This window comes from Nilaparvata lugens, chromosome 3, assembly GCF_014356525.2.
Source record: "Nilaparvata lugens isolate BPH chromosome 3, ASM1435652v1, whole genome shotgun sequence".
NCBI classification, from domain to species: domain Eukaryota; kingdom Metazoa; phylum Arthropoda; class Insecta; order Hemiptera; family Delphacidae; genus Nilaparvata; species Nilaparvata lugens.
Window position 1 is genome coordinate 68,014,962 of NC_052506.1, and position 253,683 is coordinate 68,268,644.

Below are 253,683 nucleotides of genomic sequence, written 5' to 3' on the forward strand. Positions count from 1 at the left end.
AGTTGCAATCAGCAAGTTACATTGGTTGTTTCCTAGTTTTATACAATAATAGAGAGAAAAAAATAATCAACGCTTTAAAATATGCTTTAAAAAATTAGATTATGCCTTAAATTGAAAAGAAATAGTTTTCTTTTAGCCAATTTTTTAGTATTTTGTAATTAATTTTTGCTTCCAGATCAAAAGGCAATTCATTTATGAATCTTGTACTTATATAAATGAGCTGTCTTCTAACTACTGTTAGTTTTGTTTTATAAATTTTATATTTATAGGTTGTATTTGGTCTTAAATCATACTGAACTATATCATTTAATAAAAATTTGTTTTTATACTTTTTTATAATTATATTTTGCTAAATTTTTCAAGTACAATTGCCTTACAGTCATCACATTAAATTCTTCAAATAGCAGATTCGTTGGATGCAATCGAGGTTTATTCAATATTGTTTTAATAATACACTTTTGAGTGATAAATAAGTTATTTAAATGACTATCGAAAGCCCCACCCCAGATTGTTATCCCATATTCTAATATGGATTACACCAAAGCAAAATATACTGTTTTTATATCCTGAAGTTTGAGTATTTTGTTAATTTTATAGAATTTGAAAGAAATTGGTTGGTTTGGCTGCTGGTTGTACGGCTGCTTCTCCGGTTTGGCCAACAGCATCAGCTGCCTTCCTCCTAGTCGGTGATTGGACCACCTCCGCGAAAGATTTTTTTGCGTTTTGACCGTTGGTCATCCCCACCGCAAGCTTCGCAACACTTTGTTCAATTTTCTCAATTCTCTCGTAAATTTTTGCGTCGGACTCCGCAACATTGTACCTGGTTTCCGCTCTTTCTGTGATAATACAAAGTCTATTGCACAGTTCAACAAAATTATCATAATCCTCTCTTGATAATTTCCTTTTCACGTTGTAAACTCCCGTTCCCCATTTCAAGAATTCTTTTTGCACATTTTTAAAGTTTTTTATTTCACATTTGAAACTTTTTTCGCTCGCAATGTTCACAATGTCATTTTCCTCATTTTCATTTTCTACTTTCGATGGCGAATGAAACAGATCATTGTCCTCGTATTGTGGCTGTAGATTTCCCGGTAATGCAACTGGGTCTCACCCATTTCGTTGTTTGTTGTTTACAAAATAAGAAAGAGGAAACGTAGCATTGTTCACTAACAAAATCGTTGATTTGGCGAATTTCACTTTAAAAACTATCAAAAATTGAAACACTGGCTATTGCAAGCTCGGCGTATTTTTGTTCCACTTTTTCACTATTACACTACTGACTACTGTATAAGCCTACTACGACTGCTAACTAAAAAACGATGTTGACTCTACGACGTCTGAACTAGAACTGACTGAACTGAACTGAACTGGAACTGAATTAAATACTTGTGATCAAGTGTACCTCCGTGCACTAGGAGCGCGGCGCGGCGCACAGCTCGGAAAGTTTCTGGACTTTTTGGGGTCGGAACGGCGTCGCGCCGCGCTCCGTGCACTAGGAGCGCGGCGCGACGCCGTTCCGACCCCAAAATGTCCAGAAACTTTTCGAGCTGCGCGCCGCGCCGCGCCGCGCTCCTAGTGCACGGAGGTCAGGTCGGAAAAATTCCGCGCTCGGGTAACTTCGTGAGGGCTCGGCTGTTTCCGAGCTCTGCTTCTTTCGAACATGGCCAGACTATATAACCATAGTTTTTGTAATTGTTTTGTTGTACATTGTTTTTTCTCATTGTATTTTTGTGTGTTGTGAATAAATTGAATGAATAAATAAATAAAAAAGTTACTGGTTATTGAACGAGCGTTATGGAGTTCTCACTTTTGACATACTGAAGGCGAAAGTCGTCCATCTGTTTGTATACTCTATAATAAATCCTTCAGAAAGGATTCATCAATCAGCTTCAAAGTTTGAACACGTATTATTCGAACAGGACAAGTTTGTTGGACAACAAAATTGACACACTCCTTCGTCCTTTTTCAGGAAAAATAACATTGAAAGTGCATAAGAAAGAATTGTTATGATCTATCATTTAGTCATCTGAAGAATTTATTGCATGCAATAAATTATACTTCAGTTTTTCCAGTCATTCATTCATAACATCAGCTGAGGCAATTTGAGAGCTATCACACGCTCTGACACATGATTTCATGTATCATGAATTTGGATTCATATGAGCATATTTAAGATGTTAAAGCGATAGAGTAAGTTAATATTTGAAGAGTAATTTTTCATTTCAAATAGGATTCCCAATAACACCTACTGATAAATTATTCTTGTAAGAGAAGTATTCAGCTGTTTTCAAAATTTTCATCAACTCTGTATTATTGAAAGTGGCGGGTTTCAAAGATTACAATACAACAGTTCTTGAGCGAGTTATAATCCATTATAGTGCATAATTCACAACTTTTATATCTACAAAATGATATGGCATTATATATCAATGTGCGGTTTCTACCATTTTCTTTTGAAACTCTATATCGAAATAATGTATCATGAATTTGGATTCATATAAGCATATTTAAGATGTTGAAACGACAGAGTAAGTTAATATTTGAAGAGTAATTTTTATTTTCAAATTAGAGCTCTAACTTCAACAACTATGTCTTAATTCAAATCGCAATTATGTCGCGATATTGTCTTTATTCAAATAGTCTACGTCACGACTAACTAGTCCAAAACGACCGTGTCGCGCCGCCCCACTGACCTAGTGCACGCGCAGCTTAAACACCCGTTGTAATCAGAGAGTATAGAATGTACATTCTATATAAAATGTGTATGTTATCTAAATTTGGGAGAAAAATGGTACAAGGAGTATCTTTAGTTTTTCTCTCCCAATCATTGCTACTTTGTAAAAATAAAAAATAAATAAATGTATAGAATTACATTCTATAGTTACTGGTTGTGATAGAAGAGGTGCAACAATGTTGTGTAAACAAACTGACAACAATCCGTAAATAGCTAACAAGCGGGCACCACCTGCACATTGTTGTCAATTTACTGTAGGTAACAAAATAAGCAGACTAAAACCACTCAGTCCCTCATTAAATGCTGTCAACACAATGCATGAAATTTTTCCGTCACGGTCTACCAGAAACCTAACCTCCTACTAGGTTAAATTGTCCTAAAAATTAGGACACTAATTTTTAAATAGTTGGATTATTTTTCAGAGGAATTTTTCAACGAAGCAATGTATTTTTCAAAACGATTCAAGAAATACCTGCTGGAAGCCGTAAAATAGAGTAGGCTTACATTTCACTGCTTTTCCATGGAATGCATTCTCCTACCATTGAGGGTGAAAGTTCAGCCCAGTTAAATAAACAATTTGTGAACAAAGTGTTCCCGGCCGCAAATGACTGAAAGGTGAAATGTTTTGTTCGAAAAGTTTTGATTGTTTGGAAAATGTAGGGAAGTTTCCAGGAAAATGGAGAACAAATTGTTGTTGCTGAGAAAACAAAAGCTTTTACAAGTCTATTGATGTTGGTAGTTTAGGAACACTTGATCCATCCGTAACTATATGATCAATATAAACCGTATTCATCTCAAATTAAACTTTTCATTTACTCAGCGTCAATGAACATTTGATACAATTACTGTATCAAATGGTGTATCGTCAAAAATATAATCTTTAGATATTATCTACAGAAGTTGAATAAGAAGGCTGAGTGAATTATTTTGTCTTTTATGATTGTGAAATCAGAATATGTTCAATGAATTAATGAATGAGTGGTGGAAGTAGGCTACTTCATCAGTCAAGACAAAGTTCGAGAATCAAATATCATACGCCATCGAACTAAAGTCACTCGAAAATTGTACATCATGCTGTTGCCAGGAAACAGATGAAAAATCCAAGGAACATGATCCGAAACAAATCGTTAGCATAGAGTAAAAACTGAAATGTTCGTGGCAACTTAGTAGAAGCCGGCTGTTCGAAACTTTGATGCGCAAACAAATAAGGTCTCTTCATTCATTCGACAGCGCTTTGAAGTAGCGAACGTCACATCTCTACAAACACAAACTATTGATGCCTTTGAAAGATGAAATCGGAACCAATCTGAGTTTGAGGCCAATGTTTGATCACATAAATAACTTTGTGATTCCTCAAAGTTATCTGAAAGCCTCCTGATATCGGAATGCTTGTTTCAAGAAAGAAAACTTAACTTATTCTGTAATCCCAATGTCGCAGTCACGGCACGGGACTGGCACTGGTGGAGAATTCTGAATAATCTCAAGGTCTATAAATAGACCTTGATTAATCTACATCGATAAGTATATTGTTGGAAACTAGGACTGATGGAGGAAATCATTGAAGAAATATCGAACTACTTGTTTCTACAAATTTATATTTCCCAACTGAAATAATTGTGGTACGAGATTCATTATTTCACGAAATCCGTATATCACGGTCCATTATTTGTCAAAAGTAAGCTGTTGTTTTATAAGTAAGTTTGAGACTCTTTTCAAGTTTCAAAATTTTCAATTATTAATATAGTATTTTCCAGTTATCAGGGGTGATTTAGTGAAGTATTCTTATTCAATTTGGTTTTCAACTTTTCTAAATTCCTAGTTTATAAATATTTCGAACTTGAAATTGGACAAAAATCATGATGTGTAAACATAACCTATTTTTGGACAATTTCTATCTAAATTTGGGAAAGGAACAGTTTTGGGCTTTAAGCCTATTGTTCCTTTCCCAATCATTCATAGTTGAGAATTATATTGTATGTATCAATGTATAGATAAATAAGAATAATATACATTCATGAATCATCTCATGATAATATTTCTAATGAATCTATCCTACATGATCTATAAATAATGTCGTGTAGGCTATTCCGCTCTCAAGTCCATCTCTTTGCAAGGTGTACCTACCTAGGAATAGCTAGGGAAAAAAATTAGCAGATAGACCAATCAATTACTTTTGACAAATAATGGACCGTGTTATATCTCGTACCACAATTAATTCAGTTAGGAAATAGAAATTTGTAGGAACAAGTAGTTCGATATTTCTTCAATAATTTCATTAATATTAGTCCTAGCTTCCAGCTGCCGATACTGAAATACAAACGGACTATATAATCTATATAAGCAGGAGTCGAGAATTCTGGATAAAATTAATACAAGCTTTATAATATTTATTATTCTCATTGAACTATACCTTGAAGTTTTCATCACATCTCCATTTAGGAGAAAACTACGACGATATAAGGACAGACAACCTCTAACAAAGTAAACTATAGTTTTTGTTCCACAACAATGTTTCCGTTACACTAAAGTTATAGTTTGTACAATATGAGAGGAACTTAGATTGGCAGCAGCTTCTTGGTTAGTTGGATAAGCTGACTGGGCAAACTTTGATCGTTATACGTAATGAACGAGATTTATATGATGATGCCTCCTGAGGTCCTGAGTGCAGATAGTTTCTACTTTAATTCAAGGACGCATTGAGAAAAAGCTTCTACCAACTGTGGATATTATGATATCAGACGCAAAATATTTGGGATTTATAGCTAGTTTCAAAGGAGGTTACCCTTTCAGTCACAAAAATTCCCTTACGCAAACGTATTGTGTTGTTTAAGCCTCACGTATGGAAATATTCAGCATCACAGAGAGGAAATATCAGAATATAAAGTGAGAAAGCCTTTGAATGTTTCGAATATAATGTACTGATACTGATATCCCGCCTTTACGGTATCATGGCTTTTTCCTGTGCTCTTTCACTATGTACTCCTAACCTTATTATCCTGGAGGAGGTAGTCAAAGAGGTATAAATATTAGATTCACTCTCGTTCCCCCTCACTCTCAAAAACACACACACACACACACACACACACACACACAATTTCTTCTTCATTCTCTCTCTCGCATTCACTCTCTCATTCCCTCCTTTTCTCTAGGGTGTTGGTGCAAGTCAGAGAGTTTCTTCTATCACAACAGTGCGATTGTCATTCCAGAGCTCTTTGAAGAAACAGAACTTAAATCAGTTCTTAGTAATTTTCGTTCAGTAGGTCTGTAGCGCGATAAGCATAGTAGGACTTTCCTTTCATTAGTCTGTAATCGTACACTCTTTCCGATCCATCTGAATAGTTGGGGTTCATCTAATTACCTTGGAATTGCTGATAATTTATTTACAATAAAGTGAAATTTGCTCTGTTGAGTAAATCCAGTCAAAAACGTGTATTTACAAAAAAAAATACAGATGAAAATTGAAATTCTCGTTGGCAAGGCTTATTAGATCTATATTACTTGGGTGATGGATGTGATTTCATTGAAAAGTATAATAGAAAAATTAGGGAACAAAAGTCACAAATCCATAAAGCCACATTCTTCAAACCTTATACCTAAGGCAGTGAGCAACGAGAATTCTCATTATTTCCCCACAATAACTCAAATAGTACATTTTCTGTATTATTCTGGAAAAGAATTTAAAGGAGAAGCATTCTGTACAAGTTAAACGGTTCATCATCCACAAATAACTTGAAATATTATGCTCTTATTTATTGACCATTATCAATATCATGTATTTCAGCACTTCTGTTCGTTATCGCATGATAATTTGAGCTTCTATTCCATCAATCTATATATTATATATACGAGTAGAAGCGAAATGGCACGCACTCACTGACTCAGTCACTCGCAGAACTAAAAATCTACCGGACCAAAAAAGTTCAAATTTGGTAGGTATGTTCAGTTGGCCCTTTAGAGGCGCACTAAGAACGGTTTGGAAAGTTTTCTAAAGATACGCCCAAAATCTGCGTTTTTCCAGCGTTTTTTTTCTGCTTTTTTCAGATTTATCGAGAACAAATGAACAGAAATTGTTCAAATTTAGTACAGAAGCTCAGCTAGGGTGTAATAAAGTTGTGTTAGAAGGAATTTGCAATAACGTCAAAGATACGCCCAAAATTAGTGTTTTCCAGCGTTTTTTTCTTTTTCTCAGATTTATCGAGAACAAATGAACAGAAATTGTTCAAATTTAGTACAGAAGCTAAGCTAGGGTTTAATAATGTTGTGTTAGAAGGAATTTGAAATAACGCCAAAGATACGCCCAAAATTAGCGTTTTTTGAGTTTTCTCAGTTCTTTCATCAAGTAATAGACAGAAAATGTTCAAATTTGGTACAGAGGTTCAGCTAGGGTCTAAAAATTTTGTGATGAGGTGAATTTAATATTTCATCAAAGATACGCCCAAAATCAGCGTTTTTCTCAGCTTTTCTGCGTTTTCTCAGTAATTTGACTTTCTGATGGAATGAAGCATGCTCAAATGAAAAATGCAGGCGAGCGGAGCGAGCCCGCTGATATCATTTTTGGACGATCCAGTCGGGGTCCAGGGGACAGAGCCCCCTGGCTAGACGGATATGGCTAGCGAAGCGAGCCTGACGGCTAGTATTAACATATTCTGATGATTCAATTTCAATCCAGGCTAGCTCTCTAATTTGGTTAATTAGCTTGGTACTCTAATACATTCAACAACTTGATAGAAATAGACTCAGAGGTAATTCAAAATTAGTTAATTGAAGTAGAGAGGAGTATAAAGAAGCGAGATTGCTACATTTAGTTCAGTAGAAATAGCACTCAATAACTGATATTTTTATGCCCATGAGCCATGATACTCAGGAGATAGTCATCACTACAAACGAGCGAGACAGCAGAGCATGGAAACTGAGCATTTATACAAACTCGGCAAAGAGACTGAAAGAGACCATTGAATGGCTTTTCCACCCAGATTTTGTGAGCTTTAAAAAGCTCAGAGCCGGCCGAGAACGTACTGTGCCACTGTAATGGACTTTTGAGGATTAAATAGAAGCTGTTTGGCTTAACTAGGTTTAATTACTTGTAGGTATTAGTAATTTTATAATGCGAGATGCAAGCCTAATTTTCTCAGGCTAAACAACACATCGTTCTACTCTTGTGGAGTCTCTATTTGAATTAAGTTTGGTTGTGCAATTAGAGGCCGAGATCATGCACACTTGTAGGAAAACGCACCGACGAGACGTTTTCCTGCCTATCGTATTGTAGGAAAATGGAATAAAAGGAAACAGAAAGATACCCGGAAAAGGTCACACATATTCTTTAGAGGTGGATGATTCAGGGAAATAGAAATCCAAGCAAATCTAAAACCTTCCACAGTACCCAGGAATTGCCCCAAAAGAAATTCAATAAAGTTTCTTTGTCATTCTTCTTCTTCAAGTATGAACTTATACCTCTTTGATCGAAGCAAAGATGAATGATCTATATCTCACTTTCAGATTGGTTGAGAGCTGCAGTTCCCATGGTGTTGCTCATTTGTTTTCGATAGGCGACCACACTTTTGCTGAGAATTCATAAATAAATTTATTTTTTTGCGGGTAGGTTTTCTGCGAGATAACCGTTATATACGCTACACTATATTTACCGATATCAAATATTGATGATTTTCTTGATTCTCAGTCAATACTGGTCTTATCATCAATTAAATCATGCAGAAACACTCATATATAAAATCTTATGATAATTTTCTAACTGGATTCGAAATCAAACCGACTCTTCCATTTATATAGAAACTCATGGAAAGCTTCCAAACTTATATGAAGAGCTGAACACAGTAAGTGAGAGCACCCAAGTTCGAGAAGCTAAATCCACTATGGATGTCAACAGCCACGAAACACTCTGCGTGACATCTAATAGCAGAGCAACTACGCAGTAATTTCAGTTTATGTGATGTGCGTAAGCTAATTATTACCGAGAAACGGCGAAATTAACGTCAGCGAAAGGGGGTTGGAGGATTGGAGTCGGCGAATTTCAGTGTAGATAAATTATACGACAAGTTGAAAGTTGATTAGACGAAAGAAGTAGTCGTCACAATGTCTTCTGAGAGTATTGCCTTCGCCTCGGCCTTTACTTTGAGATGGGTTGCCTTGCTGAGCGACACTGCGATTAATTTATAGCGCGTGGGAAGAAGGGTGCGACTGCGACGCTTTGCAAGACAGGCAGCAAGATCTTAAAGCTGTATTCACTTGGTACTGTCAGCATCGCATATGAATAACACTAATGCCCCCCATTCAACCAATGCTGACAACTGTAAGAGGTCTGGGCTTCACTCCTCCGCTTTGCGAGACAGGCACCATTCCCTATGAATAACATCAACGCTTCCCATTCCTCCAATGCTGACAGTTCAAACTGAGTCTCATAGACAGCTGAACACCTCCACCCTGCCAACAAACGCTTCTCGGCACTTCGGAGGCGAAGAGTGCTTTTTATTGTTGCACATCCGACCTACTCGCTTCCACATGACGCATTTTAATACTGTACTTGGAACGAGAGATCATGTATTTCGAAGGCTATAAGATAAACTATATATTTTTTTCAAATTAATTGATTTATTAGAGATAAATTCATCTATTTGTTTATTAGTCATAAATATCACGAAATTGCAAACAACAATGGAAAACGATAGTAAATTATATAATTGATGAACATAATTATCAATTGGGCTATTATTAATAAACAATTAAGGCTCATAATTGAAAAGACTTGAAACGTTGTCAAAAGTCCACTTTAATTAAATAAAAATTAATATTTTACAGGAGCATGCTTTCGTGTGTGCTCACACTACAAACTTAATTAAGGCTCATTTTCCCAAGAATTATCAATGTCATCCAATAATCCAAAATACTTTTCGAATTCCTAGTTAGAGCACTTCTCTGCTGAATAAACAATTAGAAAGCCTTTTTGTCCAACAAGACGTATGGAGAGATAGAGGCAGATGGCGTGTTGAGTGCGGAAAAAGGCCGGGAAGGCTGTAAAAACCAGCGTATGATGTATAAGGTAAGGTAAGGAAGCCTTTTGTCACAATATTCTGGTCCAAAACTAGGTTCACAATACACTGTTATGTTGATCCTCGAAACTAAGATCACAACCGAGCTACTCCGACAACAATTTCCTCTTGCTACTCACATACAAATTCACTTGTACTGATTTATCAGAATTTACCGAATGCGTCCTCGAATCTTGGTATTTCGGAGGTTGGAGAAGAATGTGAGACAATTCTGCTTGGTCTAATAATCTGGAACCGAGAACGATATAAAAGCAGTCTGAAATTTACTGTAATTGATTAATGGTTTCTGATGGAAGCTTGCTTCCAGAAAGCTAAATCTATTTGAGTCTCTATCATAATCTATGAGTATAAACTTCAAAGTCTGTCAACTGCATACACGGTAATGCATGGTAATTCATGAAGAATAAAATTGTGGTCAGAATATGTAGCTCACAAGTCAGTCTGGACACATTGGATCGAGATTTATTCCAGGCTGGCTGATAAAATTGAATCTGGTTATCATATTACAACTATCATGAGGAATGCTAGCCGTAATGAATATAACGAGTATGACATATGATGACGTAAATAAATGACCCTTCCGAAAATATTCGCTGTGACATCTCAGGCTTGACTAGTCGATAATGTAATCAGAAAGAGGTGATAGTGTGATAGAGAGGGAACGAATGATGAACGAGGGAATACATGATTCAAAATATGAGAGGAATATTTTCTGTGTCCATTGATTGGGAAACCACATGCAGCTAGCCACACGCTTGCCCAGGAATCTAATCTTCGCACACTGGTGAAAAGCAAATTAGTCTCTCTTCTCTTCTGTTCTATTTAAACCTTCCCTGTTATGTCCTTTCCTATTTCTGCTAACCCCCCCCCTTCACAACCGCGTTAGGGCTCGAATTCATACCACTCCGAATTCTGGTTTGCATCGATTGTATTTCAGCTGCAAATCCATCCAATGCTGCAGTCTGCAGCTTAGGTGTTATCAATCAGGGCGACTGTTGTGGCATTTTGACAAACAACAATCATCTTGCTAAATGTAACCGCTACAGTTGTACCTATTTAGCACGGTATTGGAATGAATGGTGCTTGGAACAATCGTGGTTGTTACAAAGAATGGTTTGATTTTATTGGTGCTTCACTGGAATACTACTCTTTTTGTTTCAATCATCATATTGTTTTCTATAAATGGGACAAAAATGTGATTCAATATGGCTCTCTGCTATGAAATGAATTGTTGAACATTGAAATCGCTTCAAAATCCTCTATCTATCGTTCATGGAAGCTCTATTATCAAGAAGATAAATTATTAAAATAAATAATTTTCAAAAAAAAAACTGTTCTATAAAACAAAATGGCTTCCGGAGCATACCGTATTGTATCTCACATCAGGTAAACTCAAATGTTATACAAGTGCTCATAAAAAGTTCAAAGTTCTCTATTCCCCTAATTTTGTTTATAAGTTTTGTAAAGACTTCACAATTATACAAAGATTAATATTCATAAAAGATTGATAACCAAATGTTTTCAAATATAATATTATCCGCGATTTCTACTTGCATAATTAAGGGTTCATCATGAACAAATTGAGTTGAAAAATTTATTTTTTCAATCACTAAAAATTGTTCAAAAAATTCACTAAGAACTATATTGCGAGGACCTGCATAAAAGCATTCAATAGAGATTTGTTTGTAATATGAAATTTCCAAATTCACTATATCTTATTGTATTTTGTTAATCGCAGTAATAACCCTTTAATACTGACTCTATTGTATAGAACCATAGAGTAAAGATACTGTTTAAGTTTATTTGTCTCTGATAGAACCCACTGTTGCTAGGAGAACTGCTGTACAATTAGCTCGAGTTCAATATGTTTCCATTGCGGTATTTGTATCATATATTTGCTCTAGGATGAGTGATGAGTGTCAGGTAGTTTCTGAAGAGTTCCACGTAGTAACTGGAAATCCTATATCCATTTGAAACAGAATTTTATTAATTTTTTGAAGCATTGGTTTTCCGAGCATCCAATACTGTGAGTGCATAATTTAATATCGACATCCATTGAACTTCAAACGCTCAATCATTACAATACTTTTTTGTATTGTGGATAAAGAGGAAAGTGTCGAATTATAAATTTATGCACTCAACAGTTTAATTAGGATTGTAATGAAATTAATTAAGTACCTACTCATAATTCGAATGAAAATGCCAATAGAATTGAGTTTTATTCCCTTCAAAATAGTTGATTGATGAGTAAAGTACCCAGTCAATAGGAGAAATTGGAGAAAAATGAGAATGAAATATGTAATTATGATCAATTTTTGCTTTTAGAAAAAACGACTAGCAGTCAGATATTTTACAATAAATGAATTAATCACTCACTGTGACAACGAGATCTTTCGGCAGTCTTCTCTGTCTTTCTTGTCCTCAACCAAGAAGATGGCGGAACTGCCGAAAGATCTCGTTGTCACAGTGAGTGATTAATTCATTTATTGTAAAATATCTGACTGCTAGTCGTTTTTTCTAAAAGCAAAAAGTGATTTAATAATAAGCAGTTCGATGGAAAACAACATCGAAGTAATTATGATCTTATGACCCCATCCATGGAAGACCACAATGAAAAAGGCATACTGAGTCTTCAAAATTCTTGGGTTGGAGGGTTCAAAATCAAATCTTGGGGGTCTCAAAAAATAGAAAGCTCAGCTAATTTTTTCCTAATTTCAGGAGAAGCGTAGATAGGTTTGGGGAGGGGGCGTTTACCCCTGACTATTAAAAAAAATATTTTGTGGTTATACCGAGTGTTTCAAAAATAATGACCCAATTTTAAACAGTTATGTTCATTTTAAAAAATTGTGTACACAAACCAATTTTACATAAAATTACTCACAGAAGTATCAAGTTTATGATGCTCATCTACATCTACAGCTACATCTCTAGGTGTCCTCCTTTTGAGGCTCGGACGACATCTAGACGGTAGCCAAATTATCCCAGACTGTTCGCAAGATGTCTGTCTTCTTGGACTGTAGCTACATCCAAGCATCAGTTATCCTGGTTTTTAGCTCCTCAATATCAATTGCTACGGGAGGAACAACGTTAAAGATCGTGTTTATGTTCCTCTCTTAGCACTTGATGAGGAGCTAAAAACCAGGATAACTGATGCAGTAGCTACAGTCCGAGAAGACATCTTGCGAACAGTCTGGGATTAATTTGGTTACCGTCTAGATGTTTTCCGAGCCTCAAAAGGAGGGCACATAGAACACTTATAATTCATCATAAACTTCTACTTCTGTGAGTAATTTGATGTAAAATTTGTTTGTGTACACCATTTTCTAAATTAATATAACTGTTTAAAATTGGGTCATTCTTTTAGAAACACCCGGTATTATATTGTAATAGATTATTGGATGAGAAAAACTGATGAACAACGAGATTTCATTGGAGTGGAAGTGATTGGAAATGTCAAATTACAGTATATTTAACTTTTCTGTTAGTTTCACAGACTACAGTGAAATTCCATTTGACAATTAATCAGCAACTCACTCGTGATCACACGGAATGAGAAATCAAGACTGGAAAGCCTACGTTTGTTTACAAAGTGAAGTCGCAGATTTCCTACTCGCGTCCAAGTTCTAGTTAATAAGAAACTTTGCTTCTAAGGAACCATTCGGTTGGTTAATAACTTTGATGGAAAGATCCATGCAGATGCCATTTAAATTCTTGATTCAGCACCGGCTGAGCAAAGTTTGATAGAAATGAAGCGGGATGATGCCTGAAATCCATTTATAGAGAGTTTTACTGGGCTTTAATTCCAGATAGAAACTCTGCCGCCTCATAAAAACTAAAGACAAAGTTTTTACTGTCGCTTCTTTGGAGTATACGAAAGGACAGGAATGGAATAGCTCAACTTTGTTACCCAAGAGCCACTCTCAATAGTAAAAAAGCTTTCTTGGAATTTGAAATGCCAATAATACAATCGATTTATGACGACAACCTATGAGAGTGAAAACAGCAAATATTATCGTGAATATCAGTCTGGAACAATGTATTGGAGCGCGTTCTCTCCAGGGACTTGGTGGGGTAGAGTAGAACCTGGTGGAGTGCTTTCCGAATGTTATTCCATGACACATCTCTCACAATGCCAACATCAACAGCTGTAATCCCTTTTCACTTTTATGATAGTGAGTATTGGCATCATTATCACTGTATTGCACTCCCATCCAGCCTTCCCACCTGATGAGGTCAATCAATAAATACAACGACTTGATGAAACTGAAACGTTATTGAACATTTCCACCGGTGTTAATTCCATTAACCTCTCGAAAAAAGCGCTGCTGTCAAAACTACTCTGTTAGTTTTCTGTTTTCCTGTGTTATTATACCCACTAATCCACTCGTACAATAAGTGGCAAAATGGTTTTTATTGGAAATTCAATGAGTGTCAGAAAGGTTCATAATTATTATCTATTGGTAATTTGACACCACACTTCCAATAATAACGAGGGAACTTAATTATATGACTGCTACATATGACTGCATGGAACCAACTACACATCATTTGATCCACCATCACAGATTCTAAGTGCTATAATACAGTCTTCACTATTTTATGAATTTTTCAATATAATCATATTAGTGAATAGTAATAACATTTTATATCAATAACCGTTATGTATTATCAACTTGTATTATGATTTTTTTTTAAATTCTCCTATCGAAAGTTTGACAAAACATGACGTAGATGATTGTAAAACGATATTTTGAAAAGAAAATTGTATTGTGATATCAATGTTCTATTACCAATGTTCTGCTACAAGAGTAATTCAGGCGAACTACAAATTCGCGAAATTCGTAGCTTCAGAGTTTTTCTCTCTAAAATTAATCGGTTTTTTGAAGATTTATAAGCTGAAAAAGACAATCTATTTTTCGTTTCTCTTGCATTATATTACAGCTTCCATCTCATTTGATATAAGTCTTTTGAAGGTAGAAATTGATCAAGTAGGACAGTTCAAATAAAAGTGGAGCTAGACGTCTATATTCATATAAATTATATTTTAAGCCTTCCAGGTTTACTTTTAGAAAACAAATCTTTATTGACACACAATTTATAGGCTTAACTTTAAATAATTCGGTGTAGGCGTACATGTGAATTGACGAGTTAAAGAGAATCTCGGAATACCTTTCGCTACGATGGTCTGAAGAAATTGCATCTCCACTCGGGGGAACTGAGAGCTGAGACGTCTACTTGGGGTTCCCGGGATACTGCCTATACGTTGATGACTATTGCAGGTTCTCAGGATGTAGCTTATATTGATATCCATATTCATCGGAAAGTTAGTCAAATCTCAGTCACTGCATTTATAAAATCATAGTCTGAGTTCAAGTACGGCAAAGTGCTTGGATAGCACAAAAATAATTGAGTGTAGTTAGTAATAGATACACATTTCAAAAACCAGTACTCTTGATGAACAATTATAAGTTTGAACAACCCGATAACAGCAATTGTTAGCTAACAGGGAAGAGAGAATAATGGTCTAAAAGTCATCCATTGTACGATGATGTGCCCGTACATTTATTCCCGGCATTGATAGCGTTTCATTTCGGAGAGCGATATTTCAAGTGGTGGCACCGAAACCTTTCGTTATTTGAACGCTAAAGTTAACGCTAGAACAAAGATATGCGATAAGGATCCGACTACAGGCAGCCAGCACCAGCTATAGTGGAGCAGAGAAGAAAGGAAGATCATTTTGTATCCTAAAGGCTTCCATTATCCCATTCAAGCCGAGTAGTACGCATTCAACTAATGAAATTGCGTTCATCCATTGCTGAGTTTACGATCCATCTCTTAGACCCCACTACTCCTCCTACTGCTCCTCCTCCTCTCACAGGATCCATCCATCAGAGGTGAATCCATAGATACCACCAGTGGATCCATCCATGTAGCTGCATCATCCCTCCTCCTCCCTCACCCCACCCCACTCCTGGTTTGTGATGACGGTGGTTCAGAGTAGTATTTCATGCGATCATTCCAACATCCATCATGACAAGCAAACAATGTAACAAATGGTGGTAGCATTGAATCATGTTGATTATCTAGCACACTTCAATTAAAAACGGTGAATCTCGAGTCGAATACAAATAGGATTGTCTGCCTCAATGAAGCTCTTCAGCTAGAGATGTAGTTGATGAAACTGCAGTTATAATATTTGATCCCATCCATAAGAAATAAATCCCAACCAACGATGCTAGGGAACTAAGAAAATAATAATGCTATTTTGAAGACATTTCTGAGAAATATAAGCTAATAGACCTTCGACTATTCACATCTAAATTTGCTATTGAGAATCAATCCTTGACAGTCGACCCTGCAGTAGAGAATAACAATCGAAGGAAAATCATTGTACCAACAAAAACAGACTTTTGTCTTAATAGCCCACATTGGTAAAGTTTGTAAATGTCTGAATTTCTGTCGTGAGTTAAATCCCAGGTGAAATGGGAATAACATTTTGACCTCATCAAACCGCAGCCCTGATCACATGACAGCTTTCCAGCTCGTTTTCAGCTGCCCAGCTTTTGTCTTAATAGCCCACATTAGTAGACTAAAGTTTGTAAATGTCTGAATTTTTGTCGTGAGTTAAATCCCAGGTGAAATGGGAATAACATTTTGACCTCATCAAACCGCAGCCCTGATCTCATGACAGCTTTCCAGCTCGTTTTCAGCTGCCCAGCTCTAACCTATTACTTCACTATGACTTGTAGCGTACAGTGTCGTGTTTTATATTGAGAAGTATCTTGTATTCATGAATAGTGAAAGCATTAGTTTCATTGAAATTTTTGTGAATTGGAGGATGAGATTCCCACCAAATAAATATCGAAAAGTAAGTGAGTATCCGATTGTAATACGCTTCAATATTGTGTCTTTCAATTTATCACATACAAACTTATCAGAGAATAATTGGTTTGTGAAGGGCAAAAATGATCATAACCCTATGTGGAAATTGATTAACGCACCCAATTATCTGGAAATAACTCCCGAGGATTGTAATGGAGGACAGTTCAATTATTTTTAGACCAGCCTCACTTGGTTAGTTAACAGTGAATCATAAAAATTGATTCAGGCGCAGTTCATTATTATTATTACTGGTAGTTGGTTTCGATTGTTATTGCCACTCCAGATTTCAAGCAGTCTTATAAAATTTAAGTGTATCCATTTTCTCTGCCTATTCTATTAGAGAAAAATTCTATTTTCTATCGATTTAGGAATTTTTTATTAATTTTCAGTGAAACAAAAATATTTTATTCCATTTTTGTCAAAAAAATAAAGGTTGATTGGGAATGAAATACTCTGAATCGAAAAAGAAAAATCTTCTGAACTTTCATGGAAAAACTTCTAGAGTCATCAGGAACAAGTTCTTGACACGACTACCAACAGTGTACAGTCGTTATCTTCTTGGGAAGACTCAACTCTTCATAGTGAAGAACACTGACATTTTTCTCATTCTGCACTCTAAAGCTCTAGAGCCCTAGTGGAATACTCTCTATCCTCTGTCCTTTTCGAGAGAGCTAGAGATATTTGCTTATTTTCAGCTGGCTCTCTTTATGAAGCTGCATGAACTCATATGGCAGAGCGTACAATATTGACACTTATCCTTGCAATGCCTTTTTACTCTTTATAATTTTCAAAAATTATTTGAATGACATCATCACTTCTTTTCTCCGGGACTCATCTGCCAAGAGATAGAGTGTATGCAAGTCATAACTGGAGTGATCTAATTTGCCTCAGTAGAAATATGCTCCTTTGCAAAACATATTAAGGGAGCAAATGCTAGTTCTAACACAGTCTGCGGTTTTCAATCTACTCCAAGAGAAGTCAAAAACGCCAAGCCCAACTTGATGTATTTTATTGATAAAAAATAGAAGATCATACTCGCAGTAAAAAATACATCCAAATGCAAACTCATATAAATAAAAAAATTATCAACATCATAAGATTCCGAATTTACTTCGGTTAAATTTTCATATAACTAAGTATATTTTCATATAATTAAGTACCTATATTATCATATTACTAACGTTATAATATAACTATTATAATATAGTGTTAATTCATGAAAATTATAGAAACGGATTAATAATTATTTCTTATGCACAAAAAATTCCCATAATTTTCACCCAACCTGGTGAGAATCAAATAATGTCTCTAGGAAGTATTCATACCTACTGTAAATGACAACACCACTTGACAAAAAAAAAACAATAAATGTAGTGGGCGTTTGCTATACTATTATTGATAAAGTTCTTGAGAAACACTTCAATTTCTATTCATTTCCTCCACTCATAACATAAATTGTATCTCCACTCTACTCTCCTTGCATTCTCTATCACTATATCCCAAGATCCAAGTTGATTAAGTACAATTCAGTACTGTAGGTTCTTTTCAGACTAATAGCATTAGTCAAATATATTTATTTCACCAATATACGAGTTTGTTTATTCTATGAATTGCCGTACAGTACCAATATAATTTCCCATAATATACACAGTATGTTATAAGCCACTAGAAATATCCCATAGAAACGTTCCTGACGCATAAAATAAATCCGAGTGGAGCAACCTGCTTGTGTGAGAGCAGAGAGTATAGCATGTAATTTACATTCTATCCTCACTGTGTGAGAGTGGAGTAGAAACAAAGATGTTGATAAAATCTCGTTCGATAACATTTTTATTTTGGAGGAAGAGTGCAAATTATAACTTGAATTCTTTATTTGTTTGAGATCTCAAACTCAAGGTTCAAGGAAAATATTATTTTTATCAACTTTCATTACCTTCCAAAATCCAAAATCATTATCTAATTATTAAAACAATCGTTTATTGTTCACATCTGTTGATAGAAAGGTCGTACGTGAGCGTAGGTGGAGATGTATTACATCATGTAGTTAAATGGAGTGAGCTGATACTTGGTAATGCAAAAGAACTTGGAGAAGTGGGAACAAGTGCACTTGAAATAGTACTCGAGCTGCAATGAGAGCTGGGTGATTATTTCCATTCCATTATGCTCGGCACAATCAGCCTCTCCATTCAAAACACATGGTCGTAACGGTATAGTTGCAATGGTCTTTTTCATTTTACCTCTATTCTATTTTTGTTTGTAATGTTTGTGTTTCGCCCCAACTTTCAAAAACTTTGACTAAGTTAAATGCTGGAAATGACAAATTTTATGTAATCACAACTTTATGAAGCTTTCCTCCATATCAGTGTAATGCATTATACTGATGAATGATTTTACTGATCATTTTACTGATGTAATCTCTCTAAAAATATGCTCATCATCTTAGCTGAATACCATAGACTATTATTAGTATACTTATTGTTAATATGAATAATATATCTTGATTCATAGAAATTATCGATTCTAATGACATTTAGAAGACATTTAATAACTTTTAATGATATTTAATTGACATTGCAACTGACATTAATTGAAAAAGGTTGGAAAAAGTGGTGAGAGAGATAAACATTATCAATCAGATAGCCACCGCACTACTGAAGTTGTATTTATTGCTGGTCGGGTGACCAGCAATGAATAACATTTTGAAAGAGGAAGGTGGGACAAGCATAAGATTTTTAAGTGATTTCCGAGATTTTCTTTGGAAAAATATTAATTTTATTAATAGATATACAAGGAGATTTTTGAAAATGTATCTTTCCATGAGCAGCAGATGCTCTTTTGTATCTACTCAAAAGCAGCTTGTAGCATCCAAGGATCTCCTTGGAAATGTATCTTCCCATAAGCAACAGATGATCTTTTGAATTCCCTCGAAAGCAACGTGTTGCATCCGGAAAGAATTCTCAAAGAAAATCTGGAAAATCAGTTGGAATTCTCCTGTTTGTTCCACCTTGCTCTTTCAAAATGTTCTTGGAGAGTAGGCTACCACTTTGCCAACCTAAGGGTACGAGCAAAACGGTCAGGTCGATGTTTATCTTTTAGTGTAGGTCGTGTTCGCGATCGACCTTCATGTGACACAAACACATTGTAAAGATTGAGAATAAAGAGAACGGTCAAGTCTCGATCGAGTTTCAGCACGATGACATCCAAATGTTTTCATCATTGCCAGCTGATTAAATCTGGAAAATCAGTTAAAAATCTTCTGTTCGTCCCAACTTGCTCTATCAAAATTTTCTTCTTGGTGGGTAGGCTACCGCTTTGCCAACCTAAGGGTACGAACAGAACAATCAGATTTTCCAGATGATAGTGGCATCCATCGAAACCGAAAGCCAAGCTGTGACCCACTCGTTCTGTTCGCACCTTTACATCGTCTTCACAAGCTGACCTTTCGTGCATAAACTGTCTACAGATCCGCATCCGTGGATGGGGATTGCGATTCTGTTTGGAACTGATTTCCAGAGGCGGCAGGGCAGCCAATCTGAGAGTCAAGCCACACGAGTGGTCTTTTCAGTCGGTGCGACAGACAGGAAGCTTTATTTTTGTCTGATTGGGTTGGCGTATCGAATGAGCTTCCCGTCAGCCAATCGGAGAGCTTTCTGTCTTTTTGCCGACTGGAAAGACGACGTGTGGATGGCCCTGACGGTCTCTTCACTTTATAGATGACTTTTCTATCGACACGGATGGGAATAGACAGATTACCCAACAGCTTGATGAACGCACAAATGATGGGGATTAGAAAGCGTGAAAGCCCAAGGAAGAGGTGGTTAAGGGATGTGGAGGAGGACTCGCGCATCATGGGAGTGCGGTCGTGGAGGAGAAAGGCAGAAGACAGAGAAACATGGAGGCAAATTGTGAGGGAGGCCAAGGTCCACACACCGGACTGTAGAGCCAGCGAAAGTAAAGTTTCTATCTATACTGAACTGTTTATAGTTATTGTTTATGTGATCAGGTTTGAAAAAATGGAATTGAATTTGGCCCAGTCGGTCTCTTCACTCCCGTGGCTGTTGTTGGATCTGCTATCGGGAGCTGCCCCTGGCGATGGGGTACGCCCGCCACCGTAGGGTGGAGGGTACTGGGGAAATAAAATACCCAGAGTTGACAAAAACCAATAAATCGGTCAACGGTCTCAAAGGCGGATGAGGAGAGATCCCAACGGCGGAGAGGGCGGAAGAGCCACAGGGCACTCACTTGCCCTAGGGTGGAGAAATCGACTCTAAAGGCGGAAGAACCCATCAAAGGGTCAACGGCATATGGATGCAGAAGGCAAGGTGAAACCACTGCATTAAAGACCATTATTGGTATTCTTTGTACAATCAGTACAGCAATCATGGATGGGTTTAAAACGAAATATTCCGGGGGTAAAAGCTCCCCAATCGGATCTCCGGGGGGAGCAGTGGCGAACCAGAACATGAAAGCAAGACTGAAGAGTGTGAAGATCGGAACGTGGAATGCAAGAAGCCTCTTTGCATCGGGAAAGTTGGACAATGTGATGAAGGAAATGTCAAGACTCAGCATAAACATTCTGGGAATAAGCGATGTCAGATGGCCAGGCAGTGGTAAGTGTAGAACGAATAATGGAGTTTTCTATTACTCAGGAATAGATGACCCAAATCATCGGTATGGAGTGGGAGTAATTATAGATAAGGCTACCAATGCATCGGTTCAGAGTTTTACACCATATTCAGAAAGAGTCATGATGTTACAAATAAAAACATGCACAGGACACCTGAACATCATACAAATATATGCACCAACTGCAGACTCGGAGGAAGTAGAAGTCAAGGAGTTCTATGCGGAACTGGAAACAATAATTGCAAGCACTAAGAAAAGTGATGTAACTATAGTAATGGGAGATTTTAATGCTAAAGTAGGCAAAGATAAGGTAGAAGCACAAACAGGGGGTTTTGGACTGGGTGAGAGAAATGAGAGAGGTGAACGCCTAATACAATTTTGTCAGGAGAAGGATCTAATGGTAGCAAACACCTACTTCAAGCTTCCATATCGTAGATTGTACACCTGGAAATCTCCTGCTGATAATCCAGAAAATATCATCAGAAATCAAATTGACTATATCCTCATCAATAATAGATATAGGAATGCAGTCACATCTACAAAAACCTATCCTGGGGCTGATATCAATTCAGATCACAACCCTGTAGTAGCTAAGTTGCATATTAAAATGAAAAAGATTACAAAACGACCAAGAAATTACATAGACGCAAGACTTCTCAAAAACCCAAAAATCTGTGACATTGTGAAGTATGAGGTGAACAAAGCCATGAGAGAGTTTAATGTATCACAGGTAGACAATGTAGAAGGAAAGTGGGATGAGGTACAAGTGACCTTAAGAGAAATAGCGACGAGTCACCTGGTAGATAAGGAACCCCAAAGGAAGAAGAAAGCATGGATGACATCTGAAATTCTGGATCTTATGGAAGAAAGAAGGAAGAGCAAGGGAAAGGAGAAAGAATATAGAGAACTACAGAAGAGAATTCAAAAGAGGATAAGAGAGGCTAAGGAAGAGTATCTGACATTGCAATGTGAAGAAATAGAAGTATTGGAAAAGAATTTTGACAGCTTCCATGTGCATAAGAAGGTTAAAGAAATGGCTGGATGTCGTAAAAGCAGAGCGAGTACAAATATAATAAAGAATAAGGACGGGAGTATTATAACTGATGTGAAGGAAAAACTAATGAGATGGAAAGCATATCTCTCAGAGCTTTTCCAAGACGAAAGACCAGTAAGACCAGTTGTAAAGAGAGGGGAAGTACATTTGAAGATATTGAGATCTGAAGTGGAATATGCTCTAAAAGTGATGAAAGCAGGTAGAGTTGCAGGTCCAGATCAGATCCCCATAGAGATCATCAAGCTCTTTGATGAAGATGTAATTGATATTCTTGTGAACCTCTTTAATTATATTTATGAGAAGGGAGAAATCCCCACACAATGGTTGATCTCCACTTTTGTACTCATTCCTAAGAAACCTAACCCAAGGGAGTGCTCTGATTATAGATCTATTGCGCTTATGAGCCATACCCTAAAGTTGTTTCTAAAAATTATACACAAAAGGATATATAGAAAGGGATAGCAAGGATATATAGGGAAGGGATAAGCAATACCCAATTTGGGTTTCGAGAAGGGCTCGGAACAAGAGAGGCTCTCTTTGGGGTGAATGTGCTTTTCCAGAGATGCCTAGACATGAATCAAGACGTTTATGCCTGTTTTATAGATTTTGAAAAGGCATTTGACAAGGTAAGGCATGGAGTGATGTACAGGTTGCTTGACAACAAGGGAATTGATGCAGGCGATATAAGAATAATCAGCAATCTTTATTGGGGTCAGAAGGCGGCTGCAAGAATAGAGAATCAATTGACCGAGGAAATCGAGATCCGCCGAGGGGTAAGACAGGGCTGTATTTTGTCTCCACTCCTTTTTAATGTCTACAGCGAAGCTATCTTCAATGAAGTCTTGGAGGAGGAGTTGGCGGGCATAATTATAAATGGAGAAGCCATAAATAATATAAGGTATGCTGATGACACTGTCTTGTTGACAAGCAATATGGAGGATATGCAAAGATTGATCCAAAAATTGCATGACAGATGTGGTGAATTTGGTTTGAAATTGAATCTGAAGAAAACCAAATTAATGGTGGTCAGGAAAGCCTTGAATAGACAAATTCAGACAAACCTAATGGTGGACGGTACAGTCATAGAGAGGGTCCATAAGTATAGATATCTGGGGACGTGGGTAGAGGAAAGTGGGGATTCGACGGGAGAGATAAGAAAAAGGATTGAGATGGCCAGATCGACATTTGTAAAAATGGAAAAACTGTTCACGAGCCGGGACATAAATATAGAATTGAAAATGAGGATGTTACGCTGTTACGTGTTTTCCACTCTCTTGTATGGGATGGAATCATGGACCCTCAAAAAGAGCCATATGGATAAGCTGGAAGCCTTTGAGATGTGGTGCTACCGCAGGATGTGGCGGATTCCATGGACGGATAGAGTCACGAACATGGAAGTCCTAGGGAGAATGAAGAAACAATGTGAAATTGTTTACACCATAAAAAAGAGAAAACTCCTGTATCTTGGACATCTTATGAGAAGCCACAAATATATAACTCTCCAGAATATAGTCCAAGGAAAAATCAGTGGAAAAAGGAGTGTTGGAAGGCGACGTGTTTCCTGGCTTAAAAATTTGAGGGATTGGTTTGACTGCAGCAGCAAAGACTTGTTCCGAGCGGCAGTGAATAAGATCCGGATTGCTGTGCTGATAGCGAACCTCCGATAGGAGACGCACTAGAAGAAGAAGAGGTCTCTTCACTATATAGACACGACTTTTCTATTTCGTTTAGCTCGTATAGCTCGTTTTTGTGGATTGGAATGAACAAAAATTAGAATTGAATTAATTTGGTTACTCACTGGTACACACTCCCTCGGCGTTATCGGACTGCAGGTCGGTGACGACACACTCGAGGCCAGCGGCGCATGCGCCGTAGAAGCCGTACGGTCCGCCGCACGGCTCGCCTTCGGTGCGTGCACATACGCGACAACAGCCGCACGAGTCCCAGACGGTGCCGGCACCCGGGGGACACTCCGAGTCTCGCACCTCCTCGCACTCCGACGGCGAGCATACGCACGAGAAGCAGAACGAGCCCGGGAATAGGACCAGCAGCAGCAGCAGAGGCCAACGGAGGCAACTAGTTGCGGTCGTCACGGCACACATCGTACCTGCACTACGGTCACCACCTTCTATAACTATGCTCACTGTATTTAGGCCTCACCACTCGATAAAACCCCACACAGGTCCACGTTTATTTGATTCATATTTGGTAGTTTAACACACTATCACAATTCAGAACAGTTGATCAATCCTAATGATACAATTCTGAATCTTGATTCAAAATTCTGATCAGTTAGTCAATTGACATGAGTCCAGATTTCAATTTGCTATATTAGAATGTCTTTCTGCCCTTCAATATAGAAAATTAGAATGTGAATCAGTTTTTCACATCTGAAACGATGTTATTTTGTACCGTCGTTATTAATAGAGTATGGCACTATTGAAGTTTTGTTTTTTGATTGAAGCGATTATTTGGCTTATTTTCAAAATTTCTCCTACGTTAACTTAATGCTGTGTAGGATCCACAAATGTATTGATTTGTCAGAATTGCGTGATATAATATTCTCCACTGAATCTTAAATCTTACCCTTTCATGGAAATCATGAAGGGATTTCCTTCGACATGCACGGAAAAGTTCACTTAAATAAAATTATTTTAATGAAAAAGTTTCAAATCTCTATTTGAATGTTTACTCAGCCTGTAGTACAATTAATTTATATTAGAAACTTCTGCAAGTGAAATAAGAAGATGACAGGGCGAGGGATACGGCAGAAGCAGAAGAGACTCACCGACGACAGACAGTACCTACCAAACAGGGGATTAGTCCACTAATTGACCGGCTAAGGTTAATTGTTCGTCAACAGTGTTATTGCACTGCAATTAGCAACTGGAGAGTGCACATCCACTTTTCTACTCAAATAGTATGCTTACTTTTCAATTAATACGCTTTTCGTAGGTTCACATGCTTCACTAGTGGCCCGCAACTGAGTGACAGAGAAACAGAAAACAACTTTTTTCATCTAAAGTTGTGACTCACGCACGCGAAGCACTCGACCTTGCCTCGAACTGTCTCACTGCGAAATTAGCGCGAAAAAAACGGCTGAGTCATCGTTTTCGGTAACTGGTTGGCGCGTCGCTTTTTGCAACGACAGTTGATGCAAATGAACGAACGAACGTTTGTGCTCGCAATAAAGCTAATTTGATTAATGAATTTTGTCGACGATGAACTTCCGTTTTAGAGCGTGTTTCTCAGCTCCTTTATTTGAGAGCGCCACCTGTGAACAGATCAGAGATGAATGAATGATTTATCAATCAATTTTGATAGAATTGTGTCAACTTCATCGAGTTAAAGTGAGTAAATTCATAGGCATATTGTTGGATCAGTATACTAATTGTAGATCATACTTGAGGGGATAGTGAAGATTATACAATTGTAACATAACATCGTAGAGTATTCTTATCCCAGGGTTGGTTCACGAGATGTTGGTTACATCTTGTATCAATGGTGAATCAATCATTCTAGAAGGGTTCCAGGTTCTAGGTGATTCAAAGATCAGAGAGAAGGTATAGGATAATAAACAGACATTCCTCAAAACATCATAATATATCATCAAACATCATAAAGGGAATCCGGAATCGGTGACATGATTGATATCTGTGACCCAAGCTTCGGATCATAGCATGTGATGCCTCTGTCTTCACTGAAATCACGAAGACAATATTATTATATAATTTCATTGTCAGGTCTCAGGTGGAAGAGTGGTAGCACATAATGTGTGCCATCTGACATCCTTCGGTGCTTTGTAATCATCTACTGGTTGATATCCTGAAGCCTGGGGGATAACTTAAAAGATCTTCAAACAACTACATATCTCTTTTTTAATATCCCGCATGTTGCTGTATATCATGATATTCACATTACTCCTCATCCTCAACTAAGGAATGAAAACAAGAAAGTGCTGGCGAAATAATATACTATCGGAAAACATTCTGGGTGGCGAGAAATTGAATTACTTTTCCATTATTTTTTGCCACTAACACCTTGCCGACTGTATCTGAAAGAAGATAGACTGCTACAAGCAAAAGAAGTTATTTTTCTAATATCACGTTGCATTTTTTATGGGAGCTATCTCGGGTATTTCTCTTCTTCAAGTTTTTTTTATGAATAAGATCAACAAAGAAACTCATCAGAAAGTAAGCAGTAGCGGAATCTCGGCTGAGTCCTTTCTCTTCAATTTTTCAAAGTACATCTCTCTCAAAATGTAACAGAGTTGTTGCCATCATTATCCAGCAGCAACTAGAGTGGCAATAACAAAGATTCCTTCATTATTCAACTAAAAACTGGAAACAAAGGTTGCAGCTTTCGTTTTTCAGGAATATTGTGTTGATGCGGATCCATTTCTTACAGACTAGTCCAGTTAACCTACAAGGCTACATAATATCAGGAATGATTTATAATAACATTTATTAGTAATTCATCATCTGACGTGAAAAACTACCAAGTTGTAATCAAAGATATGTAAATTGATCATGCTGATGATGGGACTTGAATTCAAGTTGAATTCGATTAAATTTAAGATAAAATTTTCCTTGACATGATGAAAATCTGACAGTAGGCTTACTTCAATTTTACGAATTATTAAATATTTAAGTATCCATTTCATCTGTGAGGAAATATTTCTTCCAAAAAGAGGTGACAGCTGAACCTCTGACAAACAAAAAATCATCTAAGGACCACTCTTGGAAAAGCAAGATAGCTACTCTAACTCTAAAAAAGTCAAAACCATTATGAAAAGAATGTTAAGTATTTCTCTATAATTGATAAAGCATCAATTTCCAACTAGTAGAGTTCTTAATCTGCGGATAAAGTTAACTATATATGAATTGTTTTTCCTCCCTAAGTTAGGTTTAAGTTTGTCTGACACGTCAAATGTGGAAGAATACTATTGGTTCATAGGCTGTCAACACTCTTAAAAGAATCAAAAGTATTATTCCGCGGACGTCTGATCATACAAATTAAACCCTATTTTTAGTTTGGCACGAAAAAGTTGATTCTAAAAAGTGACAGTTACACCTAATTTGTTATTTATTCATTCATTGTACAAAACACTATAATCATAATATGATTATGACATTGGAGAAAAACTAGGCTGAGACTGTAATATTTCTCTCCAAGAATTTTGAAAGAATGTCACTTGATATTCGGTCCAGGAATAATGATTTGAAAATTTTGAATTTTGAAGGTTGGCTTAATACTTTAAATGAACCATTACCATTGATTGAAAATTTTACGTAAATTTTACAAAATTTAGAGACAGAAAAAACAACTCACTATTCAGCACAGCTGACGATTTATACATTTTTATACATCTCAAAAGAATAAGAATGGTTTTTACTTTCCTTGCCCTATTACCATAGGTAAGGAAAGTATTGCTTTCCGAAAAAAGTTAAGGTACCCCAATTTCTAAATTTCTATACGTTTCAAGGTCCCCTGAGTCCAAAAACACTGTGTTTGGGTATTGGTCTGTATGTGTGTGTGTGTGTATGAGTGTATGTGCGTCTGTGAACACGATATCTCATCTCTCAATTAACGGAATGACTTGAAATTTGCAACTTAAGGTCCTTACAATATAAGGATCCGACACGAACAATTTCGATCTAAAGCAATTCAAGATGTCGGATAAAATGGCGAAAATGTTGTCAAAAACAGGGTTTTTCGCGATTTTATCGAAAATGGCTCCAACGATTTTCTTCTGGGAATGATCGACGAATAATAATTATCAATTCCCGACTCGAGGCAAGCTATTACAAAGCGAGACTGGACTGAAAAAGACAGCCTACCGGCTAGTGAGCGCGACGCACTCAAGTGAAAGAAATACGAACTGAACGAGGAGCGCGCGTCCAATTCAAAAACGAAAAATGAAAACTAGAGCTGGCTCCAACATCCCCCCCCGCTGAAAAGCTATTTTCAGACAAGGCTAGAGAACAAAGAAACGAAAAAACAATGAATAAACGACGAAAGAAATAAAAATAAAACAAAACGAGAATAAAACAAAAAATGCAAAAGGAAAATTATTGAGTAGGCAACGGATACAACTTTGTAGCCGGCCTTTTGAAGCGACCATTGGCGCACCGCACCATAGCCACTCGAACGACACCGTCAGCACCGGAAATACTTCCTCAATCACCCCCAGAGGCCATTTCAACGGTGCGACATTTGGTTGATCCACTAGGACGATTGTACCAACCGTGAGAGGGGTGGAATCCTTACACCATTTCACACGGGTTTGTAATTCATGTAAGTATTCTTTGCGCCAACGACTCCAGAAAGACTGAACCATTTGATTGACTAATTCAAACCGATCCAATCGATTCATTGGACGATCTTCCACATTTAACATAGGAAGGTACTTAAGAGGTGTCAAAGTGAGAAAATGAGCCGGTGTGAGGGCGAGGGGTTCACTCGGATCCGCGCTCATTTGACATAACGGGCGTGAGTTAAGTACAGCCTCAATTTGAACTAAGACAGTGTTCAATTCTTCGTAAGTCAACAACTGGTTACCAATAACTCGAAACAGGTGTGACTTTACTGATTTTATATTCGCCTCCCAAAGACCGCCGAAGTGAGGTGAACCTGGCGGGATGAAATTCCACTCAATGCTATGATCAGCAAGTTCATTCTGGAGCAGGTTTTGATATTCCTTGGAGTTCAGCATCCGTGACAATTTTATTAGCTCATCATAGGCGCCGACGAAGTTGGTACCATTATCGGAATACATGACCTTACAAGGACCTCGTCGAGCAAGGAAACGGCGAAAAGCTGATAAGAACATTTGGGTCGATAAGTCCGAAACTAATTCAATGTGAACGGCTTTAGTTGCCATACAGACAAAAAGACAAATGTACGATTTAAATATGAAAGGATTCCGACGCCTGGCCATGGTGATTCGAATGGGTCCACCATAATCAACTCCACATTGGACGAATGGTTTAGACGACAGAGTTCTACAGGCTGGCAGATTGCCCATTTTCGGCGGTGTAAGAGTGGGACGATAGTGAAAACACTTGTTACATTTTCGTACATGACTCCTTATAAGGACACGGGCTGATAAAATCCAATATTTTTGTCTCAAAATAGACGCCAATAAATGAGGTCCAGCGTGACAGTGCTTTTCATGAAAATAATCAATCAAAAGCGTGACCAATGGATCATTTTTCGGTAATATAATCGGATGACAGCTGTCATAATTCAACTCAGAATTTTGTAAACGTCCACCCACACGAATAATATCATGATCAAGAAAGGGTGACAGTTGTTGAAGATGAGAAGTACATTCTTTCCCAGCTTTCAATTCCAGTAATTCTTTCGAAAAATGAATTTTTTGTACGACTTTACACAAATGTTTTTCCGCCAAATCGAAATCTAATTCATGAGGTTTAGGCAATAGACGAAGTACTTTCAATATTAACACCATGATACGCAATAGACGTTGGTAGTTGGAACAACGAGCAATTAAAAGATGAATCGAATTAATAGATGAATTTTCCGACTGTACTACAGTGACAATTGAGTGAACCTTGACCTCAGGTAGACACTCTATAGGTTCCAGATCGACCTTGACGGGCCAATCACTCTCTTCTAACATTAGCCAAGAGGGGCCAGACCACCACAAATCATGATTAATTATTTCAGAAGGGGATAAACCTCTCGAAATGGGATCAGCTGGGTTTGAATTTCCTGCCACGTGTAACCAGTCGTTGATAGGACAGTCTTGAATTTTCGTAACTCGATTAGCGACGAAAGATTGCCATCTAGATGGACAGCCCCTGATCCAATGTAAGACAACAGTAGAATCCGATAATGCAACAACGCGAGTCACGTGACAACGAAGGCTCAAAACAGAGACAACAACCTGTATTAATTCAGCGAGCAAGAGCGCCGCGCATAATTCAAGCCTAGGTATGGATAAAGTCTTAGATGGCGCGACTTTTGATTTAGCGCACAACAATGTGATAGTTGCAGGTTGCATATCCATTTGAGATTTTATGTAGATCACACCACCATAACCTAAAGTCGATGCATCACAGAAACCAATGACAGTAATTTTCGAATCATTCATCACTCCTAAATGACGTGGTATGAAGAGATTGGACAATAAAGGGAACTCCTTCTGACATGTCTCCCATTGAAGCGCAATAGAGGGAGGTACTGAATCGTCCCAATCAAGACCAGCATTCCATAATTGTTTAATTAAACATTTAAGAAACAAAGTTAGGGGTGACAAGAGTCCCAAAGGATCGAAAATGCGTGCTACTACCGATAAAATGTGACGTTTGGTAGGAACAGACTGATTAGGATTCACTGAAAAACAAAACGAATCACTACCAGGTTGCCATTTCAAACCTAGGACAGCCAACAAATTTCCCATCTCGAAATCTTTAGACAAGGCCGATTTTTCATCTTCCGAGAAATCATTCATCAATTCAGGTGAATTGGAACTCCATTTAGTAAGTTCGAATCCGCCTCTCTCGAACAATTCTTTAGCCTGACTACAAAGACGATTTGCTTCACCTAAAGAAGACACACTTGTCACCAAATCATCCATAAACATGTCACTCGGAATACGAGCTTTAGCATCAGGGAAATTTTCACCTTCTTCTTGAACAAGTTGATGGACAGTTCTGAGAGCTAGAAACGGTGACTCACTCAGACCAAATACGACAGTTTTTAATTCAAAAATTTGTATGGGATCATTGGACGAAAATCTCCATAACAAACGCTGAAATTTGCGACACGATTCATCGACAAGAATCTGTCTATACATCTGCTTTATATCAGCAGTTACAGCGATAGAAAATAACCGAAAATTGACTAACAGAACGAAAATATCCGTTTGCAACTTGGGGCCGATATGAAGTATATCATTCAATGATACTCCAGTAGTAGTTTTCGCGCCTGCGTCAAAGACAATACGCAAAGGCGTTGATTGACTCTGAGTTTTGATTACAGCATGATGAGGTATAAAATAACCACTTTTATCACTCTGATTTTTTATCAATTCCATGTGTCCTTGTTTGAGATAATCCAAGAGGACATCGTGATACACTAAACGCATGTTTGGATCACGTGCCAGTCGTTTCTCCAAACTGATGAGTCGACGTTCTGACATAGCATAAGAATCACCAAGACAATCAGGGGATTTTGAAAACGATAATGAGACAACGAATCTACCCGAATTTTCACGACGAACGGACGATGCAAAATCCTTCTCGCATTCCAACTCATCAGCAGTGAGTTGTTTTCCTACATCTGGAACGCTTTCCACTTCCCAAAATTTTCGAACTAACTTATCCAACGGTGATGTTAGACAAGTCATCAAACACGTTGAATTTTCTGAAGATTGAGTTAAAATAGGGGCTCTACCCATCAAAATATAACCGAAAACACTTTCCAAGGCCATCAAATAATTCGAATCAATTTCCACACGACCATTTCGGAAAATATGGGGCACTAATTCAGCTCCTATAATAGCGTCAATTTCGCTGGGAATGTGATAACTTTCATCAGCAAGTCGAAGACCAAACAAATTTGATAATTTAGAATTATCAATTTTACTAGTGGGAAGCTGTTCCATGATTTTTTCGACAACTAATGGTTCAATGGAAAATTTAACACTAGAATCGAGTCGAGATTGAAGCGTGACAAAAGTACGACCAAAAACTGATTGCGAATTTCCGCCAAAACCATTCACAATTAATTGGAAAGGAGAAATCGATAGTTGCAATTTACGACAAAGTTTACGAGTAATGAAATGACTTTGACTAGCTGAATCAACTAAAACTCTTATTTTGTGCAATCTACCTCTCTTATCAGGTACCTCGACTTGAGCAGTTGATAGTAGAACACTATACGGTGCCGACTTCGAATCGATAGAACAACAGGTAATAGTATTATTTTCTACCTTTTTCGCATCCGAATTTGATGACGAATTTGAAGCATTTCCGAAATGTAAAAGCGAATTATGCTTCTGACTACATTCCTCGCAGTTGGAAGAAGTACAATCTTTACTACGATGGGCTGGCGAGAAACATTTCAAACAGCAACCCTTCTCCTTAACAAAACGAAAACGGTCCCAAGGTGATAACTGACGAAAAAGACGACAATTGATCAATTTATGATTTGTCATCGAACATTTCAGACATTCTGATATTTTTACCGGTGATTTGGTCACTTGCGAATTCGATTGAACAACCAACACTTTGGATTTTGGTATTGGTTTCACTACTGGCTTGCATTGTTTAGACGATTCGTCATGCGGTAACGATTTAATCTGCCTTTCGATGAATGAAACAAAATCAGTATATGTGGGGTCATCCTTAATATGAACTGAAGCTTCAAATGCCTTTCGAGAAACAGGATCTAAAATTTTCAACGCTTGGAACAGAAATATTGCATCAGATACATCTTCACCTCGTAGGCGTTTTAAAGCAGTAATTGAACCACAGAACTGATCGACTATAGAAACTAAACCTGCACGAGACTCAGATTTTAGACAATTGAATTCGAAAATTTGTTTCAAGTACACATTTGAGAGTGAGCGGGGGTCATTGAACCGCTTAATTAATGCATCCCAAATAATTTCATAATTATTAGCAATAGGTGGTAGATGACGTGAAATATTAGCCGCTTCTCCAGATAGTTTGGACACCAGATATTGGACCTTTTGTTGATTTGGAATCGATTTGTTGTCATGAATCATGCATTTAAACATTTCGTAGAATACCGCCCATTTTGATTGATCTCCGTCGAACACAGGAATTTCAATTTTACGAATTATTAAATATTTAAGTATCCATTTCATCTGTGAGGAAATATTTCTTCCAAAAAGAGGTGACAGCTGAACCTCTGACAAACAAAAATCATCTAAGGACCACTCTTGGAAAAGCAAGATAGCTACTCTAACTCTAAAAAAGTCAAAACCATTATGAAAAGAATGTTAAGTATTTCTCTATAATTGATAAAGCATCAATTTCCAACTAGTAGAGTTCTTAATCTGCGGATAAAGTTAACTATATATGAATTGTTTTCCTCCCTAAGTTAGGTTTAAGTTTGTCTGACACGTCAAATGTGGAAGAATACTATTGGTTCATAGGCTGTCAACACTCTTAAAAGAATCAAAAGTATTATTCCGCGGACGTCTGATCATACAAATTAAACCCTATTTTTAGTTTGGCACGAAAAAGTTGATTCTAAAAAGTGACAGTTACACCTAATTTGTTATTTATTCATTCATTGTACAAAACACTATAATCATAATATGATTATGACATTGGAGAAAAACTAGGCTGAGACTGTAATATTTCTCTCCAAGAATTTTGAAAGAATGTCACTTGATATTCGGTCCAGGAATAATGATTTGAAAATTTTGAATTTTGAAGGTTGGCTTAATACTTTAAATGAACCATTACCATTGATTGAAAATTTTACGTAAATTTTACAAAATTTAGAGACAGAAAAAACAACTCACTATTCAGCACAGCTGACGATTTATACATTTTTATACATCTCAAAAGAATAAGAATGGTTTTTACTTTCCTTGCCCTATTACCATAGGTAAGGAAAGTATTGCTTTCCGAAAAAAGTTAAGGTACCCCAATTTCTAAATTTCTATACGTTTCAAGGTCCCCTGAGTCCAAAAACACTGTGTTTGGGTATTGGTCTGTATGTGTGTGTGTGTGTATGAGTGTATGTGCGTCTGTGAACACGATATCTCATCTCTCAATTAACGGAATGACTTGAAATTTGCAACTTAAGGTCCTTACAATATAAGGATCCGACACGAACAATTTCGATCTAAAGCAATTCAAGATGTCGGATAAAATGGCGAAAATGTTGTCAAAAACAGGGTTTTTCGCGATTTTATCGAAAATGGCTCCAACGATTTTGATCAAATTGATACCTGAAATAGTCATTGATAAGCTCTAGCAACTGCCACAAGTCCCATATCTGTGAAAATTCCAGGAGCTCCGCCCCATCTATGCAAAGTTTGATTTAAGATTCCCAATTATCAGGCTTCAGATACAATTTCAACAAAAAATCAAACAAAAGTGGGAAAAGATTAAGCATTAGAATCTCTACAATTAATGTTCAGTAACATTTTCACCTAAAATTTAAAATAAGCTCGAAATTCAAGAAAATGTTATTATTTCAATTGGAAACTTTGCAACTGTTGATTCTATTGAATCATTCACTATGATGAGATAGCAGACTTCGTGTGCCTCCAGCGTTATTGTCCTGTCACCAGCTGGCTTGAATCTTTGAATAGTAGACTCTTGAGATGCGCGTGAACACTATAGTGAGGTCCACGTTATAATGACAGTATTTGATCGACTTTGGTTTTGCTATCCTTGTCTATCATTCGACAAAGCCGGTGGTACTACCCTTTTCTAGGTCCAAAACGACGCCAATTACGTTTCTGACAGTGTTGAAATATAATTAATTAACGCAGAGAATCGGTATCGCTATTCTTCTATCTTTATATACTGCCATTATAACGTGGACCTCACTATAGCGTCAGGTGATAAATTTTTATAACTCCAAGGAAAGTTATGTGAGAAGAGCTAGATTTTTAGGTACAGCCTTCTGCTAATATACTTCACTGAAGAAAACTAAAGTTTGAATTCTTCAGAATGACCAATCAATATTCCAGTATATTAATAAAAGAGAATGAATCACAGGTAGTTCACATTTATCTCTTGTATTGAGCAATTAAAATAGTGCAGTGTGCTAAGTGGAATTGACAAGTTCAACAATATAGAGTTCAGAACACGAATTTATAAATGAAATAGATATCCCAACATTATGAATGAGATTTCATGTTGAACGCAAATCTATCATAATTTAGCCTACCTCTTGATACAATAATTATCAGTTTTAAAACTGAACTAATAGTTTAGTAATAATTATGAGACCAGACTTTCATAAGTCATATATACATGATAAATAATACAGTATAATAATTATATGTGACACTGGGAATGTGCGTATTCAGTAGTAAGTAGTTGTGAAAACCTAACATTTAGAACATCGACCTTTCGAACAAATTTCAAACGACTCAGCACGAGCGACCGTTTTGCGGGGCCGTGTATTTATTTTAGAATTTCCTCTGTCAAAACGGGAAAACTTGCTTTTACTCGCTAAAGAAACGAAAAACGCCAAGCGCTGTTGAACTTCACATTATATTATTAGTTTTAAAAGTTTCGTCATTCAACTTGAATAAAATAAGGCAACACAAATGTTGTGCGCCTCTGAACTTTCCTACATGGGAAGTTTGCTGCTGCTGCTGCTGCTGTTCCTACTACATGCTTCAGCTGCCTTGTTTTCCACAGGTAGATGTCGTTCTAGATTTTCTTAAAGTGTCACAGCTAGCTAAATGAGAGAGCGATCATGAAGAGAGGCGCACGAGCCCAAAAACAGTTTGACTAACAAAAGTTATGATAAGTTGGATAGCGTTTTCCTGTCAAGCTTCCTAATATCATAATATTCATATAATCCTATTGATTAATATTGTTCAATTAAATTTATGAAAATGTAAAAATATTAAATAAAGCAGGTGATATGCAGAATATTTTAAAATAATGAAATGAGAAATATAATACTAATAACTCAGTGCCTGTGCAGAAAAATATGTGTAAGGGATTGCTTCTAGATAAAGGGTCTTGAATGTTTCCAAATACATACAGTACTGATTGAGATATGATGTTGAGTAATTCAAGCTTCATGGAAAGAGGTCTTAGATTATAGTCAAGGCTAGAATAGGATCAAGTCCAGAATTTAGATACTATATACCGTAAATCATAAATAGTATAGGTCACTTTTCTATATTCTATCAAAAGCTGCTCTGTTCGGAGATTCCTTGTAAATATCGACAAAAATAGTTAACATAATTATATTGCAGTAAAGAAGCTGTGATTTATTATTTGCTAGATCTAACACTCGAGATAAATTCAATCTATAAAGTTATTACAGTACTTTGTGAAGTAACAATATGACTCATGTAATAATATTGCAGTACGGTACCGTATATATGGTTGTAATCCTGTATAATAATGTAATAACATGCTGTATGATTTATTATGAACTAAAAGCTTGAAAAGTATGTGAAGCTAAATTGATATTTCTATCAAGAAATGAGTTTGAGTAGAACTCAAGAAACTATATTATTTGATATAATTTCTGGGAAAAAATTGAATAATACAAGGGAGCTAAAACCATTCAAGGAGAATTTACAAATATAGTAGGCTTGAATTTATATTTTTTTTATTAACAATTAATCCGAAAACGACAATGAGATAGTTTCAGTAGGGTACCAGAAATAATTGAATTTATTTAACGAGCGTCAGCGAAGTTCCCACTTCCTGACTTGGAGCCCAAAGTCGTTTTCTGTCTGTTTGTATGTTCGAGATAACTCTAGAGAAAATTGATTACAAATTGCGGATCTCAGAGATCAATACAACAGTACCTATACAGAAAGAGATGCTATATCCATATGTGCCTACTCTGTGGAGGAATATAATGGTATATTTCGCACCTAGGGCCGAAAATGAGACTTTTCCGGCTCGAAATCGGCTTTCAAGTCCGAGGCCGTAGGCCGAGGACTAGAAAAGATTGAGAGCCGGAAAAACATTTTTGCCCATGGTGAGAACGTTATTTTTCGCCACACAGAAAAATAGACAATATAAATATGAGAATAATCGTTTATTAGGCACTTCCGAAAGCAAAACAGGAAGGTCATAACTCTAGCAAATCTGAGGTAATCTGAATATCAGGAAATTGACAAGTATTTTTATTTTTTATTCTGATTTGTCCTAATAACCTAAAAGATTATGTTTAATTATGTAAGAGGTTGAGTTTATACTTTTTATTCTTCCAAATGACAATAAGATGAAATTATTATAGGCTAAATGTTTTGATTCTTGAATAATAAACAGAAATAATGAAAAGTTTTTTGATCAGCTGTTTTAGCACACTTGAAATTTGGCCAATCTGAATGTCAACGTCAACAATGCTTGTTGTCGTAGACTTCAGAAGTTTAGGTTAGAAGTTCTATCCTACTCTGTGGGTATCGAATTTGAATCTTATTTGTATTTCATTGATCCAAATAAAATGATAGTATCTTATTGCAAAATACTTTATTCAATTCTAGAAGCATAAACTGATTCCGTTTCATAAACTATTTTGTAAACACGTTCACATCAAATCAGAATCAGCTGACTTCAAGGCTATTTTACAGCCCTAGGGCCGTAAAAATTTTACCGGCCTGGTCAGGAAACGATCACTTTCGGCCTCCATATATGTTCTTCACATAGAACTTCTAACCTAAACTTCCGAAGTTGACAACAAGCATTGTTGACGTTGACATTCAGATTGGCCAAATTGCAAGTGTGCTAAAACAGCTGATCAAAAAACTTTTCATTATTCGTGTTTATTATTCAATAATAATTAAAACGTTCATAATAATATCATCTTATTGTCATTTAAAAGAATAAAAAAGTATAAAGTCAACCTCTTACATAATTGAGCATAATATTTTAGGTTATTTAGACAAATCAGAATAAAAAATAAAAATACTTGGACAATTTCCTGATATTCAGATTACCTCAGATTTGCTAGAGCTATGACCTTCCACTTTTGCTTTTGGAAGTGCTTAATAAACAATTAACAATTATTATTTAAATATATATATATTGTTTATTTTTCTGTGTGGCGAAAAATAGCGTTCGCACCATGGGCAAAAATGTTTTTCCGGCTCTCAATCTTTTCTAGTCCTCGGCCTACGGCCTCGGACTTGAAAACCGATTTCGAGCCGGAAAAGTCTCATTTTCGGCCCTAGGTGCGAAATATACTATAAAAATTCTAACTTCGCTTGGAAATTCGAACGTCTGCTAGATGGAAATGCGAGTTAGTTTCAAATTACACAAATATGTATTAAACTCTGAAATCATTGGATCAACTTGTCAATACTTATTCATGGTAGACAAAAATTAGATATTTCCTATGTGCTGTAAATTGTAATAGATTTGTGATATCCGTTTTCGCGTTTCAACAAAGACGGAACGGAAAATGAAGATGACGATAGAAAGATTTGAATGACAATTCATGACAATAATAAATAGGTTTTTAACGTGGGCTTTATACTGAATAGCTCAGTGAATGGAATGTAAATTAAACCGGTAGTTTGTAAACTGTTGCTTTGAATACTATTTGCAGTGACCTTCTTCTAATGAGCTCCTGAAACGTATTATACCGCAAGTGAAGCAATTACTGTTCCAAAGAAAATGGGACTTATGACTTGGCAGATTATTGCTTGAATGATTTGTCCTTTGAAATCATTCAAATCGATTAGGCTTTGAAGATGTATTATGATTTTTGTCTGTGAAACTGACTGGGTTTCCCACCTATGAATCTTCTCTGCTCCTACTGAGTTATCAGTTGAATATGGCTCGACAGTGATAAGAGTAGGAGTGAACAACAATCATGATGTTCAGATGCTCTTGAAACACGAATTAGGACATGAATAGCTACGACGAAAAAGGAAATAGCAATTTGTACTTACAAGTAGGAGAGAATTGGAAATCCACATGTTCATCCAAAATATGTGTCCACTGATTGTTAAACTCTATCTTATCACTGTTTGAAGAAACCAGTTCACAATTCTGAGTGTCTCAGGATTGATTCCTAATCCAGTGATGATTTTTTTCAACTAGTCCACTCCAAAGTCTACCACTCAGGTATCTGAAAATGTCCGGTTCGTTTGGGTTTAAAATCTTCAAATAAAATGTAACCAACAAATTTTTTAGTGAACTTCCCATCATTCATAAAACCTTATTTTTCTTCTTCTTGCTTTCAAGGATTATACAAATTTGCCTATTTCGACTTACAATTTTTGTAATTATTGGGATCATTGAAATGATTATTTGTATTGTTAGGATAATTTGTATAATTATTATTATTTGATTAATGTTTACTGTTTGATTAATGAGATTCACAAATCCTTATACCCCTTTTACAGGTGGTCAGTGGATGAAATAATGATAATAGTTCATTAGCGAGTTCTTCAACCCAGGGGTTCTCTAGTATTATTTCAAATACAATACCTAATATACCTAAGTGCTATAGGTTGTGATTGAATATACTTTACAAGATATCCCATGACCCGTAATTACTTCAAAAGTTTAGTTTTTACCTATAACACTTGAAATTCATCCTTCACCCTAAGGATGAAAAACTGTAGCTTAGTTTATCAATGTACAGGAATACTGTATGAATTTATTCTTGACAAGCAGGTGTTACCCATGCTCTGCAAGGTTCTGTTGAAAGCACAAATAGATTGAATTTAGTTTTATATACTTCCATGCTGAAAGTATTTTCATTATAATTAAAATTATAATTGATTTATAAAAATGAAAATAAACCATCCTCGGTAGATTGAGAATCTCTACGCAAAATTTCAGGTTAATTATTTCAGACGTGATGATGCGTTGATCCGTGTTTCGTATCCCGTACATGTATAAGCCAATTCCTTCCTTTAAATACAGTACAGTACGGATTAGGGCCTACTGGAAACTACTTTCAAATCAAATAAAAAATTGAAAAAGTCTAAGACCTATAAGGACGAAATTAGTGAAACTTATAACTGGGTTATTTTAAAGGAGGATTATCCAAATGATTCACGGTAGTCAAATTGATAAACATTCTAACAAAAAAATGTATAATACGTGAATCATAAATAATTATATTCCTACGGTATTATATCGCCTCAAAATTTCTATAGATCATTCTTACCAGCAAGTCAGCGAAAATGGTTTTTGCAGGTTTTATAGGTTATTGATATCAAAGAGTTATTCAAGATTCTAATTGATTACAATTTACTTAGGAATAGAAATCAGAAGAGAAACTTACAAGCTACAACTAACAATAAAGGTCAACTTCTCTCAAAACTATCAATAATAGTGAAAACTTTGCGAGTTTCATTTTTAGACCGTCTACTGTTAGACCTAATCTTTTAAGACCGTCTAACAATACTAACAATATCATTAATCCAACATGAGCATTCTTTAATATAAGCATGAATAACTAGTAGTTCTGTGAACAGTAGACCTCGCGCTCAGTAAGTTACATTGACCTGTTGTTATGTTTTCTCAAAAATTAATAAATAATTTATCAATTTAAAATGTGTTAGAAAAAATCCTAAATAAACATAGAGCTTTCTGTCCTATCGTACCGTGACGTGTCGTCGTGAGTGTGAGCGCTGTTATCAGGTCTGGCTGCAACTATCTACAACGTTGATGGAAAGATACATTTTCAAGATGTTCTATGTTTTTGAACGGGTAGTATTATAGTCCACTAAACAGCTGATTATTTATGATGAATAATTCTATAGACTGATTTTTACTCTAATATTGGCGTATGAAGGAGGCTCCTTTTTCCTTTTATATTATCCTTGAAATGCAAAATTTCAAAAAACCTTGTATATAAGTCGACGCGCAATTTAAAAAGGAAGATACCTGTCAAATTTCATGGAAATCTAATACCGCGTTTCGCCGTAAATGCGCAACTTATAAACATTAAGAGAAATGCCAAACCGTCGACTTGAATTTTAGACCTCACTTCGCTCGGTCAAAAATAGTCTGAAATGGATGTTCTAAACACAGTTCAATAGTTTTCTTTGACTAACTATATAATAATAAATATTTATTATACTATTTTCGATTTAAACCCTAACATCTAATAGAAAAATTAGAGAATTGAAATAATTTTAAAACAGCCCAAATAGACTATTAAAAAATATTACAAGATTAAAATCTTAAAATTTAGTAGATGGGTGAGTATTTAGTGTTAAAAAAGAGTTATTAAACTCATGATTCTATTATTCATGTTCTGATTCCTCAATGTTATTGAGGAATAATGTACATAAGACAATGCTGATTCACAGAAAAGATTCTCATGAGCACAGTTTAGTTAATAACACGGACACATCAGAGCTGCCTGATCAAAAAGTATCTAATAGTACAATTTGAGGTTATGAAGTCGACTCATGAGAAAAATCAACCCTCCATTCTAGTGTCTTTCATTGTAAGTATACTTTTATATATTTTTCCACAATACCGGCATCATATTGTTTTACAACCTCAAGTAGGAAAACCACAAAGGAAAATAATAATTATTGAAGATGGAGATTGCGAATGGATCATGATAATAATTGACGTCAACCCCTACACGCAACAAATTTGGAAATAGAAAAGTGATAAGGTTTCGAACAGTAGTAGAACCATTATTGGAAAACGGTCTTATAATATTAATTACGAGTGGAAAACGTACTTACATCAACGGCTAAAAGCCGGAAAATACACAGTTATTTATTTGAATGATGGGGCGTGCTGAACGCAACCCACAAATTTGACGAGCTTGTTAGGACAGGTCGAGAATCACACCACGAATTCGGGAAACCTCGAAGCGACTTTGAACACGCTACCACGAACGCGGCAACTAACGGACTGGCAAACCGTTCGTAATCGCTCGGCTGCAGGGTGCTTGGATCAGACCGCAGCGCAGCCGGTGGATTTTCCCTCAACTAACATACCCACCCTAGCAGATACGAAACGAATGTTGGGGTAGCCAGTTTCATTGGTGAGTTACAACAATAATTGTTTCTTCTTAACCTCATCAAAAGCGGTTTGTTAAATAATAATTTGTTATATTGACATTATATTTATTCAAATTAATAATCAACATTATTATATATTATTAAATACAGGATCAACAATAGAAATTTTAATATTTTCCACACTAGTTCCAGACACCATCCTTCTCGGAAAGTTTATCAATACGGTAATCGAACATTGTACCAATTTTTCGCATTTAATTGGCTACTCAGCGTCATTTGTTCAGAGCCAGTTCAAAGGAAATGGATTAAATCATTGTTAAATGTACATTGTAAAAATAATAACAAATACTTGTCAGGGAATGAATTTCACGATCCCTGTAAGCTGAAGATTGGAAAAATTTCAATTTTTTTAAATAAAATTCCACTTATGACACACGATTTTGAACCGCCTTGACGAGCTGAGAAGAATAATGAGCTGTGGTACTAGAACATCCAATCATTGTGTCAAAAGTTATGAGTGTTTGAAATTTTTATCCTTGCTGTGTCTTTATAATCGCCTCCCTACTAGGAAATCGTGAAATTAAGAGCATCTAACGGGTGATTCTGATAGAACATAACTGTTGTTTAAATAATATGATGCAAAATATTGATTTGATCGGTTAGGTGAAGGCCTCTAAAGTTATTACAAAGGAACATTTTCTATTTTCGCTAGTAATCCCCATCCCCCCTTCCCACCGAAGGGAATACTGAATTTCAAAATTTTCGAGGAATCTTAATCAGAATTAATAAATTGTACTTTCACATGATATGTAAACCATTATCCTATAATACTCCAAGTTATATAGAGTGGCAGTACTGTGTTTCCAGAATTAAAAAAAATACTCCATTTTTGAAAATCTGTAGCTCCAAAACCACGAATCGTAGAATCAAACACGACCACTCAATTTATTGAAAAATTCTATTGCCTAATTTTGTAGGGAATGCTTTTTTCGAAAAAATCCGAGGTTTTCGATATAAAATGAAAAAATCCCCAAAATTTGGGTTTATCGGGAGATTTTAGGGGTGAAGCCGTCCTCTGGCGTGTCAGCGAATTCCAGATTCAGAATACATATAGAACCGACGAGAGAAATTCTTTCGGGGCTATTTCCTGAAAAATTCAATTTGACTGGACTATTCTTGAAGTTATTTTATCTGAGCGATGAACTGATCATTTTCATTATTCTATTTCTCCAATTTAATTTTATTCTAAGGCGCGAAGCCCACTGGAGAAACGCTTAATTAGAAAACAACTAGGGTTGCCACCTTTGGTAATCACAGGCCTAAAAATATAGTACATTAGGTTTAAATAGAGTATATGTCATTTTTACCTTTATGTTCAAAAAGGCAGCATAGTTCTTCGTGGCATTATTATATACTCACAAGAATACACAATTGTACTCATTTTAGAGACTCTTTAATAACAGTAAAATCGCAAGAAGAGTGAGAAAATAAAAAGCATCATTCAATTGGCTGTAACTTTTCAACGGTATTGAAAGCAGAAGTATAATTCATGGGAGTGAAAAGAGGAGAAAATTCATCACAAACTCGACTACTTTTCGGATTTTTTATCTGAAGTGTTCCACAAGATACGCAACGTTGCACATGCGGAACTGTGAAAATGGGGGAAATATCACAAATTTCTCGCACATTCAAAGTTGTGTATCTTGCGGAACACTTCAGATAAAAAATCCAAAAAGTAGTCCTGCGCGACCAGTCAATTCATTGGAAATTTTATTATCTTTGATATTATATAGAGAATGCTTTTTTTCGATAAATTCAAGGTTCTCGAGATTAAATGGTAAACTTAAAAAAAGTCAAAAATGTTGGGGGTGAAGTCGCCATCTGGCGTGTCAGCAAATTTCAGATTAGAATTTAGCGCCCCAAAATACTGATTGAACCATCGAAAAAAATTCTTTCGGCGCTGTTTCCTGAAAAACGACCATTTGACTGGACTATAAGTTGTTATCCTATTATATTAAGCGAGCAATTTCTGTTTATCTGTTTATATTTTTCTATTTTTATATCTGGCTATCTGGTTAATATGGTTATTTATGTTCAACGGATCTCGGAAACGGCTCTAACGATTTTCGCGAAATTTGGAATATAGTAGGTTTATGATATCAAAATTCGATTGCACTAGGTCTCATCTCTCAGAAAACTCCCTGAAGGACATGAAAAGGATAATTCATCCTTGGAAAAACAGATGATGATTCAGTCGTCTGTCGATAACAGAAGATGCGTGTGCCATTGTGGGAGATCAGCTGTGTAATCAATTAGCTTATCGTATCTCGCGAGAAATCTAGAAATAATTTTAATTGACTCGATCAAAATACAGTAATCTGATTTGTTGACATGAGATGGTATATATCATAATATTCAAAGTTAATTATTATTTTACAGTTCTAAGTGATTAGTGAGTGTTATTTTGTTATTCAATTTGGTATGTAAACAATCTAAATGAGAACTTTTATGTTTTCAAATATTTGGACTGAAAATTTCACTTGAATTCAAGTGTTTTAAACATAACCTACTTTTTGGAATATTAAATATTCCAACTATTAATTTTATAGTGTATAAATCAAAATTCGGGGAAGAAAAAGTTTTGAGCTGTGCCTGTTAGTCCTTCCCCAATCATTTCAAAGAATTGAGTTCTGTTTATCAATGAATAAATAACGAGCAAAGCTTGGTGCCCCGATATTTGGTATTAATAGATAGAATTTACAAAATGTACTTGTTCAGATGATATCTTCATTCTAAAAACCGAACCATTTAAAGATACATTTTGTTCGACTTGTGTTATTTAATCCTGTAATGTTAAAAAGTAAATACTACCAACAACACAACATCAGTGACAACCTGTTCCAATTTATGATTAATATCGGGGCACCGAGCTCCGCTCTGGAGTACCTACAAAAGCATATAAAAATTATTACGAAAGAAGAAATTATAATGAATATTCATAGTTCATACAGAAAGGTTCTATCTATTCACAGTGGATTGAGATTAATTCTCAGAGGAATGCAAAAATTTCTCTCACAAAAGCATGTTAAATTTTAATCCTGATTAATTCCACGTGAACCAAATCACAGAAGACCATCTCAAGAAGATAGCTTATCTGATTGGTTCTACTGGAATTAATCAGGATTAAAATTTAACCGGCTTTTGTACAACTGCCACTGAGTACCTGATTGAATTAGGTGAAAAAGTTCAACAGCTGAGTCATAATTTTGTCGCTCACTCACTTCCATCATCAACAGACGACAAATTTATCAGCTGTTTTTCCAAGAATGAATAAATTCTTTTAATGTCCTTCAGCGAGTTTCCCCAGCGAAGAGAACCAGTGCAATCGATTTTTTATATTATTAACCTACTATGTTCTGAATTTCGTGAGAATTGTTAGAGCCGTTTTCGAGATCCGGTGAAATACAAACATATAAACATTTAAACATCTAAACAGAAATTGCTCGTTTAATAGTATAGGATTTAGAATACCTAAACTTGCCGACATTATATATTGTATGAATAAAATCGTTCCAAATTTGTATGAATGTTCACCAAAATTGCTATGCAATATTCTTTTGCAATAAAAGAATATCAATTATATTATTATTCAACTTTTTATAAGTAACCTTCACATTTAAAAAGCAAAGCCTCCAATACGGTAATCGAACATTGTACCAATTTTTCGCATTTAATTGGCTACTCAGCGTCATTTGTTCAGAGCCAGTTCAAAGGAAATGGATTAAATCATTGTTAAATGTACATTGTAAAAATAATAACAAATACTTGTCAGGGAATGAATTTCACGATCCCTGTAAGCTGAAGATTGGAAAAATTTCAATTTTTTTAAATAAAATTCCACTTATGACACACGATTTTGAACCGCCTTGACGAGCTGAGAAGAATAATGAGCTGTGGTACTAGAACATCCAATCATTGTGTCAAAAGTTATGAGTGTTTGAAATTTTTATCCTTGCTGTGTCTTTATAATCGCCTCCCTACTAGGAAATCGTGAAATTAAGAGCATCTAACGGGTGATTCTGATAGAACATAACTGTTGTTTAAATAATATGATGCAAAATATTGATTTGATCGGTTAGGTGAAGGCCTCTAAAGTTATTACAAAGGAACATTTTCTATTTTCGCTAGTAATCCCCATCCCCCCTTCCCACCGAAGGGAATACTGAATTTCAAAATTTTCGAGGAATCTTAATCAGAATTAATAAATTGTACTTTCACATGATATGTAAACCATTATCCTATAATACTCCAAGTTATATAGAGTGGCAGTACTGTGTTTCCAGAATTAAAAAAAATACTCCATTTTTGAAAATCTGTAGCTCCAAAACCACGAATCGTAGAATCAAACACGACCACTCAATTTATTGAAAAATTCTATTGCCTAATTTTGTAGGGAATGCTTTTTTCGAAAAAATCCGAGGTTTTCGATATAAAATGAAAAAATCCCCAAAATTTGGGTTTATCGGGAGATTTTAGGGGTGAAGCCGTCCTCTGGCGTGTCAGCGAATTCCAGATTCAGAATACATATAGAACCGACGAGAGAAATTCTTTCGGGGCTATTTCCTGAAAAATTCAATTTGACTGGACTATTCTTGAAGTTATTTTATCTGAGCGATGAACTGATCATTTTCATTATTCTATTTCTCCAATTTAATTTTATTCTAAGGCGCGAAGCCCACTGGAGAAACGCTTAATTAGAAAACAACTAGGGTTGCCACCTTTGGTAATCACAGGCCTAAAAATATAGTACATTAGGTTTAAATAGAGTATATGTCATTTTTACCTTTATGTTCAAAAAGGCAGCATAGTTCTTCGTGGCATTATTATATACTCACAAGAATACACAATTGTACTCATTTTAGAGACTCTTTAATAACAGTAAAATCGCAAGAAGAGTGAGAAAATAAAAAGCATCATTCAATTGGCTGTAACTTTTCAACGGTATTGAAAGCAGAAGTATAATTCATGGGAGTGAAAAGAGGAGAAAATTCATCACAAACTCGACTACTTTTCGGATTTTTTATCTGAAGTGTTCCACAAGATACGCAACGTTGCACATGCGGAACTGTGAAAATGGGGGAAATATCACAAATTTCTCGCACATTCAAAGTTGTGTATCTTGCGGAACACTTCAGATAAAAAATCCAAAAAGTAGTCCTGCGCGACCAGTCAATTCATTGGAAATTTTATTATCTTTGATATTATATAGAGAATGCTTTTTTTCGATAAATTCAAGGTTCTCGAGATTAAATGGTAAACTTAAAAAAAGTCAAAAATGTTGGGGGTGAAGTCGCCATCTGGCGTGTCAGCAAATTTCAGATTAGAATTTAGCGCCCCAAAATACTGATTGAACCATCGAAAAAAATTCTTTCGGCGCTGTTTCCTGAAAAACGACCATTTGACTGGACTATAAGTTGTTATCCTATTATATTAAGCGAGCAATTTCTGTTTATCTGTTTATATTTTTCTATTTTTATATCTGGCTATCTGGTTAATATGGTTATTTATGTTCAACGGATCTCGGAAACGGCTCTAACGATTTTCGCGAAATTTGGAATATAGTAGGTTTATGATATCAAAATTCGATTGCACTAGGTCTCATCTCTCAGAAAACTCCCTGAAGGACATGAAAAGGATAATTCATCCTTGGAAAAACAGATGATGATTCAGTCGTCTGTCGATAACAGAAGATGCGTGTGCCATTGTGGGAGATCAGCTGTGTAATCAATTAGCTTATCGTATCTCGCGAGAAATCTAGAAATAATTTTAATTGACTCGATCAAAATACAGTAATCTGATTTGTTGACATGAGATGGTATATATCATAATATTCAAAGTTAATTATTATTTTACAGTTCTAAGTGATTAGTGAGTGTTATTTTGTTATTCAATTTGGTATGTAAACAATCTAAATGAGAACTTTTATGTTTTCAAATATTTGGACTGAAAATTTCACTTGAATTCAAGTGTTTTAAACATAACCTACTTTTTGGAATATTAAATATTCCAACTATTAATTTTATAGTGTATAAATCAAAATTCGGGGAAGAAAAAGTTTTGAGCTGTGCCTGTTAGTCCTTCCCCAATCATTTCAAAGAATTGAGTTCTGTTTATCAATGAATAAATAACGAGCAAAGCTTGGTGCCCCGATATTTGGTATTAATAGATAGAATTTACAAAATGTACTTGTTCAGATGATATCTTCATTCTAAAAACCGAACCATTTAAAGATACATTTTGTTCGACTTGTGTTATTTAATCCTGTAATGTTAAAAAGTAAATACTACCAACAACACAACATCAGTGACAACCTGTTCCAATTATGATTAATATCGGGGCACCGAGCTCCGCTCTGGAGTACCTACAAAAGCATATAAAAATTATTACGAAAGAAGAAATTATAATGAATATTCATAGTTCATACAGAAAGGTTCTATCTATTCACAGTGGATTGAGATTAATTCTCAGAGGAATGCAAAAATTTCTCTCACAAAAGCATGTTAAATTTTAATCCTGATTAATTCCACGTGAACCAAATCACAGAAGACCATCTCAAGAAGATAGCTTATCTGATTGGTTCTACTGGAATTAATCAGGATTAAAATTTAACCGGCTTTTGTACAACTGCCACTGAGTACCTGATTGAATTAGGTGAAAAAGTTCAACAGCTGAGTCATAATTTTGTCGCTCACTCACTTCCATCATCAACAGACGACAAATTTATCAGCTGTTTTTCCAAGAATGAATAAATTCTTTTAATGTCCTTCAGCGAGTTTCCCCAGCGAAGAGAACCAGTGCAATCGATTTTTTACATTATTAACCTACTATGTTCTGAATTTCGTGAGAATTGTTAGAGCCGTTTTCGAGATCCGGTGAAATACAAACATATAAACATTTAAACATCTAAACAGAAATTGCTCGTTTAATAGTATAGGATTTAGAATACCTAAACTTGCCGACATTATATATTGTATGAATAAAATCGTTCCAAATTTGTATGAATGTTCACCAAAATTGCTATGCAATATTCTTTTGCAATAAAAGAATATCAATTATATTATTATTCAACTTTTTATAAGTAACCTTCACATTTAAAAAGCAAAGCCTCCCTTACTTATCTTTTAATATCCTATAAAATATTTGTCATGTAGTTTTTCCTGATGTAATGTAGTACTTTTTAGTCCTCCCGAACAAGAACGGGTGCACTGCTAGTCTCAAAAATAATATCAAAAAGATACTCCATTTCTATTTTAAAAAGATAAGAGTCGATGGTATATATTTTTACAATATTATGAAAACAGAAAGAATTCCTCACAAGAACAAAGGTAAATAATGTCCTTTGGAAGATTATAATGTAGAAATAGAATTGGGGTAATTTGGGGGGGCATTACACTTGGATTGGGGGGGGGGAATTACACTTGGATTGGGCGGGGGGCATTACACTTGGATTGGGGGGGGGGGGCATGCGCCATTGCCCTTGGGGGGGCTGGGCACCCCTGACACATTATTGACATGAATATCACTGATTACTATTAGAATCCATTATAATTTTTCTATTGATAATGACTAATGATAGAATAATTCGATTTATCGAAATAAGAACATGATAGCTTGGAAAGTTATTGATTACATACTGGTAATAATTATAAATCATTAAAAAGATAAATTAATTTTATTTGTTACAAAGCACACGCTCATACAGAAGAATTGTTTAATATAGCATCATGAAAAAAACATATAATTTATTTTATTTAATCCAAAAAGTTTTAGAGTTGGTCTTCTAAATTCAAAATGTAAGTTATAAGCCTTGAAAAAAATGCATGATATTGTTACTCTTCAACAATTTAATCAACTCTAGGCTATTGCAAAATAATTTGAGGTACACAAGATAAAGAAATTTAATGCAAAAAAATTTCTCCCCTCTGGCCAAAGATATATGTCCTTCTCAAAATACAATTTTAAATTATTTATTAAAAGCATAAAGCACCCATTATTTATATGAAAAATTTTATAAGAACGACCGGTTTCAGCTTATTTTAGCCATTTTCAAGTTCAAATGAAAAATGAATAAATAAATAAAAAAGTACTGACTAATTTATGTACATATAAGACATCCATATCAAATTCCATATTAAACTCCATATTATGTTCTATTTCTTGGTTTGCATAATTTTATCAAAAATGGGATTATCTAAATCGAATTGAATGATATTTATTAGTTTATTACTAATTAATTTTGCTGTAGTGTAGATATGAAATCTTCTTTCACATTAATTAAATTTACTGCTTTTGCTTCCAACGTTTAAATTCTTCATCTTAGCATTCATATCAATATATTTATGGTTTTCTTCTATCAAGTGTTCCACAAGGCTGATTATTGAGTAGTATTTTTTTGATTTTAGAGCTCGAATGTGCTCTTAGAAATAATAAATAAAGGGTGCTTTATGTTTTTAATAACTTTTATAAGCAGCCCATGCAAATAAAGTAATTTTGAATGGATATTCAAAATACAGTACAATACATGAATATAATGGAATGCAAAATGAGTTTAATAATGAATTTTAAATTCAATAAAAAATCAATTGGTTATTCTTGAAAATATATTTCTTATTGCTTTTGGCCATCATCAATGAATAATTGTTACTGGTGAAGAGTTGCAAAGCATCTTTGCAATCAACATTCAAATTGAAATAAGTCATTAGTTCATCATTTGTTATGAGATTCAAAGATGCTTTGCTCCTCTCATCTCTCCACTTATTATTCATCACCGAAAAAACCATTTCCACAAAAATGCTGAAGTGGCAGGGATAGAGAGTAAATATGAAACCACTTTATACAAATTCTTGAACTCATCAGCATCACATGCACTGAAAAAATGTAGCCAATATTTAGTTAAAATCTGACAGTCTCCGCCACTCTACTTAACTAAATTGTTTTGATTTCCTCGTACTTTATTATATAATATATACTTTATTGAGCAAAATAAAGTATTTTTGCGTACTTTATCTTGCTTAAAAAGTATGAAGTACAAGACCTCTAAATAAAGTACAATACTTTATTATATAGTACGGGTGGCAACCCTACATACAATTTAGAGTTTCGACTCTCTACTCTCTACAGTTTCCAGAAGATCTCTACTCGATAGTAGACCACAGTTATAGCTCGGTACCATGATACCAGTCGCAAAGAGACGTGAATGTTGAATTATTGCATCAGAGTTGTTTAAGATACCGCTACTCTATAATTGCAGTAATAATAATATTATCGATCCAGCGAAGCCATTTAGCAAATCTCATTTGCATGACCCAAAATCTACCAAGTTTTGGAAACTGTTTGTGGTTGCCTACAGATATCGGAAAAAATCGTACACATAATCGTTCAGCGCTGAAAATTCTGAAAACCATTCAATTTTCATGACATAGGACAGTTTTGAATTTTTGAAAGAAGAGTAAATTTTCTAGTAGACTCCAACTATACGAGCGTCTGACACGCTGAATTTATTTCGCGCGCGACTTCAGAATGCATGGCCTCTTATGGGGAGTGTCGGTTGCGGATAGTGACTCAACTTCTTCATCAGAATAAATCTTTCTATCTTTGAAAAGCTATCACTAAGAGCAATCTTCTGGTTTGTGTGCTTGCTTGCTGATAATTCTGTATTCTATAATCCTTGGTAAATCTTCTAGTCTTTCAAATTATTCTCTACACTTGGTCCTATCGTTTTCCTCATCCCATCATTACCTTCATTCATCCCATCATTACCTTCCCTCATCCCATCATTACCTTCCCTCATTCCATACTTTCATACCTGCCTCCTATTACTTATATTCCTGATACTTTTTTTACCCGCTCACGGATTGAATGATTTCCTAGTACATGGATAACAATTGTTGGAAAATCTTTCAATCCTCCCCCTTTTTTGCACCATAGTTCTTGATTTAGTATAATCTAATTGTTATTTTTTGCATGTATTCATTTGTATATTTGAATTGTAACTTGTGTATGTAAATCGTGGAACTGAATAACGTTTCTTCAGCGTGCAAGTGCATGCTTACAAGAAACGGTTACATGATGCTTGTATCATGATAATTCGTTTCTCCAGTGTGCACCGCGCCTTAGTCTTCAGTGATCATTTAGAAGGCATGCCTACTAGGGAATATGAGTAGCTTAATACTGAGAAAATAAAACGGATTGACAATATTCCAATTAAGCAAGATGAAAAACAAGATATGGATGAAATATTGTTTGATGTTTTTTTAGTAGTAAAGAAAAACTGAAATACCTCATTCTCATTGAAGAGCTGAGACTTCGTGTTGCACGAATAAAGGCGAATTCCCAACATAATATGAGTATCAATTTACTTGTCGGGTATATTTAGAATATAGTTTCCATGAGTTCTAATGGGCCTATTTTCACTCTGCAAGGCTGAGCGGATATGAATAGCCCCATTAGATCTTATGGGAGTAATATTATTACTGTACCGAACACATTCACTGATACTGGGAATAGTGGGAATCTAGCATTATTAGGCTGCAGTTATGATAGAAGACAAGTAAACACTAGCAAATTTCACTACTTTGAGGACGCTGTCATTACAGAAAATTGAGTGGGTTACATTGCATGCGATCGAGTACATACTTGAACTAGTATCAACCCATATCTATTAGTTTTAGCACAGGGAGAATTTCAGCTTTCATAAATTGCTGATGGTTCAAATTGTCTATCACATTGGATGAGAGTGGCAAATTATAACAACCTATAGTAGTGTACGATACTCGACAATTTGCAACCATCTAGTCTGCAACCGCTACATCAAGTTTTATTAACATGAGACAATTTGAAAGGCAAGAACCTTGGCTCAAGTTACTTGTTCTCTTACAACATAATTTGAACAATATTATACGATAAATATTGATATTCAATTGGTGTCATGTTGAATAATAACTAATCAATTCATAAATAATTATAAGACTAAATTTATTATATCATGAATAATAAATACTCAATAAATAATAGTATCCTCTCATTTCGCAGAGAGGATTCAGATAGAAAGCACATTATTATTGGAAAACCCTAAAAAATGTGTTTTTACTGTATTTTCTTTGTATTATTTAGCTCTTCTGTGGAATGGAGTTTCGATAATTTTCTACACTAACGATAAGATTCGATTGAAAATCGAGTCAAATTCAACCACAGAAAAAATTTTTCAAGTCTTCAAAGTTGATGGAAATTGATATTCAATTCCAATTAAAACTGTAGATGCAAACACACATACTAATTAATACGGATACTCTAATTTCAAGGATTTAAATAACTTAAAACTATAAAAATTGTCAATAAATAAAACCAATTGAAATTTGTAATTCATTCAATGATTCATACATTACAATTACAACAGATTTCCTATGCTAGTTAAAATATAGTGGAAAAATTTCACAATAAGTTATCGTTTATTTCTAGACTTTTTTGGATTATGTTTCGAACTACTATAGTCCTTTGAAGATTGCCTGCTTTGACTCCTAGACTTATCCTTGGATATTGATTTCTTTTTGTCAGCATTCTTTTTCGATCTGTGGTGATCGGACTCTTCAGAGTCAGAATTTCTCTTTTGAACAGATTTTGCACTCCGGCTCTTCTCAGACTTTCTGCCATTTTCTTTCTCTCTTGACTTCACTTTGGACGCCGGTTTCTTCTTTTTCTTCTTCCTTTCTTGACCGCTGTCTTCGGACTCAGAAGATGCTGAAATGAACAAATAGGTTAGGGAAGGCATAATTTTTATTAACAAAAACGTTCAATTCAAAGAGATATAAAGTAAGCAAGATACACGAATAGTGACTATCAAGAAACATCCAGGATACGAAAATCCTTTTTCAATATACTAAAATTAAAAAAAAGCTAAATCACAATCATACCAAAGACCTACAAAGCACATAAATTCATTTTGAATTAGATATTTACAAACTGAATAATACCTTTCAATTTACAAATATTTATTTACAAAAAAATATTGGTAAGTTTTTGAATTTAGAAGTATTTGAGATACGAAACGAATATGATAAGATTGTAATATAAAAAAGATCCGCCATCAATATTAACTTTATGGGGATGGCTACTCTTATCTTGAAATTAAAAATGTAAGAACCCGTTTTTTGAAAACTTTTATTTACATCATGTTTCAACATATTATTAATGCCATTTTCAAGTGAGTGAATGAAGTAGATAACTTTAAATAGCGTTTCATTTAATTGCTTGAAAATTATATTAATATGTTGAAAAATGTTGTGAATAACTTTTTTCAAAAGGATACTTGGATTTTAATTTTATATATATATATATTATATATATATATATTATATATATATATATATATAAAGGATATAGCCTACCCTTATGAAAAATAATAAATAAAGATGAGAGAAACAGAAATAAGGAGGTAGATAAGATATTGAGAGACCTAGATTTGTCCAATTCATCAAGTATTAATTTGAAAAGTAATGAATAGATTGTAATTAAAAATAATTATTATGGATATATTAAATAAGATTCTATCCTTGTACAAGTATAAGCGTATCCTTGAACAAGTATGAGAGCATTATCTTACTACTTGCAAATTCTCAACTTTCTAAGTAGACGGCTAAATTTTATTGATGTATTTATCCTTAGTAACGGGTGTTGAGATAATCTTGTGTCATTACATTTTGAATATGATTCCTGGTATATGACCGCCATGGCTGGGTTGGATGTAGTCCAATCTGGACGTCCAATTTTTCATTACTTTTTCCAACAGAGGCTAAGTGTCCGTATATCTGCAATAGCACGGCGAATGTTGTCTTCCAAATGGTCAAGCGTTTGTGGCTTACTCGCATAGACCAATGACTTTACATGTCCCACAGAAAGTGCTCTAGCTGTGTTAAATCACACGATCTTGGAGGCAAATTCACAGGTCTAAACGTGAAATTAGGCGGTCACAAAATGTTTCTTGCAATAAATAGATTGTGTCACGAGCTGTGTAACATGTTGCACCGTCTTGTTGGAGCCACAGCTCCTCGACATCATGGTTGTTCAATTCAGGAATGAAAAAGTTAGTAATCTTCCATGAAGTGGGTGGACACATACATATCTAATTCCTATGCTCGATGGCGGATGGACTCATTCGGGTCTTCCTCAATGATACGCTATAAAGTATAGTAATAGCTTCTTCTGTAGGCACTGTAGGGCGCCTCTGGGAATGCGAGTTTCAGTTATTAATAAGAGTAGCCGTGGTGCGAAATCGTTCCATGGTTAATCGAATTAAATGCTCTGATGGACGATTTTGTCGACGATGAAATGGATGAAGAGCGCAATACGTATTCCGCACAGAACCATATTTTCGGAATTAAATTTTACTATTTGCAAGCATTGTTCAGGTGCGAGTTTATTCATAATGAATTGCAAAAAAATCTGAGAATAAGTCACTCAACAACTGTGTAATCGTTTTGAACAGTAAAGCCAACTTCAAGTTATACACCTCTACAAAAACACACGTTACAAGAATTATTTCTCATTTCTTGTTTATTTATGGTACTAAAAAATAACATCCTTACAAGAGGATGAGGAGTCGTCAGACGAAGAATCGTCAGATGATGATGATGACGAATCCGAAGATGTAGTCGACAAGGCTTCAATCAGCTGTGGCACTGAGCTCTGCTTTGGCTGAGCTTTCAGATGCTCTCTCAGTTCATCTCTGAAAACAATAATCAATAATAATTAATCCTCTTTATTTTATTTACTTTATTCTCTTAATTTTTTCAAATTCTATTTAGGATATTTTTACTTATGTTGTTGTAGTAATGTAGATGCATTAGAGTTGTATAGGAGGAAGGGCCGCCTGCGCCCTAGCTTCGCCCTCCACATTAAAATAAAGACACCCTATCTATCTATCAATCTATCCATTTCTATTTTCTATTTAAAATTGATTGATTCTTTTGAAATAATTAATTGATCCGAAAAAATGAGGTAAAGGAAACATACGATACGATATCCGTGATTGAGCGCCTCCTCAATATTATCGCCACTAAGGGATAATAAGGATTATGGTATAAGCTCAGCATAATTGCTTATAAATCAATTATCAGCACCATACATTTCCAATCTGACAGAAAAAAATGAAAGTTCAAGCTAATATTATCTGTCAATATTATCACCACCAAGGGATAATATTGACAAATAATATTAGCTTGAACTTTCATTTTTTTCTGTCAGATTGAAAATATATGGTGCTGATAATTGATTTATAAGCAAATATGCTGAGCTTATACCATAATGAATTTGAAGGCAGAAAAATAATATGTCGTTTGAATACCATATACATTTTTTTCATCAATTAACAATAAGTTTTTCGAAGTCAAGTGAAGTTGCTTGCTTGCAACTTGCAATCTAATTGATGCTTTCTTTAAATTGGATAATATAAAATTCATTCTATATATAATATATTCATAAATTATATAATATTCATTCTAGAAGTTTCTGGAAATTTCTAAAAACTGAAGTAGTGAATAATTCATTGTACCATTCCAAGTAGCAGCTTTAAAAAACAGCTTTTGAAAATTTAAGCATACATTTCTATAAATAGATAATAATCCGCATCAATACAAATAAACTGATAATAATTCATAACAAAGCTAACAAGAGATTCTATTTTCAAAAATGATTTAATTCAATTCAATTGATAATCACTCAAGATCAATCTAAACAATTACTCACGTTAAACTTCCAAGTCCAATGGATGTGAAGAAATTAATAGCAAATCTGGTGTTCTTAGGGTTATCATGTGGGAAGAGGCCTTCCAGAGCTGTTTGAAGAGATCTGCAAAATCACAAATAATCTAACACAATTATAGAGAAACAAACTGAGTGAATTACAGACCAGTTTTATTTTGTCATGATAAGCGTTGGTTGTAGTAATATAATCAGAGGTTCCAAGATTGTAAAATGAGATATAGGCCTACTATAATAAGATTATGATGAAATAATTTGTGAATACAAATGTTTATAATATCTGGTATATATATATATATATATATATATATATATATATATATATATATCCTTCCGTATTTGATATTAATAATATTCTACTTTCAACTTATTTTGTTAATATTGTCAATTTTATTTATATCATTATAGCCATATATATATGCATATTATTCTGAAAGAAGAATTAACTATTGATTGATTGAAGTGTGTCAGTTGAAGGACTACTGGAAAGCCTAGATTAGTGTAGAGATTGTGTGAGTAACTTCAATAGCCGATAAATTCATTTTCCAAGTTACTTTGATAACTCGCATAGATTTATTATAAAATATAATTCACTGCAAAGCTTCCAAAATACAAAATATGAACAGACCATCTACTAAGAACAAGACTATCTTGGGAAATTAACTGTTATCGAAGAATCTGGGAACCATCTTAGTAGAACCATCTACTAAGAATAAAACTATCTTGAGAAATTAACTGTTATCGAAGAATCTAATTTTATTAATGGATTGTCATACACGAATCAATCATCTTCACATTTTCCATTACAAAGGCAAACAAAATAGTTCAATATTAAATTTTCAACTTCAGAAATAGCTTTTACAACTAGATTCTTCAAATGAATGAGGCTAGCGCATTTGAAAGAAACTAATGACGTGAACGAATAAAGGTGGAATTGGAGGAAATCGTTCAAAATATACTACTTACGGATCCTTGACACGTTGGTTGAGATTAAACATGCCCATGAACTCGGACAGTTCGAGGAAGAGGATCTTGATGAAGATGCGACTGGAGCTGGTGGTGTCCTCCTCGTTCAGCCGGATGATGGAGAGCACCTCCCACGAAATGGCGTCGGTGTGCAGCAGGTGCGCAAACAACTTGGCAACGTTGCGCAGCTTGTTGGTCTCCACGCGGTGGATCGTCGTGTAACTGTCCTTGAAGATCTGCTCGAACGGCGCCACATAGATTTTGTTGATCTGGCAGAATCTCTAAAATAAAACAGTGAAACACTGGTTAGAATAGGAGGGTGAATGGCTATCAACAAAAAATCAACGTGATTTTTTAAAATTACACAAGTTTTTAGAGACGAGAACTAACATTCAAAATCAAAGGAAATAATAAACTGCAGAGACAAATATTCAAAAGAAAGAGTTATTCATTCCTTAACTCTTTCACGAACGGAGTACAGCCACAGAGGAAAGACCAATAAGTTATTTACCTTTTTTTGTAGCACAATCTTCAAAACCCGAAACTAACAAATGTGAAAAATATCGCATGTAATTGATGATTAACTTATAGAGTCCTGACCCTCTTACTGGATTGCATTAATTGCAATCAAAAGTCAAACTTTAGCGAAGTCAAATTAAAAAATATATATAAAAAAGAAAAGTGAGCTGTTTGCACAAAACTATGATTGAATTTCATGGAGAGCTTTATTGCATAAATTGAATAATTACAACAAGTAACGTTGATTGAGATAACTGAAGTAAAGAACCCAACTATCCAAGTTCAACCACCCAATTTGCAGGATCTCAGAAATTGCCATCAAGATTCCCTTTTCTTAGTTTACTTACAGTGTACCGCGCAATTTGAATTTTGTTTGTGGATATCAAAAATCCTTTGAATAAATTAAATCTATCAATAGGCCTACAATAATAGTATATCATTCAAGCATTTGATATATTTTTCCAATAATTCACAATAAGATAAATTTAGCCCTCTCTTCATTTTTTGAAGAATTGTTTTTGAAACAAAAGAATTTCAATGACGCAGTCTATGTCTTCGCCCTCCCCTGTGGCACCCATGCTTTATAGTCAGCCCGAGAAATAACCAATTAAAGTTAGGGCACTGGGATTAACCACCAATTTATTGTTAAATTGGCTTTCGAGAAACCAGCATTATGAAATGAGAAACTAGATATATCTAAGATGTCAGAATAATCTCACAAACTTGAAAAAAACTAAATCAAATCAGAATCAAAAACTGATTTACCTCAGCCAGAAGGCCAAAGAATTTCTCGTAGGTTCTTTGCTCGGCACAGCAGTCCAGAAACATGTGACACATTTCGATTTCCTGGCCTGGCTTCAGCTGCATCCTGAGCAGCTTGTGCGCGCACTCCTCAAAGTCAAGACTCGAGTGGATGGTCAGGTAAATAGTTTTGCGAAGGGCCACCAGATTCGTTTCAGTGTTGTCGATGATGGTCTGCTTGTTGGACGCTTCTCCTCCTATAAAATTATAACATCCTTTCAATCTGGAAAACTTAGAAGCAGTAAAAACCTTGATATCGTTTTTTTTTACCAGTGTTCAACGTAAATGTCTGCTGGGAAGATAATAAATGTACAAATATTTGTTTTTTTTTCAATGGTACTAAGATTTCTATTTTTGTACGAATATATATTAATGACTATTATTTGATGAAATGTCTTCATTTGCCCAAGTAGCCTAGGGCAAACATTATTTTTATCTTCGTTACTTCGTCTCAAGTAAAATTTCAAATATTTTCAAAATTGTGATATACGTTTCTTGTATGATTTCGTGTTGGGAAGTAAATAAATTAGATAAATTCAAAACTCCAGTTGAACCATTTTTTGAACTTAAAATTGTATGTAAATTAAAATCATGAACTCTACATAACCTCTGGACTGTTTATTTCAAATTAAGGTTAAAAGCAGTTTTGAGCGAATGCCTGTTGTTTGTACCTGGATTGTATCTATTGTCTATGAATAAATAAACTAAGGGCGGAATATATATATAAGCGTATGGTGTCGCAGTTGTTAAGGTAACAAAAGTCAAGAGTAAAAAAAAGAGCCTACCAATTTGGATTTGTCATAACATAAAATATTAATTAATATACATGAAACTAACAACTAACAATCAGTTTTTTCCGGATTAACATCAAATGCCGTTCAACTCCCTCAGCCAGAGCACAGCCTCCTCATCCGCCAGGTGCAATCTAGGCAACCCTACAGGAAAATGATACAATGGACATGACGAGACAATGTGGTCCATGGTTTGAGTCTCTCCACACTCGCAATCGGGTGACTCTGCAAATCCCCAAATATGCATGCTGTTATAGCATCTTCCCTGGCCAGTTCTGAACCTGTTTAGGCGAACCCACTGCTGTCGGGGCAACTCAAATCCAGGAACTCTGCTGCCTAAGGCTGAATCAATACTCCAGATAGAAAATCCACAAATTATTATTTTATTGCAGTTTTTTTCCGATGATTGTTTGAATGCCTCAAGTTTTTCTGTTACTAATGCAATGCAAACAATACATTTTTTAAATTTGAATGTTATGAATTATTTTGTTTCAAGCTTCATGAGATTTGATAAATATTTAAACAACAAACTTGTTCTACACTAAAATTATCATTCAGAATCATCAGATCTTATTGCATGTTGAATGAAATGTATAGAAATGAGTAGCAGTAGACTTTTATTCCATTAATTCAGGTCCAATTGTGCAGAGTAAAATTTCAATGAGCAAAGTGAGAGAAATACTAAATATTAGTATTAACCAATAGTTGAAACCAGATCACAGCAGGTGGTGCATTAAATCAAACTATGGTTTCAATATTACTATCAAGTGATACCATACAGAAACAATAACATAAGCTTACGCTATTGTTTCTCTATGGTGATACATATAATGATTACTAGTAGTTCTGTGAACAGTAGATCTCACGCCGTTTTCTCATCCACAAGTATCTGATGTCACCTGTTCTAGTTGATTCAGTTGAATCACAATTCACAGTTGAATCATAATTTACTCTTAAAAACTGTTATTTGTTTTCTCCAAGATCAAGAAATCACTTATGTTAATAAACTCAGTTCACGTTTGAATTTGTATCCCAAATGATAATTTATCCATTTCCGTGATAATCTTTCCATCTGATAAAAATATTTCTCAACTATTTTAAAATTATTTTTTTTCACTGAATAATATTATAATTTCTTCGACATTATGCAGTTCATTTAATCATTTTCTATTTTATTTTCAATCACCTATTGAATTTGTTTTTCAAATGTGAGAATATTGATACTGATGGGCACGCATCATAAAATATATTGAAACCCTACCTTATAGAAATAGAGACAGCCATCTGTGTAATGCATGCAATGAATAATCCATTTATCAGCTGATTGATTGTGGATATTCTATAGTCTGATTAATCCTATCTTCAAAGTAGGTGATATATATAGTGATTCAGAATATGGAGGAGTTCCTTTTCTTTCTATATTATCCTTAAAATTAAAAATTTCAAAAAAACCTTGTGTATACATCGACGCGCAGTTGAAAAAGGAATATTCCTGCCAAATCTCATCGAATTCTATCAACGCGTTTGGACGTAATCGCGTTACATACAGACAGACAAAAGAAAATCCGTGTTAAAACATAGACCTCACTACGTTCGGTCAATTATAAGAGTTTAAACCACCTGATGAACCGATTATCTGCAAACCTAAACTATTGAAAAAAGCTTATGATTAGATGTTTGAAGAAATGTGATCCTACCAGCTGGGGCATCTGAATCGTCATCGTCTTCATCATCATCATCATCAGATCCAGATTCGTCTTCGTCGCTTCCCGAGTCACTTTCGCCCAGAATTTCTCGCTGCAATGTCTTGTACTTCTCCTCATTGGTCTCGTACTCTGGGTCGTACTTGAACACATCTGCAACAACCAACAATTTTCTGAAAATCTAATAGCTAAAATGTTACAGAAATTGGCAGAAGGCTGGAGAGTTAATAAGTGTTTTAAATGGAATTCGAATGAACATTGGTTCTTATGGATTGAATATGTTTTATTGTAAAATATTGGGGTGATGCGAAATTGAGATAAAATTCATGAAAATTAAAATTAAAATTTATTATTTAATGCGAATGATGACAACATACAAGGCAGGTAGATAAAGCCTACAAAAGCTTTAAGATTGTGCCTGGGCAATGGAATGCGATCATAAAAAATTCATGCCTTCGGGCGGGATTCGAGCCCAAGACCAATTTTGAAGGAGATGAAACTATGGTACGAAATCATGTAAAATTGAAAATGATGGAACACTCAAGTTAGTTCACTTTTTACATTTTTACTGAGAATTTTGGTGAATACAACATTTTGTATCTTCAACAGTTTTCATCAAGTTGAGGAGGGAAACAATTTTGGTTTAAACCTGCTGTTCATCTCCCAATCATTTTGCTGCATTGTAAGCAATTGTATAAGCCAGTATATATTGTAATATACATAAATAAAGTACTCAATCAATCAATTATTTCTATGATTATTATTTGTACTTGCATCAATGGATAGATAAAAAATGATCATTTTTTCCAATATATCAAATGCATTTTCTTTTCCAGCCCTTTTGATACATGTTCAGTTGACACACTGCATTCATCATGATACAGTATCATCTATTTAGACTCAGATAATACTAAAAACTCTGTCAGTATTCTTTCATAGAAATTAAACGTTACTTTAGCTCTAGGTGAATAAATATAAATAAAACATAAATTTATAAGAATAGACATAACGATTACTAAAGAGTTATTTAATAAATTGATGAGACTCACTGAGAATATCTTCGCCATCAGTGGCCTCGTCCAAGGTTATCAGATGTGTGAACTGCTCCATTTCTTCAACCAGGTCAAGTTCTTCTATGACGGGTTTGTGATCTTTGAATTCATCCTTCCACACTTGGAACATTACTTCAATCATGTATTGCACCTGCAATATAAATAATGCTTCTATTTAAAAATCATAGAAAGGTTGAAAAGTACAAAAAATACATTCTATTTATTGTGTAAGAATAAAAACGAATAAGAATTCATTATCATTACTGGTTTCAAGTAGGCAGGAATGAACTTGGATCTTTACTATTCACTGAGAATAACTTAGAACACAAAAATATTCTAACACAACAGAACTTTTGCAATAACTAAGTCCAATTGTAAAAATAATTGAAGTTATTCCAAAAGTCGCGCTTTGAATAATTATATTTGTTGGAATTCGGAAAAAAGTTTTAGATTCAATATCCTTAGTTTTCTCCTAGATATTTTAATTTCTGAATTATTAGATAGATTTTCGTAACATTTTTCAGCTAAAAAGCGGAATCAACTTTCAGGAAATCATTCCTTTGTAGAACATAATAAAATACGTAATACATCAGTTTCAAATGCAAATATGTGGAAAATATGAAAAGATAAAACCGAATTCAAATCAGGAGGAGATGCTGATAATGAAAAGTCACCTTTTTGCTTAGTTTTCCTTCGTGAAGAATGTTCCTAAGCATTTCGAAAATGGAGCGCATTCCCTTGTTACTGACTTCCAACAGTTTTGAACCGCACTCTTTTAGGAAAGCAATTGCTACTTCTACGGAGTCTTCTGTTGGAGTCTCAACAAGTAAGGTTAGGATTTCTAGAGCTAAGATCTCATGAGCCTGAAAACAAAAACAAAAGTTTCAAGAACAAGTTTTTATGTAACAATTTACTCAATCGTACGATTATAACATACTGTATACAACACGACTGTTCTGATTTGAACTACATTAGCTAAAACAAGCAGTATTTCCGAATCATTATACTTGGTAATTGGAAATTTAATCAATAGTCTACGTACCTGAAATCTAATAAAACAGGACTACTTTGTAGGCTACTATGATCAACTGACTAAAGGGACACAACCAGTTAATAAAATATCGATAAATTACTTTCGGTTGTAAGACCATTATCAGTTTGGAATTTAATTTACAATAGATTGATATGAGTATACAAAAGTAGTTTCTCGTTAAATTGATAAATATAAAGTAATAACTAACCAGTTTCTTGTTAGTTATCTTGATGTAGATACAGTTGAGGAAATTTCAAGAATTTTCATTCAATGGGTTTGTCTACTACAAAATCACCTTTATTACTATGCCGATTATGCTGGCATTATTTGTAGAAAATTATCTTACAATGTTAGTATTATGTTGATTATCGATATTATTCCACACCATAGTATCAATTAGAAATTGATTTAATAAATTTCATTTGGGAAGTTCTTCTGTTTTCATAACCTCTCTGCAGTTGAACACGTTGGAAATTTATATATGATAGTTCATAATGAAAAACTTCTCATTATTTGTTGAACCAAAATATATTCGAAAATCTACTGACTAATCAATAGAAAACTCCCATTGAAATAAGAATTGAAAAAATCTTGATAAACATGGAAAAAATTAGTACTCACCACTCTCTGGTTGACAAGGTGAGCAACGAACGTAGCCGCAGATATGCAAATTGGTTTGTCATTTCGTTTGTAACCACGTCTGAATTGTATCACGCATCGTCTCAACAGCAACTCCCCAATATTTGGAAACTGAAGAAAATGAAATGTCATTAGTACTTTAACCTGATAATTATTGTGGAAATAAAAAGAGGAAATGAATAAATCAATTAGTATCAGGAAGAGAAGCAGCCAAATTTTTCATCTAACCAGATATTATTTCTGGTTAAAATTTGATATGTCATCTATGTTTACAAAATTTCGTCAAGTTATGAGTTGATCCTTGCAGTGAGAAACGTTTCTGATAGCATAATATAGTGGATGTTATAGATGTTTCAGTGACGAGTAAAATCTCGAAGGCAGTTAGCTTATAGGGACCGAGCTTTATCTCGTGACTGAACCATCTACAGGCCCTTGATCTCAGTTCGCCCGTTGGAAGGATGGTTCCTTGAAGCCAGCTCCACTAGCAAATGCTGCAATATCATTTCCTAGTGCTTCCGAAACCGATTACCGATAATGAGTCTATTACATCATCATCACAATCAGTAAAATCCAAGAACAGTATAGGCTTAAAAGGTTTTTCATGTAAAATATGATCATAGCTATCGATATAGCCATGGAACTTAAATTCGACGACTCTCCACAAAACTAATATCGCAAAAGGTTTGAGAAAATAAAATAGGAAATATACCAATATTCAAGATCATCAAAATGAATTGGGCTATCTATTTTCATAAACTTTATTGACTTGAAAGAATATTTCAGCCTAAAACAACTAATTGTTTTAAACTTTCTTTCGAGTGTATTCGGATTCAAAGTGGATGATTATTTTCTGACGATTCTTCAGCAGAATATCGGAAAAATGTTTAATAATAAAAAACACACTATTCAATACCAACAAAGTAAATAACTTAAATAATTTTGTTTCAATGAACTTTATATTATGGACTAGGTAATTCATCAACTTTGGAAATTGATTTCCACAACTGATTGTCTTTCAAGATTGAATTGAATTGAAAGTGCGTTCAGATTGGAGATGAATGATTTATTTTCAATGAACTTCACGATCTTGAAAAACCCATTCAATTTATGATCTTTAAATGAAATACGAGTGTAAAAAGATATGAGTAAGATACATGAATTAGGAAAAGCCCTACTTTATTTATTATTGAATGAGTGATGAGAGTAGGCGTACCTTTGAATTAATGACTGAGACAAGTGCAGCATAGACATTAGTGAAGGTTGGGGAAGCGGCCTGTGCCTGTATTATGGACCGACACAGCAAACCTCTGCCTCTGACAATGTTCTCACGCAGCAGTTCTCTCACAATTATGCCGATGTTTTCGGTCGTCACTTTGTTGATTTGACCGTGGATCGACTTCTTCAAAGCCTCCCACGCTATACGTTGGTAAGCAGCACTACAACAAATTAAATCAATTAAAATTGGATGAATTTATGCCAATATTTGAAATTAATCATAACTTAAAAATCAGTACGCTAAAAAACAGTAAGGTCTGTACAACTAAAATACATAAACTTGAAAGTATAGGTATTATTAGATATAGAAATATCTAGATCTAGATCCATGAGGTGTTGGAAAATACCATTAGGCTTACCTCAAATTTACATCAGTGTCCATAATTTTCAACTGGCACACTATGCCGATAACATATTATGTTCACTTTGAGCATACTTTTTACTAACCTTGCATGATTAATTAGGTAATTCATTGAGCTTTCCTGTTAAAAGCGGGGAATATTGAAAACCCTATATGTCTAAAAAAAGGAATTAAATAGGCTATTCCACAAAAATTTCAAAAAAGTATAGGCTTACTGAGTTAGGCCAAGTAGTAACACAAACGATTGAAATCTTCACTGTTTTATTTTTCTTGCTTTTTTATAAAAAAGGGAAAGTAACATTTAAGCTATGATTCCAATAAAGGTTACAATTAAAATCGTGGAATCATCATTATGAAAATCTCCTTTTACTGATCAGCCAAGAAAAATCTATTTTCATTAATGTAAAAGATTAAGTAAAATTACTTAATTAGATTAAGTAAAACCAGTTCAAGGTAAAACCCTCAGATTTTTTAAAACAGGTGAGAGGAAATCACTCACAAACCAGTAGCAATGGAAACCCGTTCTTATTCCTGACCAAAAACGAATCATTTGGATGATGAAACTGAATAGAATGTACATAATTTGAAGCAATTGTAACTTACCTTGTTTTGTCGGTGATGCTGGCTTGCATCAATCTCAGTTTGGCGGGCGGAATGTAAGCACCTCCAGTGCGTGACGTCAGGAGGTCCACTGTCTTCTTCTGTGCTGGGGTGATGACATCGGGAGCAGCGGGTGTACTTGTTTCATCTTCCTTCTCATTTTCCCCACTCTTATCAACTTTGCTCTCCTTTGTGCTGTCTTGTTTCTCTTCAGACACACCAGTACTGTAATATCTTGGACCAACGTTATTTTTCTTTGAAGACTGTTTACTATCAAACTCATCACACTTTCTAGCACTATATCGTTCACTGTCATCTGTATACATGCCTCGTCCTCTTCCGTAGGAATCCTCATCATAATTTCTTCTTTTTCTATGTCGCTCTCTATCCTCACTGTACTTTTCATTTTCTGGGTATGGCTCCTTTATATCAGACGAGTTTTCATCATAATTTCTTTTTTTCCTGTGTCGTTTTTTATCCTCGCTGTATTTTTCTCTTTCTGGGTAAGGCTCTTTAAAATCAGAATCATAACCTTTTCTAGTTTTATGCCTGTCACTATCTTTATCATACCTTTCTCTCCTCCTCCTCCTGTCATCGTCATCACCTTTCCTTCTAACATATTGTTCATCATCATCATCACCATCTTCGTACTTCGTAATTCTCTCTTCGTATTCACCTTTGGTATCTGATTCATCATGACCTCTTTTCCGATGTTTTTTCCTACTACCATCTCTATGTTTTACTCTTTCAGTCGATTCATTTTTCAAATCAGAATCATCAATCTCCTCTCTATGTCGCTCTCTATCATTGAACGATTCCTCATCTGAATCATCACCTAATCGCTTTCGAGGCATCTCATTCTCGTCAGCCGCTCTTTCCTCTCTCTTCTTTTTTCTGTGGTGTCTCTCGTGATCTGAATCATGGTGGCTGCTCTTCTTGTGATGACGATGGTGTTTTCTTTTCCTACTCTCTTCCATCACTGAAACAAAATAACAATGTGAATCAATAAAATGAAAAACCACTAATTTATTGTTGATATAATATTGATGACACATGTCTATTTTATTTTATGGGGAGAAAGAGGGGTTTTTACGAAACTATTGGAAGTATTGTTGTCCAACAATTTTCCAAGAAATAAACTATTTAACGACCCTACTTATTTGCAGTCACTCTTAGACCAGTTATCGAAGGAATTGTCAAAAACATCTGTCATCGAACTGTTAGGAAGCTTGTTGACAGGATGCATGGGGACAGTTCCGTATCTGGTGTAAGTATTACTGATATTGAAAATATTTAATTTAGCACCATACGATGATAACTGTAAACTGTATTTCGAATAATATGAAAATATTTCCATTTAAAAGCAAAAACCAGACCTCCCTAACTCACTCTTTTACATTAAATACATGGTTAAAAATAACATTATAGGTTCAAAACAGATGTGTGATTTGATATTTTGTGCCAAGAGCTCTTTAAGCCAAGATCAAAGCTCTAAACTTTTTTGAGGAGGCAAAAGAATGGGTCCAGTGCAACAGACTGTTGCTGAATGAGGAGAAAACGCAGGAGCTGGTGTGTACTCTTTGTAGAGACGGTATGAATGCTGCACCAGTTACTCTGCTGGGCTTCAGTATAGATAATCAACTTAGCTGGGAGCAGCATATATGCAGAGTATCCAAGGAAGCTATCAATAGTAGTCTATTATATTATATCTCATTAGGAAAAATGGGAAATCGGCGTGAGATTCAGCAAGTTTTGATGTTGTACAATGCAGTATTCAACAGCCAAATCCAATATGACATCTTGCTTTGGGGACACTCGGCACACATAAAGGACATCCTACTGCTGCAGAAGCAAGCTATGAGATCAATAACGTATAGTGATTTCAACGCTCACTGTAACTGTAACCCCATTTTCCGTCGTTTGGGCCTAAACCTTTAATACATTCAATACCTTCAGCTTGATCCATTACCCACAATTGTGGGATCGATGGCGTCAAAAAATCAAAACACGTACAAAACACATGGAAAAAAAACTGTAACAGTTCAGATGGCAGCGATCCAGTGCTCACGCTCTCAATAAAAATCCAAATTATCACCCATAAATTCGTTTACACTGTAATATGCCTTTGCACACTGGAGCTTCCGGACGGTTTTCCTGAAGGCGGCCTCATCCTGTTGCTTCACACTATTAGGCAGCTTGTTGTAGAATTTCAGGGCTGAAATCTTGTAACTGGCCTGTGATCGGTGGAGGCGTCTCCTGGGGATATCCAACAGCTCACTGCGCATGGTGTTGTGGCGGTGGATATCACTACGGGCAGCAAGAATATGCTGTATCTTCTTGACATACACCAAGCACAGGAGGATGTAATGGCTGAAGATAGTCAGTACACCAAGGCGAGAAAAGATGGGCTTACAGTGGGCAAGATGGTCGCTGCCTGTTATAATTCTGAAAGCTCTCTTTTGCAGCCTCAGGACATCAGCAGCCCCTGCCGAATGACCCCACAGGAGTAATCCATAAGTGATGTGGCAATGGAAGAGAGCGTGATCATTAAGAGATACCTCTCTGTCACCAGGCTCCTCATCCTGAGCAGCAGGAAGCAAATGCGGGGGAGTCGGCTGGTTACCTGCTGTAAATGACTGTTCCAGCTGAGTTTGCAATCCAAGACAAAACCCAGCAGCTTTACTGGATTCTGAAGGTCACGCAGTTCTCGTGACAAGCTGCAGATGATCCTTTGGGTCTTGTCCTCATTCAGCTGGAATCGATTAGCGAGGAACCATGAAGTGGCAGATCGAAGATGCTCTGCAGACGCCTCCAAAATCCGCTCAAGCTCAGCACCCGATGACAGAAGTGAGGCATCATCCGCAAACATCAGAGAAGAACCATTGTCGTCGAGGTCGTTCATAATGACAAGGAACAGTGTAGGCCCCAGCATCGATCCCTTAGGAACACCAAAAGCCACCGAAAGGGTCTGGGAGTTTGCACCACTGAGGGAGACAAGCTGAGTCCTTCCAGAAAGGTATGAGCTCAAGATGGAAAGGGCCAAGTCCCTTAGGAGTTTTCTAAGTAGAATGTGATGGTCCACACAGTCGAAAGCTCGGCTCAGATCACACAGAGCCAGAGACTCACCATCCTCGAAAGCAGCATCAATCCGCTCAGCCACATGGTCGACTGCACCCACTGTTGATCTCCCAACTCGGAAACCAAACTGCATGTTGGAGAACAGGCCATTCTCTTCAAAAAAAAAAAATATCCTCCAGCTGAGGCTTTATCACTGCCTCAATCACCTTGCCAAAGACAGGAGTTATGGAGATTGGCCTGAAGCTACGAAGGTTCTCACGATCACCCTTCTTGAAGACTGGGACAGTTCTTGATGTTTTAAAGAAATCAGGAAAATTTCCAGACCTCAAGCACTCATTGACAGATGCAGAGAGAGGAACTGCAATGGCATCAACAACCTCTCGAAGCATACTCACAAACATGCCAAACACATCTGGACTTTTTGAGGGTTTGAAAGAGCGTATGATCTTCCTCAAGGCAGCTGGTGTGGTGGGGCGAAAGAAGGAGAGATGCTCCTGTCCCCGCTGGATTCTTCCTTCCAACAGATCAATTGGATCAATGGCAGCGTCAGGCAGGGAATCCACTATACCCTGTACCGAACCCACAAAGAAGCCATTGAAATCATTCGGGCTTGCAAAGTCAATCTTTTTCCGTGACATGGATCTGTTTGTATTTATCACATCCCAGGCAGCTTTGCATTAGTTAGGGGCATCCTCAATCTGTCGCTCAGTTGCCAACCTCTTAGCCAGCTCGATCCTCCTCTTGTAGAATTGTTTTCTATAGCTAACAGAGCTGTCAGCATCACCATCCTCGCATCGGCTCTTGAGGGCGAGCATGAGTCCCTTAAGTCTGGCCAGATCATCAGTATACCACTCCCTGTGGCCATCCAGATGTCTGGGTCTCCTCCTTAGTGCCTGGGGGCGGTGAGGCCTAACAACTTCAGGAAAAAATAAATCGAATCTGTCACGAAAATATTGAAAAAAAACTGCAAACAACTCAGTACCACCTGAGGAGAGGAAAATATCATTCCAGGATGTACTGGACAAGACACCTCTGAAATTTTCAAGGGCCGATTAATACACAGGTCTCGTTCGAAAAATGTAATCAGCATGCCAGGTAGAAGAGGGCACGACCCGTGCCTCAGCCGCTTTTGGGAGGATGCGAGCAGTCCTCAAAGCAGTGTGGTCATCCCCATGCAACTCTATCACATATGTGCTGCAAAATTCAGACTGAAGGCTAACTGCAACGTTGTCAAGACAAGCTCTTCCTCTTGTAGGCTCAGTGCAGGTGATATACAGTCCATAACATTTTAGCAACATTGAAATCACCGGAAATCAGAATTTCAGAATCATATTTCTTGGTTAAAAGTATCAATGGTCGTTCAAAAAGTTCACAAAATTCCCACTAGGTGAGTGATACAAAGACACAATAATAACACGTAATTCAACACCGTTTATGAGCTTTATATTCTGCCATCTCTCCTATAAGTAAAAATTAATCACAGTGAGAAGACAAATTCATGCACACAATACCACAGGAAGAGCCAAAATCAACATACCTTGCTGTCAACTTACTAAATTGATATTCCCCTTTCTAAACTGCTAAACTGATATTCAACTTTCTAAATTGCCTTCCCCGGCATTGACAATGAAGCTGTTTAAAGTTTGCCTGCTTCGCTTCATTACATTCGAGGAATTAATAAATCGGTGGAAGATTGGGAGGAGCTATTATAGTCTGAATAGGTATTTAGACGACAACCTGAGTGACCTGATCTCAACACTTTTTGACACTTGGCAATCTTGTAAACCAAGTTCTTTATATTCTGTAACAAGTAGTTGAAGTATATGACTATATTCTATAGTGTTTGTGTTCACATTTGAAATTATATACTACCGATAATTTTAATATTGATAATACATACACCAGATAAGGAAATGCACCCCGATGCATTATTGTATATTATGCGGAATTCCGCTCGTATAGTATAGTGTTCCCCATAAGAGACTATGCTTTCTTTAACTTGAAAACAACGCGACCAAAATTCCGCCAACACAGTAGGGTCTATTTTCAAAGACAAAATATTTGCAGGAAACTTTAACCTAGTAATGGGTATTATTTATTTCCTGTGTTGTTGGAGATTTTATCTAGGTTGATTTAGGCCAAAATCAATACTTTCATAGCCTAATTCAAGTTGAAATTAGGCCAGCACGCTTTATTTTTTCCTTTCATATTATTCAAAAAAATTGAATCAATATCTTCAATATGTTACCTATAAAGCGTGTCATCCCTCCAGACGTAATAATATATAATTATTGTTAACAAAAAAATTGAACTTAGAAATAATAATGTCATTATTGGAAGTAGCTTTTTCAGGTTATGAATAAATAAGAATTGCACCAATCAGATTATAAAAACACATAAACTGTTATTGAATTGGGCTAAAGCACGTCAAGTGCTAACATACCTGTCATCAAATTTTTGGTTGGGATCGATTTAGTATGTTATTTTGAGCACAAAATCACAAAAATTAAACGGCGCTCACTATTGTTTTTAAAATAAACTAAGTTCAAAGTAGCAGAACTTTACATGCATTTAACCTATAAGTAGCAACCATAAGTAGCTAAGGTTAGGAAAAGCTATAGGTTAGGAAAAGCTTTATGTTAGGAAAGCTTACGTTAGGAAAAGCTTTGGATTAGGAAAACTCAGATTAGGAATATCATAATTTGATGATTTCAATAATCAAAATGTCTGCTACTCATAAGGTGCGTACAGACTTTCGCTCTGCACCGCAACCGAACGTCACTCCAGCAGAGCGATTGATGATCGACCGGCGAGCAAGAGTCGTTTGACCGGGGAACGCGAGAAGATCTAACATCTTCCGTAACGTTCATGATGGGTGCGTGGGCGGTGCGACTGTGGTTCGATGGAGGAACGGGGGCGATACGAGGGAGGAGCCTGCTCGGTGCTGGTTGGAAGCGTGAATATGTGTCCGCAGCTTTAGGTTAAATGCATGTAAAATTGTGCTACTTTGAACTTAGTTTATTTAAAAAACAATAGTGAGCGCCGTTTAATTTTTGTGATTTTGTGCTTAAAATAACAAAGCCTACTAAATCGATCCCAATAATAATAGGTATGTTGGCAATGGACGTGCACTTACACCTTGAATTGTTTCAAGTATTCACAATTCTATCACATTCATAAAGAACAAATAATAACAATTTTTTACTTAAAGCACTAAATACATGGTATCAGCCTAGTAAGTTGAACGCAACAAAACGACACATACCTTTGAAAATGAAAACCTAAGTAGCTTTATCAAGATAGAAATAATTCAAGAGCTACATCCAAATTAAAATATTAATTATTCAATAAATTAACATAAATTCATTTTAGATAATACACTGAACAGACCAGAACCAACAACAAGGAACAAGATAACCACCAAAAAACTTCCATTCTTCCATAACAAGGTAAATGGGGATCAACAATCAAAAATGCTTTGTAATGCGCATGCTCAGTCGACAATATTACAGGTTACAATAACATTCTATAAAAAAAATAGTAGGCTACTTTTTTATTATCAAGAAATGATGGAATATGAATTCAAATTATACAATAAGTATCATTATTCTAAAACAAAAACTCAACACTCTTTATCTATCATTTTTCCTTCGCAACACTCAATCAACATATCCTTTTAGGTTATATTATTATTGCTTCTTGATCGTCAGTTTCGTCAAATATAGAGTCTGTAGATAGTTAGATTATATAGACTACCTTTCAAATTCAAAACATTAACTTGGTTGAATTAAATCACTTCACAAAATATTTCTTGGCAAATTGAATTTAAATTTATTATTCATGTCAGGTTATACGAATTCACGATAGCAGTATTAAAATTTCAAATGTTAATTTATCATGAGTACTCTGTTCAGTTTATCATCTGTCTTCATTTCTAGTTTCTTCTTCTTTTTCTTCAATTCTTCTTCATCGTTCATCGTTCTTCCTTTGAATGGAAAATGTCTGCATTGTAATTTGTGAATTGAAATCTTGAATTAATTTCTTAAATACTTTTTAAAATGTTGTCTAAAGCTGCAATTGGTATTGCAGCTGGAATATGTGGAACCATCTTTCTTGGCTATTGTGTATATTTTGATCAGAAAAGAAGAGGAGACCCTAACTTCAAGAGAAAATTGAAAGAGAGTGAGTAACTTGGGACATGGTTTATTATTAAACTAGAGTTTTTTTATAAGAAATTTACTAGAAACATATACAAAAGCCATAAGCTCTAAATCATTTTCAATCAATCAAGACACCAGCATTATATATTGTAATTCAACTTTATAAATAATTTTTTCATGATTTTGAAAAAAATCCATAACCTCTTGGCCTTTGTCATCAATGAAATCTAAAACTCAAATTGGAAAACTATAATGCTATTAAAAAGTTTGTTATGTTGTTAAAAGTTTCCATTTTCATTCTCATATTGTTATACATTTTCCTAGGATTCTGTTATAGAAATGATTGTTGTTTCTCAAATATATTCCTGTCAACATTGGCAGGATGTGCACAATATTAACGTTTTACGTTCTAGTAAATGAAATAATTTTTTACTGTTTACTGCATTTGATACACAATTAAATCTTCTGAATCCCATATCACAAATTTGTTCATCAAAAATAATATCAATTCGTTACATTCTACCTTCTTCATCCGTTACCCACACTTGTAGACCTCAAACAGCTCTCGATTCCTAGAGTTGTAGTGATGCACTTCAGTCCGAGTCAACATATTTTGTTAATTCTTCTTGGCGTACATGAGGCGGAGGAAGTGGCTGACTACTTTACCTTTAATACCTTCTGCTTCATCCATTACCCATACTTGTGGAATCGATGGAGTCATATAATTTCATTTCAATACACATAATAACACAACAAATGTAAAAATGGCAGATAAAACTGACAACTTAGAAAAAAATTCAAATCGTCAATCATAAATTCATCCACATTATAATATGCCTTATCACAAAGCAGATTCCTGACGGCTCTCTTGTAGACGGTCTCACCTAACTGCTTCACACCAGGAGGCAGCTTTTTAAGAATTTTAGTGCAGAAACTATAACTTTCCTGTGAACGGTGGAGACGTCTCCTGGGAGCATCCAGCAGCTCATGGTGCCTAGGGTTGTGGTAGTGAATGTCACTACGGGAAGCCAGAGTACGCTGTATCCTCTTGACATAGACCAAGCACATGAGGATGTAATAGCTGAAGATCGTCAGCACACCAAGGCGAGCAAAGATGGGCAAGATGGTCGCTGCCTGTTATGATTCTTACAGCCCTCTTTTGCAGCCTCAGGACATCAGAAGCCCCCGCCGAATGACCCCACAGGAGCTATTCATAGGTGATGTGGTAATGGAAGAGCGCGTGATACATCATTATAAGGTATTTCTCAGTCATCAGGCCCCCTCATCTTGAGCAGTAGAAAGCAAATGCGGGAAAGTCGGCTGGTTACCTGCTGTATATCACTGTTCCAGCTGAGTTTGCTGTCCAAGACAAATCCCAGCAGCTTCACTGGATTCTGAGGGTCACGCAGTTCTTGTGACAAGCTGCAGATGATCCTTTGTGTTTTGTCCTCATTCAGCTGGAATTGAATAGCCAGAAACAATGAAGTGGCAGATCGAAGATGCTCGGAAGATGCCTCGAAAACCCGCTCAAACTCAGCACCCGATGACAGTAGAGATGCATAATCCGCAAACATCAGAGAGCCAGAACCGTGGTCGTCGAGGTCATTTATCATGACTAGGAACAGTGTTGGCCCCCACCACCGATCACGGCCTTCTTTAGTGAGGAACACCAAAAGTCGCCGGAAGTGTCCACGAATCTGCACCACTGAAGGAGACAAGCAGAATCCTTCCAGAAAAGTATGAGCCCAAGATGGAAAGGGCTGAGTTTTAGACCATAAAAGCTCACCTTTCTAAAAAGAATGCCATGGTCCACAGAGTCCAAAGGCTCGGCTCAGATTACAAAGAGCAAGAGCAAGAGACTAACCATCCTCAAAGGCAGCATCAATCCGCTCAGCTACATGGTCCACTGCACCCATGTACTGTCAGAATACCCAGCCTAACAAAAATGGGCTTGCAATAAGCAAGATGTTTGCAGTAATGGTCCTGGTAGCCCGTTTTTGCAGCTTCAATTTGTCCACAACCTTGGCTGAATGACCCCACATAGGAGGTATGACAGTCGAGAAGTAAATGATACACAATGACTAGATATGCTTCTTTTACATGTCCCCTCAGCGTGAGCAAAAGAAAACAGATTCGGGACAGTATCTGATTACTTGCTGGTTGTGGCTGGCGCTCAACTGAGCTTTGAATCCAGGATAAAAAATTCCAGTTTCACAGTTTCCTGATCATGGGCAGACTTCGCGACAAATAGCAGCCTATTTTTTTGTTTTGCTCTCATTTAGCTGAATACAATTAACCAGGAACCATGAGCTTGAAGACCGTAGATACTCGCCGACCTCTCCAGCACCCGTTTTTCTTGATGAACTCTTCAAGTTGTGGTTTTAAGACTACTTCGACCATCTTTCCTAGGATTGGTGTCATGGATAATAGTGTGAAGCTGTTTAGGCTCTAGTGATCACCCTTCTTGTACACAGGAACGGTTCTTGAGCTCTTTGTCGTTAATAAACTTTTGAGCGCAACTGGAGTCAAAGCGCTAGTCTCTACTATATTATGTTGGAGCTGTGATAAACGATACTATATTGAGGTCTATGTTATAATGGCAGTAGAGAAAGATAGGAAAACAGAGTTGCCAATTCCAATTCCCACTACAAAATGCCCTGCTACTACCGTCTTTAGAGGATAGCTGATACCCGTTTATCTGATGATGTTATGTTAAATGTTCATTCTTGTTTAGAATAATCAATCATGTTTTATTCGTCAAGAAAATATATTTTTCAGTGGTTGAATAAATATTTAACCAAAACTATGAAAAATTTTGCTAATTAATTATATTGCTGCATTGTAACGATCTGGAACGTTGCGGAGCTAGAAAAGGATAGGGCGATCTGCTTTGTTGATTGATAGTCAAGGATTGCAACACCAATGTTAATCAAATGCTGGCATTATAATCTCACTATGCCTGCGATAAAAGTAGCGATGTAAAAGGGGAAGTTAGGTTTTGCTGTTGATTTGCAATATTTATGTATAAATCAAAAACTACCTATACTATACAGTCATTTTCTTAAAATGGTGCTACATCTGATATTTTCAATATTTATCACTATCACGTACACCATTAGCCTCAAGGACTTAAATAATTATCACAAAAGAACGAATACTACTAACATTAGATTAAGTAGGTTTCATGGACAACGAGATAGGCTACGTAATATTTAAAATTAAATGAAAAATATTAATTTAAAAGAATAAAAATTATAAATTAAAAAATACCTTTACCAGAATCAAACAGACTATTGCAAGCTATAGCCTATTATAAATTAATACTAGCCTAATAATGCTAATATCGAGGTATAAATATTTTTTGAAATTACATTAAATTTTTATGGTGATTTCCACCACTCTAGTCTCATAAAAACGTGTGCTATTAAACTATTAACATCCATATTTGGATCCTTGATACTAGCTGAGAAAATAGTCTGAGCTATTATCGCTGCTTAGGCCTATTGATGGTCAGGGCCCAAGAGAAATTTACAGCGAAGATCCAACAGGTATCAGGTAGTATCGCATTTGCTACCAATCATGGCACATGCATGAGAGCTATGAACTTTCAAGTAGTTATTTACGTTTACCATTTTTGTAGGGAGAAAAGCTAAGGAAATGGCGAATTCTAGGACTGGACCACGTACAAAATTACCTGACATGAAGGATCCAGAAGCAGTTCAATGCTTTTTCTTGAAACAAGTAAGTTATACAACATAACACATTGCTATCAATTTGTATTTTTTAATTAATAGTTTTGATTGATGATATCATTCATGAATTTTGATCAGTTGTCTACAGCATTGGTTCCAATGCTTGAATGTTGTTCAGAAGAATTGATCACTCTGTACAAATTGTCAATCACTATTGGTTTCAAAATAAATATGCTTAAATATTGATCAAAAAATTTGCCAACTCTGTACAAATTCTCTTCTTGCTGACGATTACCTGAATTGTGTGTATTCAGGTGTAACTTATGTCTTGTAACTTACCTGGGAATTACCGTAATAAATAAACTCCAGACAAAATAGAAATTGAAGGAAAAATTAACTTACTGATATAACGATGGCGGCTAAGTTTGCAACTCTGACATCCATAAATCAGGGCTATCAAGCTGACCAAATTAAACAAAGTATTACGTTTATGGACACAATATTGTAGTTTGTATTTTAATACTTTCTTCTGTCGCCCGATTCGATTGTGTGTGTTCCTATTGTTCTCATATGCTGTGTTGAACAACAATGATTAAAATCTGTTAATTGAATTGATTGTTGTAGATTCAAATGGGAGAGGAATTGCTAGGCCAAGGTGACATCGACACAGCGGTGGATTACCTGTGCAATGCGGTCATCGTGTGTGGCCAGCCCAATCAGCTGTTGCAAGTGCTGCAGCAGACTCTGCCCCACCAAGCGTTCACTCTACTTGCTCAGCGACTACCATCAGCCTACCGGGTGAGAGACAACAAATTGTAAACCATGTTCCTGTGTTTGTTGAAAAATTTCCTTGATGTTTTAAATCTGAGTGATATTTGAGATAATAATTGAATAAATTACTGTGGCTGTGAAAATTGCATTTTTGATTGAAATTCAAAAGTAATATATAAATAATGAAGTTATTTATTATATCGATTATTTTAAAGTACTAAAATCTTAATATTGAAGCATCCATCAAGAGGGACTACCGGATATACAGGTGATTTGTTCTTAGAAAAAGAAGTAGATGAAAATTGATGGAAGGTAGGCCTACTTACTTCTTTATAAATATACTGTACAACTCATATTCAAGATATTTTTTTCAAATTATTTATGGATAATTTCTCTTTAATAGCTTGATCGATTTGCAAATTTCAGATACATGTCGTTATTCATTATTTGTTTTAAAAATGACAATAAGGGACATTAGTATTGTGTACAATGTGAATGAAGATCTATTTGAAATGTTTAATTACTGAAATTAAATGTTTAATTGAATAAAAAAATTACCGCAATACCTCAATTTTAAAAGAAAATCTTTAAATGGAGCTTAGTGAATTTTTCGCATCTACGTGGAGTAAGTAAACAACTAAACTGTGTTTTTGAAAACTATTACATGGAAAATATTCACTGAAACCTTGTGTTTGTCCGACCTCATTTTTTATTGATGAAGTTTCTTGTATGGTTCTCAAGATATTTTCTATTGTAGCACTTTCTAAGGGCTTCGAGAGGAATATTGTCAATACAAGATACAGTTTTACAAATTTGAAATAAACTAAGACATGATCTATAAACAATCAATATAAAATGCCTCTAATTAGCTCTTGACATTTCTTGGCATCGTCAGATTTATTATCAATGCAATCACGGTATCATCACAGAACGTGACTAATATTCTGACTATGTATTCCAGTACATAGTTGGCATTATTATTTGTGAAAATTAATTTCCCTTTACCCAACATTGATTCATATGAAAACCTGGCGAGAAATAGTTTACGTTCCTTATAAATATAACAAACCAAGCGTTTGTTACTGAGGGAGTGGATATTGTATATTGATCTATAGCACATTATTTTCACAATAATAACTATGCACCCTCTTTTATTGATACATCCCCCGTGGCATCTGGTCCCTGCTTGATTGCAATCTGAATGAATAATATTCAATTTGCCATGGCTAAATTGTACTTGAAATGTGTTTTTCAGAGGGTAGGCATGGCTGAAGCATCAGCGGCGGCTCCTCAAATGGCTGAAGAAGACGTTGAATAAGATTTTTCTATTAATTTAGTAGAATGTTTGTAGATATATCAAAGAAAATGATAGAACTCTGAGTTTGTCGTTGAGCATAGTCAAAAAGAAAAGTTCAAAATAATTACTATTGTATTAGGGCGTAAGATCGTAAACATTGTTAAATCACCAATCATAAAATTGTCTCTCATAAAATGTCCTGAAACATCAACAATTTTTATTTAAATCACATTCCGCTCTCTCAAATCAATTTTTCGTTTTTGTTTTGCGATTAACTCACATGTCTGTAATGTGAATCTCATAAATAAAAACCTCTATTGTTTTGCCTGGAAGAGTAATGTAACTCATTGAATGCTGTGAAAATGAGAATGTTAGTAGGAATTGAACTTCAGTTTGCAAATACAGCCTTATAATAAACATTAAGTGATTCGCGTTACATAGAAAATTTACACTAGAGTGTAAAGAATCTGTTCAACGTGTAATTCAGCATGGAACCAGATTAAATCGTATGGTCTTCATTTTCTATGGACTTTAATAGATTTCTCATAAGACCAAACGATTATTTTACTAAGGTTCTGGTTCAGCAAATATAAGTTTGTATGTACTGTGAGCAATATTTTGTACTTCTCATTAAAACATAGAATGTATGATTTTTCTGATCGTACTGTATTAGCTACCTTATGGTCACTGCCCAAAAATTCAATCATGATCAGTGTAATCATACTGTAATTGCTGCTTTATTAAGCATTAGGCTGATGTCTAATATTTGATTCATGGTTGTAGAATTAATTTATCCTAATTGTTGTAATATTTATCTACCGTTGCTTTTGAATCTAACTTGTATGGTTGATAGAAGTGTGATTGAATGTGAAAATATTTTCAATAAATTGAGATTTATTAGTAAACATTGATTCATTCATGCTATATCCTTGTTTTTACGCAATGTCAGTCTACAGAATAAAGGCCAAGTTTGTATTTTGATCTAGTTCTGGCTCGATGCCTTTTGATTGAATGACGCTGCACATCTAAAAGTATTCTTTTTAGAAAGAGATCCGATATAGCGATCTCACTAATCATGCTTCTCTGTCACACGATACAAAGCGAGGCTTTATTCTTTGTATTGTAGCAGTAGCTTTGATAAAGAACACTTGAGGCAAATGCCAAATTAGCTCAACAATAATTCTTTAGTGTAAAAATCGCATTTCCTAGTAGTTATAGCCAAAGCTAGTGACAACTATTTACTGAATCTATTTTGCTGCTATGCTATACCATTGTTGAAACATCGCTTCTTTACGGTATTCTATTTGCATTCTAATGATAGAATTTGCAGAACAATTATGTATTGATTTTTTTATTTGTTGAATAAGTTTTAGGATAGGAATGCAAATTTCCTGCTAGGAATGCTAGCTCGTGTGAGCACAATGAATTATTAATGTCCATTTCTACAATATTGTAGGTCAGAAAGACTCGTTACAAAGAATTTGAAAAGTTAGCAACTAATAATTAATCATTTAAAATAATTAAAAGTAATTATCTGTAAGCGATTAAACTCTGAATTGAACTGGCTAATTGTACATGACGAATTATATAGAATGTGATATTGAAAGTCACTCCTTGTAATGGCCTTAGTAATTGGCCATAGTAACAATGTAATTTCAAAATTGTTTCAAACAATATTTCATGTTGATCTGTTAATACATCCAGTTTTTTATCTATCTCTGATGGGTTGTGTGGCAGAGAGGACCTGGAGTCCCAACTCTTACCTAATAAAGGTATATAATCATTCAATCATACTAAATTCAGGTGCATTTTTTGATCAAATATTTCTCTTATAAAAAAAAACATCCACGGAACACAGTGCCCTTCAACACTATAAAAAACGCAAAACTAGGCCTACATCAAGCTGAAAATGCACAGGAAAATTTCAAAGATACACACCAAAATTGAGAATACTATGTATTTCAGTTCTTTACTACATGCATAATGCCTGATGAATGTTCTGTTTTACATAGATATCCTTTCATAAATTCAGTTTTACTGTAGTTAATATTTCATTCAATTTTGAAGCACAGCAACTTTATAAATTTCAATTTGCCAACAGCGAAACATAACATAAACATCAACTTTGCAAAATTGAAATAACAAGGAGAAATCGAACAAGTGAGACGTAGCCACGCTACTCTTAATCAACAATATTGCACTGTACACAAGTGGTGATGTGATGGAAATCGTGAACATTTTTCAATTCTTATGCAGATCTATAGTATCTTTGGCACACAATAAATGCATTAATTGACTTCAAGTGGTGAAAAACAAGATTGATGGAGAATTTCCCGTCAAACTATGATATTCTTTGCAAATAAAATAATTGTGGTCTGAAGTTTGTACACAGAAATATCAACAGCATGGTAAAAGAGCAATCTATATGCTAAACAAGAGTTATAAATCAAATATCGGTAGTACAGGGTAATTAAAAGAATGCAGTATGAGTACTAACACTGATGTCTTGGCTATTTAGAGGAAAATTCAACAACCAATAATTGGATGGTAATGTAAACAAAATATTCTACAGTGATAATATACAAATAAAATTATAATGGAAACTTTTTATTATCAGCTCTGATGAGGTACCTATTCTCGAGAAAGTGAATGATGATGATCTGCTGATGATCTAGAAAGCTGATAAATAAAAATAACTGACGATAATACAGAACAGGATCTATAAACAATGACTACACCCAATTAAGTTACATTTTGTGGATAATATGGTGACTTCAAAATATTCAACTAAATACGGTACTATGACACAATTTATATATAATGAATAACTTACAAACTATACATTGATGAGCATGATTCAACTTAATCTAATCAATAATAAATAAATATTTTACAAAACTTCTTTATAAGTTTCAGTTAAGAAAGAGACGTGTGAAGAAAATTGATTGCTACCAACAGAGGGTTTGAGAATAAATAATAATAGATTAATGAAAGTAATAATACTAAGGAACTTTGGTATGTGATGATTGAGAGCCTTCAGGTAGTTGAAGTGAGGTAAAAAACATAATACACTATCCAAAATTATATAAATATCAACAAAAAATGTGGCATTATTACAGTAGTTCTTAACATTCTTATAAGCCAGATAGAGAAGGCAAACTTAATGAAGTTGCAGATGCATAAAAAAGAACCAAAATTAAAACAAACAAGTTATAAAGCAGTAATAAACACAAAACTCGACGAATCCAGGCAGTTGAGAACATACATAGCGTCTCCAGTGTTCATGTGGGTACATAACAATCTACTGAGAAAATGAAATAAAAATTCACTGGGAAGAAGCAATTATCTTCTATTGATTGTAAATAAATGAAATTTGAAACAAATAAGTGCACATCTCAATTTGAAGATATTAGAATCGATTCCAGTAATCTACAATTCAAGGATAATTTATTATCTTTCAGCTGGCACATTAGCTGTAAACGAAAAAATGCAAAAACAATCAGTATTTCTTCAGTGCTGAGGATAACAATATAAGACTATACTTATTATTGGCTATCGTAACTATAAAGTTTTATCTTGTGCTTTGTGAATGTCTTGTGTCCTAGAAACACATAATAAACAGGAACCTCATTTGTAAAAGGATACTATCCGGTTGAAAAAAGGTTTACGCTCTTAGGACACCAAAACCTAAACTTAATTAATAACTTCTTTACTTCTTGGAATGAACTAATTTCTGAACCAATGTCAATGAAAATCAATTTATTAAAAAAATTCGATGTATTCATTCCTAAGTCTTCATAATACAAACACGATTTCAACTCGTAAATTCAAGGAGTTTGTTGGTTCCACAAATGTCACGAACAAATTTTCTCTGCACACATGCACATAATTTATATAAATCTTCAGTTACTTTTATTTTAAACATTACAAAACACACAAAAATCCTCAATTCCATATTATGTTCTTGTGCAAAGCTATTACATAAATTTATACTATTTATCAAATTGGAAATATTTAATTACAACCTTTAGTTGGACTAAGTTGCAAGAACAGACTGTAGCAGTTTTATAATATAAGTAATCACTCACTCCATAAATAATATTCATTAATGATTAATGGACATTTTTGTTCATGGAATATGTATTATGCACATACCTTGTAACAAAAAATACACTGAGCAGAATAAAAAATTTCATAATAGAAAATGAGCCGCCATCAAAGTACCAAACGAGCTGCCATAAAGTATTGAGAATCAATATCTGTACATTTTCAATTTTAGAAAACTTAGTATTTCAAAATTTGTAAATCTAAATTTCCAAACTATCGATATTATTTGCTTGGTTAGAATATTCAAAGTAATTTATCCTGATTTAAGATGTTATAATATAAAGTGAGAAACAAAAGATGATAACTGGGTTAGTAAGTTCTTTCGAAATATTATTAAGTGTCACTGGACTACCAAATACACATTTGCATGAATATTGTCATGGATGGATTGGCCAATAATTATTGTTGAAACATTAATGTGAAGAAGATTGTTAGTTTTTTATAATTATTATTCAAAGAAAATCCTAATTAAATGCCATAAATCACCCCTAAGACTTCTGCTAATGCAATTATTGACAACAGGGTTAACAGCTAGATGGAAATTCGATGAGAGCTACTATCCAAAAATTCTGGATAGCAGCGCTCATTTTATAAGAAGCCATAACGGCCAACCAGTCTACAGATGGAATTAAATTAGAAATTTAATCTTTAATTTAATTCCATCTGTTAGTTTTTATTCTACTGTAAAATTTTAACATCTCTCATTTGAAAATTATTTCAGCTAAATAGATTATCATTGATTGTGCACTGTGATAGGGGTGCTTTTGACAATAAGAGTGACCCAATCTACTTTTTTATGTGAATAAAAGAATAAGATGAAGTAATTTTTAGCTGAATTCTAGATTATAATGATGGAATTGGGATTTTGATCCTGATAGACTTTGAAGTTTTACAGGAATGAAAGAGGCTTTAGAAATTGAGCTCTCAATCATGCTGCTTCAGACTTGAAATACGCTTGAAGAATTTAATAAAATTTGAATAACTTCAAAGTTTTTCAGTGTGAGAAAATTATGAAACTTTCAGATGTGCTGTTCGGAGGTTGTCTACTTTGATAATAGATAAAAAAACTTGTGTGCTGTTTTGTTATAAAAAAGCTACATGAAATAGATACATTGTCCATGAGCAATATTATATGCTATTATTAATGAACAATATAGCAATAATATTATTGAAGGTCAGATTATTTTTAATCTTGAAAAAGATTCAACAAGAAATTAAATTATAAAGAAGCGAAATTAAATAAACTAGCACTTCCAAATAATCAAATAAAATGTTCTTCACATTTGGCACCATTTATAATGACATAGCCTAATTGTTTGATCAATGATACACAGTGAACAGCGACCATCGAAAATGTTCTAATCGGCCCTAACTAATGTAAAAATACAATATTTCATCTAAAAATCCAGAACGAACATAGCAACCTATTCGACTATTTCCTCACTCAAATAAATTTCATTATATAGATATCTAAAAAATCTGTACATAAAAATTGTATTGGTAACAATATAGCACACACATCATCCATACAATTTTAGCTGCATTGTGTTGAAGTAACATATCAATAATTTGTGATCAAAGCACCAAATATTTTATAGAATAACAGTCTCTTTTTAGCATCAACAAAATATCGAAATAATACAGAAAACATTTAGTGCACTCGTTTTCCAAGAATAAAGCACAGTAAAGTAATAATTATCGTAAATCATTGATTAATATTTGATTTTTCGTTTTCGACTGGCTAATATGCCATTATATTATCTATAATATATTCAAACTAAATTGATAACAAGTTGTCAACAGCTTACTGAAAGTCCTCCTCGTCGAACAGAACTTCATCAAGTACTGAAATAGAAATGAATTAAATTAATATTACAAATAGTATGAAAAACTCATGAAGGCTTTTCTAGTTATTTCACAAGAAATTATTCTTCGCAAGATGTAGTCTAAAACAGTAAAGGTCTCGCTATCCTGTATTACCCTACATTTGAAAAACCTTTTCCATCCTCAACCACTGATTTAGTTCTTAACTATAGCTATTGAACAAGAAAATAGTTTCGGTTGTTAAAAGATATTATCTAGTAAAATAATTGTACCAGAAGTTTCGTTATTTCAATGTATTAGTTTTTAAAAGATAATTTCAAGTTTTTTCAGTATGTATCACATACTACTCTGCATTACAACCAAAAAGTATGTTGATGATTGTATATGGTTGAATAATTTATTGAACGTTAAGACCTCTTTAGTACTTTTCATAGTTTATTTCAATTGACGATACTAGAAGTTATTTGAACAATAGAATCAAGCAGTCACTAGTTTCCACTCACTAGGTTCTAGTTTTTATTCTATCTAGTGATTAGTTCTTGCTATACAAATACTATTATACAGCTGACTCGAATCCAAGCATTTGCTTGAACTAGCAATTGCTAGCCTTTATTCGGATGTTACCTTTGATCATGGACTCTATCCTCTTGAGGTTGCGCAGGGTGGTAGAGAGCTCGCGCGAAGGACTCTTGACTTGGGGTGAGCAGGGCTCACTCGCCTCCAGCTGCTCGATCTCTGCACTCAGCTGGTGAGCCTTCGGGCTGTCCTCGTCGTACAGGTATCTGTTCCCCAACAACACTTCATTTACACACATTTTAAAATACAACCTCATACAATAAACAATACGTCGATTGAATTAAAACTAGAAAAGGAAGTCACAAGGAACTAGTCATTGGTTCCAGTGACAAGGAGCTAGTAATTGGTTCAAGTGACAAGGAACTAGTCATTGGTTCCAGCTGTAAAAATAAGATTATACAGCTGACTTGAATGTTAGCATTTGCTCGAAGATAACTTGGAACCAAGGTCTATTCATAGACCTTGCTTAGAACTAGCAATATTGCTACCGTTTATTTAATTATTGCTACCTGTTAAATTGATAAATTTGGTTAGGCTGCTTCATCAGACAAGTGAATAGACTCATTTATTGGAAATCTTAAAATGACTGTTTTACAAAATATTACAATGTAAAGTGAGCAGCAGGACTTGAAAAATAAAAATCTGAATGCCCTTTTTTAAAATTGTTAAAATTTAAACAATTTCTATTTCCTATTTCTATTCAAGAGTAGCCCTAACGAAAAACGATAATTTTTCAACTGTAAAAGAGTTGACAATAGAATATTTAATCAATTATTAGCTAAGAATTAGAAAACGAGTGTCTCTGAAAAATATCTTGCTAACATAACCAGATAAAGGCTAATAATTCAACGGATTCTTTAATATAACTTCTAGAGTAACAGTTGCGGCAGTGAATCGGGCGATTTGGTAACCCTGCAAACAGTATATTTTTCTCGTGGTAGGAGAACGTAGCTATCACCATTGTGTAGCTCCTGCCTTACCATATTGATTTACATATAAAGGTGTGTACAGATATACGCGCCTCCAACACGCTCCCCGCACTCGCACCGCAATCGCTCCGATCATGAACGTTACGCGAGATGTTACGCAAGGGTCCGATTGAGGTTCGGAATATGTTCGATCCGCTCTTTTCTTATTGTTGACTTCGCTACAACCTAACCTCACAAATGTGAAACGTTTAATCCAGCTGATCGGGTGACAAAACTAAATAAAATATTCTGACCAGGGAATTACTGAGTAGCCTAATAATACATTATGTTTATATAATAAATTTATAATGAATATTATGATTATTTCATTTATTTTAATGTTTTATTATAAAAGGTAATGTCTGTCAATGTTTCAAAAGGTGAAAAGCTTGATTGGGAGTTCAGCTTCTTTCTTTTAAATGCTAATATGCCGGTACCTATTATTATAAATGCTTTTATAACTTTATATATTATTTAATTTGATAATAATTTATTAATTTTGATAATTTCATTTGCTGACACAGAGATCGTAACTATTAACAAACATTACAAACAAACACGTTGACCACGCATGCGCAACTATTGGTTAGTTCGACTTTGGAGCTTGCCAAGCTCGACCTCTGTTACACGCTCTTTTCGCGTTCCACTCTTGCTCCCCGGTCGATCATCAATCGCTCTGCTCAAGTGACGTTCCATTGCGGAGCAGAGCGAAAGTCTGTACGCACCTTAAGGCACTAGTGAAGCCACAGTGAATACACGAAAAATCGTCACAAATAGTTTCAGTCAAAGTGTGGTGTGCAATCTCATCAAGGGACCAGTAGGCTAACTAAATCTCTTGAAGTGTGGCACCATATTATTGGAAAAAACATGTTTTGGTAATTATGATTACGAGGTAATTGAGGTTGTTGAAAGTTATTCAACATATTAGCATAGAGCAGAGTATTCACTGAATATTTTTGTCCTCAATAAAATATGGTCGTAGAATAGCCCTTGATGAAACAGTGATTTTGGCACTGTGAAGAGAATTTTTTGTATCCTCTGTGGATTTTCTGATGCTCAATACGTGAATGATGAGACTAGAGCTACAATATAACGGTGGAGCAGTGTTTCCCTGCCACGACAATTATAGACTATTTTTGCAGTGTTACATTTGCAGTAGAGAAACATTTGTTTAATTACCAATGAAGGTATCAACTTGAGAACTTAATACAGTATTGAATAACATCACAATGAACTCAACTATTCAAGATATTTATATAATGGAACTCAACTATTATATATTTGGCAATATAGATAGCCTAAATATGCATATTAACCTTAATTTCTTCAGAAGACCGCAAGATCCTATTTTCAATTTAGCTGAAAGCCCAGATAGAGCCGAGATCACCAGGTTGTCCACGCCCTGAAAATTAAAGTTCAATTAATTTCAATCTAAAATGATAATCGAAGAAAAAACGCTTTTTAATTTTTGAATGTCCTAGCATTATCAATGGAAATGTTGCAATCATATTGGATTTGTGGATCATATAGATATAAGTGCTTGTCTATACTAGTCATATACGTATTGCTAGTGTGTGTAGACTATCTATTTTAATGAATTTCACTTTTTCAAAAGTTCACTTACATTCATACATTTGGATAACTGAAAACAAATATTGATTGTTTGATTGAATATTGATTGAATTAAAGCAACTTATTTTTTATTGCGAATATGCTTAAAAATTTTTGATACCAGTTTGTGTTAAAACAGAGGAAAATATACAAGAAAGCTTAAAACGAGTTGAAGCTAAACTTTCAAAAAAGTATAACTTGATATAATTAAAAAATTATCTGGGGCTAAATCGAATGAATCATTGAATAAAGTTTTTCGATTATTTTTTACTTTCCTTACCCTATTACCATAGGTAAGGAAAGTATTGTTTTCCGAAAAAAATTAAGGTACCCCAATTTCTAAATTGCTATACGTTTCAAGGTCCCCTGAGTCCAAAAAATTGGTTTTTGGGCATTGGTCTGTATGTGTGTGTGTGTGTGTGTGTGTGTGTGTGTGTGTTGTGTGTGTGTGTGTGTGGTGTGTGTGTGTGTGTGTGTGTGTGTTATGTGCGTCTGTGTACACGATATCTCATCAACCAATTAACGGAATGATTTGAAATTTGGAACGTGAGGTCCTTACAATATAAGGATCCGACACGAACAATTTCAATCAAATGCAATTCAAGATGGCGGCTAAAATGGCGAAAATGTTGTAAAAAACAGGATTTTTTGCGATTTTCTCGAAAACGGCTCCAACGATTTTGATCAAATTTATACATGAAATAGTCATTGATGAGCTCTATCAACTGCCACGAGTCCCATATCTGTAAACATTCCAGAAGTTCCACCCCATCTATGCAAAGTTTGATTTTAGATTCCTAATTATCAGGCTTCAGATACAATATTTAAACAAAAAATTTCAAGTGGTAAAGATTCAGCATGAAAATCTCAACAATTTATGTTAAGTAACATTTTCATCTAAAATTGAAAATAAGCTCAAAATTCGAGAAAATGTGATTATTCAATTGCAAACTGTTGGCAACTGTTGATTCTATGAAATCATTCACTATGAAGAGATAGCAGACTTCGTTGTCTCCAGCGTTATTGTCCTGTCACCAGCTGGCTCAGATCTTTGAATAGTAGACTTGAGATGCGCGTGAACACAAGCGGCAGGTGATCAATTTTCATAACGGCAAGGAAAGTTGTGTGAGTGCGCCACACCAGATTTTTTAATCCAAAATGAATATATTAGAAAGCATAAGATGATAACAAACACCAAACAACAGAAACTAGGTAAAATATTAACAAAAAATAAAACAGTATAATTATCGTCTTCTTCCATGTACAGACTCACTAGCGTTTTGGATTTCGACAAAGTTTTTGACTTCAATCAAAACGAATGAGGGCCACATGCACCACCTATATATATACCGCTACACCACGTTTACGGGCCTTAAACGAACAGCTGACAATTCTCAGATTGAACCGACTACTCCTACGGGCCTACGCCTTTTCACACAATAAATTAGATTAAAATGAAAATGAAAAGAAATCAAATCTAAACTCATTAATCAAATTAAATCTAATTTATAGCACTACAATTGAGAGCAAACCTCTCATTCCTTTTGAGATTTATTGATTAAAGTAGCGTTTTGAATATCACTAAAAAGCAGTGATCAAACTACTTTCAACTCTTGATGAAGTGGATGAGTGTCTTTAGTTATGAAGTGCTAATTTCCTTTCTAAATCAGTGTTAAATTTGAATTATTGCCAATCACTCAATCCTAACTCACCGACAGCCTGTAACCATTTCCTTTCGGTAGTTTCTAGGAACCAGAAAAGTATACATCAATCGTCAAAGCTTTGTTAATATTTTTTAGATATAGTTCGGATATAAATGAAAAAAATCGAATCTGAATGGAGAAATGCTTCTTTCATTTGAAAATACATTTTTCCACTCAAAACCTAAACGATAACACAATTTACAGCAATTATTTCATTGATTTGCTGTTAATTAACCAAGAGAAATCAATAATATTGTGAATTATACAATGAAAATTTTAAAAATACATGACACAATAATATGACATATATACACGATGTACCACTAAGAGGTTTACACGTTTAATTTTATATTACGTGCCAATTCATGCACCAAACTTTTTAAAATTTCAAAAATAGGTTCTAAAAATATAAAGATTTTCTGGGAAAATTTCAGCTCCCTAACCTTCGTAGAAACAAAATGGCGGCAGTAGTTTTTCCAGAAAGCAAATTGGTAAAATTTTCAATATGCCACCATTTCATTCCTATCAAGGTTAGGCGGCTGGAATTTTCCCAGAATATTTTTAGAACCTACTTTGTAAACTGAGTAAAATTTGAGAACGTTCGGTGCATGAATGGACACGTAATATAAAATTAAACGTGTAAACCTCTTCGTGGGACACCGTGTATTATGTAGTAGTAGCCTGTTGAAATCCATCGAATGCAACTAAGAAAATTATAAATGGATAAATTATTAATCTCTGAAATTCTAATCGAATATAATAATATATACATATTACAACAAAGAGTAGTATACAATGGAAGCCAAACTTTGAGAGTGGTACTGACTCGATTCGCCAAATAACAATAATCTCAAGTTCAAAGAATTTGAAAAAGTCCAAGTGAAGAGTATTCTATTAATATTAATTCTATCTTATTGGAATCAGAAATAGTTGTAATAAAACTATTTATTCAACAAATCAACACAATGGTAACCCAGAAATAGCCGGTTCCAAAGTTTACTTACTAATTTTAATGAATAGCCCAGGTGAAGGTTATATTTTCTATTTTCATGTTAAATTTTCAAAAACTTCAAAACCTGATAGGAACGAGTCCCTGTGAAATGGATGTTAACATTGTTGAAGTGATAACGACATCAACATGCAAATAAAGAGTAATTACCTCAAGTTTAGGGCGTGTTCTAAGCGATGAATTCGATGTATTGCTGTAGAGGGAAACGCGACTTCCTCTAGGAGTTGATTCCAGAGAAGTCTGTAAAGCAGCACTCAATAGAAAACTAAAATGCACTCAGCACTCAAAAAGCAATAAGGAAAGCATGCATTAATCAATAGGAAGAAATGAGGATATAAAATACCAAATCTATCATCAAAGTGTTTGTTAACTGTATTAGCAATTTCATAATACACAAACAGAACTTTCAACATAAAATTGAAGAGTAGTTACTCAGCAATTAAAAAAATTATCTGTATTGAGAATTTAGAGAAACCTATCAATATACATTTAAAATATGAACGAATTGTGTCTAAAGAATTAATTCATTTTGTTCAAATAATTATTCTAATTAATTATCAGTAAAATATTTGTTTTTATCTATCATTACCATCAATATTATCTTCAAAAATATAAACGAGAGGAAAATTATAGCACTGTAATTTATAGTTAAATGTCTAAAGTTTCTAACATATTGATAAAAGCTATGTCATTTAATCAAGTTCATCAATCTGAAACTGAGGACTATACCTAGGAAATAATTCAATTATTTTGTCAAGTTCAGCCAAATGAACTGGAGGCTACGAGGAAGGCACTACAATTTTCCAATATGTATTACCAACACAAGACTACTACAAATTTTCATAAAATTCTATTTCTATTCTATAACGAACTACCAAATATTTTTATTACCAGGAAAGAGTATGTGAGGTTTTCAAACTGAACTACTTACTTACTCTAAATAGTATTTATTAACAGTTTAATCACTAGTTGGAGAAGAAAGAGAGGAATAGAACATACATTTTCAACATTATGTGAAAATATCCTTTCCATTTGACTTCAACCATTTTGAAGTGCACGTTATGGTTCAGATTATTTTTTCTAAAGTGATTTGAAGTAATTAATACAATTTTTTCAACAAATTAATTGAATCTTGTTCAGTCCTTTAAAAAAGGAAGAATCCTTTAATAATCAGAATGACATTAAAATTCCTTATAAGTGCTGACTTTGAACAAGCCTTGTTAAAGGCAACTGACTTTGACTTCGAAGTCTGAACCCTACTTGATGCTTATTTTATACAAGCTGTTTTAGAAATGATTAAAATATCCTACAGTGTTATGAATCTGAAATTTCAACTTGGGAGATCCAATAATTCCAAGTATTATGAAATGAAGCCCAGGATATCTAATTTAATTTCTTATATTACAAAACTACAAAGCTACGATAAAGTACTGTCTTTAAATTGAAATTTAATCAAGTTGTTAATGAGAATTAGCTAATAGGAATTGCTTTCGAAAGTTATTTCTAGAGAAAGGGGTACCACACCTAGGTTATGGGTAAAATTTGAAAAATTAGTACATTTTTGTAAAAATGTATTTACCCTGGGCGCGGACGGAGCTGGCCAATCCTCTTCTTCGACAGCTACAGGACCAACCACTTCTTCTTCCTCTTCCTCCTCCTCCTCCTCTTCTTCTTCCTCTTCTTCGTCCGATGAGGAAGGCATGGTTAACTGCCGAGTGCCGTGGAATGAGGCAGATCTAAGCACTGGGTTCACAGGACTGTGACATACAAACACCAACAACATTTCAATCTTATTTTTCTATTTAGTTTTAATAATAATTGATCGTTGAGATTTATTCTTGGAATTTGGTTCAACTCAATCCAGGATTGGATCAAGCTATGGTCGCGTTTACTATAGTGTGTTTACTACACAGTGGCTATTCTCAAGGCTAGCTAGGAAGCCCAACTAGTTCTAAGAAATAAATATTATTGCACATGTATCATTCAAAGAAGTAGAAGGTTTTGTTAAAACAGTAGTGGCTTCAAGTTTCAACTCAAATTTAGCGTGTGCGATGCGGCGCGGCGCAACGAGGCCATACACGTAAAGCTATCTTATTCTGAGCAGTAGTCTAGTGGCCTATAATGTCAGCCTATAATGTCATGTTATTCTCGAAGGAGGAGTTGCGAGATTGAGTAGGTGGCTTTTTCATAGCAGTGAATCGGAGTCCAAGCTTCGCTCATGCGAGAGCAATGGGGACTCTCGTCCCAACAATGGCGACAACAGCCGATGCTAGTTGGGTACACGCTTAGAAAGCTGGAATGATATTGTTTGAAGTTATATTTTGCCAGTTTTGGTTTAATCTGTTGTAGTTCGTTGTTTTTACAAGTATCTTTTATTGTTCATAATCCTTTTGGCAAAAATTTGATCTGGCAAGCCTATTATGAATTTTCTAAGTTATCAGACTTAGGGTCGGTTTCCATGCTAAAGTTCTAGACTTTAAACAGCTGGAGTCAGAAAATTGGCTTTCCGAAACGGAGCGTAGTCGCAGTTTTTATGATAATCTTTATTTTCTCATTTCTATAATTGGAAACGTTTTTCCTTGACGAAATGAAACATTCATAAATAGTTTAAAATAGCTGAAACTTTACACTATTTTCTCTTTATTCATTTTTCTAGTTTTTCGAAATTTGATTTAAACGTGGACTGCGACTACGCCCCGTTTCGGAAAGCCAATTTTCTGATTCCTTTACATACATAAATAAAATACAAGTAATATTAAATTACAACAAGAACAAACAAACAACTAGCAAAATTAATACAAAAAAAATGTCCGTACAAGATGCTAATTCAGAATTTGGTGTAAAGGGGTGGGATTGAAGCTCTTCCAACTATGGTTACCCATGTACTAGGAAGGCTTTCAATCCTTGAGAGGGAAAATAAAGGATTAGGAAAAAAGGTGAGGTGGGATGAAAGGATAGTTAATTTAATAAAGAAAAATAAATAAAAAGGTCCACACTAGATTGGTAAGTGAGCACACAAAAACACTAAGTTCCTCTTTTACTTTGTTTAATTTACAGGTAGAAAAAATAGTTCGTTTTAATCCAAATACTAATATCATGTTTTATTTTTTTAGTCAATTTCGCGCAGCAGATATATTCTTCAGGAATTTTATTTATCAATTTAGTGCTTAAATATATAAGTTGTCTTCTGATGGTTTCAATGTTTGTATTGTACATAAGATACTTATTTGAGGAGGGTCTCAGATTGTACAGGTTATTGATTGTGTTATTTGTGCAAGGAAAATTAGCTTTATGTTTGATTATATATTTCGCTACATTTATTACGTACAACTGCCTAACTGTTAACACATTAAACTCTTTGAAAGTCAAGTCGGTTGGGTAAAGTCTGGGTTTATTTAAAATTGTTTTGATTATTGATTTTTGAATTATGAAAAGCTCTTCTAAGTGAGAATTATAACAGCCCCCCCATACGGATATACCATACTGAATTATGGACTGGACCAGTGCAAAGTAAACCATTTTTAGATGTTTTGAGTTCAGAATTTTTTTGCTTCGTAGAATTTATAGGATAGATATCTCATTCTTCTGCAAATAAATTTTATGTGTATGTCCCACTTCAAATTTTCATCTATTTGGACACCTAGATATTTGGTACTTTTGACTCTTTTTATAGTAGGGCAGGTGCAGTTATTGTTGCAGTTTGAGTGGAGTTTCAGATTTAAATTCTCATCAGGTTTACCAGTTGTATTGAATGCGAAGGTGATGTAATTGGTTTTTTCAATGTTCAGGCTCAGGGTGTTTCTGTCCAACCAATTTTTTATGAGCAAACAGTTCTGTTCTGCAATTTCATGTACCCCAGTCCAAGATTCCCCATGGAAAATAGCTGCAGTGTCATCTGCGAATGATATAGTTGTGGCGTTTTTTAATTTCAGCTTTAATAAGTCATTGACATATAATATAAAGAGGATTGGTGATAGTACCGTTCCCTGAGGCAAACCGTAGGAGGTCATTTTGGAGACATCAGTAAGTCCGTCGATTGTTAAAGACTGGGTTCTATCTCTCAAGTAGCTCTTTATGAGTTCTAGAAATATTCCCCTAAAGCCATATCTTTCGAGTTTATTGTAAAGAAAACTATGTGGTATAGTATCAAAGGCTTTTTTAATATCCAGGAAAACTGCTATAGATTTGTAATTGGAATTCAAGTTTTGTGAAACAGTATTAGAAAATTCAATTAACGCATCTTCGGTACTTTTCGCAGTCTGGAATCCAAATTGATTCTTATCTATTATTTTATGCTTGTTCAAATACACAACTAATCTCTTCTTTATAATTTTCTCCATGATTTTTGCTAGATTACTAATAAGGCTGATTGGTCTGTAGTTACTTGGGTCCAAGGGATCTCCTTGCTTGAATAAAGGTTTTATCTTGGCGGTTTTGAAATGTTTAGGGAAGTAGCCTTGTTCAAAGCATTTGTTGAAAATCACGGAAAGCGGCTGTGAAATAGTGTGGCTTATATGTTTGAGTACTTTGTTATTGAGATTATCCAAGCCTGGGGTGCAGTTATTTTTCAGCTCTTTTATTGTCGCTTGAACTTCATTGAAGTTTGTCGGTCTCATAAAGAAGGAATTCGGTAGAGGAGTTTCAATTACATCGTTGTTGAAATTGAAATTTGGAGAGCTTGTGGGATCATTGTTTATAGTTTTAGCCTGTCTCTCCCCAACATTGGTGAAAAAGTCATTCAACCTCTTGGCATCAACTCCAATTTTACAACACTCTTTCCTCATTAATACACCTCCAAAGCTTTGAACTATTGGTGTTACATTGTTCTATTTTATCCCTATAATAGTTATCCTTCGCCTCACTTATGAGTCTATTCAATGTATTACGATAAACTCTGTATGTATTTATCGAATCAGCATCTGCAGGGCCTTTTCTTATTTTATCATGCATTTTATCCCGTATAATAATTGATCTTATTATTCCGTCCGTAATCCAAGGTTTTAAGGGACGCTTTCGGCGAGGAATATACTTCTCAGTTTTACTTGAATCCATAAAACCATTTATACGATCCACAAAATTGTCAACTAGGGTATCTATAGTATCATCATTTCCAAAAATAGTATTCCAATTTTCTTTTTCCGATTTTTCAGCAATTAGTTTGTAGTTGTATGCAATTTTAACGTTATTTGTAGGCCTGTTTCTATGTGAAGTGGTTTCAGGATTTTTCTCATTACCCAAGTGTAATAGTACAGAATAATGATCAGTTATTGTTGTTTTGAAAATATTTCCAAAAATATAGTTGAATTTGCTGTTATTTTTGAAAAATATGTGATCTATGCACGATTCAGTTGTGGTCGAGACTCTAGTACTCCCATTTATATAAGACTTATAACCTCTGCTCAGTAAAATATGCAGGTATTCCTGAACCTGTGTGCTAGTTGATTGAATATTAATATTTATATCACCAACCATGCAAACAGTTATTGAATTAGGTATATTATCGAGGAAGTTATTTAGACTGCTGATAAAATTCTCAGTGTTTTGATTTCTAGGTGATCTATAAATTCCTATAATTCTAAAAATTTTTTCATCCGACATTTTCAATTCCAAGCACAAAGAGTTGGCATCAACTATGTTACAGGCAATCTCACAGACATCAATATTATCTCTAACATAAATGCACAGACCGTCGCATTTGTTCATCTTTGAGCATTTATTTACTTCGGTGAAACCTGAGATCTTGTAAGTGAATGGCATGTTCTCGGTATGCCAAGTTTCGGTTAGAACAATTAAATGTATATCAGTTTTTAAGCTGTTTATACAACAAATGAGCTGGTTGAAATTTGCATGGAGGCTACGGATATTAGTTGAAGAAATATTTAAAAATTCAACATTTTTTCCATTTATGGAAGGAACAAAATTAATGTAGTCATCGATTTCTGGAGTGAAGTTATCAGTTTCCAGTGATGTAAGGATTTCATCGATATCAGCCATGATCAATTTTGTTAGTATTAGCTTCTCCTTTCAACAACCTTTCTCGATTCCATGACAAAAGCTCTTCTCCTGTCCTGTCCTTCACTCTATCAATTATGTCCTGAACTGCATCATTGTAGCCTGTTGTTAGATACCTGAAACTTTCTGTATGCCTGGATATTGCAACAATAGCATGCGGCACACTGTTATAAATTGTATTGTCTCTTGTGTCAATTCTCACTAATACTACATCCTTTGATGTGAGCCCCTGTGCTTCGTGAATTGTGTTAATTCTTTGAGACTTATATTTTTTCATTGAATTACTAGAATTGTTTCTCTTTTTGCGTAAATGTCAGTATCAGAGTATCTTCCTTTAGCTGATGAGTTTCGCCGTTTTTGAAAGTTGGAAGTATAGATTTTATTTGGGGTTTTTTGTGCTGATTTCGTGGTAGAATGATTGAAGGGCAAAACAGACATCTACAGGACACCGCTTAGTCATTGTTATATATTCCTCAGGCTCACAGAAATCTGAAATTCTGTTCCACTTGGTAACTACTGGAGATCTTTCTATGTAAGGTATCTGGTTGGAGTCACCTACTACTATAATTCCGTTGCTCCACTCAATTCTGCAATAAATCCGATGTATCCGCATGCATCATTAGTCCCTCATCAATGTAAACTTTTTCATATTTTTTGCCCGAATTATTAATTATGTAGGATGCTACTGTCCTATAATCTAATTTAAGCTGGATAGATAAGTTCTCTTTTGTGTAACGTCTTGAGACTGATTCTCTTATATCTTCAATGCTTGCTCTAGTTTGAGTTAATACTAGATCTTTTCCTGGCGTGTGTTCTCTTATGATATATGTAGATTTTCCACAGCCAGGTACTCCTTCTATCCAACTGACTTGTGGGAAAAGAGGCTTGTTGATGTGTATTTTATTCATTTTAGTTATTAGCTCGCCATCCAGCATAAGTTCTGTATCTTTAGTGACTAATATGTATTTTTCAGTGGTTTTGAACTTATTTTCGGCTTCTAGGAATTCAACATATTTGCCTCCTTCTTCTAGACTATACCCCATTCTGTAAAAAGTGTTTGTTTTGAATAAAAATTTCTTCATATCATTATCAAATATGTTCATATTTTTTCTCTTCACAGCATCAATTGTTTTGTTCGTTACGTCTTTGTATATACTATTGAGAACTTCTTTATATATTTTAGCATTTTCAGCATCCGCCTTTTCAAGGAGATTACGCAGGTCTATCATTGTATTAATATATCTTTCGTACTTTGACATACCCTCAAATAAACCAGCAGGATACTCAGTATCGCTGTTATTAAATTGACTGGGTATTTCCAAGTAATCAATATTTCTAATCCCTTGATTATAAAATACAAAGCGAAGGGCTTCATTTTCAAGGACAGAACTCAGCATACTTATTGACGGTATATTATCTTGAATTGAATAGTTAAAAATATCAATTTCTATTACTAAAGGGTAATTATCCAAACTCCACCTGTTAAGTAGAGCAAGCATATTATTAAATCTTAGTTGAGCTTGTTTGCTTGCTTCTACAATGAATACCGGACAGTGAGATTCTACAGAAAAGGCCTTAACATATTTTACCTCAGTGTTAGGAAGTTGTAACCATTCGTTAAAATCAATTTTGGAGCATTGTAAGAATTTTGAAAGCCCCTTAAATAACATCATGCTGTCTCCTTCTTTACATGCAAACGAGATAACTAAATCTACATATTCACCATAATTATAAACAAGATTGATTCTACTTTTTGGGGTTTTAACAGTCATGTTGAACATTTTAAATGTATCTAGTGTTTCACATATATTCTTATTGGTAATATTATTTTGTGTAACAATAGAAACTTTCTGTTTACTGAAGTGTTGCAAGGCACCGAGAAAAATCTTTTTAATACCCATAGTCGGTCTTTTCAACAACCTTCCTCAGCGCCTTTTCATACTCCGGACAGTTTTTGTCACTTACTTTGTGGTTAGCTGGATTGTTACGTTTTTTACAGTTTATACATACTGGTTGTTTATTTAGATTTGGACACGACTTGATATCATGATTGGTCTCTGCACAGTGGCTGCATGTGTTGTGTTCCTGGGAACAGAAACGTCCGATGTGGCCAAGTCCATTGCATTTGAAACACCTACTTACTGATACAAAGTCTTTTACATTGCTTGATGACCAGTCTATAAATACTCTTCTCATATTTTTTAATTTATTTCTAATATCTGCTGCGCATTCTACAACCCAGTTAACCTGCTTCCTATCTTTTGGGCATATCTTGAAAATTGGTTTAAAAGAATTTCTGAATTTCTCAAGTGAAATATAATCTTGAAAGTTCCTATTGAAAATATCGCTAACTATTTCTTCTTGACTCCACTCGGCAGGGACATTGTATATTACCAATTTAGGTTTAATTTAAGGTGGCTCACTTACCTCGAATTTAGCATCTTGTAGCGTAGAATCGCTAAAAATTTTATTTTTATCTACACTAGAGTCCATCACAAGAAGTACTCCTCCGCCATTCACATTGATTGCTTTTTTAACTTTCAAAGAGTTCTCGATAGACATAGTTTTTTTAATAACTTTTTTCAGGTTCTCGCTGGTCTGTTTTTCCGTTCCTGGATCTCCTTCGGCTTTATTAGGATAGTCTTATCCTTAGGAACCGGCCGGCTCCTCTGCTCACTGGATTTCTCCTTTGTTTCTCCTGGCTTCTTTTCTTCTTTCTTCTTGGGTAGTTGGACCATCTCGGCGTAGCTAGGCTTCTTGATTGGAGTTGAAACTATCAGACTTGATGAAAGCTTCTCAATTTGTTTTTCAATCATGTTAAGTCTTTCATCTACCTTTGTATTTTGCGCGTTTCCCTCACTGCTCACTTCGGTTTTCCCTGCGATTACTGCAAGATTCTCACAAAGCACAAGAAATTCTTTATAGTCTGCTTGACATATTTTTTTCTTATCATACAGCTTTGTGCCCCAATCTTCAAAAGATGCCTTTAGAGTGTAACATCTTAAATCTGGGTAGATGAAAAGCCCTAACAGAAATAGTAATAGGTCTAAAAATAAAGTAATTGGCTAATATCGCCAAGCAGATAATAATCAAGATAAGATAGCATCAGCTTGTTCTGGCTAAATGGTACAAGAACTTAAAAAGGATTTGAAGAAAGTTTACTACTCATAAATATATTATTTATAAAATATTTGAAGATTGAGGTTATGTAGAAGTATTCACGGGTCGGTGACCTAGAGATCGATCAAACCGAAGAACGTAGAATCTGACCAAAACCCCTTGGCAGAGCTTTATTGCATTCGGATGGTGTGCAATGTGAAAAAACACCCGTCCACGTGGCTAATTATTAGGTAGCATGGAATTAATATTAATATATAGAATATTAACTAGCATGCAAAGAGCATAAATAAAAAACCAAATAAAAATAAATTTAATGTATTCAGGAAATAAGAGTTACCAGGCGCATGAATACTAAAATAAAATTTGCATGCACCAATAGTAAAACGGCAGTTAATAGGCGGCAACTGTAGGCCGATTCAAAAATATTTATATATATTTATATAAATGTACTAGTTTCCGTGTAAAAATTTGTGTAATCTATGTTATCAATATGGCTCGAATGCAAAGAAATTATTAATCATATAATCTAAGCAATATTTTGGCATTTTTTGTAAGATCTATTTGAATTTAATGGCGGAGGATTGGGATATTTAAATTTTATGCTAATTTGAAAGTCGGAAAGAGAATCTGTAAAACTTGAGAAGGAAGAACCAGCACTCGCCAGCCAGATGCCACCATAAGAGGACCCCAAATATTTTAGAGCGAAGTACCTTATTAATAATTTTGTAAAAATTAAAGTTAAAGTAAATTATTGAATTTCTTAAAAGACTTCGTGATGCTATTGTGAAGCAGAAGTCATTTTTCATTTTTATTAAATTTATAACCCCTGGAGGAGACGATTCCGGCTACCATATTCCCGGACCACATGGAGTTGGATCGACATCGGCGGCTTACAAGAAGATTTTCGACACGTGAGTGATTTAAATTTGAATTTAGTGATGGGCGCCCTAGTGCTTCGAAATAATCTGATGATCAAAGCTAGCTCGCCGAAAGGGTTATTATAAATTAAGAAATTAATAAGAGTAATACTTGCGCAAGTAAAAATTAGTATTAAAGGTATTTAATTGAAAGAAAAATATATAGATCAATATTTTAGAAATTTCTATTTAATCAAAGAAGTACGAAATCTAGGCTATCAAACGTATGCATACAATATTTAATTTTTTGCAATACAATTTGCGATAATTTATCATAGTTCTAATTCACTAGATGAATGGCTCTACCTATTCCGTCAGGTGCCGAATCTTACACCCTGAGATAAAAATATATATTCGATACAAATAAATCTACTAAATACTAGAGATTTTAATATATAGATATATTTGGATTATTAGTGGCTAATTTATCAAGCTGATCTTAGAGCACATATTTATGATTGAATTATCCAAGTCGACAAGTATTAGCAAGTACATGTCACAGCTACATGCCAAAGAATGCATATGATTTCAAGATAAAGGCACATGGTAATGATTCGTGCCATAAATCTAGAATATAAAGTTAGCCTGTGATATTTTTGTTGATTTCAAATATTGTTCTATTTTTATATTATATTTTTTATCGCTCTATATATATTTTTTGCCTCGACTGATCTTTGCATTATTTATGTAATATATGTGTAAAATTTTCATGGTGTGCAATTTATTTTATATTCCTCATCTCTATAGTATAAGTATCATTTATATATATATATTTATTATTATTGAATTACAAGAGTTATTGGAGAAGCCCATATCTAGGCCTATCAAGATTTTTTAAGACTGAATACTATTAGAAAACCACGCCCTAATTATATTAAATCTCATGCTTTACCGACTGATGCCAAGCAGGAGGCTAATCGTTATTTAAATATTAAGAATAACGTGACAGAAAGACATGGCGCCCAACGTGGGGCTGACGATGAGAGCCAAGCCCATTGTATAATTATTTGAAATTAAGTCAATAACCATACAGAAAATTATAGATAACTTATACGAGTTGTGAGGAAAACTGGCGAAGGAAAATTTGTATTACTTTTTGGGGAAACAATAGCTTTAAATAGAGAGAAATTATATGTTTTAAAGAAAATTTTATATTATTAGTACTGTAAAAAAAAAAAAAAAAAAAAAAAAAAAAAAATTCATGTTTATAGAGAGAGCTATTATATTTTATGGGCCTAAACTGCTAGTCAGAAATCAATGAATAGTATTATTATATTTTAAGAGCTTAAGTAATAAATAGGTTACCTGGCTTGTAATGTCCATAGGCCTATCCTCATTTGTGTCCTTATTAATGCCTTGTTGGCCAAAACTTTCACTTTTTTAACAAACACTTGACACTTAATCCATTTTTAAAATATGAGTCTCTTTTCGTCCACGCAGAGTAAGGTAGCAGACACACTGCAGACGGCGATAGTAGCGGAGATCGACGCTGAGGGGGGCGCGATGGAGTCCAACGCCCAGATCTCTTCAATCACCGCCAAGAATCCTGTGAACAGTAATAAACCGTTAAATGTCTCCCAAGAAGCAATAAGAAGGGTTATAGTAGAGGGGATGATCAAGTCATTTTCTAATAGTTTAGAAAAAACAATGACCATGGTAATGAAGGACTTGAAGGCGGAAATGAAGGAAATGCGGGAATCATTGAAGGATATATCGGTAAGAACGGGTAAGGAAACTGCGGACACAATATCAGCATCTACCGCTGAAAATCAAGAACTAATTACAACCGATTTAACAGCAAAAATAGATACTGTCACTTGTGAGTTAAACGAAAGAATAGATAACCTACCAGCACAAAACACTTCGCAAATTCATGAAATAGCTCACCAAATTCTGATATAAATCAAAACATAATACAACTTAATTCATTGGAGACAGCCGTTGGAGAACAGCAATTATTTTCATCTGAATTAAATGCCGAAGTAGTAGATAATGAAACAGAAGCTTCTAGTCATTGGAAACAGGCCCAAGAGAAGTTAATACAACTTGAAAATCAAATACATCAATTTCCGCACGAGAATATAGAGCCTATTCCATAGCAACGTTTGATTCACTACACAGTTTCAATGAATTAGGCCGTTTTGACAATACAGACCGCTATCTCCAACCTAAAGAATTTATAGATCAGATAAAACTAGTTCAATCATTAACACCACCTCTTGGAATTTTTGGCGTCTTCGATTATCCAGTTTGTTAAGCGGTGAACCTCTGATATTCTTCCAGATCCATAATCACGAATTCAGGACGTTAGACGAGTTCAGTGCAGCTTCCTGGAACAATATTGGAGTAAAAATAGACAAATGGATGCACTAGCCAATATCATTGCTTGTGAGTTTAATTCTAGGACAGACGACACACCATCAATTTTGTTAATACCCTTAAACTGAAAAATGCTCAATTAGATGAGCCAATGTGTGATTCAGTTTTAGCAAATATAATCGTAAAAAAGCTACCTTTCCAAGTCAGAACAGCATTGGCTACACAGCCAATAACTAGTTGCAAACAGCTGATAGATTATTTATACAATATACAATCTATGATGGCAATATCAAATCACCGGTCAGATCAAATGTATGCACAGAATCAACCTAATTCAAAAATTAATCAGTACACCAGCCAAGCCTATGAATCAGTACCATATGATCGCTCACGATCTACCCCTCAATTTAAACGCCGCTATAATCATAATCAAAATAACAGCTGGAATAATAGAAGTTTTCAGAATCGTCAAACAAACCATTATCCACAGCAAACCTATGAAAGAAATTATTATTATGGCCATGATCGATTTAACACAAATAATGATTACACTCAGAATAATTATAATAGAAATTACAAACCGCCACCTCATCAAATAAGTACAAACTATACATTAGCACATGCAATAGGATTGAATCAACAAAAAATCCGGAACCCAGCACCCAACGACCCGCCACCAGATATACAGAAAACTACAGCTAATAAACCAGGACTATATGATACCCCCGATATAACAAGCACAAGCTCAAATGAAACAAACCAAGAAAATCAAGATATTTCAACGTCATACACCACATTCAGAAATGATTTACCGGAGACTTTGTTACAAGAAACACAAGATAACCCACCACCAGACACACAGGAGCCCATACAAGACAGCCAACCACAAAAAATCGCCGCCAAACATGCAATTAAAACCAGCCGCAAGCAACAACCAATTTTAAGTATCCTGTTTCCCGCCGAAGAGCAGCCCGCATATCCAGAGACCGCCACCATGTGTCTGCACGTCACACCCGCGCATCAAGAGTCCGCCACCGCACCCGCGCATCATTCGACCCCACCAAGGCAACCCAATGAACCCAGGATAGAGGACCAAGAGGATGACACCAGGGAGAAGAGCATGCACAGCAAGGCCCGGAGACGGAAGCGCCCGAGGACACCGGACGGCCGACATAAGGAAGAGGAGGACGGCATTCGGGAGAAGAAGATGCATCGCAAGGCCCGGAGGCGAAAGAAAAGGAGGAGCCGCGCGCGCGCATACCGGCCGCATGCACGCTTCAAGAGGCAAAGAAGAACACCGGACCGCCACCGAGGAGGACAGGAAGCCAACAACCTGCATCCGCGGCACATTCGTTTTAAGGAAGATGATCAACGATGTGACCGGAATAATAGGCCAAAGAAATGTGACAGAAACGGAGCTACTGATAGAACAAATATGGATTCGTGCATGGGCAATAACAAAATGGATTACTTGTGGGAACTAATAAAGGATAAACGGTGTTTGAGAAGAATGGAAGCAATAAAAAGTTATATTAATAAAATGGAAGTGAATAGTTATTATATGATGAGAGATTATGCTATTAAAAAGATAATAAATGTTTGTATATGGTGTTTAATATTTGTAATAATGGCTGTGATATGGATAAAAGACTGTGTTGTAGATAGGATGGAAAATATTATATTGTTATTATTAAAAGAATCCAGTATTGATGAATGGAAAGTTAATATTATAAAAATAGTTATTGTTGTGAGCCTACTAATTTATAATGAACCGAGATCAAGAATATTAAATGATAATGAAAGGAAGGATGAGTTAAGAGTACAGATTGATTGGAAAAAGAATGAAACAAGGAATTGTTTAGAAAAGTATACCAGATACAAGGGCTTTAAATTTATGAAGGATAGATTAATAATAGGACAGCCTCAACAATCAACAGCAGATAACCAACCGGCCTACAGCAACATCTATAAACAGAATGCAAGAAGATGCAAGTAAATCACAACATTTTCTACATGCTATATTGTCAAATTTGAAAAAATATGATAAGTAATCAAGGAAAACATTATTATCAAACCGATTACTAACCTTCCTTAATAAATTTAAAATTGGTATAGGACCTCGTGGCAACAATCCAATGTTTTAATTCCTTCCAGCCGTCAGAAGCCTGCAATAAGGAAAAGAACAATTTTTAAATATGTAATTAAATTATATACATCAGATAAAAAAGGACACAAGCGGGGATAATAAAATTAAAATTTGTTAATTACCTTTTTAAGAGAAAAAATTGAGCAGTTAGGTTAGTTATGAAAGTCGATAGCAAATTCTGCTGTAACATGTAACACTATGAATTGTAGAACAGCGAACAGCTGACCAAAGCCACCAAATCAAATGAATGTAATATCTGTGGAACATATGTTTATAAAAAGAAGTACTGTACCCAAAGAGTTATTTATTATTGTTATTTATTATATTTATTAATGTCGATATATTTATTTATATGTTTTTATATTTATTACTTTTAATTATGCCACGTTTGTTACCTGAAAAGATTTAAAGTGAATACCAGTTACCAAAACCAAAGAGCCATTAGCAAAAGAAAGTATTGTACCTGATGTATAGAAAATTATTTATATTAAGACCTAAGAAATACTATAAGATATAAGCCCAGAAGTTTATGAATCGAAATTATTGTCTAAAAGGAATCATTTATGAGAATTATGAAATGTGTGTAGTTAAGTTGGCAGCCCTGCAAGCGGCGAATTTAAAAATTACTATGTTTTAAGAGCTGTCAGGAGGAATGTGTTTAGAAGTTTATATTTATGATATTTTATGTGTGTTGAGGAGGAGAATTTGTTATTGTTTTAGATAAAGGTATAAAGGAGATGCAGCAAATATGACTGCGAAATGTGATAGAAGTAGGAGAGTATAATTTATAAATAAAGTATAGTGTATATCAATGTATTGAAGGGTGGGTTTTCATTAAAAACATTGTGATTCTCAAATATTTTGAATTCAAACCCAGGGGCGTGTGTAACATCTTAAATCTGGGTAGATGAAAAGCCCTAACAGAAATAGTAATAGGTCTAAAAATAAAGTAATTGGCTAATATCGCCAAGCAGATAATAATCAAGATAAGATAGCATCAGCTTGTTCTGGCTAAATGGTACAAGAACTTAAAAAGGATTTGAAGAAAGTTTACTACTCATAAATATATTATTTATAAAATATTTGAAGATTGAGGTTATGTAGAAGTATTCACGGGTCGGTGACCTAGAGATCGATCAAACCGAAGAACGTAGAATCTGACCAAAACCCCTTGGCAGAGCTTTATTGCATTCGGATGGTGTGCAATGTGAAAAAACACCCGTCCACGTGGCTAATTATTAGGTAGCATGGAATTAATATAAATATATAGAATATTAACTAGCATGCAAAGAGCATAAATAAAAAACCAAATAAAAATAATTTAATGTATTCAGGAAATAAGAGTTACCAGGCGCATGAATACTAAATAAAATTTGCATGCACCAATAGTAAAACGGCAGTTAATAGGCGGCAACTGTAGGCCGATTCAAAAATATTTATATATATTTATATAAATGTACTAGTTTTGTGTAAAAATTTGTGTAATCTATGTTATCAATATGGCTCGAATGCAAAGAAATTATTAATCATATAATCTAAGCAATATTTTGGCATTTTTGTAAGATCTATTTGAATTAATGGCGGAGGATTGGGATATTTAAATTTTATGCTAATTTGAAAGTCGGAAAGAGAATCTGTAAAACTTGAGAAGGAAGAACCAGCACTCGCCAGCCAGATGCCACCATAAGAGGACCCCAAATATTTTAGAGCGAAGTACCTTATTAATAATTTTGTAAAAATTTAAAGTTAAAGTAAATTATTGAATTTCTTAAAAGACTTCGTGATGCTATTGTGAAGCAGAAGTCATTTTTCATTTTTATTAAATTTATAACCCCTGGAGGAGACGATTCCGGCTACCATATTCCCGGACCACATGGAGTTGGATCGACATCGGCGGCTTACAAGAAGATTTTCGACACGTGAGTGATTTAAATTTGAATTTAGTGATGGGCGCCCTAGTGCTTCGAAATAATCTGATGATCAAAGCTAGCTCGCCGAAAGGGTTATTATAAATTAAGAAATTAATAAGAGTAATACTTGCGCAAGTAAAAATTAGTATTAAAGGTATTTAATTGAAAGAAAAATATATAGATCAATATTTTAGAAATTTCTATTTAATCAAAGAAGTACGAAATCTAGGCTATCAAACGTATGCATACAATATTTAATTTTTGCAATACAATTTGCGATAATTTATCATGGTTCTAATTCACTAGATGAATGGCTCTACCTATTCCGTCAGGTGCCGAATCTTACACCCTGAGATAAAAATATATATTCGATACAAATAAATCTACTAAATACTAGAGATTTTAATATATAGATATATTTGGATTATTAGTGGCTAATTTATCAAGCTGATCTTAGAGCACATATTTATGATTGAATTATCCAAGTCGACAAGTATTAGCAAGTACATGTCACAGCTACATGCCAAAGAATGCATATGATTTCAAGATAAAGGCACATGGTAATGATTCGTGCCATAAATCTAGAATATAAAGTTAGCCTGTGATATTTTTGTTGATTTCAAATATTGTTCTATTTTTATATTATATTTTTTATCGCTCTATATATATTTTTTGCCTCGACTGATCTTTGCATTATTTATGTAATATATGTGTAAAATTTTCATGGTGTGCAATTTATTTTATATTCCTCATCTCTATAGTATAAGTATCATTTATATATATATATTTATTATTATTGAATTACAAGAGTTATTGGAGAAGCCCATATCTAGGCCTATCAAGATTTTTTAAGACTGAATACTATTAGAAAACCACGCCCTAATTATATTAAATCTCATGCTTTACCGACTGATGCCAAGCAGGAGGCTAATCGTTATTTAAATATTAAGAATAACGTGACAAGAGTCCAAAGTTGGTTAACCAAATTATTATCTTTATTGGGCTCCATTGATTTTTGAGGATTATCACTTTCACATCTAGTATTTTCACTTTCCTCAAACTCCGATGCTAGAAACTGAGAAAGTTTTTCTGGCGATCCCATTTCATATCGAATTTACAGTATTTAACGTTGTACACAGTTCAATGCTCTGACCTAATTATCACTACTGACGAAATTTTTGTACACTCACACAAAAATTTGTTGACCACTAAACTACGACGAACAATTAAAACGATGTTCTCTCTACGACTTCTGAATTGCTACTGAAGGTGTTTAAAGTCTAGAACTTGGCTAAATCCCGAGCTCGAAAACGGCCCTTAATGTCTATGGCTCGTAAAATAAAGGTTTTTGACTTTTGAAAGGTAATTTTTAAATAACTGTGGGGAGGGATTTGATTTGCCAGTAGAGATGGCCCAAGTTAAGTTTTGAGGCTACGCCACCGGTGTCACAACTCGAATTGTAATTGAGGATACAGGTCTAATTCATGTGAGCTTGCACTGTGTGGTTCAATTGTGAATTTGAGTCACACTTGACACAATCTGGAAACTCTGTCGGTTGAAATCTCAACTTGTTTAACTCAAACTACAGATTGATTTATTTATTTATTTACAATATCTCTTTGGAGACAACAGGTCGAAACCCACAACTGACTCCTCAACTTAGATTCTAATAATGACAAAGTACTATAAATTATGATATATAATGGAAATTCTCATGCATAATTATATAATTAAATTATAATATAGTAATTGAACTAAAACTTACTATTAAAGAAATATGAAAAAGAAAAGCATTACTCAAAATGTCTTATTAATATACTAACGAAAAACTATCACAACTGCAACAAACCTAATACTACAAATAAATAAAACAGAAACACACACAAAATACAAAGCTGAAAAAAGATTTTAAAGCTAAAAAAACAAATGTTCATTAAGGTACTATGGAAGTGCAGGAGATGTTGATTGATGATGATGATGCTAATGATGATTATGCTCATCATAATAATATGATTAGTTCAATGAAGATGATAATTATGATGATGCAAACAAAGACCAAGTGATGATGCAAATTAAGTTTGCAAATAAATCATGCTGATGATTAATTTCCATCAATATCCCCGTTCACGAGAGAGCTACATGCTCACATTATTCAGGAGGTACTGAATACCTCGTTTAAAGCTTGACTGACCATCATGAAATATATCCATATCCTTACTATACATATTATACAATCTAGTTGTTCTATTAATTGGAGAAAAGTACCCTACCATAGTACGGCACCTATCGACAGAGAACAGACAATGTTCTCTGGATGTGTTGTTGAAGGTACATGGAACTTGATCAAGTTGGAAAGATGAATGCTATCAATCTTGATAGCAAATCTAGATTTGCTAGCAGTGCTCACCTCTTGGGCGTGGTGGCCGAGTTGGTCATGACGTTGCCGCCTCCGGGGGCGGCATAGTGCTGCTTCTTGGCCGCCGCTTCCTTCTTCTTGCCCTCGGCGGCCGCCTTCATCGGGTCGTAGCTCTTGCGCCGCTTCCAGTTCTGGAACTCCACCTCCTTCGAGGACAGCGTCGAGTTGCTGCGTCCTGCACTGCCCTTCTTCTTCACCACGCCCAACTCTTTCTTCCCGGCCGGCGACTGCCAAACACAACAAACCACCTCAATAATTAAAAAAGTCCCTCAATACGAAAAACTAGAATTACTATAAATTTATTTTTATAAATTTATTTTGTTTGTGGTGCCTGAAACAATTTTTAGTTTTTTAGTTCTCGGTACTGTAATTGATTTTATTTTATAGTAATAAGTGTTGATTTATTAACCTTGATTTGTTGCATTTTTGAATTCTGGCAATAAAGAATTGAAATGAATTCATTTATCACATTGTGTACTTGACATGAAGAAAGGCACAACAGGCTCAATACCAAAACTGCCCCATTTCTAATTTATACTACACTGTCCGAATCAAAATGTAGGTTATTTCACTTTCACTTTTCAAAAAACAATTAAGAATTTCACACTCAACACTAAAGCTGCTGTAACAATTGACGGAAAGCATAACATGGTGGAATAATACATCAAATTAAATATAATTAAATCCTCTACAACCTAACGTTCAATAATTATTTTTTCGATGCATTATTGTTGAGTAATAAGCACTGAAAGTTCAAAAAGTTGGAAGAAAAACAGTCTTTCCAAGTATTTTACACTTTTAAAAGTGAATATCTCGAGAACAGAAGGAGATATCACAAAACTCTACTGAACAAAACTAGTTGGAAATTTATCTAGCTACATTATTGTTCAGTTATTGATGTTGCTGAAAAGCATTGTTTCCAAGAAACATGCGCGTAAGCCAGAAATTAAACAAGGAAACTTTTAAGCCACCCTTGTGCCCTCAAGCACAAGGGGTAGGGATGAGAACTTTTGATATGTTTACCTTCTAACTAGTCCAAACAAAGCTGTGAAGTCAAATATTGTGTTCCAAACGTTCCCTCCAAATTTCCCTATCAATTGGTCTATTGTTGTTAAACTTTGTTAGATTTTACACTCAACACTATAGGCTAACGGCTGCAACAATCGTAGGGAGGTGCGTAAAATAATGAAATAATACATGAAATTGAAGAGAATATGATGATCTATGAGCTCGTGATTAGCACGGATTTTTTCATTCAATCGTTAAAAAGTTATGTGAGGCTAAAAAGAGGAAAAAATCTGAGCCGGAAGGGTTTTTCTTGAAAATGTGACACATTTGAGAGATCATACCAAGAAAACTAAACGATATATAGAAAAACTTTACCAATGAAACTTGTAGGCTAATTTGTAACTTCAATTTTGTATCCGACAAAAATTTCCAATATACGCATATTGTTCGAGATATGTACAAAAAACCAAAATATGGTCCTTTCAAACCACCCCCACCCCCTTAGCACAGGGGGTAGGAGTGAGAAATGTTGATATGTTTACACCCTCACTATCCTTGAAAAAGCTGCGTGGTTAAAAATTGTGTTCCAAACTTTTCCCTCTATACCTTTTTTTGAGCATTCGTTGCCTGGACTAGTATGTGAAGGAGAAGAACATTTTTGGAGTGTGAAACGAATATTTGAGAGAGGTGCTTAAAGTCTGTGAGATATTACTTTTAACATGAAGAGGAGAAACCCATTTCTCTTTCCACAGTTTGTAGCATAGACACAGACGGAAATCCTGCGCACAATTGGATGCGTCGTGTCATTTTGCTTCACGTTCTTGTGATGAAAACATCTCCGTAACATAGACAAACCAATATTCCTGTTGACCATTAAACGACTTGGAACATTGCCAGCAATAGCTGGAGGGGAGTGTTGTCTCTCACAAAGATACAAAAGACGGAGAACGCTGCTAGGTAATGGGAGTGATTTATTTTATTTATAGATTGATACATACAATATCATTCTCAATTATGAGTGATTGGAAAAGGAACAACAGGCTTAAAGCCCAAAACTGTTCCTTTCCAAAATTTAAAAAGAAATTGTCCAAAAATAGGTTATGTTTACACTTATGATTAGTGAAGGATAGAGTATCGGACCTCTCCGTCTTCGAGAAAGAGTCGTGTTGAAAGTAGTTTCTCACGGACTTTAGTAACAAGTACTAAGTTCCTTGTTTAACAACTAAATATGTAATTGCTTAGTAAGAAGTACAACTTCGTTACCCAGCAACTATAAGTTCTTTTTTCAGCAACTAAGTTCTAGAACTGAACAAATCGAACTTTTCTGAACAAGCAATTAAAATGTATTATTGACCAAGCAAAAATCTCAGATGACTGACCGGAGGCACATTGGATTTGGGCGTGCGCATGCTGAAACGGCCGCAATCGGTGCGGGAGAAGGCGGCGGTGGGGGTTGGAGCCGTGTCTTTGCCAACAACCGGCGTCTTTGCCTTGACCGGCCTTGGCGCAGCCGGCGTCGCTTTTGGCGTCGGCGTCGGTCGAACCGGCGTCACTCGCTTCTTCTCTGCCGCCGCCGACGCCACTGCCGGCTTCTTGGCCGGCTCGTCTAGGCGTCCTCTCCTCATACTGCAATAGCAAATTGAAATGCCTTCAGGGTGATGCATCCTTATTCAACGTGGATAATGAGGCGAGTGGAAAAAGATAAAGGAAAAGGAATAGAACCGAAAGAGGAATATGAAAAAAGAGCCTAGTAGAATATGAGGGAAAAGAAAAAAATGGATTGCCCATATAGCTTCATGCTGCAAAATAAAATTTGCACGGACTATAGTTTCGAGCACTCATACCTTTTTCAAGTGTCAAAATGGCACATGTCAACTGACACAAATATAACTCAACTTTGAGTTATTTTTGGTCATTTTTTGAAACAGGTTATTTTTAGATATTTTGAGGAAACTTTCCGCTTGTTCAGCGCGGTTGACGTTTTTGTTCAATCAGTTAAAATATTTGTGTTAGAATATGAAATTATAATCAATTAATGAGTTTGAAAAGTTAAATGATAAAAAATTATGAGAACATGTTTAATAATATCATCATATTAGCATTTAAAAGAAAAAAGCCGAACTCCCAACCAAGTCTTTCACCTTTTGAAACATTGACAGACATAACCTTTTGTAATAAAACATTAACACAAATACAATAAACACAATTTTATTATCTAATTATAAAAACATTAATGAACATAAAGTTTTATAAGGCTACCCAGCAATCCTGGTGAGAATATTTCATTTATTTTGACACCCGATCAACTGGGTTAAACATTTCACATTTGTGAGGTTAGTTATTGCTGTAGCGTATTGAAGTCAACAATAAGACAAGCGCGCGATCATCTTGCAAACATTATTGTGACCTCTCGCGAACCACTTCCGTAACATCTCGCGCAACGTTCATGATCGGAGCGTGTTCGTGGCGCGTATATCTGTCTTCACCTTTATAATACTAGTATGTAACCCATCCTAGTATGCTGGGGAAAATTTGGTGTTGTGAAATGCAATCTCCATATGTCCAGGAAGCATAAAAAAGTAGAATAATTTATTATCATTTTGTTCAAAATTACGTGGATAATCTTTATAAGATTTTCCAGGAAAAGAAAAGGGTTCGAGATATGTCTTAATTGACCGAGCGAAGTGAGGTCTAAGATTCAAGTCGAGGTTTTCCATTTCTCTTTGTCTTTCTATATTTATATTTATGTTTTTATGTTCCGCTTTTAGAGCGAAACGCAGCAATAGATTTTCATGAAATTTGCCCGGCATGTTCCTTTTTGAATTTCGCGTCGACGTATACATACGGTTTTTTGAAATTTTGCATTTTAAGGATAATACAAAAGGAAAAGGAGACTCCTTTGAACGCCAATATTACCGTAAAAATCAGACTTTAGAATTATTATTCAACATAAATCAGCTGTCTAGTGGACTACTAGTAGTTCTGTGAACAGTAGACCTCACACGCAGTATTCTCATCTTCAAGTACCTGATTGAAACTATATACCTTATGGAAATATAGCAATAGACTGGCTTCTCCACACATCTGTGTAATTTGTCAGCTGATTTATGATGAATAATTCTATAGTCTGATTTTTACTCTGATATTGGCGTATGAAGGAGGCTCCTTTCTCCTTTTATATTATCCTTGAAATGCAAAATTTCCAATAACCTTGTACATAGGTCGACGCACAATTTAAAAAGGAACATACCTGTCAAATTTCATGAAAATCTATTACCGCATTTCGCCGTAAATGCGCAACATATAAACATTTAAACATTAAGAGAAATGCCAAACCATCGACTTGAATCTTAGACCTCACTTCGTTCGGTCAATAATACTACCCGTTCAAAAACATCGAACATCTTGAAAATTTATCTTTCCATCAAAGTTAGTAGACAGTTGACTATAATACTACCCGTTCAAAAACATCGAACATCTTGAAAATGTAACTTTCCATCAACGTTGTAGACAGTTGCAGCCAGACCTGATAACAGCGCTCACACTCACATTCCGGGACGACACGTCACGGTACGTTTGGACAGAAAGCTCTATGTTTATTTAGGATTTTTTCTAGACATTTCAAATTGATAAATTATTTATTAATTTTTGAGAAAACATAACGACAGGTCAATGTAACTTACTAAGCGCGAGGTCTACTGTTCACAGAACTACTAGTGTCTAGAACCCGCAACCTTCGATTCAAGAACTGTGCGCTCTACAACAACTAAGCTACGGAGTCACTTGGAGAAATCCCTGTTTGGTTGGGCTTTTATAGTTACGTAAACTTTGAATCACAAATTGAATGAATTATCTGATTAGAATAAATTGATAATTAACAATAAAAATAAGCCTATGTGCATCCTCTCTAAATTCAGAATCTTCATGCAAAATTTCAAGTTAATCAGTTCAGTTGTTGAGACGTGATGATACGTCATTCGTGTATTTCGTATACCGTACATGTTTAAGGCAATTCCTTCCTTTATTGACCGAGAGAAGTGAGGTCAAAGATTAAGTCGACGATTACGCATTTCTCTTTATGTTTATACGTTTATATATTTATATTTATGTTTATATGTTTATATTTATTTTTATATGTTTATAATTCCTCATTTACGGCGAAACGTGGCTATATATTTTCATGAAATTTGGCAGGTATGTTCCTTTTTGAATTTTGCGTCGACGTATATTCAAGGTTTTTTGAAATTTTGCATTTTAAGGATAATACAAAAGGAAAAGGAGTCTCCTTCGAACGCCAATATTACCGTAAAAATCATACTGTAGAATATTATTCATCATAAATCAGCTGTCGAGTGGATTATTAATTGCATGCAATAAATATATCAGTGTAGCTTGGTAAAAATTCATCTGTCGTGTGAACTATTAAATGTATGCGGCATTGCATGCAAATTTTATGCACTATTAATTACATGCAATAGCGCATGCAATTAATAACTGAAAGTAACATAGTATTTTCTCTGTTTTCAACTCAGGCTGAACTATTGCCAGTATGTCTTATAGAGATTAGCTTTTGATGTTAGCAATTTTGATATTTTTGTTACACCAACCCAAACAGCCATTAGTTGTTTTCACACAGACATCTCGCCGACACGACACACAGACAGGATTTATTATGATGGACAGTATAAGAGGAGGTTGTGGTTTATAACTGCGCGAGGTCTACTATTCACAGAACTACTAGTTATAATATAGAAGATGTGAATACCTGAAGGCGCGATTGTATCGAGTGGTGGCGGTGGCAGGAGAGGAGCAGTGGGTGGGGGCAGAAGCAGCCCTCGCCGACCCCTCACTAGCACTGCTGTCTGACCGCCTGGCAGCCGCAGCAGGAGAGGGGGTGGTGACCTTGGCAGCCGCCAGCTGACTGTGACTGGTGTCCACATCGGACTCGCCGCCCGAGTCCAGCGACAGACTCACTCTGGCGGCCATCGCAGACACCAGTCGCTCTGTCGCCAGCAGAAACGACTCAGTTTCCAGGCTACTGTCGCTGCATTCCTCCTGCGCCGGCGGCTGCTGCTTCGTCTGCACAAATTTAAAAGTAGATCACTTTACTGGCACGTACTTATTTATCGGGTTTCAATCTAATTAAATTCTAAATTTTGGTTTGTATTTCTGTACTCGAAATTTGATTCAAAGTGAAGCAACATAACCTAAGTTAAGACATACTTCTATCAAAAATCGGAAAGGGAACCTTACTGGGTCCTTTTTTGATCATGTATTTGATTTTTGTATTATGAAATGTAGATAAATATATTTTTTATTTATTTCAATCATTCATAACAGAACTTCCAGAGAAGTACCACAGGCTTAAGCCCAAAACTACCAATTGTAATTTATACGACAATCCAAATATAGTTAGGTTATGTGTTACTTTCACATTTTTGAATTATTACACACTGCAAAACTACTATATACATTTTATACTACTTCTGGTCAGTACCCATCCAAGTTGGATATTACAATGTGCTTTCAAGTTGATGAATGGAATATAATGTTTATGTCGGGTTTCACCAAACTCAGTCAAGACATTTTTGAACATGGTAAAATATAAGGTACGCTTTACAATATTAGTCCAGTCCAAGAAATGTTATAGAGGGAAATGTTTGGAAGACAATTTTTGATCCCGCAGTTCTGTTTAGGGTAGTAAGGAGGTAAACATATCAAAAGTCCCCACCCCTACCCCCTGTGCTAAGGGGTGGTCCAAAGGTACCATTTTTTGGTTTCTCGCATATAACTCGAAAACTATGTATCTTACTTTTGATACGTTCTCCTCCTAACTAGTCTTAACAAAGCTGCAAAGTCAAAAATTGTCTTTAAAACTGTAATGATTCGATATTGTAATATATCGATAATCTAATATCGATATTGTATAGAGTCGAGAGTCGAGGCTTGTCTCATCGTCTCATCAGTTTGTCACTTGTCATGTCTGTCTATGAATTATACGTCTCAGTCATATTATATAAATCAATTTATTATTTATCCTTCTTTCATTAGTTTAATGTATCAGAAGTGAGTATACAACAAATTGGCGACGAGGATTCAAAAAATAAAATGTTTTCGAACTACAGTGATTATAAAATTATGAAAATTATCGTTTGGAGGTTAGGATTTCGTCGTTTTCAAGCAGTCGTTTCGTGAACATTTCAAGCAGCAATTTTCATGTCTAGGCTATGAACGAGTACAAATTTGTCGTGGTGTCTCCTGATGGTTTGTCCTGAAATATTTTGTCGAATTACCCAAAAATGGTTAATGAGGAATCGGAAGGTAAGGTGTCTCGAGCTTATTCAGTCTCAAATTTTTCCAAATTTGATCCAGATTCAGAACCGATTGAGAACTTTCTTGAAAGACTTGAATCCTATTACAGACTTAATCTTGTGTCCGAAGCTACCGTGAAAGTTGACCATTTAGTGCTATTACTTGGTACTGAACAGTATAATCTACTAAAAAATAAACTTGCACCAAAGAAAGTTAGTGATTGCACATTTAACGAATGTTCTGAGTGTCTTATTAGTCATTATGCTCCAAAAACCAGAGTTATTTCTGAGACTTTCAAATTTCACAGCCGTGTTCAAAAAGAAGGTGAGAGTATCACAGAATTTATTACGGAATTGGAACAATTATCTATCAAATGTGAGTTTGAAACTTATCTTGATCGTGCGTTACGAGATCAACTCGTAGTAGGACTTAATGATAAAAATATGATTAATCGTCTCCTACTAGAAGATAGCAGCCTTAAATTTGATAAAGCATGTCAAATAGTCATCGATATGGAGACCGCAAGCCAGTCTGCTTCAAGCATTTTGTCGTCAGGTCAACGTCATGTGAATGCAGTCAAGTCAAAACCGAATCGAGTCCAGTCAAATCCAGTCCAGTCAAGGTCAGAGTCAGTCCAAGGTCGTCACCAGGTCTACCCAAGTCAAGTGTCCAGTGGTAACAAAAAAAAGTGTGATTATTGCTTTGTGAAGCATAATCCAAGTGCGTGTCCTTCGCTCAAGTGGTTGTGCTATACGTGTGGATTCAAAGGTCATACATCGAAATATTGTGTCAGAAATGTCAATAATACAAATCTTATCAAATATGCATGTAATAATTTGAATTCTTCCACAGCTGAGCCATTGAATTTATCTTTGAAAATAGGTAATAAATTCATTAAATTTGAAGTAGACACAGGTTCAGTATGTACACTGATTCCTTTGCATATTTTCAAGGAAAATTAGTAGGAGTAGTGCTTAGTCATGAAATAGATGGTATTGAAAAGCCAATAGCTTTTGAATCTGCTACTTTAACTAAAGCGCAACGAAACTATAGTCAGTTACACAGAGAAGCCTTGAGTATTATATTTGGAGTTACTAAATTTCACAAATACTTAGCAGGTAATTCCTTTACTATTGTGACGGATCATGAACCGTTAGTGTCATTGTTTTCTGAAAAGAAATACCTACCGAAAATGTCTAATGCTAGATTGCTCAGATGGTCAATAATTTTGTCATCTTATCAATATAAAATACAATATAAAAAAGGGTCACACATTATGAATGCAGATTGTCTGTCTAGATTACCTGTCAGTAGCGAAGTTGACTTAGCAAATTCTAATCTTGTTCAATTGTTGGATGAGAATTATGATTGTAATTTTGTATACCTGTCGACACCTTTAGTATCGCACAAGGAAGTGGCAGAAAGTACAGCAGAGGATGTTGTACTTAGTAAGGTCGTTGAAATTGTTCAAAACGGTAATGTAAATGAATTGAAAAATGACAATGTGTTGAGTAAATATTTTAAAATAAGAAACTTATTATCAGTACAAGAAGGTTGTTTAATGTATGGTAATAGGGTAGTCATTCCAAAAGTGTTAATTGCGAAAATGTTAGATATAATACACTCTGATCATGTTGGTATCACTAGAAGTAAGCTACTTGCCAGATCATATGTGTGGTGGTTCAATATGGACAACGATATTGTTCAAAAAGTTCAAACTTGTAAAGTATGTCAACTTACTCAAAATAAAATTAAAAGTAAATTCAAGTCTTGGCCAGAATCTAGTGGTCCCTGGCAACGTGTTCATATTGATCTGCTTGACACCCATAAAGCAAAAATGTTTATAATCATTGATGATTATTCAAAATGGGTAGAATGTTTCATTGTAAATAATACTAATGTGAATACTATTATAAACAAGTTGAATGAATGCTTTTCAAGATTCTCAGTACCTTGTGTAATTGTCTCGGACAACGGTCCGCCATTTCAGTCTTTTCAATTTAAATCTTATTGTCAAAATAGAGGAATAAAATTGTTGCAAATTGCTCCATATAATCCAAGATCGAATGGATTAGCTGAAAGCGAGGTACAATCTGTGAAGAAATTGTTAGCCAAGTCAATTCTGTCAAACAATAACGTTTCACTAGAAACCAGCTTGAACCAATGTTTATTCTCTTTGAGGTCTACACCATCTAGTGTAACAGGTGTTTCACCTATGAGTGTTATGCTTAATTTCAAAGCAAAAACTCCAATCTCTGTGTCAAATCCCAATTGTAGTCAACAATATAGTTATTTGAAAGATCAAACAAAAAATTCAATTAGGAAAAAAGTATCATTTGATTTGAAAAATGAAAAAGATTTTGTTCTTGGTGAAAAAAAGCTTGTAAATTTGTCTTACAGGAAAGGTCTTGTGAAATGGTTTCCTGCAACTGTTATGAAAAAACTTGGTAATGTCATGTATATAATCAAATTGTTATCTGGTGAAAGTAAAAAAGTACATGTATCACAATTAAAAATTAGTCGTCTTGATGAAAAGGATCATGAAAGCGATGTTTTTTTGTATTGGCCTGTAGTTGATGAAGAAAAAGGCAATGATGTAAATAATGAAAATGTTGATGACAGTGTGCAACCGAGCAGGGTGAGGAAAGCTCCTGTGAGGTTCTCTCATAGCATGTATCAATAATGTAATATGTAATTGTCTCATTATAGGGGAGAATAATGTAATGATTCGATATTGTAATATATCGATAATTTAATATCGATATTGTATAGAGTCGAGAATCGAGGCTTGTCTCATCGTCTCATCAGTTTGTCACTTGTCATGTCTGTCTATGAATTATACGTCTCAGTCATATAAATCAATTTATTATTTATCCTTCAAAGTTTAATGTATCAGAAGTGAGTATACAACAAAAACATTCCCTCCAAATTCCTTTGTCAATAATTGGTCTATTGTTGCAAAAATGAAGATTTCACAATCAACGCTGAAGCTGCTGCGAAAAGTTTAGGGAAATTCGTAAAAGGGTGAAATTATACATCAAATTGAAGAGAATTCAATGCTCTATAAGTTCAGAATCAGCATGGATTTTTTCCATCGATTTTTAAAAAGTTATAAGAGCAATAATTGAAAAAAAATGGAGGCAAACGTGTTTTTTCAAAAATGTCACACCTTCAAGAGCGGATATCTCGAAAACTAAGGAAGATATAGAAAAAGTTATAAAATAAATAATGTAGGAAATTATGTAAGCTTAAATTTCGTGTGTAACAATTATGTCCGTAAGATACATAGTTTTCGAGTTATATGCGAGAAAACAAAAAATGGTACCTTTGAACCACCCCCACCCCCTTAGCACAGAGGGTAGGGGTGGGGACTTTTGATATGTTTACCTCCTTACCACCCTAAACAGAACTGCGGGGTCAAAAATTGTCTTCCAAACATTTCCCTCTATACTCTTTTTTTGAGCATTCATTGCCTGGACTAACATTCATTACACTGGAACATAGTTATGATTTTTGTGACCATAGTTTCTATTGATAATTCACAATTATTGTAAATCATACTGGGATTGACCATGTTCAAATATCTAAACGAGCTTAAGTGAATGATTGCTTAAAATTCCCAGCTAATCTATATTCGTTCAAACCGAGATGGTGCAGATATGAAGCGATATGTCTTATAAGCATAGGCCGTATATAAAGAGTGTCCCACAAAAGGTGTAACAGCCGAACACCATCAATTCAAGATGAAATTTGCAACAAAAAATGACCATTAATATATTATTATATTTAATATTATCATAGCCTATCGACCTTACTTTTCGAGATGTAAATCTAATTCTAAATAGGGTGAAATTGCCAATTAGATTCATATTACTTATTCCTTTGTTTGACGTTTTTGAACTTTTTATAAGCCGTAAAAATAGAAAAAAGTACATTCGTCGAGTTCAAAGCCAAAATTCATACAGTGTGAACACGCTTATAAAAACTTTAAAAACGTCAAAGGAACAAATTATGATTCTTATTGTTTTATTCTCTTTTCAACCACATCCTTAGAATTGGACTTTGACTGATAGTTTTTTAGTTATTGTCATTTTTTCAAAAATATCAAAAAATCTATAGATCTTGAAGAGTAAGGTTGATATGAGAATATTTTACTGGACATTTTTTGTTGCAAATTTCGTGTAGAATCAACGGTCTTCGGCTTTTACAACTTTTGTGGTATATTCTGGATAGTTGCTCTGGTCGAATTCCCGTATACAAGCAGAGCGCAGGATGATAATAACACAACTAATAGAATATATGAATGAATAAATAATCTAGTTTTCGCCACACTTGGATGTAATGAGCTGGTTTACGTGCGTCATATGGAGGCCGAAAGTGATTGTTTTCCGACCAGGCCGGTAAAACTTTACGGCCCTAGGGCTGTAAAATGACCTTGAATAACAGCTGATCGTGTTCGATCTCACAAATCATAGAGAGATAATCTCATAACGACTGTAATAATCTATATAATTATGTATCGTGAATCGCGGTATTATGTCTATAATATATTTTATAAATTACTGTTTCATAATTTAATATTTATAAATAGCCTCAACAATATAATATTGGCTGCATTGTCCATTGTCAGAAAGGTACGCATCGCTAGTATTTAAAAGTGAAGAATCGAATTTGAAATCAAAGTACAATAATTGTATCAATATTTAAAAGTAATAATAATTATTAACAATTATTGTTTCTTTTTATTATCGAATTCCACTTCTTAATGCAATACAATCAACAATAATAATAAGAAAATACAGCAGGGTCCTGAAGTTTAAGGTAAGCCTACTGGTGAAACTCATCCTTGACTAAAAATTCCTAGTAATTTTTCCGAAATTCATTATTAAAACTGTTAGATAATATTTTTCTTCAATATTAAACCATATAGAGAAAACATTAGGCCCACTCAAGATTGAATCTTCGAATGTTTTCTCTATGATTTAACTATTTTCAGAGCAATATTTTGTTGTGAAAATGCCGGCAAACCGGCTTCAAATTTGCCGCTATACACTAAATTATAGTAGTAGCCTAGATACGTTACCTGACTTAATTTAGAGTGAAAATTTTATTGTGAGACAGATAATATATTAATTCTAATAATATAAGTCATGAGCCAAAGTCTGTTGTACGCTTTTTAGGAGTGAAGTAAACTTTAAAAGTCTAGTTTACAGTACAGTATTACGTGTCTGCTAAGTCTTATGAGTCAGGCCCCTACGTTCAACAATACGCAATGGCAGAGAGCGTAAAGGCGTAATACATCAGTACTCATAATTCAGTGAATTAACATAATCAAGGTTTGAATCTCGGTCAATGACATTTTTTTTTTGTCGATGAATTTCGACTTTTATTAGCTATTTTTTATATTAGTTACCGTACTTACTTTTTTTTAATTTCAATCAATTTTTTAGATATATTTTGAGTAATTTGAGACAAAATTGTGAATCATGCAATTATATTAATTTTTTTCATCACATTATTTCAAAATAGTAATGAAAATTCTATTCATCCATTTATCCATGATAAGCGCTTTGCGCCCGGTGCAATATCTCATGGATAAATGGATGAATTTATTTTGGAAGTATTATTTTTAATACTGTATTATAAGGCCAGATTGCACAAAAGTCTGTTAAATATTTGAGATTAAATGTCATGAGAACCAATCAGAATAGACTGTAAATACAAACAATTTGAATGTACATTTGACCTCTCAGAAAAAAGTAGTAGAATCTGCTAGAGGATTCATGTTCTCAAACAATCATAACTGCACATTCAACTTCTATTTAAATAATAAAGAATAAAATAATAGAGATTTGTTGTATAAAAAGTATAATGATTGTATAATTTATTTTACGTGAAAAACAAAGAATTAACTGTCAATAATGCTTATTTTTTATAATTTAATATGTATTTATGTATCTAGTATAATTAAATAGGTATTTAAACTATCAATAAATGATCATTTCTATAACTTGATATGAATTACTTTGTAGTTTTGATACCGAACAATAGAATACAATGATACTATCATAACCTCATTAACATTGTATGATTTATAGTAGCATAACCTTAAAATTTTGCTTTCAAAATTGCCAACTTAACATTATTATTATTTTTTTTTTGGTGTGGCGAAAAATAGCGTTCGCAACACGGGCAAAAATGTTTTTCCGGCTCTCGAACGCTTCAAGTTCTCGACTTCGTCTCGAACTTGAAAACCGCGATCTCGAGCCGGAAAACGTACATTTTCGACCCTAGGTGCGAAATATACTATTTCACTTTTTAGTACCTGTCTGTTCATAGAGGCCGATCTTCTCTTGACGGTCGATTGTCGATTGTGCTCAGCGGCTGTTTTTGCGGACAAAGGGCGCGCTCGCATGTTGATTGGCGACGGAATCTTCGTTATATTACTGCTACTGTTGTTACTACCCAAGCTGGACACTGCACAACAAGAAAATTGAAAACCATACATAAGTTTTATTTTTAATTTTCCCAGTCATTCATGAACGTATTTTTAATTTTCAAAACGTCACAGCTATTCAAATACAAATTTAAAAGACTTTGTACGAAGGAAAATGAAAAGTTTTCTAAAACAACTGAAATTTAATCACTTTGAAAGGTCGAGGTAAACATTTGAGTAATAAGTCAACCCTGTCAACATCTTAGTTATCAGTCCTGTATTTATTACTCAATGTTAAAGAGCTGCGAATAGTTATTATAAACTCTGTAGATTTGAACACAGCTAAACTGATCTAAACAATTTTAGCCATATGGGAAGGAAATATTCATATACACAGTTTGATTATTCTCTAGTCAACAAAATTCCAATTATTATTAACCTGACATTGATACATTAACAAATTATTGAAAGGATGATGAAAATAATACAAACAAACATTGCTAATGCTGATGATATATAAATTGCAGAAAATTGTAGAACAGAAATGTGGAATTTCAACTCATGGTCTAGTTTGCCTGATTTTTGTGACAGTTCATGAGGATTTCCAACACAATGCAGGCTAAAGCTGGATTCACACACAACAGTGACAGAGAATATGATTCCAATATGCTTTAATGGCATTATTCCCATTGAAAACCGGCCGACCTATAGTGAGCTCCATGTTATAATGGCAGTGTACGATTGACAATACTGTTGCTGTCCTTTTCTATCATACAACAAAACAGATAGCACTATCTCTCTTTCGCTTTGCAATGTTGTCTATTTGCCAGAATATTTTATATTTACTTTTGACAGTGACTGTACAAAACTGAACAAACAATAAATTCTCAGCCGCCATTTTTATTCTTCATTCTACAAAATTCTTGAGTACACAAGTCGTATAATTGATTTAAAATGTATTTTTGAAACAATGAAATAATTTTTAAACATTACCGTATGAGAAACACAAATTAAAATACCTGAAATGACATTTTAAAAGTTGATAACTAACCATCCTAGACTTCATCCATGCTTCAGTTAGCCTACCCGTATAGGTTAGACCAGAGAAAACTCCTATAATTTGTATTCTGTGGTTAGACCTACTCGTACCGGTATAAATAATATTGAAAAGTTATTTCAGAATTAATCCATTGAAATTACTTATTTTTAAATAGGATTTCTATTTTTCTATTATTTTAAGAAGAAATTGGAATAGAATACCTACCAAATAACTCAATTTCTGTTGTTTTGAAATTCAGATCCTTGTATCACAGCTTTTTAAATTAGCCGCCATTTCAGGTTTGTATAAAAATAAAAATCTGATCTCAGTTAAAAAAGCAAATTTTTGAATCAAATAATGAAAAAATATTTTCTTGATTAATTTTATTTGACATTAAATTGATTATTTTATCAAGGAAATGATAATTATTATTAGATTAAATTTAATGGGATGAATTGAGTAACAGCTATGTACAGTCAGTGGCAAAATGGAGAGACTTGACAACGTTTTTCTCCTATCTTTCTTCACTGCCATTATAACGTGGACTTCACTATAGTATCAATAATCAATCTCATTAGCACTTGAGGCAACTGCTGACTGTCACTAATGTGTGAGAATCCAGCTTAATGTGGCAGAGTAATACTCTCCAAAATTAAAAATATTTTTAAATCGTTAACAAAACTTATTTTATTTTTATTAGACCTTATCAATAAAATTATGAATTTTATATTAAAATCTCATATATTAGATTAGATATTAAATCATGAGCAATAATGATGTGACAGTATAATAGATTCCAAGATGTTGAGATTTAAATACAATACAGATAAAAAACTCTCCAAATCAAATCAAAGCATGAAAATAAATAGAAAAATTATAATTGAAGTGAAATTTCATCAACAGAGACAAAATAGGACAAGGTTGGACTAGCAACACCTAATCATAATTCATTGAACTGTTATAATAATCTACTTGATTAAGTACCTTGCGCTATTTTGGGTGAGGGTGTTGGATCCTGCAACGTGAGACTGTTGTGCTCTACAACTTGGGTTGCCCAGTCATTCACCCACGTCGTTTTTGATTCCGTAGAATTTGTCTGCAAAATACCAATAATGTTTTTAATACAAGGGTATGTAATATGATTCAAAGCCATTAATAATTTGAATGAAGAATTAAATTTATGCAAGAACACAAAATACAGCTGGGTTGCAACTTGGAGGCGTTATAATAACCATTACCATTCTGATAGTTCTTGACTTGGTGCAAGTAAATACAAGCCTAGAAAGGTTAGTATTCAACCATTGATATAATAATAGAGTATGATTTCACAAAATCCCTCGAATATTTAAGCCGATTTCATAGCTTTGGCAATTCCATTTATAATACAAGGGTATATCGAGATGTTGTATATGATACAGCAGACCTGGCCTTGCGCACCGTACAGATACATTGAATTGTCACATGAGAACATACGCAACTGACTTACGCACTGTATATGGAACCGGCCTAAGCTAAGCTACATCAAGAAACATCTCCACACAATTGGACTCAGAAATGAAAGTCAGATGTGTAGGCTTTGTAATCAGTCTGAAGAGACTGCCAAGCTTATCATACTGGATTGCGACTAGGGGCTAGAAGGGCTCTGTTTGGATGCAAGCAACCAGGTGGTCAATGGAATGTTAGTATATGTGAAAACTCCTGGATCTTGTAAAGAACACAGGTATTGGTTTGCCCAACTTATATACTTGGCAAGTTATATACTTGATAAGCTTCGGGTTTTTTATAAAGATTACGTCTTGGAGACCCCAGGATGGAGTGTAAGACAAGTCAATATACCATATAATATGCATACGTAATATTATTCAGTATACACATATGGTTTGAGTATAACTCGCAATATGTACCTATGTAAAAAGGCTGTCCAGTTTATTTATAACATAGAAAATAGTGTGTATTCATACATACAGAATGTCAAGATTTTGAAACAAACCGAGATATTCAGATGGAAATGAACTCTTGGATACTATAGAGTGTTCCATCGACTAAAAACTTTTTTAGTTGATTCTTGAATATTTTTATACTTTCCTGATTTTTCAAGGTATTTAGTAATTTATTATAAAATACCCTACCAATATAGCTTGGTAGACGTGTGAGGTTCTTTGATCCTTTGGATCCTTGAATCCGTCCCTTCAAAAACATAACATATCATAAGCTAAATCAATCTCAATTCAAGATCATCAGAATGATAAAAATATAAGATTAGCTTATTCAAAACAGCTCATGCTGGTTGAAGCACACCAGAATTTGTTTTGCTGAGGGATGATGTCATAGCCACCTCTAATTCAAGGCCGTGGCCTACGATATTGCAACGTCGCAGCGTAGGCCTGGAATCTAATACATGATTGGTGAGAAAGATTTAAAAAAATACCAGCTGATCTTTTTCACCAATCATGTATTAGATTGTAGGCCTACACTGCGACGTTGCAATATCGTAGGCCGCGGCCTTGTATTAGAGGTGGCTATGATGATGTAAATGGGTAACGGACGACGTTGAGCCGTAAGTAGGCCTACAGTATTCGGTTGCATCTGATCCACCAGGAAATGATTTTTCAATTGACTAATTATCAGAACTGGCCTCAAACATACACCAGCTATAGAACCGACGGCACGGCGCTCATCACAATCTCTGTAATAATACGGTCTTGCCTGCATAGACAACCACTCACAATCGTGAAAACGTATTCAATGTTGATAGTTTACAGCAATGTAGACAGCGTTATACTCACTAGAAACTTCATGGGAACACTTTTCTTGACTTCGCTGATTCCAAAAGCAGCATCAATATTGAGTCGCGCTGTCGTCACCTCTTCGTTGTCTTTTTCGATCGTGTACGTTCCCGTTTCACTCGCCCCATCTTCATCCTCCTCCTCCTCCTCCTCCTCATTCTCCGTTATCCTTCTCTGCGCCAGCATTCCTCCTCCTCCTCTTTCTTCCTCTTCTTCGTCATCCTCCTCCTCCTCATCATCATCTTCATCGTCGACAGCTTTGTGACCATTTCCAATTTTATTGAATTTGGTGTCAGCCGGAATTTCCGTCATCCTTCTCTTCTCCTGAGCTAGTTTAGTCGGATTCGATACTGAAATCATAATAATATTAAAAATGATGATACGATGCCAAATATATATGGAATGATTTAACGAGAGGTTAAAATAGAAAGCAAAAAATTTGCAGAGTTGTAAGACTAAACTGAAGCTATTTAGCAATATAATTTTCTATAATTTAGAGCTACAATAATATTGATATACAGTAATACAACTCATGTAGAGAAATTGAGATAGGTACATTCAACTTCATATTTTAATAATAATATGAGTATAATGTAATGCTGTGTAATGGAATGTAATTTTTAGTAAAATAAGATTTGGTATTTTCATGATCTCCTATGCAAATGTTTATTGCTATTGGATGTTGAAGCAGTTGATGTTTATAATCTATTTCAAAAGACCCTTCAATCTCCGAAATGAAAAAAAATTATAGATCAGAATACTAACATATATATAGTGGCTTACTTACACCTTATAAGTGCTGAAAGTATTTTATTTTAAAAATATAATATATTGATAGTATACTTTTTATATTGAAAAATAATTGATTAAATAATGGTTGATTTTTGAATATAATCAATATTTAAAAATATATAAAAAGGTTGATCATTGTAGTCGTAATATTAAACTTGATAGAAAACAACATAATAGTCCAGTCAATGGTCGTTTTTCAGGAAACAGCCCCGAAAGAATTTTTCTCGGCGGTTCTATATGTATTTTGGGGCGCTGAATTCGAATCTGGAATTTGCTGATACGCCAGAGGGCGGCTTCATCCCCAAATCCCCCTAAAATTTTGGAAGTTTTTTTAATTTTTCCATTTCATCTCGAAAACTTCGAGTTTATGGAGAAAAATAATTCTCTACAAAATTAAAGATAATAAAATTTCCAATAAATTGAGTGCTCGTGCCATATGGGCAGTCATTCTACCATTTTTGGTTCCGGAGCTACAAATTTTAAAAAAGGGGTATTTTTCAAGGGGGTTTCAAAATTATGCAAACCTACCACTTCTACCCTATACAACTTGGATATTTTTCTAGTAAAGATAAAAAACCACACATTACGTGGAGGAACAATCAATTCTGAACAGGATTCCTTAGGAATTTTCGAATTTAGTAGTGCGAGGAGGGGGAATACACCCAAAAATAGAAAATCATGTCCTACAGCCAAAATACATATTTTTCATTATAATACCTTTTCAAGGCCTTCCTAAAAAAAATACATATTTCGGCTGAAATCATCTCACAAGGGTTATTTCCTATGTGAATTACCCGTTAGAAACATTTAATTCCAGTATTTCCTAGTGGGGTACATCATAAGGATACGTCAAATCAAGACCAGGTACCATTTCTTATTATTTCGGGTTACCTAGATAGACAGTTTTGAATATAGAAATTGGCCATTTTTCTGTGTATTTAAATGTGGGCTAAAATACACTGAAGGAAGAGTTTTTTATTTTTTAATCAAATTTCAGTTATGATACATGATTTTGAACCGCCTTGACGAGCTGAGAAGAATGAGCTGTAGTACGAGGAAATCTGATCATTCTGTCAAAAGTTATAAGTGTATAAAGGTTTGATCCTTGATGTATCCTTATGATGTACCCCACCAGGAAATACTGAAATTAAATGTTTCTAACGGGTAATTCTCATAGAAAATAACCCTCGTGAGATGATTTCAGTCGAAGTATGTTTTTTCTTAGGAAGGCCTTGAAAAGGTATTATAATGAAAAATTTGTATTTTGGCTGTAGGACATGATTTTCTATTTTTGGGTGTATTCCCCCTCCCACCAATACTAAATTCGAAAATTCCTTAGGAATCCTGTTCAGAATTAATTGTTCTTTCACGTGATGTGTGGTTTTTTATCTATACTAGAAAAATATCCAAGTTGTATAGGGTAGAAGTGGTAGGTTTGCATAATTTTGAAAACCCGTTAAAAAATACCCTTTTTTTTAATTCGTAGCTCCGGAACCAAAAATTGTACAATCCTGCACAACCACTCAATTTATTGTAAATTTTATTATCTTTAATTCTGTAGGAAATTGTTTTTCTCCATAAACTCGAAGTTTTCGAGATAAGATGGAAAAATTGAAAAAAGTCCGAAATTTTAGGGGTTTTTGGGGGTGAAGCCGCCCTCTGGCTTGTCAGCAAATTCCAGATTCGAATTCAGTGCCCCAAAATACATATAAGACCGTCGAGAAAAATTCTTTCGGGACTGTTTCCTGAAAAACGACCATTTGACTAGACTATAATAAATAGTATGCATATGAGATGTAGTGTGCCATTATTTAATATTTTCTTGAAATAACACACCTTTCTTATCGACATTCAAAACCTTTTTTACAAACAGTTTTTGGTTAGTAGGATCCTCTTCGGTGTCACTTGAAAAATAGCCTTCAGAGTGATTTCCTGCCCTTCGAGGAATTTTCCCGTTCAAAATAGTCTTGTTCTCTTCATTGGCAACCTGAAATTGAAATTACTTTTTAGTCAAAATTAGCAAATTTGAAAGTGAATTATTCCAAGAATGCAATAAGAGGATGAAAATTGCGATAACGAAGAACATTTCGCATAATGAGTCCTCAAAATAGATTCGAATACGATACAAATTCAAATCATTACAATTTACTTGACTGTCTGAGGCTATCCAACTATTTTGCTCATTAGAAGTTAATCCAGCATAACAGATTCATACCACCGGCTCCACACGCTACGAAAAACGAGAATTACCTTAAAGAAAATACCAAAGTGTGGAAGGAAAAATCTGTGGAAATTTTTTCATCCATACGTCCACACATCATCATTCACATCCACTGGAGATTTTCCCTGAGGCCCGGCAACTTTAGTGTTAAGTATGGAACTATCTTGATACCTTTATATTGTTGAATAAGTATTAATCATTCAAATGACTTTGATCAATGAGAATAAGCTGCGAATATATAGAGCATTCAAATTTCCAAGCCGAGTAAAACCTTTCTCGAATGTAACTTATGAGCTAGAAACTGTTCATTCAAATGATGAGTTGATTTCAAGGTAATAATATAAACACAAGACTTATTTTGAGTTGGTATTGTTCAAATTAGTGAGTCGCATACATAATATATCTGGTAGTATTATTTTGTCTAATAAAAAAGTAGTTCAATTCATACAATAATTATTATGAATGAATAAATGAACCATTAAGGACGTTTCTAATGCCAGAATAGCATTTGGTCTAGTGGTTTAGTCAGTTAAATTATGAAAAATTGGCAATACAACATAAGTTTTCTAAACCGAATTATTATTATTCATACATACATTGCAGTGAATGTAGTGAATCAGTGTGGATGCGACAGGCACACTGCCCAAAACCGCACTCCACACAAAATAATACAGAAGAAGAAAAAAAAACAACTTATACAGAAATTAAACAAACTTCAGAATTACATGCTTAATCTTAAAATAAAATACTATTATTCATATCATTATATTCGTATCGTACAATGTAAATAAGTTTAATTAAAACAAGAAATTAGAATAAAAATAAGTTCAATATAAATAAGAAGAAAGAGTTGACTAATTAAACTTAACAAAATTACAAAGAAAATAATAAAATAGAGAAAAAGTAAGGTAAAGATATATATTTAGAGATAGAAAGTAGAAGAAGAGAGGAGAGAGAGTGCTTAAAGTTAAAAAATGACAAAAACGAATATTCCAGTAGCATGATTTAATAAAGGCATTCAAAGATGGATTGAAGAGATCGATATTACGAGATACTGTGTTGAAAAGTCTAATGGATCGATTGATGGGTGAGTTATAATCTTGCAACGTTCGAGATCTTGGTATAAAAAACGAAAAATACCTCCCGCGAGAAACAGTCGGCACATAGAAGCCCAATCTTTCTAGGTGAAAAGGATGCTGTGTAAGACCATTAACTAATTTATATAAATGTAAGATGTCTTGGAGATTACGTCTGGACTTTAATTTTGGAATTTTGAACATGATTCTGAGCTGTGAAGTGGGATATGCAAAATAGGGATAGTGGCCAAACTTTTTAAAATACAGGTAGCGAAGGAATTTATTTTGAACTTTTTCAAGAGAATCAGAATATCCAACATGATAAGGATCCCAAATAATTGAGGCATACTCCAATCTACTTCTTACTTGTACATATATATGATGGTATCTAAATTACTGAAATGTTTGCAAGTTCTAATAACAAAGCCCAAAAATCGATTAGAAACATTTAAAATGTGTTCAATATGAGAGATGAAATCGTTTTGAAAATAGACTCCTAAATCCTTACACGATATTTTGATTGGAAGAGCAGAACCGTTCAGCATGTAAGAGAAATTAAAAGGAAGATTTTGTCTTGAAAATGCCATTATGTGTGATTTATTTACATTAATTTTTAAACCATTCACAGAGCTCCATGTGGCAATCTCATTAATATCCTCTTGTAATGAATCACAATCATTTACACCGGTGATAGTTTTATATTAGCGAAAATTCAGAAACATACACATTCAGAAACTGAAGCGAATGGATTTTAGTTTAGTGCATTAATATTTGGGAAACATTAATGAGCTAATGAGTCACATTTCGAGAAATTTGAGTCTACAAACCATAAATAATGTCACTGAAATGAGTAAGTAGGATTGAGCAGACTTTTAAGAGTTCAAGTTAGAAAATCATGAGTTTTTTGAAAGTCCAGTAAAATGGTCGTTTTTCAAGAAACAGCCCGAAAGAATTTTTCTCGACGGTTCTATATGTATTTTAGGGCGGTGAATTCGAATCTGAAATTTGCTGACACGCCAGAGAGCGGCTTCACCCCAAAAACCCCCAAAATGTCGGACTTTTTTTAATTTTTCCATTTTATCTCGTAAACCTTGAGTTTCTCAAGAAAAATCATTCACGACAAAATTAAAGATAATAAAATTTCCAATAAATTGAGTAGTCACGCAGGATTCTACCATTTTTTGTTCCGGAGCTACGAATTTACAAAAAAGGGATATTTTTTAAGGGGTTTTCAAAATTATGCAAACCTACCACTTCTACCCTATACAACTTGGATATTTTTCTGGTATAGATAAAAAACCACACATCACCTGAAAGAACAATTTATTATGAACAGGATTCCTTAGGATTAAGGTTTACTAGATAAAATGGAAAAATTTTAAAAAGTCTGAATTTTTTGGGGTTTTGGGGGTGAAGCCGCCCTCTGGCGTATCAGCAAATTTCAGATTCGAATTCAGTGCCCCAAAATACATATAGAACCGTCGAGAAAAATTCTTTCGGGGCTGTTTCCTGAAAAACGACCATTTGACTGGACTATATAATTTGTGACTGGAAATTAACTATATTAACTGACTGGAAATTTGTGAGTAAGACAAGAGTCTGAAATGTTATTCTGTAGGCCTAGCCTATTACAATTATATTGAAAAGCGCTTGAAGTTAAGGTTACGAAATCAATTTATTGGTCACAATCTTGCAAAAGTTAAATGTTATACAATCCAGTACCTTCGGAAAGTGTGTAAAATGCATGCATGTTCATCAAATTCTATTGAAGGGGGAATTCAATTTTTACACCAGAATATAAGATGATATTCCAGAATTTACGAGTAATAATTCAAAACTAACAATAACCTCCAAAAATATAAAAATTAGCCAGTTAAACCTGCTAAATCTTGAAACCATACTTTAATAATACTCGTACTTTGAACGGTATAGCTTGAAAGTTTGTTCTTCTTAATAATTATGTTCCATTTGAATATAGAAGAAAGCTAGTAAAGTTGATATGCCAATATAAAAAATTGTTTCATTGAAACTCAATTGCAATAAAAAATCTTTATTAATAATTTTGAATGCATAAAAGTGAGAAATATAAACCAGAATTAATCGCTCTAAGGGGTACCCTATGCGGAATTTTTTTCGCCCAACAGAATAATGTATTGTCTCTCATGGGACGTATCTATTCCACTTGTATAGTGTTCACCATTTAAGAGATAATGCATCCTGTTAACGAGCGAAAAAATACGTCGCATCTATTCCGCTTGTATAATAGGATACTGAGCAATAGAACATGTTTCAATGATATATTGATGGTTGTTTTTAGATATTCGAGAATCATATTGAAAGGAGATAATTTTTGGCTTTAAATCCTTTATTCCTTTCAAATGCATACATTAGTTCAACAAATAAGAGAAAGACAAGGTTATACATGTCAAGTGAAAGTTGAACCTAACGATATAAAAATCATTTACCGTATGCCTTTGAAAGGAATAAGATTAATGTTCAGGACTCCATATCTCAAGCAATATTATTCTTATTTGAAGCTTTTCAAATGTGATAGGTCTAAATCATTGAAGGCCTGTAAGTGGATGAAGGTTATTCATGTTCTATAAGTATACAATTCAATGGTAGTATTTATTCTTAATGCGAACATGTTTCGATATCTCATTCTATTTAAGCATGATTTTCATACGTAATTGAATTAAAGAGTTGAAAATTCACTACAAATTAATCAACAGTAAACTTTATTAACAGTTTAATTAACAGTAAAATTTCTATTAGCCTCACTGCAACAGTAACCTTCTAAGTAAGTTTCAAGACAATCAAATAATACAAAAAAGTATATGTAGACCTTTACTTTAGAAAACAATTCATATAATATATTTTTTTAATACAATAGCTGCGATACTCATTCCCAAAAATAGTGTTATAATATTTTGCAAGATGAAATAAAAAATAACTTGGAAACTTGAGTGAATATTGGACTTTTTGTGAATGATATCGGACTAAAACTGATGAAACGTTATGTAATTTGAAAGAAGATTTAATAATAATCGTGGTGGTGCATATTAGAAGGATGATTCTTTTATCAGGATGATTCCCACTAACCCTGGGTTGTGCGTGAGAAATGAGTTTGATGATGAGGAATTGATAGACCTACAGTTAAAGTTGGGTTCCGAATTATAGGTTCTTCAAATTTACTCAGTTGTTATAACTTATAAGCAAGATTCAGTCGTAAATTGATAAAAATTTGTCCCTTTAATAAAGCCAAAACTAAATTACTGGTCTGAAGACGTGGATTTTGAAACGTAAAAGTCTTAATTGGGACCAGCACTATTGAAACTATTGCCACATGCTCTATTAATAGACACGGTTGAGAGAGGGAGATAAATATTTGTCAGCAGCCCAGATCAAACTATCAACAGACCCATCACAGGTGGACAGACTACCGAACAGAAAAAACGTTGAGTGGACATTCAAACCCATGACCATGCAGATGAAAGCCAAATTTAAAAATAACGTCTCTCCTTCCTCATGAATGCGAAAGTGAAGCGTCCACTGACCTGACCTACTTAATTGGATCATCATGATCATGAGATCACAACTCAGTCACTTCTTCGTCATGTAGGCAAGTCACAACATGACATCATCATAGCTGAATACTACATTTTTTGAAGTGAGATCTCACAATTTGATTATTCCATACGATCATCCATCACTTCTTTAATTTATCGTGGTCCGTGTTGAACTTTGATAAATAATCAATTTATAATGCCTATTGCTAAGACTTGAGATTTAAACTATTTTGTTTAGTTTAGAAATTTGAATCAAAAAGAGAATAGATTTGATACTTCCATTCTTAGTATGAATACTAAGAGAGATATAAATTCTATCAATAAGAAAACCATGGATAAAATAGACTAATTTGAATAAAATACTAAGAAATACAAATAGATAAAAATAATTTGAATTTATTTCAACTCTTATAAATCATTTATACTTATTTGACCAATTTACATAAAGAGTGTCTGTATTATTTGCATACAATGCAATCGCAGAAATTGAAAAAATGATAAGAACAACCAAGAACAGTTTTTATTGAAAAAGTAAAACCTCAAAATTGTTGATTTCAAAATAATAAGGATATTTTCCAAGCATTTTATAATATTAAAGGTAGAGACAAATCCTACCACCTATTCAGAAAACTTTCCATGGTTTACTTCCAATTATCAAGAATTCACTATAGCCTACTTTAGAATTATTATTGTTCACTATAAGGTGTAAGAATCAGTAGGCTACCTTTTTATTGACAGAACCGACCTTGCTGCTTTGGATATGTTGTTCGCTCATTTTAGGTAATTAAATTACCTTAAGATGACATGAAAATTATAATCGAAAGTGACACATAATAAACTCAAAACAAAACCTTATAACCGCAGCACTTATATAGGAGTTCTTATATTCCTTATTTTTTATACTAAGGAGTATTTTTTATACTACCTTACTTCAAAATACAGTAAGCTTACCATAGTAATTTTGTCAAACATGAAAACATAAATTCCGTCAGTTAATATCATTTCTGCTAACAACCAAAATAACTAAGTAGCGATTGAATAGAATATTTTTGGCTGATTGTCGATACGCTAACCAATCAGGGCTTTCTGTCCGGAAAGAAATCGGTAAGTGTGAAAACGGCCATTCGAGTGTCAGACACACTGAATTTTTATCTCTTTACTGCTAAAGCTGGGTTTTCGTTTGTGCGTAAATGCCGTCGTCGACCACGACAGGGCAAGAATCTCATATTGGGTGGATTTCAATTTGTCTAAATAACCTGAAATATGATGTTGAATTATGTTTTAATGGGGGAGTTTGTGTTTATACTTTTTCATACTTTCAAATGACAATATGTTGATATTTATATAGAAATGTTTTGATTCTTGAATAATAAACACGAATAATGAAAAGTTATTTAATCAGCTGTTTTAGCACACTTGAAATTTGAACAATATGAATGTCAGCAATGCTTGTCGTCGTCGACTGCGGAAGTTTACGGACAAACGAAAATGCACCTTAACGGAATATGAGAAAAACATATATCTCTCTTAGGAGAGCTATTGCCTGTTATGAGAAAAACTATACGAGCGTACTATACGCGTCCCATTATAAAAGACCATGCATTCTGAAGACTATGATGCTTGTATAGTAGGAGCCTAACAGTTCGAAGTGAGCGTTATCACAGAATGACTCACCTTATTATCGTAGACTTTGGCGATTGGCAGCGATAGATTTCTGATGTGTCGCCGCGTGAACTTGTTATTCAGATGACTGGCTCCATTCTGCTTGTGGGTGTCAGCATCAAAGTGAACGGTGAAGGCGGTCGCTGGAGGCACATAGCCTTCACTACTGCCATTCGTCACTGACGAATCCATCTCAACAGGTCGTCTCCAACACTATCATTCTCCAGGACGCAGGCCCTCAACTGTCAACATATTAACATATATTCTAATAATGTATTAGCAGATGAATGTCAACTTACATAAATGTATATAATATTCATTATTATGAGAACATTGTTTTCAATTGGCAATTCTACAGCATCTTTGAATACAGTGTATAATAATTACATCTCCGAATTTTCGAATTCCACGATCACTTTCCCGGCACCAGGGAGTAGACTTCAACTCTCACAACTCGTTATTAATTCGTTTAATTAGAAACTGGATTTAAATAAAAAATTGACAAATCCTTATACTCCTTCCACAGGAGGTCACTGGATGAAATATATTAAACTAAACTAAACATAAACTTTCGCAAATATAAAATGAATAGCTTAACATTTGTTAGAATGATAGGCCAAAGTTAACAACGTTTGTTAGGGCCTACAGATTCTTTTTTTCTTGGGAAGAGAAACATAATATAATAAAAATTACTGTAATTTTGACAAGGTAGGCTAATGACGACGTTGACATAACAGGTTTGATAAACAAACACCGATTAGAATGTTGTCAAGATAGTTTCAATGCAACTCAGTGTGCTCTGCTCAGTTTAACTGAAACCGAATTTGGCGGTTCATGAAACGCGTTTCCTCGGTGCGCATCGCATTGCCTTTTAGAAGAGATTTTCTTAAAAATTCAAAATAGTTGTTAATTATAGAGAAAATTTCCAGGAATTGAACACTACCATCGAACATGATGGTAATTTGAATTTATGCCAGCCCCATATAACTGGCCGAATAACTGCTCGTCATTCATAATGATACTTGAAGTAGTGAATCGAAAGATTATTTTTCAAATCACGTACTCGGCCAAGTGTACATTACGGTTGACCAGCCATGAAACTATGTGAAGGATGTACAAACAGTACAATGAACTCTCGACTTGATCCATCTTTTGGTAGTCCTAATGGTACTAATTAAATGGTATTAACAGTAAGAGACGGCAAAGTCAATTTTTAGAAGGTGGGCTAGGCTAGTGGTGACGTTGACATAGCCATTTTTATAAACAAAATTGTCTATTATTTGTATACAGTTATCCAATTGCATTGTACACAGTTAAGAGAAGGTTATATACAGAGTGAGTCATATGTATGGGAGCCCTTCAATAAATTGGAGACTGTTGTAGATATAATACTGTAACTTTCAGGATAAGTTATTGGTCAAATACTCTACCTTTTGACGTACAACTGAATTTCAACCCCTCATAAGGGGAGACTTAGGGGTTGTAACTCAAATACTCCTGCTCAGGAATTTGGAATGCTGTGTCCCTGCGCCTTATCCCAAGGTCGATTATTTCTGTTTCTTATTTATTATTTTTAGGATGTAATTTTGTATGAACTCTCGTGTTGGGGGAGCCACAAGTTCTGCGGAGCGCATTCAGGAGAGAAACTTGAGGATCCTTTGTGGTTTTGTGACTTGTGATCCTTTGTGACTTGCTCAGCCTCCTTCAATAGACAGGGTAGACAAAGAATAGTATACAGTTGTACCATGCGATTTTTCATAGCATCCTGAGCTATGGACTGCTGCTGTGTGGTCATGCTTCTGCATGTAAAGATGTCCTCAAGTTGCAAAAGAGGGTCATCCGCATTATTACCTTTAGTGGATTTCTGAATCATTGTCGACCTCTCTTCCAATCCACAGGTGTAATGACCATCTACAGTCATTACATTTACTTGGGTGCTGTGTATGTGCGAGCAGATCTTGAAAAGTTTAAAACGAGGAGAAACTTCCATGGTCACGACACTTCTAGAAGTCGAGGTCTCATAGATGTGCCATACCGCCGTTTGTCCAAGACCTGTGATGCATTTCCTGCATTAGCCTTGCGGATCTTCAATAAGCTGCTGGGGGATTTGAAGAGGTTGAACACACCAGCATTCAACCTAAGACTCAAGTGTTGGCTTAGGAGAAATCAGTTTTATTCCATTCAGAAATATTTTCTAAACGACTTGGTAGACCTTGTCTGACGTGTACTGCCATCTCGATAGTTGCAAATAATGTGATGAATGTGAAAAGTGATACATTTTAAACTCTTGACGCAACCCATCCGGCATTGATGGTATTGGTGAAGAGGAAGGTATTTCAGGTATATAGTATAATAGCTATATACTATTCTTGAGTATAGACTCTCTCTTTATAGTTTTGACACAATTTGCAGAACATATGAGAATGAGTAAGCTTTTAATCAGGAAGAACAACCACCCATATGAGACCAGGGGAAGAATGAACTTTATCAAAGACTGGCCCGAAATCGGTCAAACTTGGCCCATCCTTCTGTCAGGTCAGGCTCTACAACAACCTATCTGGTAGCAGCTAGTAATATTTACCATCTGGGCAGTTTTGAAGGGCTTGAAGAAGCTTGTTATTAATAAATGAGCTTTTTCTAAGAAAATAAACATGAGTTTTTCAATTGGACAACAGTTTTGTTAGCCCTTATTTTTTATTCTAAATTATATTGATAAGATTTTGTTTTTGTTCAGCCATCATTTGCTTAAACTTGGTATAACTTTTATATTTAGAATATTATAATATACAATTTTTATAATTTAATTCACCAGTAGATTTATTGTGTTGTATTTATCATGTTGTATCCTGAGTCCAAAAAGTGGTTTTTGGGTATTGGGTGTGTGTGTGTGTGTGTGTGTGTGTGTGTGTGTGTGTGTGTGTGTGTGTGTATGAGCGTGTGTGTGTGTGTGTATGAGCGTGTGTGTATGAGCGTGTGTGTATGAGCGTCTGTGTACACGATATCCCATCTCCCAGTTAACGGAATGACTTGAAATTTGGAACGTAAGGTCCTTACACTATAAGGATCCGACACGAACAATTTCGATCAAATGCAATACAAGATGGCGGCTAAAATGGCAAAAATATTGTCAAAAACAAGGTTTTTCGCGATTTTCTCGAAAACGGCTCCAACGATTTTGATCAAATTCATACCTGAAATAGTCATTGATAAGCTCTATCAACTGCTACAAGTCCTATATCTGTAAAAATTTCAGGAGCTTTGCCCCATCTATGCAAAGTTTAATATTTTAGATTCTCGATTATCAACCTTCATATACAATTTAAACATAAAATTTTAAGTGGAAAAGATTGAGCATGAAAATCTCTGCAATTAATGTCCAGTAACATTACCACCTAAAATTGAAAATAAGCTTGAAATCCGAGAAAATGTGATTATTAAATTGCAAACTGTTGGCAACTGTTGGTTCTATTAAATCATTCACTACGAAGAGATAGCACCCCTCGTGTGTCTCCAGCGTTATTGAATTTTCATAACGGCAAGGAAAGTTGTGTGAGTGCGCCACACCAGAGTTTTTGTCTTTCCATCAATGTTAGTAGACAGTTGACTATAATACTACCCGTTCAAAAACATCGAACATCTTGAGAATGTATCTTTCCATCAATGTCGTAGACAGTTGCAGCCAGACCTGATAACAGCGCCCACACTCACATTCCGCGACGACACGTCACGGTACGATAGGACAGAAAGCTCTATGTTTATTTAGGATTTTTTTAGACATTTTAAATTGATATATTATTTATTAATTTTTGAGAAAACATAACAACAGCTCAATGTAACTTACTGAGCGCGAGGTCTACTGTTCACAGAACTACTAGTAATAAACAACAGAGCAGACGACGCAAACACAAACGGTGTCTATATTTGCATATTTAGCGCTTACGTGAGCTATAAAAACAAAGTAAGGCCACAAAGGCAAATCAGCTGATGAAGAATCTTCAAAATACGTGAGCATTTGCTCCAACTCCAGAGTTCAGGAGCATAAGGTAAGAGTGTAAGGTGAAGCTTATTCATATACTAGTAGTTCTGGGAACAGTAGACCTCATGCAGTATTCTCATCCACAAGTACAGTACCTGATTGAAACTACAGACCTTATGGAAATATAGCAATAGAATGGCTTCTCCACACATCTGTGTAATCACTTGTCAGCTAATTTATGATGAATAATTCTATAGTCTGATTTTTACTCTAGTATTGGCGTATGAAGGAGGCTCATTTCTCCTTTTATATTACCCTTGAAATGCAAAATTTCCAATAACCTTGTATATAGATCGACGCGCAATTTAAAAAGGAATATACCTGTCAAATTTCATGAAAATCTATTACCGCGTTTCGCCGTAAATGCGCAAAATATAAACATTTAAACATTAAGAGAAATGCCAAACCGTCGACTTGAATCTTAGACCTCACTTCGCTTGGTCAAAAAATGAGCAAATGCTTATGCTTCTACCTAATGCTCATGATCATAATATGTTTTGGTTTTATTTATATGGCCCATTATGAAAAACCTTCTGGTTTGGCAGGACCCTCAATTGTTTGTATTGTGAATAAACATTTTGATTTGATTTAAAAAAAGTATGAAATAACTAAACAATTTTTCTGTACACATCTCTTGGATAGACCTACACGTTTTTTATTAGGTGTCTCTGGAAGGTTAACACAAAATATGAATTTGAATATTAAATAACTAAACAATACCCATCAATTGGATTCACTTTTCAATAACTTATGGCAATCACTCAAAAAAAAAAAAAAAATTAAATATGCTTAGTCTATACCAACTCTCAAAACTTATTCAAATATTGACCAGAAACTCTTTCTTAGAATATTTATCAGTAATAATAATCAGTAAAAGAGTGTTATGTAAGATTAAAAAATTTTGATGTACGGTAACCTAAACAATTGAGTAAAACACTTATCATTCAATAACAACTAGGCTAACTTTCCAATTCGCATTTTGCATAAAAATTCATCAATAGAGTTTAATATTAATTGCCATGAATAAAAGATGGATTTTTTGCCAAGTTACAGATTACGGTTACTACAGTAAATTATAAAGAAATATGCAAAGTTACTTTTCAGTGGATAGCATGATTTAAGGATGATGTAAGAATCAAGCAAGTTCAAAAAACATATGTAAATTGATGTTGATTCATATCTGTCCTGATTACAGAAAATCTTCTTTATTTTGCATAGCCTAAGGGATGGCAATATTGAATTAGTGGCCAAATAAAACAAAATATAACCCTTGATTAAAGCAGAATGAACAGACTAAAATTTGTTTCTAACGATTTGTTCAAGCAATAATTATTGATAATAACTGAATAATATAGCTCCAACTTACCTAAAAAATGAGGGCCTTGAAATATTTGACAGTATCACAGTAACCTGAAAATTGAAAGAGCACTACACTTGCACCAACGGGAAAGTCGTAAAAACCACAAGTTTTGATTGTAAATAACTTCTCAAAAACAGATGAAAATTATTAAACTTAACGGATGTTCAAAATAATATGATTTGAGTAATTATAAAGTAAATATTTATGAAAAAATTAAAATTTATTCAAAAAATAGCCAGTGAATCACGACACCACACATCGCACTAACGAAACCACAAACGCTAACGAGTAACGACAGACTACAGCACAGACAGACGATAGACAGAGAACAAAGTCCAAAGTGCGAAGTGATTCTTGTTTTGACTGGTAGTAAGTTGTCAATCATTTCTAAAAATTGATTAATAGGAATTATCGACGGTGAGTTTAATTTTCCAGAGAATTTTGAAACCTTGAATAAATTTGATTTTGTACAACTTCCCTACTTTGTTTTTCATAATTAAAAATGAAAAATCAGCTGATTTTTTGAGTTGGTCACACTGATTATCAACAATGATTATGTTCATGGGAGGTTGCGGTACATGTACGATTTTGACCAAGGACACTACAATGCGTTCGGTGGGAGCTTTTGACAGTTCAGGTACCGGTCGCCATTTTGAAACAGAGTGGAGTGGTGCATGCTCACTTGCATCACGTACATGTCCACTTGCACCGCTTGAAAAGTATGTTCCACAAAACCGGTACCGGGATCAACGCTTTTTATTAGTCGAGAGTTGAAGCGTTGGTTGTCTGCTGTTTTGTTAGGTTATGTCTTCACATCTAGAATCTATAGACTAAAAAAGGATGAGGCGTACAAAGTATTTTATTTCATTAATGGAATCAATTACAGGATAGTCAAAAAGCAGAAAATTCATTCATTATTAAATTGGCTGGAAAGTTTATCATTTATTAGCTTTATCGACGATTCTACTAAACTGAGATGTGTTTATGTTACCTATTAGTCGGAATACTATATTTTGTTGATTCATTCCTAGACTAGGATCTATCCAGATAAATGTCTGGATAGTAGACATAAATCAAGAGACTTCAATTACAGTATTAACATTTTGCTAATATTCCATAAAACGTTTTATTCATTAACACTAATTGCATAGAAAAAGTAGTAAAATTTTCATTGATGACAGCACGAGCCATCATTAATTATTTTAAAAAAACTTAATAAGGAAAAACTTGATTAGCCTAGTGCTTCTATAAGAACTAATCAATACTCCAGTTTTGTTGTGATAAGATAACATATAGGTATGTTGCAACCTATATAAAAGATAATATTGGCATGAACAAGCTTGTATGATAAATTTAAAAATATATATTTTTTCAAATTATAAATTAATAATTATTATTGATTCAATAATAATAAATAGTAGCTGAAATGTTCATATTGATAACACCTTTATTATTTTGTCAACACCAATCTGTAAACAATCAATTTCAAAAGTACGCGCCAAAAACGGTGAACCAGAATTCGATTTTCGTTTGGTGGGAGCAAGTCATTGGGCCATATGAATAAAGTTGAGCATTTGCTTATACTTCTAAAATATGGAGCATTCGCTTCATTTTCTATGAATAAACGTGAGCAAAACCTTTTGCTCATGCTCATAAAAAAAATAGTTTTAGCATTTTTGAGCTTATACTCAAAACTGTATGAATAAACTAGAGCATTTGCTCAACTTTTGAAGCAAATGCTTCAAAAAAAGTGAGTCTAGTCTAGAGCAGCTTATCACATTTTGCTCATACTAAAATGGCTCAACTAATTCGCATGAGGAAGAGGAAACTATACCAGATACGATCACAACCAATAGTTGAGAACTATAAAACTCTTTCTAGATTCAATCATGATATACATCACCATTATCCCTACAAAAGAATAAATACAAAATAAAGCTACCTGATATCAAAATAGCCATCACAAAATAGGACATAGGCATTTAAGAAGATGAGAGTGTATACGATTATAACAAGGCTGGCTATTGATATTATAAGAATATGCTGGAGATTATTATAGAGATGACATTTTTTAACGCTATTATTTTAAAATTTTAAACTCAACTAACCTAAAACTCTATTCATAAATAGAAAACAGAGCAGACGACGCAAACACAAGCGGTGCCCCCTACTTGCATATTTAGCGCTTCCGTGAGCTATAAAAACAAAGTCAGGCTACAAAAGCGAATCAGCTGATGAAAAATCTTTAAAATACGTGAGCATTTGCTCCAGAGTTCAGGAGCATGAGGTAAGAGTATAAGGTAATTATTCATATAAAAATGAGCTTATTCATATAAAAATGAGCAAATGCTTTTGCTTCTACCTTTTGCTCATGAGCAAAACTTAATGCTCCATGCTCTTGCTCATGAGCGTTTGCTCTGGTTTTATTCATATGGGCCATTGATATATATAATAGTAATATTCTCTATATCAATGGAGCAAGTAGTGGTGCACCAGTCACGTGGTTTCTGGTTACTGCTCACTTCGCCGAAGCCGTACATGCACCGCCACCTCCCATGAACACAATCATAATATCTAATTCCATACATAACCTCAAACTAATTATTGAAGATGAAGATTGAAAAGCCAAACCAAAATAAAAATAGTGATTGTTCTGGTTTTGGATTCAGTTTGTTTATAGAATTTTAAACTTTATTGCACTCTTTACTCTCAATTGTTATAAAGTTAATCTGAATAGGTACCCAATTTTAATTGGCATTTGAAATATTATTGCAAAAATAGTTAATGTCGTTTATGAACTAAAGTTGAGTGTCAGTAAGATAGAAGAGGACAGTAAAAATATATCAATCTATTGAATCGTAATTCTTTTACCTAGGAAAATGTCGCTGTCAGCAGTATATCTTACAGAAGATTTAAAAATGGCTTGTCTTCAATTGGCATTATCGACAGAAAAAGAGGAAGTGATAGGTCTACTTATTGGAGAGGTACGGTATGCTTTTACGTATCCCATTTTTATCAGTTTAGTTTTATGTTATTGGACTATTCATTTTTTTGTAATCTGCCCGATTTAAAAGAGCTAATAAATAATAATCATTAGAGATATAATAATCATATTTATTCATTCCTACGTAAGTTAAGCTGACAATGTTTCTTACGTTTGAAATAGGTATGTTTACAAATTCAGTTCAAGAATAAAGTTAAGGTGCTATGAAAATACTATGTGGATACTGTTATTTCAAATGAACTATGATTTTACTATGTAAAATTAAAGTTAAGTATATAATAAAGTATAGTATGTAAGATTTACTATGTAAATACTGTTATTTAAAATTAGAAATTGCATTAACTTATTTCACATTCCAATTCAAATAATATTTTTTATATTTTTAGACCAAGAGGGTTGGAGACCAAAACGAAGCTCACATTTCAGCGCTACTTATTCCAAGACGATTGGATAAGAAGAAGGATCGCGTTGAAATATGCGATGAACAACTGGTGCTAGCTACTGAGTACGCAGCTCAACTAGCTGACAAACTCAAATGCGAAATGCGAGTACTCGGCTGGTACCACTCTCATCCTCACATCACCGTGTGGCCTTCCCATGTTGGTGAGTACAAAATATCATTAGTCATTTTTTTAAATATATGTAAGTAAAGTTTATTTCATTACATACTTCACTTACAGTTTCATGGATTAGGAGCTCTGATAAAATTATAGATTATGTTCTGAGAAAATTAATTATAATGATAAAATTGGTACTAAATTTGAATGGTCATCTGTTCATGATAATTGTTTGAAAAAATTGAAGAAGTACTTGACATCACCTGAAGTATTGTTGCCTTTTGACCCAGATAGGGATATTGTTCTAGCTTGTGATATATTATAAGCTTAAGGCAATACAGGACTACGGTGCCTTTGCTGGAGGTCTGAAAAACTACCTGTGGCCCGTTTCACAAAGGTACAAGTAGGTTACAAGTCTTGTTGCCAACCATGGTTTTGGAGAACAGCTGATTACTAGCGTTTCACAAAAGCAGAATTGTAAACTTGTAGTTACAATGAATTTCTACAAGTTTACAAGTGATTTGCTTGTTACGAACAAGTGTTTCACAAAGATTTTCATTGTAGCCAAACAATTTTGGTCGAAATTACTTGTTCGTAACTATGAAATTTCTACCGAAGTGGAAAGCTATGTAAAGGATTTACAAGTGATTATTTAAATGATTTTAAATATTTCTAATGATCAAAAATGCCCTATATTCCTCTATAATTCATTATTTTGGAAATATATGCATCAGGAAATTGAATTTAATAAATTTCCAAAATAGTTATTGATGAGTTACCTCAAAGGTTATGTGTACCATTGTATATATACACAGTATATATAGTATACATTATATATAGTACATTCACTATATATAAACAGAGTACATATACTGTGTAGGTTACAAATTCAGCAATAAATGAAGTATAATGTACAAAAAACATTATATTGCTTTCAATTATTTTAAAAGTAATTATTGAAAAGTACAAGTAACCTTTATAAAGGATGAAAAAATGAAATCATCATGAAAATAGGTTATGTTTACTATTGAAGTACTTGTAGACTTGTAAAATTGTAAACTTGTGGATCATAAATTTTTGTGAAACGTGAGTACTTGTAAACTTGTAACTACAAGTACTTGTTCGTAACCATGGTTGGTAACAATACTTGTACCTTTGTGAAATAGGCCCCTGATCGTGAGGCCTATACACAGGCAGAGATGACCACACATACATAGATACATAGATACTATACAAACGTAGACGACTACACATACCGGCATCATAGATCGTGAATCCTCATAGATTGGGAAGAAATTTGACAATTCCCATGTCAACGACCATGGAGAAGACTACAACAAGTAGCAAGTAAACAAGACCTGTGCATGAATCGGCCCTTGATCACATCAAAGATGCCAGTGCGGCTTGGAATGATGTTTTTCTTTCTTCAGGAGATACTGGATCATTTGCAGTTTTTTTGGCCATTTCAATGATAAGTTCGGTTTTTACTTTCCTGAAATTGTCAAGCCGCACCACCCCCATGTGCTGAAGAGGAGATCTAGGCATATGGATGGCTACAAGGAGTGGTTCACTGATGATCTGGCCAGACTTGAGGGGATCATGGTGACCCTCAAGAACAGATGTGAAGATGCTGATGACAGCTCTGCTAGGTATAGAAATTTCAAACATTTCTACAAGTGGAGGATTGAGCTGGCAAAGAGGTTGGCAATTGAGCGACGGATTGAGGGTGCACATAATCAATGAAAAGCTGTCTGGGATGTGATCAATACCAATAGATCCATGCCCCGGGAAAGAATTGACTTTGCAAGCCCGGATGACTTCAATGGCTTCTTTGTGAATTCAGTTCAGGATATTGTGGATGCCCTGCCTGATACTGTTATTTATCCAATTGTTATGTTGGGAGGAAGAGTCCAGTTGGGACAGGAGCATTTCTCCTTCTTTTGCACCACCACACCAGCTGCCTTGAATAAAATGATAAGCTCTCAAACCCTCTAAAAGCTCAGATGTTAACTGTCCCTGTCTTCAAGAAGGGCCATCATGAGAGTCTGTAGCTTCAGCCCAATCTCCATAACTTCTGTCTTTGGCAAGGATATTGAGGCACTGATAAAGTCTCAGCTGGATGCTTTTTTTGTGGAGAATGGTCTCTTATCCAGCATGCAGTTTTGCTTCCAAGTTGGGAGATCAATGGGTGCAGTGGACCATGTAGCTGAGTGGATTGATGCTGCCTTGAGGATGGTGAGTCTAGGAGACTCAGCCTTTTCCATTTTAGGCCCTTACCTTTCTGGAAGGACATAGCTTGTCTCCCTCGGTGGTGGTAAGCTCCCAGACTCTTCCAGTGGCTTCTGGTGTGCCTCAGGGATCGGTGGTGGGGCCTTCACTGATCCAAGTCATGATAAATGACCTATTAAATCAGCTATTAAATCCTCCTGTGTTTGGTGTATGTCAAGAGGGTACAACATACTCTGGCTGCCCGTAATGACATTCACTACAACAATACTATGCACTGTGAGCTGTTGGATATCCTCAGGAGACGCCTCCACCGATTGCAGGTCAGTTATAGGATTTCTGCCCTGAAATTCTTCAACAAGCTGCCTCCTTGTGTGAAACAGCTTGGACGAGGCCGCCTTCAAGAGAGCCGTCAGGAAGCTGCTGTGTGACGGCATATTACAGTGTGATAATTTAAATTTTTAACAGGTCACTGGATCACTGTCATCTGAATAGTCGTGTTTTGATTTACGTGTATTGAGTTTTATGACGCCATCGATCCCACAAGTGTGGGTAATGGATGAAGCAGACGGTATTAAAGGATGGCAAAGGGACGTGGCGTGGCGAAAAAGTAACCACCAGCGCCACGTCTCATCTGTGAACATTGGACCTATAACTTACATAGGAGAGATGTGGAAGAAACAAAAGCCTCACATCTGCCGTAGTTGTATTGGGTCTAAGATTCATAGCTGTACGTTATTTTGTTCTGTTCTCATTTAGTGTCAATTAGTGCATACTATTCAGCAAAGTATCATCATTGATGTTTTGCTAGCATCACTCAATATGGATTACCTTAACTGGATAAAAAACACCTTTAGGCAAACTTTAGATAACACTATTCCACTATACAGAATAGTGTTAATCGGTGTTGTCACATGTCTTTCTCATATCAAAACTAGGAATATCCAATTGCCAGTTACTCTACCAAGCTTAGTAGAGGTTTAGCTTAACAATAAATATTTTATTGAATGAAAAAGACTAAGAAATTGTGAAAAAACCACTTATTTATTGATAATTAGAAAGACCGGTTTCGGTTATTACACCATTGTCAATCTCTGATAAACTAAAACTAAATACAAGAGCAGCAGAATTTATACTAGTAGACGAGTACTGCTATTTGTCGAGGGCTTGAACACCTGCCATTGGCCTAGCTAGACAGTCTCCTCCCACTCAACGGTGTGACAAAATGGCGGCTTAAGCAACAGAATCGCCATGAGTGGGAGGAGACTGTCTAGCTAGGCCAATGGCAGGCGTTCATGCCCTCGACCAATAGCAGTACTCGCCTACTAGTATAAATTCTGCTGTTTTTGTATTTAGTTTTAGTTTATCAGAGATTGACAATGGTGTAATAACCGAAACCGGTCTTTCTAATTATCAATAAATCAGTGGTTTTTTGACAATTTCTTAGTCTTTTTCATTCAATATGAATAATTACCACAATATCAACTTCTCAACTACACAAATAGTGAAAAATAAATATTTTGTTTTTTGACAATTTCTTAGTATTTTTCATTCAATATGAATAATTACCACAATATCAACTTCTCAACTACACAAATAGTAAAAATAAATATTTTCTTGAAGAAATAAACGAAATAACGTATTATACACTTATTTCTAAAAACTACAACACAAGTATGGTACATACTTTTCAAATGCCTCCTTATTTTATATTTTTTCTCTTTATTTATTTATAAAATTAATATAATATATATTTTATTCCAGATGTTAATACGCAAGCCAATTACCAGCTCATGGACTCAGATTTTGTTGGTGTCATCTGCTCAGTTTTTTCCGAAGACAAAACCTCAAAGGTAGGAAACTGGAAGACAGAACTCACTTTTATCGCTACAAATTTTGTCATCAAAAGTTTCTTTTTCCGCAACTTGTTTTGGTTTGAGATGTACAGTGAACATTTAATCCAACTTAAAATACTGAAAGCCTACCACAATACTGTAGAAATAAAATTTGATAAACATGAGACATGTTCGTATAAACAAAATTTGATGTACATTTGATTACATAATATACACGTCTATTCTGTGTAAACATTGGACCTATAACTTACATAGGAGAGATGTGGAAGAGACAAAAGCCTCACATCTGCCGTAATTGTATTGGGCATAATAAACATTTGATATACATAAATTGAAATTGACTATCATGTTTCTAAATTTTAGACAATACTGTAGCAATAAAATTTGTTATGTTTCACTTGTTGCTGTATTTACTGTTATTGATATAGCATTCCTATTACTTGTTTCAGACCTGGGATGTGCAGTTGACTTGCTTCCAATCGCGGCTATCAGAAAGCGATGAAGGTCATCCCTACGAGCGACTCGAAATTCCTCTTTACATCAAATCCGCTGAACATTCCGAATCAAACTGTTTGGAGGTGAGCTAATAATTAACCGAAAATTAATTTATTTTTCAAATTCCGACGATAAAGCTCTCATTTTCTGTTTAAAGGACGGAAATGTCTCACTAATAGCCAATAATAGTGAAATCTCAAAAAATCGTTGATTGCAAATGTCCAGCTACTTATTTATTCATGAAATCATGAGATTATCTAGGAATATTATGAAATTGATCTAGTATTCTTAGAGTAAGCAAACTATCAGTTTACACACATCTATTAGATTCAACCGACTAGAATTATCTAATCATCTAATGGAAGAAATTCCACAAGAACCTTCAATGAACAATAGTGTAATTTTCAGTGATTTCGTTGAATAGACTTACAATCGTGCTATAATCTGTGATATATTTCAAAACTATCCATTTAAAATAATTCTATTTATTATTATCACAATTCCATCCATAAAAACCATTTCATACTACTAATTAATTTTCCAACTTCTTTTGTCGTAGACAATTTGTGGATTGCAAGAAATATTGCATATGGAGGAAATGGATTTCTATTCGGAAACTGATCATGAAAACTTGGATGTTATGACAAAAATTCACAATGAAATGGGTGAGTCTAAAATTATTCTCAGTGTGTTTTGTAAAGTAACTTACATTGTTTCAATAGAAAATAATGTGTACTGTAAACTACACGGGCCTCTGACATGACCTAATGACTTTTTTTAGGCAGCCGAGACCAACACTTAACGTATCCATCCGAAGCCCGAAAAAAATATCTTGTCCGGGCCTCTAAATTATATAAAGCCAGCATCTAATCCACTCGACTACTGCTACACCTATGCATATGATTAAATGGAAAACTTACAATTTTGTATTCTTTACAATTAATATATCCATATATATTTATATTTGAATTTACATGTTTTGTATATGTTACCTTGTCGAGCAGCCTCTTTGAGGTGCTTAAAGTGCTTATTGATTCAAGAAACGTTTTTCCTATTCTATTCCATCCTATTCATATTAATTTATTTATATTACATTAGGCGTGAATGAGGTGTTATTGTCCTAGCTTCAGTGTAGAAGTATGTCGGAATGCTATGTCGGCGTGAAAGCTATTCCTACCACACATATTAAATATACACTGAGATAACTTGCAGGAAGTTTACAATATTCAGAAATATTATTTTACTTAATATGTTTTTGTCTTGGCATTGATTTGCTGTTTAAACCACTACTTGTATACTGGATCCTGCAGCAGTAATCGTTTTACGACAACACAAATTTAGTTGGTAGAGAGTGTATTTTAAATGATAGAATATATTCTTATAGTCGTCTAGTGTATGCTTGATAACCAATAATGAAGTGATCTAATTCATTCTGTCATTGCCTCGTTGTTGCAGTATTAACGAAAACACTCCATCATATAGTGGAAACCATTTCCTTGCCGCTACTGAAAACTTTGGAAACTCAATTGGCAGTTAACAAACACAGGTATACGCTACTTGAGAAACAGAGGAAACTGCTGGATTCGACCGATGAGAAAAGTTAATTATGATTCATGATACTTATATATTATTTGATTTATAACTTTATTGCAAAAAATAATTTTAAGCCAATACCATCGAATAATTCCATACTATAATTTGTATTCTATGTAAGTTCAATAAACGCTATTTGCAAGTGTCTTCTATTTTTTCTGAATTCACAATCACTAATAGGTCTGACGGTTCTTTAGTAATACGGAATAGTTTAATGGTGGTCTGATATTATTTAAGAATTATATTCAATTAATGTTACAATAAATTTCGCCTGGCTGGCTAGGATAACTGAGACGGCTAAGGCGTTGCACCATTCAGTCTGCTAGCGCTACCTGGTCGTGCGTTCGAATCCCGCCGGTAGGCATGGACATTTGATCAACTAATCAAATCACCCACGCACTTTCCATTAGTTCACCCAGCTCTCACGCACAAGTGAAAAGCTTATAATGGGCATCATCCGCTATAAAAAAATATAACTTATTGAAAAAATTGTTGCTCAGTAATAGCTTACACAAATAGGCATGGATTAAGTTATGCTTCCACTCTCTAAAATCTTTACCCTATAGTGAGGTCCACGTTATAATGACAGTATTTGATCAACTTTGATGTTGCTATCCTTGTCTATCATTCGACAAAGCAGGTAGTACTATCCTTTTCTAGCTCCGCAACGTTGCCAAATCTGTTTTTGACAAGGCAGAAATATAATTAATTAAGACAGAGAATCGACAACGCTGTTCTCTTATCTTTATCCACTGCCATAATAACGTGGACCTCACTATAGTCAACTCACTACCTCTATGTTTACGGAGGTAAACTCTGTTAGCTTGGTACAGGTTTTGAGGATTTGTTTGTAAAGTGGCATTGTTTTATTTGATATTTTCAAATTGATAAAGTATGATACCATTGAACTATCAAGTGAATAAATTCATTTATTGGATAGAGCAAACAATACAATGCAATGTATTACACATTATTTTGTCACTTTAACATCAACATGCATTCATTAATCTGTGTAATAAACAATTTGTTTATAAACAGACTGTAGACTTTTTCAGTTTCATGAACTTATTCTTAACAGTGGTGAGGATCTTCACAGTTCGCAATAGTTCAGGGAACTCAAAAGCGCTAGTCTTAGCGGCATATTAGCTGGCATATATCTGTCATTACAGAGTGTTAGCCAACAGTGTGTCATCTGTTTACATAAAACAAGTATAGGAAATCAAATTAAAATCTATTTCCACAAACACAAAGAAACAAATTCAGAATGGTTCTGGATTGAAATCTGAGAGTGATGTCACACGGCTGGATGCGTCTGGTGTGACAAAGTCTCATCTTCAAATCTATTGTTCGAAGTTGTTCGAACTCACTGCCGGCGCACAAGTTTTCTTTGACGGTAGTGCCATTTTGTGAGTTAGAATATTTATTTTATCAATCTGTATTATTTTATGGCAAAGAAATGAATTTGAATTTACTCCAATGCTAAATCCTTCCTACTCGATCGGAGCGAGTCCAGCTTGATTCCCTTAGAATCGATCATTTTCAAGTGTGAATCCTTATTATTCGCACAAAGCTGAGTTTACATATATTGCACATTGAGTAATGTAAAAAAAATTTCCAAAGGGTACTTTTTTGATAATTGAAATTATATTTTTATTGTCAATTGAAAAACGTTTACACGTGTTAAATAAATCTTCAGTACATATTAAGCATTATAGCTGCTATTAAACTATAAATAATAGAATCAAGAAAAAGAGAACACATGAAATAAAAGGAGACCGGCATCACGCGCTTTTGGAATTCAGTCTACTTGACCCTATAATGAAATATTGTAGATATTATTGAATTATTCAATCATACGATGTCTTTGAGCATTGAAAATGATAAATAACCAATAGGCTTTTATAAATCGTTAGAAACCATCTCCAAATGGAAGAGCGGCATCGTACCGAGCATATCCAGGTTATAAATAACTAATTGTGGAGATCCGAAACTCCGAAAGTGTTGTGCTATTTTGAGAAATCTTACAGCGTTAAGATGCTCATCTATTAAGACAGTACATGGATCTTTTTGGTTATCGAGGATTTTTATAAAGTTACACCATACTGATTGTATAAGTGCTTCAATCTATAAATTTAAGATTGTTTTGGAGCGACTGGTTAGTACACAAAAATTATTATTTTTCAGCTTTGCTTGATTTTTCTGTCAATAAATTTATTCGTGTAAGTCGTTCAGCAATCAGTTATAAAATCTAGTCTCTCTGTAAGAGAGTAGTGCGTATTATAAGACCTATACCTGTTGTTGGAGAATCTTTCACATAACTACAGTGTCGTATCCTTTTTTTCTTAATAAAATATTTACTCGCGTTTTCTTATTATTTACTTGTGTACACAGTGTATTAAATATTTATTCAAATTGTAGCGATCTCATACATTTTCATATGAATATGAACTCTCAAGTCTTGTAATTTCAATTCTATTTACTTGAACAATATGCTCCAGAGAATAATTGTATTCTAGGCCTATATATGATATCTGATTATTCCGGTGAATAACGTGTAGTTAACTTAGTTGTTGATATTGATTCTCCATCCTTCCGAGCCTCCAAACTTTAAAAACTTGTGAACTCTTGAAATGTTTGTGGAAACATGAACATATAAAGTGCTACCAAAGAAACTGATAAATTGTTTTCTTATAATAAAGGTAACTGAATAAAGAATTTATTTCCTCTTGCAAAGAAATTAAATAAAGGTACTTTATTTATACTGTATGTTATTCTGGAAATGAACTGATTCCCTCTTCCAGTGTGCAAAATGAAGATAACAAAACTCACAATAAAATAAAAATCTCAAGTTAGTTACTCACCATAGATAATGATAATGTACTGCCATGTACCTTATTCAAATAATATTTATTTCTCTTACAGATATGAAACTTTCAATCTAAAAAAGAAAGATATTATTTTGTTCATCTGAATAGAATGGGTACTCAATTGAACCAATCAATTGAATACAAAACTTCAATATGTAGTGCTGCTACCCTTCAGTCGGATAGGAAGGGCTTTTTCATGACATTTGCTGAAAATGTTGCTGAAACCGCTGGAAAAGACTGGATTGAAAAGTTTGGAAAGCTTAAATTGGACGAAGAAAGGATAAAATATGTCTTCAATGATGAAAAGGTAAAGTACAGACAAACATTTATTTTCAACAGTTTATTATTTCATACTAACTATTATTGGTACCGTAATGATAATTTTGATATTTTCACTAACATTATATAGGGCAAAACGGTTTTTCTAATAAAAGGATTTTATTAATGAAGTATTTCACAACACAACTGTAAGGTTAAAGGTTTTTACATTGTCAAATATACATTAAATAAATATCAATTTTGATTGGGAATTCATAATTGAGATTTCAATATTGCTGTGAAATACAGACGATATTAATTCAATATATTATAGGCTGTCTTTCCCTCGTATTGCTTTACTATTCAGGGAACAGTTTTGAAGAAAAGCACTCTCTTTGTGCGAAAAACAAAAAACAATTGATTCAATCTCAATCATTGATTTTGTGCTCATTTGAATAAATAGATATGCCTTAAGAGAATGTTACTGAGATTTTCTTCAGGATATGGTATTTACCTACATTCGATCTATTAAGTTTTTATTTTTTAATCTGTTACTAAATTAAATTATCAATTTATCTATATCGTATATTTTGTTTGTATTTTGGATGTCAATGTAGAATAATAATTTACATTCAATCACTAATGCCCACGTTCAAATTCCGAGTCCTAGTGGGTGTTCACTTTATCTTTTGTGTGTTTTGCTATTCATGATCCATTTCGGTTTCAATTAGCCATTAGCTTGTCTATGTATTTTGTGAACAATGAATCGGGTGTCTAAATTTGGATATGAATGTTGCAGATTTATGAAGCGGTTCACAGTCGACTGCAGAATGTGCAGCCGCTGAGTCGAGGCAAAAGTGCTCAAATAGCTTTGTCACGGCGCAGTGAGGCTCACAGAGCAATCAAGCTCAAACAATGGGACAGGGCTGTCATGATTCTCTCACAAAGCATTATCAGGGCACCAGCCACAGGTAGTCATTCATATAATATACTATCTATTGTATTATATTATATGATGGCTAAAATACCAGTTTATTATTGTAATCAATGAAACTAATATTGGAAAAATTTGATATTTGATAATGAAGATGATGATGATGATGATATAATACAGTTTTATCTAATATAAACCAGATGAATTTGTGCAACCTTTATATAGGTTATATATTTCCATTCTTGGAAAATGTTAATATCATCGAATATTCTTACAACTTATATACAGAGTGTCCCACGATAGGGGTGATAACCAAAGATCATAGATTCTACAGGAAATTTGCAACAAAAAATGTCTAGTAAAATTTTCCTATGTCGACCTTAGTTTTCAAGATAGATTGATTTTTCTATATTAAAAAAAATGTCAATAATTGGAAAGCTATCAGTCTAAATCCATTTCTAAGGATATGTTTGGAAAGAGGAAGAAACTTCCAATAAGATTGATATAATTTGAAAAATGTATAAGTATATTAATAAAAAAAGTATATCAATACAATAAGTACAAAAGTACATATTAATCGAAAATCGTATTGAAAATTTCTTCCTCTTCCCAACCATATCCTTAGAATTGGATTTTGACTGAGAGTTTCCTAGTTATTGAAGTTTTTCAAAAATATCGATAAATCAATTTATCTCGAAAACTAAGGTAGATATAAGAAAATTTTACTTGTCACTTTTGTTGCAAATTTTATGTAGACTGTTTCACCTTTCTTGGGATACTGTAGAAAAAATACTGTAGAATGAAGCATTATAAAATCATAGATGTTATAAATTACGAAATAACGGTATCAATATTATGAACGGGAACCAATTTAAATAGCAACTAATCAAATAAATGTATAAATGGAATACTGATTTCAGGAACTGATAATTCGATTGACAATGGCTTGAGTCTAGCTTATGCGTTGTGGGATCGATCGGGAGTCCTTCTAGAGCAAACCAAGTTTGAGCTAGCGTTGTCCGATGTTCGGTTCGCTTTAAAGGAAAAACTTCCCGATTCTTATAGGTGAGCATGAGGGTAAGAATAGAAGAAATTCTTTAAATTTATTCTGAGATCAACGTTAGCGGAGAGAATAAAAATTAAATTGAAGAGTATTCTTTATTGGGCGGAGTTAGGATTTGAATGGTCCTTCCTTTCATTCAATTTAGGATACAAGCAACATTGGTTTGAAGGGGAGTGCATCAGTGACACGAGATTGCAAACCAACTCGTGGTGTTCCATTCAATACTTGATGCTTTGCAATAGAGTAGCTCATACGTTTCAAAGTATGTTGCCAACGCATACTGCATGCAACTGATGCCTATTTTGAACTTCACGGTACCGTAGCCATTTTTACCACTAGAAATGTAGGAGGTGTGTGCTAATGTTTGCATGTTTGTGGTACTCAAAGATCATACTTATATTAATTTGTTAACTCTTTGAGTTGACTGCAGAGTAATTATACTACTACTACATCAACCACTACTGTAGCCTACATTACTGTAGCAGCTAAAACAACATACACGGTACTTTTTAATACACATACCTGCCTTGTACTAGAATAGGCTATGTGAAAATGAGTTAACTTACATGTATTTCTCGAATGAGAATATTAATAATTTAATGCTACTTAATTTTCTATTTATTTTTCAATATTTATGTTCAGGCCGGAAGCGTACTGGCGTATGTCGAAATGCTACAACGGCATGGGAAGCCCCAAGCAGGCTATGGTTTGTCTGAATTTAGTTTCCAAGCTCACTACCAATGACACTAAATGGAAAGATCTCTTACGAAACGAAATGGATAAGGCAAAAAAGCTACAATTACAAGCTGAAGATGATGAATCAAATGTTGAAAAAACTATCACAGTTATTGGTGAGTCTCAATAGGCCTATTATTAGTATGCCTACTCCAAAGACCATTACGGTATGTATTTCAGTAAAATATAAAAGAATTAATGTCTAAATGAATTCATGAATTGATAATGAGTTAATGGAAATACAACAATTCATGCAATACATAGAGACAGTTTGTTGGTGCGGCCAAATATCAACTTAGATATAGATGGCCCTGGGAGTAAGTAAGTAGGTAAGAATTCATGTCTAGAATTTGAATAATTTTATTGTACGGAAAGAGTGTGGTACTTCTCCATAATTAAAAAAATGAGACATTGATGTTGTCAATACCACTATATAATTGTTCAAAGATAAATTGAAAGTTCAAGTCTAAATTAGAAGTATTTTAAATCAAATTATGACACTTCAAAATGGGTGAATCATTTCACTCAAACTTCATACGCAATAAATTTTGTTCAGAACTAGGACCATAAGCTCTTTCAAATTACTAAATTGTATTAGAAGACTTTGTTTCATAAATTTTCAAAGGAATAATATTTGCTTTATATGATTTATTTAGATTTGCCACCGCTATTGGATAGCGAGAATAGCAGACTTCCCTGCTTATCCAGTTTTGTTGGCCTCAACAGCTCAAAAGAAGAGGGCCGTTTTATAGTGGCCAAACAACCTCTCAAGAGTGGTGATGTGATTGCTGTTGAAAAACCATTCATAGCAGCTTTGATTCCTGACAAGTACAGCTCACATTGTCTTCACTGTTTCAGAAGGTAAACATTTTCGATAAAAATTTTAACATTTGAATTTCGTCACTCATAATTCGTCACTACTGTATTCTAAGTGTGTAAGTTATTTATTTTGAGTGTAGGGCAACACTTTGTTCTAACTTCGCCGCTTCATGTAAATCATTACCATTTTCCAGTTTTATTCTCGTATATACTCCAGTGTTACTTGATTGAATGTATTACTTGATTATTAATAGTGATGCCAATTAATATACATCATTTGAAATTATTTGACTATAGTAATTTACAGAAATAAAGTTAGTCTATTCTATTCTAATTACTGAAACTGATAGGCCTAAATAATATGTGATAAAAAATCAGTCACTCCTCTTTTATCACAAATAGATTCAAACTATCAGCTCTGCTAATAGATAACATTACTGCTTTCCATTCAACCAATACTAACAGATTAAAGGGTATTTCACTATAGCAGAATTTTCATATTGAATATTGATTGTAAGTTCAACAATTTTTATTTTGTTCAGGATTGTTGCAGTAGTACCTTGTCGCGCTTGTAGTGGAGTCGGATTCTGTAGCGAAGAGTGTCGAGACGTTGCCAGCAAATCGTACCATCGCTACGAGTGTGCCTATGTCGACCTGCTACTAGGCAGCGGCATGAGTGTGCTCTGCTACATATCGCTCAGAATTTTCACACGAGCAGCACTCAAAGACTTCCTATCACTCAAGTCAAAACTGGGCACTGACGACGATTCTCATCCTTATCTCAGGGTAATGTAATAATCAACAGTTCTTCAATCTGATTTCCTTCAAGTGTAATGATGAAAAAGTACAATTTTTGAAAGGAGGTATAAGTATATTATTGTCAGTTTATATCCCTAATAATATCAATGAAGTCTTCGATTAAAACAATTATGATTTTATTTGTTTGTCGATCTCAGTCCCAAATCCAATTTATTCTTTGCCTCCGTCTTAGAGGAAGATTATTCAGGTTCTCGATTAAATAAATTCTATCATTAAATACTAGTAGTTTTGTGAATAGACCTCGCGCAGTTAAGCCACAGCCTCCTCTGTCCATACTGTCCATCAGAATAAATTTTGTCCTGTCGGCGATAGCGATATATCGGTGTGAAAACGACTAATGGCTGTTTGAGATGGTGTGTCGACAATGCTAATCATTTGTTATAAACAACTACCATCAAAAGCTAAACGAGTTGAAAGCAGATAAACGTCGGAAGAAAATACTATGTTATTTTGAGTTATCAATTATTGCAAGCGTCATTGCATGTAATTATTAATTATCCACTCGACAGCTCATTTAAGATGAATAATTATTCATCTTAATAATAAGCATCTTAATAAAATTATTAATCTTAGATAATAATTATTCTATTGTATGATTTTCACAGTAATATTGGCGTATGAAGGAGGCTTTTTTCCTTTTATATTATCCTTAGATGCAAAATTTCAAGAAAACCTTATATATTATGTGTACGCGCAGATTTCATGAAAGTCTATTGCCGTGTTTCGCCTTAAATGCAGAAACCCTAAATATAAACATGAATAGATGGAGAGAAATGCAAAACCGTCAACTTGAATCTTGGACCTCACTTCGCTCGGTGAATTTTTTTGTGAATCCCATTTACGTTGAAATTCTAAATCAAAAATAATGTTTTATACGTTTCATTAGGTGCTGGGATGATACTGGATCAATAGAATTATTATGGTTTTTTTTTTAATTTATCCTAAAAACGTAATTTTCTGTTCATCTAATGTGAACCAGGTGAACTTGTCATTGATTTTCAGTTCTATAAACTGGTGAAACACGATTTGTACAGGACAGCAGCTGACTACCTCAACCGAACTCTGATGTCTCTTTTCCTTCTTCGGGTTCTTCAGAGCAGTGGCTATTTTGGACAAAAGTTCGATCCTGGTGAGTGGTCATTATAATATTTGTCATTTTGGCTTCTATCAAGTGAGATACTCTATAACATCATGGTGCTATGTCCATTTTAGATTCTCAACTGAGTTAATTAATTATATTTTTTTCATTCTGCATTGGTGAACGACAGTAAAACGACTTCCACATGTTTTCTGCATAGCCTTGCAAGACAGTGTTTTATAATGTTACATATTCGAATAAGATTGCAATTGAATGTGATAGGATAGCAGGGTAACTAATAGACATTACCTTATCACAAATATTTTTGGGTTAACCAATAATACAGAAATACCGTACCATACGTCTCAAAATCAGAGTCAGTAAAGCTGCGCGTTTACATCAAAATGTTGATAACTTAATCCTTATAGATTCTATTAGATTTAACGGAACTTTACAAACACATATGTTCATCATGTGTATGATAATTTATGTTTAATCTAATATAATCTATATAAGGATTAAGTTATAATAAATTATGTTCAGGTACTTCAATGGACAAACAATTGTTCTGCAATGTACACATCCAATCCTAGCGGGCGAACCAGTCATTGATTTTGTTAATAACTTTGGTGTAAACGCATCTTTGAGCGTTTTCTCTATTATATTGAGAGGTAGTTACTGATAGTTGTTTGATGTTGAATAGTTGTCGCGTTTTGAAACTTTTGCTTTCTAGGATTTGAGCATGGAATACTAGATTATTACACATACTTGATAACAAATTACATGCATTTAATGACAATATACTGAGTAGCCTAAATTTGAAGCACAATTTTGGATTATAGGTATATGAACTGGCACTCATACACAAAACTTACCATTCAAAGTATGGCATATGGTGTGAAAAATTAAATATGTATTAGGTATAACATAAAAGTTCACTGGTGGGAATTGATTTCCCATACTCTCAGCTCTGAAAATGGCCTGTTTTGGAAATATTGTTTATAGACATTTTGATGTTGTATTGAAAATGCTTTGTTTCAGAAAGATTGTCGGCTGACGAATTGTATGTGGGCACATTGATGCTGCACCAATTGGAGTTGTTGCAGTTTAACGCACATGAGATCTACGAGACTGTGATGAAAGCGCCACTCGAATTCAAGAGCATGAAACTGAACTATGCCGCAGTTGGTGTGTTCATAAGTGCTGCTATGTTCAATCATGATTGCTATCCTGCACTTGCTAGGTGATTCCCATGCATCTCTGAATTAATGTTTTTTGGAAATAAACATTTATTATTATTATGTTTGTGGACAGAATTATAGCAGTACTAACCTGAATGAGAAAATTATTATGCATGATATCGCTCAATTCCTATGCAAGTATTTTATTCAAAAATATTCTACTTTTTACAAAATCATATAATAATTATTCTCTATTTGGATGAATTTCAAGTAATTTTTGAAACCAGCTAACGCACCATCCTCACCTATACGGTACTTATACCTATACCAATACTGCTTGAAATGTACACGAACTGCAAGAGCATGACAATCACATCACGCTACCTGTTTCATGTTAGATCGCTTCATCATTTTGAATTATTTTAATCATTAGGCATTCTAAAATAATTTTCTTTGTGGGGTTTTCTGTAAGAAAAGTGAATTGTCACATTTTCGCTCAAAAATAACATTGTATTTCAATGGTTTATATTCTAAACTTGCTTTTCAGGATAATGAGGTAGGCTACCATCTCAGCTCATATAGCTAAAATTTTTATAAAGTTTCAACGGTTTATATTCCAGATTTCAATCTTCAAATAATGAGGAATTTATCTACTGCACTTTTAGAAATTCTTATTGAATATAATATATTCAATATTTGTTTTTGTAACCTGAAAATTTAAATTTACTACTAACATGAGAATAAATCTCTATTCAATGATAAACTATTCAAATATTGTATTAATTAACGATTTTTTTATTCTAGGTAAGAATAAATTTAATCTCTAATCTCATAATTTTTGTAACTTATGTGAATTAATTTTTTACACTCTGTGACCAAGTTGTACAAAAGCCTGTTAAATTTTAACAAGTGGAAAAGTAGAATGTCACGAGAGCCAAAATCAAAGAAACCTTCTTTTCAAAAAAGTCTTCCCGTGACATTTAATTATGTTTAAAATTTGCAGGCTTTTGTGCATTCGGCCTGTGCCATGAAGATGCTTTTCAACGAATTCGAGACAGAATAAATAGCTAAAATAAATTATTTTCAGGTACTTCAATGGACAAACAATTGTTCTGCAATGTACACGTCCAATCCTAGCGGGCGAACCAGTCACGGAGAACTATGGGCCAATTTACACGAAAAAAGACTTGACAGAAAGGCAGCAGTCTCTCCAGTCTCGCTACTGGTTCCAATGCAACTGTACAGCTTGCAAACAAGACTGGCCAGTTTACGAGAAATCCGATATTAATCTATATAATATCAGGTAATGCTCCAATTATATCCGCATTCACTGTAAGCCTGTTTTATACTTCTGGAATGTCAAATTCTTGGATTAATGAAATATTCAGTTATTTATAGATTTTATTTATAATTATAACTAGCAGGTAACCCGTGCTCCGCAAGGGTCTAATGAAAAACTTGACTTACTGAGATCTTAAGAATAATATTGATTCATTTCAATAGCTCATTATATCATATTAATTTATTATTTACTTTACTATATACTATTTACATTTATATATTACTATTGTATAGCATAAATTTAAGTGTCCCCACACAGGGTAGCATATAGTGAACGCAATATAGAAATTAGAATATTACCGTACATCAGATACACCGGTATCAGCCATCCTCTTCTATAGAAGGCAGTGGCTAGTGGCAGGACAGAGAATCGGCAGTGCTGTTTCTCTATCTTTCTCCACTGTCATCCAAGTCGTAAGGATTCTCCACTGCCACTAAAGTCCACCTCCACTGCAGTCCTAATGAAGAAATTGAGGCATCTTCCATGGCTGTTACTGCTACCCGAAAATGACCTCGGAAGTACATTAATTGACCGAACGTATAGTGAGGTCTATGTTTCAACTCGAATTTTCTTTTGTCTTATTTTATTTATTCTTATGGCTTTTATCCGCAGAGATATTCTTTTGGATGTTCTGCTTCGCCGTATTACCAAATGTCATTTCCTATCAACACTCAAGTTTATAGGTTATGTCTTGGGTTCTTCATGTTTCTTCACTAAAAATTTGCACTTCCACTTCCTGAGTTTCTATTTTATAAAGTTTTTTTGTCTGTCTGTATGTAACGCGATTACGTCCAAACGCGTTGATAGAATTCGATGAGATTTGGCAGGAATATTCCTTTTTGAACTGCGCGTCGATGTATACACAAGGTTTTCTGAAATTTTGAATTTTAAGGATAATATAGAAAGAAAAGGAACTCCTCCATATTCTGAATCACTATATATATATATATCACCTAATTTGAAGATAGGATTAATCAGACTATAGAATATTCATAATCAATCAGCTGATAAGTGGATTATTCATTGCATGCATTACACAGATGTCTGGCTGTCTCTATTTCTATAAGGTAGGGTTTCAATATATTTTATGATGCGTGCCCATCAGTATCAATATTCTCACATTTGAAAAACAAATTCAATAGGTGATTGAAAATAAAATAGAAAATGATTAAATGAACTGCATAATGTCGAAGAAATTATAATATTCTTCATTGAAAAAAAAATAATTTTAAAATAGTTGAGAAATATTTTTATCAGATGGAAAGATTATCACGGAACGCATTGATAGAATCCGATGAGATTTGGCAGGAATATTCCTTTTTCAACTGCGCGTCGATTCATACACAATGTTTTTTGAAATTTTGCATTTTAAGGATAATATGAAAGGAAAAAGGAATTCCTCCATACTACGATATCACTGAAGATAGGAGGATACTCTGAAGATAGGATTAATCAGACTATAGAATTATTCATAATCAATCAGCTGACAAGTGGATTACACAGATGGCTGGATGCACCGTTTAACTGCGCATGCGCTTTGTAATTCAATCGTACTTCATAGCCGCTCTTTCATGAGCTGTCTCATAATCTCATATCTTCTTCTTCTGCTTCAATCGTCCGATTGGTTGGCAGCTATCTATCTTTGTCTGTCCAGAGCCAGCTGTTTTAGTTGGGTATAGCTCTGGACCCCAAGATCCCGGGTTATCTGCTTCAAATATTGTAGCCGGGGTCTTCCACGAGCCCGTTGTCCACTGATTGCACCTTCCAGTATTGTTAGTGTGAATTCGCTGTGTCTTATAATATGTCCTATCCAAGAATGCCGTCTGTCCCTAAGAGATTTCAATCGAGTTTTTGTGTCTCTTCAGCCCTTGAAATACTTCTTCATTTGTTATTCTATCGGTCCATTTATTTTCAGCATTCGCCTCCAACACCATACTTCAAATGCATTAATTGCCTTTTCTTCCGCCTTACCGATAGTCCATGTCTCTGAGCCATATAGTGCAATACTCCAGATACAACTCTTTATAAGTCTCTTTCTCAAATACAAATTCAGACTTTTGTAGGAAAGCAAATTCCGTTTATTGATGAAAATGGCCTTGGCTTCTCTTATACGGCGCTTTATGTCTTCTTTGTCTTTTCCATCCTCTGAAATAATGCTACCTAAGTATTTAAATTTTTTTACTTGTTTGAGGGCGTTATTCTCTATCTTTACTATTTCAAAATCAGGATTCTTGGAGCAGATCATCACTTCTGTCGTAGCCTTATTTATCTCCATGTAAAATTCATTTTTGAGAATGTCATGTAAGGTATTCAGTGCTCTCTCTAGATTACCTTTATCTTGTGCCACTATTGCAATATCGTCTGCAAAGCGGAGCATTTGCACTCTTAATCCATTTACCTTGATTCCTGAACAATATTCCTTACATTTATTGACTGCCTGTTCTACATAGATATTGAACAAAAGCGGTGACAAACTACAACCCTGCCTTACTCCTCTCTTGATGGCAGCTTCTCTTTGTTTCTCACCCACCTTTATAAATGCTGTTTGAGCAGTATACAGCTCTCTTATGATCCTTCTGTCTCTGTAATCTACTCTGATTGTTTTGAGTGTTTGCATGAGGACATTCCAATTTACCCTATCAAATGCCTTGAGTAAATCTACAAAAGCAATATACACCTTCTTATTTACTTCGAAACTCTTTTCCACAATGTTCCTTGAACACAATATAGCCTCTCTTGTTCCTCTATTCCTTCTGAAGCCAAATTGGTCATCTGCTAGGTTTGCATCTATTTTACCTTCAATCCTTTTCAAAATAACGCTTGTTAGTATTTTGGATGTATGCGACAGAATACTCAGTGTTCTATATTCCTCACATCTTGTTGCATTACTTTTTTTCGGTAACATCACCATCAAGCTTTTCTTAAAATCAAGTGGAACTTTTCCGGTTATATAATCTCATATATACCGCGCGAATTCGAGCGAGACTACTACACCTCAGAATTTTTAATTCATTCATTCATTCTGCATGCATAAACTGATTTAATAATGTGTGTATAGGGCATTCCTATTGCTTTCTCTCTTAAATAAAAGAGTCTTTCTCAATTTGAATAGGCTAATAATAATTATTGTACCTGATAAACTGAAAATTCAGTTAAAAAATAACTGATAATTCTGAATAAAAGAAATAATTGGAGATTAAAGAAATGTTTATGATGTTAAATATTGTCTACAACTAAAATAGTAGTTGATTAATTTTTATGATGATAAATATTGTCCATAGAAATAATTAAATGAAAATAAAAATCAAATAAATAAAAATAAATAAATTGATTAAAAATGAATAATTAAAGATTAGATAAAGATTATCACGGAAATGGATGAATACAAATTCAAACATGAACTGAGTTTGTTAACATTTCAAACAGGTGACATTAGATACTTGTGGATGAGAAAACCACGTGAGGTCTACTGTTCACAGAACTACTAGTTATTTGGGCCCAAGCATGTTAAATTGCAACTTTAGTAGCATGTTGCTGTTCTACATGATACAGTATCACGTCATCTGTATCATATGACAACTGAAATCAACTAAAATCAACTGAAATCTTAAAGAATCTAAAATAGGCCTATAATAACCATCCTCGGTAAATTAAGAATATGAAAAATTTCAAGTCAGTTCCAGTAGTTGATGATGCATCATTCGTGACGTGAGTGTCCATTCGTCCGGAATGTGAGTGAGAGCGCTGTTATCAGGTCTGGCTGCAACTGTCTACAACGTTGATGGAAAGATACATTTTCAAGATGTTCGATGTTTTTGAACGGGTAGTACTAGTAGTTTTGTGAACAGTAGACCTCGCGCAGTTATAAACCGCAGCCTCCTCTTATACTGTCCATCAGAGTAAATCCTGTCTGTATGTCGTGTCGGCGAGATATCGGTGTGAAAACGGCTAATGGTTGTTCGGGTTGGTGTCTCAAAAATGCCAACATCAAAAGCTAATCTCCTTCAAGACATACTGGCAACAGAACAGCCCAAGTTCAAAGCAGAGAAAGTTCGAGAGACAATACTATGTTATTTTAGTTATTAATTGCATACGTTATTGCACGCAATCAATAGGTTATTTATTTATTTACAATGGAGACAACGGGTTTCCCCAAATATGTCTCCTTAACAATAAAAATTGTACGATACAAATTAAAAAATAATACGAACTTATGCAATAATAAATAATACAAACAACAAAAATACCTCCTAATTCAATAATGAAAATTACAAAGATTTCAAATAGTTATGAAAAAATAAAAAATAAAACAAATTGAGAATTCAAAATTCCACACCCTTATAAAAATTAAAGAATATAATAACAAATAATGAACAAAAATTTTATCAATAGTATAAATAACATTATTTATAACTGAACGACGTCCCAAAGCATATGCACATCCACACTGATACACCAACTATTTATTTGATCAGATCATGCTTACACAAGATTGAATTATTGACCGAGCGAAGTGAGGTCTAAGATTCAAGTCGACGGTTTGGCATTTCTCGTAATGTTTAAATGTTTATATGTTCAAATCAAAATCAAATCAAATCGTTTTTATTTTGACAAAAAAACACAACTCAGTGAAATAAAGATATAAACTTCTATACAGTTAGTTCCTGTCAAAATAAAAATACTACTTGCTAAATTATTTACAATTTGTATGCAAGTAGGAGGTCAGTGAAAAAAGTTTTTAATGCTACATTCACACACACACTCACACATCTTTCTCTTTCAAGTTGGTATGTGCAAAAAAGGTAAAATAAGTATTATAATAGAATGGGAATCAGATAATTACAGAAAAATGACTCTCAATAGTTTCAGGCAGACATCCAGTAAGCCATTTTGATATTTGTTTTTTCAAAAGTATTTTGTTCTCAATATTTCTTATATAATCAGGTACGCGCATCCCTTGAAGATCCTCTGAACATACTGAGAATGTCTTAAGAATGTTCCACAACACCCCTGGGATGTGCTCTGAGAATGTCCCTGGAACCTGCTAATTTTGGACATTCGCTCCTTCCAGGGACATCCCCAGGACATTCCAAGGTACATACAGAACGTTCTGGGGATGTCCCTAAACTTCTTAGAGAACGTTCCTAGAAAATGCTCAGAACATACTTGTGCTGTGTGGGTAGATAGTTGGAAAATTTTGGCCCCAAAAAGACAAAGGATTTTTGAAAAAAAGTGTTGTACACTCTGGGGTGTCTAGCTAAATTTTCAACTACTCTTCTAGTTCTGTAAACATTATCATTCTCGAACATTTGCCGACTTCGATTGCCTGATAACATGTAAAAGGATGATAAGACTTTGAAAACATATTTATAGCGCAATGGCAAACAATCGAAAAATTGAAAGATAGGAAAAGAGTGTTCGATTCTGCTCACACCCTTCATACACCGTACTATGGCTTTTTGAAGCACACTTAGAGGTGCTAGATGGGTTTTGTAGGTGGATCCCCAGCAACTAATGCCATAACGTAATTTGGAATCCACCAGAGCAAAATAGAGTTGCCTGAGCACAGCTGAAGGAATGAATTTTCTAAGGTGGTAGATTTTTTTTAGAATATGGCGGAGATAATTTTTTAATTTACAAATGTGATGAGACCAAGAGAGTTTCTCATCCACTACCAGACCTAGATACCTGATGGAATCAGTTTGTGCCACAGTACCACAATCACAATTGATTTGACTACAAGAAATTGTATGAAATTTTAATGGGTGAAGGAGTTGCCAAGGAGTAGACAATGTGAATAATATATATTTGGTTTTAGAGAGGTTTAGGGCTAGGCCATTCTTATTGAACCAGGAAAGCATTCTATTCAGATCTTCTTGCATAATTTTATTTAGGTTTTGCACGTCTGTATTACAATAAGAGAAAACAGTATCATCTGCAAAGGAAACTGGACTACCATTAAAATTACCTGAGAAAAGGTCATTTATAAAAATGAGAAATAAAACTGGTCCCAGTACTGAACCCTGCGGGACCCCACAGTCCACTTCCAGGATCTCACTTTTGGCATCCCCCAGGGCAACATATTGCACTCTTTTACTCAAATATGATTTGAACCAATTCTGAGGCACACCTCTTATACCAGCCCTGGATAGTTTGTCAAGCAGTAGCGAATGTTTAACTGTATCAAAGGTTTTTCTGATATCTAAGAAAAGACCAGATACCGGAGGAGCAACTCTGGCATTCAGGCTATTATATAATGTTGACATGAAGCTCTCAAGAGCCATTTCCGTATTACAACCTTCACGGAAACCAAATTGACGTGCATAAAAAAATTTGTTGAATTTAAAAAGCATAATATTCTTTTTTGACTACCCTTTCCAGAAGCTTGGAAAAAATCGATAACAGTGAGATTGGTCTATAATTGTTTAATTGAGATTTTGAACCACTTTTAAAAATGGTAATTACCTTGGCTAGTTTCATTGCTGTTGGAAATTCACCCGTTGATAAACTATGATTGAAAATATCAATCAGAATGGGAATCACAACAGTTGCAATAGACTTTATCATTTTTGATGATACACCATCATCCCCTGGAGCCTTTCCTTGCTTCAAATCGTTCATATACAAGAGGAGTTCATCATATGTTACTGGCTCAAAAAAAAATAGAATGTGGGCAGTGGGGAATTTGAAAGAAATCGTCAGTCTCTCCCAACTCCTGATCAGCACAGTTTGTGACTGAAGATGCTACTTCTTTAGAGACATCAACAAAAAACCTATTGAAAAGATTGGCCAAATCACAAGGATCCGTTATAATATTATTACCATGTTCAATTTTAAATTTATTGTTACTACTTTTCTTATTAGAGTTACCACATAATTTATTCAAGATAGACCACTTTTTTTTGAGGTGGCAGGTCATTAATTGTGGAATAATATTTCTCTTTTTCTATTCTGATCCAGGATTTGATTTTCTTGGAAAATGATTTCAATTTGGCTTTTATTTGAGTATTTTCTGGATTTCTTTTTCCTTTTATAAAATTATTATCCTTGAAATGCAAAATTTCCAAAAACCTTGTATATACGTCGACGCGCAATTTTAAAAAGGAACATACCTGTCAAATTTCATGAAAATCTATTACCGCGTTTCGCCGTAAATGCACAACTGTAAACATTAAACATTAAGAGAAATGCCAAACCGTCGACTTGAATCTTAGACCTCACTTCGCTCGGTCAATTAAAGATTTCTTGAAATAATATACCGTACTGTACCTTTCTTATCGACATTCAAAACCTTTTTGACGTACAGTTTTTATCCTCTTTGGTATAACTTGCAAAATAGCATTCAGAGTGATTTTTACAGCCCTTAGGGAACTTTACGACTTTTCCGTTCAAAATAGTCTTGTTCCCTTCATTAAAAGAAAATCGGCTTAACACGTAGGCCTACGGGAAAGGAAATTCATTGGCACCCATTGGAAACCATGAATTTCCTTTCCCGTAGGCTTACGTGCATAAGCCGATTTTCTTTTCTTTATTATATAGATATGCAGCGGTTTGATTGTACTCAACATACAATGGGGGTATACTTTTGAAATGCAGTATAACATATAATTTACATCAAAATAAATTCTTGAATTAGAATTTAACTTGCGGATAATACTGAGGAAAATATAGCTTAAAATAAAAATATTGCGAGAATCATAGTAGTCACATTGCCATCTAAAATGTACTCTTTCACTGAATCAATTACAAAATTAATTCATCGTTTGTTGAATTTGTTGAGTTTATTTTTGAAGATGAATAATTGCAATGGATTTCTCAAAAAACTCATGGATTTTTCAAATCAACAGACTTCAATAGGACCGAATGATCTCTGAAGATTTTCATCCTTCTTGAATAAGACATTTGTAATGTCATTGAAATGTTTTTGTCAATTATTTTATATTATTATCTGTACTTACATATCCAAGATTTATATTCCAAACTTCACTTTCTTGATGTCTTTGACATGATTTTCTTCAGGAAGTTCTTGTAGATTCAATTATATTTTTTGATGCTCATTTATTAAAAAGTGTTCACCATTTATTGTATGCTTTTCTTCCAACAGATGTTCCACAGAAAATTGTGAAGGATGCTTAGAGGCATCGCTGGAAGTCCTGCCCAAAATCAAGGAGCGAGAACTATTGAAAGACATACCCTGTCCTGCATGCCACAAATCCAACAATATCCTTGAAAAGCTCATTCTTATCCACTCCTATGAAGAGGACCATTTTAATGCGATGGAAGCGATGAACGCGGGGAATTTGAACAAAGCCGTGAGTATCTCACACGTTAATTTGCAAAAACACACGAAAAATACAAATAGAGAAATGACCAGAAACAATTTTTCAATACGGATGAAAGTAGGTGGTGTTTGGTGTTAATATAGTATATATCTTTAAAATGTAAAATTAATACATTGAACTACTAGAGAATGTTCTGTACTTTCAGACGAATTTCGATAACGTTAAGTATTCAAATCAAGATTATCGATTTTCAATAATTTTGTTGGGTTTCATCATTGTCATAATAAGCTATGAACATGGTTGAAAGTTCGGATAGAAATTTTCTATCCAATTTCAATATTATTTTAACTCAATTTTCAGAGCGTAATAGTTTTTAAATCCTTGAAATTGAAAAATTAATACGCTAATCATTCTTGTGTATTTTTCAGATTGAATTGCTCTGTCAATACTCTGATGATATGCACAAAATTTGCCAGCCTCCAAATAAGAACATTTCTCTGAGCCAAGAAGCACTACGCACCTGTTGGGCGGCATTACATGGATCCACCCATTACATCAGTAATAACCAAAACAAACAAGCTCCTGAATGAACACATCAGCTCATTCTCGATGAATAGTAATCCACGATAGTATAGTCGAATAAAAAACCATGGTTGGAAGATGAGTTATTGTTTATCATTTTTACATAACTGTACGTTTTGAAAGGTGGAAGACGTTTTGTTGTTTAAAATTGTGTGATGCCATTATTTATCCCCTAACAGAGGGAGGAGTGATAATCATCATAATTGATAAATCGTAATCCACATAGAATTGGTCTATTTGGGTCTATTTATATCTCATCATCTCTCCATGACCCACGCACAAAGCCAGGGCTTGTTTGGACATCTTCCTCATAAGATCTCATGTTAAATTCGCAGACTTGATGGAAAAACCATGAGGATTTTCAAAAGTGACAAGAATGGCTGCTTCTACTCAGCCTATTTGATGGTTCAAATTGTTAACGGAAACTGATTTATAATCGATTATACAGCTCACGAGGTGGGTTCAAAGTTTTAATGAATAATATTATAGAATAAGTTATGAGCGCTTGAAAATGAAACTGTATACTGTACATGCAAGCATTATTATTATTGATACAATCCAGGTAATCAGTGACAACATTATTTAATTTCGTCAATGCAAAGTTCATTACTTTAGAAGATAGCTACTTACGGCTTTATTTTTGAAGTGAAACACTCATGTAATTTGTTCATTGCTTGAAGATGTTTAGAAGATGATTGAAGTCAAAGAATCCGCATCAAGAGTCACATGAGCATATCCTCTTTCACCACAGTCGATAGTCACCGGAATCGTTGTATTTTTCCTAAAAAATATTCAATGTGTTATTAAAGAATTTTTATTAAACTTGAAATGGATTTCCACTTCAAATTTGGCATAAATCTAATACTATGATACTACTTCTACATTCTGCAGTACCTAGGCTACTAGAATAATCTAGTCTGAAGATAGGTGGTAAGGTGATAATAAAAACAATCAAATTTAGCTTAATTTTGTTAATACTAGCCTAATTATTATACTCACAACTATTTTCCTGAATCCCAACAATGTCCAGAACTCAGAAAATCTTTAATATGATTTATCAAGGTTTGATGAAAGATCATCGAAGATAAACGATTGACAAACTTGTACCATATTTGGATCGAGAATCAAGATCCTGATTGCATTTTAACAATAAATAGGTATGATCTATGACATATCAATACCATTTCCAACTATAATAGTCAGTAGTCTAATTAATCTGAGATTATTACACGACATGGGACAAATATTTATTTTCATAAATATTCTACAAGTGTAGGGTATAGAGTTAATATTTTTAAATAGCCTTTTAATTTTAATATTCATACTTTCACTTTATTTATATACTTTCATTCAAGTTATATATACATAGGCCTACTCTACCTTATATGAAAGTATTTGATACCGTATATGAAAGTATTCTATGAACATCAATAAGGAATAAGCAGTTTTTCAAGATAAACAACTATACTCACATAACTAGTATGAACTCAGGATTCTAAAAACTCACGGATTGAATAGTATTATTGTAGTAGTTCCATCAGGATTCATTGCAGCAATGTATGTGACATCTTGGTAAACGAACGGACGCTGAAAATCAGGCTTGCTCACTTTAATGGTGAAACTTGAGGCGAAGGATTCACTTTGAACATGAATGAGCAGAGATGCCGGTTGCAGAAACTTGGAGAAGTGGCCCATTGCATAGAACATGGGTTGCTTGTAGAACTCGTCGGATTGGTGGTTGATGATGACAGGCGCATCGCATGTGAAGCCCATCCCAGTTGGGCCTCCAGACACATCCAGCGCCAGATTCCAGTCTATGTAACCGGCTGTCCAATGGAGCAGACTCTGTAATTCCGGTTCAAAAATTTTGTTTATGCAGTACCGTAGGCCTACTCACAAAGACAATAATACAGTCGACCTTGTCCACCCCGGGGTGACGTCCCATCACCTCGTGGAAAAATATACAAATCAGGTTATCTCCTATCTCTATTATCCGAAATCGATGTTCAACATTGATAGCCGTAGCCCTGATCATTATCGAGGTTATACAATCGTTACCTTGTCGAATCTCGATATATTATTGAATTATCGACATAAAACCCAACTGTTTGCTACATCTTGTGATTTCGGAAAATTTATTGGAAAAGACTTATGATATCGGTGAGTACATATTATTTTGGCCTTTTTATTATATTTCAATTGGTGTATCTATAATATCCATAGTTGAACTGGTTAGGGTTATGTTACAATTAGTGAGGTCCACGTTATAATGGCATTGTAGGAAGATAGGAGAAAAGGGTTGCCAGATCTCAGCCTTGCCACCCAAACAGCTGATACTGGTTTATCTGATAAATTTAATTGTACATTATTGTTGAAAATAGTTAATCATATTTTATTTGTCAAGAAAATATATTTTTCGAAGATGTAATAATACATCTTCATGATTGAGATTAAATATTTTATCAATTAGTTGAATTTCTAAATTGTTGATAAACGATGTGGCAACATCGCAAAGCGTGAAAGAGATAGCACCGTCCGCTTTGTTAAATGATAGACAAGGATAGCAACACCATTGCAAATCACACACTGCCATTATAACGTGGACCTCACTATAGTTAAATACAACGAGGTCACTTTTAGGTTAAACTTGGGGTGACTTTGTCCCAGTAAAAAAATTTTGATATTATATAGGATATGATGCAAATACAATTCAAAATCTGATAAATATAATGTATACTATCTAATAGAACAAAATAATCACCTTGCTTGAGATTAGTACGATGTTAATAAAATATTCATTTTTAGCTTATTCTGCAGCTGGAGTCAATAACATGCTTCAACGCTAAAATAATAGATCTCTAGGCAGAAGAAACTGAAATATTTTTCAAAATTTGGAAGTAGATTTCATTTGTTTTAATGTCATTATTCATTTTAAAGGTTAGCAGTTGGTTTCACATTGTATAATTTAACTCTTGAATATGAACTTTTTCATATATTTTTCAAATTGAGACAAAGTCACCCCAACCACTGGTTGACATTTATTGTCTCTTAATTAAAAAAAAAATATTATCTTTGTTAAAGTAGAGAAAAATATTAACTTTTTATAATGAAAAATACTTTTCAAACATTGCAGAATACAATAAAGAATATTGCATGAGATTTGTTGCAATTCAAGTATTGATTGCATGCGGTTTAAAATCCTCAGCTTACCAAAATTGGAACAAATAAGTCACCTACTAAGTTACCTATAATTTTTTTTCAATTTTCAAATCGCTAGCAGATAATATTGTAATTCTTTCCAATTTCAATTCAAAAGAATGGAAAAATATTAATAAAGTTTTTGTGAGTATTCTGCTGATAGATAAAATCAGTCTAAAGGCTCTTAGTACCGTTGCTAGCTAGAAAATTAAGATAGACAATAAATTACATTATCAGACATAATGAACGAACGATTGATTTACTATCAACATATGTTTGATGTGTGAACTAAATAAAATTTACTTGTAAATTTTTATTTTACAGTTGAATTTACAAAAATGAAGTTTTTAAAGTAGATTTGACGGCATCTCATAATAAAGAATGTAAGAAACATGTAATGACTGTTTTCAAAAACTCCCGGCAACTGATCTACAACGCCGTATAGCGCTACCTAGCGACAACGCCTTCAACTGTTACAAATTCCCATCCATGAAACTAGCTTGCTGAAAAAATTTACTCATTTTGTATGATAATGGAATTTAACAAAATAATCTCAAGCTCATTTTGATGAAATTTATAATTTAAATCATGATTATATTATTTCCATGAAACAAAACATTATTATTTGAACAATTTGTTCCACAATAACCCTCTAAACACACAATGATATTGCAACTCTCGCACGAGTTTTGTGCGATGGGAGAATGGGGTCTCAAGAGTTTCTTATGTTAGTCAGCTCTGGTTCCACTTCAAAGTCGAATAAATCTTTCGCCTTTTACTAAAGATTTCCGTGGAGTGGAACACATGATGAGTCTACTCTGAATTTTTTCCAGTGCTCGACCGGAAGGTTGAGCCATAATTCTAATAACATGGCATTATCCAATGAAGTAATTAGTAATTGTTCTACGTGAATTGAGTGAGCAACTGTGAAGATAGTTTAGATTTAAAAATTAATCAATTTATCGGCCACGCTTGGATGTAATGAGCTGGTTTACGTGCGTCATATGGAGGCCGAAAGCACGGAATAAGCATAAAGTGTGTTTCTTTCCTCAGTGCCGAAAGTGATTGTTTTCCGACCAGGCCGGTAAAACTTTACGGCCCTAGGGCTGTTAAAATAATGACCTTGAATAACAGCTGATCGTGTCCGATCTCACAAAAATCATAGAGAGATAATCTCATAACGACTGTAATAATCTATATAATTATGTATCGTGAATCGCGGTATTATGTCTATAATATATTTGATAAATAATTACTGTTTCATAATTTAATATTTATTATTGTGTTTTTTATATCAAACAATAGAATATGATGATATCTCCATAGCCTCAACAATATAATGTTGGCTGCATTGTCCATTGTCAGAAAGGTACGTATCGCTAGTATTTAAAAGTGAAGAATCGAATTTGAAATCAAAGTACAATAATTGTATCAATATTTAAAAGTGAGGTAGAGTAATAATTATTGTTTCTTTTTTATTATCGAATTCCACTTCTTAATGCAATACAATCAACAATAATAATAAGAAAATACAGCAGAGATCTGAAGTTTAAGGTAAGCCTACTGGTGAAACTCAGCCTTGACTGAAAAATTCCTAGTAATTTTTCCATAATTCATTATTAAAACTTTTAGATAATTTTTCTTCAATATTAAACCATATAGAGAAAACATTAGGCCCACTCAAGATTGAATCTTCGAATGTTTTCTCTATGATTTAACTATTTTCAGAGCAATATTTTGTTGTGAAAAAGCCGGCAAACCAGCTTCAAATTTGCCGCTATACACTATATTATAGTAGCCTACATACATTACCTGACTTAATTCAGAGTGAAAATGTTATTGTGAGACAGATAATAATATTAATTTTAATAATATAAGTCATGAGCCAAAGTCTGTTGTATGCTTTTTAGGAGTGAAGTAAACTTTTTTAGAAGTCTAGTTTACAGTACAGTATTACGTGTATGCTAAGTGTTATCAGTCAGGCCCCTACGTTCAACAATACACAATGACCGAGAGTGTAAAGGCGTAATACATCAGAACTCAAAGCTCAGTGAATAACAAACATGATCTAGGTTCGAATCTCGGTCAACGACATTTTTTTTTTGTCGATGAATTTCGACTTTTATTAGCTATTTTTTATATTAGTTACCATAATTTAAATTTCAATCAATTTTTTAGATATATTTTGAGGCAAATATATTAATTTTTTCATCACATTATTTCAAAATAGTAATTAAAATTCTATTCATCCATCTATCCATGAGATATTGCACCAGGCACAAAGCGCGAGCACTAAAAAATCAAACAATTATTCAAAATATTAATAGTATAAAAATATGGTCACTATTGTAAATTATTAATTAGTAATATTGAAATTAATTGACAGTAAAAGTTGTCATATCCAAGATTCAAACTATCAAAATAGGCTGTTTGAATTTTATTTATTTTTCAATTTCTTATATATTGGGAAGTTTTTTTTTGGTTTGGCGAAAAATAGCGTTCACAACACGGGCAAAAATGTTTTTCTGGCTCTCGAACGCTTCAAGTTCTCGACTTCGTCTTAAACTTGAAAACCGCGATCTCGAGCCGGAAAACGTACATTTTCGACCCTAGGTGCGAAATATACTATTTAGCCCCACTTGGATGTAATGAGCTGGTTTACGTGCATCATATGGAGGCACGAAAAAGTTTTATGGCCCTAGGGCTGTAAAATAACCTTGAAGTCAGTTGATTCTGATTTGATGTGAACGTGTTTACAAAATGGTTTATGAAACGGAATCGGTTTATGCTTCTAGAATTATTGAATAAGTATTCTGCAATAAGATACTATCATTTTATTTGGATGAATAAAATACAGATAAGATATATATAAACTATTCAAATTCGATTTTCAGAGTAGGATAGAACTTCTAACCTAAACTTTCGAAGTCAATGACAACAAGCATTGTTGATGTTGACATTCAGATTGGCCAAATTTCAAGTGTGCTAGAACAGCTGATTAAAAAACTTTTCATTATTTGTGTTTATTATTCAAGAATCAAAACATTTATAATAATATCATCTTATTGACATTTGGAAGAATAAAAAGTATAAACTCAACCTCTTACATATTGAACATAATCTTTTAGGTTATTTAGACAAATCAGAATAAAAAATAAAAATACTTGGACAATTTCCTGATATTCAGATTACCTCAGATTTGCTAGAGCTATGACCTTCCTGTTTTGCTTCGGAAGTGCCTAATAAACAATTATTCTCATATTTATATTGTTTATTTTTCTGTGTGGCGAAAAATAACGTTCTCACCATGGGCAAGAATGTTTTTCCGGCTCTCAATCTTTTCTAGTCCTCGTCCTACGGCCTCGGACTTGAAAACCAATTTCGAGCCGGAAAAGTCTCATTTTCGGCCCTAGGTGCGAAATATACTATTGTATGTAATTACATTGTTATCTCATAATAGCCTTCATTACAGTATTCTATACTCTAGCTGGGTGTATTTAGAGTATAGAATGTAATTATTGTTCTAGTGTAGTTTTAGAACTATCACAGTTATCAATCACTGACTATTTATTAAACTCGTTTGAATGCATAATCTATTGTTCTGTGATCAATGTGATCAATTATGATCATTATTATCAATTATGATCATTATTATCAATTATGATAATACTTTATACTAATAATACTTATAATATACTTTATACTATAATTATACTAATAATACTTAATACTTTCATATCAATTTGAATGTCTTCCTGAGTTCTAGAAATTTTATTAGTAACATTTTGTTGTTTAAAGATTGCATAATAGCCTATTGAAGAGAATAGAAATATGTATGCAAACGTTGAATATCGAAACATTTTAGCTTGCACTGATAACTTACAAAAAGTTGCTGCTAAAATAAAAGGGTCATACATTAATTGTAGGGGATCATGTAAGGAAGACATGGAAATTAATTTTGTTGCGATATTCTTATTACAACTGAAGATGTGGACGATTTCCGTAACGCTTGCCATAAATAAAGCCTTGAGATGGCTATGGCGAGGTACCCAACCAGTGAGTTGGGGGGTCGAGCACGCTCCACTCTACGGGAAGGCAGCTCTATTACATTCTATCCTCACTGGGTGTATTATCCTTACTGGGTGTATTAACTTTTTGCTCCACTCTACGGGAAGGCAGCTCTATTACATTCTATCCTCACTGGGTGTAGTTATCCTTACTGGGTGTATTAACTTTTTGCTCCACTCTACGGGAAGGCAGCTCTATTACATTCTATCCTCACTGGGTGTATTATCCTTACTGGGTGTATTAACTTTTTGCTCCACTCTACGGGAAGGCAGCTCTATTACATTCTATCCTCACTGGGTGTATTATCCTTACTGGGTGTATAACTTTTTGCTCCACTCTACGGGAAGGCAGCTCTATACATTCTATCCTCACTGGGTGTATTATCCTTACTGGGTGTATTAACTTTTTGCTCACTCTACGGGAAGGCAGCTCTATTACATTCTATCCTCACTGGGTGTATTATCCTTACTGGGTGTATTAACTTTTTGCTCCACTCTACGGGAAGGCAGCTCTATTACATTCTATCCTCACTGGGTGTATTATCCTTACTGGGTGTATCCTATTGGGTGTATTAACTTTTTGCTCCACTCTACGGGAAGGCAGCTCTATTACATTCTATCCTCACTGGGTGTATTATCCTTACTGGGTGTATCCTATTGGGTGTATTAACTTTTTGCTCCACTCTACGGGAAGGCAGCTCTATTACATTCTATCCTCACTGAGTCTATTATCCTTACTGGGTGTATCCTATTGGGTGTATTAACTTTTTGCTCCACTCTACGGGAAGGCAGCTCTATTACATTCTATTCTCACTGGGTGTATTATCCTTGCTGGGTGTATCCTATTGGGTGTATTAACTTTTTGCTCCACTCTACGGGAAGGCAGCTCTATTACATTTTATCCTCATTGGGTCTATTATCCTTACTGGGTGTATCCTATTGGGTGTATTAACTTTTTGCTCCACTCTACGGGAAGGCAGCTCTATCACATTCTATCCTCACTGGGTGTATTATCCTTACTGGGTGTATCCTATTGGGTGTATTAACTTTTTGCTCCACTCTACGGGAAGGCAGCTCTATTACATTTATCCTCATTGGGTCTATTATCCTTACTGGGTGTATCCTATTGGGTGTATTAACTTTTTGCTGTGAAACTTCATCCCTACCCCTTGTGCGAGAGGAGGGTGGATAGTTGCATTTTTTAGTTTCTGCTTACACTCATATTTTATGCTTAATGTAATTAAAAGATCTATAATGTTACATAAGTAACATTTTCCCCCCAAAATAATACACAATACTAAAATCACTTCACTTATATGGGCTACTTTATTCAAATTAATAAAAACTATAAAAGTATTAAAAATGTTTTAAAAAAAGAGTAGGCTACTACAAGTTTTATATTGTCTTTATTAGTTAACAAAATACTACGGTACTAAATTGAGCTTCACTTGCCCAAAGGAGATAAATTTTGATTATTATCTAATATGATGGTAAATATGAATAGACGTTGATTGGATTTTCACAAATTAATTTTTAACTTGTAAAACATTACAAACAAATTTTATAAATTAAATAAAGTTTGGAGTAACTTAATGATGAAGTTCATAATGAAGGTTATATTTTAAGGTAATTTTCTAATGTTTTTGCAATAATTATCATCGTTCCTACAACTAAATAGTGAAAAGTTCTATTCTATTTTATAGTTTGGAGATTCTTCAATAACTTCCTGTTAATAGTAAGAACTATTTAGATAACATGAGAATTGTGGATGATTAGTAGACTTTTTACAAGTTTGATCGCTTGAAGTGATTAATTACCTTCATTTCAAACAATCTATTCAAATTCGAATAAGGTTTTTTGTTGAGACTGGTTTTTATTAATAAAGTGTATTTTTACATGATTTTTGTAGAAGGGAATTAGTTATCCAATAATAATATTATCGACCTACCTCCATCAAACTGGAGATGTACAAGATCGCTCTCCTCCAGTCTCCAAGTTTTGGATGAATTGTCTCCCAAACTGGAAAAATATTCATTTGAAAGCTGATTAGCTTATTCACTAACATTGCTTTCACAAAGCAAACGGCCCTAAGCGTACCTGGACCCTGTTATTCAATATTACCATACATCTTGTACCTACTCAATTATATTTATTCACTTGCACGCACAAAACTATACTGACAAATTGAATTTGACATTATGAAATTTGTGCAAAATATTTTGATTAAAAAGTATTTCTGTTCACTTGAAGATGGATTTTCAAGTTGGAATAATTCGATTACTTCAACAAGAAGTTAGAAATCGATAAATAAGAAAATACTAGAATAGTCATGTTGTTCGATTCTACTACAATGATAAATACTAAGGATTTCAATGAAATTAAATTTACAATACGGTATAATGGAACTAGAGCTCTGTAGACTTATAATACATTGTAAAACGGTATTACACTTTTGACAAGAGACAAAATTCTGCTGTTAATTAGAAACAAGTTTGAACTCTATAAGAAGTTTGAATATTTTTATATATATTATAATGCGATCTTACTCACTTTTATGAAGTGTAACATCTGGTATAATTGAAGAATAAAGTAAGTTTATTCGTTTCATTGAGAATCAATTGACCGTTATGTAGACTAGATATCTATTGAGACTTACCAACATCTTTACTATCTACTGGTACTCGATATCGGTGATTATGTTTAGACCGTTCATCGGCAGCTAAATTTACGGCTGGATTTATACTTGATTCAGTGTAAATGATTTCCTGTTCAGGATATTTGGAGTGAATTTGGTCCATGATCAAGGGAGAAGCTTCAGCGTCCATATACCAATGAATACCAATTCCTCCCACATATTTCCGAGTCTCAACCGAGTTAAGAACCTGAAAATGGCAAAGGGTGTGGAATGTGTCCTTGAATATAAATATCATAGATATATTTAGAAAATGTTTCGGGGAAATGCGCATTTGCAACAAAATATTACAAGTAAATTTATCAGTCAGCAAAATTATCTCTGACAGGTCAGTAGACAAAATATTGTATTTAAACTTATCATATATCCAATATACCTGCAATATTGTTCATAAAATGCATGAGCGTTATAAGATAATATATTGTATTGTGTGAAAAATAAAGACAACTTGATTACCATCATACCTCACTCTTCATGACTTATGCCTAAATTTCAGTCACAAGAGACTAGAGGTATTCTAAGAAGATACACGGATATTATAGGATACACTAGAATTGCAGGAAATAATCCATTCTACAATGTTGAACAAAATTAATTCTATCAGACTCAATTATTCTTTTCAATTCATAATAGTGATTATAAAAATCATGTAAAGTACTCTGAATCTGAATAGAGCTCTTTCTCAATTAGGAAAATGTATTATCAAATTGTAAAAATATATTTTTCTTGTTGATTTTAAATAGAATCGATACTTATAAAAAAATAATATCAGATAATGTATTATGCTTTGCAAAATAAATTAATTTTTGAATTGAATTGAACATACGCCTATACTTGCAACACATCAATCTACAGCGGTGGAAAACGAAAATTGGCCAACATGCCATCCTATCATTTTTCCATGGACTTTACAACGTGAATCTCTGAGATACCAAGCTTAATCTTTTTTAAATTTTTGTTTTAGATGTATAACTCTAAACTCAAAACTTGTTCGTTTTTCTTGTGTTTTGAAATATATGAATCGTTGATTTAATGAGTGACCCCACATTTGGACTGTATTATAAATTGGAAGAAACAGTTTTGAGCAAAGCCTAGTTGATAAATAATAATCCACTTACAATGTTCAACCACCAAAAGGCATACTTTCGTTGATCATCCAATACTATTAACGATACATTTGCATATCCGGCTCTCTGCAATGATGGACCCAGATTGTCACGTATCCAGTCTCTTTGCTGCTCAGGGTACATTGCTAGATTCGGTATACTAGTCCTGAACGTTGTGAGTGTCAACGGTTCATTACCAGTTGTGAGGCCCCAGAAATTCACTCCTTCTTTTCTGAATGCATCCAAGGCTCTTCATGATAAAAATCAAAAGAGTTATTATTATAATAAAATTCTACAAATGTATGGTATTTTATCAGTATGAGTAATTATTTATTTAACCATTAAATTATGCTAATGCAAGGGAGAAGTTGTAGTAGTTGATATTGAGCAGTTATTTATTTAAGATGGATCACATAGTTCTACTGTTACTTCTCACTTGTTTGAGATTTGCGTTCTGAGCCAAACTAAGTCTCCTGTTCGGAATGGTATCTCATTCCTATTCTTATCATATGTATAATGGTGATGATATTATTGAGATGAATTTATTATGGGTTTATTTGAAAAGTTTAGAATATTAGAACTCTGTCAATGAGACTAGTAATCATTTTGTTAGATTTCCTGTGTGAATTTTTATTGTAAGAAGTTAGTTTTTCAGTTGAAAAACCATCACCACACATCCCGAACTTGCGTCCGGGAAGACACAAGTTCACACAACGGTTCATTACCAGTTGTGAGGCCCCAGAAATTCACTCCTTCTTTTCTGTTTGTTTTAAATTTTATGCAGGGTTGAGGTATTCTCAATGGAAAATACACGAGTATTTTGGAATATTTCAAAATTGCATTATTTTCCTTTTCTACGGAATTATGCTCGTCTCCACGTGGACCGTTGTCTCGTTGGTGGAAGGGGAACATAATTTGCGTGGAAAAGAGCAGTTCCAATCAAGTTGCGGTCGGAATTGGATCAAAATCTAGAGGTAGCCTCGAGCTTCATAGGCCCAAATTGAACGAGTTACATGTGGTGAAATAAAGGTGTAAAAACGTTGCAAATGTCTAATTCGTCCTATTTCGTGAAGTTTTAAAATCAATTTGAATTGTGTACGCATAAAATTGTTTAGGCTATAAAGAATGTCAGTGGAAACACATTAAAATCGTAGTGTAGTGCTAAGTTTCAGTTGTGATGGTTTCAATAGTTATAGTGTTCCATTATAGTTTTCCAGTTCATGTTTATAACATTGACCGACTCCCTAATTATAATGTAATATGAGTTAAGTCAACACTACCTTCGTGATCAGTTAATATTCGTCGTAACCAGTTAGCAAAATCTTACAGACAGTTTTATTGTTTTTAAAAGGTGCAATGATATTTAGAAGTTAAATAGAAAGCAAAATAAAGTCCCATGACTCGCCCTTTAGTATTTAGAGATCTCTCTTCTACCTCCATCTGGGGCGGTTATTCATCGTTCTGTTTCCTCGTGTTATGTGCCCTTAATAAATTATATTTCCAAAACTTTCATAGTATTCTCATTACAATTATTTGGACGTATTTCATCAATATGCCACACGTTCAACAAGGGTGGTTTGATTTGAACCTAAACATAAACGAAAATAGAGTACGATTTGTGCTATCATGTTCTGCTAAATTGAAAGCAAGCTGGAGTCGTGACGTCACATTTGTTTTGACTGGTGGCATAAAAAGCTATCAGAGCACTACGTGGATTCTGTGTAAGCGTTGAGCTAGATTGGGATTGGGGTAGAATGGGCTTGTTGTACTGTGTCTATGATTCTTTCTCATTTCTCTCTTCTCTAATGCGGAGATGGTAAAAGTCGCGTTCCCATACTACGACATAGACTACCTATTTGCAGGGTTACAAAATCACCATATTCACTGCCACACCGTTATGTAATAATTTTCAAATCGATGAGTTTTTGAAAATTAATGATAATGAATGAGCTTAGTTAGAGATTAGAGCTGTTTTAGGCATATGCCTCTTGAAGCTTCATACATACTAAATAACTATTGTAAAAGAATGATAGTTCATACTAACTTAACATGGTATTCGGCCCAAGCTTTTTCAAATTCCATTTTCAAATAACCAGTTGTGAAGTTATTGTTGGTTTTCATCCATGGTGGCGCTGTCCAAGTACTTCCAAGCAAATTTATCTTTCTACCACTCATAGCATTAGCGCGAATCAGTGGCCAAATCTGCTCAATTCAACAGAACAACGGGCACAAAATATGATTACAGATTTTCATGTCACATCATCTACACACTTATAGAGAAGTGAACATTTAATAAGGACATATTGAAGAAACGAAGATTTATTTACACCCGGTTGCACAGAAAACCTTGACTTTTAATACCGTTTAAATGTCTAGAGAACCAATCAGAGTACCAGAGAAGCCTTTTCTTGGAAAAACTTTCTCCAATTGGTTCTCTTGTAATTTAATCATAATTAAAATTTAACAAGCTTTTGTCAACCGGGCCAAAAACTGGTTTAAATGTTTATAGGATCGTCACTTAACCAATTGATTAAGAGTAAACAGTCTGTGGTTCATTCGTTGTACATAATATTAGTTAAAATGCACGGTACCTACCAAGCTAATATGAATCTTATTCATTAGAAAGGGCAAAATATGAAATTGGAACAAGAGGATCGAAATCCCACCTTATTTTCGTAATCTTCTTGTGTCAAGTTGAATGAGCTGAGTGAAGGATCAAATTCTGGTACATAAGTGTATTCATGCAAGGAGAAATCAGAACTTCCCAACACCACTCGACAAAGGTTGTACTCAATTCCATCAACTGAGAAATGAGACCTACAGGAAAAAAGTGAATGGATATTCTATTAGTAAGGTATTGTTGTTTCTGTTCTGTTAATTACAGTAGGTCTATCTTTAAGCAAAACATCCACATGTACATGCTTATGCTACAATATTGCAACTTATTGATGCAACACTAAACTCAAACTGTTAATAATACCACAGCTGCAGATTTAGTGTTCTTCAGGTGCCACCAACCTACACCTACAACTTTAAATTAACACTATTTGAATGAATAAATAAATATTATTCAAAATCTAAATTTTATATAATATGAATAATAATATTTTTTTAGGTAAGCTCACTGCTGAACTTATTTCCAAAGCTTGCTCATAATTTTTGTAAGGTGGAAATATATAGAAATATTTAATACATACACGAGAGTTTTTAACACAAGTTGAAAAAATATTCATGAATTCCATCGAAGAAATCAGATCATTCCAAGTTTTGTTTAAAATAGAACTGACTCCATCTAGACTTTAAAATATTCTTATAAACATATTTTATATTGTCACTAAGTTCATTGGCGCAAGGGATAATAGCTGAATAGGAATCAAAAAATTAATATACAGGGTGTCCCAGATAAGGTGTAAACCCCGGCTACCATAGATTCTACATCCAATTTGCAACAAAAAATGTTCAGTAAAATTTTCTCCTATCGACCTTAGTTTTCGAGATATATAGATTTTTCGATATTTTTCAAGTAGGCGTTCTTCCAGTCATTAAATCGTCAATATCTCAAGAACCATTGGTCTTAAATGAATTTATCGGACATCGTTGAAAAGAGAACAAAATGTCACATTGATTTGAGGTATAAGACATGCCAAAGTCGATTATTGAGTTGTATTTTTTAGCGGTCAATTTTGAAAAAGAGTGATTTTTGAAGTTTTTTTGAAAACTTCAGACACATTTTTCTCGATTTTTTTTCCAGGGTACGAAATAATTTTTATAGCGCAAAAACTTCCTTTTTTGATTATTTTCGAATGAGACCAAATACAGGTGTCTAGCTCAAATCCTCGAATCAGAATTTCAGTTTAAATTCGATTTTTTAATTAAAAACGAGACTTATCTTGATTGAGGGCGTAAAAATACTTTTTCTATAGGAAATGTGGCTGAGAAATTCAATGAAACTGGTTAGAAGTTCGTATCTGCAATTGTTATTGAGATACAAGTTGAAAAAGTTCAAAGTCGAGTTAAAATCTAAACTTTTCAAACAGTTTTTTTTATTTTTTTTTCATGGTAACAACATTTTTCCAATAATGAAAAAACTTTGCCATTTTATAAACTATCGAATGAGTATAAATTTTCAACAAGTACAAATAAGTAGTTTATAAAATGGCAAAGTTTTTTCATTATTGGAAAAATATTGTTACCGTGAAAAAGAATCAAGAAAAAACTGTTTGAAAAGTTTAGATTTTAACTCGACTTTGAACTTTTTTCAACTTGTATCTCAATAACAAGTGCAGATACGAACTTCTAACCAGTTTCATTGAATTTCTCAGCCAAATTTCCTATAGAAAAAGTATTTTTACGCCCTCAATCACTCGACACAAAGCTATCAAATTGTAGACAATTATTCACACTCAAACAAGATAAGTCTCGTTTTTAATTAAAAAATCGAATTTTAACTGAAATTCTGATTCGAGGATTTGAGATAGACATCTGTATTTGGTCTCATTCGAAAGATAATCAAAGAAGGAAGTTTTTGCGCTATAAAAATTATTTCGTACCCTCGAAAAAAATCGAGAAAAATGTGTCTGAAGTTTTCAAAAAAACTTCAAAAATCACTCTTTTTCAACTTTGACCGCTAAAAAATACTTCTCAATAATCGACTTTGGTATGTTTCATACATCAAATCAATGTGAAATTTTGTCCTCTTTTCAACGATGTCCTCAAAATTCACTTAAGACCAATGGTTCTTGAGATATTGACGATTTAATGACTGGAAGTACGCCTACTTGAAAAATATTGAAAAATCGATATATCTCGAAAACGAAGGTCGATAGGAGAAAATTTTACTGAACATTTTTTGTTGCAAATGGCATGTAGAATCTATGGTAGCCGGGGTTTACACCTTATCTGGGACACCTGTATATATATATATAATATATATATATATATATATATATATATATATAGGTTTTTCATTTATTAATTAACGAATCCAATTAAAATAGTTAACATTGAAAATGAAACTAGAATAGGTCAAGGTCTTTTAGTTACCGTACTAAATGAAATGGGTGTTTTTTTTCATATGGTACTATATACAGGGTGTTTCAGAAGTAGTGTCGAGAATTTTAGGGTATTGTACCTGGATGCTAGGAGACTCCAAATGTCATATTTGAAGTGTCCAAAACTCAGCGGTTATCCTTATAGCTGCCATTTTGTTTTTTTCACTTAAAAATTTTTATCTCAAGAACGAAATGTTGTATTGATCTGAAATTTGGCATGAATATTTATGCTATAAAGCCTCAACTATAAAAAATGAAAAAAAAAAATTTTCGTTGAAATTTTTCAAAATGGCGACCATTTTAAATTTTTGATGGCGAATATCTCGAAAACCGTCCATTTTACAGAAAATTTACAAGAGACAAAAAAGTTAGCTAATTTTTTCACAATTCCAATGATACCTAATTTATTAAGATTGGTCGAAGAATAACAGAGAAATTAATTTTTTTCGTACTGCATGCATGACCACTTTTCACCATTTAAAGATCAATATTAATTTTTTTTATAATTTCATGAAAACCGTTCTTATTACAGAAATATACAAGAATAACTTTCCTCCAAATTTTATTTTACATTGAAAAATATTAATTTCACTCAAATCGGTTCACTGATACTAATGCAGCAATTGCTCAAAATGCCGTCCTTCAACTTGATTACACAGTCTGCACCTTTCAATCATGGACCGTCGAACTGCTATAAAAGCATTTTCATCATCTTGAATGGCACCTGCTGCAGCAACCACTCTTGCCACAAGGTCTTCTTCGTTTTCTACTGGCGTGCTGTAAACAAGGTCTTTCATATGGCCCCAGAAAAAAAAATCTAAAGGGTGAGGTCAGGTGAACGTGCGGGCCACGGTACTGGTCCACCCCGCCAAATCCACCGCTGACGATAGGTCATGTTCAGAAAGTCCGTAACAACATTTCCGAAATGAGCAGGGGCACCATCATGTTGAAACCAAATATTATATCTGTTTGCAAGAGGCACATCTTCCAAAAGTTCTGGTAGTATGTCTCTTGAAAAAGTAATGTACGTGGGAGAATTCAGACGATTAGGAAGAATGTATGGTCCAATCACGCGATTACCTAAGATACCCGTCCAAACATTCAGCGAAAATCTATGCTGATAACCACGCACTTTGACCTCATGAGGATTGTCTAAGGCCCAGACGTGACTGTTGCGAGAGTTCTCTTGTAAAGCTGGACTCATCGGTAAATAACACATTTTCTAGAAAATTTGGTTGGATAATGTCTTGCTGAAGAAACCAACGGGCACAGTTTACTCTTGGCTCATAGTCGCGTTCAACCAATGAGTGAACTTTTTGAAAGCGGAAGGGGTGAAGTCTTTCCTTGTTTAGTACACGCCACACAGAAGAAGCACTTGAATTGATTTGCTTTGCAACTGCTCTCGTACTCGTTCTAGGATTGAAATCGAATTTCTGCAATACTTCCTCTTCAAAAGCAACATTTCGAACTGCTCGAGGCCTACCAGCAATTACCCTGTTCCGTTCAAATGAACCAACTTCTCTCAGCCGATTGTGAGTTCTTGTGAACACCTTGTCGGAAGGGAGACGGCGGTTTGGAAATGCAGCTGCATACATTCTTCTTGCTTCGGTCGCATTGCCAAGAGCTGCTCCATACATGAAGTGAATATCGGTGTACTCCAGCGAACTAAATTCCATTACAACAATTAAATATTTGTGTAGAAGCAACGTAAGAAAATATTGAAACTGGAAATTTAAGATAGAAATAAGACCTAGGAAACGTGAGACTAAGAAATAGGAAGCACTACATCTGGTTCTTTACTTTTAATGAAACAACAATACTTTTACAAGACAAACATTATCATCTGAAAACCATTGTAAAATCATCTGTTTGCCCATATGGAGCCATACCGAGTTTCAAAGCTTCATCTTAAATACATCTGGAATTAAAAAATTAATATTGATCTTTAAATGGTGAAAAGTGGTCATGCATGCAGTACGAAAAAAATCAATTTCTCTGTTATTCTTCGACCAATCTTAATAAATTAGGTACCATTGGAATTGTGAAATAATTTGCTAACTGTTTTGTCTCTTGTAAATTTTCTGTAAAATGGACGGTTTTCGAGATATTCGCCATCAAAAATTTAAAATGGCCGCCATTTTGAAAAATTTCAACGAAAATTTTTTTTTTTATTTTTTATAGTTGAGTCTTTATAGCATAAATATTCATGCCAAATTTCAGATCAATACAACATTTCGTTCTTGAGATAAAAATTTTTAAGTGAAAAAAACAAAATGGCTGCTATAAGGATAACCGCTGAGTTTTGGACACTTCAAATATGACATTTGTAGTCTCCTAGCATCCAGGTACAATACCCTAAAATTCTCGACACTACTTCTGAAACACCCTGTATAATATATATAGTGGATATGATTTGAAAATCGGCTACAGTAGTTTAGAAAAAAGTTCTACCTACTTCAAAAAGTTGTTCTGAGTTTCCAGTGATAGACGGTTGAATGAGTATCCAAATGCATCTGTAAACGAGCTACCGAAGCCTCTGATCTTCTGTAGCTTGGTGTTTAAATCCAGCTTAAGATTGAGAACTGAAAAATACAAAGGATTGATACCTTTCTCAAGCAAACTTGCAAGGAACTTGCACTGTTTCTCTAAATGTGAAAAATATTACCGTATGAAATGTTGTTTAAAACAATAAGTTGAATTGTGAACTCGGTACTCACCAGAAGTGGACTTTTTGAAATTGAAGTAACTGATATGGTGATTGAAGCCTGGCTTTAAATTACTAGTGGAGTAAACATGGTATTGACCCAAATTGAGTTTCCTCGGACGTTCTATTGTATCGCAGTAGGTTTTATTACAAACACAAATGAAACCTGTGTCTTTCCAGACAGCATTGCAGGGCAAATCTTTTGATTCGTTGCAAACTGGAATAAACATTGAGAAACAAGTAATGAAAATCATCAACCACAGGAAAATATTGATAGGGGTACAAAGTAATACCGTTAATTGAACAATGCAAAAATATTGTAAAATCAAGATACAGAGCATTGTCATAAATAATATTCATCGAACTATTCTGATAATTTTAGAGTTTTACATTTTTTTAAATTTCTAGTCAAGACAAAATAAGTTCATATATTTTTGTAAGATCAATGTCGATTTTACTACAAATACTTTCTTTCCAATGCATATTTTGATAGCAGAAGTCTATATGCATATGAGATGCAGTCATGGTTCAAATTTGAATTTTAATGAGCTACTTACTAGACAATATAAATTTCTATAGCACAATGTCATGGAGTAATACCGCATGTAGGAATGCCCGTAGGTGGTATTGAATTAGACTTATTAGAAATTTGTAGTATGATTAAATTAAGAACACACACGTTTTTCAGTAAGATTCAAGAATGGAATTTGACTTTTTAGGAAAAAGTAATCAATTAAAATATTTAATTTCATATGTGGTTGTAGGAAAAGCATTATAGAAAAAAATGTGAAATCACTTGGGTAAATTTGGTAATAGTGAATTACACATTTTATATCGTGTCATGTAATAGATTTCCAACTCCACGGAGTTACAATCTGCAGAATCAAGTTCTTCAAATTTTATAAAAATCTAGTTAGGTTCTAGTTTAATGAAGTACCTATGGGGAAAACTTACCTGAAAATGCCAATAAAACCACAGCAAATGTTACGTACTTCATTTTAGACATACATACTTTGGCAGAATGATATTGAGTTAAAAATGTATTAATGAAACGGGAATAAACAAATAATTATTAGAGAACTAATCACCTTTATAATTTTCACGTACCACTACTTAGTATTCGTTAGAGTTTAATTAATAATCTGGTAATAGTCTGAATCAGTGCATGACCTAGAAATCCAGATTGCATAATAATGACGTTTCTAAGTTTCCGATAAGATAGTGTTCTGCATAAGATGTTTTTTCAAGCTTAGTATAATTTAAAACTGCTTTTGAATTAGATAGAACTTTTGATTACAATATGAACTTTGCATACACTTAGATCATGGGCGTGCTCATAGTATGGATAAGAAAATATTTAAAAATATTTGGCCAATAGAATCGACTTCTTTAAACATTCCAATTCATTAAAAAATAAAATAAAATCTTTGCAAGAAGCCAGATAAGAGATTCTTTGATACTTTTTAAATATAATTGATAAATCACTATTGACAGCTGTAATATACAAAGGCTTGAGCCGTTCTATTGCACATAAAATAGCGTAAGCATACTCAAGCAGAAACTTGGCGCCATGTGGTAGAACGGGTTAGCTGTAGGGGTGATGTGGAGGTTAACTATTATTATTACTTAAACAAAGTAATAATGTTTACAACTGGAACAGAGTATGCTTATTAGGTTGTTTGGCATAAAAAGGACTACAGAAGTCTAAATTTCATGAGAAACTTCCGTAGTTAGTCATGAAACAAGCTTTTATCAACTGACCTCGTAGGTTAGTTAGTTGTAGTTCTGTATCACCATGATAATTAGCTTATTCTTATCTTTTCCCCAAAAATTACTCTGTGAAACCTTAGTATGCAGCATTGCTCTTATGCAGTACAGTGCTGTCAGATTTCACAGAATCCAGAGAGCCTGTGAGCTAATTGTGCGAGAGAAAAAAGTGAGCGTAGGTTTTTTTAAAGAATCAGCATAAAAACGGCAGCAGTGTGCTCATTTTTTATCATCAAAAACGGCAGCAGAGTTATTTTGAAATAAAATTGGCCATAAAGCCCTGTGCTGCAATCTAAGGTTTGCACGGCTGTAGAAGGAAGGCCAGAATAAATTATAAAATAATGTATAATCATTCCAGAGTTAATATTATACATTAATGGAATATACAAATTCTATTCTAACGTGGAATAGAATTTGTTATAGAATTAGATGTGAAACCTTATTGTATTTTTTTCTTAAGAGAATTTTTCCTCTATGCCCAATTATGAAAGAATGTAGGTAGAATGCTTTCTCAGGATTGACGTTCATATTAAAGAGTTTTAAAATTATAAAATATTTATTTAGGCTGATGTTGATTTCAGATGTTTGCACTCAAATCAACATCCACTCAAACCAATTAATCACTAATTAAAGGAGCAAAATATATAAATAGTGCCTATGAGTTATGAGAAACAGAATAATTTTACAATTATATAATTAAGTATGTAATTACATGTAAGTCAATTGCAAAGAAAACATGACCATTTAAAACAATAGTATATACATAGGTGAAGTAATACAGAACACAATATTAGCTTAGAGTATTTTCTGCTGACGATCAATTTGTTTAGAGTCTAGATCACAATTTGTTCAGATGCAAGATGGCAAAAGTCATTGACCATAAATGTCAATCAACACAGTTTGCACGCACCCTCACAAATACAATTCGAAGAAAATACTGTAAAATCGGTCATCACTTTTTGTTTTGAATAGCATTGGAAAGCCAGTCCATAGCTGAGTCCAAGCCCTCTCCTTTGACAGCCGATGTTTTGAAGATCTGAAACGTTCTGTTCTTGAGTGCGTCGAGGCCCAGCGCTTGGTGCACCTCTGCCACACTCATGCAGCCGTCCATGTCCTGCTTATTGGCCAGCACCACCAGTATCGCTCCTTGCAGCTCTTCTTCCTGCAATCACAATAAACCATACAATTAAGGACATTAATAAAACAATCCTTTCCAAGTTGAATATAAGCCAGAGAGCATTATGAACTTTATTATTTATGAGTAATTTACTCATAATTATTTATGAGTAAGAGCAAGACGTTCGAGTACAATATCTTCCAATGTTGAAAATTTACCAAATTATTTGTTGTTTTGAAAGTCGACATGCAACCGACAGACTGCAAACAAGATCCAACAAAATAGCGTATTTATACAACGCAGTTCGTAGATCAAGAAACCATCATGACTGAAAATACACCACCAGTCTATTATTGTTGGTGAGTGATTATCTTAGGTTATTTAAAATTAAAGACCAATATATTGCGAGGAAATAAGTTGCGATTAATGTTAAATTATAATTATGAAATAAAGAGCATATAAAATAAATCAAAATTTGTATTCATTAATTATTAAATGCATAGGCTAAATATTTTTCCATATGTTTAGCAATAAGCTACACTATAACAATTGAAATCAATTTCAATAAATAAGAAATTCTATATGTATGTTTCAGATGAATTTTCATAGATTAATGTATATTTAGATGTTTTTTTAGGCCAATGAATTGCTTTGGAACTTATAGAGATGTATTGTTTCATGGAGATCAAGGGTCAAATTGGATTGAAATTAGAATAAACGCCGAGTGCCGAAATTCCTCTTATCTTAAATTGTAATTGTTTGAAACATCATGAGATAATTCAATTCCTTCTTCTGTCCTTAATGCCGTAAATAAACTGATGTAAATAAACTAACCAGTAATGGAATAGTGAGATTTGAGATGGACATGAGAATTATAATAATTGAATAACATTGTTAGCAATCAGATGAAGCACATTCTGACAGCCACATCCAATATCCATGACTTGATTAATTGCCAGGCCAGGCATCCCTGGACAGATCATGTCATAAATAGAATTGACGCCACCCATCAGGAGCGAAAGATCTGTATCATTGTTTATCGCATAAATGAATTCAATACTCTGAATTTTATGTTGGTTTTCCACTCAGAAACGTATAAATTAAAACTAACTAGAAATAGTAAAGGTAGTAGTCCAGTAAAATGGTCGTTTTTCAGGAAACAGTCCCGAAAGAATTTTTCTCGACCGATCTATATGTATTTTGGGGCGCTGAATTCGAATCTGAAATTTGCTGACGCCAGAGGGCGGCTTCACCCACAAGATTTTGGACTTTTTTCTTTTCAGTTTTTCCATTCAATCTCGAAAACTTTGAGTTTTTAAAGAAAAATCATTCTCTACAAAATTGAAGATAATAAAATTTCCAATAAATTGAGTGGTTTCTATCTTTGGGTGTATTCCCCCTCCCCCCACTACTAAAATTCAAAAATTCCTAAGGAATCTTGTTCAGAATTGATTGTTCTTTCACGTGATGTGTGGTTTTTTATCTATAGTAAAAAAATATCAAAGTTGTTTAGGGAAGAAGTGGTTTTGAAACCCCCTTAAAAATACCCCTTTTTTGAAAATTTGTAGCTACAGAACCGAAAATGGTAGTATCCTGCGCGACCACTCAATTTATTGGAAATTTTATTATCTTTAATTTTGTAGAGAATGATTTTTCTCCAAAAACTCGAAGTTTTCGAGATTAAATGGAAAAATTTTAAAAATGTCAGAAATTTCAGGGGTTTTTGGGAGTTTTGGGGGTGAAGCCGCCCTCTGGCGTGTCAGCAAATTTCAGATTTGAATTCAGCGCCCCAAAATACATATACAGGGTGATTCATAATTATGGTAAAATATTTTAATACGTGATAGTAGAGGTAAAAATAAGAAAAAAAGTTCATATAAACATATATCCATAAACGCTTCATTAGCGAGCTATACAGGTGAAAGATTTCGCCCGGAATTCAGTTCCTCTGGTGAAATACACCGATGCTGAATTGTTTGGGGACTAGTTTTTGAAAAACTTATGCTGGATTCATATGGAAAAATATCTGAAAAATTGAATAAAACTAGTCTGGAAGCTGTAGTGTGAGTAGTTTTTGAGAAAAAAGTTGAAATATGCAAAAAATTTAAGTAGAAAAACATAGACTTCTACGTTTGATGCCCAATAACTTTCTTTAATGACCAGTAAACAAATATTTTTTCGCAATAAAAATTGTAGAGAATTTAATTCTGAAAAGAATTATGTAAGCTGTGTAAACTAAATTCAAATAAAAGTTGAATAAAATGTATTCTTATGTAGTACATTACGATTACACCATAAAAATTTGCTGTTTTATGAGGAGAGAACTAATAACTCATAGGTTGTAGCTGATTGCAAATAAAATATTCGGTTTTTTATGAAAAGCTTTTCTTATATGAAAGTAGCATATCTAAATGACATTAAACTTATACCAAAAAGACTAGTTAGATTATGTCATTAGGCCTGGGAGGAAGCTCAAACAGAAGTAGCCTAGATGATCTCCTATGATTCCTGCCCAAAATGTTTACTGAAAACTGATGTTGTGAAAGATTAGGATTGATGGCATGAGGATTCTCAGCTGCCCAAATATGTTGGTTGTGGACGTTAACGATAGCAGTTCTTGTAAAGTGTGCCTCGTCGGTAAATAAAACGGTTGTTAAAAAGTTTGGGTAAACAATTGTCACTAAAAACCATTGGCAAATACTAGCATGGGGAATACAGTCTCGTGGCAATAAAGTATGAACTTTCTGGAGGTGGTATGGATGTAATTTCTGCTATTTTAGTATCCTCCAAATAATAGATTGATTGACATTAAACTGCACTGACAATTCTCTTGTGCTCTTCTCTGGATGTTCATAAATTTCATTAAGAACTTGTTCTTCTAACTCAACAGTCATAGTAGATCGGGGTCTGCCTGCATAAATGTGCTCTTTGGATATCAAATAATCTGTTTCAGACAGACGTTGATGAATAGTGGCAAAAAACCTTGAACTTGGACATATTTGGTTAGGAAAGTTCTCTTGATACAAACGTCTTGCTTCAGTACTATTACAGTAGTGTCCCACTCCATACATTAAATGCATGTCAGCTAATTCGGAGTATGAATAATGTCTAAGATTACCTGCCATTTTTTAAAAAGTTAACACTCAACACGAAAGCAAAGTGGAATGGTTACAAATAACTGGTTAATAGATTAAACAAAAAACACAGCGCGGTTACAGTAGGCCTAACTTAGTTTTTTTTTTTTTGTTCAACAGTGAGCTAAAGTATTTCAGAAAATAATTTTCAGCTGATAATTTCATTTGAATATTTTATTTAAAACATAATAAATCAGCTGTTTTAAAACAGCTGTTATTAAAATCCATGTTTTATTTGCAATCAGCTACAACCTATGAGTTATTAGTTCTCTCCTCATAAAACAGCAAATTTTTATGGTGTAATCGTAATGTACTACATAAGAATACATTTTATTCAACTTTTATTTGAATTTAGTTTACACAGCTTACATAATTCTTTTCAGAATTAAATTCTCTACAATTTTTATTGCGAAAAAATATTTGTTTACTGGTCATTAAAGAAAGTTATTGGGCATCAAACGTAGAAGTCTGTGTTTTTCTACTTAAATTTTTTGCATATTTCAACTTTTTTCTCAAAAACTACTCATACTACAGCTTCCAGACTAGCTTTATTCAATTTTTCAGATATTTTTCCTCAGTCAGCGGTTAGACACCGAAGTGGTAACATGTAGAGAGTGTTTAATAGTATTTCAGTAATAGTATACATAGTTATAGTAGTGTCGTTTAGTGTAGTTTAGTGTCGTTTACTATATTCAATAGAACAATAGGTTTGCTTACGTTGGAAAAATAGAGCCGGCTGTGAGTGGAAGTAGTACGCATGTGCGCGCTCGCGTCCGTACGTTCGCGTCGCCTGCCGCGGTCGGTCACCTCGCGAAAAACCAACTGGCGAGAAAAAACTGCTGAGCCGTCGTAATAGTTATATTAATCAGAATAATGAATGGAAAGGAATGGAAACTAGTTAAACCTTCGACTTTCTTAATTCCAGAACTTGAAGAAGTTGAAGATAATAGCTGCAATTCATCACCACCACCATCAATCACCATGAATGAAGGAGATACATCACCAGAAAAATTCATTCAACCAGACCAGCTTAAAACTCCGGCAGAGCAAATACTATATAATGCATGGAAGGAAGCTGACAATAGGATGCGAGTAGCAGAAAGTAAAAACAACATGTTTGAAAAAAAACTGGAAGAACTTCAAATGAAGCTGTGTCAGTTAGAGAGCGCTAATTTCAACTCGGCCCCTGCAGCTTCCAACAATTTGAAAGTTGTAGAGAGTAGTAAGTCGGATCAACAACAATCAACAACAATTAAGAAAAATCAACCAAAAGGTGGAAAATCTGATAATGTTAAAAATGCATCACGTAGTACTGGTTACTGTACAGATGAGGAGGAACTTGCCAAGGAGACGGAGTGGGTGAGAGTGAAAAATGGGAGATCTAAGAAGAGGAAGCTGAATACTTCACTTTCGCCTCCATCACAAGAAAAATCACCTCCACTCTATTCAAGAAATAAGCAAAATGCTTCTTCAAATAAAGAGAATAAATCGAAAGATGACACTGGACATGAACAGTTTTCCACCAACAATCAACAGTCAAATAAAATTTTGAAACCACCACCCATCATATTATACAATATTCAAAATTATCAAGTTATCTATAAGATTCTAAATAAAAAATGGAGAAAAATTCTTACAAGGTGACTTTACTGAATAATGATAGTCTAAAACTCAATGTTAACACAGAAGAGAATTACAGATTAGCTACGGCAGTGCTGAACGAAGAAAATATGAATTGGTCTTCGTTTGAAAACAAACAAACTAGACCTATTAGAGTAATTGTTAAGAAATTGCATAGCACTTGCGATCCAGGTGATATAAAGGAAGAACTTCAAGAGAAAGGATTTAAAATTCTGGATGTTGTAAACATACTGCAGTGGAAGACTAAAGAACCACTTCCAATTTTCATGCTCACTTTTGATAATTCAGAGAATATAAATAAAATTTATGAAATCCATGAAATCATGGGCATGAAAATTGAGGTTGTGCCAATTAAGAAGCCGAAATTCCTACCCCAATGCAAAAATTGCCAAGCCTGGGGACATACTAAAAAATATTGTAGGAAAGATCCCAGGTGTGTGAAATGTGCCGGTCCCCACCTTACCACCAGCTGTACAAAGCCAAAAGAAGAAAAAGCAAAGTGCTACAATTGTACTGGAACATCCAGCTAATTATAGAGGGTGTCTAGTGGCACAAGAACTGCAAGCACTTCGGAATAAGAAGAAACAACCAAAAACCAATGAGGGAAATAAAACTACTGTGCCTCAAAGGGTATTAAGAGATGCTCGAGTTATTGAGAATCAGTCTTATTCGGATAGAGTAAAACAAGTCCCAGTTAACAAAATGAATGAGAAAACCCAACTTATATCGCAGAGCTTAGGTGAAGATTTAGGATTGAATATAGCCTCTCAACTCCAATTAATTCTTGAAAAGCTAGTTAGGCAGGAGCAATTCAATAAAACAATTCTTTCTAGACTAGAAAAACTAGAAAATACTACAGTGAAAGAAAGCACTTACAAGAAATATGGAAGGTAGATTTAGAATAATGACATGGAACGCCAACGGTCTATTACAGCATAAAGATGATCTATTGGCAATTCTAATTGAACAAAAAATTGATGTTTGCCTAATTTCAGAAACACATTTCACAAAGCAATCATATCTGAAAATGAGAGGTTACAAAATATATCATGCAGTACATCCCCAGAACAGTGCTCGTGGAGGAAGTGCGGTGATGGTTAAAGAAGAATTAATTCATCATGAGTATAAGAAAATAGAATTGCAAGAGTTCCAGTCGATTTCCGTAAAAGTGAAACTTACATGCCATTCGAGTGGAATGATAACGATCGCAGCTGTCTACTGCCCTCCTCGATTCAGCTTAAAGAAACCAGATTACTGTGATTTTTTAAGAAATTTCACAGGAAAATTCATCATCGGTGGAGACTTCAACTCGAAGAATACTAGATGGGGCTCGAGACTAACCACAACCAAAGGGAAGGAATTACAACTGGCCGTTGATGAATACAACTGCGAAGAACATTCGACAAGGAAGCCAACTTACTGGCCAACAGATAGAGCTAAGATCCCACACCTGTTAGACTTCTTCATCACAAAGTACATATCACCCAACACTATAGAGGTTGAGGAAGAATTTGATCTTAACTCCGATCATTCACCAATTGTCCTTACAATCCATAGCTCTGCTGTGAAAAAACCCGGAGCACCACAACTAATAAATAATAATATACAGACATAGAATCATTAAAGCACATGATAGAAAATAAAATTGATTTAGACACATCTCTACAAACGACTGAAGAGCTGGAAAATGAAGTACAAGAGTTTGTAACGAGCATTCAACAATCTGCATGGGAAAACACTCCCCCACTTCAGAGTAAAATTAAAGGTAATTGCTACCCCCAAGTAGTAAGAGAGCTGATAGCAGAAAGAAGAAGAACTAGAAGAATCTGGCAAACGACAAGAGATCCAAGAAGTAAAATAGAACTGAATAGAATTACACAGAACTTGAGAGGAGCAATACATGAAATAAAACAGCAAGAGATTAACACTTACCTGGAGGAACTAAGTAATGAGGCCAGTACCAACTACTCACTATGGAGAGCGACAAAGAAAATAAAGAGACCAGTGGAACAAGTGGCACCAATAAGAAAAGAAGATGGAACATGGGCTCACAGCAGTAAGGAAAAAGTGGTTTTGTTTGCAAACCATCTTGAGAAAACATTTACTCCTCATGATGATAGAGTGCTCAATGATGGAATAAATGTAATCATACAGCCAATACTTTTGGATAATATCCCTCCAACATCGCCAAGAGAAGTTAAAAAAGAAATAAATAATATGGCAAAGAAGAAATCACCCGGATATGACCTCATAACAGGAGAAATACTTCAACATCTTCCTAGAAAAGCAATTGTGAAATTGAGTCATATTTTCAATGCAGCTTTCCGTTTAAAGTACGTGCCAAGTTTATGGAAAGTAGCCGAAGTAATAATGCTACCTAAGCCCGGAAAGTCACTAAATGAAGTAACCTCTTATAGACCAATATCACTCTTACCGGTACTATCAAAACTTTTTGAAAGATTACTGTTGGCAAGATTAAAACCAATTCTACAGGATAAACAACTTATACCTTCTCACCAGTTTGGATTCCGTAGTAAACATTCAACAATTGATCAAGTACACAGAATAACAGATGTAATAGAAAGATGCCTTGAGGAGAAAAAGGTATGTTCTACTGTCTTCTTGGATATTGCCCAAGCTTTCGACAAGGTTTGGCATGAAGGCTTGTGCCATAAATTAGAACAAGTCCTACCCGCAGCATATAGCCAATTATTGAAGTCCTACCTGGACGAGAGATATTTCAGAGTGAAGCTGGATGATGAATATTCTACACTAAGGCAAATTAAAGCTGGTGTACCCCAAGGAAGTGTGCTAGGGCCAGTTTTGTATACACTGTACACTAGTGACATTCCAAAGCCAGCAGGAGTCACTATAGCTACATTTGCAGATGATACTGCTATTCTCTCAGTCGCAGAAGATATTGAGGAATCTACAGAAAAGTTACAAAGAGCAGTTAATGAAGTAAACACATGGACAAATCATTGGCTAATTAAACTAAATGATACCAAGTCTGTACATGTGAATTTTACTAATAAAAGAATTCAATATATTCCAGTATATATAAATGAGAAAGTCATTCCACATGCTAATACTGCCAAATATTTGGGTATGACGCTGGATGTCAAGCTCAAATGGAAAGCACACGTCAAGAAGAAAAGGGAAGAACTAGGAATTAAATTCAAAAAGATGTATTGGTTGCTGGGAAGAGGATCCAGGCTGTCCATATACAACAAAATTCTACTATATAAACAGCTACTGAAACCAGTATGGACTTATGGCATTCAACTTTGGGGCTGTACTAAACCATCCAATGTACAAATTATCCAACGATTTCAAAATAAGGTACTAAGAAATATTGTTGACGCTCCTTGGTACATCAGAAATGCTGATCTTCACCGCGACCTTCAATTGGAGACAGTCACGAAAGTTATTGAGCACTTTGCGGCCAAGCATGAAGAGAGACTCCACCAGCACGACAATATAGAGGCAATCCAGCTGCTTGATGTTGATAATCTGGTCAGGAGGCTCAAAAGAACAAAACCGCATGAGTTAGTGAAGTGAAATTTGTGTTGTGAATTGATGGCTTGAAGCTGGTGTTAGTGATAGTGAAATGTTCATCCCTTCAAACCAAACAAATTATTATTGGCCTACTAACTTGATTGTATGAAACTATTTTATAGGATACAAACTAGACTAAGTAATTGTAGTCAAAAACTAGACAAACTGAATCATAGGATGAGGTTTGAAAAAGTCTATTTAGTAAAATTAGGATAAAATAAATAGCTTATTAGTCTCAGACTAGGTGCTAATTTTTATATAATTAAAAAAAAAAAAAAATATATTTTTCCATGTGAATCCAGCATAGGTTTTTCAAAAACTAGTCCCCAAACAATTCAGCATCGGTGTATTTCACCAGAGGAACTGAATTCCGGGCGAAATCTTTCACCCTGTATAGCTCGCTAATGAAGCGTTTATGGATATATGTTTATATGAACTTTTTTCTTATTTTTACCTCTACTATCACGTATTAAAATATTTTACCATAATTATGAATCACCCTGTAGATCGGTCGAGAAAAATTCTTTCGGGGCTGTTTCCTGAAAAACGACCATTTGACTGGACTATAATGAGATTTTAATATCTGAAAATGATTCATGAGTTGTGAAATAGCTTCCCGGTGGTTCGGACCCCTCTAAAGCTGTAGGTCCATTCATCTCTCATTATCACCCACCTCATCACCTATGCAAAAACCTAGAGCTCATGTGAGGAAAAAACGACAACTTTAATCACTTACAATGAGAATTGAAAATTTTATCAAATTTAGCTGATCTATTTATATAATAAAAATTAGTGGGATTAATAATAGAGTAATGTTTAGTACGTTGTAAATAGTAATTCAAGTTATAAATAATATGTACGTTATATTAAGTAATATATTTTGTAAGTTATAAATAATGTAATATTTTGGTATACTGGATGATGAAATACTGAAGAAAAGGGTTGAGCTCCGATACTTGATTTAATTTTGAGGTGAGGTAACATCAAACTAATATTTAAACATGGATTCACAAATCATTTCTAACTTACCCGTAACATGTAAAGTAATTCGTCTTTTGAAATTCCTATTCTATCTTTATCTGCCGAGTCCACAACATAAATAATAGCGTCTGTATTGGAATAATAGCATCTCCAATACGGCCTGGAACGAGAAATGGATAGATTAATTTTCATGTTCTTTCAAATAAATTTCACTGCATTATAAGTCATCAAAATCATTGAAATTCTGTGGTACATCGACTATACCTACTTGTTTAGGAAAGTGGCTGGAAAATATTTGATACAGAAAACTTATGATAAATTTTAGCAAATTTCACATTTCTAAAAAATGTATATAAGGTTATCAAACCAGTCTCTGATTACTAGTTACTACAGACTTACACTACCCTAGAATTTCTACCACAGTAATTTCTAAATTCCAACTCAAATCCTTATAAATAAGTGAAATATTTACAAAAACAAAAAATACAATAATCCAAAAAGAGACTAAAGCTTTCACAAGTTAAAGAATGAAACCCTTTAAGAAGTTGAATGCAAGAGTTAGGTTTGGTTATATGAAAAAAATATTGCCAGACCAGGTTTTGGAGAGTAGGTATCATCGAATTTCCAGCTACTCGTAGTTGTTAACCCTGTTGCCAATATTAGAAGTAGCAGAAGTCTTCGGGGTGATCTACAGCATTTAATTTGGATTTTTGTTCAATAATAATCATTCATTATATGAATAAATGCAATTTCTCATTAGTTTCCATTTGTAGACTGGCTGGCCGCTATGGCTTCGTATAAAATGAGAGCTGCTATCTAGATTGTCTATTTGGTGTAAGGGTAAGTATACCTGACTGGCAATTAGGAGGTACCGGGTTCGATTCCCGGGCTAGCAAATAATTTTTTGGATTGTGGCTCTAACATTAAACATTAATTGAAAATATAAAACCATGTAATGTGAATTCTGACCTTCATAGTTTGATATCTATAGATATAATATCTATATTTATAATATAGCATAAACTATATTGACATAAAATAAGTAGGCTAGCCCAGTCAAATGGTCGTTTTTCAGGAAACAGTCCCAAAGAAATTTTCTCGACGGTTCTATATGTATTTTGGGGCGGAGAATTCGAATTTGAAATTTGCTAACACGCCAGAGGGCGGCTTCAGCCCCAAAATTTCAAACTTTTATTAATTTTTCAATTTGATCTAGAAAACCTTGAGTTTTTTGAGTAAAAGCATCCTCTACAAAATGAAAGATAATAGAATTTTCAATAAATTGAGTGGACGCGCAGGGCTCTACCATTTTTGGTTCCGGAGCTACAAATTTTCAAAAAAGGGATATTTTTAAGGGTTTTTCAAAAGTATGCAAACCTACCACTTCAACCCTATACAACTTGGATCTTTTTCTAGTGATGATAAAAAACCACACATCACGTGAAAGAACAATTGATTTAGTAGAGGGGGAGAGAAAATACACCAAAAATAGAAAATCAGCCAAAATACAAACTTTTCATTAGCGTATAACACCTTTTCAAGGCCTTCCTAACAAAAACGACATATTTCGGCTGAAATCATCTCACAAGGGTCATTTTCTATGAGAACTACCCGTTAGATACACACACACACACACACACACACACACACATAATTTCAGTATTTTCTAGTAGGGGGGTACTCACATAAGGATTGGTCAAGGATCAAAACTTTGAATACTTATACTTTTTGACAGAATGAGCAGATCTCCTCGTACTAAAGCTCATTATTAACAGCTCGTCAAGGCGCAAGGCGGTTCAAAATCATGTAGGCTATCATAACTGAAATTTGATCAAAAAATAGAGAATTCCTTCTTGAGTGTATTTTAGCCCATATTCCCATATACAAACAAATGGCCAATTTCTATATTCAAAACTGTGTATCTCGGTAAGGTAATAGAGCATGAAATTCTCTTTCATTTGAGACCAATTGCAAGTTTCTATCATGTATCGTACTCGTTTTAGAGACTCTTGAATAAACAGTAAAATTGCAAAAAATGAGAAAATAAAATCATAATTTTTTAATTAGCTGTAACTTTTGAACAGTATTGAAATCAGATATATATGATTCATGGGAGTGAAAAGAGGAGAAAATTCTCTACAACCTCAACTACTTCTTGGATTAAGCTATTTATCTGAAGTGTTACACAAGATACGCAACTCTGAGTATGCGAGAAATTTGCGATATTTTCCTCATTTTCACAGTCTCCCATATTCAAAGTTGCGTATCCTTGTAAAATACTTTGGATACACATTTTGGGTGTTTTTGGGATAAAGCCGCCCTCTGGCGTGTCAGCAAATTTCAGATTCGAATTCAGCGCCCCAAAATACATATAGAACCGTTAAGAAAATTTATTTCGGGGATGTTTTCTGAAAAACGACCATTCGACTAGACTAAAGTAATAATATATGCCTTGGTTCAAGGATTTCAGTGATTATTTGTGAATGTGAATGAATAAATTAGACTGTAAACTTAAATAACTTCAATAGGAGTTATTATTTAGCCTGTAAACTAGGTCTACCGTAGTAAGTTTTATTCACCTAATATCACATCATTTTTTGCAGTAGACTAACCTTATGCTAGTTTGACCTCCGAGATCCCAGACTTGGAATTTTAAATTTTTGTAAGTGACCTGCTCCACGTTGAATCCAATTGTTGGAATTGTGGTTACAACTTCACCAACTTGGAGACGATAGAGTATTGTTGTTTTCCCAGCACCATCCAGGCCAAGAATCAGAATTCGCATTTCTCGGCTACCCAGAAGATTTCTGAAGTAACTTAATAATCCACCTAGTAAAAAAAAAACAAGATAACATAATTAATCGGAAATATTGAAAAGTTTGAAATCATAGATAGAATTTATACGTACATAATTACAGGTAATTATAGCGAACAAAAGGATTACGCCCTGAAACACATCTGAATCTCTTGGTGACTGAGTTGTGATTCAATATACTAATATTTCATCATAGACCAAACCTATAAAATAAAATTAGGCTCTAATCAATTATAAAGCTTTTGTTTCAGGTATTTTGTGATAAAGTGCAGGTCGAGGTGAACTAATGCAATTAGTTAGAACTAAGCCATTCAATCACTGCTTACCAAGATCTATCTTAAATTATGTTTTTGAGTGAGTAAGTTGAATAATCTATTGATAAATAGGTTTCACTATTTATTAATAAAGTGTTATAAAAGTCTTACCGTATCACTCACAGTATTATAATTTATACCACTATTGATAGTTTAATTATTCTCAACTTAATGATAAATTAAACCAATCGCTGCTATCAGCGGTCAATAACTCGTGGTGTCCAAGGCGGTTAGAGCGTAGTTTATTACACCGTGCAACCCAGGTTCAAATCTTGTTCCGACCAGATTTTTTTTGCAGACGATACTAATTGTTCTATCTTATTCTAATAATATATCATTATAAAATTATCATTATGACTATACAGAATAATAATTTGAATCATCTTATTATTATTAAATTGATTTATCAAATTAATTGGATAATTTTTTTTTTAAATCTTTAATAATATTATCAATACATAAATAACTATTATTATCTATGTCACAGATAACTCAACTATTTTAGTTGTGGACAATTTTTATAATCATAAAAATGAATCAACAACTATTTTAGTTTTAGACAATATTTAAAATCATAAACATTTCTTCAATCTCCAACTTCTTTTATTCATAACTATCAGTTATTATTTAAGTTATTTTTAACTGAATTTTCAGTTTATCAGGTACAATAATTATTGTATTGTATGCATTTTTGTGTCGCTATACAGTGTCAAGTCTTTTGTTTTCCTTTTGGTATGAGATCGGAAACCGATTTGTGAACATTAACATTCTGCATAGGCATAACAAGCCATAACATTGAATCCACTTTTCATGAAAAACATCATTAGCAACCTCCGGTCATTGTCACCAACAAACCCATCTTATTTAGAATCATTTTCCATCTCACCATCGTCTGTGAGACGATTCATCATCTAAATTGCCTACTGCATATTCCATTTTTCCCGTCAGTTGACCGATTTTTTATCATTAATTATTATAAAAGTTGTGATATATGTTTATATTGTGAATATGGAGACGATATAAAGGTACCTCCTTGATAAGTCCGGTGTCCCTGAAAACAGTGTCTCTAGCACTTTCAATAGAAAAAATAATAGATCTCATGGCTAAATCTTTACAATAATATACTGTACCACAGAGAAGTTCTCCTACTTTGTGACTGTACTTACTGGCCCTTCTCATTAAATTGAGAGTTGTATTCATGAGCGAGGTCTACTGTTCGCAGAACTACTAGTAAATGTTTACTGTATTTTTGATATCAAAATAATATTGTCATTTAGTGCGTGATTTGATTTATCGATTATTTCAATATTGATAATGTGGACATCAGATACAAAACTGTATCCTTTTAATAAATTTGACATTAGACTTCCAGCTGATAATTCATGTGAGAAAATAGAAATACTTAATAATGGTGGTCTAGAGTGAAATGAACAGGAAACTTGAAACGTCAGCTACAGATTAGCCTAAGCAATATAGAATTTTATCAAACTAATGACTAAATATTTTGAAGACTATTTATGAGACTAGTCTATAAAAGATGAGACCTATTGTTTATTCAGGAATTGATCCAATATTTTCATACTAACTATAAGAGTACAGTACTAATACTCACTGAGTACGTACTGTACACATAACCTAAAAATTTTGAGATAAAACGATGATCTGAACTAGAAATGACAAACTTCCGTTGTAAATACTGATTCAATTTTCACAAATAGAAGTGATAACAGAGATCCCTTATAGTTTAAGTTTTTCCCCGATTAAATTATAAAGATCCTGTCCCGGCGACTATCAACAAATATGTCAATGATAAAATTGCATAATCATAACGAATTGATTAACTATGTATGGAAAAACTTACCCATCTTATGTAGTTTATTTCTATAGTGGGAGAAACATTAATAAGAATAGAAATAATTCACTTATATTGGATTGAAGACTAAAAAGCAATATAATTTTTACTAGCGTAGACAAGGCAAGGCTCAAGGCAGTGGTGACTGGTGCTGGTGATTGTGTTTGTGTCACTGTCAATAAATTGGCACATTCAAGTAATACTGATTTTGATGGCAGTGTCTCAGCTTTTTAGCAAATTATTTGAAATAAACTATTTTGAACAGACCATCATTAATTTTGATTCTCTAAATAATTATTTCTGTTTCTGAATAGTTGGATAACCTTTGTTCAATAGTAGTCTACAATAATAATATAGTAGACGTAACTGCAACGCTCAGCTGATTTTGTAGGAGGGTGACGTTGCACTTGTGGAACTGCGACAAACCGAACAAATGACATAGAGGGCTGATGACAAACTAAAACTCCACACACACAAGACGGGTCGCATGAATTGGGAATATCTGGAACTCAAAATATCTTGCAGCTGGCCGGAATTGGAAATATATTATGGAATTCCAAATATGTTGACAGGCGGAACTCCGAATATCGTGCAGACCGGCGGAACTCAAAATATCTTGTCAGCTGGTGGAATTGGAAGTATTGTGGAATTGGAAATATATCGAATTCACAATATCGATCGTTATTAGCGAGACTGTTTAGGTGTGGGATGAAACAAATTTATCGCAAAACAAAATATGAAGGGTTCTATAGTTAACCTAAAATAAATTCATCAACACATCAACAGTCGTCAGTCTTGTTTGTTGAAACAGATAACAGAGTTTTGAAAACTTGCATAATATGTACATGACTATTATTTTATAAACCAATATAATTTTAATTCGTGTTTTCACGGTTGGTTATGGTATTAGTTATAAAATGAAGTAGCAATAATGTAGCCTACCTAATAAAAAAATCTTTATTATAACAAGAAAGAAACTGACTCTCATGTTCGTAAATATTATATTACTTCCATTTATATTTTGGTGCAATTGCAAATTATATGAATATAATTGAAAAAGAACGACAGACCAGGTCCAAAAGTATTCTATTCCCGAATTTTGATAATGAAAAACAAGTCCAAAAAGATCAGCCAAGTTGTTTCCAATGTTTAAAGTTCAAGTCCAATATTTCCATCCAAAATTGATAAATAATGAGCTATGAATTACCCTAAGTGGGCTAATTAGTCCATAATTATCATTCCAGAAAATAAGTCAGACTTGAACCATTTCTCAATAACAAACACATTACCAGTACTCCCACTTTGGCCCTGATATTTTGAGTTCCAGATATTTCCAATTCCGCCATCTGACAGACAAATAATCTGAGCTCCAGATACTCCCAATTCCGCCTAGCAACATATTTCGAGTTCCGGATATTTCCAATTCCACTGTCTGACAAATATTCGGAGTTCCACCCAGCAACAGTTTTCAAGCATAGGACATTACTTTAACATTGATATTTTGAGTTCCAGATATTTCCAATTCCGCGGCCCCCACAAGACAAGCTGCGTCTACTGAGAGAGGTGACCCAATCTGCTGCTGATCTAGTGAGGTTCACGTTATAATGGCATTGGAGAAAAACGTTGCCGAACCTCTGTCTTCTCAATGCCTTCTATAGACGATAGGTGATACAGGTTTATAAATGCAGTATTAACTTTTCATTCTCGTTTAAAATAATCAATTATATTTTATTAAGCAATAAATTATATTTTTCAATAATTTCCTATTAAATTTTTATAATAAAGATAAAATATCTTGTTGATTATCAATTCTGCATTGTTAAAAGCCAATGTGGCAACAGAGCAAAGCGAGAGAGAGATAGCGCTATACGCTTTGTTTAATGATAGACAAGGATAGGGGTAATCAAACACTGTCATTATAACGTTGACTTCACTATAGTCTGTCGGAAGATGCAGAAATAAGAATTTACCAAGTCTATCTCTGCACGGGTTGGTGACTCGTCTAGTACACCCATCTACACTAATTGTCACCTTGACATTTTGACCACAGGCAACAACTTATCCCCTCTTGAAAATATATTGTTACGGTTAACTAGTCACCACGGCAGTATCTCACTACTGGAATTGCAGGTGTCATCCTGTCGGATGACAGAGTGTCAACTCGCTTGCTAACATCATCTGTCACACTATCTACATGTCACCTACTGGATTCTTAGGTGACATCCTGTCAATGCTGTGCACAACTATGTGTCATTTTGCTTGCTTTTGTCAACTAGTCACCCCATCAGCATGTCACCCATGGGACATTGGCACATTGTCGTTACTTCTATCATCGTCTGCATGTCTCTTTCTTCTTCTTCCTTTAGCACTACAGTCCCATGTGGATCTTGCCTTCCATGACAATTCCTTTTCATCTGCCTCTATCACCAGTAATTTTCTTTCATCCCCTAATTCCCAACACTTGCAGATCTCTTTCCACATCTTCCAGCCACATTTTCCTTGGTCTCCCTCTTGTTCTTGTGCCTTCAATTCTTGCCTCCAATATGGCCTTTGGCAACACTTCTCTATTCAACCTCTCAACATGTCCAAGCCATTGTATCCGTTGTGACTTCATGAAACATACAATATCTTCCCTTCCAAGTATATTTATCTCTTCATAACTTTGAATGGCCCAACCTTCAGCTGTTCTTATGGGTCCTCATATTCTTCTGATAATTTTTCGTTCAAAGACTCTAAGAGCTTTTATGTCATTCATGAGAAGTGTCCATGCTTCGCATCCGTATGTAGCAATAGGCCAGATAAGAGTTTCAGTTTAATGCTATGGGAGACCAGACTTGAGCAGAATATGTACTTTTAACAGAATTAAGTTCTATTTGCACTCATTATTCCATTGGCGATTTCACTACTCACATAGTTTTTGTTATTAACAGCTGAGCCCAGATATTTAAACTCAGTTACTCCCTCAAAAATATAGTTTCCACAATGGAAGTTCTGGGTAGTTCTTCTTCCCTCACTAGCAGAGACTTTGAGATATTTCATCTTGGACTGGTTAATTTTCATGTGCATCTTCTGGGTCTCTTCATCCAATGATACCAAGGTTTCCTGAAGTAGCCTACTCTTGGATTTCTTGCCATTATCAACAAGTCATAAGCATAAGGCTCCAATCTGCTTCATTTTATAAGTTATGTTGCCCTGAGGTTGTAACTTGAACTGAGTAGTGCAGCGCTAAATTGAAAAGGATTGTTGAGAGAGGGTCACCTGCTCAACTCCCAAATGAACCTCAAATCCATCACTACTACAATTTCCTACAAGGACTTTTGCTTCGCAGCCTGCAAGTGTTACATTCACCAACTGGATGAATTCCACTGGAATACCCAACTACCACAGAGCAAAAGCTAATTGGCCTCTATCAAGGCTGTCAAATGCCCTCTGGAAATCCAGAAACAGCTTGTGTAGGTCCATTCCATGCTCATAGCATTTTTCAAGGCTCTGTCTCACTGCAAAGATCTGATCCACCGTTCCTCTGTCTGTCTTAAAACCGCTTTGGTATCCACCAATGATTCCATCTGCATATGGACTTATCATTCTGTTTGACAGGATAAACCTACATGAAAATATCTTATACACTACACAGAGCAATGTTATTCCTCAGTAGCTCTCACACATGCTTTTGTCCCCTTTTCTAAATATAGGGCATATATATGAGACCAATGCTCCATTCCTGTGACATTTCCTCATTTTCCCATACTTCTTCCAATCAGCTGATGATAAGCAGTTCTTCCTACTTCTTCCCTCCATATTTTATGAGCTGTGCAGTATTTGATCTTCTCCAGCACTTTGATGTTTCGCAGTTTCCTGATTGCTTCACTCACCTCATGCCTTGAGGGTTTTGCAACTTGAGGCTCCACAAACATGATCTGCTCCTCCCTGGCTCTGTTTTTGACTCTTATCGTCTCCACACATTCATCATCAAATCATTCCTCATTACGAATTCGCCCTCTCTCCCCTAAGACCTTCTCTGCTGTCGATACAATGGTCTGTCTGGCATGTGTCCAAAGTTCCTCTATGTTAGGTCTCTCACCCCTTTCTGGCAGTCTCATCAAGTTTTCTTCTGAAATCTACAGCCTTCTGGAGGTTTTTCAAAAGTTTCACATTCCACTTTCTTCTTTCCTCAGCATTGTTGCTTTGTACCTTAGAAAGTCTTTCTCTTACAACAGTATTGACCTCTCTCTCATAATATCTATGATTGAGGATGCATGCCTTTTAGACACCAGAACATGGTCTATCTGATTCACCTGTTCAGTGCCTGGCACTCTCCGTGTTCCTCTGTGAACCCTCTTGTGGTCAAAGCATGTGCTTTTTATGAACATGTCTGACATGCAAGCAAAATTAGCTAAGAACTTACCATTGTCATTATTCGTTCCATCATGAATTGTAAACCTACCAGCAACATGCCTCAGAATATTATCTTTGCCAATCTTAGCATTAAAGTCGCCATCATATTCATTCCTGGAACTGACCGTTAACTAGACAAAAAAAAAAGTATCAAGTTGTCAGCTCAACACTTCATGCAAGCAAAGAATGATGAAAATAAGAATATGGCCAAGGGTGGCCTAAAGAAAGAAAAGAGAAAAAAAGAATGGCACAAAGCTTAGTCAATCGAAAAACATTCTATTGAATTGATAAGTTACAAAGCATATTGTGAAGAAGAAGAAGGGAGGGGGAGGAAGGGCTTTGGAAAGTGGGGTGCCTTTTAGGCAAGCAGGGATACTGTGGGCATATTCTGGGCTTGAAACATTATTCTTGAGTCAGATGGTCGACTTAAAACTCCCCCAACCCACAGGGGGCACCGTCTGCATGTAAAATGCCAAAATCTGATAATAACTTGACTTTCTCCCTCTACTCACTCACTTTTAGACTATTATAGGGATGCCTATACAAACTGTTTACTGCTATCACTTTAAAATTTTATTCCAGTCCATCATTGCATGGTTTGAAAAAAAATACTTCAAATAATACGTTTCTCAAAAATTGATATTTTCAGGATTTTTTTTTGAATAGACCATGAAGAATCTAATTTTTCAAAATTTCATGAATTTATCTTTCAGGTACCGAATTTGAAATGATCTGTCTCAAAGATTTAAACTTTGGGCGCTCATATCTCAAAACAAATCCTAAGAAAACTTTTCATTTTGATAACTTGATACTATACTAAAAAAACATTGAAAAGTATAATCAGTAAAAATTTTTTCAGCCTATAGTAATAGTATATTTCGCACCTAGGGCCGAAAATGAGACTTTTCCGGCTCGAAATTGGTTTTCAAGTCTGAGGCCATAGGCCGAGGACTAGAAAAGATTGAGAGCCAGAAAAACATTTTTGCCCATGGTGTGAACGCTTTTTTTTGCCACACAGAAAAAATACAATATATATATGAGAATAATTGTTCATTAAGCACTTCTGAAAGCAAAAGTGGAAGGTCATAGCTCTAGCAAATCTGAGGTAATCTGAATATCAGGATATTGTTCAAGTATTTTCATTTCTTATTCTGATTTGTCTAAATAACCTAAAAGATTATGTTCAATTATGTGGGAGGTGAGTTTATACTTTTTATTCTTTCATATGGCAATAAGATGATATTATTATAAATGTTTTAATTATTAAATAATAAACATTAATAGGCTAATGAAAAGTTTTTTGATCAGATTTTTTAGCACACTTGAAATTTGGCCAATCTGAATGTCAACGTCAACAATGCTTGTTGTCATCGACTTGGGAAGTTTAGGTTAGAAGTTCTATCCTACTCTGAAAATCAAATTTGGATAGTTTATAATGTATATCTTATCTGTATTTCATTCATCCAAATAAAATGATAGTATATCATTGCAGAATACTTTATTCAATTCTAGAGGCATAAACTGATTTCGTTTCATAAATTATTTGTAAAAACGTTCAGCACCATGGATATTGCCCAGTGGTTCCAAAATATTCACCATGTACCATGTTTCCTGATAAACGAAGTACTATGAGGTTTGAGGTTAGATTCTATTATACTCTGAAAATTGAATTGAATAGTTAATAATACCTATCTTATTTGTATTTCATTCATCCAAATAAAATGATAGTATCTTATTGAAAAATACTTTATTCAATTCTAGAAGCATAAACTGATTCCGTTTCATAAACTATTTTGTAATAGTATATTTCGCACCTAGGGCCGAAAATGAGATATTTCCAGCTCGAAATCGGTTTTTAAGTCCGAGGCCGTAGGCCGAAGACTAGAAAAGATTGAGAGCTGGAAATACATTTTTGCCCATGGTGTGAATGCTATTTTTCGCCACACCAAAAAAAACTTCCAATATATAAGAAATAAAAAAATAAATAAAATTCAAACAGCCTATTTTGATAGTTTGAATCTTGGTTATGACAACTTTCACTGTCAATTAATTTCAATATTACTAATTAATAATTTACAATAGTGACAATATTTTTATACTATTAATATTTCGAATAATTATTTGAATTTTTATAGCTCGCGCTTTGCCCCTGGTGCAATATCTCATGGATAGATGGATGAATAGAATTTTCATTACTATTTTGAAATAATGTGATTAAAAAATAATATAATTGCATATTTCACAGTTTTGTCTCAAAATATATCTAAAAAATTGATTGAAATTTAAATTACGGTAAATAATATAAAAAATAGCTAATAAAAGTCGAAATTCATCGACAAAAAAAAATGTCACTGACTGAGGTTCGAACCTAGATCATGTTTGTAATTCACTAAGCTTTGAGTTCTGATGTACTACGCCTTTATGCTCTCGGCCATTGTATAATTTTGATCAAGAGGCCTGTAAGTCAGGTAACGTATGTAGGCTACTATAATATAGTGTAGGCCTATAGCGGCAAACTTGAAGCCAGTTTGCCGGCATTTTCACAACAAAATATTGCTCTGAAAATAGTTAAATCATAGAGAAAACATTCGAAGATTCAATCTTGAGTGGGCCTAATGTTTTCTCTATATGGTTTGATATTGAAGAAAAATTATCTAAAAGTTTTAATAATGAATTACGGAAAAATTACTAGGAATTTTTCAGTCAAGGCTGAGTTTCACCAGTAGGCTTACCTTAAACTTTAGATCTCTGCTGTATTTTCCTATTATTATTGTTGATTGTATTGCATTAAGAAGTGGAATTCGATAATAAAAAAGAAACAATTATTACTCTACCTCACTTTTAAATATTGATACAATTATTGTACTTTGATTTCAAATTCGATTCTTCACTTTTAAAGACTTGCGATACTTACCTTTCTGACAATGGACAATGCAGCCAACATTATATTGTTGAGGCTATGGAGATATCATCATATTCTATTGTTTGATATCAAAAACACAATAATAAATATTAAATTATGAAACAGTAATTCATAAAATATATTATAGACATGATACCGCGATTCACGATACATAATTATATAGATTATTACAGTCGCTATGAGATTATCTCTATGATTTTGTGAGATCGGACACGATCAGCTGTTATTCAAGGTCATTTTACAGCCCTAGGGCCGTAAAGTTTTACCGGCCTGGTCGGAAAACAATCACTTTCGGCCTCCATATGACGCACGTAAACCAGCTCATTACATCCAAGTGTGGCAAAAACACGTTTTCGCCCCTTTTGGATGTAATGAGCTGGTTTATGTGCGTCATATGGAGGCCGAAAGTGATTGTTTTCTGACCAGGCCGGTAAAATTTTTACGGCCCCAGGGCTGTAAAATAACCTTGAAGTCAGCTGATTCTGATTTGATGTGAACGTGTTTACAAAATAGTTTATGAAACGGAATCATTTTATGCTTCTAGAATTCAATAAAGTATTCTGCAATAATATACTATCATTTTATTTGGATGAATAAAATACAGATAAGATATATATTATAAACTATTCAAATAATTCGATTTTCAGAGTAGAATAGAACTTCTAACCTAAACTTCCGTTGACATTCAGATTGGCCAAATTTCAAGTGTGCTAAAACAGCTGATCAAAAACTTTTCATTATTTGTGTTTATCATTCAATAATTAGAACATTTATAATAATATCATCTTATTGTCATTTGAGAGAATAAAAAGTATAAACTCAACCTCTTACATAATCTTTTAGACAAATCATAATAAAAAATAAAAATACTTGGACAATTTCTTGATATTGAGATTACCTCAGATTTGCTAGAGCTATGACCTTCCACTTTTGCTTTCAGAAGTGCTTATAATAGACAATTATTCTCATATGTATATTGTTTATTTTTCTGTGTGGCGAAAAATAACGTTCTCACCATGGGCAAAAATGTTTTTCCGGCTCTCAATCTTTTCTAGTCCTCGGCCTACGGCCTCGGACTTGAAAACCGATTTCGAGCCAGAAAAGTCTCATTTTCGGCCCTAGGTGCGAAATATACTATTACAACAAATCAGAATCAGCTGACTTCAAGGTTATTTTACAGCCCTAGGGCCGTAAAAATTTTACCGGCCTGGTCAGAAAACAATCATTTTCGGCCTCCATATGACGCACGTAAACCAGCTCATTACATCCAAGTGGGGCGAAAAATAAATTTTTAATACTTAATACATTTTTATAATTGAGATTGAATATTTTGTTTATGCCTACATTGTTAGAAAGCGATCTGGAACGTTACAGAGCTAGAAAAGGATAGCGCATTCTGCTTTGTTAAATTGTAGACAAGGAAAGGATAGTAGAACGTGAATGCTAATGAAATACTGCCATTATAATGTGGACTTCACTATACAGAAAACTGTATTTGTTGTCTCTTATTTTCGAGTTAACGACGACAGTACAGTGAGTTTTATTAACATATACATATTCTCCTCAACATGAGAGGATACGAAATTTGTAGTCTATTATTTGGAAAATGATTGTTTTTATCTAATAAGACATGAGGTGGAGAATAAACTCGATTGCATTGAATCTTGTGAAAATAGGACAAGCTTTTACAAGTAAAATTCAATCTTCCTGGTCTGTAGTCTACTGTCCATTTTCACTTTTCATTGAAACCAACACTGATAGATGAATATATTTATGAGTTGGTGAAAAATTAAGAATGATTCAATATAATTTCCCAAAAAGTAACAAATAAAGGGTGAATATTATATCATCAATTGTATTTAAATTTCAATATGATAAGTTAGTATACGTTTGGATTTGGATATTTGTGTCAACGAAAAAGTCAGAGAGATCTTTATAAATAAGGTACCGGTACATCGTACACAAGATATTTTGACATGAACCTCAAATGAAAAATTAAATTCTGATTTATCTATTATTATTATTAAACAAACTAGTTAATTAATAGAAAGTCGAGTTAAGAGTAGAACCATATAGAGGAAAGATAGCATTATGCTACCTTCTTTCAATGTTAGAACTTATATATAGTTATTGCTTCTAAAGTGAATGAAATGAATGTAAAAAGGACACTAAGGAGTCAAAATAGAAACCAGTTTGCATTTTTATAAAAGTCACCTTATAAGAATTAAGAAATGCATATGAGTACTAATGATAAGAAAGATGAACATGACCAAGCAAATTAACCTATTCAATTTTATCAAAAGTTATCAAATACCATCAGATTGCAAGAGGCCAAGTATTGCAAGGAATATGCCAGATTCTTTGAAACTAGGTACTTGATTTACAATGAAATCCATATAATGGTGACATTAAGAATATGACAAGTTATAGAAAATTTAGTGATGGCTGTTTATAGTTTCCATACAAACAAAGGCCGGTCCTTGAATAATGATGAATGATTGATGAAGACTGAAGTACAAGTGACAGGTAGGTAGCCTTATACGTATTGGTTATATGCCATCTTATCATTCTATGAATTGTCTGTTGCCCAATAAATGATTCGAGCATTTTCCAATCCGTAGGCCTACCTGATTTTACTTCTCCAATGTTTTGTAATGAGCAAAAAAATTCATTCATCTGAAAAATGTTAATAGTGAGCAGATTTTCAACTCAAAAGTAACCTAATGATACAATCCACCTTTGATACTTTCCAAAATCATGCTCTAATGGCTTATGCCTGATATGAATCGAGAGTAGAAGTAGAAATTAGAAAAAAAACCTCATACAAGTTTGCTTCTTTTACAATGCTTTTCTTGAATAGATCTTCGCGATTTTGTTCTTCATGATACTTGCGAACTCTATTAGACTTTAATAAGATCTACAGAATGTTGAGGGAGGAAATTAACATGATCAGTTGTTCAAATGTAGAGTACGTGTTGCAATTAAGCTACGTTATATTGTTAGATATACCTAACTTGCATTGACTGTTATAAAGAAGGTGCTAATCTATATTAAATACTTAGAAAGAGAGTCTAGAGTGGACACACGACAATTCCCTCTATAATATTTATGGGGCTCTCTCCACAGGGATAGGCGGTCTCACAGATGGCGGGCTTAGTTCATATATGTACGTGAATGTATGTATAATAATGAATAATATATGTATGTATGTTCATAGAAACTTCTGATGTCAGCCAAACAATAAGTCAATTTGACAACAACTGTTTAAAAGGTATGCAGAGGAGATGAGAGGACACATTGAACACATATTAATAAAAAATACATTTAATAATATTGTAATATACAAAACGTTCGATCAATATTGTATTACTAAGATTGAATATGACGATTACACTATACTTGTACCAAATTATGTGAATATGACGTTAAAAAAATCATTACATATAGGCTTATCACATATATCGTATAATAAATAAATTGTTTTATCAAGTTTTGAAGGACAAATGGCTGGAAAAATAATCTATCAAGAAAAAGGTAATTCAAATTACCAATTAGATTGAGTGCATATCTATTGCACTCAAAAACATTTATTAAGGTGGACAAGATCCATTTTATAGTCGAAATTGAAGCTACAGATGTTAATAATATAGAAAATTGCAAAGTTGAATTAAACAAGAATTACACTGATGAAAATTGTCACTCTTGAAATGTTATACTGAAAATAAGGATTAGAATCGGTATGGTAGATTATCATTTCGGTACCTACTAACTGTTTTAAATTGTTTACCGATTTATTGTTGTTCTATATTATCAGAGTATACGAATCATTACTTAAATTTTCTCATACACGTCCATGATAGTAGGATATTTTTACAATATTGAGATTGAGATCTTATAAGATTTAGAGTAGTACAAGACATATATTATTAATTCTTCAATTTATTCTCATTTCGAAGAGAACACTTTCGAATAAGACATATTTTACATAGAGAATATGTTTACATAATTTTTCTGTGGAGTCCACTGTATTTGTTTCATTCATATATTGATCGAACACTACGATATCTAAAATGAGAAACGTTTAAGTCGCCAACTATAATAACTTCTTTAGGTTCATTTTGATGAATTCATGAAACTTTTGTGAGTGAGCATGAAGAGGCTTGATTGTGTGGGAATATTAAATTAAAATTATCAAGTTCATAACAGAGAAATATACATCATCTTTTTAAATTAACCTTATTCTGTTTGATATTTGAGCATATAATATGAGGAGTATACAGTAATAATAATAATTGGAAAAAATCGTCTTTAATATTATTATCTAGGTATTGACTGTTCAATTAGGATTTTGCTTTTAGGTTGCTCAATATATTTCACCCAAACATCATTAGTTTAGTCCACAGGCTATATTGATAAAATCTTTTTCAAGCTTATTTCTGGTCTAATTCTATTTAAGCATTATAATTTTTATTTTTGACTACAAAACTTGAATTTCCAAACAAAGTAATCAAATACTATTAGGCTACTCTTCGACCAAATTAGATGCTTGCTATTACACAATCAATAATGTTGGATGAATATTGAAAATAGGAGGAATTTCAAGTACGGTATCACAAACTTTCGCTAGCAGCATATTAATACCGTACTTTGCATATAACTAAAGATGTGGGGAAATTAACATGACTTCCGGTACAGTATTTAATGATTTTTTAATTGAGTTATCGAGTGAATAATCAAGATCAATTAAGAATGTGAGGGAAAAAACATGAGTGTACACAGTTTTTATTGTGCTCTGCGTTGTAATAATTTATTGTTAAGATAAGATATTTATTGACATTGTTACAAGTCTGTTACCTATGATACCCTAACATTCACAAAAATAATAAAAAATATAAAATTGAAATTAAATCAAACTTAATAAATTAATAATTATTTAACAGTTAGAATTAATTAGTTACAAATATCAAAGAAAATAATATAGTAGGTAGCCTACCTATATATTAAGTCATCAACATTATACTAGATCACATTAGCAAACTAGAGGAGAGAAAAGTTTCTATTTGCATCCATGTGGAATGAAACTTATCATGAAAGTATACCATGAAAAATTAAACTTCATAATACAATAAAATAGAGGGTAGATGAAATAGGTAAGAAAAAAACTATGAAGGTGGTTCTATTATAAAACATTGTGATCAGACTTTCAATAATAATAAGAAAAGTAATTATGAAATTGTGCATGAAATAGGAGCATGAATGCACCAAACCCTGCCAATCATAACGACCTTATTGTTCAATATTGTAATACAGTACCATATAATTATAGTATTAATTAATTAGCTCACTCATATTATTTTAGAATTGAATTCAGAATGTGGTTCATCTGAAAATACTTATTATTGAATATGATAAAACAGAGATATATTATTATTTTGGTCCTTTGTAAAAGAGAATAATTTGGTCCAGTTACCTATGGAACAGCTATATATGTGAAACAATTCCAATGCTTGATAAAACAATATCATGTAGAGTCGTAGGTCTGTCCAAAATAAAAATATCATAAGTTACATGATCCATATTTATTATAAGTTGCATAACTCCATCAATCACTGCAATATATTACCGTATATGTAGCCTTTAATGAAAATCTGAAAAATACACGATTTATGAAGAAAATTCTAGATATAATTAATATATCCGATCATTGAGCCCTATCTTGAATTGTAATTTCTTGAAAAGTACAATGTCGTCAAAAAAGGCAGCAGTTACTGTATGGTGTACTACTTAAAAAAATGTTTCGCATGAGTTAGGTATCGTAGTCTACTGTCTCACAATTTACACTCATTCATGGCCTACCGTACCTCAGATTAGATATTAGTTATTATGTGTATGACCAGCCTATCATATAGGCATACTTGAAAGATTTTTCATTCCATGAACATGTATATGTAGGTATACTGTATTCGTTAATATCATTATGAAAAACCGACTTAAGACTGATAATGTGTTTTAATTATGACGTCAAACACTGATTGAATCACACTGACAAATAAATTGAAATGTACATCGACACAATCACTGACTAATTTAATGAGAACGGACTTTTCCTCAAATTACACAAAAACCTAATCTAATACAGTTTTGTTCCATGCGCAATCTGATCTGATAGCAATGGATGAGACTCATCATCTCACAATCACTTTTCGTTATTCACCTCAACAAAGTTCTTGGGACTTTTCTGGAAGGTACACATTCAAAGCTTGATGAGAAATTGAACCGGGCTTATTTTGTCTTTCTTATACTGTCGAATTCACTTGACAGGAACACTCTAATAACCTTTCTAGTATATTGAGCATATGCTCACTCCTAAATTATGGAAACAACTACTTTTGGAGAAATTCGGGTATAACAGCAATAAACTTTTTATAACACAAAAAAGGATTCTAATTAATATGAGTAGACTTAGATCGAGTAGAGATACATGCAGAACAGTTTCCAAAGCACTCAACATTCCCACACTTCCTTTATTCCATCCACTCGTAGATCTATCAGTTAGTAGTTCTTATGAAGGTGTACATTTATGAATTTTAATGTTGTACAGACATTCATCTGTATAATACTCGTGATAGAAACCCGATAATGCATTTCCCAGTTCAGAGATCTGCATCGTTGAAAAACGCCTCTTATTATGGTACGGTATTACTAGATTACTATTTAACAAGCACTTTAGTAGGCCTACTTGTAGGTACTCGAAAATGAGGGTTTCCAATTGATTACCATCAGCTGACATTCGAAATCCAGAAGCTCATTGAAGCAGGCAGTCAGAAATTTATAAATAGAAAACGTCTTCAAGATTATACAGAATTTTAAGATAATAGAGTCCCATTAATATAAATAACATAAATTCATAGTTTTCAATTAACATGGAAGTCATCCACTATATTATGTTCTATCATCTATACTATAATATAGGAAAGAACTGGCTTATACACGTAAGGGATAGAAAATTCACGAGTGACGCATCATCACGTCTGAACTACTGGACTGATTAGGCTAATTTGTAATTTGGCATATAAATTCTTAATTCACCAAGGATGGTTATATAGGCCTAACTTCAATTCTTCAAGATACCATTACGTCAAGTTTTTAGTTTGTGAAGTTATTTATTAGTCCTTGCGGAGTGGGTTATCTACTAGTAGATGATAAAGATGTGAAGAGAATACGATGGTGGAAGTTCCAGCAAATTTTGAAGTGATTTCGAAAATTGTGAAATTCTTTCCGAAAATCGTGGCATTTGAGGTGTTTATTTGACTGTCGTGGTCTCACTGTGAGGATTAAGTGATCCCAGATCCCATCCAGTTTGAATCGAGTTGACCTCTACCATATGATGACATATTATCTATCTCTACTTTCACTACAATCTCACTTTCCTTACTACTATCTTTCTACTATCTCAGTATCCTTATTATTGGCAGAAACGTGATCCCTTATATACTTTGAGCCATTTACGCAACTTAAACTTATATTTGTGGAGGCTATTGTTCTTGGCCATTGGCACTATTACATTGCAAAGTAACTATTTTATCACAGATTAGAAAGAGGTTGTTCTCAGCAGAACTTTGCGGGGTCGTTTAAATTTGATCGATGCTCTTTCCAGACGACTCTGTATAGGAAAGTGGGCTCGTCGTGCCGGGGCAGCCATTGCTAAACACGCTCTTCCCGTCCAGTACCACCACTTCTGCAAAACAAACAACATTCGCATTCATACTTTCCAGCTTAAAATATCGTATTGATTCTAATTCTAAAAAAAATCGATAGAGAAATTATAATTACCTAACAAATTCATCTAATACGAATAGGAGATTAGATTCATTATCACCAAATACAAAACAACTAATGAATATTAATTTCCGAAAAAATGCGGAAATGAATCTGAATGAAAATGGTAAAGTGTAATTCTACTACAAGTACCACTTCTGCAAATGAAACAAAATTAAAAACATTTTTGAAATGAGGAAGTCAAGAATCAATCTCATTAGGGTCAAAAAATGGAGAAGTGTGGTGTGACGAAGTTAGAGGATATCGAAAAAGATAGCTGATGATGCTGATGAAAAGGTGGTTGATAATAATATGGATGTTTTCGCTTCCTTCTTGTACCATACCTACATCCTACATTCGCCGTTCTAAGTTCTGACATATTTGATAAGCTATCTATCAGCTGCCTTCTTTGATACAATATACTTTCCACCTTCCCCGCTTATCTATGTTTTCACCCTTAGAAGAACATAAATATAATCTATTAGAAATAATATTATCAACCAATACCGATATATTATTATGTGATACGGTACACGAAAATGTAGCCTATATCAAACACAACATTGAATTGAATAAATTTGTTTATAATCAAATGTAATAAATGTGGATAAATTTGTTCCTTATTATTATTATGAATATCATTCTATTATTGTTCCTTCATTCATATCTTCCACCAATAATAATTGAGGTGAATGCAATGGATAGAAAGAATGTAACACATTACACATAAACATATAACACAACACACAAACACATAAAACAAAGTAGTTACCCAGCTATATATAGATATATTTAGTGTTTTCACGAAATTTGAAATATGAAGGGCAGGAATCAAATTCATAAATTTACTAGGGTGGGAAGGGCACAATGATAATATAATATCATAGTTTGTAATGATAGGCCATTGAGTTGGTATTGCAAGTCTTCAATTTTATGAGAAACTCTCCGAGTCAAGCTCTCCAACCACTAGCATTACGATTCAGTCAAATTTGAATGAACTCATAAGAATCAATTAAAGAAAATGCTTGACGGAGAGAGCTTCAATTAATGTTCAATGTTAATTATAACATTTTATTTGCTTATTTTTAATAATACACATTTACATACTGTCAAACTGGAGACATTAATTTGAATTACCATTTCAGCTGTAAATTATTCAACAAGAATACTCTTGTTCTCAAGAACTCATTTATTAAGTCACCGTGAACTGTTTAATCAGTAGACATAATCAATCCGATTGATATCATAATTTGATAACATATTGGATTTTTCAATGCTAAACAGAATAATATTTTTGAGATAAATTCAAATCTAATTCAATTCAAAAAAGTCTTATTTGTTTTCAGGGTTGTGCCCTATACAGAAATTCACTATTTTCAACAAGCATGCGAAAATGATATAATAATAATGTGTTTGGGATAAATTGATGAATGAACATTATTATAGAAGAATAAATCTCTGTTGGTAGGTGATATGAAGCAATAATAAAATAAAACTGAATTTGAAACAAATGATTTATATACCTGATCGACATCCTCTCCCCACATAGAGAGTTGAATCGTTTGCTGAGAGTTCAGAGTTGTTCTGGCCAGATGGTCCCGGCTCTTCCAACTGGCTGCATGCTCCTAAAGGTCCGTCAACAGCAGCTCCCGAGCAAAAGCAACATATTCTGCAAAAATATATAGTAAATAAAGGACTTCGGGATGCAGTTAACTATCACTATATGCAGCAACATATTCTGCAAAACTATATAGTAAATAAAGGACTTCGGGATGCAGTTAACTATCACTGGATGCCTATACTATGATAACATAAGACTCGGACAAAACATTCATCATTAATATAATATTTCGTTTATGATATCGTAATAATGTTGTGGAACAGATATCTGTTTAATTTATCTCATTCATTTATTTATTTACAAAATCACATAGTCAAACCAATAGTTGGGAGTGATGTTGAATTGACAGACTTCGAGGACTCTCAAAGGAGAAAATAAAATTCATTCTATCAGGAGAAACTAATGTATATTTTACAATAAATTGAAAGCTATAACGTAGATACATTTTTTGATAATTAGTGAACTGCTGACTATCATAGAAGTGGAAACATTCCAAAAATATTATGAAGATTTCAGGATCTTGAATTTTATTGATGAAACTAAATTATTCTCCCTTGAAATGGTATAGGCCTACACCGGTACCTATTTTTTAAATATAAAATCAGATATTGCTGTTGAGTTAGTGCATTTTATTTTCACTGGTAGGTGCACTCACTGCATGAATAGTTGTCAAGGTTTATAAACTTTCATATATTATTTTTTTAGTCTGAAATTCCAGTATCACAGCTGTTCAAGGTATGATAGACTACCGTATACATTCCCTTGACACGATATGGTATCACAATTGAATGCATTGAAATCGTAGTCTACGAGATTATCAAATAATACGTATATAGTTTACGTTGGAATTCTATTAAATTAATTTTTCAATTTCCACAAATGAATAAGGTTTAGTAGATTAGTTCATGATTTACGTACAAAAAACAAAAAACTTGCATGTAAAATTGCATGCAAGCATAAACTCACCTTGCACATTGATAGCACTTGAATATGCTAAGAAATGCTTGTCGGAATTTGCGATTCATGAAGCAGTATGTGATTGGGTTGCAGCAGGAGCTGACATAAGCTAGAATCTGTACCAGGTACAGATAATTTCCCAGGTAGGTTCGGAAAAAGTCTGGATTGAACAGGTAGACGGTGTTCAAAATATGGATTGGTGTCCAGCATATGAAAAACTCCCCCACTACCACGAACAGCATACGTATACCTGTGTAAGCAGAAAATAAAAATGTGTTTAATATGTTTTTTAATGCATGGTCATTGAACATTCTACATCTTGAACATTTCATATACAAACCAGCTTCAAAACAATAATTATTCACATAAAAATAATACCGTAGGTGAATTGAAGTACAAGGATACAAGAGATGCAGGGCTGCCCGGATGGGTGGGGGGCGATGATCTGTGAGGGGAGTGCTCAAAAAAAATTTTGGGTGGAGGGGTCTTCAAGAATGGTTAACAAAAGTGCTGAATATGCGAGAATGAATTTATTTTTGTACTAAATTGGGGGGTGCGTCCTTGGACTTTCCACCCCTGAGAAATGTTTTTGTTTTTTATATCCTTTGTTATTGGATGAATATGATTCACAATAATACTACAAATTTAAAGAGTGAATACCATAATTTGAAGAATAAATATTGACTTTTTCTTATCTGAGAATCTGAATTGGTTTATCTATAGAGAAAATAGTTACTGAAAGTAGGGAAGTTTCATGAGTAGTTAAATTTCCTCCTTGAAAACTGAAAATTTGATTACCGTATGATCCTGATGCAATGCTTGATGTTTTAAACTGATTCATATTGCTTGCAATGTGAAATTTTTGGAAATTGGGTAGATTGTACATCATAATTTTCTATGCAATATTGACGGACTAGTAGAAAAGCTTGGCGCTACTCATTATAATACAAATCATATTGATCATTGATCAACCATGATAATTGGTGTCTCTGTTATTGAATAAGACGTGATACACGATAACCGTTTTTATTTCTGAAACAATATGCTGAAATATTTCTGAAAATATTCGAGATTGAAGCAGTTTTGGGCTAACGCATGTCGTATGGTATCACATCATACTTATAATAGTCAATCCTGAAGCTCTCTCTTAAATTGAAAAATCTTACTCAGAATGCAACTGCTTGCAATATCATTTCAAAAAGTGTTGAGTTATAATGAATATTTTTGAAGACAAATTTCCAATTAATGTAGGGTGTTTTAGTTTGTCGTATCAGCTCTTACACTGTAGATAATTGAAATAATTTATAGGCTATAAATTATTGTCAGTTATCAATAGGAACATTATTTTAACAAGATCAAATCAAGTGGAATGAATGGCACCTTTTTCTTAGCCTCGATGCTCTTATCCATGTAGTTGGATCGTATGGCATGACGACTGAACGTGTAGGTGGACTCCTTGTCGGCAGAGGCCTCCGAATAGTGGTCGCACACTTCTCCACCTGCATCGTTAGCCACGTGGTTGCTATCCACCAGTGGCATTGCCAAGTGTGGTGACTGCTTTGCATTCGCAATTCCGCGCAATCGCAACTGGAACACACAAAAACCAACAATTGCACAATAGAATGTCGGAAGGCATTCTGCAGGAAACAAAACATTTCAGCCTGTATTCTCCAAACAGTATTCAACCTTGTCTTTGACTGAAAATGGTAATTTTTTCAATAATAATTCTATATTTTGTTTGTGATGTGTACCGTACTGTATTTGAAGAATTCTTCTAATAAGAAGTAGAGGCAATTGGAATTGATTCAATAGTAAAATACTGTGTTATTGCCTTTGATAAAATCTGTTCCCGTATAAATATATTGAATTGTCATTCACACACTATTGATGGTGAATATGTATTTGCGAATCTGCGATACAATATACTCAGAGCTTAAATTGTAAAAATAAAGGTTCTGATACGGTAGGGGGAACCAAGAAGGGGGTAAGGGGTCCTCACCCAGAAAAAATTACCATTCTCTCTGTCTTTTTTTTTCTCTCTCTCAGAGAGCGTAAAACAATATTGATCTTGAATCAATTCACAAAATTTCTGTAGATGGTAATGACATTCACTACTGCAGCTCAGTTGAAAATTTAGGCATTATCATGAACTGGTCAGGACAAGTGAACATGAGACATGTAAAAAGGTATTCTCTGTCATGCATTCATTGAAGAAAATGCACGAGAACCTCCTTAGAAACATTAAATTATTATTGGTTCAATCTCTCATTTTTCCACATTTAAGTATTGTAATTCTGTTCTCAACGACAAGCAAGTCACTCTGAATGATAAACTACAGCGTTGCCAAAATTATTGCCTACGTTTTGTCTACTCTCTTCAACGTCATCAGCATAATGACCCCTACGCACATTGCCAGTTCAACTTAAAGCTTCCTGATCAAAGACTTTTTTCGAATAGTTAAGCTTGTCAGAGATATCTTTAAATAGAAATCTGAACTATTTTCAAGATGATTTCAAATTTGTTTCTGAAGGTAGGAGGATGCTTCACATACTAGAAGCGGAAAAAGTAATTTAAGGATCATCTTCCTTAACATTACACACGTCCTTAATATTCCACTATCTTAATATTACCCAATCATCGAACTAATATTTTCACGAAATCCTTCTTAGTTAGTGCTTGTCGTGCATGGAATGCACTTCCTGTTTCTATCAGGTAATCAGGTCCATCGAGAGCCGAGCAAGCTTCACCCTGAATTTAAAAAAACAAATAGAATAAATTGTATATACAGTATATAAACTCATATTATTTGAAATATCCACTGCAGTACTGCTGTATATTGCTGAAAGTTGATTACCCTGATCCAATATTAGCCTACTTCATTTCAATAATCAATGATTTTATTTTATTTACTTACACAATTTTTCGCATTATAAATGTTATATCTTGTTCTAAAACTCCCATATGTATTGAAATAAAAACTTCTACAACATTTTTCATTTGAAAACAAATTTTAAGTTGAATAAATTAAATTATTAACGTTTTGGTAGAGAAGGTAGGATATTTTGAATATTCTTTCCGAAAAATGGACATTAATATATAGTCCAAAGCTGCTCCTATTTCCTTTCATGATGTTATTATGACACAAGACAAACCGCTATTGATATTGATAGATCATATTATTATAAGTTAATTCTAAAGTTGTCAATTAGATAGAAATTAAATTGAGTTACATGTTAGTTTAAATCCAAATTGTCACCCCTAAGCTTTTGGTTTCAAGCTAAGATCAAAGAAAGGAATCACATAAAGGTAGTCAATAATCAAAGCGATTGAATGAACTCTATCCAGATTTATGCAAATTCACATTAAAATGATCCCACTTTAATACTCAAATTCGATTTTTCACTTGAACTAATTGATATTATGCATTAATCCACGCACATCGGACAGCGGCATTGTTATTAAATATGTGCGACGATCCGATGCTCTTGCTCTCCTAGAACTTTCCAAGAAGCAAAAGGGTCTTAGAGATCGTGATTTGGGTTTCAATTCGGAGAATATTGTTTACATCAATCCCTCGCTCACCAAGGAGAATAGACTTCTATTCAAAAATGCTCGTTTGTTGAAAAAGACTCACAATATAAAATATGACTGGCTAAGAAACTGGAAAATATTGGTTAGAAAAGACAGTGATGATCAAGTGCATGTGATAAATAGTCAGGCAGATTTGGAAAAAAATTATGAAGAAATTTGAACAAAAATCATAAACACTAGTCTTTAACGATCAGGGTTTTTAATTGGTTTTTGATTAGTGAAAAAATCTGTTGTACTGTGGGCTTTAATTTGTTTACTAGCAATTATTTTTATTTCCATGTTCGAATAGGAGTAATTAATTGATTTTTAATTTGATTCCCGATAATAATATTTCTAAAATGGACGAGATACTTTTTTGTTTACGTGCGGTGTATTGTATTCTTCTTTATGCCTGATCTGTTGCTAGTACTCGTGTGATTATATATTTTGATGATGGCTGTACATATAATAGATCTAATAACAGATAATAGCATTTTAATAGCTTACACACGATTACCTCAATCTAAAGAAACCATGTTTCAATTTCTGATATCATGATATATTTTGAATAATATGAATACTCACAATATTGATTGGCTCACTTCCCGTCCTACATTTATTTTATTATTTCTATTCAAAATTTTCTGTGTTAATTTTTTTTGTTGAGTGGGCGCGTGAGTCTTTTCAACAATTTTTTTCCTTCAAGTGCTTGTTATAATAATATTTAGCTAAGGAGCTCAAACGTAGTTTTTTTTTTCTTTCATGATGAGAATACATTATGATCTTGTGTGCGTGTGTGTGTGTGTGTGAATGTGTGATTCTTTCAATCTTTCGTAATATTCCAATCATATCATGTATTATGTGCATATTAAATAATGTATTATTTTTTTCCATTCTGAATGGAAGAATTAAATAATAATATTGTATGTTACTAAAGTCTGTTGACGAAGTAATGACTCTCATATATTTCGGGTGGCTTCAATTTGACCGTATTTCATCAGAATATACAAGGAATTAGAGGTAATTTTGATAGCTTGTTAACTTATATCAGTTGTTGGAGTCGCAGGCCTGCAATTCTGATATTGTCCGAGGTATGGTGAACTCAAGTGATGAGGCATCTCAATTCTACATCGATGGTTATGAGCAAATTCCCAGTATTTCCAATTTTACTCTTGCTACTGGTATAATAGCTTACTACTCAATTGAATTGTCTGATTTTGTATGTGAGAGTGTAGATGGTTACATCGAGGGTGCGGATTTGATAACTCTGCGATGTAGCTCATATAACTACCAATTTAAATTTTATGTCTCTATCGCTGGCATGGCTTTTTGAGCGGTTTTTAACAAGTTGTCTAGCGCTGTACTAGAAAACTTGCCGGCAGGCGATTCCATCATATTGGTGATATAAATTTGAACATACTGAATAATGACAATAATGATTATAAAGTTGATGGCTATCTTGATATATTGAGTTTTTACGGTTTTGAGCAAATTATAAACATTTTACCAGAGTAACAGATTCTTCTTCCACATGAAAGAAGTGAAAGAAGCATATATATTTCAGATCACAAAATTTTTCCCATTTTGTTGAAGGTACTGTAATAGAAACATCAATAGGTGACCACAAAGCTGTAGCCATAACGCTCAGTCAAAATAATAGGCTAGATAATAAATGTGTTATTGGGGAGAGGGTTACTCTAGACTATGGGCCCTTACAGGAAATGTTGCGCTCTCATGACTGGAGTGATGTTCTCTTCAGTGATGACTTAGATTTCAAATTTTATACATTTCTAAACACTTTGAATGAGTATATTGAATGTTCCAAATCCTCTAGAATAATAGTGGCAAGAGGGACGCATTTAAGAAAACTTAAACCTGGATAACAAATGGTTTATGTGAAGCAATCCATTCCCGAGATAAATTGATTAAAAAGTTAGAAGAAATTCAGAAAATACTCAAATAAAAGCCAAATTGAAATTATTTCCAAGAAAATCAAATCCTGGATCAAAATAGAAAAAGAGAAATATTATTATACAATTAATGACCTGCCACCTCAAAAAAGTGGTCTATCTTGAATAAATTATGTGGTAACTCTAATAAGAAAAGTAGTAACAATAAACTCAAAATTGAACATGGTAATAATTATAACGGATCCTTGTGATTTGGCCAATCTTTTCAATAGGTTTTTTGTTGATGTCTCTAAAGAAGTAGCATCTTCAGTCACAACCGGTGCTGATCAGGAGTTGGTAGAGACTGACGATTTCTTTCAAATTCCCCACTGCCCACATTCTATTTTTTTGAGCCAGTAACATATGATGAACTCCTCTTGTATATGAACGACTTGAAGCAAGGAAAGGCTCCAGGGGATGATGGTGTATCATCAAAAATGATAAAGTCTATTGCAACTGTTGTGATTCCCATTCTGATTGATATTTTCAATCATAGTTTATCAAGGGCTAATTTCCAACAGCAATGAAACTAGCCAAGGTAATTCCTATTTTTAAAAGTGGTTCAAAATCTTAATTAAACAAATATAGACCAATCTCACTGTTATCGATTTTTTCCAAGCTTCTGGAAAGGGTAGTCAAAAAAGAATATTATGCTTTTTAAATTCAACAATTTTTTTTATGCACGTCAATTTGGTTTCCGTGAAGGGTGTAATACGGGAATGACTCTTGAGAGCTTCATGTCAACATTATATAATAGCCTGAATGCCAGAGTTGCTCCTCCGGTATCTGGTCTTTTCTTAGATATCAGAAAGGCCTTTGATACAGTTAAACATTCGCTACTGCTTGACGAACTAAATAATTGGTTCAGATCATATTTGAGTGAAAGAGTGCAGTATGTTGCCCTGGGGGATGCCAAAAGTGAGATCCTGGAAGTGGACTGTCGGGTCCCGCAGGGTTCAGTACTTGGACCAGTTTTATTTCTCATTTTTATAAATGACCTTTTCTCAGGTAATTTTAATGGTATTCCAGTTTCCTTTGCAGATGATACTGCTTTCTCTTATTGTAATACAGACGTGCAAAACCTAAATAAAATTATGCAAAAAGATCTGAATAGAATGCTTTCCTGGTTCAATAAGAATGGCCTAGCCCTAAACCTCTCTAAAACTAAATATATATTATTTACATTGTCTACTCCTTGGCAACTCCTTCACCCATTAAAATTTCATACAATTTCTTGTAGTCAAATCAATTGTGATTGTGGTACTGTGGCAGCACAAACTGATTCCATCAGGTATCTAAGTCTGATAGTGGATGAGAAACTCTCTTGGTCTCATCACATTTGTAAATTAAAATATTATCTCCGCCATATTCTAAAAACATTCTACCACCTTGGAAAATTAATTCCTTCAGTTGTGCTCAGGCAACTCTATTTTGCTCTGGTGGATTCCAAATTGAGTTATGGCATTAGTTGCTGGGGATCCACCTACAAAACCCATCTAGCACCTCTAATTGTGCTTCAAAAAGCCATAATACGATGTATGAAGGGTGTGAGCAGGATCGAACACTCTTTTCCTATCTTTCAATTTTTCAATCGTTTGCCATTGCGCTATAAATATGTTTTCAAAGTCTTATCATCCTTTTACATGTTATCAGGCAATCGAAGTCGGCAAATGTTCGAGAATGATAATGTATACAGAACTAGAAGAGTAGTTGAAAATTTAGCTAGACACCCCAGAGTGTATAACACTTTTTTTCAGAAATCCTTTGTCTTTTTGGGGCCAAAATTTTCCAACTATCTACCTGATTATATAAGAAATATTGAGAACAAAATACTTTTGAAAAAACAAATATCAAAATGGCTTACTGGATGTCTGCCTGAAACTATTGAGAGTTATTTTCCTGTAATTATCTGATTCCCATTCTATTATAATACTTCTTTTACCTTTTTTGCACATACCAACTTGGAAGAGAAAGATGTGTGAGTGTGTGTGTGAATGTAGCATTAAAAACTTTTTTTCACTGACCTCCTACTTGCATACAAATTGTAAATAATTTAGCAAGTAGTATTTTTATTTTGACAGGAACTAACTGTATAGAAGTTTATATATCTTTATTTCACTGAGTTGTGTTTTTTTGTCAAAATAAAAAACGATTTGATTCGAATATTTATGATTGTAGAGTTTAGGACATGTGGAATCAGCCACAATAAATGTTATACTATTATGAATGGACTCTTATGTATGAATGAACTTCCATGGAAGAAAGAATCAGTGGATTGGCTGCTTTTACACTTTTGGATGAGTGAAACGAAAAGTAAGCAACAGGCTATGCCAAAAATTCCAGAATAAGCAAGAGATCCATGGATACCAGAGTCATCAAATTCCGAATCAACCTAATTTGGAATTTAATCTCCAATTGCCAAAGCAAAAATAACATGATCACTGCTAATTTGATAACTGTCAACGAGAAATATTAATTGCCAATGAATGAAGTCGAGGGCGACTCTTAAGCCCTGCCCCATATCCTAAAAAATTCGCAGACTACTCTTCTACAGAGCACTTCCAACACATCAATTGATTATTTGAATGATTTGACACAATAATTCTCATGCCAAGTTGTGGCCTAATCTCAAAAACGATTATAACAATTTTGGTAGGATTTAGATTATAAATTTTCCACAAAAATAATTTTATCTTTAAATTCCCATAGCGAAGCACGGGTGCCCTGCTAGTATCATATACAATTCAATAATTTTTCCTCAATTTATATTGATTATAATATATTTATTATGTTAAAATTTTGCTGCATTGTGTTTAAAAGTGTATAAGCCAGTATAATATATTGTAATCTACCTGGATAAAGTACACAATCAATCTTCTGTATGTCCTGGAAGTAATGAATGTTTGTTATTTCTAATTTCTAAAAAGTTGCCTAAAATCGTATGAATAAAAAAGTTTGTAAGTCCGTATGATTAAACAAAACAGACGTCGTAACATTGTTAAATTTGTATATGAATCTGTAAAGGCTGAGCAAATTCATAGAAACGCACGCTAGATTATCAATTTCTGTTTACAGAAGTCCAAGTACACTGGTCTCGGCAGCAGGATTAAGAGATAACAGCTTTGGGAATGGTTTACTGGTACCAGAGGTAATCAATTTTGCATCCAGTTTGCAAATCCCACTATGATGTCATGACGGCCTTTTCAATTCGTGTCTAAGCTGCGACCAAATTTAATTCAATTTGCAACCAATTATTAGTTGATATTTCAAAGATAGTGTACTTGCTCATCAACAATTTTATTTATTCTAATAAAAAGTTTTTATTTTAAGAAGTTTATCATTCCAAGTTTTTTTTTCTACTTCCGTTCATCTCATAAGTATTGTGGTCCGTTCCCTTCATTGTATAAGTGTGGTCGGTTAATGACAGCTTGAAAGTTTGTTACACCATCTATGTTTCAAAAATTATAATTAATATTATTGATGAAAATATTGAACATAAACCAATTACAGATTTGTATGATGCAGGACTACCTCAAGTGTCTCCTATTATTTAAACAATAGCATGGATTGTAATAATTTTGCTATAACAGCTTAGTAGTTAAGGCCTAAGACTCGAACTGCTACTTGTATAAATGAATTCGAAAATGGAAGTTTGACTGTAATGAATAAATTCAGCATTATTGGTATGAGGGCGTTTCCGAAGCTCATGACTCAAAAATGAAATGGGCTTTTCTTTTGAGGAAAGAATTTTTAGCCGCGGATCTTCAATCCAGTGTGAAACCTTATCAAAGCACATTGTTAGTGGTGAGCTCATAGAAATTGAGCCGAGACCATGAATAGAGAGGATATAAAAAGATGAAGACTCGAGCCGGAATGTTTCTGAAAGATTATTCAGTGCAGCACAGCTTCTGAATCGAATATAAAGTGTAAGATAAGAGCAATACAGAAAAGATAACCTTCATTTTGTTCACCAGCATTTCCCTTCATCTTTTTGCACATGAATGCTTTTGAAACCCCACTCTCGATAAGCTAAATATCTTATGGGCCATTATTCGTCGATCTTGTGCTTCAATAAGTTCTCCTCTTCTCATTCTCCTTTTTCACAACTCATTCATAAGAAACATGGACAAATAGAGAGAATATATCTATACCGGTATCTTTATTGATACATCTGAATAAAATTGGCAGTCTACAAAGTGAATTGTGAATCTATTTTATTTTTCGGATCCATCATATTTGTCTCCATATTATACAGAAGAACGAGGCAAATATTACTATCAATGATGCGATTCATTTGAAAATAGTAGAGACAATTTCCATTCCAATTTGATTTTAAAATAAATTGATGTGATATACTAGGCACAGTTCTAGTAGGCTACGTAAGCTAGTAAGCTTAGTTCTTGGAATAAACCTACTTGGTATATCCTGTGGGATCCAAATCAATGAAATATATATCCTCCCCTAAAAAACTTAAGATGCTAAAATGTGAATGATTTGAGAAACAGTTCCTGACTTGAGTAAATAACAAAATTATGAAATTGAAAACAAGTTCTTTCCTACTCATCCCTGTACTTTTATGCAGGAGATATCATTTCTAGAGCTTATTTGTTTGATAGTCGAAGAAGATCCCAATCTTTGCACGAGTCTCAACTCAACTTTGAAGACTATGAATTTTTCCCTGAAGCTTTCTTGTCTTGGATTCAAGTGAGTGTGGTGGATTACTGTAGGTACTCTCATACGTGAATTGCCACCCTGTTGATTTAATATTCAGAAGAAGCCAACGTGACGATATAATATGATATGAACTTTGAACTTTATCTTGAAGTGAGTTTCCAAGTAAAGCTTCCCACTGGCAATATGCATGCTGTAACAATAAAATTACATTTGAAGTTTTCTTCAGGTCTCTTCACTGTGAAATTGGATACTGAGATGCAGGTTGATATCAACACAGTTTGCAAACAGTCACGTAATTGATTTCACCTGTAACACGTGTTACTATATTCTGTTTGTGATGGAATGAATGACAAACAACAACTAATAGAAAAACAAGAATATCTATCTGCAATTAATTGGGAAGTCAATAAATCTTTTTTTCCTCCATAGTATCAAAATGTTGAGAGGCAATTGAAATTGATTTATTCCACATTTATATAATGCTGATTATAATAATTATTGTGTATTTTGCTGTTTGAGCAACATTTCTCTCATAACTAGATAGGATATTAAGTCATTACATTGACATTTATAAATGCGATCCATACACAATTCCTTGGTGGAATTCTATAGATAGCTATCAATATTTAATGAAGTGCTGCTAACAAAAGTCGTGGGTTCGAATCCTACCATACACATGGCTCATTCATTACACATGGCATCATCCATAAATAAAAACTACGTGTAATTAATAACAAATTGTAAACAAGAATCATATTTTTGGTATTGGAACTTAAAATAGTAAAAATGAAGCATGTTTATCTACATTTATCAAAACCATTGTCAACTTTATAAAACAATGTAACACAATATAATTCCGTACCGTATGGTCTTTGTATGATATTCACAATGTTGGAATGTATTGGTAACAAGCAAAGGACATTATATCTCTTTCGTGTTTGAAATTCCATTGCTTGTTTCCATTGGGGTGATTATAGATTTCATCGGAATTCAGAACTGAATCCGTAGCTCGTCAAAAAAGCTCAACAGTGAATTGATGAAAGTTGTCGAAAGTGAGAATGTCAGATGGAATTTCAGATCAATTCAATACAGGATGATTATTATGTGAATCTGTCTATTCATTACACAAAAATGATCTGTAATGAAATTGTTACATTTACCTACTTCTATAGGCATATTTCACCTAGAAAAATGTATTAGGAGTAGTTGAGAGCATTAAGATCATGAAAATATTGGATTATTTTCATAAAATAATCAAAAACGTCGATTTCAAAATTGAATTAATGTAGAATAGATGGAAACATCACATTTTCGTTACCCGAAAAGGTTTGTCTACTGTTTGAGTGCAATAATTTCAACAAAATATGATTTAGATTTTTGAAAATCATTGTACATACATCCATATCCAGATCTAAGAGCTACAAGAATCTAAAGCGGCGAGTAGGCCTATCCTATTCTTCCCTTCGAACTTTGATACCTTTTTTGAAGGGTCATCTTGAAAGATAGTTCATAATTGAATTATATATATCAATTTCTAAGTATGCGGGTTATGAAGATAGGAATCATAGAATAATAGTACCAAGAATTGAAAGATTTGTGATCTAGGGAAAATTATAAAGAATATCGGTTTATTGGAAAATTCCGATAGAGGGACCCATATTAATGAGATCGAATTCATACCTCACAAGTTATAAATTAACTCACAGAATTATACTTCTACTTGAAGAACTTTATGATAGACTAGCGAGCTGAAAAAAAGCGTTCTATTTCTCAATATTGGTTGTTACCAACAACTCCTTATTTTGAGTGCTGGTGAGAAGTAACAAAACAGAAACTATTAAACTTGAAATATAATGAACTTGAATAATACAATACATCCTGGAACGGTTTTAATATCTATCCATCTTACACAAAGATCTGAAATGACTTGTTTTTTCAACTGAGAAACGTCATTATGAATTGTCATCTACATCAGCTTCATGTTGCTTTGAGTTGGATGCTAACCACATTGAACAGGAAAATAATTAATATTGAATCAAACTCTCATCAGAGACTCGATTATGTGGCAAAGAGTATAAAGTGAAGCACCAAAAGTGAACTTCAAGCAGCAAATTACACTGATCGATTGATCTCGACTTCTACTGCACGTTTATTATGTACCATGTACAACAGCTATACAATGAATAGCTCAGGCGAAGCAATTATACTTTATTAGAAACTAACAAATTGCTGGTTTGGAATCAGGATAAGCATCAGGATAGCTGCAATAAAGGTACCTAAGGGTTTTGATCAATTTCCATTTTTGATGATTCTTTGAGATGATAAATAGATAATTTCAAGAGAAATGTTGTTTGAATGTTCGGAAGTTTCATCTATAATATTGAGAATAGAATTCTTATCAATCCAATTTCTCATTTGAACTCCTCACTCTTCTGAGTAATGATGAGTAATTTTTGATTCATAATTCGAATTCAGTTGGTTTATTCATTCTTCTTTTTCACTAATTTACATAAGTTCTAATAATTTTTTTTGTGGAGAAATATCAACAGTCTTTTTATTATAACTCATATAGAATTTAGTGTTCCATTGATGAAGGAGGTATACATTGAAATCAACTAAGGGAAGTTCTCAACTCTTTGTGAATTTGTGATGTGAAGCTTCTTTTTTGTATAGTAGAAACTATGAGTTGAAATCGGCCTGGTTCAGTGTTTGTAAACCTTCCAAGGAATTTGAAGGTTCTTCAATTGAAGCATCATCTGTCTGATCAATGTTGTGTTTTTCCAAGAAATGTTCTCAAGTTTCCAGTAATTTTTATTGTGGAAAGTACAGTTATGCATACTTCATAACTGTATATAATCATGGAATTATATCACGCTTTCTACTGGATATAAGTACTCCAGTTGAAATAGTTGTATAATACATCGCAAAAAGTTGAATGGATTTGATTTGAGACCATACTATAGTGGGATTCACTTTATAGTGTATACTTACAGCAATCCTCATAAATAACACCATATAGTTGATTTAACTATAGTATCCATATCACGCCATGACAACTGCTATTTTGCTATCCTGAAACTGCTTGGTATCAGACCAAGTTTGAAGTGAAAGAAAAAACTGGAAGCATTGGAACAAGAATTGATATGAAGCCGCAAATGAAACATGTCGATAGCGTTACCTTGAAAAAGCACAGTTTGACTGTATCTTTTTTCTTGTCAGTGGAAGTTGACGTGTATTTAGCTGTGGCTCTGGAGAAGTGTTGCAGTGATCGATGCTGACGCAGCTTTCCTGCTGATAGAATGTTGTTCGTCAGCGACGCTGATTCATTGGCCAATGCTGAATCCCCTCCTCCTCCTCCTCCACCACATACTGCTCCACTCGATCCGGCATCAACTGCAAAAAATCGTCCAATAGCAGATATTTGGCAACTGAAAATAGAACATCGATTGCCATGTGAGTAGTGAGTACGCTAGCACAAGTGTCTATCACATTTCACGAGAAAACCGAATCGATCCCACTTTGGTTGTTTGGTGATGTGGAAAGCAACAAACAGCAAACCAAAAGATGCGTACAAATTTATGCGCCGCAAACGTGCGCCATGCGCTCTCCATGAGCTGATAATACAACATGTATATGTATCATTTCAGATATAGTAAAATGATAAAGTACACATCACTGATGAAGAATGCAAGGCGTGCGTTTGCGGCGCATAAAGCTGCGTTTACACCAAAGTTAACTTAATCCTTATAAATTCTATTAGATTGAACGGAGCTTGACAAACACATAATATGTTCATCATGTGTATGATAAGTTATGTTCAATCTAATAGAATCTACAAGGATTGAGTTATTAACATTTTGTTAATAGCTTTGGTGTAAACGCAGCTTTAGTCTGTACATAGTTTGCATACATACTTTAGTCTGCAATTCACAATAAAACATGATAAAAACAATTATTGCTCAACAAAAGCAAATAATAATAATAGGTCTAATAGTACTGAGGATGATGCCCACATAAGCTCTTAGGCTTGTGCGTGGGTAATGAGTGAGAGGGATGATGAGAGATGACGACTACTTTTTGGGTAGTCGGGACGGACGACTTATCTTCTCATCCGAAAGATATCAAATTGAGAGAATATATTTTTGTATTTTTCATACTAACGATTGATATATTATATTCAATTTAGTAGTAATTTGAAGGAAATTTTGAAATCAAAGAAGAATAAATTTAGAACATCTCAAATCTTCAGAACGATTTTGACAAATGTATATTGTTGTATGCACTGATACACCTTGCCAGTTTCCCTGGACCGAATAACACATAACCAGGACAATAGTAAGTCTTAACTGATCTGCTTTTAATTTATAGTCGATATAGTCGATTAAATGTTGTTCTAGAAGAAAAGTGAGTAGAAATGAGAATCAAGTTCTTGAAGTGCGAGTAGTTAGAATGGAAGAGTATCCTCAACTTTAATCCTCCATAATAATATCATTAGAGGAGTCATTTTCCAAAGTTGTGATTGGTTTTTACTGGTTATATCATTTCATAATATAACATGTCTATTTGATTAACTATTTAGACTAGAAATTCAGAAGATTTTGAATTGAATTGCTGCAATTTAAGGCGCATCACTTACACTCAACCCTCTAATACAATGCTAGAACAACTAATTAACTATTTTGCTTTTATATATACCTTTCTACGAACCCCACTATCTTAGAAACGTCTAAAGAGCTCCTTTCACCATTATTAATTGAATAATGAAGAATAGTGTATTAAAAATCAATTATTGCTTTTTGTGTTATGAATAGAAAACTGTATGAGATTTCTATTGTTGTATAGCTAATTTGTTGATATTTACATGCACGTCTGCTTAAACTAATATTCATTTGAAGGGATTTTAAAAACTGCAAGTCTCATTCGTTCAATCTTAGTTGTCAGTTTCTTCAATAGGGTGTGATAATTTTATTTTCCATTTGTAATAATCCTGAAGAAACTATCATTAAATTCTCTGTTTGAAACTTTTTTTTGAAAAGAAGAACTATGGAAAAATTGTTGGAGATAAATTGAACCCAGTTCGGATGAGTGAATCGGCGCAAATAATCCATTTGATCACAGAAGTTAGTCCTTGTCCACAATGACACAGATGCAAGAAATCCCTGAAGCTATCTTATGGATTGTTCCGAGAAAGCTCACCATTACAAATGATTTGCAGGGTGCAAGATACAAGATACAAGACGCAACTTGAAATTGCTTTTGTCTTTTGAGGAAGCTACTCCAAAAGAATTCCTTGCCCTGCCATTATACAGTATTACGCTCGTTGCATCACTGTCAAATAAGCCTTTGAATGCTCTTCAGAAGTTCAAAAACGTTCTTAGTCTCATCTCAAGTCTCCTCTCTCAAGTATTAATAAGACAGTCCTGGAATTAGTGGCTTGGAATGCAATGGAATGAATTGAGAAGAGATATTTCAAAATCTCAATTTTATTTATTGATTTACCTGAATAACCCCTCAAATCTCAGTTGAATTTACTACAAAAAAATTTGAGTACCAAATAAGATGTGAACAATAACACAGCTACCTTATGACGTACTGCGAAGTCATTAATATTCAAGATTGCCAATAGTTTATGAACATTTTCATCATTATTATTCAAGCGAAAGAACTTGAATGACAACAGCGCTGCCAAAGCATTTTCATTTCCCAATGCGTCACAAACTCTAGATTTCATTGACACATTAGATTTATCCTTTCAGGAATGAACTGCAATTCAATTTATACAGACGAAACTGTCTTTTTCGAATAATATTGGTTCGAAGTAATAATGAAAGAGATTTTTCATAACATTAGAGATGGCTTGAGTAGTATTTGAGTGGAAATATTACATAAGAAGCTATAGGAAGAGTATAAGAAATGATAATATTACGATGAATTAGGGCTTATGAGAACAGGGTATCAAGTAGTACTCTCTCCCTGACGACAGGGGTAGATTATGCAACAAGGCTCACACCATTTCCAGATTAGTGTTTTCAATAAATTGAGTTGCCTGATCCTAACGACTGACATCATTACTTTTTAGGTGCAATAATTTATTAGATTCTCTATATTTTATGATATTAGGCGATGCGTAGATTTTCAATTGGTAAATATCTAATGGCTTTGGAGTCTATTTTTGAACCGCTAAACATGAAAATTCAGCCTATCCAAGCACTCCATACAAATCAGGAGGATACTCCGAGTCTCCGATCTCCGGTCTCCGATCAAACTTTGCATCTAATGATTTGGCATTAAAAGTGGATAGAGAGTGTTTGAAGAGTTGTAGATTCCACAAGATATTTCTCTTTGAAAAAAAAGTTGAAACTCCAAGATCCAACCTTGGACTGAAGGGAACCTTTAATGAATTTCATAAATTATATTGTGGAAAGGAGTAAGGCAATATTATTCTAAAAAGTCATGGTTAACAATATCCAGTGTTATAAAAATATGGTTGATTCCATGAAAAGTGGAGAGACTATTTATTATTCGAATCCACTCATCGATTCAATCATTGTGGTTCATTCATAGAATTTTCACAGCTTTTTTGCCAAGCTTGTCATCACGACTCTGAACAATTTTATAGCATTTCACATTATCTGGAATCACATGTTCAATTGAACTCGCTTCAATTCATTTCAATTTAATCTTTTTCATATCACTCTTTATATTATAAATGAAGTATATTACTATAGAACGAAATAAGTCCAGAGAATCTCCTCTCGGTGAGTAATGAAGCAGGTGAAATAAACGTCAATGAACATAATGTTGCAGATAAAAAAAAATAGGACTAAATGTACCTGTTTGGCGTTGACTGAATTTCTCATTCATCACCCTGAACTCTCTGATCCACGCTTTATAATCATTTATCCAACCAGATTCAAGTTCATTGGAAGAGCGGTGAGCTCTTTTTCAGACTCGCCCACATAACCCCCCCTCAAAACCAGTCCTGATCGCTCTAACTTGCCTTACAGCATTTTTCTGGCGCAATCAGCGTGAAATGCACGACAGTATTTTTGTAGCTGCATTCTCCCGTGAATGTTCAGTTTCTCGTCCACTTGAACTAGCCCTTTCAGTTCATTGCTGAATTCGGCGGGAGTTCGGTCCTAAATTGCAGAAAAGTGCTTATAAAATCTCATCAGTATTAGCTACGCTACATGCAAACTAATATTCAACTCATGAGGTTTCAGGACATTTTAATTCGTACACACATTCATTCGTACATTTTGTGATACTTCAATGTTATGTTCCTTGGTTCCTCCACATATTCATCATTATTTTTCCACATGGGATTTTCGTCAAAGTCGTGAAGTCGTTCTGTAACTAACCAGCTTGAATATAAACTGGTTACCTTCTCAAGCATTGTTTTCAAAGGGATTTCCCAGTATTTGATTGTGCACAGCTTCTATAAATTGAGAGATTAAGTTGATAACACCTAATAAGTTGAGCAGGCAGTTTTCCAGGTATCATCAACCTGACTCCTATGCTTAAACCTGTTCACTGACTTCTATGCTTGTGAATGAAGAAGAGTGTAATAACAATAATGATGAAGCACAGTATATGATTATGAAAAAAGTATCTCATGGTATTTATAATAATCAACGGTAAATATGATTCTGTTATCGAACAGTGAAGACTCTTGAAACAAAAAGTTGATTCATTCTGTGGTTGAAATGAGTAACACTGTACAAGAGGACGGTAGAGGTCACGCGCATGTTCCAAATAGATTCCATGTGTTTCAGTGTTCCTGACGTCACTTATCCTATTAATTTCTGTATATCTGTTTATATTTTTATATCTGGTTATCTGGCTATCTGGTTATTTATGTTCAACGGATCTCGAAAACTGCTCTAACGATTTCCACGAAATTTGGAATATAGTAGGTTTATGATATCAAAATTCGATTGCACTAGGTCTTATCCCTGGGAAAACTCGCTGAAGGACATGAAAAGGATCAGCTGTGTAATCAATTAGCTTACCGTATCTCGCAAGAAATCTAGAAATTTTAATTGACTCGATTAAAATACAGTAATCTGATTAATTTGTTGACATGAGATGGTATGTATCATAATATTCAAAGTTCATCATTATTTTAAAGTTCTAAGTGATTAGTGATTGTTATTTTGTTATTCAATTTGGTATGTAAACAATCTTAATTAGAACTTTTATGTTTTCAAATATTTGGACTGAAAATTTCACCTGAATTCAAGTACATGAAACATAACCTACTTTTTGGAATATTTATAGTGTATAAATCAAAATTCGGGGAAGAAACAGTTTTGGGCTGTGTCTGTTAGTCCTTCCCCAATCATTTTGAAGGATTGAGTTCTGTTTATCATTAAATAAATAACGAACAAAGCTCGGTGTCCCGATATTTTCATTTATATTTCTATAATCTAGCCTATTTTAATGTAAAATTACGATAGAATAGCTAATAGAAGTTTTAAACCTTGGTTGGTGGTAGGTCCTTGGATAATGCGCATACTTTTTATAAACCCCGCTATCCACTTCGAGGCCTACATACTGCGATCGGAATAAGTTTAATTTATAGAACTTGAAACTACAAAATACTCTCAACTTTAATGTTTACTAAGAAACAATTGAGAAAAATGTATAGTAAGCCCTCTGGGCTGGAGAATTCGCTCGTGAAGCGTATATTGCAGATATTGTACTGATTTTGAAATCCGCAACTTCAATCTATCTAGAATTAATCCTATGTATCTATTGTACATTCCTTGATTCACTCCGTAGATGAGTCAGAATGGAAACTCTAGACAGCCCGCTAGAATCACTCACGTGTCGGTTCTGTCGGTGAATGAAGGACAGACAGTCTGTGAGATAGCTTCCAAAATACTGAACTGATGTCACTGCAAGCTGCATCTGAATGATAAGTCATCAAATTTTTTCCTATGCAAATTTAATGTCATCCTGCTATATCTGCAAAGAGAATGAAGAGGTGAGTCAATTCTGTTTTTTAACAAACTCGATCCGCATAAATGGTTCAAAGAATTTATGTGTTGGAAATTTGAAGTTTGATGATAATGTGAGGCGAAATAGCTGATGAATGATGTTTTACGTTATGATTAGAACAGAAAGAATGAAAGCAGAGCTTTTCTATCGAGGTTCTGCTAATTCAAAGAGAATACATCCGTTTATTCCAAATGAAATGAATTTTTCAACTGAGTAGCAGTCTCTAAACCTCAATAAGGGAACATCCCAGGAATACTTTTCCTTTGAGAACTTATTGAAAAGTGATAGCAATTTTAAAACTTCATGTGCTACAGCTTTTGGCGCTTTTTCACAAAATGTTTACTCACTAGAAAATTCGTGTATCATATTCTCTCACTGAAGCGCTACTTTTTAGAAGCTACGTAAGGTGATGGCGTGGAAGTTTTCCACATTTCCATGTTATCACTAATCAGTCTCTATTGTACAGGATAAGATTCAACGAACATTCGAGAAGATCATCCATTCGACAGTTGAGAACTGAACCAAGTCTATGAGATAAACCATTCCAATAGAATAGAGGCTTGAACACACAACTTGGGGCCAACTCTCATCCCGTAGACTACTAATACAACACTTGACGTGGAGTGAGAATGGGTATTTATGCTTCATCACTATCTTGCTCTAGTGAGACTCACTTCAATCTGTCAGCATTGGTTGAATGGGAAGCATTGTTGTTATACATAAGGAATGCTGACAGTTTAAAGTGTGACTCTCTGCCTACCTTTACCATGTGATGGATTCATGATCATGGTTGAATAATGCGAATACAGTACTGGAATATTGCGTCGCAATCCAAAGTGCCTTGACTGCCAGATTCATAACCTTTAGTTTCAGAGTGACACCTAGACAGTGCTCATTCATAGTTACCATATATGTTTCACTGCTTCTACTTGCTAACAAATCGAATACCTACTTCGAATATTATTATTATCCTGACGGTCGTGTGAGTTTATGTCCTCAGATTATGACCCATTCTGTCCGGTTTGAAGGTAGCTTATGGTCAAATCCATATCTCTTACTAAGTTTAATACTACTGCATAAGATCCATAGTGAATTCAAAGATTTAGATGCATATTAAATGCATAGTAAATGTAACTTCACGACAAAACATCCCATTTTACCCAGAAATCTAGTCTTGTGGCATCATCTTATTATTGTATCGTAATGCATGTTATTAAATTGTGCAGGGATGGACTAACGATTAAAGGGCTTTCACGTAGATTTTGTGGTGTAGTCTTCCTATTCATTCAAGCAGATCAGGAAGTATATTTATGGAGGGGAGAGGTATGTCACAGCAGAGAAAAATAATACAAGTAACTATATATTATAGGTGAATAATAAAGTACGTTCAAGGATATATCTTTTCTATGAAGAATATATGAAATAATGATTTTATTTATCAAAAAAACTCATAATACAATACACAAATAAACAAGTGAAAGTTAATATTAATGAATCCTTCTGATTAAATTACACATATATATGCAAAGCTTTAAAACTTGACCGCATATGGGAGTATCTACAAAACAAAATCCTTTTGATAACAGTTCATTACTAATTGAAAAAAATTAAATAATGAAAATAAAAGATGACACATTCACTTGATTTTTGCACTACCAGCTAAATGAAAATTTATAATAATGTCATCCAAACACAGAAAAAATATTCAAGAATTATAAACTATTTTGACATTATATTTATGTTTAAAATTATCACATTGAGAACCATCAATCAGTTCTTATCAGAAATCCAAAGCTAAAGCTATAGAAGAATTATACAATTATTTTATACATACTTTCTAAACTTTCTTCACTCAAATTTACCAGGAAAGTCTTCAAATTACGTTTATACAGATGTGGTGAGTCACTATGCAGAATGGACGAGGGCAGTCTATTACAGAATTTTCCTTCTAAGAATAGAAACGATTTCCTAAAAAAAGTTGAATTGAGTCTTGGCACTCTAACCTGACCAGCCCTCCGAGTAAGAGGCGCATGCTCAGCTAAATCTACTGTGTTCCCCAAGTTTCCACTAGCCCGAAAAACTTGCAAAAGTACTTTATATATGTATAATGATCTTAAGCTAAGAATCATCAAAGTGTTGAAGAGATTGGGGTGAGAAACAGGTTCTTCATGCTAGAAATAAAGCAAGGATCTCTGTAAACGCATTAGTGGTTCCAAGAGGGTGATGTAAGTACATCCCCAACATGAAATGCCATATGAAAGTCTGGAATGCGCAAGTGAGAAGTATACGTTCCTCTGATTATAAATATTAGGCATAAATTTCTTATACGATAGAATCTATGAAGAAGCATGTACAGGCTATTTTTCAACATCCGTACATGGCTCCTCCACAGAAGATCATTCTCCATAGATATACCCAAATATTTTTCTTGACTTGATTGTAATATATTGTAACAGTTACAGTTATCATGATTGAGGCAGTGAATGTTGTGGTATTTAAGTGGTTTCTCAAAGGTGAATGATTCAAATTGAAATATTTGAGTATGTTGTTTTGTCAGCATCAAGTTTCAGTTTATTAAAGGGAAACCACAGGGATAACAGATTGAGATCAGACTGCATCTGGACCTGCAGATTTTTCAAGCAGTCTGCACCATAGTTAAAGGCAGTATCATCTGCAAAAGCAGTTATGGTTCCATTGAAAGGCCCATGATAGAGATCATTTATAAATATCGAAAATAGAATGAGTCCCAAAACCGACCCCTGTGGAACCCCAGCACAAACATGTTTCACTTGTTCCATTCACACACACAAACTGACTCCTGCCTGAGAGATTCGACTGGAACCAGCTCAGTGCAACACCTCGAACACCAGCTAACTCCAGCTTCTCCAATAGAATAGTGTGGTCAATTGTGTCAAAAGCCTTAAGAATGTCCAGAAAAAGTGCAGAGACTCTTGAAACGTCTTTATTATTGATATTGGAATGGACTTCAGAGAGAAGCTTGCGCAGAGCTAGCTCAGCACTCAATCCCTCTCTGAATCCAAACTGATTAGGGACAAAAAATCAGTTGAATGGAGAAAAGTTATTAGACGAGGCTCTACTAGTTTTTCAAATAGTTTAGAGAAGATAGATAGCAAAGAAATTGGACGGTTGCAATCAATTGTATTCCCTTTCTTCAGAATAGCTATCACCTTGGCCATTTTGAGTTTGGAAGGAAATTTTTCCTCATTCAGACTTTTGTTAAATATATATGAAAGTATTTTAAATATTTTAGGTGCTTTCTTAATCAAAAATGGTGAGAAAGTGTCCGTACCAGAAGATTTGTTACTGGATAATTTACGAATAAGTAGCAACATTTCATCTGAACTGATGGGCATCCAGAACAGTGATCTTGGACTACGCTTAATATTGAAGGACCTGTGGAAGACATTCTTGGCCTCTATTGGAGAGCTGGGAGTGGATGAATCAGATTTGCCACATTTATAAAATGATTATTTAGTTCCTCTGCTACCCCCTTTTCATCCGTTATAAGTTCACATCCTCTAACAAAATGTATGGATTTCTTAGTTTTCTTCCTACCTACTAATTCATTGATAATTGTCCATTGTTTTTTGCTATCATCCCTGGCATTATGAAAAAGGGCTGAATAGTATATCTTCTCTATGGTCATAGTTCCTTTGTAATACTCCACTTCCTGACAGAATTGGAAAGGAAAATCACATAAAAAGCTGAGGAGTTAATTAGTCATAATTTCACTCATATTTGTCTTGAGCTGAGTTCATGATTTGAAAGGTTGAAATAGAATTTTTTCTTCAACGATCCCGGAAAAATATGAAGACATGAAATCACAATAATCCCTATTTTTTAAAAGTGTATGGTACAGCTAGCTGTGAAATTTTTCCATGTTTCCAAGAAGAATTGGGATTTTTTTAGGAAATTGACCACCCTTACACGATTCTTCCACCCTCTTCTCGTATTTGAACTAACTACCTAGCAATTACTGCTACGTATTGGCAGAGTTATGAAATAATCACATTACAAACTGATGTCGACTTATCAAGAGAGAGTAGGTGGAATCGCAAGTATTACCCAGCATCTCCTGCCATCTACTGACAAAGTTTCCAGTTAGATTACAAACGGTTGCCCAATAAAAACCGAGTCGAGAGTAAAATCATATGTTATCGAACAGCTGCTTCCACATTGGCAGATGGATGATGCCAGCGCCACACTCTTGCCAAGAGCTTACAAAAAGCGACGAGACGTGTGGATGGCTACTATGTCTGCACTTGCCTTCGCTCGCCTTCGCTTGCCTTCACTTGCCTTCGCTCCGATTATTGTCTTGACGAGACGAGAGCAGACCAGCCAAGCGAAGGCGAGTGGCAAGCCGAGCATCCCATCCACACTCTCGTCAACCATTCCCGAATCATTTCGTTATCATTAGCATGGAATACGATGTGTGAATAAAATACATGATAGGCCTACTATATTAATTATTGTTGACAAAATATATATTATACTTCTTGTATTTTCTCTCGTTTATCACCTTTTGAAAATGTTACTTTTAACATTTCATGACGCATATATATATATATATATATATATATATATATATATATATATATATATATATATATATATATTTGCATAATTATACTTCTATTTCCGAAAGCGGAATTTTTTGCAAGCTTGTTTTTCAATGTCAGTCACTTGAGAGCAAGAATATTTTCCACTGTGGATCTGTAGATTATTACTGTATCACTGTCTGCATTGAGCCTAGTATCGAATAATGGAACTATTCATTTTGAATAATCATTATAATTCATATAAATAATTTGTATTTGATACACATAATATGTATGCGTATTAATGTAATATGTATTTGTTTAAGTTATGTTTCAAAATCACAAACAGTATATCATCACAGATAATCTTTACTCTAGTCTCTCTATGATATTATGAGGCAGTAAGCTTCATCAAATGCAATCCACTTCCGTCTCATGTTGCAAACACAAAAAATATTGAACTTGAACACAAGTAGCATTGCATGAAGTGGGTGTGCCCGATATGAATGCAGTTTGCAGTGGTCGGCTTGCGAATAATGTTGTTACATAAGCATCCACTTTCATTTGACCTTGAAGCCTGACCCAGATAGGCCTGGTTCCGCACTGTTTAAAGGTCGACCGTATTGCCGTTAAATTACCGCTAATAATGATCCACTTCCTGATCTCCAAACTGCAGACTCAGTGTAGCTAGTTGTACTTTTCCGCTAAACTCGAACGCAAGTTCCATATACAGAATTATCATAAAATAATGGTGCGGTTTCGAACATGGTTGTGAACATTGAAGAAAACCCAAATTACTTACAGTTAATGTTGTTTATTCATCGAATTTGTACTATAGTAATATAATAATCAAGAATCAAAGATTCGAATCAATCACACTTGTGGAATCAGTATTGACAATCATCATTAAGAATACCATTAATGATATTTGGAATAGAAAGAAGATGCAATATGGGAAAATTTATGATAGAATTTTTTACATAATATATTTGTATTTATTCAGGAAAAATACAATTCATCCATTTCTGATCAATCTTGAGTTTATCTGTAGTAGAACTTATTGTCACATTCCAAGTTTATATTATACGTCATAAATATCCAAGTTTTGTTTTAAAGGATTTTCCAAGACTGTAAAGAGACTTTTCCGAAGTTAGAGACTTTGCTTCTCATGTGAGGGCATTTTAAACTTTGTATCTTCCTAGATTCGTGCTCTAGATCTTTGCTGGTTCAGGAGGTAAAATGTGTTATTCTTTTATTCAAGAAATCATACTCTAATTTAGGAATTTATTGTGTTTTCGATAGGAATTCACGATTTATTGTACAGTTTAGTTGGTAAATTTATAATAATATTTCATATGAATTATTGCATTTATCTATTGTTGTAATTTTTGTGAACAAGTAAAACAAGTCTTACTGAAACATTATGACCCCCAATATACTAACTTACTTGATTTAAAAACTTGATTGGACAAATCTTTATACTTCTGCCACGGAAATCCACTAGACACATCATATTGCATATTGAAAAATATCCACAAAAAACATACTACTCGGTAGGTACTCGCTTCTAGACAATTTGAGATATATAACGAGAAAAACATCAAGCCCCCGAATTCAAGTCTCAGAACCGCCTGAGAAATTTGCAAAATGACCTCAATGGGACTGAATAATAAATAAGCTAAGGTATTTGTGGATGGTAGAAAGAACTTTATTCTAGTAAAAAGCAACGGGAATCTGCAGATTGCGCCCAGCGGTCAGAATGTGTTCGGGCACTCACAGATTGAACGTAACAAAGTGAACGTCAGTGACGTCATCACGAGTGGTATCATTTCGCTCTCACTAGCAGTCGACATTACGCTCCCCGACTGAAGGAGCGAAATTCAAATTCACTCCAGTATCCTAAGGAAGCTTCAAGAAAAACACTACACTTCTAATATGTGACAACATATTAGTCAAATGAGATACATATTTCTATCCTATAATTCCATTCTAATAATTGATATTGAAAGATTGGGCTAGAACCATGATTGTACGAACAATTATTCATTAAGATACAGTCATCTTGAATGAATGATCTCTGTCAAATTGGTTCTAGCAAACACATTGTCTCAATAATTTATTCTAATGTTTTGACTTTTCATTTCTGAATTTGTTTTAATGACAAAGAAAATGTGGGAGATAGATAGAGATATATTTTTTGAAAACTTGAAACCTTCAAACACTAATAACTTTGAGCCTCCGTCACTCAGCAAACATACATATCACCACTGTTTTTATTCTCACTCATGGTGACAGTTGAAAGAGTCAATATGTGCTAATTATCGGGAAATTGACGGGGTGGTGGGGCTATGACAAACCGGGGGATTCCCGGTTCAACATAGTGTCAGAGCTGGAACTTCAATGTATTCATGATTCAAGACTCATCACTAGTCGAGATAAATCAATGGAATACTTTCTGAGTCGAAATGAAGAAATGGTCGTTATAAAGCAGATGATTATCGGAAAATATATAATACCGTTATCTCTTCGTCAGAGAGAGTGGGACAAATAATGTGACTAGAAGTGATGACGTCACTACGTAAACAGTGTACGTGTGTAAGGGAGCTATGTATTACTTCCATTTGACCGCTAGGCGCAATCTGTGTATGTCCAAAGCATCAACTTGAGATTTCCTAGCAACATTTTTGAATATTGTAGAGAAGAAAACATTGAAGTGACGGATACTGCGGCTTGGATAAATTCGCAAATCAAGTCAGGAATGCGAATAATGCAAATAGCAGTGTCTTGAAAGGGAAGAGAAAGCTGGGGAATATTGGAGAGAATTTTTTCCTCGCTTGAGATGAGAGAAAGATGACAGGTCAGAAAAATTGAATATAGTAAGGAGAACGTACGCAACGGAAGTGAGTAATGATATCAGCTATTGGTTGCTCGAGCTCAGGATATGTGCAGAATTCCATACTTGCAGAAGCGGATGAAGCCTACAAGGTGAGCGATTCAATGTACTGAGAAATGTGGAATAAATTATTTATGGTGATCGCGCATACTTTGCCAACACCACAGATAAAAGCGATCACTGACAGTCCTTCAGCTGCGCCAAAATCAATCTCGATTCATAACATGGAAGTCTTGAATGGAATGTTTCTGATGATTATGTTCTAAAATGAATATTCAAAATATACATGAATGATCAATGTGAACTTCCGTTGCGGAAGGGCTTATGTGACTGAAATATGCCCTTCTCTCCATTTTCAGACTCTGGTATAATGAACGAGCGTTGGCGAGTTCTCACTTTTGACTTGCTCAAGGCCAAAGTCGTTGTCCGTCTGTTTGTATGTTCTACAAAAACTTGAGAAAGAATTGATCATTCATCTTCAAATTTTGAACACATATTATTCGAACTTTTTTACAGGTCAAGTTCGTTGGACAAAATAATTGACTCACTCCTTCGTCCTTTCTCAGGATATAAAAATAACATTGAAAGTGCAGAAGAAAAAAATTGTTGTGATTTAGTCAGCTGAAGAGCTCATTGCATGCAATTAATTATCACAGTTTTTCCATTTATTAATTCATTTATAACATCAGATGAGGTTATTTGGAAGCTATCACACAGACTGACTCATGATTTCAGCTGGTTAATAATATTCAACACTATTTACAACTTTTACATCAACAAAATGATACGTTTTGAGATATCGATGGGCGGTTTTCGCCATCTATTTTGTCTTGGAACTCTGTATCGAAATCATGTATCACATGACCACCTTCTCATTTCAAAAATTAATTTGAGATTCATATATGAGGGTCAAAGATGTTGAAGCGACGGAGTTAGACCCGCCGCAAAGTAGACCCACGCTAATCCACGAAAAGCAACCCACTCCGAGGGAAGTTTTGTTAACCATACCTATAGAATCATACATAATCAATCAGCTGACAAGTGGATTATTCATTGCATTTATTAAACAGATGTCTGGAGAAGCCTAGCAATGGTTTACAAAACATCCCACGGCGTGGGTT

General features: G+C 34.2%; 11 protein-coding genes and 1 non-coding gene across 16 annotated transcripts; 5 read left to right on the top strand and 7 right to left on the bottom strand.

The window, feature by feature from the left end:
- Positions 1–21,061: 21,061 nt before the first annotated feature.
- Positions 21,062–23,990, top strand: LOC120350273 (craniofacial development protein 2-like). The gene is made up of 3 exons (XM_039422870.1): positions 21,062–22,352; positions 22,964–23,133; positions 23,958–23,990. Exons 1-3 carry the CDS (start codon positions 21,062–21,064, stop codon positions 23,988–23,990), a joined length of 1,494 nt encoding a protein of 497 aa, XP_039278804.1.
- Positions 23,991–24,150: 160 nt separating this feature from the next.
- On the bottom strand, positions 24,151–24,462 carry LOC111049030 (venom protein 302). Its single transcript, XM_022335020.1, has one exon. The coding sequence runs from the start codon at positions 24,460–24,462 to the stop codon at positions 24,151–24,153; it is 312 nt and encodes a 103-aa protein (XP_022190712.1).
- Positions 24,463–53,413: 28,951 nt separating this feature from the next.
- Positions 53,414–73,227, bottom strand: LOC111061784 (pre-mRNA-splicing factor CWC22 homolog). Of its 2 annotated transcripts, none has more exons than XM_039424379.1 (12): positions 73,207–73,227; positions 66,583–67,558; positions 65,557–65,779; positions 64,326–64,454; positions 63,346–63,534; positions 62,669–62,822; positions 61,614–61,772; positions 59,090–59,322; positions 57,806–58,086; positions 56,826–56,927; positions 55,667–55,806; positions 53,414–53,822 (listed from the first exon to the last, which is right to left on the bottom strand). In XM_039424379.1, coding segments are annotated over exons 1-12 (2,883 nt in total). In that variant the 5' UTR covers positions 73,208–73,227; the 3' UTR covers positions 53,414–53,526. The 2 variants fall into 2 exon arrangements, with proteins under 2 accessions (XP_039280313.1, XP_039280314.1); XM_039424380.1 differs by having other exon boundaries at positions 53,425–53,822; positions 72,923–73,213.
- A 75-nt stretch (positions 73,228–73,302) lies between these two features.
- LOC111062634 (mitochondrial import receptor subunit TOM20 homolog) lies at positions 73,303–80,482 on the top strand. The gene is made up of 4 exons (XM_039424387.1): positions 73,303–73,839; positions 77,458–77,558; positions 78,134–78,307; positions 79,536–80,482. The coding sequence occupies exons 1-4, from the start codon at positions 73,716–73,718 to the stop codon at positions 79,596–79,598; spliced, it is 462 nt and encodes a 153-aa protein (XP_039280321.1). The 5' UTR covers positions 73,303–73,715; the 3' UTR covers positions 79,599–80,482.
- Positions 80,483–81,519: 1,037 nt separating this feature from the next.
- LOC111049868 (flocculation protein FLO11) lies at positions 81,520–142,837 on the bottom strand. 2 transcript variants are annotated; one of them, XM_039424382.1, is made up of 14 exons: positions 142,519–142,837; positions 137,129–137,358; positions 130,425–130,575; positions 127,797–128,146; positions 125,995–126,106; positions 123,861–124,012; positions 115,989–116,302; positions 112,603–112,849; positions 110,207–110,442; positions 92,955–93,132; positions 91,526–91,615; positions 88,369–88,454; positions 86,133–86,290; positions 81,520–85,529 (listed from the first exon to the last, which is right to left on the bottom strand). In XM_039424382.1, the coding sequence occupies exons 2-14, from the start codon at positions 137,306–137,308 to the stop codon at positions 85,489–85,491; spliced, it is 2,295 nt and encodes a 764-aa protein (XP_039280316.1). In that variant the 5' UTR covers positions 137,309–137,358; positions 142,519–142,837; the 3' UTR covers positions 81,520–85,488. The 2 variants fall into 2 exon arrangements, with proteins under 2 accessions (XP_039280316.1, XP_039280317.1); XM_039424383.1 differs by lacking the exon at positions 91,526–91,615 and having other exon boundaries at positions 142,519–142,830.
- Positions 142,838–145,019: 2,182 nt separating this feature from the next.
- LOC111062169 (lys-63-specific deubiquitinase BRCC36) lies at positions 145,020–152,390 on the top strand. Its single transcript, XM_039424392.1, has 6 exons — positions 145,020–145,496; positions 145,903–146,119; positions 150,064–150,152; positions 150,605–150,733; positions 151,210–151,315; positions 152,106–152,390. The coding sequence occupies exons 1-6, from the start codon at positions 145,392–145,394 to the stop codon at positions 152,252–152,254; spliced, it is 795 nt and encodes a 264-aa protein (XP_039280326.1). The 5' UTR covers positions 145,020–145,391; the 3' UTR covers positions 152,255–152,390.
- On the bottom strand, positions 152,276–192,206 carry LOC111054539 (lysosomal acid glucosylceramidase). 2 transcript variants are annotated; one of them, XR_005570867.1, is made up of 11 exons: positions 191,976–192,206; positions 191,035–191,238; positions 190,773–190,899; positions 185,933–186,083; positions 185,311–185,468; positions 183,279–183,516; positions 182,125–182,350; positions 181,417–181,487; positions 173,711–174,048; positions 172,834–172,984; positions 152,276–152,703 (listed from the first exon to the last, which is right to left on the bottom strand). XR_005570867.1 is itself a non-coding variant. In XM_039424391.1 (10 exons), the coding sequence occupies exons 1-10, from the start codon at positions 192,025–192,027 to the stop codon at positions 172,888–172,890; spliced, it is 1,662 nt and encodes a 553-aa protein (XP_039280325.1). In that variant the 5' UTR covers positions 192,028–192,206; the 3' UTR covers positions 172,699–172,887. The 2 variants fall into 2 exon arrangements, 1 of the variants encoding a protein (XP_039280325.1); XM_039424391.1 differs by lacking the exon at positions 152,276–152,703 and having other exon boundaries at positions 172,699–172,984.
- Positions 154,241–172,285, top strand: LOC111062929 (SET and MYND domain-containing protein 4). Of its 2 annotated transcripts, none has more exons than XM_039424389.1 (12): positions 154,241–154,398; positions 155,166–155,417; positions 156,168–156,339; positions 157,223–157,367; positions 158,008–158,216; positions 158,757–158,961; positions 159,462–159,705; positions 160,741–160,867; positions 161,858–162,059; positions 163,085–163,300; positions 171,444–171,651; positions 172,050–172,285. In XM_039424389.1, the coding sequence occupies exons 2-12, from the start codon at positions 155,220–155,222 to the stop codon at positions 172,209–172,211; spliced, it is 2,088 nt and encodes a 695-aa protein (XP_039280323.1). In that variant the 5' UTR covers positions 154,241–154,398; positions 155,166–155,219; the 3' UTR covers positions 172,212–172,285. The 2 variants fall into 2 exon arrangements, with proteins under 2 accessions (XP_039280323.1, XP_039280324.1); XM_039424390.1 differs by lacking the exon at positions 154,241–154,398 and adding an exon at positions 154,536–154,942.
- On the top strand, positions 176,135–176,254 carry LOC120350733. Its single transcript, XR_005571006.1, has one exon. It is a non-coding gene; the product is annotated as a U5 spliceosomal RNA (small nuclear RNA).
- A 1,116-nt stretch (positions 192,207–193,322) lies between the features above and the next one.
- On the bottom strand, positions 193,323–208,590 carry LOC111054538 (ADP-ribosylation factor-like protein 1). Its single transcript, XM_022341592.2, has 4 exons — positions 208,210–208,590; positions 205,832–206,048; positions 203,268–203,379; positions 193,323–193,950 (listed from the first exon to the last, which is right to left on the bottom strand). Exons 1-4 carry the CDS (start codon positions 208,211–208,213, stop codon positions 193,741–193,743), a joined length of 543 nt encoding a protein of 180 aa, XP_022197284.1. The 5' UTR covers positions 208,214–208,590; the 3' UTR covers positions 193,323–193,740.
- A 14,559-nt stretch (positions 208,591–223,149) lies between these two features.
- On the bottom strand, positions 223,150–226,156 carry LOC120350274 (cholecystokinin receptor type A-like). Its single transcript, XM_039422871.1, has 3 exons — positions 225,924–226,156; positions 224,860–225,005; positions 223,150–223,256 (listed from the first exon to the last, which is right to left on the bottom strand). The coding sequence occupies exons 1-3, from the start codon at positions 226,154–226,156 to the stop codon at positions 223,150–223,152; spliced, it is 486 nt and encodes a 161-aa protein (XP_039278805.1).
- A 1,080-nt stretch (positions 226,157–227,236) lies between these two features.
- LOC120350275 lies at positions 227,237–241,711 on the bottom strand. The gene is made up of 3 exons (XM_039422872.1): positions 241,689–241,711; positions 239,286–239,535; positions 227,237–227,501 (listed from the first exon to the last, which is right to left on the bottom strand). The coding sequence occupies exons 1-3, from the start codon at positions 241,709–241,711 to the stop codon at positions 227,256–227,258; spliced, it is 519 nt and encodes a 172-aa protein (XP_039278806.1). The 3' UTR covers positions 227,237–227,255.
- Positions 241,712–253,683: the final 11,972 nt, after the last annotated feature.

Excerpts from the sequence above, each read along its gene's own strand:
- LOC120350273 (XM_039422870.1), top strand. The coding sequence starts at position 21,062 with ATGGATGGGTTTAAAACGAAATATTCCGGGGGTAAAAGCTCCCCAATC. Across the intron at positions 22,353-22,963 it reads TAAAGAAATGGCTGGATGTC|ATTTTGAAAAGGCATTTGAC; the intron begins GTAAAAGCAGAG and ends CCTGTTTTATAG. Across the intron at positions 23,134-23,957 it reads AAATCGAGATCCGCCGAGGG|CAGCAAAGACTTGTTCCGAG; the intron begins GTAAGACAGGGC and ends GTTTGACTGCAG.
- LOC111049030 (XM_022335020.1), bottom strand. The coding sequence starts at position 24,462 with ATGTGTGCCGTGACGACCGCAACTAGTTGCCTCCGTTGGCCTCTGCTG.
- LOC111061784 (XM_039424379.1), bottom strand. Across the intron at positions 65,780-66,582 it reads AGCATCACCGACAAAACAAG|TGCTGCTTACCAACGTATAG; the intron begins GTAAGTTACAAT and ends AATTTGTTGTAG. Across the intron at positions 53,823-55,666 it reads TGACGACTCCTCATCCTCTT|CATCTTCTGAGTCCGAAGAC; the intron begins GTAAGGATGTTA and ends TGTTCATTTCAG.
- LOC111062634 (XM_039424387.1), top strand. The coding sequence starts at position 73,716 with ATGTTGTCTAAAGCTGCAATTGGTATTGCAGCTGGAATATGTGGAACC. Across the intron at positions 73,840-77,457 it reads CAAGAGAAAATTGAAAGAGA|GGAGAAAAGCTAAGGAAATG; the intron begins GTGAGTAACTTG and ends CCATTTTTGTAG. Across the intron at positions 78,308-79,535 it reads GACTACCATCAGCCTACCGG|AGGGTAGGCATGGCTGAAGC; the intron begins GTGAGAGACAAC and ends TGTGTTTTTCAG.
- LOC111049868 (XM_039424382.1), bottom strand. The coding sequence starts at position 137,308 with ATGGATTCGTCAGTGACGAATGGCAGTAGTGAAGGCTATGTGCCTCCA. Across the intron at positions 116,303-123,860 it reads CGGCCTCTATGAACAGACAG|ACGAAGCAGCAGCCGCCGGC; the intron begins GTACTAAAAAGT and ends AAATTTGTGCAG. Across the intron at positions 86,291-88,368 it reads GGTCTTCTGAAGAAATTAAG|ATACCTGTACGACGAGGACA; the intron begins GTTAATATGCAT and ends GTTGGGGAACAG.
- LOC111062169 (XM_039424392.1), top strand. The coding sequence starts at position 145,392 with ATGTCGCTGTCAGCAGTATATCTTACAGAAGATTTAAAAATGGCTTGT. Across the intron at positions 146,120-150,063 it reads CGTGTGGCCTTCCCATGTTG|ATGTTAATACGCAAGCCAAT; the intron begins GTGAGTACAAAA and ends ATTTTATTCCAG. Across the intron at positions 150,153-150,604 it reads CCGAAGACAAAACCTCAAAG|ACCTGGGATGTGCAGTTGAC; the intron begins GTAGGAAACTGG and ends TACTTGTTTCAG.
- LOC111062929 (XM_039424389.1), top strand. The coding sequence starts at position 155,220 with ATGGGTACTCAATTGAACCAATCAATTGAATACAAAACTTCAATATGT. Across the intron at positions 160,868-161,857 it reads TGGACAAAAGTTCGATCCTG|AAAGATTGTCGGCTGACGAA; the intron begins GTGAGTGGTCAT and ends GCTTTGTTTCAG. Across the intron at positions 171,652-172,049 it reads CGGGGAATTTGAACAAAGCC|ATTGAATTGCTCTGTCAATA; the intron begins GTGAGTATCTCA and ends TGTATTTTTCAG.
- LOC111054539 (XM_039424391.1), bottom strand. The coding sequence starts at position 192,027 with ATGTCTAAAATGAAGTACGTAACATTTGCTGTGGTTTTATTGGCATTT. Across the intron at positions 190,900-191,034 it reads TTTCAAAAAGTCCACTTCTG|TTCTCAATCTTAAGCTGGAT; the intron begins GTGAGTACCGAG and ends TGTATTTTTCAG. Across the intron at positions 181,488-182,124 it reads AGTAGATAGTAAAGATGTTG|TTTGGGAGACAATTCATCCA; the intron begins GTAAGTCTCAAT and ends ATATTTTTCCAG.
- LOC111054538 (XM_022341592.2), bottom strand. Across the intron at positions 203,380-205,831 it reads GGAGGTCAAACTAGCATAAG|GCCGTATTGGAGATGCTATT; the intron begins GTTAGTCTACTG and ends TTCTCGTTCCAG. Across the intron at positions 193,951-203,267 it reads AATTACTTTACATGTTACGG|GAAGAAGAGCTGCAAGGAGC; the intron begins GTAAGTTAGAAA and ends TTGTGATTGCAG.
- LOC120350274 (XM_039422871.1), bottom strand. The coding sequence starts at position 226,156 with ATGCTGTTCGTGGTAGTGGGGGAGTTTTTCATATGCTGGACACCAATC. Across the intron at positions 225,006-225,923 it reads AAGTGCTATCAATGTGCAAG|AATATGTTGCTTTTGCTCGG; the intron begins GTGAGTTTATGC and ends ATATTTTTGCAG. Across the intron at positions 223,257-224,859 it reads GGGGAGAGGATGTCGATCAG|AAGTGGTGGTACTGGACGGG; the intron begins GTATATAAATCA and ends TTTGTTTTGCAG.
- LOC120350275 (XM_039422872.1), bottom strand. The coding sequence starts at position 241,711 with ATGACTTCGCAGTACGTCATAAG. Across the intron at positions 239,536-241,688 it reads ACTTCGCAGTACGTCATAAG|TTGCCAAATATCTGCTATTG; the intron begins GTAGCTGTGTTA and ends TTCTATTTTCAG. Across the intron at positions 227,502-239,285 it reads TCAAACTGTGCTTTTTCAAG|TTGCGATTGCGCGGAATTGC; the intron begins GTAACGCTATCG and ends TGTGTGTTCCAG.